The sequence below is a fragment of the Tenrec ecaudatus genome, chromosome 2 (assembly GCF_050624435.1).
Source record: "Tenrec ecaudatus isolate mTenEca1 chromosome 2, mTenEca1.hap1, whole genome shotgun sequence".
Classification (NCBI taxonomy): Eukaryota; Metazoa; Chordata; class Mammalia; order Afrosoricida; family Tenrecidae; genus Tenrec; species Tenrec ecaudatus.
Window position 1 is genome coordinate 67,798,498 of NC_134531.1, and position 243,793 is coordinate 68,042,290.

Consider the following 243,793-nt stretch of genomic DNA (forward strand, 5'->3'; position numbering starts at 1 on the left):
TTCTGCTGGGCAGGGTCACTGGTTCCCAATGGAAGCCATGCACCAGCAATGAGGCACCTGGGACCAAATGCCCCAGAGTCTTCTGGTGTCCTTCACAAGCTACAGTGGCAAGCTAGGATGGCAGTAGGAACTTGCACACATTGGTCTGCTAAATGGATCTTGCTAAAATACAGATTCTGGGTCAGTAGGTCTGGGGTCATTATTGTTGCAGTTAGCTGCCAGGGTATCTGCTCCTGCCCACGGCAACTCTAATTCAAGTGGACCCCACACACAACGGAACAAGCTGTGCTGTGCCGTTGCTGTGGTCAGTTGAGTATTGAACTGCTGTGACTCAAAAAAATTTTCATTTATTATCAGAAATAGATTGCCAGACTTTTCTTCCTGGCCTATATTAAGCTGGATGCTCTATTGAAATCTATCCAGCAACACAGCAAGCCACAAATGTTGGGAGCAACCAAGTCCCCATTAATGAGTGACTAAGACACAATCTTGTTTATGTATGTGTGGAAACATTATCCTAAATGAAAAAAAAATTACTTAGATCTGTGTGCATCAATATGATAAATCTAAAAAACAAAAATCAATGCTAGATTAAAAAAGCAAGTTTTAGACTATAGTATGATTCATATATGTATGAGTCATGTATACAAGGGTGGGTTGGGGCAGGGAACCAAATACAAGTGGACCGCCATTGCTCTGTCATGTGGAGCAAGGCTCCAGCTTCCTCAGTTACGCTAATGGCCAGGTGATAGTGATTGGTGGGTCTCACCAAAGGCACTGTGAATGGCAAAAGCAGAGATAGTGTTGATGGTGACTGCGGTCAGTCACTCCACCAGCGGGTTGGGGGTTTAGGGTCCAAGAATGGGTGTGGCCTCCTGGGAGCCCAGTACCTTGAAAGGTCATCCATCCTGGAATGTCGTGATGTTGCCAAAGAAGTCTACCATCTCCATACAGTCCCACGTGATTATGGCAAAAGGTAGAAGCTATAGAAAGACCGATTTCAGCTCAATGGAGAGACGAGAGCTTCCCATTCCCAGGTGCCCTGTGGCCAAACACAGCCTTGAAGACGCTGCGGGGGTGGGTGGGAGGAGGCAGAGCAGGAGGAAGCTGGAACCAGGTCGGAGTTTGTACAGTTCGCTTTAGCCCTGGGATTCTGTTTGAATTGGAGCCATGATGTACGGACAGGGCTCCTTTTCAGAAACGCTGATGACTCAGGGAGAAGTTTTTTGCTTTCTTACCCACCTCTCATTCAGCCACCATTTTTCAAAGTGTCTTGAGGGTGTGATACCCAGCTAGTCACTGAAGACTTGCTTATTCTGCCCTCTACTGCACTCCCCAACTGCAGCCTTCTCTTCTCTCAGCAGATCAGAGAGCGCAGCGTTCCTGTGAGAAGAAAAATATTGACAGGTTTGTACAAGAGACATAATTAACTCCATGCTCTGGTGATCTGCCAGCACACATCTTTCCTGCTCTTCCTTGCGCCTTAAAAAAAGAAAACAAGAAAGAAAGAAAGAAAGAAAGAAAGAAAAGAAAACCCTGCTTCCAGCTTCTATAAACAACAGAAATATAGCTTGGCTCTGAGAAAGCATCCTAATCTTATGCTGTTTAAATGTGACATCTTTTCAAAGATCACCCAAGGCTGAGGCCGTGGGCAGGAGCCACTGTGTGCTGACGTCGGCGCCAGCACCCCCTCCGCGCGCCTGACACTCTGGCTTCCTCACGTGTCGTCGGTGGCAGCAAAGGTCACATCTGGAAAAGTCAGAGAGCTCCGAAATACAAATGAACAACATCTACAGCCACAGCACCCGAGGCCATGGGGGGTGGGGCCGGGTGGGGAGTCTGCAGAAAAAAAGCAAAGGCAACGCCCAACGCTAAAAACCTTGGAGTCCAGGCCAGGCAGAAACAGGGGAGAAGGCTCGGAGGCAGGCCTGCCCCTTCGGGATGCTTCATGGAGTCTTAATAGACCGGTGACAGGGAGCTTGCTTCCATGGACAGCCCCCATCTCTGATCCTCTCCCTGGCAACCAAAATGGGGTGAGCCCATTTGCACAACAGAAGAAAGGGGACAGATTGCCATTACAGAAGGACCTGCGGGACACCTGTCAGAGAGATGAAAAAGCAGGATCATCTCACAGATTCTGAAATGCGCGCCGTGCTGTTCTTGAAAGGGCTGATGGGGAGAACTAAAACGGGGCCCGCTTCCCACGGAGCACACCCTCATCTTGGGAAAGGCTTTGGACATCCTGCGGGCTGACGCTCAGCCCTCTGCGCCGTCTGCCCTTTGCACCCAGCGTGGAACCTCTGCAGGCTGCGGGCTCCTCGTCTCCAGGAGGGACCGAGGGCCTGTGCTCTGGACCATCCTCTGTGGGTCCCTTCCCCAGCTGAGGCAGTTTCCCTCCCCTGACCCCGGCTCCTGACCCTCTTCCCCCTGCAGCTAGTGGCACCCCAGCCCCTCCTGATAAGACCAGGGAGATGCGCTCCTGTCGGGTCACGCACCGCCCTCGGACCACCTAAACACGCCCTGATTGTCCAGAAGCAGAACTAAAACCGTGCCGTTCAGCGGCCCCCTCCGACCCCCACTCCTTGCAGGCCTGCAGCAAGTTCTGCAGCCCGTCCCGGTGCCCTGTGCAGGACACGCTTTCTGGAAAGCTGCAAGTCCGCTAACAAGGCAGTGTGGGGACAGGTGGCCCCGTGGGTTCCTTGTGCTGCCCCATGAGACCGGACAATCGAAAGGAAACAGGGCAGCGGGGGCGGCGGCGCGACAGGGAATTGTTTCATGCAGCCAAGGGGAAACACACGCCTTAACACTTTGCTGCGTTTGATTGGCTGTGGTCCATGACCCAGCCGCCGAGCAGGACAATGGGTGTAAGTGTCCTGTGCCCACACTCAGAATAAAGACGGTTTGCTATCCCCCAAAGATGTCTGCGGCTATGGAGGCAAAGAACTGGAAAGAAATCGGCAGGAACAGCGGGGGAGGGTGAGAAGAGAAGGGTTTGGAGCTTGGAAGCCTAAGTAGATGTCACACCAGCTCTTTGCCATCCCTCTGCGGCAGCTCCAGACAGAGGGGGAGGAGATGCCTGAGACGGCTGAGCTTGCCAGGTGGGAGTCACCCAGAGCCGCCTGCCTGTGACTGGGTGGAATTTTCCTCCCAGGCAATGAAGTTAGGTGAGGATGTTTGTTGTTCCCGTCACGCGTATTGATCTTCTCTTGATCGATGCTATTCTTTCTTTCATAAGACACACCGGCTCTCACATTCTTAAGCTAAGCTTAACTTTACAGGGAAAAAAGACAAATAACCCCCAAAGCAGCTAAGTGCTTTTCCTAATTGTTTTCGGAGGGCTGACATCAGAATTTAAAAAGCACAGAGCCGCCACATCCCTGAGGGACTAGAAGATTTTTCGTGAGTCTTACAGTTTGGTCAGAAAGAAAAGAAAGACCACGTATGCACACGTACAATTTAGGACAAGTAGCCCGAGCCTGAAAGAAATCCAATCCGCCTCTCGTGTGAGAATTGCTCACCCTAACCCTCTGCGATTTCTCTCCAGCAGTTTTCCTAACGGTGGGACCTCTCGGGAGCTAGGGAAGCATGGGACTCTCCAGTGTTGGAACCATGGGTCGGAGACGTTTTGTTTAGTCACCTTGCAGCGGCTTCCTGCAGTAGGCAGTCCTCCGCGTCCTGAGACAGACATTGCCATTGCTCAGAGAGCGTGTATTCAACGTCTTTCTGAGTCACAAGCAACCTAGGAAAACGAATTCTGAGCCACAAAGCTCCAGGTGCACCCATTTTCAACACGGACACCCTGACGCTACCCAGGGTTGCTGGTTTAAACACTCACACAAAGCGCCTGGATCAATATAATGTGGTACTTCCAGTTGGAAGGGGTGGTGTTGGCCTTGAGGAATGCGTCCTTGGGGCTTGATGGTACACTGCTGAAGTTGATGGAGGGGATCAATCTCTGGCTGCTGCCTGGATGAGTTGCTTCTGAAAACCAAAACACCGAATTCACTGCCATGGATTCAATAATGACTCCTATCAACCCCTACAGGACGGGTAGAACTGCTCCAGTGAGTTTCCAAGACTGTCACTCTTGATGGGAATAGACAGCCCTGTCTTTCTTCCATGGGACAGACTGGTGGTGTGGAACTGTTGACCTTGCAGTTGGCAGCTCAACGTGTAACCACTATGTCACTAGGGCTCCAGCCAGTCACCTCTAGAGGAAGTCTAAAAGTCAGGTGCATAACTATTGTCTCTCACCTGGATAGCTGTCCTCCTACTTTCTGCTCTTGTCCTCATGCAGCCCCAGATGAATTCACTTAAGGTGTAAGTGAAGTCATGTATTTCTTCTCTTCAAACCCCTTAATCAGAGGAAGGTTGATATGAGATATGAGAATAATAATCTAGAATCTATCAAAGGTTTATGAGGGTGGGAAGGTAAGAAAAAATGAGGAGCTGATACCAAGGGCTCAAGTAGAAAGAAAATGTTTTGAAAAGCATGATGGCAACATATGTACACATGTGCTTGACACATGAATGTACGGATTGTTGTAAGAGGCCCCAATAAATGGATTTTTTAAAAATAACAAAGGCAACAAAAAACCCTTTAATAAATATCCATGTGATTCAGAGTGATAGCAAGAGTTCTTACCATGACCACTGGACCCAACATGGCCTCGCTCCCTCCATCAGTCACCTCTTCTCTACAGTCTTCCACTGGTTTCCTCTGGTCCAAGCAGAATCACTCACTGCCATCAAGTCGATGCCGACTCATCGTGATCCTATAGGGCAGCTGGAACTGTCCCCTATGAGTTTCCAAGACAGTAACTCTTTGGGAGAGTAGCAAACCTCTTCTTTCCCCTCATGGAGCTAGCTGATGGTTTCGCACTTCTAACCTTGCACTTAGCAGCCCCGCGAGTAAGACTGCTATCCTCCCTTGTTAGGGTTAAACTGTTCATTCTCTCTGCTTGGAGTACTCACCTCCAGATACATCTGCACTGTCAACTCTTCCATTTCCCTCCCATTCTTAGGCAAATAACACCTTCTCTTTGAGATTCACTGTATTGAATTCACTGCAAATTACCTATTGCACCTCTTCGCTGCACACACAGTGAAACCCCATAACCTGTTTTCCTATATAATTTGCTCAGTTGGTGTTCATTTCTTTTCTGCTTCCCCATTCTAACTTGTCAACTCCCTAAAGGCAGAAATCATTTTCTTCACTGTCCCCATGCAGCATGGTGGTCTAATGAGTTACAATTTGGGCTACTAACCACAAGGTCAGCAGTTTGATTACCACCAGCAGCTCTTCAGGAGAAAGATGAGGCTTTCTACTCCCATAAAGAGTTACAGTCTCAGAAACCCATAGGGGCAGTTCTACCCAACTTATAGGATTGCTATAAGTCAGAATTAACTTGATGGCAGTAAGTTTTGGTGGGGGTTTTTTGGGGGTGGGGGGAGGCTTGGTTTATTTTTGATTGTTTGATCTCTGTTCTGCAATACCTAAAACAGTTCCTGGCATGTAGTAGATGCTCAGTAAAATATTTGTTGAACACACAAAGGAATCAGTGGAATGGAGGAAGCCTGCCCTATAGCTCAGCTCCCCATCCATGAAGAAGACTCTCTGCTACCCTCCCCAGCCTTCTTCCTCGTCTTCTCCCCGCATGAGAAGTTTTGAGAAGTAAGAGCCAGAGTCATAGTTCATGCATCATCCTCACTGACAGTACGCTTCCCTTTCAGCAGTGGTTCCTAAAGCCTTTTGTTTCTGTTTTCAATTTTATTATCATGGGCTGCTTTGTAATACTGATAAAAGCTATGACAATTTGTCCCTAAATATATCCACAGAAATAATTCTACATGCGATTTCAGGACGTTAATAGGCCTTTGATGGCCGTCAGCATGTGTAGGGAATTCGAGTTAACATTTATTGCCCCAGAGATTCACTCAAGCACAGTTTTCCTATCTATCTTTGAAATCAAATCTTTCTGCTGCTTCAAAAATAGAAACCATATCCACAAGAAATTACCAAGCCTTCAGCCAGAGCAAACTACTTAAAAGTTGGGACAGCTCATCTTCCCACTTCCAGACAGCACTGAGCAGTCTCCCATTCCTAGGAAAACACCACTTAACGAAGAAGATAGTTCAACGTGTCTCATCCAGAAAGTGCTTTCTGACATCTCATCTAAGTGCCTCCTATTTTAAGCTGTAGCCCTCTGTTTACCTACATCAACTGGGGGTGGAGACCCCCAAAACTTAACACTTCATCTTAAAAAATAAAAACAAAACACTTGATGGTGCTCTTTTTCCTTCCTAGTATCCCTGCAGGGAAAATAAACAGACCCTTTAGACTATTAGTACCTGAGTGGTCTAAACAGTTAACATGCTACTAACAGAAAACGTGGAAGTTCAAGTCCCCCCCAGGGGCACCTCAGAAGAAACACCTGGCAATCCACTACCAAAAAATTGACCACTGGAAACCCAAAAGCCAAACTCACTGGCATGGAATCAATGCCAATTCGTAACACCCCTATAGAACAGGCTATCAATGGCCCCTGTGAATTTCCAAGAGTGTTCATGATAGTAGAAAGCCCCATCTTTCTCCAATGGAACTTGTGGTGGTTTTGAACTCCAAGCGTTGAGGATAGCAGCCCCATATGTAAGCACTATTCCACCAAGACTCCTTACAAGTCCACTCTGCCACAGTGGGTTGCGATGAGTCAGGGTTGACTTGGTGGCAATTGGATTAGCCTATTACCCTAATGGGTAGTTACTGAAAATGCCTTTGCTTAGAAGGGCTGAGACTCTGCCTGAGGCAGGCCAGGCGCATGATGGGGAAACCCCAAAGGAACAAAGGTTTAAAGAAAACAGGCAGCTCTGGACTCCCCTCAAGTTCTCACGGGAGAGGGACATGTTTTCCAGAAAACCCAGCTCCTTTGTCTAAAAATGTGGCACATGACAGCTGAGAAAGATACAAAGCAGGGTCCTTTCCACTCTCTTCCCCGGAAGTGCTGCTGCTGCTTTTTGTTTGGAGACAGTTAATGGGTTTTATCTCTCTTAATCAGATGGTAATCTTCAAACTCCCATTTGGTCAGTGGAATGAGATAAAAGTTTACATCACTCCGCATTTCAGCTCTCCACCAAAGATAGGCTGAAAGCTAGTAAAAAGCAGTGTGCAAAATAAATCCACAGAGCTCTTTTTGGGGGAAGCATGATTAAGTCAGAGAATAATAAAACTTTGGCCTGAATTGTAAGTGTCCCCGAATTCTCAAATCAAATAAAAGCATGACTGCCTGTGCCTTCCCAAAGCAGATTCCAATCATTAGGCAATAAAAACAAGCTAGAATAAGACAAGGAGTTTATATCAGAGCCTGATCAGGGGAGCTGGACAGTTACTGCTCCATCAATATTTTAGGCTGGGATTGTTTATTTATGTAGGAGTGGCCAAGCGCCTTTGATAGATGGTGAAACTGCCTAAACGGACTAGAATTGCACAATCAATGAAACAGAAGAAAATCACATGAAATTCCTCGCAGAACTTAGAGTTAGTTGAAAGTGAAGTCCATGGTTGATGGCCGGGCTAGCTCTCTTTTGCCATCTGAGGCTACCTACTGGCTATTGGAAGTATGGGGTCTTAAAACCCTTAGACACGAGTTAGCCCCACAATTCCCATCTGCCCTGCCCACTGAGGTATGAATATCTTCCATAACCACCGTAAGTGAAGGCTACTTGGGGTTCATTCATTCCCTCAGTTCACAACACAACTCACTCGCTCAACTGCCATGATAGCCGACTGGTAGCAACCCCTAAAAGACAGAGTAGAACTTCCCCCTAGGAATTTCTTAGATGTAAATATTTCTGGGGGCAGAGAGTCTCATCTTTCTCCCTACACATCTAGTGATGGACAATTTACTGTCTCCTGAAGGCCTAGTTCTACCAAAAGAGCAGCTCTCATTGGTATATATTGCTGTTGTTGAGTGCCATTAAGTTGGATTCCAGCCCATAGCGACCCTGTGCACACAGAACGAACACCACCCAGTACTGCCCCATCCTCACAACTGGTCCTGTGCTTGAGCCCAGTGTCGCAGCTGCTGGGTCAATACATCTCATTAAGGGTCATCCTTTTGATTCCCCTCTACTCTACCAAGTACGATGTCTTCCTCCCGGGGCTGGTCTCTCCTGACAGCATGTACAAAGTATGTAAAATGAAGTCTTTCCATGCTTGCCTCTAAGAAGCAGTCTGGTCTTACTTCTTCCAAGGCAGATTTGTTTGTCCTTGTGGCAGTCCATGGTACTTTAATACTCTTCACATAATTCAAAGCCATTGGTGGCGTAGTTGTTGAAACTTGAGCTTTGATCCACAAGGTTATCAGTTCAAAACCACTGGCCACTCCCTGCAAGAAAAACATGGGGCTTTCTACTCCCATAAAGTTATGGTCTTGAAATCCACTAGGACAATTCTACCCTGTCCTTTGGGACACTATGAGTTGGTATCAACTGGATGACAGTAAGTTGGTTTGTTATTATTTTTCCATTTTTAACCCATGATATTTTGAAGGCATCTTATAGCTTAGAGTAGCCTCTTTCAGAGGTCCACAAGTTGGACACATCTTTGCACAGGTCTAAGTCACCACTGCCCATTATTCAGACTGGAGAACAGCCTCCCAGATCTCAATGCTGTCACTGTTGTTAGGAACTTTCAAATCAATTCCAACTCACAGCCCCATGTGACAGAGTAGAACTGCCCTGTAGAGGTTGCTAGACTAGAGTTTTCTAGGCACCTCACCAGATCTTTCTCCCACAGACCTGCTGGGTGGGTTTGAACCGCCATGCTTTGCGGTATCAGCTGAGGGCTTAACCTTTGTAGCCCAGAGCTCCCTCACGTCACAACAACAGACAAAACCCAAACATACGGCCACCGAGTCCATTCTAACTCATAGTGCCTCCATAAAATAGCGTAAGACTAAATTGTCATCGGAGACGGCCACATCTCTCTCCTATCGAGTGGCTGGCTCGTGATTCTAAACAACTAACCCCGCATGTTGCAGCCCAGGAGGCCCCTGAGGAGCCCTGCCGGTGCCATGCTTCCGTGTTCAGCTGCAATGAAAGGTCGACAGTTGGAGCCCCTCAGCACCTTCGCTCCCATAAAGATGACAGCTCAGGAAAAACCCCAGGGCTATCGTGTGCCCTATCGTGCTTCTAGGAGTGAGACTCAGTCCCACGACACACAGCACAGCAAACTATAGGAAAGTATTCTAACCACAAATGAGGAGGAGCAGGAACTGATGGGAATATGGGGAACTGTACATGTCCAGGCACTAGGTGAAACTCAATCTTTTCTGTAGCTATTGGAGTCCAATTTCTTGAAGCCTGTGTCTTTATTAGAATGAACACAGATTTTGTTTTTCATTTGGAGAATCTAACAAATGTGAATGTTTGAGACCGTATTTTAAGACCAGAATAAAAAAGAATAACTTTTTATTTGCATCATTTTAAGATATACATCCACTTCCTTTTTTAAAGTATTTCAAGTTTAAATGATGATTTTTTTTCTTTCTAAAGTAAGACTGAGCTTCTTGTTCTTAAACACCGGTGCTGGGATAATCCAACTGCTTGGTGAGCTAAAATGCACACACACGTTAGAGAAATGTGTAATGTCTGTCCTAATGTCTAGCCCAATCTGTAAAGTGATTTTGGCACCTAAAAAATCTTTTAAGACCCAGGTGCTTATTTGTGTTAGTGTGTCTGGGAAGCAGGCCTTTATGCTAGGCTCCACAAGGCCAGGGAAGGGGAGGGTGGTTAAAGATCTTAGGATCGAATGAAATATCAGCTGACTAGATTTTGATTTTTCTATTGCAATGTGAAATTGGAGATTTCACATAGGAATAGTGGGGTATTCCATAAAACCTCATGGAGAATGAACAAGCGGGTTGTTGCTATTTGTTGTGGCAGTAGAATAGTCAAGAGCATATATTAATAAAGTCAAAGAGAAGAAAATAGCTTCAACCAACAGGACCTAGATGCAAGCAGACAGGTATTAATAACTTTTATTTTTCAATTCCTTGATAAGAAAGGATTAAACTCATTGGCATTGAGGCAGTGTAGCCTCACAGTGGCCCTATAGGACAGGGTAGAACTGCCCCTGTGGGTTTCCAAGACTGTCACTGTTTACAGGAGTAGAAAGTCCTGTCTTTCTCCTGCAGAGCGGTTGGTGGTTTTGAACTGCAGACCTTGAAGATCACAGCCCAACTTGTAACCACTACACCGCCAGGACTCCTAAGAAAAGAGAGGAGAAGAGAGGAGAGGAGAGGAGAGAAAAAGATAGAGGAGAGGAGGATTTCAAATAAAAATCAGAACTTAAAATCTATACTGAAAATAGATACTAAAAATTCAGTATCCAGTGTCTTATTTGCAATAGACAGAAAGTGGAAATAGCCCAGATGTCATCAACTCGTGGAATATATAGTAGATACACTAAAAAGGAGCATGACACTGACATGCTGCAAAGTGGATGAGCCTAAAAAGCATCATCCTCAAGGGAAGAAATCAGAGTAAAAGACTATGTGCTGTCTGAGTCTACTGATATGAAACTGTCGGCAGAAAAGGCGCATCCATAGAGACGGAGTGTAGCATTGAGCTTCCCAGGACGAGGAGTGGAAAAGAATTTGTTCAGAACAAACCAATCTGTTTGCTAAGCAGGACAGCCAGAATGCTCCTTAGAGGCAAGGGTGGCGAGGCTTGGTGCCATATACTTTGGGCATATGGTCTGGAGAGAGCGGTCCTTGGAGGGCATCATGCTTGGGAAAATAGACAGTCAATAGGGGGGCGGGGAGGAAGGAAGGCCTTCAAGGAGATGGATGGACACAGTGGCTGCACCAATGGACTCAAGCATGGGAACAATTGTGAGGATGGCGCAGGACCCGGCAGTGTTTGGCTCTGTTGTGTTTACGATGGCTATGGGTCAGAGCTGACCCCACAGCAGCTAACAACAACAGGAATGGAAATGAACACAAGGTTTCTTTTGGATGTGGTGGGGATATTCTAAAATCAGATCGTTAGGTAATTGTATAGTGTGTAATTACATCAGCCCCCCGCTTGTTCTGGTGTCCTGTGGTGGCTGGCATGCTACTATGCTGCTGAGAGCTTGCCACCAACAGGGTCCATGGTGCATAGGTTTCAGGGGAGCTTCCAGACATAGGCAGACTAGGAAGAAATGCCAGGCCATCTGCTTCAGAAACTCAGCGCGTGATAAGCCTATGGATACTGGGGAATGCTATTGGGCAGGGCGCGTAGATGACACCTCACAAAGTCTGCCACGGGGGGCTCGGTGATCGCGAAGATGCCGCACTGGGCAAGGTTTCCTTTCGTTATGTGTGAGGTCAGCAAGAGGTGGCATGGGCACCGTGACAACCAGCAACAGCAATTCTGTCTCACTGAAGCTGACATTAAAATCAAATTCGATTGTCTCCTTTGTTGTTATCATCCTGGTGTTGTCTTGGGCTACGCATTGTGTTGCCAACTGCTCCCTGGGAGAACAGTGAGCTGTCTGCTCCTGTAAAGATCTAAAGTCTCAGGAACCCAGGGAACCAGTTCTGCTCTGTGCTCAAAATCTAAGGTGACTATGAGTCAGAATCAACTCAGTGGCGGTGGGTTTGGTTTGGGGGTATTAAATGTTCAAGGATTCCATGTTTAAATTAAATACATTTTCCTAGTTTTCCTTAGGGGAGAGGTTGCAGTTTGTTTTTCTGGGTTGGGCAGTCAGGGCTGTGCTCAGATAAGGTTATCAGGAAAGATAACTGGGCTTCTGGGAATCTCAGAACACTTGGGCCAGAAGTCAGAAAGAGGAACTCCCTCCCCCACCTGAGTCTGAGTTCTGCCTCCCCTGCTCTGTGAACCCATTAAAAACCAAAAGCAAACTCATTGCCATTAAGTCGATACCAACTTAAAGCAACCTTATAGGACTGGGTTGAACTGCCCCTATGAGTTTCCAAGAGTGTAAAAGCCCCATCTTTTTCCAGAAGGGTGGCTGCTTACTTTGAACTGTGAATCTTTCGGATCACATTCCAAGTCACAACCACTACTCTACCAAGGCTCCAGTTCCTCAAAGCACAAGGTGGGGCAGGAGGGTGGTGGATATTGGGGACTTCTGGATACCAAGGACACAGCAGTGAAGCAGAGCAAAGCGTGGTTCCAGTATGAGAGAAAATGTGAGGAAGTATGGGGGGTGATTATCAATCATCACACAGGTCTGATATTAATGACAATGAGAAATAGTAACTCAGACTGACCCAAAACTGTCACACCCGTCAAATGACATTATTTCTTCAAGGCAGATGGTTTTGAATTGGTGTGAATACCCTCATATTTGCACAATGATTTTTCTTGTTTGTTTGTTTGTTTGTTTGCTTGCTTGCTGATTTGCTTTTTTTTCTATTGCCTCCAATCATTGCTACAGAATAATGTTGCTGTTTCTAGCAAACTCCTTCACCTAGGAAATGGTTCAAACATACTTACTATTTAGGGGTTTGACTTCCTTAAACCATAATAGAAAAGCTCATGACAGTGTTAAAATCTTTGAGAAAGGATGAGACAGGGCTGAGGATAAGATAGGAGCAAAGAGCTCCTCTGTCCCTTTTGTTGTCTCCTGGTGAGGAGAAGGTAAGCATTCTGTGTAGTTCAGTTTTGTAGCTCATCATATCTTGGTGAACTATTGATTTGACTTAACTAAATTAAGAGTATTATGGTCTGGATGTTCATGTATGCCAAGTACAATCTCAGTAGTCTCTTAAATTCAAGAAGGATTCCAAAGAACATTTCCAAGCCATAAATGTACCCACTGCCATTGAGTGAATGCAGACAAATATTGTAGGTGGTTATTAGGTGTCACTGAATCCGTGACAACTCACAGTAATCCTGTGTACAACATCCCTGTGCCATCCTCAAAATTGTTATTATGTTTGGGCCCATTGTTGCAGCCATTGTGTCCATCCACCTAGTGAGGATCTTCCTCTTTTTCGCTGACCTCCTTTACCAAGAATGATGTCCCTTTTCAGATTAGATATCTAAATTGCATTAGGTAAAGTCCAGCCATCCTGGGCTCTAAATAGCATTCTCGCTGTCCGTCTTCCAAGACAGATTGGTTTGTTCTTCTTGAAGCCAATGGTACTTTCCATATTCTTCCCCAGCACCGTGATTCAAATACGTCAATTCTTTTGCAGACTTTCTTACTCACTGTGCAGCTTTTACATGAATATAAGATGATTGAGAAATCCTCTTAGTGATCAGGTTAGACACTCATATGTACATAAGAAAGAGCTTTATATCAAAGAACAACTGTATATTAAGAAAACATCCCAGCCCAGTCCAGATCTAGTCCATCAGTCCAATATTAGCCCATATGTCTGATACCAATCTATATATTCATCTTCAGACTCACACAACACATGCAATGATACCGCCAAATGCAGGGAGATCACAGGCCAGTGGGTGGAAAGTCTTGTGGATCCAGTGGCAGTGGAAGCATCTCAGTGCTGGCAGGGGTCTCCAAATGGCTCCTCCAGCTCCAGGGCTCTAGCATAACTCCATGTGTCTTGCCAAGAGGAAGACAAAGCAGAGAGTCCATGTGTACCTGGTCTCTAGTGAGCTATGTATCTCGGTGTCACCTCCAAATGAGGTCATCAAGCTGCAACCTGATTGACAGGCTAGATTCCACCCCTTCACACATTGACACCAGATTATGTAACCTACACACACACACACACACACACACACACATTAGTCTTCAAAGTGACACCCTTGCTCTTCAACACTTCAAGGTGTTCTTGAGCAGCAAATTTTCACAATACAAAATGTTTTATTTCTTGACTGCTGTTTCTGTAAGCATTGATTGTGGATCCAAGTAAATTCTTGACAAGTTCAAGCTTTTTATTATGATGCTACATATAGGTTCAGTTGTGAGGATTTAGCTTTACATTACATTGAGTGGTAATCCTACTGAAGATCACAAGTCCTTGATGTTCACCAGTAAGTGCTTCAAGTCCTTCCCACTTTTAGCAAGTAAGGTTGTGCCAACTGCACATCACAAGTTGTTAATAAGCCTTCCTCCAAATGGGATGCCAAGATCTTCTTCATATAGTCCAGCTTCTCAGATGATTTTCTCAGCATACAGACTGAATAATTATGGTGAATGGAAATGATCCCAATGCACCTTTCCTGATTTGAACCATGCACTATGTTCTTGCTCTCTTTGAATAAATGCCTCTTGATGCATACACAGGTTCCTCATACACACAGTGGAGGCTCTGGAATTCCACTCTTCTCCAGGAGATCCATCACTTGGAACCATAGGCAAATGTCTTTGTAGTCAATAAAACAAAATTAAACATCTTCCTGGTATTCCGTACTTTCAGCGAAGACCCATCTGACATCAATAATTATATCTCTTGTGCTACATTCGTTTTTTATTTATTTTATTTTTATAATAATAAAGCATCAAAGTACCATATTTTTTACATAACTGTTTTTTGTAAATAGTTACATTGTGAGCAGATTGCATTTTCATCTCTTTTTCAATAGAATGGAAATTTCTTGGAGCCTTCCACATGTATCAGATGCCTTTTCATTATTCTTTTCCAGTTTTGCAATTCCAGATCCAAACTGCATGACCCATTTGGACAGTAGAGCCGAAGCTGTGAGACCGAGTTGCATATCTGCAAGCCGCAGAAGTAGCTTCTCACCAATACCAAGGGGTAAAGTCAGGTTTGCCTTTTCCCCAATTGGTAAGGAATTTAGAAAGGAGATGACGTTTTCATCCAGGAAAGGAAATCTGGTTACTTTTCCATCATCACCAATAACTCTGTCATCGCGACCAAGATTCCTAGAAGAAATCCGACCTAGTTCCATTTCTACTTCTTTGTTCAATCCTTCAAACCCGTGTTTCTGAAAGCAGGCTCGATGGCGAGGATAACCTGCACCAATCCCACTGAGAATGACCTTTGCCTTCACTTCCTCCACTGCCACTACCTAACCAACTCCTCTAGACGCAAGCCAGACTGCGCAGCCAATGCCACCACCCAGAACCATACCCAGGGCCTGAATTAATTGACATATCCGGGCTCTGCTTAATTTTTGCAATTCCTCCAAAGAAACATTGATTTCAACAAAATTCCAAATCTGGGAAGAGTTGACAGCGTGTAGTTCCTTTAGAACAGCTCTCCCTCTGACCCGGTCGGGCGCACTGAAGCATGCATCCAGCTTATCATCAGCCACGGCAGCAGGATTTGGGGAGCATTCTTCAAAAGCAAATTCACAATGATTTTTCTGCTTACTCTTTTTTGGGTTAAAACGGCTTGGCCTGGCCTTCTCGGTAGTCATGAAAGCCACATTAAGAAGATCAATTGGTTCATCTATAGGAATGTGATGGTCAGCGAGGGCTGCTGTAACCATGGAATCGATGCCCCAGAAGAGAATTGCGATGTTTGCTTTCCTACCGCGAGTTTCCAAAGCTTCATTTGGCGTCAAGCTTTCGTCCCTCAGTAAACGTAACAGCCGCCTCTTGACTGAGAGGCTCAGGACATCGATGAACTGTGGAACCACTTCCCTCATGTGTGTGTCCAGACAGACTTGAAGTGTCTCTCTTGTAGGTGGCCTCTGGAAATGTCGGTGTTAGGAGTCTCAAAGGGACCTTGTGGCAATATCATATTTAAAGGAACAATAGGTTTTTCAAGATAGAGTTTGACTTCACTTGCTTCCACCGATACAAACGTAGGCAAATTTGCTGAAACTTTGGTCAGGCTACCAACACATTCTTGGATAACCTTCTCCCCAGAATTATAATTCCAAGGATATAATTTTAAAATCCACCCTTGGAAGTGGCAGCAGACTGGAGATCAATTCTGAAAATCCCAGATACTGGAACGTCCTGCCACTGACTGGCCACTCCAGATGTCTAGGTGCCAACTGAAGAGAGGCAGACACTTTCACTCAAATTATTAAAATGCCAAAGCATGCTACGGCGCCCAAAAAAGTCCCTACCAAACCATAAAGAATGACTAGATGCTTGATAATATATAAAAGACCAAGGACCCTGGACTTTTGAGAAGAGTGACAAAGTGTCGGACTCATTTGTATAAGAGGAAAGACAGTTAAACATAATTCGAGTATCATTCCCGAGTTTCCACTTTTATTCCATTAAAGACCTCTCCATTCCATAGGAACACCTTGTCTCCTTCCTCTTCCAGAGGCCGGGCAGTTCCAGTGCCTCCCGAGTGAAGGGTGTGTCCAGAAAACAAGCACTGGTAGTTGGCATCATGCTTTAACAACTGTTTACGAATGTACAGCAAGTCCGCTCTCAAATCTGCTGACAAGTTCAACAGCAAAGCTGACAGAACAACAAATGCCACACGTTCTGATGGGAAATTAAGTCGATTATTTCTTAGTCTTATCTGAGTTTTCCATTTCTTGGTATTTTTTTTCAGTTCATCCAATATATTTTTGCTTTCAGAAAGCATTTCTGTTCAGTCTGCAGAAAGAATGTGTTACTGTTTTGCTGCTGCTTATATACTTTCCTGTTTTGCTTCAAGTTAGAAAGTTCATCCACAACAATCCTCTGTTCTTTAATCTTGTAGCTAAGATCCTCTTTTTTTTGATGGGGTCCACTTGTCAGAAGGGACCAGCCCAGAGCTGAAATCCGGGGGTGCCCTGGAGCCAGGCACCTCCACGGAACGTTGGATGGACATTGTGTGCCGCCTTGCACACGACTGAGCTGCCCCAGCCGCCAGCCCAGCTTGTGGCTCCTCCGGTCGCTACATTCATTTTTGAATCCAGCTTGAATTTCTGGTAGCTCCTTGTCAATGTGCCACTGCAACTGTTTTAAAATTATCTTCAGCCAAATTTTACTTGCGTGTGGCATTAATGACACTGTTTGATAATTTCTGCATTCCTGTGCTCGCTTCAGCGGCACATATACTAAAATGTATGCATTCGTTTTTTAAAACATTTTATTAGGGACTCACACAACTCTTATCACAATCCATACATATACATACATCAATTGTGTAAAGCACATCTGTACATTCTGTGCCCTCGTCATTTTCAAAGCATTTGCTCTCCACTTAAGCCCTTTGCATCAAGTCCTCTTTTTTTCCCCTCCCTCCCTGCTCCCCCCTCCCTCGTGAGCCCTTGATAATTTATAAATTATTATTTTGTCATATCTTGCACTGTCTGACGTCTCCCTTCACCCCATTTTCTGTTGTCCATCCCCCAGGGAGGAGGTCACTTGTAATAGGTTACCTCTTTCCAACCCACTCACCCTCTACCCTCCCAGTATCGCCATTCACACCCCTGGTCCTAAAGGGATCATCCACCCTGGATTCCCTGTGCCTCCAGCTCCCATCTGCACCAGTGTACATCCTCTGCTCTATCCAGACTGACAAGGTAGAATTCGGATCATGACAGTTGCGGGGGGCGGGGGTGGAATTTATGCTTTCTATTGGGTTTCCGTTTTCGGTAATGGGAATAAATATGATTCTCTTCCAGTTGCTTGGTCAGGTAACTGGCTGAGTTTCTAAGATTGTAAGAGCAGACAGCCTCTCTTTCTCCCAAGTGGAAAGCTTGTAGGTCTGAACCACTGACCTTGTGGTTAGCAGTCCAATGTCTAATCCACAGGGCCACTAGGGGTCACTGCCATTGCATTGATTCCAACTCATAATGACCCTCCAGGACTGAATAAAACTGCCCCGTTTGGTTTCCAAGACTGTAAACCTTTACAGGAATTCGAAAGCCTCATCTTTCTCTTGAGAAACAGCTGGTGGTCTCTAACTGCTGGCCACTGAAGGTCCTGTATAGATTGCCTGAAACAAATAACACACACCCCAAACTCCTTATTCCTTCTACTAATGCTACTTGTACCCTCTGAGGCCCATATAGAACAAACGAAAGCCTTCTATACCGTGACAACTCTGTAGCCTCATAGAGAAAGACAGCTGTCAAACGTATTCCCTGTAAAACAAAGAACCAACTTCCTTCATGTGGGATAAACATGCCCGCATCTCTGTCATTCTGCAGAGCAGTGATTTTTCCGTTTCCACTGGAAGAAGTTTGCTATTATCTCTCTTCAGGTATGTTAGTCACTTGAAGATGGTTATAGATGATAGGGCCTGGGGTCTTAAAGGCTTGAAGATAAATAAGTGGCCATCTAACTGAGAAGCAACAAATCCCACATAGAAGAAACACACTAGCCTATGTGATCATGAGGTGTCGTTGGTATCAGGTATCAGGCATCAAAGACCCAGAACAAAAAAATCATATCAATGTGAAGGAGGGGGAGGGGAGAGTGGAGACCCAAAGCCTATCTGTAGACAATTGGATGTCCCCTTAAATGTCCTCTTACAGAAGGGTCACAAGGAAGAGATGAGCCAGTCAGGGTGCAGTATAGCACCAATGAAACACACAACTTTCCTCTAGTTCTTTAATGCTTCCTCCCCACACTATCATGACCCCAATTCTACCTTACAAATTCATTAGACCAGAGCATGTACACAGGTACAGATAAGAGCTGGAAACACAGGGAATCAAGGACAGATAAATCCTTCAGAATCAATAAAGTGGGTGAAGGGAGAGATGTATGTATGGGTTGTGATGAGAGCTATATGAGGTCCCAATAAAATGATTTTTTAAAAGCTGTGAGAGCCCCCAATAAAAGTATTTTTTTTTAAATAGTCATAGATGAACATGTGTGACCATTACTTCCTCATTAAGGACAACACTCTGTTACCCTCCGGAAAACAGGCGATGTGGCAAAGGGCAGGGTGAGAAAGCTGTCATTTGTGGGTGTTTACCCTGAGCAGACACTGCGGGGTGCCTTGTAATTATTGGCTCATTTAAGCTGTGGGCAGGGAGTTGATGCTCACCAACTGGGGCTCATTCAGGGATGAGAACATTGACTAAAATCATAATTGGGTGCACCCACTTTAGCTATCACCCTGAAATGGCTCTTTAGCATGAAAACTTACAACAGCAAAAAACAAAACAAAAAGTTTCATTGAAAATAACTGACCCCATACTACGAAGTGCGAACAAAACGTAATTTGCTGAAGAGTTTACAAGGCATGATTATGTTTAGAAACACCTAACAAATAATTCAGATGTAATGTTCACTTCTAATCCCTTTTCACTGGGGAATCACGGGAAGCCTTCCCCGGAGAGCAGAGACTCAGTCTGCGCCCCACTTCTTTCATCATCCGCGGTCGGCCTCACGCACACACTTCCCTACTGGATCACGTGGTTCCAGGCCCCTCGCACCAGCAAGCGTTTCCAAGTGGCTTTAAGTACTCCCGCTTTGGAGGACACGCAGACGTTATCGTGGCAATGGCTTCAGGTTTACTCCTTACGAACAACCTTCAGGAAATGTGTTTCTGAGCCTATCTGAGTGTCCTTAATGAGCACTCTGCCACATGTCAGCGCCATGACTGTTCTCTTTGTGACCTGTGTCTTGCCCAGTCTCCACGTTGTAGCCATGGGGCTGGCTCTAAGAGCCACTGCCAGGTTAATGGAAAGAGAGGAGCTTGTGGGGTTAGCCTTTCCCACCGCAAGAGCTTTGCAATGTTAATGGAGGCCTTGGCTGGCACAAACAAGGAAGAACTAGGCCCCTAGCAGGAAGGTTGGCAGCTTGAAAATGCACAAAGGCACCTTGGAAGATAGGCTTGGTGACTTGCTCAGGAAAAGCCCCGCACCATTCCACACTGCACACATGGGGTCACACAAGGGGTCAGAATCACATTCATGGCAACTAACAATAGCAAGATATTAACAGGTGAACCTTGGAGGAAAAAACTCAATGCTGCTGTTTTTCTTCTAAACTGCATTTCATATTAGATGTTGTTGTTAGGGACCATTGAGTCCATTCCAAGTCATAGTGACTCTATGCACAACAGAATGCAACACTGCCCAGTCTGATATCAGCTTCACAATTGCTGCGTGTTTGAACCCATTGTTACTGCAAATGTGTCCATCTGTCTCGTTGAGGACTGTCCTTTTATTCACTGACCATCTCCTTTATCAAATGTGATACCCCTTTCCAGGTGCTGGCGCACTGTTCCTGATACTATGCCAAAGTAAATGAGATGAAGTCTTGCAGCCTCACTTCTAAGGATCATTCTTTTTTGTTTTGTTTTAATTTCACAAACAAAAATGTGTCTTGTGTTACTCTGGGTTGACTAGAGAAACAAATTCATAGACACTCATATGGGTAAAAAAGAGCTTTATATACAAGAGCAGTTGACTATTGAGAAAAAAAACGCAGCCAGGTCCAGATCAAGTTCATAAGTCTGGTATTAGCCCATATGTCCAATACCAATCTATAAATTCCTCTTCAGACTCATGAAACACATGCAATGATGCCGAATGTAGGAAGATCACAGGCCAGTGGGTGGAATGTCTTGTGGATCCAGGGGTGGTATGATCATCTCAGCACTGGTAGAGGTCTCCATGTGGCTCCTCCGGCTCCAGAGCTCCAGGGTACCTCCATGTGTCTTGTCAACAGAGATGTCTTGCAGGGAGTCAGCATGTGTCCCACCTCCATCAAGCTATTTATCTCCTTAGCACCTCCAAATGAGGTCATCTAGCTGCAACCTAATTGACAGGCTAAACTCCACCCCTTCACTCTTAAGTCTCAAATTGACAACATATTATGTAACTATCATATGTCTTCTCACAGTTTAGGTGACTAGAAGCCTGAATTCAGGGTGTTGATCCTAAGGAAAGATTTTCTGTATCTTCTCTGGAGGAAGATCTTTGTCTCTTTCAGCTTTTCTTCCTTGGCTCCTTGGGGATCTTCTTGTGGCTTGGCATTTATCTTTCCCCATTACTGCTTGATTTTCTATATCAAATCCACTGTTTTATATCTCTTCCCCCCCAAAAAAAATAATTTTATTTGTCTATGCATCACATATCATACAATTTAATTGTTCAATCATCTTAAGAGTTGTGCATCTTCTTGATAGGATTTAACTATTGAATTGGATGATATGTGGATGAATTGCCAATACAACTGCTTAAAAGAAGAAGGTTTGGGCAGTCATCACCACAATCAATTGCAAAATATTTTCTTCTCATGCTCGGTATTGTTAGCTCTCCATTTCCTCCCTCCTCCCCGTCATGCCCTAAGTAATGATCTGTCAGGTTACTGTCTCTATAGGTTTACTTATGCTGGATTTCATAAACAGAAGCCCATACAAAACAGAAATAGGAAGAAAACAGACACACAGACACAATGACTAGACAAAACGTGGAAAATTATCAATCCAACAGAGAGCAGAATTAATCTGAAACAACTTAAAAATGGGTCCAAAGGGAGATGAACTGTCATCTGCCATAATTGGCTTTCTCTCTGTCTGATAGCAGCATTATTCACATCCCTCAACTACACTCAGAGGGGTTCACTGGAGATGCTTGATGTGGGGACCCTGCAAATGGATTTCGAGTTTCCACTGTCGTCCACAGGCTTCTGAAAACCAAATGTTCCCAATTTAAGCTCTGACACCATCCCTTCCTCTGGAATGATTTACCTGGGTCTCAGCCAATGCTCATGGAAGTAACAGAGGAGATCAAAAGATGCGTTGCATTGGGTGAATCGGCTGCACAAGACCTCTTTAGAGTATTGAAGAGCAAGGATGTTCCTTTAACATCTAAGGCATATCTAAGGCAAACCAAGGGTTTTTTGTTGTTATTTTTCATTGCTTCACATACATGTGAAAATGGACATTGAATAAAGGGACCAAAGAAAAATTGATGCCTTTGTATTGTGGTGCTGGAGAAGACGAATAAAAGTACCAAGCGGAAGGGGAAGAGGGGAGGGGGGGAGGGGGGGAGGGGGGAGGGGAGGGGAGGGGGGAGGGGGGAGGGGAGGGGAGGGGGGAAGGGGAGGGGAGGGGAAGGAGGGAGGGAGGGGAGGTGAGGGAGGGGAGGGGAGGGAGGGAGGGAGGGGAAAAAAGAGGAGCTGATACCAAGGCCTGAAGTAGAAAAAAATGTTTTAAAATGATGATGGCAACATATGTACAAATGTGCTGGATATGATTGATGTATGTATTGTTATAAGAGCTGTGAGAGCCCCCAATAAAATGATTTTTTTTTAAGTACCATGGACTGCTAAAAGGACAGCCCAGACCAGACTTCAACCCAGTGCCTCAAGGTGTGAATGCAACACCCCAGCGTGGAGTAGGGAACCAGTGGGGAGGTTTGGGAGGCTGGCCCCAGCACCAAATATTAAGTGGATGCCTGCCCCTCCCCCTAGAAGAATTTGTTTCAAAGGATGACACTGAATCTGCAGCTCCGGGAGAGGGTCATATCTGATCGGCGCACACAGGAGCAGATGAAGGGGGAGTTGGAGAGAGTGGAGCACACACAGCCTGGCCCACCAAGCCCTGAGGATGATGACTCCAATTATAGCAGCCAGTCCACAGAGAGGACCACATGGCCAGCCCCACTATGAGATATGATGCCCCTCATTGACCCATGGCCCTGCAGGGGACAGCACCAGAGACACAATGTGGGAATTGTGCCCGACCTGATCCCACCACACCGAGGCAAAGCACTGGGGGAGTGCAGCGGAACAGCAAGGGAATGGAGTGGCAAGATCCCCAGGAAATGCTGAAAGTGGACTTTGGGGCCAAGGCATGGTGCCCCCAACAGACTGGACTGGAAAACACTCCTAAAGGCCAACAAACAATCCTTGAACTATAGATAGATAGATAGATAGATAGATAGATAGATAGATAGATAGATAGATAGATAGATAGATAGATAGATAAAAGGACAGCCCAATGTATCTTGGAAAAAGTATGGGCAAAGCGCTCCTTAGAGGCCAGGATAGCAAGGCATTGTCTTACATACTGTGGATATGTTGTCAGGAGAGACCAGTCCCCGGAGATGGACACCATGTTTGGTAAAGTAGAGAGGAAATAAAAAGAGGAAGGCCTTCAAGGAGATGGGTGGACACCATGGCTGCAACAATGGCCGGAAGCACAGGAACAATTGTGAGGATGGCACAGGACTGGGCGGTGTTTCCTTCTGTGGTGCATGCGGTCGCTATGGGTCGAAACCAACCCAATGGCACCTAGCAACAACCCCATTACCACCACCACTGTGTGAACCATTTCTTGACTTTGATCTCTTTCCATCTGCGCACAAAAGCCAGTGTCTCTGGCTTTGCCTAGCCCAGACTAACACACCTCAACAAGTTATTCTTTTGTTCCATTTCAAATAAAGATGCTAAAGTCTAGTTTTAAGAGTTTCTTATCACAAATAATTTGGGAGACCTGTTTTGTTGCTTTGTACCTTAATCCAGGTATAGTTATACCTTGTGACCTCTTCCTTTTGGTGTTTTGCCAAAAAAAAAAATTTAAAGTATCATTCAGAAATTATTCGGAGCTGTGTGTTTTGATAATAAAGCTCTAATTAGGCTGCAACCTGAAGGTCTGCGACAGTGGATTAGCCCTTGCCTCATGCAGTCACAGGGTTCCCTAAGTGGCCCTAGCATTCCCCCTGGACCTCTGTCTCCAGCTGCCGCAATCCCACTCTGGCGTTAACCCTTCATGCCCTGGGTGCTAAGCCCCAGATGCTGCCACTTTTGACCCTCATAGAAAAGTGATGATTCACACGGGGGTTCCTGGACCCAAACTCTTTAGTTCTCCTCTCAGAAAAGTTCTCCTTCCCTCCTTTTGATGGTGGGACAGTTCAAGTTGGGGACCCCAGTACAGAACAGGACTATGACAGCCCATATAATCTCATGCTTGTCTCGAAGGTTTTTATGAGAGATGGTCACATACCTTTTGAAATCCATGTAGGTCCAATGTGTCTAAGCTACCAATCAGATTAAAGTGTTGAGATTAGATTAGACTGTTTATGTTTTGCTATTATCTGTTCCCTTATTAATTAGCAAGAACTATTATGATGGACTCATGACCTTGGGCCAGAGTGGAACTGCCCCCATGGCTTTCCCAGACTGTATCTCCTTAAGGAAATGGAAAGCCTCTTTATCCCAAGGAGCAGCTGGTGGTTTCGAATGGCTGACCTACGGTTGGCAGCCCGACTCCTAAACCACCAACCAGGACTCCTGTGGGGTTGCTATGAACCAGAATCAATGCAATGGCAGAGAGTTTGAAGTATTTTGTTTTTATTATGCTGGAAACCATCCCTATTGTGGTTATGAGCACAGTGACAAAAAATATATTTTTGTTATTTTCATAACTTACATACTTGCTTATACCCGAAACCCATCTGACTCTGCGTGGTCGCTATTTGTTTTGCCCCCTCTACGTATGGCCATGTCTTTTCTATAAACTGTTCATGATCAGTGGGCACATCATCAGCCCCACACGAAGCCCATCTCCGATGGCCTTGAGAGCACGCTTAAAGGAGATCGAAACAGTTGTCGGTATCTCACCCCAGCCAACAGGGAGAGAGAGCAACAGCCTTTCCATAAGGTCACCTGAGCAGAGCCAAAGTCAAATACAAATAAAACTGCCCCGGGAGGGAGGAGGTCTGAGTGGGCCAGGGATGGAGTTCCTTCACGAATCATGGCTTGTGTTAGCACCGTCACTTCCAGGGTACCAGCATCTTCGATGCGGTCTAGGTGAAAAGAGAGAAAAGCTGTAGTCCTGTCCTAGCAAGAAGTGCTTTGAAAAGTGTTACCCAGCATGAGGCAAGGGGAGGGGGTCCTCCAGGAGCAATCCGGCCTGAATGTTGTTCTTGGCGTCCGTCTGTCCGCGGTGCTTCACATAATGTCCTCACCCCAGAGCACTCGGAGGCAGAACTGTCTTTAAATCAGTTACAGGCAAGGGTCTGCCACTCACGACAGCTGCCTTTTCTGATCCACTCCGAAGATCAGCAAAAGTAGTTGGAGACGAAAAGCAAACATGCTCTGCATGTCCACTGTGAATATGAAGGGGGCAAGTGGGGAAGGGTCTTCCTGTCTGAGGTATCAAATGTGATCCCACGTGGCTGTGCAAGACCCCAGGGGAAAACGCTTCCCAGAAACACCAAAGAGCCGAGGACAGAGCTTGCAGCTGTGAAAACGGAAGCTTGCAGCAGAACGGACTTCCTCCAAGTGATGTAGGGAAGCAGACACGGAAATACATTACTCGGGTTCACTGTGAAGGGCAGTGGACTTGACCGATGGCCCAAGCTGCTGCCCCCACCACATTTCTGTCCCGAGCTGCTCCCAGCCACCACGGTGGGAAGCAAAGGCAGGCTCATTTTGTGCGATGCAAGACTTCTCTCAAGATCACTTTGTCTCCCGGCTCTTCCTGGAAACTTCACTAGAGTCTAAGACCCGAACTTCCAAAACTGTCCTCCTTCTTGCTTCCTTCCATCTGGCCGCCCTCCGGCCACAAATGTCACCCCTGTAGTGATGGTTTGAATGCTCCCCTTGCCATTTCCTGCTCCCTCCCTGACCACATCTTTTGCTTCCCAAATTTAAACTTGCAGTCTTTCTTGGCAGGCTCACCCAGGATTGCACGGAAGGGGTGCCTGCAGTCCTCCGTCCTCCCCACCAGATCCAGAGGTGATTCCCTGGGGGCTGGCTCCATAGAACAAGTTTGCTGTTGCCCACACACACATTCCATACGGAATGCTGGAGTCCAAACAGGAGCAGACAGCACGACTCCCCCTTGGAAAAGCGCATCCATCCATCGGGAGTGAGAGACATAACACAGTTAGTGGGTCCCAGCCGTGAGGCAGTCCCACCAGGCAAGACTAGCAGACTCCCTCGCCTGGCAGTAGAATACATTCCTGATTACCCAATGGAGTAGCCCCTGGTTCAGCATTCTGGACATGCTCCCTTGTCCAGTTGCTTCCCTGGCCCAGCTGAAACAGCGCTGGACAGTATGCCCTTCTGAGGAGTGTCCAGTTTCAGAGCCCATCTTCTGCCAATGCAGGTTTGGGCCAAGGGTTATGGTCACCACTTTCCATTTCGTGGGCTCTGTTCTACTTTCTTCTGGTCAACTCTGTATGTAAACTACCGTTGCCTGACCTATAGTTTTTTTTTAAGATGGACTACTCTTGCCTTTTCAAACTCCTCTCTGTCATCTGCGAAGCCCTGGGTGGTGCGACAGGTTAACATGCTCAACCGCTACCTGAAAGATTGGAGAATCAAGTTCACTCCGAAAGTATAGCCATTGAAAATGGTATGGACACAATTCTACCCATTTACAGAAGAGAATCAACTCAGCATCAATCTCTCTCTCTCTCTCTCTCTCTCTCTCTCTCTCTCTCTCTCTCTCTCTCTCTCTCTCTCGTCTGTCTCTCTCCCTCCATAGTGAGTACCTTGAGGCTAAGTAATGATAAACTTGTTGGCAAAGATAACACTCCTAATCTAATCTCCGAGTTTTAATTTGGCTCTAGTCTAGCAGAGACTGCTTAACAGAAGGTGATTAAAAATGGCTTACAGCCCAAGGCTTATCTCTCTCTGAGCTATCACTTCAAGTTCGCAATTTCTAACTCCTTCCATTTGGGTGCAGAGGCTGCTGACATCACCAAACATGCAAGCCTCTAAATCACATCAGCTTAATTGCAGGCAAAAGCAGAGAGTGTCATCCCGAGCTTATCTCTCAGGCAGGCATGAATGTTCCGCAGAGGGGCTGATGGGGGAATTCAGTTCTACCCTCACCTCTTACAGCTCAATTCCTCTGACTTCTAAGGGTCCCCGGGGCCTGGAGGCAGCCCTCTTCCAGGTACAGCATGGAGGTGGCAGGAGTCCCGCATCCTCCCCACGCTGACCTGCTCCAGGGCCCACACTGCTTCAGTGTCATCACTCTCGCTGCTTAGCCACCTCACCTCAGGGCTCTTCCCCTCCCCCGCCCGGCGTATCAGGAAGTCCTCTCAGCTAAGGGTCAAGTGAGCCCAGCTTCATTCAGGTGAGCCCAACTGGGCAAAGGAGTCTCTGGAGTGCTCACTAGTCTCCCTTGACTTTGGTGAGCAGAATGAAGTTGCTCACTGTGAAAATAGAACTCCTACACATTCTACTCACTCCTACCTCCTCCCCCTCCTCCCCCCCTCCCACCCCTGTTACCTGTTCATAAATACCAGGTTCAGGGGATTTTTTGTGGTGGAGCCCATTCCTGAGCTCTGGGCAAAGTGTCTCTTCATCCTGTGACATACTGAGGGCTTGTTGCCATCGGATTGTCGTCCAGAAGCCAGGGTATGGATATGGACATGTAAAATAATTACATAGGACCCTTACCTTATATCTTCGGTAAAAAATAGCTCAAATGGATCAAAAAACCTAAATTTAATAACTGGACCTATAAAATTCTTAGTTAAAACCTAGGTGCAAATCTCCGTGTGCAGGGATTAGGCAACGGTTTCTTAGCTCTTACATCTAAAGCGGGAGCAACAAAACAAAAGGAGGGGACAAAGATACAGGTTGTCCTTGATTTACAATGCAGCTCTGTCCTGTGACTCCATTGTCAGTTCTAATGTAAAGCAAATGCCTCTTTTTTCCCAGTTTTTAATTATTAATGTCTCTTATTTTCAGCACCTTTGTAACATCTGCAAGTGTAAATTCTGTGCTGCAACATATTGCTAATGATATTATGTGCAAAAAGGGCGGGGGAGGGAGGGGACACACGGGAGCTGTTATCAAGGAGTTAAAGAAGAAAGAAAATGTTTTGAAATGGATGGTGACGGCAATTGTACAATTATGCTTGAACTAGTTGAATTATAGATAGTTACAATATCTATAAGAGCTCCCAATAAAATGATTTTTTTAAAAAGGTGGTTAGTCCTAATTCAGGTCATGGTAAGCATGGTATGTTATAATTTAGGGACTGCCTGTGGACAAGACGTCAGCAACATTTAAAACGTGTGTGTTTCAAAGGACATGATCAACAAATAGGAAATTGCTCATGTGTGAGTACGCTGATGATGAGGGAAGGACAATTCAAGGGTGCATGCACACACCCTTTGCATATAAAAGGGTGAAGTAAAAAAGTATTACTACTAGAGTTCTATGCAGGGGCTTATTCCAAACAAAATTTATTTGTGTGTGTGTGTGTGTGTGTGTGTGTGTGTAAAACAAAACCAAAAACGTCACTGCTACAGGGCCAATTTCAACTCATGGCAACTTTATAGGACAGGACAGAACTTCCCTTGTGGGTTTCCAAGACTGTAACTCTTTTTTTATATATACTCGAGTAGAAGCCGAGTTTTTCCAGCACATTTTAAATAATTATTTAATTTTTAATCATTTTATTAGGGGCTCATACAACTCTTATTATAATCCATACATACATCAACGTGTAAAGCACATTTGCATATTCATTGCCCTCATCATTCTCAAAACATTTGCTCTCTACCTAAGCCCCTGGCATCAGCTCCTCAATTTTCCCCTCCCTCCCTGCTCCCCGCTCCCTCATGAACCCTTGATAATTTATAGATAATTATTTTGTCATATCTTGCCCTGTCCAATGTTTCCTTTCACCCACTTTTCTGTTGTCCGTCCACCAGGGAGGAGGTCATATGTAGATCCTTGTAATCCGTTCCCCTTTTCCAACCCACCCTCCCTCTAGCCTCCCAGTATTGCCACTCACACCCCTGGTCCTGAAGGTATCATCCGCCCTGGATTCCCTGTGTTTCCGGTTCCTATCTGTACCATTGTATATCATCTGGTCTAGCTAGACTCGCAAGGTAGAATTGGGATCATAATAGTGGGGGGGGGGGAGGAAGCATTTAGGAACTAGAGGAAAGTTGTATTTTTCATCATTGCTACATCGCACCCTGACTAGCTTGTCTCCTCCCTGATACCCTTCTGTAAGGGGATGTCCAGTGGCCTACAAGTGGGCTTTGGGTCTTCACCCCACACTCCCCCCTCCTCATTCACTATGACAAGATTTTTTGTTCTGATGATGACTGATACCTGATCCCTTCAACACCTCGTGTGCTTCTTTCATGTGAGCTTTGTTGCTTCTGAGCTAGATGATCACTTGTTTACCTTCAAGCCTTTAAGACCCCAGATGCAATATCTTTTGATAGCCGGGAACCATCTGCTTTCTTTGCCACATTTTCTTATGCACCCATTTGTCTTCAACGATAGTATCATGGAGGTGAACATGCAATGATATGATTTTTTGTTCTTTGATGCCTGGTAACTGATCCCTTCGGTACCTCGTGATCACACAGGCTGGTGTGCTTCTTCCACGTGGGCTTTGTCGCTTCTGAGCTAGATGGCCCTTGTTTACTTTCAAGCCTTTAAGACCCCAGATGCTATATCTTTTGATAGCTGGACACCATCAGTTTTCTTCACCACATTTGCTTATTCATCTGCTTTGTCTTCAGCGGTTGTGTTGGGAAGGTGCGCATCATAGAAAGCCAATTTAATAGAAGAAAATATTCTTGCATTGAGAGAGTACTTGAGTGGAGGCCCAATGTCCTGCTGTTACATTAATACTAAACCTATAAAGATATGCACATAGATATATTTCCCCATCCTCTTAAATGAATATATTTCCATATGTTCATGTCTTTATCTAGAGTTTTATAAATGCCCTTTGCCTCCCAGCTCTTTCCTCTATTTCCTTTGACTTTCCTCCTGTCTCACCATTATGCTCAGTCCCCACCAGGGTTTCAGCAATTTCTCTTGATTGCATTACCCTTGATCATGCCCTACCAGGTCTCCCACACCCTCCTCACCACCAATTTGGATCACTTGTTGTTCCCTTGTCCCTGGGTTTATTAACACCACTACCTTTCCCCCCACCTTCCCCCACCCATGTCCCCCTAGAGCTGTCAGTCCTGTTGTTTTCTCCTCCAGATTGTTCATCCAGCGTATCTTATTTAGACAGACCTGTGGAGATAATAACATGCACAAAAACAAGACAGAGCAAAAGCAAGCAACAATATACAGCAAAACAACAACAACAAACCAATGACAAACAAAACAAGAAAGAAAAGCTTGCAGTTAGTTAAAGGATTGTTTGTTGGCCTTTAGGAGTGTTTTCCAGTTCAGTCTGTTGGGGCACCACACACTGGCCCCAAAGGCCACCTTCAAGCATCCCCTGGGGACCTCACTGCTCCATTCCCTGGCTGTTCTTTTACACCCCCTTAGTGTTTTGCCTCAGTGTGGCTGGATCAGATCGGGTGCAATTCCCACACTGTGTCTCCAGTGTTGTCCCCTGTAGGGCTATGGGTCAGTGAGGGGCATCATTTCTCAGACTGTAACTCTTTACAGGACTAGAAAACCTCATCTTTCTCCTCAGAGTGATTTGTGGTTTTGAACTGCTGATCTTGTGGTCAATAGTCAATGTGTAACCACTGCCCCACCAGGGATCCTCATCTGTGTGTAAAGGCAGGTAAAAAGGTATTGCACAAAAGCATGCTGTTATTGTTGTTTGATGTCATCAAGTTGGTCGTGACACGGTAACCCCATGCACCACAGAAGGAATCACTGGCAGACTGTGTGCCGTTCTCACAACGTCTGAGTCCACTGTTGCAGCCACAGCGCCCATCCATCTGGATGAAGGTCTTCCTCTTTTCCTCGGCCCTTCTTTTTCTCAGGTCAGATCTCTTCTAATAACATGTCCAAAGTATGTCATCCCTGATTTGAAAGAGTATTCTGATTGTAGTTCTTCCAAGACAGACCAGTTTGTTCTTCTAGCAGTCTGTGATACATCACTATTCTTCGCCAGGACCTAATTCAAATACATCAATTCTTCTTCAGTTCAACTTTCACATGCTTTACCCTGCCTTGGATCGGGCCCACCTTGATCCTCAAAGGAACACCCTTGCTCTTTGGCACTTTAAAGAGGTCTTGTGCAGCAACGTTGCCCAATGCTATATGTTGTTTGATTTCTTGACTACTGCTTTCCTGGACATTGACTGTGAATCTAAACAACATGCTGTTCTGTGCAGTTTCAATCTTTGTTCCAGTTGTGAGGATTTTGTTTTTCTTTACCTTGAGTTGCAATCCATTCTGAAAGCTGCAGCCCCTGACCTTCATCAGCAAGTATTTCAAGCCCTCCTCATTGTCAGCCAGTGAGGTCATGCATCTGTTATGATAGGAGATTAATAGTCATCCTGATGACACAGTCTTCATATGGCCCAGTTTCTCATATTATTTGCTCAGCATACAGATTAAATAAGTATGGTGAGAGGATATAACACTGAAGCACACACTTCTCTTCAGATTATTGCCTCTTGGTTCATTTACAGATTTTACATGAGCATGATGAGCCTTTCTGGAATTCCCAGGCATCTCAATTCTATCCATGGTTTGTTGTGATCCATAGTTAAAGATTTTTGCAATGCGAAGAAAGCACAAGTATCCTCTACTTTCAGTCTAGGTGCATCTGATGTGAGCAATAATGTCCTAAATTTCACATCCTCTTCTGAATCTGGCATAGTGATTACACATTGGGCTGTGATCCAATAGGTCAACAATTGGAAACCACCAGCCGTCCCACAGGAGAAAGACTTTCTACTCCTGTGAACTCATGGGGGCAGGTCCACCCTGCCCTATAGAATTGCTATCACTCAACATTGACTCAACGGCAGTGTGTTTGGTTTGGATTGGGTTTTCTTCTGAATCTGGGATGAATTTCTCCAAACATGTGTCTTTTTAAACTAAGAAAGACTTGAGGATATTAGAAGGGGAAAAAATAGAGTGTGAATAGAAGAGGATTTGGAAACTCAAGCAAGTGTTAGAGGAGGTGGTTAAGAATGACCTAAACACATGGCTTCAGTAATGTCATGTGACTCTCTGCAGAAAGATAAAATAAAGACTCATCCGTGCTTTGAGGTCACCTGTCACGAGCAGGTGAGGTCTCTGACACTTGATGTCCACTGAAGAGACCACTTTCACAAGACAGGCTCCAATCAGAGGGTGATTCCTGCACAGTGCAAACAATAGTGGTGGAAGAAACAAAGGTCAGACCATGGAGCTGCTCTTAGCAGGGGACACGAGTAGGAAGAATACTGTGGATATAAAACAGGTAGAACTTGGAAACCAACTAATGTAGGAGGAGACAGTGAAAGAAACATCTAAGGCAGTGGTTCTCAAGCTTCCTAAAGCCATGACCCTTTAATACAGTTCATGTTGCAGTGACTCCCCAATCACAAAATTTTTTTTTTGCATTTTCTTTCTTCTTTTTTTAAACCTTTTATTAGAGACTCATACAACTCTCATCACAATCCATACATATACATACATCAATTGTATAAAGCACATCTGTACATTCTTTGCCGTATTCATTTTCAAAGCATTTGCTCTCCACTTAAGTCCTTTGCATCAGGTTCTCTTTTTTTCCCTTCCTCCCCGCTCTCCCCTCCCTCATGAGCCCTTGATAATTTATAAATTGTTATTTTGTCATATCTTGCCCTGTCCGGCGTTTCCCTTCACCCCCTCTTCTGTTGTACATCCCCCAGGGAGGAGGTTACATGTAGATCCTTGTAATCGGTTCCCCCTTTCCAACCCACTCATCCTCTACCCTCCCAGTATTTCCCCTCACAGCCCTGGTCCTGAAGGTATCATCCGCCCTGGATTCCCTGTGCCTCCAGCTCCTATCTGCTCCAGTGTACATCCTCTGGTCTGTCCAGACTTGCAAGGTAGAATTCGGATCATGTTAGTTTGGGGTGGGGGAGGAGGAAGCATTTAGGAACTAGAGGAAAGCTGTGTTCTTCATCGGTGCTACATCGCACCCTGACTGATTCATCTCCTCCTCTAGACCCCTCTGTGAGGGGATCTCCAGTGGCTGACAAATGGGCTTTGGGTCTCCACTCTGCACTTCCCCCTTCATTCAGTATGGTAAGTTTTGGGGTTTTTTTGATGATGCCTTATACCTGATCCCTTCGACACCTTGTGATCGCACAGGCTGGTGTGTTCTTCCATGTGGACTTTGTTGCTTCTGAGCTAGATGGCTGCTTGTTCACCTTCAAGCCTTTAAGACCCCAGACACTATCTCTTTTGATAGCCGGGCACCATCAGCTTTCTTCACCACATTTGCTTATGCACTTGTTTGTCCTCAGCGATCGTATCATGGAGGTGTGCACCCAATGATATGATTTTTTTGTTCTTTGATCCCTGATAACTGATCCCTTCGGAACCACGTGATGACACAGGCTGGTGTGTTCTTCCATGTGGGCTTTGTTGCTTCTGAGCTAGATGGCCACTTGTTTATCTTCAAGCCTTTAAGACCCCAGACGCTATCTCTTTTGATAGCCGGCACCATCAGCTTTCTTTTCACCACATTTGCTTGTTCACCTGCTTTCGCTTCAGCGGTTGTGTCACGAGGGTGAGCATCACAGAATGCCAATTTAATGAAAGAAAGTATTCATGCATTGAAGGAGTGCTTGAATAGAGGACCAAGGTCCTTCCGCCACCTTAATACTAAACCTATAAATATAGGCACATAGATCTATTTCCCCATCCTCCTATATATATTTGCATGTACATATCTTTGTCCAGACCTCTATAAATGCCCTTTGCCTCCCAGCTCTTTCCTCTATTTCCCGTGACTTTCCTCCTGTCCCACTATCATGCTCCGTCCCCACCTGGGTTTCAGCTATACCTCTTCGTTACCTTACCCTTGATCATTCCCTACCAGGCCTGCCACTCCCACCTCACCACCAATTTGGATCACTTGCTGTTCCCTTGTCCCTGGGTTTGTTAACACCACTTCCTTACCCCCCACCTCCCCCTATCCCAAGTCCCCCTGGAACTGTCGGTCCTATTGTTTTTCCTCCAGATAGTTCATCCAGCCTATCTTATTTAGACAGACCTGTGGAGATAATAAGATGCACAAAAACAAGACAGAAGAAAACAAAGCAACAGTATACAACAAAACAACAACAAACCACTGACAAAGAATAAAACAAAGCACATCAAGAAAGAAAAGCTTGTAGTTAGTTCAAGGATTCTTTGTTGGCCTTTAGGAGTGTTTTCCAGTCCAGTCTGTTGGGGCACCACGCCCTGGACCCAAAGTCCACTTTCAGCATTCCCTGGGGACCTTGCCGCTCCATTCCCTTGCTGTTCCGCTGCACTCCCCCAGTGCTTTGCCTCTGTGTGGTGGGATCAAGTCTGGCGCAATTCCCACACTGTCTCTGGTGCTGTCCCCTGTAGCGCCATGGGTCAGTGAGGGGCATCATGTCTCAAAGTGGGGCCAACCATGTTGTCCTCTCTGTGGACTGGCTGCTCTAATCAGGAACATCATCCTCAGGGCCTGGTGGGCCAGGCTGTGCTCCACTATCTCCTCCTCCGGGAGCTGCAGAATCAATGTTGTTCTTTGAAACAAAATCTATTCTTCTAGGGGGACAAAATTATTTTCGTTGCTACTTCAAAGCTGTAATTTTGCTACTGTTATGAAAGGGGTCGTGACCCACAGGTTGAGAACCACTGATCTAAGGTAACTCATTACAAATCCCAGCCTCGTTGAGTGTCAGAGTTGTGATCCACAAAGAAAAGGAACACAATTGAAGGAGCAGGATTTAAATTTTTTTTAACTTCTGTTGAGTTTCTCATCGTTGTTAAATGGATGCTTTCTGGAGTCAGCCCTCTTGAGATCAAAGACCAGCTCTAAGATGTAGTCATTATTTGACTTGGGTGCGTTATTGAATATGAGGTCAAATACACAAAGCAGCAAACTGCACCTGATCATGTCCAATTGCACATATTCAAAAGAACAGAAGCTAGCCATTTATGTAGCAATTGCAAGGTTGGGGAGGTAGGCTACATAAATGGCTAGCTTCTGTTCTTTTGAATACGTGCAGTTAGAAGTGATCCTCAAGCATCCGCATGGAGTTCCTCTCACTCCGTTGTAAGGAGCAACAAAGAAGGTTAAAGCTAGAGCTGTACATCCATCGCCATGGTGATAGCAGAAGCTTGGATGCTCCCAAGCAGAGAAAGAAAGTCACCACCATCTAAGGAACAAAATTGAAAAACTTGTTTGCAAACTAATTCTGAGCATTAAAGAAACTCCAATTAGCTGTTCGTAGACTGACTTTGGAACCGAATGTGTAAGATTCCCTTATATGTTTCTGTTTTATGACAGATGGCTATCTCACTTCTATCTTCAAACACAGGAAGCTTGGTTTATCATGTGGGCTTGTAAAATCTCTACTGGAAGGTCTTTAGTTTTATTTATTTATTATTTATGTAGTTAAGCTGAAAGCTTCTTTCCAATAAAAATTATACTGCATTTATATCTAAACTGCAGTCACTTCTTAACCTTTCCACATTGAGTTCTCTGGTCTTAATCACCATTGTTTCTTCACCTGGATTTTTGTAGTAGTCTCTTAATTGGTCTTCATGATTTTGCTCATGTCCCTTGCAATCTATTCCATATGTGGCAGTTTCATAATCTGGTGTTAATTTGAGGATTAAGAGTGTAAGTGTGGAGTCTAGCCTGTTGATCAGAGATAGCCAATGAGACCACTATGTGGGGATGGCCTTCTCCTGATAATCCTGGGAATTCCTGTATTTCCTCCTTGGAGTCGGGAGAGATTCTCTCTGTTCACTTCCGGTGAGACATCCCTGAGGAGAAGCCACATGGATCTACCTTGATGCAGCCCTGGGAACTGGAGAAGCCACTCGGAGACCCGTGGCAGTGCTGAGATGCTTACAATGCCACTGGATCCAAAGACTTCTACTCACTAGCCTGTGATCGTCCTTCATTTGGTGTCATTACATGTGTTTCGTGAGCCTGAAGAGGACTTCATAGATTGGTATCAGACATATAGGCTAATATCAGACTTATGGGCTTGGAATGCACGGAGTTGGGATGCTTTCTAAAATTAGCCTTTATATAAAATTCTATCTTATACACATATGAATGTCTATGAATTTGTTTCTCTTGTCTACCCAGCCTAACACACCATGTGACCATTTAGAAATCTAAATCACATCATTTCACTTTACTCCTCTATATCCTCCATCCCCTAGTTTAGAGTAAAAGTAAAATTCTATAAACACCTAAATGCTCCTTAAATTTTTCCTCCCTATTATTAGTGAGATTTTCTCTGGCCATCTTATCTAAAGCCCCCATGTATTCCATGTTCCCATTTTGTTTTTCTTCATATCATGTATTGCTGTTTGATATTGTATGTATCTTCTTTATGTACTTGTTTTGCTTACTTATCCTCAATAAAAGGTATGGTCCATGAGTAGGAGAAAACTTTTTTTTTTCCTGTTTGGTACAGTGCTATCTTTTCAGGTCCTAAAATAAGTGCTTGATCTCAGTAAGTCTTTGGTAAATGTTTGAGCTGGTAAGTGAAAACATAAATAAATCTAACTCTTTCTGGCATGTGAGAAAGTTGACTACAAAAGTTATAATGGAAACCAAAATTCTCATTATCATTGTAATTGTTTTACTTGGGGATGTCAGTCACACCCACGTTTTGTGCGATCACAAAAGAATTAATGCTTGTTAGTGCAAATACTATGCTTTCTTATTAACAGGTTGGTTAATAATGTAATTTTTTCCTCAACTTTATTTCCTCTGAGTTAAGCTAGTTGGCTTTTCATTGATGTCAACTATGAGATGGTTAAATAAATAAATAAAAATAAATTTTAAAAAAGAGATGGTTAAATCTTTAATAACCAATATTAGTATTCTTCTCTTGCAATTAAATAAAAGCAAAGGAACAGTCAGGTGTTGTGGCCTACAGCAACGACAGCAGTTTCATTGGTCCAACTGTTCTCTCTAACAGAATTCCTCAGACATGTGGCTCTGTATGTCCTCTGGATGGAAGGTCCAGTGGATACCGTAGGGAGCACATTCGGGGGATGATAAATGCTGGTTGCTTGACTACTGGAATGGTACATCTCAACAAGTCAATAGGCCCGTCCTTAGATCATACATCTGTCCCCTATATAAATTGGTGCCTGTAAATAACAACGCCACAGTCACAGTAGTTACCTAAAAGGTTAAACTTGGGCTTAATGGTTTTACTGTCAATAGTCTGGAAAATGAAATACTCTATTGTTTTTCTGCTCCTATTCCAGTTCCTCTGCGATCCGTCACTTTGGTGGGAATCTGCCACCACCCGGGCTTTCTCCTCCTTCAAGACTTGGAACAAGAATTTCTTTCCCACACATTGACTACTAAGAATGAAATTTAACATTAGCACAGATGCAGAAAATCCTCAGTGTGTGGTGCTATTCTTCCACCTAGTCAGAAATCTCATCATCATCTGAATGCCTGGACTTATGTTCCTTAAGCTCCCCAGTAAAAACTTTCCTCACTCCACCCCTGGCAGGGCACACCAGAGACCACTTCATTGTTCAACTCATTTCCTCCAAGAGTGTATCCCAAAAGCCTCTGTTTGAGCCTGCTCAGCATGCTCAGTATGACCTCTTGAATACTCATCTCCACTTTTGTCAGCATGCCAGGATGCCATCAGCCCTTGCCTTCCCACTAGTCATGCACAAATGGTCTCTGCCTTCCATTTGTCAGCTTTTGGTAGTATCCGTCTAAGGTGTTCACAAAAGATTCATCAACTGTGCTGGTGGAGTCCTCTCCCAGCTCATTCTGTCTAAACGCAGCAGCTATATTCCACCCTCAACTCAATCAGTCGATTGGAGTCTACCCAAAGGTGCCTCAAAAGGAAGAGTTGGCAATCTGCTCCTGAAAAATGAGCCATTGGAGATCTGTGTTGCACAGTTGTATTCTGATATGCAGGAGGGTCTTGTAAGTTGAAATTGACTCAATGGCAATTTTTTTTATTTGCTTGACTTTGAATCAGTCCTCTAATTATTTTAGATAACCAATCATGCTCAATTTACTCCCCTCAGACTTTAATCTCAATCCACAGGTTTTGGTTGTTGTTTTTTATCCCCCAAGTTCATGACCTGATCTTCCTCTCCTCCAAAATATGGAAACATATGTCTCTTCATGTTCTTCATCTCTACCTTGGAATCAAGAGTATGATAGAAGCGCTCCTTGAGTGGCACAGGAGCTTATATCCAGTGGCCTCCAATACCCTTCTGTGACATAGGAACCTGACTACACAAGGAAATGTTTCTTATAATTTGATCATTGAATTAAGGTAAAGGGAGTAAAGAATTGGGTCTATCTAATAGTTTCTTTCCTCTAATAAGGATGTTAATGCTTTTTGCTTGAGTCCATCTCCTCCATGATTATGAATGCACTCTGACATTAGCAGATGATCTCAAAAGGTTTGGGGAAACAAATTAAAACTTACTGACAACAGGTCTATAGTGACCCTGTAGGACACAGCAGAACTTCCCAGAGGGTTTCTAAGGCTATAAATATTTCCTGAAGTATATTGTCAAAGCTTTCCTCCAATGAGAGGCTAGTGAATTCAAACACCTTTCTATTACTAGTGATCATGTGATCACTCTACCACCAGGGCTCTAAGGTAGGTAACCCACCTACTGACATCAGGTGGATGCCAACTCATAGCAACTCTAATGGGCAGAGTAGAGCTGCTTCCTTTAAATCTTTACAGGAGCAGGCAGTCTCATCGTTCTCCCCTAGAACAGCTGGTGGGTTTGAACTACTGGCCTCGTGGCTAGCAGGCCAACATGTAACTCAACGGGGCTTCTTTTTTTTTTTTTAAACATTTTATTTGGGACTCATACAACTCTTATCACAATCCATACATACATCAATTGTATAAAGCACATCTGTACATTCTTTGCCCTCATTTTCAAAGCATTTGCTCTCCACTTAAGCCCTTTGCATCAAGTCCTCTTTTCCCCCCTCCCTCCCTGCTTCCCCATCCCTCATGAGCCCTTGATAATTTATAAATTATTATTTTGTCATATCTTGCCCTGACTGGCGTCACCCTTCACCCCCTTTTCTGTTGTCCATCCCCCAGGGAGGAGGCCACATGTAGATTCTTGTAATCTGTTCCCTCTTTCCAACCCACTCACCCTCTACCCTTCCAGTATTGCCCCTCACACCCTGGTCCTGAGATGAGGAGCGGGTGATGATTTAGCTTGTGTGTCGCTCTCCGTGGTACTGAAATATTGACGCTGATTAAAGTGCAATGTTTTAACAAGGTGACTCATCTTCTGGAGGTGAGGGTCTGGGGCCTGCACAATAAGCTCGAAGTGGGGTAAGCTGGGGCTCAAAAACCCAACCAAACATCGTCATAAAATCAATACTGACCCATAGCAACCCTATGGGACAGGGTAGAACTGCCCCTGTGAGTTTGAGACAGTAACTCTTTATGGGAGTAGAAAGCCCAGTCTTTCTCCCATGGAGTGGCTGGTGGTTTTCAACTACTGACCTCACAGCAGCCTAAACACCAGGGCTCCTCTTGAAGTTGGGTGAGAGAGGTATAGAGAAAAAAAAAAAGGAAAAGTTCTCTAAGAATTTAGGATAATGTAGCTGGAAAGAATGTGAAGGAACATCTGTGCCCGCCCTCTAATTATGCAAGTGAGGAAACAGACTTAGAGAGCAGGGCCATTTATCCACAGTGGCAGAGATGCAGGCCCCACTGCAATATGCCATGATATAAAGTGATAGAAGGCTAGTAATCTTGGTACTTGTTCTTAACTTCTCTGCCAGAGTTTACAGAGCTGAGTCCTCTCTCATCATGCAACCCCATTCCCCACCCCATTGAAAAAGCAACCTCTGAAACACTCTGGTTTGATCATGACTTTCCCTGTGCAGTATGGGCACACAAGAAGAATGGGTGCATCTGACGTGTGGTGCTAGAGAAGAACACCGAAGATACCATGGACTGCTAAAAGGACAAACAAATCTGTCTTGGAGAAAGTACGATCAGAGTGCTCCCTTGCGGCAAGCATGGCAAGGCTTCATCTTACACACTTTGGACATGTTGTCAGAAGAGACCAGTCCCTGAGAAGGACATCATGTTTGGTAGAGGGACAGTGAACAAAAGAAGGTCCTCAGGGAGATGGATGGACACTGTGACTGTAACAACGGGCTGGAGCACGGGAGCAACTTGGAGGATGGTGCAGGACTGGCCAGGGTTTCATTCTGTTGTGCACAAGGTCGCCATGGGTTGGACCCGACTCAGTGGCACCTAACAATATGCGGTGCATTCACATCTGGCACCCCAGTCTGGACTTTATGTTCATGAGTATGATGGAGCCTCTAGCGGAGTCACCCAAATCTCCCAGGCTTCTGCAAACGGCTCTGCTTTTTATTGATGTTACCATGCATTTGACAGGCTCGTCTTGATTTCTGAAAAATTGGGATAAGCAGGAGCTGGGCCTGGATTCACATGTTATTCCAGTTCTTCTGTGACACAGTGAGATGTAGAGATTCTATTTAGTAGCATATAGCAAATAAGGGTGGGAAGGGACAGATGGGCTTAGCACCAGTTGTGCAGAGGTTCATCGAAGTAAGTTTGGACCATCATCTTGTGAATTGTTAGGAACGAAGAGAAAGGGCAAGAGTCTGCTGAGATGAGTAAGCTCACTGTCCCGGCTGGTGGGCATTTGTCTTGCCTGTAGTATCTAGAAAACACAGACATGCCTATGAGAGTCGGGGGAGACTTTAAACCTTCATTTTCAAACTTTATTAAATTCTAATTAACTGTGAGTGTGTTTCATTGTGCTAACAGGCATTAATAACTACTGAACTAGTGAATTACAAAGCGCCACGGACTCCCGATCTGTAAATAGAACAAAGCCATCTGTGCCGTACAGAGCATGCGTGTTCCTACCTCGCCCTCCCAGGGGCTCAGTCTAACCTGGGGTTGCAAATGGAGGTGGCTCAGCTGCCCTGAACAGCAGCCTAATCTGGCCTCGACGCCCCAGAGCCAAGAGCAGGTGTGGACCACGTGCCTAGTCTCGATGGAGGCTAGGAAAAGTTGCTTGGAGACGCATGGTAAACAAAAGCTTGGAAAAGAGATTTCCCTCTGTGCTTCAGCTGGCACCCAGGATGCAGTATTCAACAGGGGCAAAGAAAGCTGGTCTCCCCTAACACAAGCACCTTCAATTTGCTTGTGTTGAAGAGCACTTCAGACTGAGAAGGGGCCCGTCTGGGAGGCCCCTGGTTCTCATCAAATGCTATTGCTGCAGTCTGCTGCAATCGGAAGGGCATGTCTGGAGAACTGCACAGGCAGCTCACTCATCTCATCCCACGTGGTACCACCCCTGCCTCCAAAAGCCCAGTCCAAACTAGCCCCGCTCAACTGTGGTCGAGGGCCACTGCTCCTTCGCCTGTCTCCCACCCAGAAGACCTTTGATTTTTTTTTTCTTTACTCAGTGTCCTTTTTGTTAGACTGAAGGTGTTATATCTTTGCCAGTTTTAAGCACGTTCCCTTTTACAAATCTTTTTAGCAATGAAAACAAATATATTTTTTAATGTATCTGCAAGGACAAGAACCCCCGCATTTCATTGAAGCCTGTGTTGTGTGTATGGTTTGCCCGAATACAACTTAGAAAGGTCCCCTGCCCACCCCCGATGCCTCTGGGCAGGTTCTTTCAGATCACAGGAATTACATAAATGACACAGGCTGGAGGAGGTCCTGGAACAGCGGGGCCTGTTACTATATGGCCCTCAGGAGGTACCAGCCCTGATTCTACATGGCAGACTGAAGGAGTTTAATTGTTGGTCATTAAGCCAGGAGCTATCATTTCTGGCCATGCCTGGTGGGGGAAGGGGTGGGCTTCTGGCCTTGGCTTCAAGGCGGGAAAGGGCTCCCACTGAGCTTGCAGCTCCAACTCTCCCAGCAGCCCCTGCTGCTGGACAGCTTCCAGCCCTGGAGGTCTTTGCAAACCTGCTCTTTGACGACCGAGAAATGTCCCTTCCTAGGGATTTCCAGTAGAGTGAAAACAACCTTTCCTGAGAGTTGACTGTGTATACCACAGGCATTCAGCTAGCACATCCGAACATCTCAATGGGTGAATTACTAACCATGACCATGACGATGACGACAAAGGATTAGATCATTTGCTCAAGTACCAACGTGAGCACAGAGTGCCAACTCGGCCCACCGGAGCCCAGGGTTTATTGTGCTTTCAGCCACCACGCTGGGAGCCTAGGAGGCTGACTCTCTGCCCTTCAGGATGTCTGTCCCCACCCAGCTTCGGAACACAGAAATGTTACATAAAAATGCAGGATTTCTGACTTTCTTGGGGTGGGGGAGGGTAAGCTGTGCCAATGTGGACTCAGTATTTGCGTGGCAGCACTAACTGGGTCCGAGGACCATTTGCCCCCTTTACAGAGATCCTCTCAGCTGTTGGGTTGCCATCTTACTGCACCCTCTTGCCCATTGTAACCACTGGTGGGATTTGTCAGTCCCTCATTGGCATTTTCCGTTTTTGACACTGTTTCCCAGAAGGCAAAATAGGAGAAAAGACTCAAGCCCCGGAATAAAAGGATGACAAGGTGAGGACCGGTGCCTGAATAGCAAGCATGCTTGCGCTCTGGCAAGCTCATCGCCGAGGCTGATGCGTCCCTCCTCTCATTTTCCGACTCCAGAGCAGCGGGAAAGAGCTGGCTCGGGTGGGGGAGAAGGACACAGACATCTCAAGAAGCACTGGAGTCTGAGACCAGCGACTTTGCTCATCTGCTTTTAAGAGATTGCTTTTCATCTAGCTTTCCTGTAAGCCCTGCTTTATCATCCCTGCCGGAGCTTCCAGCTGGATGGAATCCGAAAGCTAAAAGCCTGCGACTTCCAGAGAAAGAGGGCATTTGGCTGCCACTGGGGCTGTGTGGCCACACCAGCCTGCTTGCTTCTGGGTAATCAGGTGGGAAATTTCATCTGAGTCTAGAGTTTCCTGCTGTATCAGTCTTCCATCGGCTCCCGCTGAACTCAGAATCACATACTCACACTGACAATCCTGTCTTTGGATGGAGGGGTGAGCTAGGTGCCTCTGGGGGAGGAGACCACCATCAAGTGATTTACTGATTTTTATCTAATCAGAAAATTCGACCATTCTGGTCAAGACAAGGCCCATCATGATTTCCTGTCTTACACCGACTGCTGTCTCCTTTTGCCCACTTTTCTGCTGTCCGTCCCCCTGGGAGGGGTGGGCCATACATCTATCATTGTGATCGGTTCCCCCTTATTAACCCTTCCCTACCCTTACCCTCCTAGTATTGCTGTTCCCCTTATTGATCCTGAGGGGTTTTTCTGTTCTGGATTCCCTGTGTTACGAGCTCTTATCTGTACCAGTATACATGTCTGGTCTAACCAGATTTGTAAGATAGAGTAGTGCATGGAGGCAGTGGGGGGGGGTGGAAAAACATTTAAGAACTAGAGGAAGGTCGTGTGTTTCATCGGTGCTATCCTGTGCCCTGACTGGCTCTTCTCTTCCTCGTGACCATTCTGACAGCGGGTGTCCACTTGACTGCTGATGGGCTTTGGGTCTTCACTCTGCCCCCCCCTCATTCCCATTTTTATGCTTTTTGTTTGTTTGTTTTGTTTTGAGTCTTTGATGCCTGATACCTGATCCCATCAACACCTCATGATCACACAGGCTGGTGTGCTTCTTCCGTGTGGGCTTTGCTGCTTCTCAACTAGAGGCCCATCATGATTTCATGCAGTGTGGAGGTCCGGCTTTGGAAATCATTGGATGAGCAGGGAATTCCATCAATAAGGCTCCAAAGAAGCACAGATCCCTGAGGCTCTAGGGGCAAGTATCAAGTCCGCTGAGACCACCAAACTATGGCAGCGAGACTCTGGAGGTCTTAGTCTTGGATATGTCTTCTATGTATAAGAGCAATAATTAAGTTCAGTTACTGACCATGAAGTTGACTAGGATTTCTCTGATGGTTTGTAGGGCAGTTGGCATTTCCTGCTGTGTACATGCCAGGAGACTGCACTCTCGTATGTGTGCATGCTCTGAGACGAGTTCTTCCAGCATTCTTTACTAAAGTATCTAAGGTTGTTATTTTCGAAAAGTAAACCTCCAAGGATCCCCAGAAGGTTGACTCTGGGCCTGAACAAAGGCATTATGGTGGAGAGCTGGGTATGAAATTTGACAGCCCTGAATTCGTACCTCACCTCTGCTAGGCAGCACTATCTGTCACCCAACCTCTGTGAGCTATGATCTCCTCATTCAAGACATGCATATTGACCCTACATTCTAGGGAGGCAATAAAAATCCTTTGGAATAATGAAACATAGATGTTTAAAGCATCTAACATACAGAAAATGTTTAATAGGAGGTCTTGCTTGTTCTATTTCCTGTCCACCTCTCCAATTTTGTCTGTTCTCCCTCCCCCCAGCTCACTCTTGGTGCTGTAACTCTTCCAATACGACCATTTCTCCACCAATCACCATGAGCTAACTTGCCTGCTTTTCTTGTCCTCCCCTCTCATGCAACCTGACTTTCTCCCCAAGATGAATTCTCTGAAACAACTTACTTTCTCTTTACATCACTTATTGCTGTGTGTGGACAATGTTACTGTCTGTCTCTCCCACCACACTGGGAGCTTCCTTTGGGCCCAGCTCAACAGTTTCAGTCACCATTGTATCCCAAGAGTCTACCAAGTACTTGGTACATAGTTGTTGTTACTGCTGTTGTTGTTGTTAGATGCTGTCTAGTCATCTCTGATTCATCCCATCTCTATGTACAGCAAAGAAATGCTGCCCAGTCTGCCACCATCCCCATGACAAGTCGCAGATAAAGCCATTATGATCAATCGTGTTTTCATTGACAGAGATATATATTTTTGGAATATAGATCTAATATTCCAGGCCATGATTCCTGGTCTGTCCTAGGCAAGAAGCAGAAACCTGCTCAGCATCATATTACCATGCAAACTTCCATCGAGAGAGGAGTGGTCTCTGTGCTTGAGGTGCATTGGCCAGGAATCAAACCCTGGTCTCCTGCAAGGAAGGCAAAAATTCTACCATTGACTCGCCACGTAATAGGCACATAATAGGTCATCAGTAACTATTTATTGAGTAATTAATAAGTGATGTAATTCAGCTTGAACTGTCTTTTGGTAATACAATGAATGAACACAATCCACAGGCATGTATTATAGATTGTTATAATCATATCTTCAAAGAGACAAAATGAATCGAAGATCTAAATTTAAAGAGTGAAACTATAAAATCCTAAAAGAAACCACGGGGCTAAATTTTTTAAATCTTGACATTGACAATGACCAAAAGCACAAGAAGGACATAAGATAAGTTGGACTGCATCCAAATGAAAGACTGCTGTTTCAAACACTGCTATCAAGAGAAAATATTAACCCAGAGAATAGAAGAATATGTTTGTAAGTTGTATAATTGATAGGAGACTTGGGGTGGTTACATGATTTCATGTCAACTTGAGGATATATAAAAGTGTAGAGGTGGTATTCCACCTGTCACTCAGGTCACAGCCTGCTGGTGCCTCTCTGTGGGCTTGGCCTTCTTATACAGAGGGCCCTGGAAACCTCAACACCCCCACCTCCCTGCATTCACCTTCCTGATGGCTGACCCTGGTTGCTGCCAGAGCCACCATTGGATCCACATGACTTTGCACCCACCAGCCTGTGATCTTCCTGTATTCTGCATCATTGCATGTGACTGCATGAGTCTGAAAAGGGACTTATAGACCAGTATCGGATTTATGAACTTGAGCTGGACTGGGATGTTTTCCTGATATATAACTACTTCTTGATATAAAGCTTTGTGGCAATTACATAATCTCCTGTCAACTTGAAAAGGGGCGGAGTCTAGCCTGTCAATCAGGTCATAGTCAATGAAGCCTCTGTGTGGGCATAGCCTTCTCCTGAGAATTCTGGGAACTCCTGTCTTCCTCCCTGTAGACCGGATACACTCTCTGCTTTGTCTTCCTGCTGACAAGCCAGGAAGCTATGCTGGCTGCAAGCCAGCAGCTATGCTGATGGAGTCAGAGTCCTGGAGCTGGAGGAACCACATGGAGATACATGCCAGCACTGAGATCCTTCCACCACCACTGGATCCACAAGACTTTCCACCCACTGGCCTGTGATCTACCAGCATTTGGCATCAGTGCATGTGTTGCATGAGTCTGAAGAAGAATTTATACATTGGTATTGGACATATGGGCTAATATCTGACTTGTGGACTTGATCTGGACTGAGCTTGGATGTTTTCTCAATATACAATGGCTCTTTTATATACAGCTCTTTCTTAATCACCTCATTGGAGATTCATACAACTCTTATCACAATCCATACATATAACCATTGTGTCAAGCACATTTGTACATTTGCTACCATCATCATTCTCAAAACATTTGATTTCTACTTGAGCCCTTAGTATCAGCTGCCCATTTTTCTTCTCCCTCCCCATAACCCCACCTCACAAACCCTTGATAATTTATAAATTATTATTATTTTGTCATGCCTTGCACTGTACGATGTCTCCCTTTACCCACAAAGCTCTTTCTTATACACATATGAATGTCTATGAATTTGTTGCTCTAGTCCATCCAGACTAACACACCTCTTTCTTGCACATATATGAGTGTCACTGGATTTGTTTCTCTAGACAACCTGACCTAATGTACTTATGCATAGCATATATAAAGAATGCTTACCATTTAACAATAAAACAACAACCCAATTAAAATCAGAGAATAGGCATTTCTCCAAAGAGACCATATACATGGCAATAAACACATGGAAAAAATTCAACATAACTAGTCATTAACTCATTGCCATTGAATCCGTTTGACTCAGTGACCCTTTAATGGGTTTCTGAGGCTGGAAAATTTTTAAGCTTTTTTTATAAAAACAATTTTATTGGCATATAACTCACATATCATTCAATTCAATAGTTGAATCACACTTAGAAGAGTTACAAAATCATCATCACAATCATTCCTAGAACATTTTCTTCAGTTTTGTACTCATCGTTATTAGCTCCCAATTTCCCCTGAAGCTCCCCAGCCAGTCCCCCCAAAGAACCCTTAACTCAAGTACTGTCTCTGTAGATTTACCTATCCTGGATTTCAAAGACAGAAGACAGTAAAACAGAACAATAACAAGGTAAAACATATAAAAAAAGACCTAAATCAAAGAGAAAGCAGAAACTATTAAAAACTAGAACAAATTTAAAATGGGTCATAAGAGAAATCAAGTCATAAAGGTGCTGATTTTTAGCCTAACTGCATCTGTCATGATCCCCTTTCCAGGCATTCTACAAGGCTGTTCACATCCCTAGTCCATGGTCAGAGGGGAGTCACCAGAGACTTAAACCATGTGTATTTCCCCCACATTTTTTTAACTGAAACAACTTTGAAAGGCCTAACTACATTTGCCATAATCAATTTTCCCAGGCTTTCTCTGATAACCAGGCTATTCACATCCCTCAACTCTGATCAGAGGGTATTCACCGGAGACTTGATCCATGGAGGCTATAAATCTTCATGGGAACATGTATCCTCATTATTTTCCCTAGAATGACTAGTGGGTTCCAACTGCTGCTCTTGCTGCTAGTAGTCCAACAGTTAACCCCCACACCAAGGGGAACCACAGTGAGACATTTGCTTTATACCCACCAGGATCTCTGCAATCAAAAAGCTAGACAATAACAACTATTGGTGAAGAGATGGAAAACTAGGAGTTTTTATAAACAGATGAGGGGATGTGAAATAGTGTGGCCATTTGGGAAAAGTCTGACAGTACCTTACAAAGTTAAACATAGAATTACTAGAAAAACTCAATGCCCTCAAGTTGATTCTGACTAATAATAATCCTACAGGACAGAGTAGAAGTGTCCTTGTGGGTTCCTGAGACTGTAGCTCTTTATGGAAGTAGGAAACCTTCTCTATCTCCCCAGGATTGCCTGGTGCTTTCAAATTGCTGAACATGTATGACCCAACATGTATGACCCAGAAATTCCATTCTTAGGCACATAATCCAAGAGAAAGGCAAACATACGCTCACACACAAAAACTGTAAATGAATGTTCATATAGCATTATACATAACAGCCAAAAAGGGGAAAATAACACAAATGTCTATTAGCTGATAATGTACGTTATATCAGTATAATGTAATATTATTCAACTATATGAATGAATGGAGTTCTGACCCCAACTACAAGATGAATGATAGTTAAAAAGCATTATGCTACATGAAAGAAAATCACAAAACAAATGTCCAGAACAGGAAAATCTAAGGAGAGAGAGGAGATAGATTCATGGTTTCACAAGGCAGTGGGGAGAGGGATGTGAGAACTGGGGGTGAAACTAAAAGAGATAATATTTCCTTTTGGAATCATGAAAATGTTCTATCATTCATTGTGGTGGTGGCTGTACAACCCTGAATATGCTTTAAAAATCAAACTATTAACATATGTACTATAAATGGGTGGATTATATGGCTTGTGAATTAAATCTCAAAGCTGTTAAAAAGAGATTGTTGCATGACAGTAAGTCCAAAAGCACTGCTCCCGAGGGTCTAGTTCATACACGTACAGGCTTATCCCACATGAAATGTGTTTCAATGGGTCTCTGAGGTCAGTGGATGGCTGGAGACATGTTCTTTCAGGAATATACTTGTCTTAGCTTCACGAGGGAACCTTGTGGAAAAGTTCTGATCTAAACAGTGGCTCCCAGCAGCATCTGTTAGGCCAGTTAAATTCAAGGTAGAGAGGTCAACTCAGATGGAGCGGTAACTTTTGGGGGAAGACTCCTAAAGCATAACCTTGATAAATTTTCTTGAGGAACTCAAGGTGATCCGGGGGGTTATTAGGCAAAATTAAGAAAATTGAAAACTGCCTAGGTGAGAAAAAAGGGCAAAAAGTGTGTGAAGGAATTTGTTTTCCCATCATCACAATGTGTGTTCTCATACTTCCAGGGCAGCAAGGGCTGTCCTGCGAGCATTTAATTGAGAAACCTGCCCCACCCACCATAGAGCCTTGATCTTGCCCTTCCAGGCTTCTTGATGAACCTCGAACAACAATTATTCCTCAGAGTCGCTTGAGGGTGCCCAAACTGCCGTTTTGACGTGCTCTCAGTCAGAGCGCAGGCTGACTTGGGGGCGGCGAGGGGGCATGAAAGCACCTACCACCGAAGTGGAGGTCTACACGGAGGCTCTGTCCAGACACGACAGCCTCACATGTTATTAGTTTTGTTTAATAAACGTTCCTATGATTTTATACCAATACTTTCTGACTCCTGGAATTATGGAGTGTTAAGAAAATCAAGTGACTGACCCAGTAGGAGGTGACAAGCCAGTTGAGGAGAAAAGCTATATGCCCAAATAAGCCATACTAAATGGGCTATTATTCAAGTCTGTGTAGGGAAATGAGAGATAAAGCCTAAGAAAGAACACAACCCAGAGAAGTGGGCAGGCTGACAAAGTAGATATTTTAAATTCCAAGTATACAAGTTCGGTCCTCGGCATGCTTTGTGGCGGCGCTCGTTATCGCCTGACCGTTTGCATGTGTTCATCGAGTCTCCCCAGCAGGGTGGACCCTGCATCTTCCTTTGGACCCCAACTACAAGCCCAGTGTCTTGTCACCCAGTTTAGGGTATTGGGGCTACTGCAAAAGGAGCCAGATTTGGAATTGAGAATTTCCTGTCTGAAATTATTTATGTCTTTTCATCATACCTGTGTCACCAAGGGCTGGCTTTATGCAAAGAAGATCTCCCATGTTTTGTCCCACGGCTCGGGAGCGCAGAAGAGCATGACAATAAGTAACAAGAAGGAACAGGAAGGTTGTGTTCCCTTCAAGGTCACCCAGGGGCAGATACCTGGCTGATCAGGGATTAGCATGGATGTCACTGTCCTGCTAAGCCCACAGCCAGGTTGTTTATCTGTTTCTAAGTTAGGTTTATAGTCTATTTAATGGAGAGGGAAAAATCAATCTGATCCAATATTCATTTAGAGGCTAAAATACGTATGGGGAAAGGAGAATAAATAAGCAAATGTTTTAAAAAACAAGGGATGATTATAATCTTCAATAATCCTGAACCCCTCTAATTCTAGAAGTCCTGAGAGGAGGAACAGGATCGCACGGCCTCAGTGTTCCTTTGGTGAGTCTGTTCTATTTAATATATCATCTAATGTCTTTGTTCATTTAGGCTATGACTCATTGCTTCCCTGAATTCTATTTTTAACTGTTGCTTCTCAGTTGGATTTTTCCACGTAGCTAAGGGGACAGCATCTACCTTGGGTCTAAAAAACATGACCATATGGGTTTATGATTTATAAATTGTAAATTGTGTGACAACAGCCCTAAAGCAAGTATAGGATGGAGTGCAGAGTACAGGATGGAGTGCAAAGTACAGGATGGTGTGTAATTACTTTAGGAAGTAATTCTGAATCTTCCCAGAGGAAAATCTCTTAGGCAAAAACGTGTTGCAAACCCTACCTCTTACACCTGTGGATCTAACCTCGTTTGGTAATAGAGATTTCCTCTACTATATGAATGAGGCCACATCAGTGTAAGGTGTATCACTTAAAAATCATGTTATCGAGGGCTCTTAGGTGTCTTACAGCATTCCATACATCAATTGTATCAAGCATATGTGTACATGTATTGCCATTGTTATTTTAAGGCCTATCACTTTTGAGAAATGGAAGAGCAGATTAATCACAGAACCAAAAAGCCGGTGGGAGCAGAAAGCTGCTGTGCTAAAATCAAAGATGACCAAGGGATTAAAATAGAAACTGAACAGACACCAGGACCGACTGCGAGGCTGACAGAAAAGGAAAATCTTCTCCTACAGCCAATGCCGCGAATTTGGATTTCTAGGCTCCTGGCGGCATAGTGTTTACACATTGGGCTTGACCCCAAATGTCGGCAGTTCAAAACCACCAGCCGCTCCTCATGAGAAAGACAGGGTTTCCTACTCCAGCAAACAGTTACAGCCTTGGAAACTCCAACGGGGCAGTTCTACCCTGTCCTGCAGGGTTTCTATGAGGCAGCATCGTCCGAATGGCAGTCAGTTTGGAGTTTTAGGTTTAATCTGAGGAAAAGTGTTTGTCAATGAAACACGTATTATTACAGTTAGGGTTTTCTGTAAACTTGGCTTGACCAGGATTCTCAGGGGTTTGCCTGGATGTAGTAATCCTGGCGAATGGCATCTAACAACAACAGCAAGAGCAGTACTGAGGAGATCTGATAGCATGCAATTGTCTCCATGAGGAGATCTGCCATGACAGCCAATCAATTGAGAGGAAAATTCCTCAGGGCATGGCCTATTTCCAATTTAAGTGGTCGTTGTGGAAAAACTTGCCCTGGCACAGCACCTAGCCTCCAGTTCTTTGTCAATAAGCCGGTGGCTTGCCATATTTCCAGATGATCCCAGGAGTCACCAGCAGCCTGCCATCTGACCTGCTCACCTGCCTTAATTTCCTCTTTCACCAGAAGGCTGCCGTCTGACCTGCCAAGCTGGGCTCATTAGCCTCTGAAGCGACTCTCATCAGGAGAACCCTCCAGTTGACATCTGACTCACAGACTTGGAATTTGCCTACCTCCCCAACCTTGTAAGTCATTTCCTTCATTTAAAAAAAAAAACAATCTCTCTATAGTTAAACACATATAAATTTCACTTGCTTCACTACCCTAGAGAACCCAGCATAAGATATCTGGGGTATTTCTGACATCAGCACAAATGAACTATGATTCCTGCCTCTATGTTATTGCTTAATGCTTGATTGAATGAGTGACTTCTGCTTTCCTTCTAATAGAAAATGATAAGAAAGAAGAGAGAGAGAAAAATCAATCCGATACACTGATGTAGCGCAAGCGTGAGATTGTGAAAATAAAAGAAAGAAAGAAAACTTAAGAGATAACCAATGTTTTGGAAGAAGGGTGATGGAGTTGGTGAATTACTTCAGAAAAGGACAGCCAGACCCTAAGAACACAAAAGAGTAAGACTGTGAGCTGAGAGGGAAAGAGTGTATGGAGATGGGGCCTAATCATGACAGCTGCCCGGGTGGCTGCCGAGGAAATCACTATTTGTTTTTCTTACTTTTCTTATGACTTTATTGCTAAATTTCATATGTATTGCTTGGTAAGTGCAAGGAAAAGTTCTGGTATAACACACACAAAATGGTAACTACTTCTAGAGAAGATAACCAAAGTTGGACTTGGTGGAACTAAGTGGCTTGACTTTTATACTAAATATCTGTATAGTTTGATTTTTTAAATAATGAAATGTGTTTATTTATTCCTTGTATAATAAAAAATAAAAGTAAGAGACAAAGATGGAGGGTATAAGACTTACATGTCCATTGTGTAAAAGAATAAAAATAGACTAGTGTAAATAGAAGAAACTAAAAGCCCACTAAATCCTGCTACCAAGAAACCACCATGCCGGGGGGGGGGGGTGGATCTGACCTAAGTCTAGAGAGATATCTTTTGATCCATGCAGAAGTATCCCTGGTAGATAACTGGACAACTCACCAAGAAGTCTGGGAAGAAGAAGCCAAAACTGGTCATTAAGCAAAGACCTATAGATGCCAAGGGAGCATGCAGCTGGTCGGGCAATAGGCATATAGCCAAAGACCAGAGGTTAGAGGGCGCAGACCAGGAAGAAGGGCCTGGGGACTCAGATCTTCCAGCCAGACCATTTATTCATAGTCCTCATTTTCTCCTGTGCCCATAAGTCAGGCATGTTTATTCTTCCAAGGGCCATTTGGATATTTATAACATCATTCTCAGGCTCTATTGGTCAAACATTTAGCTAACTCATTCCTAAAGTAATCAGTGACGCTATTCATTGGGCTGCCAATTGCCAGGTCAGCAGATGGAAACCACAAGCCAGATCCGAGGGAGAGAGATGAGTCTTTCTACTCAGATAAAGAGTTACAGTTGCCCTGCTAGCAGATAAAATAGCATCTGGGAGTCTTACAGGCTTGTTTCCAAATAAGCAGCCATCTGAGTGAGATGTAAACTAAGTCCACATGGAACAAGCACACCAACATCAGTGACCGAAGGATTATAAATCATATAATCCCAAACCAAAGGAAAGTTTAGCACCAGAGCCTAAGCTGTGAGACTCTGGTTTGCAGAAGGCTGTAGATGACAGTGGAAGTCCAAGATAGATTGGTGAGGTCTACCCAGGAAATAAGGCTCCTTTGATTCCCCCTCTCCCTCATACTTACCAAACAGTGCATTCAGAGACAACTGTAGGGGAGCCAAATGATAAATCTGACTGGAACAGTTAAACGCTTGTCAATTGATCCCCCGTCCGATGCACGTAGGATTTAATCTGATATTTAACATTTTCTCTGTGTTTTGTTTGAATTTTTTTCAAAATACCTTATGTGTAGCATTGGAACATTTTCACTGAAGGCTTCATAAATAAAAACAAGCATTATCTGAGCTAGTACCAGAGACTGGGCCCCTGTGGTGGGAAAGCACTTGAAATAGGACTGGGAGGGGCTGCGTCCCCAAAGTAGAGTTCATCACAGTGAGGTGAATGAAGTATGGTGCACAACTTACTGATGCAGCACAACTCAACATGAGAAGAAACAGCTACAAAAATCAGTGCATAATCAGAACTTATATGAAGTATGAATCTAGGAAAAGTGGAAGTCATCAAAGATGAAAGGGAGCGCATAAAGATCAATGGCATTAGTGAAGTGAAATGGATAGGTTTTGGCCATTCTGATAAAACGATAGGGTTACTGTGCTGGGAAGGATGCAATCAAAAGGTACAGCACTGCAGTCATGACCAAAAGGAAATGCCAAGGTCTATCCTGCAGAACAGTACTGTCTGTACTAGGAGTATATCTATCCATCTTTAAATGCACCAAACATGAAAGCCAGTAATGAAGAAATTGAAGGATTCTACCAACATCTTCCATCAGAAATGGCTCAAACTTCAAGATGCAATTGATAATTTCTTGGCTATTCAAATGCAAAAGTTGAAAACAACGAAAAAGGAACAGTAGTTGGAAAACGTGGTCTTGATGACAAAAACTAAGCTGGAAATCACATGATAGAATTTTGTAAGACCATCTACTTGTTCATAGCAAATGTGTTTTTAAAACAATGCACATGGATTTCTCCAGATGGAATGCACAGAACTCAAATTGACTTTATCTGTGGGAAGAGACCATGGAGAAGATCAGTATCAGCAGTTAAGTCAGGCCAGGAGCTGAATGTGGGATAGGCTATCAATTGCTTCAATGAAGTTCAGGTTGAAGCTGAAGAAAACATTTTTTAAGTCCACAGGAGTCAAAATACCATCTTTCCTCTAGTTATTTAATGCTTCCCCCACCCCCACCCTCCACTACCATGACCCTAATTCTATCTTACAAATCTGGATAGACCAGAGCATGTACACAGGTACAGATAAGATCTGGAAACACAGGGAATCCAGGACAGATAAACCCCCTCAGGACCAATATCGAGAGTAGCCATACCAGGAGGGTAAGGGGAAGGTGGGCGGGGGGGGGCGGGGAGGGGGAAGCGATCACAATGATCTACTATAATCCCCTCCCAGGGGGATAGAAAACAGAAAAGTGGGTGAAGGGAGACATTGGTCAGTGTAAGATATGGAAAAATAACAATAATTTATAAATTATCAAGTGTTCATGAGAGAGGAAGAGTGAAGGAGGAAGGGGGAAAATGAGAAGCTGATACCAAGAGCTCAAGTAGAAAGCAAATGTTTTGAAAATGATGATGGCAACAAATGTACAAATGTGCTTGATACAATAGATGGATGTATGGCTTGTGATAAGAGTTATACAAGCCCCTAATAAAATGATTTTAAAAAACACCATCTGGAATATATTCCACCTGAATTTCAAGAACATTTCAAAAACAGATTTGCTGCATTAAACTCTAGTGAATGACAGAAGACCTGATGAGCGGAGGGAGGACATCAAGAGCATCTTTCATAAGGAAAACAAAAGGTTTTTAGAGAGAAGAAAGATCAAAGCGAATGTCATAAGAGACTCTTAGATTTGCTCTTAATAGATTACCTAAGGCAAATAGTAGATTACCTAAGAGAAATTATGAAGTCAAAGAGCTGAACAGAAAATTTCAAAGGGCATCTCCAGAAGACAAAGTCAAATATTACCATGAATTGTGCAAAGACCTAGAGTTAGAAAACCAAAAAGAAGGAACATGTTCAATGCATTGTAAACTAAACGAACTTAAGAAAAAGCTCACGACTTGAATTGAAATATTGAAAGATTCTGGATTGAACGATGCAGGAAGAATCAAAAGAAGATGGGAAAATGCACAGAATCTCTGTACCAAAAAGAACTAATGGACACTTCACCATGTCAGAAGGTAGCATATGAACCCAAAGCAGTGGTAGGAAAAAAAAGAAATTGAAACTGCACTGAAAGCATAAGCCAAACCCAAGGCTCTAGAAATCGACAGTATGCCAATTTAAATGTTCCAAGAAGATGAGAAGCGCCGGAAACACTCGCTTATAGATGCCGGAAAACTTCAAAACTTGCTCCTTGGCCATATGACTGGAAGATATCTATATTTGTTATATTATTTTCTGGTTCAAAATTACCAATAGCCGTCCATGAATGCCTAGGATCTTTATGTGTTCTACTTCATTTTTGACAACTCCCAATTTTTCTAGATTCATACTTCGCACATTCCAAGTTTCGATCATTGGCAGATGTTTGCAGCTGTTTCTCATTGCCTGGAGAGGTGCCCCATCAGCAAATGAAGACCCAGAAGGCTACACTCCCACAGGCTCTACCAGACTTAGGTCACCGTGGTCAAAGCAGCTCCTCCTCGGTCACATTTTGAGTCAGTGCCTTCTAACGCGATGGGCCATCCTCCCGCACTCTCTTAGACTATGCTCTACTTCCATTCACGAGGCCTTCAGGATCTGACAATGTTTTGAAGCTCTGCCTACGGCTGTCAGCAGCTCCTTACAGAGACTTTTAATCTCGTTTGGAAGGGAGTCCCCATGTCCTGGTAAAGAGACGGAGGCAAGTCAACCAGGGTGTCTAAGGAGTGTTAGTTGTCCCCAGTTTTCAAGTCCCGTCAGCTCTGGAGGAGGCGGCCTTAGCTCATCAGCTCAGAGGTCAACGCAGAAGCAGCAAAGGCCACACGCTTTCACTGATAACACTGCGCGGGAGTGGCCGCACTGAGCCCTTCACAGGCAGCATCTCAGCTGATGTGGTACGACCATTTCACAGCTATGGAAACGGAGACACCACCCAAAGGTGGAGAACAAGTATCAAGCTCTCTAGAATGCCCACCTGCCATTCTCTGCTCAGTGTCTGGCTCTGGAAAAAAAGAAAAACAGGAGAACTTCCTAATTGGCCACTTCTACTACTGTGGGTCCCCAGGGTAGTGTCCCAGACTCATTTTTTGCCAACAATTTTGCCAGCAGCGATCTTTTTGCTGTGGTTGGCGATGGTCCTGTGAGCCTTCGAATGAGCAGCACTGGCGCCTTGGCCGGCTCCTTCTTTCCCTTGCTCAATCCGCATCTGCTCTCTGATCTCCGGGAGCAGCTGGCGTTAGTGAGCTGGAACCCATGCAGGTCAATAGCATGTGCGTGAGGGCATCGTTAGCAGAGTACTGATGTTCACCTCGGATATATCCAGGCTGTCAATCATGGTGTAGAGGTTAAGTAGACATGTCTAATGTCAGGAGTCATCTTACCGGAACATGGGACCTTTTGCTGCCTCGCTAACTCAATACAGTTTCGAAGAAGGTAAATTAATTGTTACCTTCAAGCATTTGGAATAAGACATTGCATGAGATATTTTCATAAATACTATATTTCAAGATAAATGCATTACATATACAGCATGTATGTATAAATGTCTTTCAGCAATATGTCTTTTTATCACATTATCGGAAAATGTTTTTAAATTATGTGCTGTTTTTATCATACTATGAGAACACAGAGCAAGGCACCCAGGTGCTACCTCCTTTGGGAAAGTGAAGAAAGCCAGGGTAAGGCAATGCCAATTAGCATATTTTGCAAGATCAAGTTTGCTTTGCTCTTTTGTCATTTTGTTTTGTGGTCCTCTCTTTTCTTCGAAGAAGGTATACCACTGTTGCAATTAATGACATCTGATGCCTTAAGGAATCCTGGTGGCACTAGCAGGTAAGCATTGGACTGCTAACCTCAAGGTCAGTGGTTCGATCCCACCAGCTGCTTCGAGGGAGAAAGATAAGGCAATCTACTCCCATGAAGATGGAGTTTCAGAAACCCAGGGGGAGGGTGCTGCCAAGTCAGAACTGACTGGGTGGCTGTGAGGTTGAGTAAAGTTGACTGGCCCTTCCCAATATTGCTGCAGGAGTCAGTGTCCATGCACCATCTTCTCTCCTTGGAATGCTGCCCACCCCAACATTTAAACTCAAGGTTAAATTCGTCTATGGTCCTTGAAGAACCATAAGAAAAGTAAGGAAACATACTAAGTAAGACGGAGGAAGGAAAACGAATATTATTTTCCTGGTAGAATATCTTTAGCAATACCTTCCTCAACATTACCGCTATTTCACCAAATGTGCCCAGCTGAGTCTGTCTTCCCTAAAGGATATATTTCCAAGACAGCTTTGGCACAAATGCAAATGTGAAGAGAGAGAGATTTTGTCAAATGTCTAGCCACACAGAGGAACTTGTCCTGCTTGTCATTTTTTCTCTCCTACCTTCCTATTGAAAAATAGAAATCATAAGTTCGAGTTGCTAAAGACAGCCGGAAGCCCTGGAACACAAGTGCCATTAGAAATAAAAATCCTTGAAAGTCAATAAATAATGATCAATTCCAACTACCTGGGGAGATGGAACCTGTGACCACCTCAGTATTAAACACCTTTTACCCAGTGGCCCCAGAGAGCTGGGAGGCCAGGGCCAGAGGCGTTGCTATAAAAGACCAGACCAACGACAACAACCAATCAATTGCAGCCCAGTCCTACTGCTGGAGACCCAACTCACAGTGACCCTACAGGACAGAGCACAGCTGCCCTTGAGGGTTTCCCTGGCTGTAAATCTTTATGGGAAGAAAAAAACCTCATCTCTCTCTCCAGAGCAGCTGGTGGTTTTGAACTGCTGATTTTGTGGTTAGCAGCCCCATACCCAGCCTAGTATACCTCTGAGTTGAAATAGCCAACTTCCTGTGAGCAATCCATCGTTCAACAGTTTGCACTGGCTGAGGCTTCCTTGCACAGGATACCTGTTGCCTTGAGTTGTTTCCAAGTCATAGTGAGCCTGTAAGAAGAGAGTCGGTGCGACTGAAGAACTAGGATGGTGGGACATGTAGATTAGCTCCTGAAGAAATGGCAGGGGGTGGATAACAGAGTAGAATCCCTCCGTGGGGTTCTTTCTGATAACAGGTTGCCACATCTTTTCCCCATGGATTGGCTGGCAGATTTGCCCTTTACGTGAGCAGCCAGGTGTTTAACCACTGGGCCACCAAGGCTTATTTCCTACAAGACCCTGGCTCTTTAGAGGAGCCCACTCCTGGCCGAGCTCTTTAATGGAAGGGCATGCACCTGCAATGCCGGTGGAGAAGACAGCCTAAAGTGGAACGTGAGATACTTCTCCACGCAGGGCTTGACCTGAGGTAGACTGAGCTATGGTTATCTTGTTAGAATGCTCTTCTGCTGTAGTCACTTAAAATAGCTCTATAAATAAACGGCAAGGCACTGGGGCTCCTTCAAGACTCTTTAGACACCTTTGAACTGTAGCGATGGAAGGACATCAATATCTAGAGCCAATAACAATACAGACTGATGTGCTTCTAAAGTCTTTCACAAAGTACGAGCAAAAGTGCTTGCTACGCGATGAAACGCTCGCTCTAATAAGCTAGTATTTGTCTCAACATCGTTGCTATTAAAACAAAGAGGACAAGTACACACAGGGCATTATTAGGCTCCACTTGTTAGACAAATCGGAGGTCAGATCAGTCCTAGAAAGCAGATCTCCATTTGGGTGGTCCCAACCTGGTCTGGATTGCTCTGGCATTGGAAAGCAGTGGGCTGGGAACTAGAAGGTTAGTGGTTCAAGCCCATCAGCTGCTCTAAGAGAGAAAGACGAGGCTATCTGCCCTCTTAATGATTTACAGTCCTTCTAGAATTGATTGTGGTCATTTGTACAACTCTTCATATGATTAAACTATTGAATTGTATGATATGTGGATTATGTGCCAATAATACTTTAAAAAAAGATGTACAGTCTTGCGAACCTCATAGAGGGTCACTCTTAGACAGAATCAAGTCAAGGATAAGAGGCTTGGTTTGGTTTGGTTTTAGGTGATTCAGATGATGTAGGCAATTTAATCTGTGTGAGCTGGTTTGCCTGTCTTTGAGCTCTCGGTATCCAGAACTGTGTACTATTGCCCTATACACTAGATATTTCTTTGTGTGCTAGGCTTGGTGTTTTCTGCAGGACCTCAATCCCAGGAGCTGTAGGAGAGGCGGAAGTAGCTGGGGAAGAGTTGGTGACATAAAACGAACTACCAGGTTGTCTTGTTGCTGCTAGTTGTCTGAATTGACTCTGACTCTTGGTGACCTTAGGAAAGTATATAAAAGAACATAATGTTGTCAGGTCTTGCCCTACCAGGCTCTCATCGAAGATCTTTAAAAAGTCCACACAGAGCCTGCTCCCTTTCTGGTCCAGTGCTTTGTGTGCACATGGGCAAGCACAGATAAAAAACCATCCTCTGCCCCATATTGCCCTCGGTCTCCACTGCCTGTCACCTTTCAGAGGATGCGATAAACTTCTCCCTGAGGAGAAATCTTGTAGCTCATAAAGCTGGTAGCAGCAATCTCCAACCTTAAAGTGCCTTTTAAGAAATGATTTGACTCAAGCACGTTTGTGTTCTCATTATAGCTCATGTGGGTCCTTATGTATTTCCAGAAAGAACTCTTCCTACTATTGTTGTGGGAGACGACAAAAGCGGGGACTGTGCAGACTAGAAAAGATTATCAGGCCTACGGGAGGGAAAAGGCAGCCATCAAGGAAGGGAAGCAAATCGTAAAATCCCATAAAAGCATGATGTGTGCCTTGAGTTTATGTGTTTTCCTATAGCAGTTTCTTTATCAAGATGATTTACTCATCTTCTTTTCATTGGATATAATGGATTCGTTAGCCCGTCTTTGCCTTCACGTGACCTTGGGTTTTATGAAGTGATAACTGTGCCGATTACAGTCACATTGGCTACAAATCAACTCTGGAATAAGCTGGATGACAGTGTGGCAGGGAGCTGCAGATAAACAAGGACGCCTCCTGTTATTAGTAGGAGGGGCCGGGGAGTTCACAGGATTCATGGCCTCCCGATGGTGACATCCTTCCCGAGGACCAGCAGGCCGGGAAACATAATTGTCCTCTTGCTGAATTGTCCATTTGCTTTCCAGTTCTGCACTTGGAAAAACAAAATGTGATCACATCCCATATATAACTTGGGCTTCTCCCAAGGTAGGGCTACTGGAAACTTTAACGGTTGCTTTTTCTCCACCCTCTCCACAAACTTAACAGAAATAATGCCATTGCTGTTAGATGCCCTTGACGATGACTCGTGGTGACTTTGTGCACAGCAGAATGAAATGCTGTCATCCTCGTACTGGTTGCTGTGTTGGAATCCATTGTCGCAGCCTCCGGGTCTAGCCATCCCTCGGAGGGTCTTTCCCTTTTCACTGAGCCTTCTTTTACTGCTTGCAATGGTCTTCTCCAAGGATGGTCTCTCCCGAGAACATGTGCAGAGTACTTGAGATGAGGTCTCACCATCCGTGCTGCTCAGGAGCACTTCGGACTACTGCCTCTAAAACGGATGTGCCCATTCTTCTGCCAAGCCTTGACGTATTTAACATATACCCACACCCTAATTCAAGGGCTTCAAAAGGTAGTCTCTCTCATTTTGTGAGCGTTTTCATGGAATGCCTGTGTGCTTTACAGGCACTGGTTACCTTATCTCATTTAATCTTCACAAGGATTACATGACCACAGTCACGATGTTCTCAATTCCTCTATATGCATGGAAAAGCTAGACAATGAATAAGGAAGACTGAAGAATCTGGGTCTTTGAATTACGGTGCTGGCAAAGAACATTGAACATGGCAGAGGGTGTCAGAAGAATGAGCACATCGCTGTTGGAAGAGGTCCAGGATCAGCATGAAAGAGGAAGACCCCCAACAAGATGAACCGATACGCTGCTGCAGCAATGAGTTCAGACCTAACAATGTTCGTGAGGATAGCTCCGAATGGACTGGACAGTGTTTTGCCATGCTGTACACCGGGACACTGGGGTCTGGAACCGACTGGAAGATACCTGCCACCAACCATTCCCAAATGAGAGATCTGAAGGATAAAGAGATTGGATGACTGCTTAAGTAAGCTGTTGGGAGTCAAATGGTGACGCAATGCCCCTGACGTAGATTACTGGATTATGTATATTCTTCCCCTCAAGGGCTTGCCTCGGTCGGTCGTCAGGACTCTTCAGCGTCAGTGTTTAGTGCTGGTATCTGAAGTCTTGCTAAAGAAAGGATAAGCAGGAAGCAGTTGCTGTGAGCTTCAGCTTCGAAGTCTGTGTCATCGTCTGAGCATCAGATGTCTCAGTCAACAGCTGATGCTGCCGTGCTGGGAGAGAGGGAAGGAGTTTTTGTTCAACAAGGGCATCATGTTTGAGCTCCTGCACGATGCTGAGATGCATTGAAATAACAGGATATCTAGGAGAGCCAGAGGCTTTACAAAACAACTGCTTCTGAAGAGCTTTCAGATGCCAGCCAAGAATCCATTTCCTCCCACCAACTTAGAACTCGGAGGGTACATTTTATGCTATGGCTTCTGAGTGCCTATTTTTATCACTGTCCAGTTATTGATGAACTGAAGTGTCTTTTATTTTCCATTGATGCGGTCATCTTTTACTATTTATTTCAGGGAGACATGGTGTCTTGAGACAATGTCATGGCTGCACCTATCCGAACAGAAAAAGGAGCAATAGCAAAGCCTTCTACTGTATCTATGAGAATATCGTCTTCTAAAAATATGCTGCGGTCCTGCCGCGGGTTTGGGGTGGGACTTTTCAATATCTAAGATCTCAGATTTTTTTTAAGAGCTTCTCCTGTGCATCTGCTGTGTGGAGCTGGACAGTTTAGAACCATTCTGCTCAGCAAGCCTCGGGGCTCAATGGCCTAGTGCAATTGTGCAGCCTCCTTTCCTTGGTCCTCCAGAGTGACATCCACTCAGAGGGACTGGCCCGTCACTACCAGGTGCTCAGGCACTGTTACTCATGAGCTCCTGCAAGGGGATGCCACTAGGCTGCTCCGCCTCCTGGAGTCCCCAGGCCCATCAACCCAAAAGCAGGGGGGGGGGGCGCATGGAATGGGCCCAGCATTGTCTTGAAACCAATTTCATTGGCTCCCAGCTCATGGTGACCTCGTGTGTCAGAGCGGAAATGTGCTCCGCAGAGTTTTCAATGGCTGGTTTTCCCAAAGTAGGTCAAGAGCAGCAGGCCTTTCTTCAGAGGCGCCTCTGGGATCCCCCACCTTTTGATGGGCAGCCAAGCATGTTATTAATGAGTAGAAACGGATGATAAGGTTGACCACATTATTAAAAGTGCAACTAATGTCATTAAACAAGCTGTACAGTTATTGTTATATAAGAACCTAGGCGAACTTTTACTGAAAATGCAATAAAATGTTCCAACAGCCAAGCACCCCAGATCTCCCTGTTATTTTTGTGGCGGTTAGCACCCTTTGCAGCAATTCAAAAGGTGACCTGTGATCTGTCTGGATTTCACTTCCTTTTCCTAGCAGTGTCCTGCGAAGCCGGGAGCCTCCACGCGTCCCAAGCTGGGAACCATAGATCAAGCTTCCTTGATCAAGGATCAAGACACTGTGCCTCCTTCATATTAATTTGCTACCAGAGAGAAGCTTTCAGAAACCATATTCACAAGGGGAAATTAAGAAGGAAGTTGCTCAAGGACACATTTCTCATGTAAAAGCAAGTCATTTTGAAGACCAGAAATAAGACTGTAATTATAGCATACTAATTTGAGGTTTCCCTTAGGTACTGGTGACTTGTTTTTATGTAACTTTTCAATAGGCAATACAGTCACATGGGACAAAAATTTAGGGACAAGTCTCCTACTCTCTCTTAGCCTTTAGGCACTCTGTTTCTTCCTTCTAATGTATCTTTCCAGAGTTACCTTCGACCTATATACCTATACCCACCCATACTTTTTTCCATAGGTGGTAGCAGATTGGGGTGAACACCTTGCTTTTTCTTCCCTTGAATAATATATTTTAGGGAATCTTTTGCGCTCAGTACTGAAATAGCTTTATCTTCTTCATTATGGCATATTTCCACTCTGAAAATGCACTTTTATCTTTTTATGAGATCTCCTAAGGTTGGGCAATCATCTCCAATGGTTTCACTGTGGAAGTGTGGACTATTCATTGTTCTCATGATAAGGGGGTTTGAATAAAGACACCCATAGGGTCCATTCCATCTTGAAAAGGATCATTCATTCCTCAGTGGAGGCATGATGAGAACCTAGACCCTAGAATCCAGACAGAAAACACTGTGTGGTTGCTAAGAAGGAGCCCTGCACTTTTACAACCTTTGAAAAAAGAATGTGAATCTTCAAAGAAGAAGCAGCGCGTGACTCTGATAGAAAGAGGGGGAACGTAGAATACTCACCTTCTTGAAATGTCCAGATCTTCAGAACTGAAAGAAACCAGAACATTGCTTAGACTGTTGTGCTGAAATTCCCCTTAAACTTTGTACTGTAAATACTCCAAGAGGTCTCTCTTCAGCTAACTAACAGTGGTACATGAAACCAACCGCATCATCCATGAATACTGTACGCCTTTACAAAACAACATAAAATCAAAGCATCTGTGTGAGGCAGAATGGCCAAGATTTACTCTATAACAAAGGTGAGAAGATAGAGAGGGGGCAGAAATCAAGGAAGTAGGTTCGTGGAAACGGAACGACCAAAGTAGAAATCATGATCATGTTGACCGTTGTAAAGAATGCAACTAAGGTCATTAAACACGCTGTACAGAGTGCACGTTCCCTGGAAAGACAATAAAATAGCACGAGGAAAAGGGAATGTAAAAACTTTAATAACTGGTATTTGGTAATGACTTAGAAATGTAGTCACACATGCTCAAATGAGGATTCTCCTGGCGTTTGCCTGGAAGTGCCACCGTGAACATAGAAAGCCTGCTGGACAGCTGCTCTGTCCTCTTCTGCACTTAACCTGTGGCAGGGCTCCCTTTGCCTGGTGGTGTGCGTTTACATACAATAGGAAAGGCTTCATCGCAGTCTAATTCAGAGCTTTGCAGAAGCAAACCGGAGGTAAGGAGATGAACTTTAACTACATTCAGACTTCATTTAATTAGTCTTCTGCTCCATCCTCCCCAGCTTTGCAGCTACATTAGTTATATCACTGACATAGTAACATCTATTTTGGATAGATCTCAAACCGCGCTCCCTCAGCCACACCTGCAGAGCAAAGGCCCCTGGAGCGTGTGCACGTGACCGAGCGAAGCAGCAGCAGGTGAAGCCGCTCATCCTTCTGAAACCCGACTTGCCAAGCGGACCAGAAACAAATTACTCAGGATACATTTCTATTGGTATGAGTTCAAAGAAGACTCTTGTGCGTGGTGCCTGGGAAATAACTGACTTGTGCACAGACCCTTTGGTGACACCAAGCAAGAGGCCCCTTGCCTGAGAACCACTATTCCCTGTGGATGAGCTCCGAGGCCAGATATTCAGCTTCCTCTCATCGTAGTCCTAGGATCAGGTATCCAGTAGTGCTTAACATGTGCTTATTAAATGTTTCCATGTGCCCCCCCTCCCCCACTACTGTGTACCGAGAGAGAGTAAAGAAGCTTATTGCATATCATCAAATGAGACCAGGCAGGGTATAAAGAAGATGATTTGCTGGGAAGCTGGGGGTGTTTAAACCTTGGAGCTCCTCCCACAAGACCTGCACCCTCATTTGCATTGATTACTCCAGGGAGGCATTTTTCTGGAATAAGACTCTAAAGTCTTACATTTTCAGGTCTGCAAAATCTATATCCTCTCTAGACTGAAAATAGCATATAAATGTAATTATATTATCAAAATTAGAAAAGTGAATATATGTGTAGGACATGCATGCACGCCAATATGCACACAGACACACAAGTTAAAGAGGGTGTGATAATCAGGCTTCATGTCAACTTGGCTGGGCCAGAGTTCTCAATCGTGTGACAGTAACCCTCCATGAGGCTACCTACACAGGGTAATCAATTACAGAATGGGATTTGTTATGAGTAGCCTATCAGCTTTTTTAAAAGATTAGAATGGGAAAAAAACACTCCAAACCAAACCCATTGCCATTGAGTCGATGCCAATTCAGAGGGACTCTGTTGGACATAGCAGTATGTCCCTCTGAGTTTCCAAGACTGTAACTCTTACAAGAGTAGAAAACCTCATCTTTCTCCCTCAGAGCTGACTGGTGCTTTTGACCTGCTGATCTTGCACTTAGCAGCCCAACGCATAACCACAATGTCACCAGAGCTCCTGCAATCCGTTAGTTCAGGCCACAGTCCTAATGAAGCTTCTTGGTCCTGTGGACTACTTCCTATATAAGTAGACGCTGAGGGGAAGCTTGTTTGCTCTCGCTTCTGAGTCTGAATCCTTCATCGATTTCATCATCCACCAGTTCTTGGACGTGAGCCAACAGATTGCCGTATGGCCTGTTTGTCCCAGAAGCCATCAGGTTGCCTGCCATCTATCTGCCGACCTTGGGTTCATTCAGCTCTCAGCCACAAGCTCATGGTCTTCCTGTTTCTCTCTTCCTGCTTCCTGGCTCATTAGCCCTTGTAGGTACAGGAGTCACGAGATCTTCCAGCTCAATATCTGACCCACACTTGAGCTGGACTAGCCTTACCTGTTTCTACAACTGTATGAACCATTTTCTTGATGTAAATTTGTCTCATTTCTCTTTCTCTGTCATGTCTATGCATACATGTGTGTATATGTATATATACAGCAGAAAATATATGTGTGTGTGTCACTAGTTTTTCTTCTCTAAAGAACTGAGTCTAACACAAAGGGGATGATGACTATTTATTTGCTAAATCTCAAGGTTTTATTATACTAGAACGATAAAGTAAGCATTTCAATATTAAGACTTAACATTTTCCCCCTAAATAAAGGAGTAACCTGTTGAATTCATTACTCTCTATCCAGCATTTGCTTTCAATCAGTCATTATAATACATGTTCCCATCTATTTGAGAATATAAGTGTCTTCAGATTCCTTGTAATCCTAACACTATTTTTAGAAACTACAATCAAGATTTAATGAGTAAAAGTGACTCCTACTGAGTTAAAATATTCAGATTCATCAGAAACCTGACAGAATTTTGTAGGACATTCATTAAGGAGGCAGGAGGGATTCTCTTTTCACATCTCTTTGTTTCTCCATGAAATCATCCTAGCCTCCTCAATCACACTGTCACAGTCTGTGTCTGCATCTTTAGGCATGTTGGCGCTTCTCCCTCATCATCGCCTGGTGAGGATGATAGAACCTAAAACTCTGGAGCTAACAAGATGGCAGTGAGCCATGCAATGCAGGGCAGGGCATGTCTGAAAGCAACCACAGCAGAGGCTGCATACCTTGAGTTTATGTTTTCTTATAATGCGCTACATGTAGAATCTTCATATTACCACTATCAGCAAAAATTGGTGAAAAGTCATGTTCAGCATTGGTCTTTCCTACTCGACCACGCCCCCTCATACTCCTAATCCACTCCTCTGACAAAGTCAAGGTTTTTTTTTTAATTTTATTTTTTGGATAAATTAAAAAAATAATTTTATTGGGGGCTTTTATTTTTTTATTTTTTTAAACGTTTTATTGGGGCTCATACAACTCTTATCACAGTCCATACATATACATACATCAATTGTATAAAGCACATCCATACATTCCCCGCCCCAATCATTCTCAAAGCATTTGCTCTCCACTTAAGCCCTTTGCATCAGGTCCTCTTTTTTTCCCCCTCCCTCCCCACTCCCCCCTCCCTCATGTGCCCTTTGTAATTTATACATCGTTATTTTGTCATATCTTGCTCTATCCGGAGTCTCCCTTCTCCCTCTTCTCTGCCGTCCCTCTCCCAGGGAGGAGGTCACATGTGGATCCCTGTAATCAGTTCCCCCTTTCCAACCCACTCACCCTAAACTCTCCCAGCATCGCCCCTCACACCCTTGGTCCTGAAGGTATCATCCACCCTGGATTCCCTGTGCCTCCAGCCCTCATATGTACCAGTGTACAGCCTCTGTCCTATCCAGCCCTGCAAGGTAGAATTCGGATCATGGTAGTTGGGGGGAGGAAGCATCAAGGATCTGGGGGAAAGCTGTGCTCTTCGTCGGTACTACCTTGCACCCTGACTGACCCATCTCCTCTCCTAAAGCCCTCTATGAGGGGATCTCCAGTGGCCGACACTTGGGCCTTGGGTCTCCACTCTGCACTTCCCCCTTCATTCAATGTGGTATATATATATATATATATATATATATATATATATATATATATATATATATATATATATATATATATATATATATATTCTTTTTTTTTTTTGTGCATGATGCCTTATACCTGGTCCCTTTGGCACCTCGTGATCGCACTGGCCGGTGTGCTTCTTCCATGTGGGCTTTTTTGCTTCTGAGCTAGATGGCCGCTTGTTTATCTTCAAGCCTTTAAGACCCCAGACACTATCCCTTTTGATAGCCAGGCACCATCAGCTTTCTTCGCCACATTTGCTTATGCACCCATTTGTCTTCAGCGATCCTATCATGGAGGTGTGCAGCCAATGATATGATGATTTTTTGTTCTTTGATTCCTGATAACTGATCCCTTTGGGATCACTCGCTCACTCAGGCTGGTGTGTTCTTCCATGTGGGCTTTGTTGGGGGCTTTTATAACTCTTATCACAATCCACACATACATCCATTGTGTCAAGCACATTTGTACATTTGTTGCCAGTATCAGGTCCTCATTTTTCCCCTCCCTCCCTGTCCCTCCTCCCTCACGAACACTTGATAATTTATAAATTATTATTATTTTGTCATGTCTTAGACTGTGTGATGTCTCCCTTCACCCCCTTTTCTGTTGTCCACCCACCAGGGAGGGGGGTTATATGTAGATCCTTGTGATTGGTTCCCCCTTTTTACCTCATCCTTACCCTCCTGGTATTGCTATTCTCATTATTGGTCCTGAGGAGTTTATCTGTCCTGGATTCCCTGTGTTTCCAGTTCCTATCTGTACCAGTGTATATCCTGTGGTCTAGCCAGATTTGCAAAATAGATTGAGATCATGATGGGGGGTGGGGCATTAAAGAACTAGAGGAAAGTTGTATGTTTCATCATTGCTACACTGCACCCTAACTGGCCCATCTCCTCCCCACAAGCAGCCAAGTTCTTATAGCATGTAGATTCCCAAACTGGCTTTCTCACTCCCTGATTTTCATAGGCACCCTCATGATGTAGTGGTTGTGAGTTCGGCTTCGATCCACAGGTCAGTTCAATACCACCAGCAGTTCCAAAGGAGAAAGACAGGACTTCCGAATCTTACAGTCTCAGAAACTCACAGGGGCAGTTCTTCCATGTCCTGTGGGGTCACTATGAGTCGGCATTAACTTGATGGTAGTGAGACTGACTCTCTTTTCAGGAAAAAAATTTTTCTCAGGTCCCACACACAATTAAAACCTTTGTGCTATACCCTATAATCCAGGATAATGTATAGATATCTGGTTTTGTGGCACCCCTGAATCATTCCAGCACCCCCAGGGGATGGTATGACCTACTTTGGGAAAAGCTACTGTTTTCCCCATCCCACTACACTTGATCCATGTAGGGCAGTAACCAGGCACAGTGAAGAGGCTGCAACATTCACATTAACCTGGAATCGCGGCAGTGCATTCCTGGACAGTGCAAGCCGTTAGCACTCCAACCGCTTACCCAAAGGTTGGCAGCTCAAACTCACCTACTTTAACCACGGGGGAAAGGCCTGGTGATCTACTTCCACCATAATCACAGCCTTTGGAAACTCCATAGCAATAGTACATCACACCTCTTGTCCAGCCGTAAGATCAAATAGGACAGCCTTCCGTATGGATTACACTTCAAAATAAAGAAAATTAAAACCTTCTTAACTGGATCAATAAGAAACACTATGAAAAGCAGAGAAAGATTGATGCTGTCAAGGGTCTCATGTTACTTGGACCCACAAACAACTCCCATGGAGTCAACAGTCAAGAAATTAAACATTGGCCAAATCTCCTGCAAGAAATACTCTTTAAAGTGTTCAAAAGCAGAGAGGTCATTTTTGAGGACTAAGCTATATTTAACTCAAGCCTTGGTATTTTCAGTTGCATCACATGCATGCAAAAGATGGGACATGAATAAGGAAGACAAAAGAAAGAATGTGGAATATATCATACAAGAATGAATGGAAGAAATACAGCCTCAAGGTTCATTTGACTTCACCTCAAGTGTCTTGGACATGTGATCAGAAGAGATCAGTCCTCAAAGAGGAACATCATGCTTGGTAAAATAGCGGGTGAACAGGAGCAAGGTGCTTCGTGAGATGGATTGACCCATGACTGCAACAATGGGCTCAAACATAGCAACAATTTTGAGGCTGACACAGGATCGGACCGTGCTTCATCCCACTGTCCTGGCCACTAGGAGTAAGGACTGACTAGCTGGCGCCTACTAACAAAGACAGTTGTACTATTTTTTTTAAATGAGAGTTCTTCTGGAAAAGAGCAAACACTTTGAACAGTGACAGTCACAGAGTCAGCACTCTGTAAGTACTAGCTACTTCCATCACCATTCTTTTCTTCTTCAAGGTCACTTTAGTTAAAAGGGCAGTCAGTGTATGAAAGATTTAAATGTAAGGGGGAAATGACATGTCCATGTAGCTTTAAGGACCTAACGGGTCCTGGAGGGTTGAGAGGGGAAAGACATGGGGGTGGTAGGTTATAAGCCTGGAGAGAAAGATAATGTGCAGATGATGGGAGCTTCTTCAGACATGCCAAGGAATTTGGACTTTGGCCTTGGGGAACCACTAACATGTTCTCATGGTCCTCTACCTCCTCCCAAGCTAGGGTCCCACTAACATTCCCTTTCATGGCGACTTAAATATTATTTTGGCCTTGCTGCTTCCACTTTGCCTGCTGTACCATACCCTGGCCACATATGTAATACCACCTCATCATTCTTAAACACCCAGCCCACCCCACCCCCATCGATTGTCAGTTGGTATTCTACAGGAGAAAGTATTATGATGTTGAAAACTAGACCACTGGTATTTTAAATACCATCCGGGACACCCATGGTAAGCAGTTTTTGAGGGAGCTTGCAGACTAGGAAGAAGGAACAGGCTGTCCACTTCTGAGAAATTAGCCACTGAAAATCATGAATACCAGAAAAACATCGTTTCATAACTGCCAGAAGATGAAATCTCAAGTTCAAAGACACTCAAAATACAAGTGGAAAAAATCTGTGTGATAGTTATATAATCTGGTGTCAATTTGGAGATTCAGAGCAAAGGGATGGAGTCTAGCCTTTCAATCAGGTCATAGCTAAATAGCTCACTGGAGACAGGACACAAGCTCACTCCTTGGGACACCTTGCAACTGACAAGCCACATGCAGACAGACTGATGGCAGTCAGAGCCTCGTTGCTGAAGGAACCACATGGAGACCCCTGCCAGCGCTGAGATGCTTTCACTGACAATGGAGCCACAAGACCTTGCACCCACTGGCCTGTGATCTTCCTGCATTCGGCATCATTGCATGTGTTTCATGAGTCTGAAGAGGAATTTTTACATTGGTATCGGATATACGGGTGAATATCAGATTTATGGACTTTATCTGGACTGGGCTGGGATGTGCTCTCAATATTCAATTGCTCTTGCATATAAAGCTCTTTCTTTTTTTTAATTTATTTATTTTTCATTTTAACAATAAAGCTCTTTCTTATACACATATGAGTGTCTAGGAATATGTTCCTCTAGTCTTCCCAGTCTAACACTATCTACCTTCTCAAAGTAACGTCAGCCTTATTGATATGGTGGAGCAAGGCTTTTGAGACTTTCCCCTGCTAATGTAGCACTACTCAAAATAAGAAGAGCTGCAAACATCCGTTACCCATTGGAATGTGGAACGTGTGAAGTATGGATCTCAAAAAATCGAAATTTATCAAAAATGAAATGGAATGCATAAAGATTGATATTCTTGGCATTAGTGAGCTGAAATTGACCCTTATTGACCATGTTTAATCTGATAATCCTATGGCTTACACTGCTGGGAATGACAAATTCAAGAGACATGGTATCACATTCCTTATCAAACAGAGCAGTTTAAGATCTATCTTGAAGTATAATGCAGTATGTCATAGGATACTATCTATATACCTACAAGGAAAAACAGTTAGTACATTTGTATTCAAATTTACACATCAACCACTAAAACCAGTGATGGATAAAAATGAAGAAATCTACCATCTTCTTCAGTCTGAAATTAATCAAACATGAAGTTGAGATGCATTGATAATTACTGGTGAATGGAATGAGAAAGTTGAAAACGAGAAGGCTCTGCACTTGGAAAATGGACCTTAATAGTGATAGAAACAAAATTAGGGATGGCATTCTAGAATTTTGCAAGACCAAAGACTTTCAAATACACCTTTTCAATAACACAAAGGATATTATACATGTTAACTTCTCCAGAAGGAATAAACAAAAATTAAATTTACTACATCTGTGGGAAGAGATGATGGGAAACAATATCATCAGCCAAAACAGTGCCAGGACTGACAGTGGAACCATCAACTGCTCATGTGTAAGTTCAAGTTGGAGCTGGACAAAATTAAAACAAGTCCATTGAAGCCAAAACACAACCTTGGGTGTGGCCCATCTGAACTTAGAGAACATCTCCAGAATGGATTTGACACAATGACCGGAGACCAGGTGTGTTGTACGTAGAACGATGCCAAAGCAGCATACACGAAGAACGCAAACAATGATGTATGTTTGTTTGCTTTTTAAATCATTTTACCGGGTGCTCTTCCAGTTCTTATAACATTGCATACATGGATCACATCAAACACATTTGTACGTATGTTGCCATCAAAAGTATTATTTTTTTAAAGAGAAAGAAAGAAAAGGCCAAAGTGTCAGAAGAGACTCAGAAACTTACTCTTGAACGTGGAGTCACTAAAGCGAATGGGAGAAACGAGGAAGTCAGGGAGCTGTCCCTGAGACTTCACAAGGGAGCTCAAGGGGAAAAAGCAAAGCACTATAATAAAATAAACAAAGACCTGGAGTTAGAAACCAAATGGAAAAAATGTTCTCAGTGCATCTCAAGCTGAAAACCAAAGAAATATGATGATAATACAGGCTTAGATATCAAAGACACAAAACAAACAAAAAGCATATCAGTGGGAATGAGGGGGAGGGCAGAGTGGAGACCCAAAGCCCATCAGTAGTCAATTGGACATCCCCTGTGAGAAGGACCACAGGGAAGAGAATAGCCAGTCAGGGTGCAGTAGAGCACCGATGAAACACACAGCCTTCCTCTAGCTCTTTAATGCTTCCTTCTCCCCCCACCCCGTCGCCTGCCCCACCAACTACCATGATCCCAATCCCATCCCCTGCCCCACCAACTACCATGACCCCAATTCTATCTTTCAAATCTGGCTAGACCAGAGCATGTACATAAGACCTCACAGCGCAGGAAATCCAGAACAGATAAACGCCCCAGGACCAATAAAGGAAACAGCAATAATAGGAGGGTAAGGGAAGGGTGGGGGAGGGGAAACTGATCACAATAATCGACGTATGGCCCCCATCCCAGGGGGGACGGACAGCAGAAAAGTAGGTGAAAGGAGATAGCAGTCGGTGTAAGACGGGGAAAAATGTATAAATTATCAAGGGGGCACGGGGGAGGGAGGGTGGGAGAGGGAGGAAAAAATGTAAAAGGAGGAGCTGATGCCAAAGGCTCAAGTAGAAAGAACATGTTTTGAAAAGATGATGACAACATATGTACAGATGTGTTTGACACAATGGATATGTATATGGATTGTGATACAAGCTGTAAGTGGCCCCAGTAAAATAAAATTAAGACAAAAAATGGAGGCCTCGAGCTGTCATTTTGATGGATTGTATGGACCAACTATTGAATGATTCAGAATCAGCAAAAGGAAGGACAGAACCAAAAAGAGAGCCTGCACTCAATCGCTTCAGTAGGCAGCATGTGATCCAGAGCCAGAGGTCCCACAGGAAGAAATCCAAGCCACGCCGCAGACCTTATCCACAAACATAGCTCCAGGAACAGACAGAGTAACAATCGAAATGTGTCAACCAACAGATACAGCCCTGGGATCACACGCTCGTCTACATAAAGCAGTCGGAAAGACAGGTACCTGGCTAAATAACTGGAAGACATCCAAATCTGAGACCACTTCAAAGAAAGGTAGGCAAACAGAATGTGGAAATTATCCAACACTAGCATGAATATCACACAGAAGTAAAATTTTGTTGAAGATAATTTTAAAACACGGCACAAGGGAGATCGCTGTTGATGTCAAGTGGCTAAGAGCAGAGGATACCAGGACGATATCTATTTGTGCCTTATTGACTATGCAAAAGTATTCGGCTGCGTGAATGGTAACAAGGGAAGGATACCATTGAGAAGAGTGGGAATGCTACAACATTTCATTGTGCTCAAGCAAACCCTGGATATAGGTCAAGAGGCAGCTGCTCAAACCGATTTAGGGCACGCGGAATGGGGTGAAATCAGGACAGGTGTGTGCTAGGCCGCTTCCTTTCACCACAGTTCCTCAATCTGTGTGCTGAGGAAATGGTGCCAGAAACCGCATTATAGGAGGAAAAACGTGACGTCAGAATCGGAGAAAGCTTCACTAACAACCCACAATCTGAAGGCAGCACAGTCTTGCTGAAAGCGAGGAGGACTGGAAGCACTTCTGATGAAAATCACAGAGTGCAGCCTTGAGGACGGATTGCAGCCCAATGTAAAGAAAACTAAAATCCTCACAAGGTGGACAACAGACAACAGCATAAGAAAGGGAGTGAAGATTGAAGTTGTTAAGGATTTCACTTTGCTTTCATTCAAAGTCCATGCTCTTGGATACAGCAGTCAAGAAAATCAAACCACATGTTACACTGAGCAATTCCTCTGGACAAGGCCACGCTGAAGTGTAACAGAGCAAAGGTATCACTTCGAGGACCAGAGTATGCCTGGCCACGGCATAGTCTGTTCACTCTCCTAATATGCATGCAGAAGCTGGCCAGTGAACAAAGAAAACTGGGGAGTGGCCGATGCATTTGAATCGTGCTGTTGGTGAAAACGATCGCTAATGTCATAGACTTCCAGAAAAGCAAGCACATCTGTCTTTCAGGAAGTACAACCAGAATGCTCCCCAGAAACGAGGATAGTGAGACTTTGTATCATACATTGTAGACATGTAATCCAAAAGACCAGTTCTGGGAACAGGACATCATGCTTAGTAAAGTAAAGGGTCAGCGAAGAAGACCCATCACAGGGATGGATTGATGCAGTGGCTGCAACAACAAGCTACAGCGTAACAGCAATTGTCGCGATGGCCCACGACCAGGCAGGACGTCGTTGTTTTGTGCACAGAGTCGCTATGGGTTGGAACTGGCTCAAAGGCACCTAACAACCACCAAAAAGCAAAACAAATTCCCTGCCATGGAGTCGATGCCAGCTCATACCGATCTTATAGGGCAGAGGAGAACTGCCTCTGGGGGATTCAAGACTGTAACTTAATAGGCATAAGAAAGATGGACATTGGGCCTCCTCATGCATAATCCCCCAATACAATAGCACCTTGCCCTGCTAAGCAGCCATTGCAGGATACCCATCTTCCCGACATGATCACTGAAGACAGCCGTGTGTGTAAGCAAATGTGGTGAAGAAAGCTGATGGTGACGGCTATCAAAAAAAGATATAGCGTCTGGGGTCTTAAAGATTTGAAGGCAAATAAGCGGCCATCTAGCTCAGAAGCAACAAAGCCCACAGAGAAGAAGCACACGGCCTAAGCGAATACAAGGTGTTGAATGGACCATGTAGCAGATACAAAGGAACAAAAACAATCATTGTGTGATCACCTTCCCCACATAATGGCTGAAGACGAAAGTGTGCATAAGCAAGTGTAGTGAAGAAGGCGGATGGTGCCCGGCTACTGAGAGATATAGCGTCTGGGGACTTAAAGGCTTGAAAGCAAACAAGCGGCCATCTAGCCCAGAAGCAACCGAGCCCACACGGAAGCAGCACACCAACATAGGTGACCATGAAGGACAGAGGAGACCAGGTCTCCAACATCAAAGGTGGGGTGGTGGTGAGAATCACATCACCGTGAAAGAGGGGGAGTGCATGATGGGGACCCAATGCCCACCTGTAGAGAGCTGAACACCCCTTCCAGAGGGGTAGTGAGGAGGAGATGGGCCACTCAGGGTTCAGTGTAGCAACAATGAAACTCAAAACCTTCCTCTAGTTCCTGAACGCGTCCTCCCCCCCCAATCATCATGACCCCAATCCTACCTTGCCTTGCGGACCTGGTTGTACCAGAGGATGTACAGCGGTGCAGTGGGGATCTGGAGGCACAGGGAATCTAGGACAGACGAACCCTTCAACACCAGCGGTGGAAGTGGCGACACCAGGAGGGAAGGGCATGTAGAAAGGGAGAACCGATCTCGGAGATCTATGTGTAACCTCCTCTCTGGGAGATTGGCAAGGGGGAGGCGGGTGAGGGGAGACGCCGGGGAGTGTAAGATAAGATATAATAATTATTTATAAACTATCAAGGGACCAGGGGTGGGATCGGGGAGGGAGGGGGATGGGGGGAAAAAAGGGAAACCGAGCTGATTCCAGGAACCCAAGTGGAAGGTGAATTATGAGAATGACGAGTGCAACGAATGTATAAGGGTGCTTTGCTCATTTGATGTATGTACAGATTGTGATAAGAGCCTTATGAGCCCCAATAAAAAGATTAAAAAACAAAAATAGGCATAAGAAGCCCTGTTCCCTTAACAACTACAGCCCTCCTGAAATAGGGTTCCCATCAACTTACACGATTAGGAGAAAACCCAATGCATAATCCACTACTGTACCAGCGCTTCCCTTCTGTGTATCGTGGTGCTGAAAGAATGAGCAGTTGAGCTAGTTCGAGATGCAATTAGGTGGCTAACAGTGCGCCTAGCGAACACTTCTTCACCGTGCAAGATGCAACTCTCAGCCCCCACCCAACCATACAACATAGGAGTTCCCCAAATTCTGTGGGTTGCTAACAGGTGGTATCCTAGGAATCGACGTGTTTAGAAAAAAAATGAGTACGATCTTCAAATGAGTTGCTCTTATAGTTTTATGTGCCTTCATAGCCTATGGGCCATTGTGAGTCTCCAAGAGGAAACAGAAGACACAGCATTCTCCCACTCCTACACCCTGATCATCAGTCAAGTCTCTCAGGGATGAAGCATTTAGCAAGCACAATACCTCAGATCCCAGCGTGTCCTCTCCCAGTAACCCAGGACGCTGGTCGGCTTTCTGTTGCTTTCTGTTGCCCAGACCCCAGAGAAGAAAACAGGGGTTCATTGCCAGGGCAGGCCAGAAGCTGCAGCCACAATCCCACCCACCAGACCCACCACTGAGCCCCAAAGAAATGGCCAGTCCAGGTTATTTTTCAATGAAATTTAAAGTCATCCAGTTTTCAGGGCTGAGAACTCCATGGCTGGAAACTTTCTTTCCCTCTCTCCTTCTTCCACACTTTCTTCTTGTTTCTCTGCTACTTGGTTGAAAGCACTTGGCTGCAGAGAAGGAGGGGAAGGGAGACTCCGGATAGGGCAAGATATGACAAAATAACGATGTATAAATTACCAAGGGCACATGAGGGAGGGGGGAGAGGGGAGGGAGGGGGAAAAAAAAGAGGACCTGATGCAAAGGGCTTAAGTGGAGAGCAAATGCTTTGAGAATGATTGGGGCAGGGAATGTATGGATGTGCTTTTTACAATTGATGTATGTATATGTATGGATTGTGATAAGAGTTGTATGAGTCCCTAATAAAATGTAAAAAAAGAAAAGAGGAGAAAAAATGATTAGGGCAAAGAATGTACAGATGTGCTTTATACAATTGATGTATGTATATGTATGAACTGTGATAAGAGTTGTATGAGCCCCTAATAAATTGTTAAAAAAAAAAAAAAGAAAGAAAGCACTTGGCCTAAGGCCTTCCAGCTCACCTAGATGTTCTGGTTTGTCATAGTTCCTTGTTTAATTGCTGTTATCAACTTTCAGGGTTTTTTGTAAACTCAACACACTGAATAATGAGGTTAATAAAACTGGTGAACTCTTTTGCCATGTACAACAGACTATTTCTGTAAAATGTCAAATATATTAGTATCCGCTCAGATTTAATCATTTTTTCTCTTGTATCTTATAAATGTTTCCTAAGGAAACTTTCCAGTGAGAGCTATACTTAGTGTTAGATTGTTCATTCCTCTGGACTTGATTAAGGTCTGTGTATTTATAGCCACGAGCATTTCTGCTCTGCATAATTTCACTGGTGCATATGCATCCAGAGTTCAACAAATCAGTCAAACCTGAAGCCCATGGCAGAAGCCTGGGCTGGCTCTGACCGCTATTTCGACATTAATTCAAAGGGGTCCTGGAGGTGGGACAATTAGGTGGCCGGCTAATAACAGAAAGGTTGGTGGTTCAAACTGCCCCAATGGCTTCACAGGAGAAGGATCTGGTCATCTGCTTCTGTAAAGATTATAGCTAAGAAAACCCTATGAGAAGTTCTACTCTGTCACACGGGGAACAATGCATGGAAATTGACTCCACAGCACCCCAAACTACATTCTTAATTCACAAGTATGTGGGGAGGGGGCTAAATAGCATAAAACATTCATGCATAGGATTTTTTTAAGTAAAAAGACTAGTTTTTCAATTGAATATAGTCATCTTGTGAACATTTGCTGAGAGTCTTCTGTGAGCCAGCAAACACAAGGCACCCATAATGCAAAATGAATCAGTCAGCTGTATGCTTGGATCCCCTACCTCCAGGAGTTTACATGTTACAAGGGCAGAGAGACATTTAAGCAATGGTGTATGCTGTCTTCATGAACATTGGTTAAGATTCGTCCATCAAGAGTAATGTGGAATAGTGGTCTTCTAGATTTGCCCTTAATTATCTTGAGAATTTTCCCTTCTATTCCTATTTTGTTGAATCTTTTTGTCAGGAATGGTGTTGGAGTTTGTCAAATATCTTTTCAGCCTTGTGTTATGCTGTGTTCTTTAGAAAACACACACACAGGGATTGAGATCAAGAAATGGGTCCCACAATTGTAGAAGCAGGTAAATCCAGTCCAGTGTAAGTCAAGGTGTCAGATGGTAAGCTGGAGACTTGCCCTGACTCATTGACCAGCAAGGGCTGGCAAACTAGGGAGCAGAAAGATGAAGCAGGAAGACAAAGCAGGAAGACTACAGGCTGATGGACACAGAGCCAAGTGAATCCAAGGTCAGCAGTCTACTGGCGGCTCTACTAATCAGCAGGCAATGTGAACCAGATGCAGGATCCAGATGCAGCAGAAGAACTCAGCTAGCTTCCCCACGCTGTTAATATGTACTAAGAGTAGGCCACTCCCCAAATGACACCTGCCCTCAATTGTATTAAGGTTGGGACCAGCCTAAGGAGCTTGTGCCCCACATTATTCTTTCCATGGCTGCTTGGCTGCTTCATGGAGGCCCCATCATGGAGTTTGCCACACAATGCTAAATCACAACATGGGAGAACTTCAGCCCAATCAAATTGCTGTAAAACTTCAATTGAGTGAACAAGCGGCCATCTAGCTCAGAAGCAAATAAGCCCACATGGAAGAAGCACACCGGCCAGTGCGATCACGAGGTGCCCAAGGGACCAGGTATAAGGCATCATGCAAAAAAAAAAAAAAGATATAAGTGTGTGTATGTATGTGTATATATGTGTATATGTATATGTGTATGTATATATATGTATATATATCATATTAAATGAAGGGGGAAGTGCAGAGTGGAGACCCAAGGCCCAAGTGTCGACCAATGGAGATCCCCTCATAGAGGGGTTTAGGAGAGGAGATGGGTTAATTAGGGTGTGAGGTAGTATCGATGAAGAACACAGCTTTCCCCCGGATCCTGGATGCTTCCTCCCCCCAACTACCATGATCCGAATTCTACCTTGCAGGCCTGGATAGGACAGAGGCTGTACACTGGTGCATATGAGGGTTGGAGGTACAGGGAATCCAGGGTGGATGATACCCTCAGGACCAAGGGTGTGAGGGACGATGCTGGGAGAGTGGAGGGTGAGTGGGTTGGAAAGGGGGAACTGATTACAAGGATCCACATGTGACCTCTTCCCTGGGAGAGGGACAGCAGAGAAGGGGGGAAGGGAGACTCCGGATAGGGCAAGATATGACAAAACAACGATGTATAAATTACCAAGGGCATATGAGGGAGGGGGGAAGGGGGAGGGAGGAGGGGAAAAAAAAGAGGACCTGATGCAAGGGGCTTAAGTGGAGAGCAAATGCCTTGAGAATGATTGGGGCAGGGAATGTATGGATGTGCTTTATACAATTGATGTATGTATATGTATGGATTGTGGTAAGAGTTGTATGAGTCCCTAATAAAATGTAAAAGAAGAAAAGAGAAAAAAATGATTAGGGCAAAGACTGTACAGATGTGCTTTATACAATTGATGTATGTATATGCATGAACTGTGATAAGAGTTGTATGAGCCCCAATAAATTGTTAAAATTAAAAAAAAAAAAACAGAGAAAAAAAAAACTTCAATTGATGTGATCACATGATTCTTTTCTTTCTTTCTTTACCAATATGGGTGACTTTAATTTCTCTTTCTTGTCATATTGTCTTGTTTTATTTATAGATGAATTATACTATTTTTTATTGTTGAACAATCCTTGCAAATTTAGTATGAATCCTATCTGATCATGATGTATTTATATGTATATTACTGGATTCTATTGGCTAGGATTTTATTCAGAATTTTTGAACCTATGTTCATGAGAGATACTGGTTTATCATTTTTTAGTTATTTACCCTTTCTTTTTTTAATAATCATTACCCTGGGAGCTCTTACAGATATAACATTCCATAGTTCAGTCACGCCAAGCAGGATTGTACACTTGTGACCACAATCAGTTTCACATCATTCACCTTCTTCTTGATCTCCTTGATATCTCCTCCCCTTTCTCCCCTGCCCTCCCCACCCCCCATTATTATTGAATATATATGTGTTTTTGCTATATCTTACACTATCTTTTTTTAATCATTTTATTAAGAACTCATACAATTCTTTTCACAATCCATACATACATCATTTGTGTCCAGCACATTCATACGTATGTTGCCATCATCATTCTCAAAACACCTGCTTTTTACTTGAACCCTTGTTATCAGCTCGTCATTTTTCTCTTACACTATCTAATGTATCCATTCATCTACAATTCTGTTGTTCGCTCCCCTGATTGGGGTTATACAGTCATCATTGCTTTCAACCCCCCAACTTCCCACACCCTCAGGAAAACATTACTCTCATTACTTTTTCTGAGGGGTTATCTAAGTTGGCTTTCATGCACCGAATGATCTTAATTTCATGAACCGCATTTCATAAAATGAATGGGAGTTTTCTATTCTTTTTGTCATTCTGGAGTAGTTTTAGTAGAATTGGTAGAATTCACCAGCGACTATGTCTGGACCTGAGCTTATTTTTGTTGGGAATTTTTGAAAGATCTGAAAAATGTTTTTCTTCTGTTCAAATTTTCTACTTCAGTCTAGGTGAGTTAGATAAGTCAGGTGCTTCTAGAAATGTGTTCATTTCTTTGAGGTTTTCACATTTGTAAAAATGTGACTATACCGCTTCATAGAATTCTATTATCCTTTTTAGTTCCATTGATTCTATTGTTACATTACACATTTCATTTCTTATTCATGTGATTTGTATCTTTTTCTTTTCCTTTGTTACATTTGCCATTTTGCTAACCAGCTTCTTTTCTTGTTTATTCTTCCTATTGTTTTGCTGTTTTTCTCTTTCATTTATTTCTTCTCTAATTGTTGCCATTTCTTCTGGTGACCATGGCCTCAATTTGGTACTCTTTTTCTACTGAGTGGAGACGTTGGGGCAAGGTGTTGATTTTGGTTCTATTTTGATGTACTTTTGCCTGATGAACACTGCTTTCCACCCACAAGTGCTGGTATGTTGTGATTTCATTCTAATTTAATTGAAGGAATTTTAAAATTCATTTCAGTTTTCATTTCTGCTATTTATCAGTAGTTTTTAAACAAGGTGTCATTAAATGTTCATGTATTTGGTTTTTTCCTTTGATCTTTCTATTGTTGATTTTCAATTTTGTAGTGTTGTGATCTGAGAAGATGCTTTGTAATATTTCATTGTCCTAAATTTTATTGAGGTTTGCATTGTGGCCTAATATACGAGGGGATTACCCCCCCCCAAAAAAAAACAGATTTTTTTGAAGCTATGTATTTAAAAATTTTTACAACACAACTTTACTCTCCATTAAGTAGTCTGGATTACACTTAATATATTTGTCAAATCTGCAATTCCATTTTTGGAAATATTTTCAAACTCATCTTTGGGATGGCTGACAGAACCTCTCTTTTTTTCTTCACCTCTTCTACGTTGTCAAATCACTGTCCTTTGATGTCCCTCTTTATTTGCACAAGCAAAAAGCAGTTGCATGGAGCAAGGTCGGGTGAGTGAGATGTGTGGGACAACAGAAGCATGCTGTTTTTTTGCCAAAAACTGGCATGAGCAGGAGCTTTATCGTGGGGGCAACAACAGTCCCGGGTCTGCCACAAAGCAGGCCTTTTTGTCGCACACTGTTACACAAGCTTTTCAGACCCTCTTAATAGAAAGCCTGATTAACACTCTGACCTGGTGGAACAAACTCCAAATGCACTATCCCCCTCACATTCAAACAAACAAAAAACAGAGCACCTTCTAGATCTTTGATTTCACTTGATAAGTCTTTTTGGAACGAGGTGACGACGGCTTCTTCCGCTGGCTTGATTGATGTTTGCTTTCAGGGTTGTAAGAATCGCATCATGTCTCATGATCAGCAATGACTGGGAAAAAAGCCGGAATCCCTTCGGAGCTGTTCTTTCAAGACACGACATGTTTCCACTGGAAGCCCTTTTTCCTGGTCAGTTAGAACCCAGGACACAAATTTCCCGGCAGCCCTGCTCATGCCCAAATCTTCTGTTAAAATTCCCCATCTCGTCAATGGTGCTTCGAAGGTCTTCCAGCACAAGTAGAGGAATTATGTCAACATTTGCATCCGTTTAGGGAAGTTGACGGACATCCAGAATGAGGCCTGTCATGAAGCGACAGGTCACTTTTTTGAAATAAGAAAAGCACTCAGACACTTCAGTTTTTCCCACAGTGCTGTCCTTGTCAGCTGTGTTCAACATCGCAGCCATTTGTGCAGCATTATTCCCGAGCAGGAGATAAACTTCACAGCTACACACGGTTCTCTGAACCTCCTGGCAGTCTGATCATGTCAGTCATTTTGAACCCAAAGCAGTACATTGTTTTGCATAAAATTTGTTGTTTTATATTGTAGGCCTGTAATTCTTTTTAAAAATTACTCATTTTAATCTCTCTAGTAGACATTCCAGGTATGATAGACTTCTTCTGACAGTTAACATTTACCCCAAGCCACACTCGGGATCACCGCCAAGGAGGTTAAATCAACCTTCACAAAAAATAGGGTTCAAGCAAAACTGTTTTATGGAAAAATTCACTGTGACCAGAGAGAACGTTCCCAGGGGACACCACTGAGTACACTAACTCAAAGCGAGTTGCTCAATGAAAAATTCATACTACAGACGTTCTGCCCCGTGGAGCTTTTTTCCATTGAAGGGGGGGGTGGGGCGGGTACCCCCTTGTATTGTCTACTCTGGAAAGTGTTACATGCATGCTGGCTAAGAATGTCATTTTTTTTGCTGGAGTGCTCTATATATTTCTGTTAAATTAAGTTGGTTGTGTTATGTAATTTTCTGTGTCTTTGTTGTGGTCTAGCTTTCACTTTAATACAAAGTGGTGTATTAAAATATCCTACTATTACTGTAGGTATGCATGTCTATTATAAGTATCTCTTGTCCAGTTGACCCTCTAATGATTATATAATATCATTCTTTATCTCTTATCCTGTATTTTTCCTTAAAGTCTATTTTATCAGAAGTCAATATTGCAATTTCTGATTTTTTTGCAGTTAGCTTGTTATATTTTTTCCCATCCTTTGATGTTTATTCTACTTCTGTCTTTGTGTCTAAGGTGTGTGTCTCTTTAGATGGTATATTAATAGGTACTTTTTGTCTCTTTGTGCATTTAACCTACTTATATTAAATATAATTTTTAAAAATCATTTTATTAGGGGCTCATACTACTCTTATCACAATCCATGCATGTATTCATTGTCTCAAGCACATTTGTACATATGTTGCCATCATCATTTTCTTTTTTTAAAATCATTTTATTAGGGACTCATACAACTCTTATCACAATCCATACATATATCAGTTGTGTAAAGCACATTTGTACATTCATTGCCCTCATCATTCTCAAAACATTTGCCCTCCACCTAAGCCCCTGTCATTAGCTCCTTGTTTTTCCTCTCCCTCCCTGCTCCCCGTCCCTCATGAACCCTTGATAATTTATAGATTATTATTTTGTCATATCTTGCCCTGTCTGATGTCTCCCTTCACCCACTTTTCTGTTGCCCGTCCCCCAGGGAGGAGGTCACATGTAGATCCTTGTAATACGTTCCCCCTTTTCAGCCCACCCTCCCTCTCCCCTCCCGGTATCGCCACCCACACCACCAGTCCCGAAGGGATCATCCGCCCTGGATAGCCTACGCTTCCAGCTCCTATCTGTACAAGTGTACATCATCTGGTTAAATATAATTTTAAACAGTTATAAGCTTATTGTTTTCCTTTTGCTGTGTGTGTGTGTGTGTGTGTGTGTGTGTGTGTGCGTGCGTGCTTTATTTAATCCACATTCTTTTCTGTGATGAGTTCACCTGACCCAAGCCATGGTATATTCCACTGTATCATATACATGTGAAAGTTAGACATTGAATGAAGAAGACCATAGAAGAATCTATGTATTTGAATTGTGGTTCTAGAAAAAAATATTGAAAGTACCAAGGACTGCCAAAAGGACAAACCAATCTGTATTGGAAGAAGTAAGACCAGAGTACTCCTTAGAATCAAGGATGACAAGACTTCATCCTGCATACTTTGGACATATTGTGAGGAGAGACCAATCCCTGGATGAGGTCATCATGTTGGTCAAGTGGAAGGATGGCAAACAACAGGAAGGCCTTCAACAAGATGGACTGACACAGTGGCTGAATCAATAGGCTGGCTCAAACATAGAAACAGTTGTGAGGATGGTGCAGGTCCGTGCATTGTTTCACTCTATGCAGTGTATAGGTTTGGTGAGGGTCAGAGCCGTCTTGATGTCCCCTAACAACAACAACAACAACAACACAACAACTTCCATGAACAATGTGGTTCCAAGTTGAACTAAATCCTGACAGCTTCGATATTTTCTCTGTTCGTCATCATGTTCCTCGTTGGTTGGTTCAGTTGTAAGAAAGTTTGTTTTCATTACGTCGAGGGATACGCTATACTGAAGCCTATACTCTCTGACCTTGGTTAGTAAGTGTTTGAGTCATCTTCTAATCGTCTTCATATTATAAGTTCCTAGTGAGCATTCCTCCTGTCTTGTTGGAGGAAGTTACGCCTCAGAGGATTTGCTCAGCATGCAGATTGGATGAATTAGTAAAAGGATACAACCCTGACATGATAATGTATGGATTCTGTTGGATTGCCTGTTGTTGCAATAGGTACAAATGGATCTTCTGCAATCAGTTATCTCACAAATTTCTTGCCGTTGGCCAGTGTGCACTTCCAGTGCTTCATGAATTTGTCAAAACATTTCATGATTTCCATTCCTGGAGCCTTGCTTTTCACCAAGACCTTCAATTCAGCGTGGAAGTTCTTCAATGCCATTGGTTCTTGATCATGTGCTACCTCTTGAAATGCCTTCAACCATGTCATTTTGGTCCAGTCACTCTGTGTATTGCTCCCAGCTCCTTTGGATGTTCCCCGCATCATTCAATATTTGCCCGCAACAAAAAACAAAAGACCCAAACGCATTGTCATTGAGTTGATTCCAATTCTGGCAACCCTGTAAGCTAGGGTAGAACTTGCCAAGCGTTTCTGAGACCGTAACCCTTTGCAAGAGTAGATAGGCTCATCTTTCTCCAGCAGAGCCACTGGCCATTGTGGATTGCTGAGCCTGTGGCTAGAAGCCCAATGTGTGACCCACTGCACCACTGGGGCTTCTCTTTGCCCAGAGAATCCCTCAGTATTGCAATGTGCAGCTTGATTTCTTCCCTTCAGGTCTGTCAGCTTGGGAAATACTGAATCTATTCTTCCCTTTCAGTTCTCCACCTTTGGTTCTTTTCAGAGCTCATTGTCATGTTTCACTTCGTCTCATTGAGCTGAGCTTTGAAATATATTTGTCAGCTCTTTTGCTTCATGGTTTCTTCCATTTGTTTTAGCTACTCTTTATTCAAAAGAAAGTTTCCGAATCCTTTCTGGCATCTGTTTTGTTTTTTCTTTTCTGACTTTTTAAAAGATCTTTCGCCTTCTTTATATATGATGTTTGATGTCATGCCATAACTTTTCTGCTTCTCAGTCTGTAGTATTCAATAGTATAAATCTATTCTTGACATGATCTCTAAATTTAGATAGGATATATTCAGAGCTGTATTTGGACTCTTATTGACTTGTTTTAATTTTCTTCAGTTTCAACCTGAACTTGTATATGAGTAGTTGATGACCTGTTTCACAATCTGCCCCTGGCTTTGCTCTGATATTGAGCTTCTCCATCATCATTCTTTAGTTGTAGTCAGTTTGATTCCCATGTATTCGACTCATCGAAGTCCCTGTGTGTCTTCACCACTCATGTTGAGAAAAAAAGGAGGAATTTGCCATTAAAAAGCCATTTTGCCAAATTGTACCATGTGATCTCCAGTATCATTTCTATTACCTACACCATATTTTCTCATTACTGATCCTGTTTCCAACTTCCTCATTCCAATCACTAGTAATTTTCAACTTGTTTTGATTATTTATTTGATCAATTACAGGATGCAAAAGTTGGTGCAAACATTTTCAGTTTCTTCATCATTGGCATTAGTGGTTACTGTGTAAATTTGAATAATAGACATATTAATTGATCTTCCTTGTAGGCATATGCATATTATCCCATTACTGAATTAGCATACTTCAGAATACATCTTGAAATGTTCTTTAAAAAAATTTTTGTGTGCGTTTTGTGTTCATTTAAGGTTTAGTGTGGTGCTGCTGGATTTTTGTACCACTTAATTTTTTCGGTGCCGAGTTCATTCTGTGTGTTGTCTTGTCATTTTCTTCGTTGCTGTTGTTTTTATGTTTCCTAAACCTTTATGACTTTCTACTTTGGTGAGAAAGTTTATTCAATTTCCTGGAGATTATCATGTAGTCTGTTGATTTCTTTCCAAGTTTGAAGCACTCTGTTCTACTTTGGAGTCTGCTGAAAATCCTCTCCATTTGGAAGTTCTGTAACTACAGGCTTGCCTCTTTTTATTTTGTAGCTGTCTTTTTTACAAATTGTATCTGTGATTCTCTATTTTGTATCTTGGAGGTTTGTTTTACTTTGGATACTTCTAAATCTGGGTTGACTTCTGGATGAAGGTTGTTTGTGGTCTACTGCTGTTCTCTGTCCAAAGAACTCCTTTCCATGATTCCTGTAAGGTGGGTTTAGTTTTCACAAATTTCCTGCATTTTGGTTTATCTGTAAATGTCCTAATCTTGTCATACTTGACAGACAATTTTGCTGAGCATATGATTCTTGATTACTTTTCTTGCTTTCTTTCAAAGTTTATATATGACATCCAATTTGAAATACCTGTGGCATATCCCCCAGGATCACAGCAACACCCAAGCCATCACATTACAAAAAACTGACAGATGAAGGTTGGGAGAACAAATAAGCCTAGTCAGAAGACCTTTAAAAATAAAAAGTTCTATTTAGAGTGCAAACAAACCTTTGAGGCCAAAGATACTTACTATTTTTCTTCAGGTTGCAAACTGTCCTTGAAAAAAATAGCAAATTCACCTCTTCCCTGGGAGAGGGACAGCAGAGAAGGGGGGAAGGGAGACTCCGGATAGGGCAAGACATGACAAAATAACGATGTATAAACTACCAAGGGCATATGAGGGAGGGGGGAATGGGAGGGAGGGGGGAAAAAAAAGAGGACCTGATGCAAGGGGCTTAAGTGGAGAGCAAATGCCTTGAGAATGATTGGGGCAGGGAATGTATGGATGTGCTTTATACAATTGATGTATGTATATGTATGGATTGTGGTAAGAGTTGTTTGAGTCCCTAATAAAATGTAAAAGAAGAAAAGAGAAAAAAATGATTAGGGCAAAGACTGTACAGATGTGCTTTATACAATTGATGTATGTATATGTATGAACTGTGAAAAGAATTGTATCAGCCCCAATAAATTGTTAAAATAAAAAAATTTAAAAAAAAGATTTGTAAGAGTCCCCAATAAAATTATTAATAATAAAAAAAGAGAAAAAATAGCAAATTCTTACATTCCTGTATAAAAGCATGCTAAGAAAGTTAAAAGCAGCACTCAGGATCAAAATCAGTCATGTAAAAAATTGGAGCTTGTAGAAGTCAGAGTAATTTCAGGGAGAAATCAGAAATGACCACCAGTTCTGGGTTTAATGAAAGCGCCAAATACAGAACCCAGGAGAAATCTAAGGTGCTGTAACATCATCAAATAGGTCAGGCTTTACCCAACTGTGACCAATACAGAGGATGGGAGCTGTACTGCAAATACATCCTTCGACAAGTCTTTGCTTACTTTTTCTGCAGCTGGCTGGAATCAGCAATCTAAAAATAACTTCCAAGTTTGGGCTAGATGAGAGTGACACTTGACAGCCATATCCACACCTCTGTGATGACCCCATCATCAAGACACCATGGGGACTTAGTTCTAATAGGCACTGAATCCAGTCCAGTGAAAATGCTGCTAAGAGAAATTAGCTCTACTGTCCAAGGCTTGCAAAGGTATTAAGTTGGCCCCAGGATAGATGCTCTCAGCACTCTCTACAGTGATAATGACCAACAATTCGATGCTGTTAGTTGATTCCAACTCATTAAGTTGGGGCCACAGGGGCAGGTAATATGTGTCAGAGTAGAACTGTATTCCATAGAATTTACAATGATTCATTTTCTAAAAGTAGATTCCTAGGCCTTCTGAGCCACCTCAAGGTAGACTAGTACCTCCAATCTTTTGATAAGCAGTTAACCAGTAGTATCATCCATTTGTATTTTCCAGGGGCTCCTAATGTCTATTGAGCACTTACTATGTTCCTGCCTGGAGAGTTACTTTAAAATATAAGTAAAAATAAAAACTCTGGAAAAACAATCCATGCCTAGAATATCCCAAATGGACATCAAGAATCTCAACAGACCCATAGCAATAGAAGAAATAGACAAGGTTATCAAGGGATAACCAACCAAAAAAATCCTCTGGGCCAGAAGGCTTCACAGGAGAATTCTAACAAGCATTCAGGGATGAACTGACACCAATCCTACACAAACTCTTCCAGCACATAGAAAAAGAGGGAAAACCCCCAAACTCTTGCTAGTATAACTCTGATACCTAAAGCGGGCAAGAATCCCACAAGAATTGAGAACTACAGACAAATATCCCTAATGAACATCCATGCAAAAATCCTTAACAAAATACTGGCCAATAGAATACAAAAAGCATATAAAACAAACCATTCACCATGACCAAGTGGGAATCAAACCAAGGGAGGCAGGGATGGTTCAACATATGAGAGATCGTTAGTATTATTCGCCACATAGACATGAAGAACTACATGATAATATTGATAGATGTGGAAAAGGCATTTGACAACATCCAACACTCATTCCTGTTTAAAACACTCAAGAAGCTAGGAATGAAGGGAAAATTCCTCAATATTATACAAGCTATGGGTATATATGAAAAATCTAAAGCCAACGTGGTAATCAATGGAGAAATGATATAAACAATTCCACTGAAAAAGGGGACCAGACAAGTATGCCCCTTTTCCCCACTCCTATTTAACATCATACTGGAGGTCCTAGCTAACGACATAAAGCAAAGAAAATACATCAAAGGTATTCGCCTGGGAAAGTAAGAGGTGAAACTATCGTTATTCACAGACAATATGATTTTATATATTGAAAATCCCCAACACTCCACAAGTGGAGTGTTGGAAGTGATAGAGGAATATGGCAGAGTGGTAGGATACAACAGCGTGGCAGATCAACAAACAGAAGTCTATAGGACTGCTGTACACATCAGACAAGATCACAGAATAAGTGATTTTTAAAAAGGCAGTACCCTTTACAATAGCCAAGTAAAAAAACCAAAAGATTTGTACGAGGAAAACTATAGAACACTATTACAAGAAACCAAGACTGACCTCAACAAATGGAAGCATATCCCATGCTTGTGGATTGAAAGACTCAATATAGTAAAGCTGCCCCAAAATATTGGGCAGTTCTGCCCAAGGCACTATATGTTGAATGCTATCCTGATACAAATACCATCATCCTTCTTCAAAGAATTAGAAAACCTGATTACCAACTTCATATGGAGACGGAAGAAGCCCGGAATAACAAAGGACTCCCCAAGAAGCAGGACAAAGTGAAAGGGCTTGCTCTACCTGACTTCAGCAACTATTATACAGCCAATGTTCAAAACAGTGTGGTACTGGTATAAGGACAGATATTCAGACCAATGGAAAAGAGCTGAAAGCCCAGAAATAAAACCATCAGCATACAGACAATTGATTTTTGATAAGGGTACAAAATTTATCAAATGGGAAGTGAATGCCCTCTTCAATAAATGGTGCTGGAAAAAAATGGATATCTACCTGCAGGAAAATGAAGCAAGACCCTTACCTCACTCCGAGCACAAGAATAAGCTCAAGGTGGATCACAGACCTTGAGGTAAGACACCAAACAATTAGGGCCATTAATGAGGGAATTGGGACAAACCTGAGAACCTTGGCACAGGGAATCCATAATCTATAAGAAATAGGGAAGGACACAAATACAGAGGTGTCACAAATAGACAAGTGGGAATTCACCAAGAGAGCAATAAGAGAGCCCACGGACTGGGAAAACATCTTTAGCAATGACACATCAGACAAATTTTAGTAATCAGTCCTTATTACTAAAATCTACAGTACTTTGCAAGCTTACAATAAGAAAAAAAAACTACCCACAAAGGAGGTGGACAAAGGACCTGAACAGAAGTTTCACAAGGGCAGAAATCCAAATGGCCAATAAACATATGAGAAAATGTTCCCAATCATTAGCCATAAGAGAAATTCAAATTAAAGCAACAATAAGATGCCACCTAGCACCCTAAAGATAGCCCAATTCAAAAAGTCAGAAAGCAGCAAGTGTTGGAGGGCCTGTGGTGAGATCGGAACTCTCGTCCACAGCTGGTGAACCTGTAGGCATGTACAGCCACTATGAAAATCAATTTGGCGATATCTGAAACAGATGGAAATCGAGCTACTGAGCATATATCCAGAAGAGGCAAGAAGCAAATGGCCAGACATCTGTGCTCTGGTGTTCATCATGGCACAGTTCACAATGGCAAGGAGTTGGAAACAGCCCAAAGTCCATCAACGGACGACTGGATCATACATACAATGTATGTACATACATACAATGGAGTACTATGCATCCCTAAAAAGCAGCAAAGAAAAAATGAAGCACATTGCAACATGGCAAAAACTGGAGGAAATCATACTAAGCAAAGTAAGCCAAGCACAAAGGACAAGTATAGCATAAGCCCACTGAGGTAAGCTTTAAAAATGGGGTATAGGGGGAAAGCTACTATATACATTCCTGGGGTGAGGTCCAGCTACAATGGCAGGGGCCATATGCAATCCAGCAAGACATATAGCAGCCAATTAAAGAGGAGAGGGAAAGAAACAGAAAGAGAAAAAAAAGACATGGGTGGCGGGAGCAGGGCACTAACCCACCCAAGGGGAGGGTATTGTTTATATCTCCACAGGAGAGGGAGAGAGAGACTAGGCTTCAGCCCAATGTGCCAACACACGTGAATACAACATACTGGCATGTACCAGGGAACCAATAGAGATGTCTGAGGGGCCGGCCCCAATCCCAACTATGTAGACACCGTTTCCCCCTCCCACCCCAAGAATGCACATCAGAGGACAGCACTGAAGCTACAGCTTAGGGAGAGGGGCACATCTGATTAGAGCACACAGGAGAAACAAAGAGGGATGGAGAGGGAGGCCTACCAAACCGTAAGGGGGGGTGGAGTGGAGACCCAAAGCCCATCTGTAGATAATTGGACACGCCCTTACAGAAGGGTCACAAGAAAGGGATGAGCAGTCAGGGTGCAGTATAACATCGATGAAACATACTACATTCCTCTAGTTCTTTCATGTTCCTCCCCCACTATCATGACCTCAATTCTACCTTACAAATTGCATTAGACCAGAACATGCACACTGCTACAGATAAGAGCCTGCAACACAGGGAATCCAAGGTAGATAAACCCCTCTGGACCAACAATGAGAATAGAGATACCAGGAGGATAAGGGAAAGGTGGGGGGAGAAAGGAGTAATTGATCACAAAGATCAACATATAACTCCCTCCCAGGGAGACGAACAACAGAAGAGTGGGTGAAAGGAGACAGCAGATGACATAAGACATGAAAATAATAATCTATAACTTATCAAGGGTTCCTGAGGGAGGGAGGGCAGGTCAGGGAGCAGGGGAAATGAGGAGCCGATATCAAGGGCTCAAGTAAAAGGAAATGCTTTGAAAACGACGATGGCAGCATATGTCTTGATACAATGGATGAATGTATAGATTGTGATAAGAGGTGTATGAGCCCCACTAAAAGTATTTAATAAAAAAATAAAAACTCATTCAATGTTGGCTTGATATAGTACTGTATCACCCTACTTTAAAGGTAATAATAATAAGACAGAGTGGTTTGTTCATTTGCGTTGGCCATATCAGTTGATGAGTCAAAAAACCTGGGTGAACTCAGAGCACCTGTTGCAACCTCTTGGCTTCAGAACATGGCTGGTTCCCTTTCAAGGACTACACTTTCCCCTGTGAGATGAACAATACTTCTTACGACAGTGACCACGTTGTTCACTCCACCAGCTTGGACTTTTCTGTGATTCGTGTGGCTTCTCGGTGTGTTTGTAAGATGATGGGGTAGAGAATGAATTCTCTGTTCCAAAGAGGTGCTAGCATTGGATGAAGGTCAAGCCAGGTAAGGAAGGGGGTTTTAACTAAAGCCAACTAAAACAGGGCACAGGGCAGAGAGGGAGGGTGGAAGAAAATGTGGGCTAAATCCATTGCCACTGCCAAGTCCATTTCAACTCATGGCAGCCCCCTGTGTTACAGAGCAGACCCCCTGGGGGGACTCTAAGGGCTGTAATCTTTATGGAAGCAGAACAGCAGCCCTGTCTTCTGCAGCACTGCTGGTGGGTGCAGACCAGTGGTAGGGTTCGGCTAGTCCGCATCGGGTCTGGAGAACAATGCCTAATGTTTTGTTCATCAGGGGTCTCTCTAAGGTGGGTGCCCAGGATGGAAATCATAAATTTGCATTCCGTATTTTTTAATAAATCATTTTATTGGAGGCTCTTACAGTTCTTATAACAATCCATATATCAATTGTGTCAAGCACATTTGTACATATGTTACCATCATCATTTCCAAACATTTTCTATTTGAGCCCTTGGTATGAGGCTATGACCATAGTAATGCTCATTCCATCCATGGGCATAAAAAGTTCGATGGAACTATCATTGTAATATTTACTTATTTATTTCATAGAACTCATTATCCTTCTGATGAAACACCACATTTTTATTCCCTTGCATTTGGTACTTCACTAAACAAACATATAAGGTAAAGAGAAAAAATACCGACAAGCTGTCATTTGTTTCAACTTTCTATTACGCCCCAAATTCCCATGAGCTATTATGAGTGACTTATGCTATTCCTGAGAGTGTTCAAAGAGCTAAAATATTGTCAGGACAATCGCTGTCAGCTCAGCAAAGCTGATAGGGGTTTTCAAACGTGAACATAATAAGAGGGAAAAAGTCATCTGTTTGTGACCCATCAAACACAATGACCACGGTCAACTCAGCCTGCCTCCAACGAAATGGGGTCCCGCCCTACAGTGGAGAGACGGGCAAGGATAAATCACACAGCTGATGATGAACAGATAAGAGCAAAGAACATTGCACGTGCGGATGCCAATCAAGAAAGCAATATGGAAATATCTTAAATGACGGTTGTTTTTTTGGTCAGGTATTAATATTTTAAAAATATTTTTAAACTCTCAGAACGCAATCTAATTTTGTGTACCACTTTTATTGTTCTTATTTTAAGTATTAACTGTATGTAATAATAAACTACCTTTAGTATATCACATTTTTATACTTAAAATTGTCAGTTGGGCAACAAACCAGTTCTTAAGTTATTTGAATCTCAGCACTGGTTCAAGCCACTAACATTTTAGGTTAGTGTCAAGCACAAACTGCACCACCTGGGACCAGGCAGAAGCAGAAACCCTCAGAGAAGGAATGCCAAGGGTCAGCAATCCATTTGAAATAGAGGCAGAGCCAAGTCTACCTCCTGAATAAATAACTAGGCCACCGAGGAAGACTCCCAGAGGAGAGGTACGGGGGTGGGGAGAATCTCAGGGGAATGCTGAGAAAAGAGGTCCCTCGAAATGCCTGCAGTGGACTCGACCTGGGAAGAAAACAGCTAAAGACTTCAGAGACTTCCCTGGACTCAAGAAGCTGCGGAAGGAGAATGGATGGCAAGACCAACTACCACAAGAGATGAGTCAGGTATCCCAGCCTTCCTGCCACCCAGCAGCCTCCCGAAGACCCTTTTGCTAAGTCCGTCTGCATTCAGGGAGGGTGGGTGGCCCAACAGGTAACTGTGGGTAGCCCTCTGTTAGTGTCAAGACTCAGGGTGACCTGCAGCAGCCAGACCACCTCCCAAAGCGCAAGCTTAGGGCTCACTAAGTGCCTCCCAGGGGATGGAGGCAAGGTAAAACAGAGGACGGAAACCATGGGAAATAAAACCACAAATTGTTTTTTTTTTTCATTCTTCCAGTGCCGATAAGTAGGTATTTTTCTTGGGAAGCTCAGAGACTGTAGCCACATGGATGGCATGAAGGGAGGCAGCAATGCATGACCAATATTAAAAAAGGTAGCTCCTTTCATCACTCTTAAGGACATCCCCTCTACTCTTTATGCGCCTTTACATTTGCAGGGCTGACAGGTGCCCTGGCTGCACCTGCTGTGAGTACCTCTTGTATGAGCTCCTTGATGCAGAGCCCCGAGCACCTGGCCTATGACCAGAGACACCCAGACAGGCAGCACTCTTCCAAGCTGAGGTTGCAGGTGCAGTGGGGTGGAAGGACCCTGGTCAAGGGGAGGGATTAGCTACCCAATCCTCCCTGAACCCTCCCCAGGTACATCTGTATGAAAATCCCTAACTTGGATGTATTTATGTTCTGGATTCCCTTTGGACAGCTGGACCGGCATGTAGTGTTCCCCTACATATCTTAGGCTGTAGCTATTACCAACTGTGTGCTGCCAGGAGAAGGCTGGGCATGTATTGACAGTTACAAGCATGAGCTCTAGAGCCAATAGAAGGCCAATGCTGTGTAACTTCATGTAAAAAATGGCTGCATTTGGCATAACTGGCTTCCTTGGGGAAGGAAGGAGAAACACCATGAGCCCAAGGCCAATTTCTGTGAGGCAGGGGCAGACATACCTCCACCCTCCAACTATCTTACCCATGCTGACACTGATAGATGGTTTTAGGTTAACTTGAACATGTATGAAAGTATAGGAGTGGCATTCAACCTGTCAATCTGATAATGGCCTGATGATCCCTGAGTGTGGCCACCTTATAACTGAGGGGTTGGGGGGAAACTGAGAACCTCCCTTTCTCTGACCCTTTGCCTTCCTGCTTGCTGGGACTCTGCCATTGAACCTGAGAGCTGCCGGAACCCTGCCATGTTTCAACAGGTCGTTGCCTCCAGTCCGTTCTGACTCCTGGGAGCCCCCGTGTCTCAGCACAGAACAGCTCCATAATGTGGCCAATGGCTGTCATCTTATTTTTGGAAACGTCCCTGGCTGGTGCCCACTGCCCTCAGCTCCTCACCAGAGATGGCACGTTGAACCCATCTGGCAGCACCACTGAAGAACGGCCTGGCAATCTGCTTCCCTAAAACTACAGCCAAGAAAACCCTGGGAACCAGTCCTACTCTGTACTACAGAGTCACCAGCTGCCAGCATCGACTTGGCAGCACTGGGCTTCCAGAGTAGGTGATCAGGCCAGTCTTTGCATTGGAAATAAGATGGCAAACAACATTTCACTTTTTAAATGCTGTCTTCCTGCACTCGCCGCTATTTGCAGAAGAATAGTATAGGTTTTATTAGGGCTAAATTCTGAGCACTAGGTTTGCAGTCGGCTGTGGTTTACAGGCAGAGCCCTAAACCAGTGTTTGTGTCTCCTCTTGGATTCGGCCTCCATTGAAGTCTTAGCTTTGCCCTCAGGCAGAGTGTGTTTTTAAGCGCATTGCTACACTTCCCCAGCCAGCCCTGGACTGGCAGCCCAGTTCTGGGAGACTTGTTCTAGATGGAATTTGGAGTAATGAGTTATACCCTGACTGCCTTGTTCAGAGGACCCTGCACCAATTTTGTGAGCTTCCTATCTGCAATTGTGTACCTATCCCAAACAAAGTCATCTCGCTTTCCCAATCCTGTCATTCCACTTGATGTCTTGCTGCCAGTCATAATTTTGTGACAGCTTCCTTTGAAGTAGCTGAGTTTCTTTGAATCCTCTGACACCATCATGGCCTCGAATGGATGGTCTCCTTCATCCTGATGATGTGTCTTTGTCAGATCTAAGATTTAATAGATGTGTCTCTATAAATTGGATTTGAATTTGGGAGCTCTTGATGTGGAATCTTTATCTCACCCCACCCCACTCCTGCCTGGTCCTTTGGGAGCCACACCCACCCGACCTGGGCCTCCACCCAGGTTCACTCAAGGCTCACACGGTTCACGACCCACTGCGCTCTTTCAGAGACCTCAAGGTGGAAGCTTACAGGTGGATGGGGATCCTTCCCAGAGGAAATGCCTCAGGTGTCTTTCAGAGAGGCAGAGTCATCAAAGGTTAGGGCCCAGGTAGAGAATCCTGAGGCAGGTCAATGGTTAATATGTTCTGCTGCTCCCTGAAAGGTTGGAGGTTCTGGTCCACTCAAGGGCACTGGTGGTCTACTTTTGAAAAAACAGCCATCCAAAACTCTGTAGAACACAGCTCTAATCTGACAGATGGTGTTTGCATAAGTCAGAGCTGACTGCAGACCACGGGTGGATCCACCTGCTTTTCATTCTTTGTTCCCCTCTAGCCTTAAGCACCGGATTTTTCTCCTTGTTCATATCTGAAATCTGGACAATTCTCGTTTTTGAATAATATCCTGGAGTTGCCCCAGCAAAGTGAAATATACCAGATACATTTCTTTCTGTATTTCTGGATTGCAAAAGGTAGATGGGGGGGAGTTATGTAATCACTGATCATGAAACTGCTGCTCAAAAGATTTATTAAATAGATTCATTTTATTTTAAAATATGTTTGCTGTCCTTGGTGCCCCATACATTTAGAAATCACATTAGGTATACCATGAGAACATTCTTGAGGGCGGGTACATTTCAAATAATAACAACATTCTCTTTGAAAAGATTTTTTAAACAAAATTAACATAAGGTATCGGTATCCATTCAAAAAATGGTATTTTACAATCAATCCAACACATTATTTATTACAGCTACTTTATTAATACAGAATAAGCTGAGCTCACAGGTTTGGAGTCCAATTTTTTAAAAATAAACCCGAGGAAGTTCAAGTTCTGTTTAAGCAAAATCTTCCCACATTCCCATTGTATCTCCCACTACCCCCTTTATATAATATAAACTAGTTTCAACTGTGGCTGTTTGAAAACTTCCAAATAAGATCCATTTTCATCTCTGTAATAACATTTGACTTCAATTACAAACTTTTGTGGTTTTATTTACTTACTTGCAATCACACATACAAAAAAGCAATGGTCATCTACCCCAAACTCAGCCATCCTAAGACACCAGGGAAGCAAGAGATGCCTTAGGACCAGAAGCAAAGTGACGAGAGATCCCCGATGAGCCAACTACATCTTGGGAAATCCCTGCACAAAGCTCATGCACTTGATAGAACAACTCGGAGCCTGGTTAGATCTACTCGTCTATGTCTGCATATGAAAAGCGACCCCAAAAGGCAGGTGCTAGCTGCTTCTTCAAAATCATCATGTCACCAGGAAGTGCTATTGGATGTCCTGGTAGCAGCAAGGGAGGCCGTGGTGCAGTGATTGCCTTAATAGGGCTCTTCTCACTGTAGGCTCCGTAACTGCACAAACAACTAACTGACACCATGCTCGCTGGGCTCATTTCCTCTTTTCCTGATGGCTCTGGTCAGAGAAGGTGGGGGGAATGTCGAAAGACTTCCATGGTTCAGTTGTGAGTGATTGTTAGCATGGTTAATTGTCATGGTAAAAACGAGGAACACTAATGAGGAGCTTGGTCAGTGTCGCCATCCCGTTGGGTTTTAAATGAGCCATCTCGGAAGCAGAAGGGTGGATCTCACCACCATCCAGAGAGGACAGGCGGAAGTGGAACACATCTTGGTAGCTGGAGCTCCTGCGCATTGCCCCTCGTGCTGTGGGCCTCCCACCCCAGGGAGCAGTAAAGCGGAGTGCTCTGGGGTAAGAGGCCTGCGTATAAAGAGAAGTGGCCCTGGGCACTTGGGGGAACTACGTTTGTTGCCCCAACCACTCAAGTCGTCAAGCGGAGACCCTTTGAGCCGAGTCTTATGATGGAACAGTATACCCTTTGGGCATCTACTGACAGCACTAAAAGGGCCTTGTAGTAACATTGCCGGAGCAAGACAAAGGTAGGTCATCAGACCACATGACTGAGAAGCCAAGAACCAGAAAGAAAGGCATGCCTTCAGGCATACATGAAAAGAGGTCATTGCGACCAAAGAACTGTATGCTGAGCATTTCTTATGCTAAATTGTAACCTATAAACTTCCCTAATAAACCTCAGAGCCATAAATGTGATCTAGGTTTCTGTGTGGCCATGACAGCGAATTATCATATCCTGCATAGCAGCGAGTGCCATGTGGTTACATTGGGCCCCCTGGGTAATCCAGAACGTACTTCCCATTTCAAGAGCCCCAAACTTAATCGCATCTAGAAGTCCTTTTTGCTTGAAAATGAACACATTCACAGATTCTGAGGATTTGGATCTGCACATCTTCAGGGGACCATTATTCTGTCCCCCATGCTGTTCCATCTGCTTTCTTCCTAATGATCTCAAAAGTGGCCCGAGGCCCTCCCCCAGGGCATTCCTCGGAAGCCCCCTGACACGTCCTCTGTCCTTTTGGGTTTCCCTGCCCACCAGCTGGAAGCCATTGCTTCTTCGCCCATACCCAGTTCCTGGCGAGTCCAATCTGACTATGCCAACCCCACATACGTCAAAGGATAGCTACGCCCTATAGTGTCTTCAGGGATTTTTTTGTTCTTCGCTTTTTTGGGAAGGGGGATTGGCAGACCTTTCTTCCAAGGTGCTTCTAAGTAAACTTGAACTGCCAGCCTTTCCGTTCACAGCAGAGCATTTTAACTGCACCGCTCAGGGACTCCCTCACCCCCATCCTCTGTTGCGTAACGTGGCCACTCTCAGGGCATTTTCCCTGTAAGCTTACTCTGTTTTTATGTGCATCTGCGGCTTTCCTGACTGGTGTAAGCCAGAGACAAACTTCCTGTGCCCTCCCGGGGCTGAGACTGGCATGTGACAGATGGTAAGCTCTCAGTTGCTGTGTGGGCTCAGCAGGTGACACACAAGCCATTTCTTTCTAGGCCCGCTGCCACCCAGCGTTTCCCCTAGAGTCCTGAGGCAGCATCTGCCCGAAGCCCAGAGCATCTCTGCTAGAGAGAGGAAAGTCCTTCCTAGTATGAGCTGGGGAAGGCCTCCACACTGCTGCCTGCTTCAAGATCCATTGTCCCCAGGGGCTGTGGTAGCCTGGAAAGGGAGCCTGCGTTTACGTCGGTAGCATCCCCACTTGCGCAAGCCTGCTTGTTATTGCTGGGCTGTTCGCTGTGGTGGCGGCTGCTGTCTGCAGTGCTGGCTGAACAGCCCATCTCCAAGCCGGCTTGGTTATTTCCAGTGTAATCCTCTGCCCCACAGGATGCCATCCTCTATGACTCATTTGGCACTTTCACTGGGTAAGAGCTTGCATTTAATGAGAAGGCACTGACCGGCCAGAGAACGCCCCAGTCTCATGTTCAACCACTCCCCCAGGAGACCTAGTGTTAGCTCAGAAGGTGCATATCTTACCTCCACAGCAGGCGAGAAACGCAGAAGTAAGAGCTGCTTAATTGCCAAGCACTAGACTAAGTTTAGGGCTGGGGCTGGAAGTAGATTAAAGGGCAGGTGCGCACAGGAGTGAAAATATAAAAATTTGTGCTCTGACAGATTTTAAAATCAGTGAGAGGGAAAGAGAAGTAACTGAGTCATTTCAAAATTCTGAAATTTTCTATTGGCAAACCGCTGTGGAACAAAGGGATCAGAAATAAGTGGAAGCATGCCCTATAGCTTATAAAAATGTAAAATACACAGGATAAAATCTCATAGGTACTGGCAGGAAATTTCTTAGATGATTTCAGACTGGGGGCAGTCGTCCTAGCTCTCACACAGAAGCCAGAAATCAAAATAGCCAAGCTGAACTACATGAAAACTCTTCTCCATGGGAAAACCGTGATACGTAAAGTCAAAACACAACTGCCAAACAGAAAATACACTAGCCACTTATTCAGAAAAAGGTTAATTTCTCTAGTATGTAAAAAAATACATAGATACACATAAATAAGAGAAACACTAATAATCTTACTAATTTTTTTAGTGGACAAAGGATGTAAGCAGAGAAGGAAATGCAGAGAGTCTTCCGACATGTGCAGAAACATTCAGGCCTACTCATGATCAAACACGCCACATCAGGATCGAAGGAAGGCTTATTGACAACCTTCCATATGCAGATGACACAGCCTTGCCTGCTGAAAGTGAGGATGATTTGAAGGACATACTGATGAACATTGAGGATTGCAGCCTTCAGTGTGGATTGCCATTTAAAGAAACCCCAGATCCTCGCAACGGGACCAACAGGTAACATCATGAGAAATGGAGAAAAGGGTCAAGTTGTTGAGGCTTTGATCTGAAATTAATGCTCAAGGAAATAGCAATCAAGAGACCAACGGAGGCACTGGGTTGTGTAAATGTGCTGCCCAAGACCTTTTTAGAGTGTTGGAAAGCAGGGGTGTTACTTTGAAGACTAAGATGTCCTGGACCCGAGCCCTGGTATGTCCAATCACCTCATATGCATGTGAAAGCTGGACATGGAATAAGGAAGACCAAGGAAGAATGGACACATTTGAATTATGGAGCTGGTGAAGCATATTAAAAGTACTGGGGACTGCCAAAAGGACAAATAAATCTGCTCTGGAAGAAATAAGGCCAGAGTGTTCCTTAGAGACAAGGATGGCCAGACTTCATCTTACTTCGTTTGGGCACGGTGTCAAGAGAGATCAGTCGCTGAAGAAGGCCATCAGGCCTGGCAAAGTGGAAGGCAGTGACAAAGAGAAAGGCCCTCAGGGAGATGCTTAGCACCGTGGCTGCCAGAATGGGCTCAAGCACAGGGATGGTTCTGAGAGTGGAGCAGGACCAGACAACGTTCCATTCGGCTGTGGGTAGGGGCACTCTGGTTTGGAACAAGCTTGAGGGCACCTAACCACAGCAGCAAAGTAAATGCAATTCAAATCACTCCAGGATATAGAGTTGTATCTGTTGAAATGGCAGAAAATCAAAAAGTTTGAAAACACATCTCAAAGATTCAGCAGCCCAGGCATGTTATATTACTGGTTGAGGTACATATAGGTACAACACCAAAAACAAATAAGCAGAAAACGTTGAGTCAGTTCCAACTCTTGGCAATGCTAAAGGACAAAGTAGAATGCCCCCAAGGTTTCCAAGAGTGTAACCCTTACAGAAGCAGACTGACCTCTCTTTCTCTCCTAGAGCAGCTGGGTGGTTCGAACTGCCAACTGATCGATCAGTTAGCAAACAATTCTTACCCATCGAATCTCCAGCATTCTCAACAACGCAGCCTTACAGCCCTTGAGTCAATTCTGATTCATAGCACCCCAACAGGAAGTGTGGAATGGTCCCTTTGGGTTTCCAAGACTAAAACATCTTTATTGGACCTGACAGCCTCATCTTTCTCCTTCGCAGGGATCAGTGAGTTTAAACGTGTTCAGAGAGCCTTTCATAACAAATTGGAGGTGATTTGCTAGCATCACAAGAATGTGTACCCTCTGAATCGGCAAATTTCTTGGAATTTATCCTACAGAGAGTCCCCATAAAAGGGAAACTGACTTGGATATTAAGTTTTAAATTGTTCACCCATGCACCCAGAATGTGTCAGAATTCTAACTCCTGTATTTATTGGTTAATCCTGTAGTGAATCCGTTTTTCTTTTTTATGCTACTTCTGTTTACCTGTGTAAGGTGGGTTAAAAATCTAATCACTTATGAGTTCAAAAAAGAGCAGAAACACTAAATACTAAATGAGGGAGATACACTGTATGAGAAACATCTACAAGCCAATAAAACAAAGAATCCACATGGCCAAGACCTTGACTTGAACTTTTAGTCTCAAGAACAGTGAGGGCATATAGTTCTGTCCTTTAAAGCCACCACCCTGTGATATTCCTGTGACAAAAGCCCCAGGAAAATGAGAACACATATATAAAAGATTAGACACAAACAGCACTAGAGGAATGAGTGAAAAAAATGGGAATAATGTTATTTACTGTGGTAGTTCCACACAATGGAGCTCAACACATTAGGAAAAAGGAGGACGGAAGCTCTTTATGAACGATTATGAAAATATTTCAAAGATGTCTTGTTAAGTGACAAGGTGCAGAATTGCTTCATTAGTTCAGTTTATACCTTCTGTGTATAAAAAATGGAAGAGTGAACAATTAATTGTTCTCAAAATAAGCTCAGTATATTTCTACTGGTTATTTTTGCTCGTGATATCCCCTTCATGTCCCTGGTTTATTCTCCATCTTCCTATCGAAAGCATAGTATTCTTCAGGACCACATCAAATGGCCTAACTCTGTGAGACATTTTTTATCAGAATTAAATATCCCCTCAATTGAACAGAATTATAAAATTATTAGAATAATTTGATGGTCTGAAGGGAGGGATCCCTTCAAGTAAGACCACGAACCAATAATTCATAAGTAAAGACTGGCTGACCCTTATACAAGTTAAGATTCACACAAATGGGGAAAACTGGATATCCATTTGCCCAAAACCAAGAGACGGGATCCATACCTGGCACCATACATAAAAACAAACCGAACCCAAGTCAAAGGGCTAAATGTTAAACCTACAACAGTAAGTCCTGAAACAGAGCACAGGGACAAAGCTAGGAGTCGTGATTTATGGCATGCGTACACTATCGCGCACAAGCACACAAACAGCAGGAGATAAACCAGGTAGCATGTTGTGAGGTGCAGTCGGTTCCCACCCACAGTGACTACACGCACAGCGGACTCAAACACCGCCCCGCCCGGAACCACCTGCACAATTGTTTCTGTGCTTGAATCCATTGTGCAGCCACTGAGTCAACCCATCTTGCTGAAGGCCTTCCTCTCTTTTGATACCTCTCTATCAGGTTTTTTCTCATTTTGAGAATATTAACTTGTATAAGGGTAAGCCATTTGCAATCCACAGCCTTCCGTAAATCAAGTGTTTGCAATTTAAGCTTTGATACCATTCTCTCTTTCATATTTGGGTTTTATTATTTACAATCCTTAGATCACATAGGCTGGTATGCTTCTTCCGTGTGAACTTAATTGATGCCTCACTTAGATGACTGTTTGTTTGAAGACCCCATATTCTGTCCCTTCTGAGAGCTGGGCACCATCTAGTTTCTTCACCACACTTTGTCACAGCACTCATATCTTCAGTTATCTCTTCATAAGGGTAAGTATGTAGGATGATCTCTAGCAAAATTTTACTTCCAGGTGATATCAATGATATTGTTCTATAATTTGAGCATTCTTTTGGGTCACCTCTCTTTGGAATGGGTACAAGATACATAGATCTCTTCCAGTTGGCCAAGTGTCTGTCTTCAACCTGGACATCTTTCAGTACCATTGGTTCTTGTTCATATGCTGCCTCTTAAAATGCTTCAATGTCGACTCGTTCTTTTTAGTAGTGTCTAGCCTTTCCATATTCTTTTGATGCTTCCTGCATTGTTCAATAGTTGGTTATAGAATATTTCAGTGCTGCAATTCAAAGCCTGAATTTCTTGTTTAGTTCTTTCAGCTTAAGATATGCTGAGTGCGTTCTTCCTTTTTGATTTTCTAACTCTAGATCTTTGCACATTTCATTCATTGCTTTGTCTTCTCTTGCTGCTCCTTGAAATGTTCCTCATGGGTCTTTCACTTCAGCAATTTTTCATTAGGAAGATGCGAATCAAAACTACAAGGAAATGCCATCTCACCCTTGCAACAATGGTACTGATCAAAATAACACCATAAAACAGTGATGGGGCTGTGGGGTGGTTAGAACTTTCATACCCTGCTGGCTGGCTGCAGAATGGTCTCACCTCTGTGAAAAATGGGATGTTGTTTCCCCCAAAGCTGAGAAATAGAAATACCAATGAAGCAGAAAGATCACTCTACATGAACAGCCTAGAAAAGTAAGAGAGGCAATATGAATATGCATACCCATGTTTATCACAGCGCTGCTCACAACAGCAAAACAATGGAAACAACCTGAGTGTTCAACAAAGAAATGGGTAAACAAAACATAGTACATGTGTACAACAGTATATTCTGCGACAGTAAAGAAAAATAATGAATCTGCCAATCACCTTGTAACATCTGGAGAGCATTATACTGAGTGAAATAAGTTAATCACAAAAGAACAAAGATTTGAAAATTCTGCTTTTTGAAAAAGCCAAAAATTATTTTATACACATAAAGTAACGTTCTTGATGGTTTTCAGGGATGGAAGGCTGACGGAGGGAGAATCACTCACTAGATAAACAGACAAACAAAAAACAATAACAACAGACTACTGTCATTGAGTCAATGTCAACTCGTAGCAACACTGTAGGACAGGGTTGAACTACCCCTGTGAGTTTCCGAAAGTGACGCTCTTTAAAGTAAAGCGCATCTTCCACCTGTGGAGATGCAGGTGGTTTCAGACTGCTGACCTTGTTGATCACGGCCCACTGTGTAACCACTACACCGTGAGTGCTCTTTATCTGCTACACAGTAGACACATATTCATTTTAGTGGAAGAAAAGCTAATACACAATACAGAGAAGTCTGCAGAGTATGACAAAGTTAAGTGAAGACATTGGCAAACATGCCAGAATAAATGATAGCTATGGGTTATTTGTTGTTAGGTGTCTTAGAGTCGGTCCTGACTCTCAGTGACCGTGTGCACAACAAAACAGCCGTACCATCATTCCTAGGCCTGGACCCATAGTTAAAGCCACTGTGACAATCCAGCTCATTGAGGGCCGTTCTCTTTTTCACTGCCCTTCCTCTCGACCAAACAAGATGTGCTTCTCTGGGATCTCCTAACAATATGGCCAAAACATGTAAGACAAAGTCTTACCACCTTTGCCTCTAAGGAGCACTCTGGACTTATTATGTCCTACAACACGTATCAGTTTGTCCTTCAATTAGTCCACGGCACTTTGAATATTCTTTTCCAGCACCACAATTCAAATGCATCGATTCTTCTTCCGTCTTCTTTAGTCAATGCCCAACTGTCACATGCATATGAGGCAAAGGCAAATACTGTGGCTTAGGGTCAGGCAGACCTTAGTCCTCAAAGTGACAGCCTGGCTCTTCACTCCTCTAAAAAGGTCTTCTGCAGCAGATTTACCTAACACAATAGTTTGTCTTTTGATCTCTTGACTGCTGCTTCCATAAGCATTGCTTGTGGATCCAAGTCATACAGAATTCTTGACAACTTCTACCTTTTCTCCATTTATCATGATGCTACTGGTCCAGTTGTGAGGAATCTGCCTTTCTTTACATTGAGGTGCATTCCATACTGACAGCTAAAATCCTTGATCTTCCCCACAAGCGCTTCAAGTCCTCCTCACTGTTAGCCAGCAAGGATGGCTCATCTGCATAGTGCCGGTTATTAATAACCCTTCCTCCAATCTTGATGCCACAGTCTTCTTCCTACAAGCCAGCTAATCTGGTAAATGCTATAATATATACAATTCTTCAACAGTAATAACCCGCAGTTTGTGAGTGGTTATATAGCTAGATGTGTATGCTATTTTCGTGTGGTGGGGTGTATGGGAGTACATGCATGTGCGTATATGGGTAGAGTTTGGACATCTGTATATAAATGATATGTACATGCTGCGTGTACTCATATATTCATATATATACCCTGTTTCCCCCGAAAGTAAGACACCCCCCAAAAAATAAGATCTACTTACAGTGTTGCCTCTCGCTGAAATATAAGGCACCCCCAAAATATGACCTCCCTGAAAATAAGGCCCCCCAAAGCTACTGTAACTCTGGACTCTGGGCCTTAGCGGTAGGTGCAGACACTCAGCTCACTGTTGGCCGCAGCGCAGCTGGAGCAAACAGGAAGTGCGAGGTCTCTTTTAATAAAACAATAAATGTGTACTGTATTCTTCTTCATGGAAAAATAAGACATCCCTGAAAATAAGACTTAGCGCATCTTTGGGAGCAAAAATTAATATAAGACACTGTCATATTTTCGGGGAACAGGGTAATAGAGCACTTAGGGCACATAGTTATGGAAACTCCTGAGACACGCCCAAGTACCTCCTAGAACTAAGTGACTGGACTTGAAGTTTAACACCTTAGTCTCAGGAGACATCTTGGACATTTGCATAACAGAATTCATAAAACTAATATTTTATGTCCAAGTTTGGCGAGTGGTGATTGGGTCTGAAAAGCTCGCAAGCTCTCACTTAGGAAAGAACCAATGGTCTCTTCCCAGTTGAGCACAAAAGAGTGAAGGAAACAAAGACAAAAAAGGCCAAACTCACTGCCATCGAGTTGAAGCCAACTCACAGTGACTCTTGGACTGAGTCAGACTGCTCCCATCTTTCTCCCTTGGTCCAAGGGCCTTGGAGTGGCTGGAAGTTTCAAACTGTGGACTTTGAGGATCGCAGCCCAACACATTACCCCTGTGCCATCAAGGATCCTGCGGGATATCAACAATTCAAGAAAGTCATTAGTCCAGCGGACGAATGGCCCACATAAATACAGCCTCCGCCAGCTTGAGATGAGAAAAGCTAAGCGGCACTCAATTACTGTTACTCATACCCAGGTCATAGCAAGAAGGTCCTGATTCGAATGGGAGAAAATGTGCAACGAAACTCAAATTCATAAAAAAGATCAGACTTCTTAGACTGCTGGAGACTAGAAGAGTCCACCAAACTGTTGTCTGAAAACACTCTTTTAACCTGGAACTAAAATCATGCCCAGATGCCATCTTTCAATTGAACAATAGATTGACCTATAAAATAAGCAATAACATTTGTGAGGAATGTGTTCCTTAGATTAATCGATTACAAGAGATCAAACAGTCAACATTTGTCCACAAAGATGAGAAGGGAAGGCACGCAGGGAACCGGGAGGGATGGAAATGAGGGAGGCAGACAGAGATGTGAAAATGGCACATCCCTTGGATGACAGCAACATCACAGAACAATTGGTGTATGCACTAGTGAACAAAAAATGAATTTACTATTTGAACTTTCATCTAAAACAATAAAATACTCAAAAATGTAATGTCCTATATGGCCACAGATATAAGTATATTTACACACAAAACCTAACACACTGAAAGGAAATAGTCATAACATACATGGATGGCAAATGTTTATGATCTAGATTATATAAAGAGCGCTTACAAATCCATAAAGATGAAACCAGCAGTCCAATAAAAAATGGGGACAACGGATAAGACTACATTTCATTAGTTTAAAAAAATCTTGTGAAAAGTATTAAATTCCACTCCCACCCCCCACCCCCCAACTCGATGAGCAAAAGCTGAAAAGATTTAAATGATGGTGTGGGGAACATGTATTGATGCATGGAAGTATAAACCTATAAATCTCGTTGGATAGTGATTTGCCAGGAGTCATCAAATTCCATCAATTCAGCCATTGAATTTCTAGACATCTGTGTTCAGAGGTACTCTCATATCTACAGAGAAAAGCAGGTACATGCATGATCATTGTAACATTATTTATAAAACAAAGACCTTTTAAAGGACCATCACATGGTGATAGTATGCATAAAGTATGATCAATTCATTCTATGAGCTACTTAGCAATGATGTAAATAACAAGTAGATTTAAAGAAAAATTTTCCTGACAAGGGATCCAAAAATAAAATGTTATTTGAATGTAAATTATTATTCCATTTAAGGGGAAAGCTCCATCTATGTCTGTCTATCAATCTATGAGTACTTATCTATCTGTAAATGCACATGTAATTTGCATATTCACATTTAGAAATTGAATAGTAATGGTTACCTCTAAAGAGGGGAGCGTGTTTAGAGATGGAGGAAGGAGCTGCTTTTAGGTTTTGCTCTGTTGGGATTTTGCTTTCTTTTTGGTGACAAAGGCTGGTGACGGGAGGGACGCAATCATAGAACTAGAGGAAGAGCTTCCATCTCAGTTGGTTGGCCTTCCTGTGTGATATTCTGCAAACGAAAAGAAGGGACACTTTGAGTCAAGGACTCGTAAGTAGAAACAAGGGAACTTTACCTCTATGGAAGACAATACTAAAGTTTTAGAAACGCCCTTCGAGTAAGGATACACACTATTGTAAGTTGTCGTTAGGTGCCACTGAGTTGGTTCCTACCTTATGCACAACCAAGCGAAGCCCTGCCTGGTCCTGAGCCATCCTCACCAATGTTCGAGCCCATTGTTGAAGTCACAATGCCAGTCCATCTTGAGGGCCTTCCTCGTTTTCACTGCCCCTCTGCTTTACGAAATCCGATGTCCTTCTCCAGGGACATCAGGCATTACTCATCGCTTGGAAACATGGTCGTTTTGAGAGTCAGATCCATTTATTGTATGGGCACAGAGAGTAGTCATACCCACCAACGACTGAGCATGAGGCTACACCCGCACTGACTGCATGTGGTGGCTGCACATGAGGCAAGAAACTGACCACTGATGCACCCTGTACTCCGTGCTCTTTTCATTCCCTTCCATTTCTGTGTCATGGAGGAGGAGTATTACATAGGGAAGATCAAGGACTCTGAAGCCTGGCCAGTCTTCATTCTTCCCATAGCTTGTGACAGGTGCTTCTATTATTTGGAGCATATTGTAAGAAATGTTCGTGAAAATTTCTCCTAACACCAATCTCCATGCTCAGTGTAAGCAGAACTCACTCAATTAAGAAATCAATCTGTACAAAGCAACAACTCAGGGATTGTAGCTTGAAGTTGGACTGTATTTGCATAAACTATCCATATCAATAGTGTCTTAAATTCTATGTCATGTGGATGTGCTTTATACAATTGATGTATGTATATGTATGGATTGTGATAAGAGTTGAATGAGTCCCTAATAAAATGTAAAAAAAGAAAAGAGGAGAAAAAAAATGATTAGGGCAAAGACTGTACAGATGTGCTTTATACAATTGATGTATGTATATGTATGAACTGTGATAAGAATTGTATGAGCCCCAATAAATTGTTTTAAAAATTCTATGTCATTGGAAACATTTTTTATGTTATCAGTGCAATCGCCTCAGAAGATAATTGACAATATTTTCCTTTTTTTGTTTCTTTGACTTTTGTTTGTTTTTGTTTTATTTGGTTGTTAAATTAAATTAAAACACATCTACAGGAGCCAAAATACAACCTTGAGTCTGTCCCACCTGAATTACAAGAACATTCAAAAAATCAGATTTGATGCATTGAACACAAGTGACAGAAGACCTGATGAGCTGTGGGAGGACATCAAGAACAGCATTCATGCAGAAAGCAACAGGTCATTAAAAAGGCAGGAAACAAAGAAAAGATCAAAGTGGATGCCAAGAGAGACTCTGAAACTTGTCCTTCATGGTAGAGTAGCTAAAGCAAATGGAAGAAACGATGAGGTCGAAGAGCTGAACAGAACATTTCAAAGGGCAGCTCCAGAAGACAAAGTCAAATATGCAAATTTGGAAAAATCAAAACGGAATAACTTATTCAGCTTATCTTAAACTCAAAGAACTCAAGAAAAAAAATTCAAGCCCTGAGTTGCAATATTGAAAAATTCTAAGGGCAAAATATTAAATAATCCAGGAAACATCAAAAGAAGATAGAAAGAACACACCGTACTAAAAAGAACGAGTCGACAGTCCACCATTTCAAGAGGTTGCATATGTGCAGGAAGCAATGGTACTGTAGGAAAAGGTTCAAGCTGCACTGAAAACATCAGCCAAAATCAAGGCTTCAGGAATTGATGGAACACCAATTGAAATATTTCCACAAGCTGATGAATCGCTGGAAGCACTTACTCTTTCTTCTAAGCCTGGGAATTTGGAAGACAGCTCCATGGCCAACTGACTGGAATAGGTCCATTTTTGTACTCATTCTAAAAAAAAGAAAAAGATGACCCAATAGAATGCTCAAATCCTAAAACATTATAATTAATATCACATGTAAGCAAAAAGTTGCTGAAGATCATCCAACAACTGCAGACATTCAGGCCTGATTCAGAAGAGGACATGGAATGGGGATATCATTACTGATGTCCGATGGATCTTGGGTGAAAGGAGAGAATGCCAGTAAAATATTCACTGTGCTTTATTGACACTACTAAGGCATTTAACTGTGTGAATCATAACGAACCATGAATAAATAACTTTGAGAAGAATGGGAATTACAGGACAATGCATTGTGCGCATGCAGAATTTGTACATGGATTAAGATGCAGTTGTGGGAACAGAACAAGAGTCAACTGCATGGCTTAGAATCAGAAATGGTGTACATCAGGGTTGTATCCTCTCACCATACTTATTTGACCTGTATGCTGAGCAAATAATTTGAGAAACTGGATGATATGAAGAAGAATGAGGCATTAGGAATGAGGAAGGCTTATTAACACAGTGTGATATACAATGGCACAACCGAGCTTGCTGAAAGTGAGGAGGACTTGAGGCACTTGCTGATGAAGAGCAAGGACTGCAACTTTCACTGTGGTTTGCATTTCGACGTAAAGCACAGCTGACTCCTCACAGCTAGACCAATGGGGCAACATCATGACCAGTGGAGAACAGGTTGAAGCTGTCGAGGATTTTGTCTTGCTTGGCTCTACAATCAATGTTCACGGAAGCATCCATCAAGAGATCAAAAGACATATTGCATAGGTCAATCTTCTGCACAAAACCATTCAGAGTATTTAAAAAGCAAGGAGGTTTCTTTGAGGACGAAGGTGTGCCTAATACAAGCCATTGCCTCACATGTGTGCAAAAGTTGGACATTGAATAAAGAAGACTGAAGAGGAATTGTTGCCTTTGAAGTGTGGTGCTGGAGAAGAATATTGAAAGCACAGTGAATTGCTAAAAAGAACAAACAAATCTCTTTTGGAAGTAGTTTGGCCAGAGTGCCCCTTAGAGGCCAGGATAGCAAGACTTCGTCTTATATACTTTGGACATGTTGTCAGGAGAGACTAGTCCCTGGTGAAGGACATCATGCTTGGTAACATAGAGGGGCGGTTAAAAAGAGGAAGGCCCTCACAGAGATGGACTGACCCGGTGACTGCAACCATGGGACCAAGCACGGGAACAATCTTAAGAAAGGCATCGGACCGGGCAGTGTTTCCTTCTGTTGTTGCATAGAGTAGCTCCCAGTTGGAACTCATTTGTACCTAACAACAACAATACGGAGAAAGAATTGGCTATTCATTGCTGAGGGATTACCCAATGAGAACCTTATGAATACCAGTCAGAACATCCTCAAATGTTCTGAGGGGAAATGAGATGCCTAGGTTGGAAAGCGTTCATAAAGAATACTGAGGAAAAGCTGCCTCATTAGGTAGAGTTGACCATACTGACCTGGATAAAGTAAAGTTCAGGACCTTTGTTTGCTGATAAGGCACAACTCAGAATAGGGCAAAATAACTGCAAATGCATGGAATGTTTGAATTAAGAATTTAGGAAAATGGGAAGTCATCAAAAATGATAACGGAATGCATAAATTTCTATATCTCAGACACTAGTGAGCTGAAGTGGATGGGTATGGGTCATTTTGAGTCTAACAATCTCATGGTTTACTATGCCAGGAATGACAAATTCAAGAAGACTGGTGTCATATCCATCATCAAAAAAGAATATTTCAAGATCTATCTTTTAAGTGCAATGTTCCTGAGATAGCATACTGTCTATTTGCCTACAGAGAAATCCAGTAACTGCAAATATTCAAATTTATGCACTAACCACTAAAACTAGTAGTGAGGAAATGGAAGAATTCTTCTAATTTCTTCCATCTGAAATTGATCAAGTGTGTAATCAAGAAGCATTGATAATTATTGGTGATCTGACACAAAGTGTGGAAACAAAGAGGAAGAAATATAGTGGGAAATATGAGCTTGCGGATACAAACAGAGCCGGAAGTCATATGACAGGATTTTGTGAGACCAATCACTTCTTCATTCCAATTACCTTTTCCCAAACAACATAAATGGTTGTACTCATGCAGCTCCACAGAGGGAATATATTGGAGTCAAATTAAATACACTTGTGGGAAGAGTTTCAAAATAAACAGGAAAAAACAGACCTGGGACTGATCGTGGCACGAGTCACTAATCTATAAATTCAGAGTGAAATTGAAGAAAATTCAAACAAGTCCATGAGAGCCAAATACCACCTAAAGTAGATGCTACCAGGATTTAAAGAAGATATCAAGGACAAATTTGACTCATGGAACACTAATGACAGAAGACCCAATGAGTCAATGATATTAAGAACATCATTCATGAAGAAATCAAGCGGTCATTAAAAAGATAAGAAAGAAAGAAAATACCAAAGCGGATGTCAGAAGAGACTCTGAACCTTGCTCTTGACTGCAGAGTAGCTAAAGCTAATGGAAGAACTGAGGAAGTACACGGGCTGAAAGGATACTTTCAAAAGGCAGCTAGGCCAGAATACAAAGTCAAGTATTATAATAAAATGTGCAAAGGCTTGAGGTTAGAAAGCCAAAGGGAAAGAACACATTCAGCATATCATAAGCTGAAAGAACTGAAGGGAAAAAAATCAAGCCTTGAGTTGCAATATTGAAGGTATGAAGGGTCCAAGCTGTACTGAAAACATGAGCCTCAAACAAGGCTCCAAGAATTGAGAGATTATCATCTGAAATGTTTCAACAAGCTGATGAAGCACTGGAAGCACTCACTCCTTCCTGTCTGCCAGGACATTCGGAAGACGGCTACTTGGCTAACTCACTGGAAGAGATCCATATTTGTACTCACACCAAAGAAAGATGACCCAACAGAATGCTCAAATTATAGAACAATATCACATGCAACTAAAATTTTGCTGAAGCTCGTCTGGCAACAATTGCAGCAGTACATTGGCAGGGAGCTGTCAGAGGCTCAGGTTGGATTCAGAAGAGGACGTGGAACAAAGGAGATCATTGCCGGTATCAGATGGCTCTTCTACCAGAAGGATGTTTGCTTGTGTTTTGTTGCCTAGGCAAAGGCATTTTACTGTGTCGACCAGAATAAACTGTGGGTAACTGTGAGAAGAATGGGCATATTATCAGGACAGACCAGTCTCTGGAAATAAGCATAATATTGGTAAAATGGAGGGTCAATGCACAAGATGAAAACCCTTAAGGAGATGGATTGACATCATGGCTGCAACAATGGGCTCAAACATCACAATGACTGTGAGGATGGTGCAGGACCAGGTAGTGTTTCCTTCTGTTGTACATCAGGTTACTGTGAGTCAGAACTGACTTGTCAGCACCTAACAACAACAACAGCATGAGCAAAATAGTGAATGATGCAGGAAGCATGAAAAGAAACGGAAGCTGCTGTACAGAGCAAAGTTACCGTGCCTGCAGTAAAGGGACTTATTTAATCTGGCTCCTCCAGTCGACGTCTTTGTAACACTAAGTAAGAGAAAGTAAGGGAAGATTTTAAAAGCATATGATTCAGTTGTGAGCGATTATTGGCTAGGCTAATTGTGATTGCTATACAGCTGGATATAAAATAAACTATCTCAGGAGCAAGATAGGGGGATCTCCTACCAGCAAGGGAGAAGTGTCAGGAGTGGAGCAGGTGCTTTGGACCCGAAGTACCTGCGCCTTGAACCTCCTTGATACAGGATACAGCTCGGGAACCAGCGGAGTGTGGTCGCAGCAGAAACAAAAGCCGGAGCAGAGGACTTGCCAGCCAAGAGAGCACATAAACCTGAGTCCCTTTGCCAGGAAGCTGGCTTGTGGAATGGGGGGCCTCCCTGCTCTTAATTACAGAAGTGCCTTTGGAATGAGGTTTATGGTGGAGTGGAATGTCATTTGGGTATTTTTTAGGAATGTTTGTAACATTGCTGGAGACGGGCAGAAGCCAAACCAAGAGACTGAGGGCCAAAGAGAGGCCTGTCCATGGGCATGGCAGAGAAGAGACTCTCCTAACCGAACCCTTGTATCCTAAGTATTTCTTACTTGAACTTTAACCTGTTAGCTCTCCTGATAAATTCCATAATAATGAGTATCTTCTGTGTGCTCTGTGTGGACTTTAAAATAAATTCTTGAGCCCAGCTGGGAAACAGAGCTTTGGGCAGGAGAGATGTTGTCAGAATTGGTAGGAAATTTGAAGGGTGGGGTATGTCTTACTTCAGCCTTATTGAAATTGGCCTTGGATGATGCTCATGTACAGTTTGCTTTTCCTTGCCCCTTTTGAAGCTGATAAGGTGGCACTGGAAAATAAAATAAAATAAGGTTCCAGGAATGGACAGAATATCAATAGACATGTGTCAGCAAACACAGTGCTGAAGGCGTACACGTGTGTAAGCCAAGACATTCGGAAGACAGTTACCTCGCCACCCAAGTAAAACCAATGCATCTGGGAGTCCTTCCAAAGAGAGTCAACCCAACAACGTGTGGAAGTTATCAAAAATAGCTCATTCCACACGCAAAGAAACTTTTCAAAAACTGCTGCAGTGCTTGTAAGTAATGCAATCTAAATCTACTGGAGGGCATGGGATCGGAGCTTACATTGTGCACGCCTGGTTTGCAGCAAAAGCCCCCAGTCCATTTGCAGGGTCCACACATGGATTGCGCCTCTGGGGAGTCCCCTCCGATCATAGTTGAGGGATGTGAATAACCGTGTTATCAGACAGAGAGCATTGCAAAGTCGATTGTGGCCGATATAGGTCAAAATGTAATCTTATCATTTGATCTCCCTTTTTATTCAAATATTTTATTGGGAGCTCTTATAGTTCTTTTAATAATCCATATATCAATGGGATCAAGTACAATTGATCTCCTTTTTGACCCATTTTAAAAGCTGTTTCAGTTCAAAAATTAATAAAAAGTGAAGGGGAAATTCATATGGATTAGGCCCCAGGTGAATCCCTTCTGACCATGGAGTACCCTTCCTATCGTTCAGAATGTATGGGAAAGTAGATTATTGCGGATGCAGTTAGGTTAAAATCTCCCTCAGGATCAATTTAAGTTTGATCTACTTTTTAATATTTTCTGCTTTCTTTTTGTTGAGGTTTTTAATGTGTGACTTTGTTATTGTTGCTAGTTGGTTTTTTTTTTTAATGTTTCCTGTATGTGAACTATAGTACAGGTGAATCTATAGAGGCAGTAATTGGACCAACGTTCCTTAGGGACCTGGCAGGGGAGGTTGGGCGGAAGTAGGGAGCTAATGATGATGAGAACAAGAATGAAGCAAATGCTTTAAAACTGACTGTCGTGACGACTGTGTGACTCTTCTGGATGTGAATGAACTACTGAGTTGTATCATATGTCAATTATATGCCAATACAACTGTTGCAAAATCAAACCAACAACATGCTGCAATAGTCCACGAACCAGAAGCAGCCAGAAAGCCAAGCCAGATTCAGAAGTAGTCACGGAGCAAGGCGAATCATTGCTGTCTTTAAGTGGATCTTGGTGGGAAGCAGAAAACACCAGAAGGACATTTACTTGTGGTTTATTGACTATGAAAAAGCCTTCAACCATGTGGAACATAAGAAACGATCGGCGTCATGGAGAAAAATGGGAATTTCAGAACACTTCCTTGAGCTCATGCAGAATCTGTATTTCGATCAAGAGGCAGTTGTTCAAACAGAACTAGAGGATATTGCACGGTTTAAAATCAGCAAAGTTGTGCACAGGGTTGTGTTTTTTTTCACCATGCTTATTTAATCTGAATGCCGAGCAAATAATTTTAGAAATGGAACCACAGGAAAAAGAACAAAGCTTCAGGTTGGGCAGAAACTTCCTTCATGACCAGTGATTTGCACATAAGACAACTTAGTTGAAAGCAAAGAGGACTTCAAGAATTTACTGACATCAGACTTCAGTGAGGGTTGCAACTCAATGTAAAGAAGGAGGAAAAATCCTTACAACTGAACCAGTAGACAACATCATGATAAAGGACAAAAAGACTTAAGTTGCCATGAATATCATTTTGCTTGGATCCACAAGCAATGCTCATGGAAGCCATCAAGATTTCAAATGATTTATTACATTGAACAAGTTTGTTTCAGGAAACAAAGTTAAAAAGCAAGGATGTCAATTTGGGGACTACGGTGCCCCTAAGTCATGACGCTTTCAAACACTTCTTCCGCATGTGAAAGCTGGACGATGAATCTGAAAGACCAGCAAGGAATGGATGCATGTGAAGTACACTGTTGGGAAATAGTAATGTAAAAAATACTGTGGACTGCCAAAAGAATAAAGACATTTGTCTTGGGGAAAGAGAGCCAGAAGGTTCCTTAGCAGCGAGGCTGGGGAGAATTTGTCCCATGTAAGTTGGAAATGTTATCAGGAGTGACCGCTCCAAGGAAACAGACTCATGCTGGGTCAGCCAAGAAGTGGAATAACCTCAGTGGCATGGAGTGATACACTGGCTGCAATGACTGGCTCAAAGCTAACAGCTGTGAGGTTGACTTGGAGGAGGGAGAGTTTCATTCTGGGGTACAAAGAGTTACTGTGACTCAGAATGGACTCATGGGCATCTAACAGCAACACTGGCAACAGCAAATAGATATTTACCTCATGACAATAATTTGCAAAAAACCTTCCCAAACCCCTAAACTATTTTCAATCTTAGTAGCATTTGTGCTGTCATGCTAAGACTTTTTTGTGTGCATATTGTGGAATAAAACAAAGAAGTGATCATTTTTAGAGCTCGACTACTGAATTATTAAGAATTATTGGTTTTCAAATGTGTAGCATCCTAAGAATTATAATTGCAAAAATATTGAAACTGCGTTTAAACACCATATTTTTGGCAGAGGTGTTACTGTTGTTAACTGACACTGCTGTTGGTATATTTGAATATATTGTGAGATACGGCTAATGAATAATTAGCTTCTCTTTTATTTCTATTCCATTGGTGGCTTTCAGAATTAGAATTCTCCATATGACACAAAGAAAATACAGATGTAAGCTATAAAGTCAAGCAAATCTCTGTAGACTTGCTGTTGAATTGACAGTATTATTATGAACTCATAAAGCATCTTGAAAACAATACATTTCCTATCTCTGTACACTGAAAGTATCGATGAACAATGGCTAACGATAAGCACATTAACATCCAGGTTGTGGCCCCTAAGTACCATTCCCCACATAAGAAATGGAGGTTCTTTAGAGAAACGGCTAAAGCAGCTTCTGAGGCCAGAAATGCCCCAGGGGAATGAGAAGGGAACATCTTGTCACACCCTGGCAACTAAAGAATAGCATGAAAATATGGCTTGTAGCAGCAAATTCTATTCTTACTGATATAAAAATATTATTAGTGACCCTGTGGATGATGGTACAGAATAAATTCATTATTTTGAAAGTAAATAAAGAGAAAGAATCATATATTTATTCTTCATTTCATGTTCAAACTGTATGCAGGCTAACCAATAAAAGAATAGCAATAGAGGATAATGAAGTGAGAATATCACCATTTTCCAGTCCATAGTAAAATACTGGATTTCAATCATATTTATCACTGGATACTAACATCATAGAATAACACAATATCACCTATGAAATATGCTTGAAAAGAAACAAATGAGCAATCAAAGCTTCACCTGATCAAGTGTTAAGATTTATCTATTAATTTACGACAAAGCCCTGGCGGTGGAGCTCAGCAGTTCAGACCCCCCAACACCGTCACAGGAGGAAGGCGAGACTGGTCTGCTTCGGTGAAGATGTACTGCCTCAGAAAGCGTAGAGAGCAGTTTGATTCCATCCCACACCACAAAATACAAATCCAAGCTCACTGCCATCTAGTCGATGCCAACTGCTAGTGGCCTTACAAGACATAGTAGGGCTAGAGTCCTTTAGGGGAGTGGAACACCTTGTGGAGCAGCAGGGGGTTTGAAGGACACCACTAGGACTCCTATTCCATCCTACAGAGGTGCTAAAAGTTGAATCAATTAGATGATAGTGGTTTGGTTTGGGTTTATATAGAAAGGTCAGGAGATTGAGGAGCATATTCAATAACACAACAAGGATGTGGTCTGCAATTTGGGCTTTGTAAAACTCAGCAGAACAAACGATCTAAGTTATTCAACAAAAATATTGCAAGGGGAAAAAAGAATAGGCACTCATGCATTAAAAGATAACTTACAGGTCTTCATTGCATGTAATATTTTAGCTGTATTTAAGATATTTTTATATGCTTCAAAGAGTCTTTATCTTTTAAAGACATATAGAAATAACTATCGATATAATGACGTGACGTGGTATTTCATATGCACCTGAAAGTTGTACAATTAATACAGAAGATCAAAGAAGAAGTGAGGCATTTGAATTGTTGTGCTGCTGAAGAATACTGAACTCCCTGGACTGCCAGAAAAACAAATGACTCTGTCTTGAAAGAAACCGGGCAAGAACGCTCCTTGGAAACGAGGATGGTGAGACTCTGGCTCATGTGCTTTGGGCATGTTATCAAGAGAGACCAGTGTTTGGAAATACACATCTTGTTTGATAAAGGGGAGTATTAGGAAGAAGAAGAAGAAGAAGAAGAAGAAGAAGAAGAAGAAGAAGAAGAAGAAGAAGAAGGAGGAGGAGGAGGAGGAGGAGGAGGAGGAGGAGGAGGAGGAGGAGGAGGAGGAGGAGGAAGAAGGCCCTTAATGAGGCAGACTGACTCAGTGGGTGCCATACGGGGCTCAAATATACTCTCAATTGTGAGGATGGTGTGGGATGAGGGGTGTGACATTCTGTGTACATAGGGCTATGAGTTGGAACCAACTCCTTGAACTTAACGTAATTATATAACAGGGACGTGGTTCAAAATCATCAAAGTAGAAATGGTGAGTAGATATTTCAGGTAAAAAAAGATGGACCATGAGTGCCTAATTATTGAAAGTGGATGACAGTATATGGAGGTTTCTTGCAATATTCTTTCTACTTTTATATATGTTTAAACTCTCCATAGTAAAATGTTCACTATTAAAATAAAAATGAATCCTTATTGACTACTTATATCTAAAGGCATTATTAGGAAGTCCTGGGTGTACTGTGGTTTAGAGGTTGGGCTGCAAACTGGAAGGTCAGCAGTTCAAATCTACCAGAAGCAAGACAAAGGTGAGATTACCTGCTCCTGTAGAGATTTTCAGTCTTGAAAACCCTGTAAGGGGTTGCTAAGAATGGGGATGGACCCAGTAATTTGGGAGTTTGAGGTTTAGAGGCATTATATATATATCTATCCCTGCCGAACAGCTAGGTACATATTTTACCATCTAAATGAGAAAACTAAAGGACAGAGTGGTTAAGCATACCACCCTAGGTTCCAAAGCTAATAAGGTGCTGGGATTGAAAGCCAGGCAGTCTGATTCGAGGATGCCCTTTTTCTAACCTGTAGATTACTATCTCTCAAGATGCTGGTAGCTTGGGCTACAGTGGTAAAAACAGACAAATGAATAGAATAAAGTGATATGGGCAATCCCCACATTACATTCATCCATACAACCCAGAGTTACAAACCATCATCCGTAAAGCATATTTTATTTTACAAAATTCAGGTACATACAACGGTTCCCTAAAAAAATAAATGGGTACTATTTTATGACACACATCAAAACACTACTATATTATGATGTGAAAGATATTTCCATGTATCTGTAAATGTTCCTTTAGTCCAGTGGTTCTCAACCTGTGGGTCGCGACCCCTTTGGGGGAATCGAACAACCCTTTCACAGGGGTCGTCTAAGACCATCGGAAAACACATATTTCTGATGGTCTTAGGAACCGAGATACCATGCCTCTATCTGTCTCCTGGTGGTCTGCCCACATGCAGATACGCCCACATAAGAGTACCTGGCGTGAAGACTGTTACCCATGCTACACCATGCTTCAAGACAAAGTTTCATTTATTTGTCATTAGAAAGAAATATTTCACAATATATAATTACATATTGTTTTGTGATGAATCACTATGCTTTAATTATGTCCAATTTGTAACCATGAAAATACATCCTGCATATCAGATATGTTCATGGCAATTCATAAAAGTAGCAAAATTACAGTTATGAAGTAGCAACGAAAATAATTTTATGGTTGGGGGTCGCCACAACATGAGGAACTGTATTCAAGGGTCTCAGCATTAGGAAGGTTGAGAACCACTAACACAGTCTCAGAAACTCACAGGGGGCAGTTCTACCCTGTCCTCTAGGGTTGCTATGAGTTGGCTTCGACTTGGCGGCAGTGATTTTTCTTTAATCCTATAGAGGGTGCTAGTGAAGATTATTGAAAGTACCATGGACTGCCCAAAGGACAAACAAATCTGTCTAGGTAGTACGGCCAGAAGGCTCCTAAGAAGCAAGAATTTCAAGAGTTTGTCTCACGTACTTTGGATATGTTATCAGGAGCGACCAGGCCCTGGAGAAGGACATCATGCTCCCTAAGGCGTCAACAAGATGGATCGACGCAGTGGCTGCAACAGTGGGCTCCAACATAACAGTTGTGAGGATGGCTCAGGACCATGCAGAGTTTCCTTCTGTTGCACATAGGGTCGCTATGAGTCAGAACTGAATAGATGGCAAAACATTGCTAGATCAGGCTGGGCTCCAGTGGCTGAACTTTGGAATACAGTGTCGCTCACCACACCCACCCTCATCCCATTCTGGCCTTGGGTGCTGGCCTCACCTCTTTAACAATTGCATGTCTCCTCTTGACCCAACCATTTCACCTGGAAACTCTGTCACTATTTACTGGTGAATTCACTTGTCCAGTGAGCCTGTCACAGCCCAGTGCTACAGTACCTCTATTCTTTGGCTCCGACTGGCATGTTGGTTGGGTACCACTGCCTTTGGAGGCTCACCATGGCTAGTATACCAGGATTTCAGAAGAGTGTTAAGAGCAAAGACCACATTATTAGTAAGTCACAGTGGTTCTTTGGCAATCTTAGAATTATCCAGATTAAAAAAAATACATTCATTAAATGTACATGCCTTGTATTAAAGGTATATTAAATGTTCCAATTATCACCCATTCCTCTTCTCTAGACAGTCCCTCCATCTTTTATGACGGTCCAGTGTGGGTGCATTTTATCCCTTTCTCCCCTCCTTCCTATGACAGAAGATGCATTCATTATGTTTTGGAGAAATGGTTGTAGAGGGGATTCCTTTAAAATTAAAAAGAATGTTTTATGATTTCTTCTAAACATAGGCAAAGTCAATAAAATCCCACAGTGCTGCATAGAGTTAAAAAAAATCATTGTCACATAAAATAATTCTGTGTGTGTGTATATGTTGTCCCAAGGAACCCCTTACAGTCATTTTAATCCTGCCGGGTAGAAACAGTAGCATCTCTTTATTCTTTGTTACATCTGATACTATCAGTGCAGCATATTATTAAGGAAAGGAATCCGTATCTAAGATCACGCATCTGTCTTCCTCTCATGTCCCAGGAGCACCACCAAGTCCGTAATTTTCATTTTAGGGCCTTGCCGAGTGGGATCCAAAGGCTGAACAATAGAAGGCTTAGGTTTTACACGTTTGATGTACCGAGTGAAGATGCTAAATATGTCTGCCTAAATCCACAAGGTCGAAGAAAAGATCGGCTCCATCTTCCCGGGCAGGGTACCCTGAGCATGCGGTGGCTATCAAGGTTCCTGAGGGCCTGGTTTCCCTGCACTCGGGCCCCAAGGCATGGGCCTGACTGTGCACCTCGCAGCAAGGAAACACCCAGTTATGAACATGGAAACCCATTTTAGCCTCCTTTGCACGCGGCGTACGAGTTGGGGACCAGCAGTGGGTGTGCGTGTGTGAACTGGGTGTGTCTCCCCGCTTGGCAGTTGCAACGGGGGCCGTTTGGGTCCCCCGTCCCTGATTCCCACCCTGCCCAGACCATTGTCCGCACATCTCGTCCCTCCAGCTTCCGGGCCGCGGGTGAGATGATTTGCTGCGGATGACATCAGCCGGGGCCAAGGGCTGGAAGAGCCAGGCCGGTGCCGGGTGGTCCTTTCCTCCCCCCCTTCCTTCTCCTCCCGGGCTCGCAGGCTACTCTCCATATAAAAAGCCGTGCCGCCTCCCCGCCCTCAGGCTCCTCTCCGCCTAGCTCTGGGCGCAGCTAGCAAAGGGCGGAGGGGGAGGCGGCGCGCAGCGCCGGGAGGAGGGGGGACGCAGGGGGCGGAGCGGAGGCAGCACCTTCGGAGATAAGCCTTTCTCCTGCGGCATAGGAGAGGAGCGGCCGGAGCGGGACACAGCGCAGAGGCTACAGGGGCCGGCAGGATGGCGACCGTGGTGGTGGAAGCCACCGAGTCGGAGCCGTCCGGCAGCATCGCTAACCCGGCGGCATCCACCTCACCCAGCCTGTCGCACCGCTTCCTGGACAGCAAGTTCTACCTGCTGGTGGTCGTCGGCGAGATAGTGACCGAGGAGCACCTGCGGCGCGCCATCGGCAACATCGAGCTCGGTAAGCGGCCCCCGAAGCCCCCAGGGATGAGCGAGCGCAGGGAGATGCGCCAGCCGGACCCCACCCAGGGCGCAGAGGCCACCCTTCTCGCTGGGCGCGCCCCGCACCCTCTCCCCTCCCCACCACCTCCCACACTCCATCCACCCAGACCCTCCTCTGGGCTACTTGCGGAGAACATTCCGGATTCTTAGATTTGAAGCCGGGAGAGACGGACCCTCCTCTAACCTTGAGGGTCTGTCTGGGAGCTAGCCACCGCCTCTCCTCGGACGTGAAATGCAGGTGTCAGAGGAGCAGAGGCCACAATAAAGCTGCCACCGCTAGGGGCAAAGGAGGGGGGGGGACCTGATGTTGCCACTCCCTGCCAGCCCCCGCGCTCCCTGCAGTAGGCTGGGGCCCTCCGGCCGGCCGACCCTAGGCTGAAGCACCGTGCGCAACGGCCCTCGTGGGAACCAGCCTCGCCCACAGCCACCTTGGACCCTAAGAAATGCCTTTTCTGGCTTAAAACCCGCCCGATCCGTTCTTTCCCGGGAATGACTAGGCTCATGTGAGGGCCACGCCCGCCCCGCCCCCTCCCCCACCCGGGACCCGGGGATGGAGAACCGCCCGCGCGGCGTTCCCAGACGAGCCTGGCCGCCCCACTCTAGCTCCCCCGCCGCCCCCACCCCACCCCTCTTCCAGGTCCTCGGCTGCAGCTTTCAAAAAGGACAATGGGATCCTAAAGTTGCGGGGTGGGGCTTCTTCTTTTTAAAAGTCCCAGCTTGAGAGGCCGGTGGGGGATAGGGTCGGCGACGTAGCCAGCACGACTCCCGTGGCGCACCAGGGGCGCGCTCTGCGGAGGCCGAATAGCGGTTCCCCGGACATTGCGGGCGGGGCGTGGGGGCCCGGGAGGCAAGGCCTGGGGCTTGCCGGCTGGCCGGTGCCCCGGCTTCACCTCGGTTGCCGCAGTGCCCTCTCCTGCCCGCCCGCTGCACCTGCCCCCCGCACTGCAGCCCCCTCGGGCGCGGCCCGCGGGCCGCGCGCTCCCCGCCCGGGCCCCGGGGGAGCTGTGCACCCGCACCGCCCTCCAGGCCGGCTTTGTTGCGCGCCGAGCCCCCGGGTGGGAGATCGAGTGTCTGCCTGTCTTTCATCCCCGGCGCGCCCACCGCCATCCCCGCCTTCCTTGTGCGGCGGGCCGAGGTCGCCGGGTGTCCCGCAGCCCCAGCCCGCGCCCGTTCTCCCGGGTGGTGCAGCAGCGGCTCTGCCGGCTGGTGGGCGTGGTGCAGTCCGCACTGCGGTCTCTACGGCAGCCCGGGGCGGACAAAGGGCGTTCACGCAGCCCCGCTCCCCACTCTCCCCACCGCCCCATCAAAAAAAAAAAAAAAAAGACCGAAGAAAATGCTTGTTTTCAATTAAAAAAAAACAAAACCCAAAGCATAAACTCTTGTCATCTGCCTCTGCATTTGGAATTGGACACTTGTCCCCAGAACAAAAGGCTGCAGGGTGGGGACTGGAGTTGCAAACCTGGTTCTTTTGTTTAACTTTAAGGCACTGATTTAATGTTTCAGCTTAAAAAAATTTTTTTTTGAGCAGAAAGCCATAGTGATACTTTATTCAAGGGGTGGGAAGGGAACAAGACTACTATTTTTTTATCGTGAAATGCTTCTGTGAGCATCTCAGCAGCCCTTTACAAACTCCAGGTTTTTCATCAGAGAGGTTCCAATTCTGTTTATTGCACATCCCCCCCCCCGCGCCCCCCAATTCGGTTTATTGCACATCCGGGTGGAAGATTTCACCCGGACTGACTTTGGGTGTGGTTGCTGTAGAATCAATGACTTCTGGATTTTGATGGAGAGTCATTTGTCAGCAGCGTTGCTGGGAAACGTCACCATTCGAAGGGGTTTTTCTACCTCTGAAATCTTCCGAGCCACTCGGGGTGGTGCCGGGAGCTGGACCATCCATCACCCTCGTTTTAGAAATGAGCAGCCAGGTAGCAGAGGAAGGATAGGGGACTGGTTCAAGGTCACACCGCTCACAATCGCCCCCAGGACCAGTACTGCAGTCACACTGGTTTTCGGGCCCAGTCCCGGATGCTCCTGCAGAGAGAGAGCAGACGAGCACGGGGAGAAATTTCAAATACAGCCATTTTCAGAGCTGCCTTTGTGCAGTCGTGCACTTGTGGCAGCGCCGCAGGCAGGGAGGTGGCTTAGCCATCACCTTCGGACCAGAATTATCCTCCTGCTTTGTTACAGGGGATCATCCCTTCCGAGTGGGAATTCCTCGGGGGTTTGTTCCAGCGGCTTACACATGGGAGGGTCTTTACTCTTTATTTGCGTTTTCACACTAGGATTTACTCAGACCTGCTTTTTAATCCTTTTAATTAATAAATTTACGTATTTTATATAGAAGAAAGGGCACATATCATGGGGAGGCGGGCTTCTAACATTTTGGTGGGGGGCGGGAGGGGGAGGATTCCGTTATTGTTCCAGTTCAGTTTTCCACGAACGTTTGTGGACGCCCCCCCCCACACCCCCATAGATGGTCGGCTCAGTGAATTGTCACAAAATGAACATGCCTGTCCTGTACAGCATCTGGCATGACCTGCTCTCTACAGGCCCATCTCCGGTTCTCTTTCCAGTCACCAGGCCGCACTTATTTTAGAAATGCCTACTTTGCTCAGGTTTTTGTGAGGAACTCTGAAATGGCTTTATTGATCCCATTAAGCCTCAACCACGTGAGTGAACGGGCCATTTCCTTACGCCCAGTGACAGATGCGGCCTTTCCTCTAGAGGCTGCTCTCCTGGGTCCTGGTCTCCCCTTCAGCTCCTGCTGCAGCGTCTTCCAAAGCTCAGTGGAAAAGACTGCTCCGGCAGCTTGTCAGAGGGTCTGAGGGGAGCTAGCAAGCAGGCAGGTTGACTGTGTCCCCCTGTGGGTGATATATGGCCTCAGCTTTCAGGTCCCAGCTGGGGCGCCTCCAGAGGTCACTCTGCCAGCTCTGTGGTGGTTGCTTGTTGTGACCATGCGTTGTGCTGGTGAAGCATGGTGGGTTTTTTCCAGGGAGTCTGGCTCTGCATGTGTATGGCAGGCTGGGAAGCAGTTCATCCTCTGTTACTCTCCCTTCCTCCTCCCCCTCCCATCTAAGCAAGGCGCTGTGGTTTAGGGACCTTGGAGACTGGGATTCTTGCCATCTGATTATCAAGGGCTCACTGGGAAGGCCGAGAGAATAACCTATAAGTCTGTAGGGAAATGCTGGTAATACCGTAAATCAACAGGCTTGAATCCTCCCAATGTGAATGCTTAGTAAGTGCTTCTTAAAGACCAAGGGGGAGAAATGATCATTCCAGTCATTTCAACTATATTCCAAAAGCCTAACTGTGGGATTTGGCTGGATCTTCTCCAGAGATGCAACTAGAGTCTTTCTTTGGTCTCATCTTATTTATTTCATATGTAACACCTTATGCCAAACCATTGTCTCTCCCAGCGGCTCCCATTCCATACTCCCCCTCTGCTGCCTCCCTGATTCTGCCCACAATAGACTTAACAGCCTTCCTTGTTGTTCAGCTGAGCCCCCATGTTTCTGGAGCCTTTTAACCCACAGACCACATCCATGCATGCTTGCATACAGAATTCTAGAGCCCTGTGAAAGGAGTTTTCATTTGACTTTCTCTAAGGAACTGAAACATAAAAGAAATACTAAGTATTAATTTGATGTTCTCAATGGCTATGAAAGAATGTAACATCTCCAGTGAACAGTGGGGATCAGCAAGCTCAGCCTGGGCTGGAAGGTATAAGTTGGGCTGATTACATTGTAACCCAGATGCTTATTTACTGATTGTTTTCTGTATTTGAAATAGTGGGCGACAAAGAAAATTCTGGAGAATGTTACATTTATCATAGGCCTCTTCATACTTTTCAGAGCTAACAAGCAGATGGATTTTGCTTGGACTGCTTAAGGGCTATTAGCCACTAAGGGTTCTGCTGCTATGCTGAAATATAAGTGGGCCCCCAAATTTAATGTCATTAAACTGGTGACTCTGTTAATCTTCTTCAAGGGTTGATTTTTTCAACAAGTTCCACCTTTTATGCCAATAAATAAATTATTTTTGAATCATTTCTTTTGTTTGCTTCTATTGTGAGATATCACCCAAATCCAAAATTATATTTTTTTACCAATGCTTTGGAATTATGGGCTCACATATACATTGTTAACTGCCTGACACCAAACATACATATTATGAACATTAAGTTGCTGGATTTAAAAACAAAACAGAAAAACACCCCACAAAGCAGAAATTGAATTGAGGACATGATTACCAGGTTAGGTCAAGGGAAAGAATGGAAAACCTTTTCTCTGAAAAACAAAACCTGCCTGCACTGTTAACATATGCTTTGATCTCTTTCTTTAGTTTATGAGTCTAATCTGATTTCAGGTAGTCTCTGAGCATATTTTTACCAATAGAATCTTACGATTGTAGTGCAGCGATTCAGACATTTGCAAGAATACTTAAAACCTACCTCTCAGGGACAGCGCCTGAAGGCCATAGAGGAATATCACTTTGTCTTAGGCCCCAAATAGCTGTCAAACCAAACCCTGTGCCTTTTTCAACCTTAAATGCAGGGCCGTTTCACTCCGCTTTCTGAAATCTCCTATCTCGTTCAGTAATGTATAGATTAGCCATGTAAATGGAAGGGGCTCCCACTGAACAATAATGCAGAATGCTTGCATGATTGGTACGCGTGGAAAGACTGTCTGGATGCCCTGTGATAACCCTCCCACCCACCCCCAGTTGTCCTCCCACACAACCTTTTCCCCCCCTCTCATCCATCTGTAAACTCCATAAGCACATTCAGCTCCATTCCGTGGGACGTACCTGGGCTCAGAGACCTGGGAAGGAAAGGTTCTTTGTTAGCTCCTGGCCAGTGAAGCCAGCCTCCAGAACAGGCTCACCTCCACGGTGGACTGGTTGCAACACAGCAAGTTGTGAGGGGCTCTGCCTGCCCAGTCACGGGGCTGGCTGACCATGTGCCCAGATGCCATCTAAGCCCAGAGCATTAAAAAATGGAGGTTCATCTCCTCCAACAGGGTACAATTGTTGGGCCCTCACCTGGGAAAGCCAGGAAGGGGAAGCGGTACAGTCTTCCCAGAGCACTGGAGAAGCCAAGATTAAGGAAGAGTTGACCTGAGGTGCGTTGGGGGTGCAGTCAGAAGAAAGTCAGTCTCTAGTCAGAAGAAGATTGGGCATTTATCCTGCTCATCACTCTCCATCAGAGACTACAATGAGTTCTTCTTTTGACCAACACTCCAGTATCCGCACTGAGAAAAAAGAGAGGGAATCTCTAGAAGGGGCGCAGAGATGCTTTGTCATCCTGTGAGCTAGGGAGGGACCATTACTAATGTCCTTCTTCACAAAAGGGGGGAATACACAAATCTCCCAGGTGCAATATGGGCTTTCATTGCAAAACACAACTCCTAGTGGAAAGAAACAAGTAAATGCAAGAGATTTTATTTCTGAAATGGGTGCAGACAATGAGCTTCTTCCAACACCCCTCTTTCCCACTAAAATAGTTACTGAGCTCATTATAATCATTATTTTATAACTGGTAAGTAGTGATTATGCATCGTTAAAAGATAATTTCACTGGGAATCGCTCACCTGAAAAGAGAACCCAAGCTAAATAAATTTTGCACATAAAAGAGAAATACTACTTATTATCAGCTATTTACTAGTGAAATGGAAGACTTACTCAATGGTTTCCTTATTGCTTAGTCTTCCCTCCCACCAACCCCTTTGCTAAATTATAAATCCTAAAGGCAGAGGTTTACAAAATAGAAGGCAAGTTTTAATTGTATGAGTCATGACAAGTTAATTAAAGCCCAGGAAAAAAATGACAAACCACAATGGAAGAACAGGTCTGCCTGTAACCCCAGATGAAGTCATTCAAATAAATGTCGCAATTTAAATGTTATTTAGAACAAAGGCAGAAAATTGTATGAACCTTAATTTGAATACATATGTTTCCTTATTAACTTATTGACCCAGCATGACAAGGCAAAGCTCAGACCCGGAGCACAGAGAATTCGCTCGACAATGCCAATTAAGCAGCTCAGACAGAAACGCGAGGGTTTTTCACACTAGGACAAGTATAGAGTGTATACATTGAGGTAAAATATTCTAATGAATTCAGACCCCTCAACCTGTCATGCTTTCCTGAAACAAAAAGGAGCCATTTATCATTTCTAGACTAAAAAGATCTGCAAATCTCAACATGCCTTTCTGGTTAAAATTTAAATACTCCATTAGTCAAATGCAAACTGAGGCCGTTAATGGTTCCAGGGAGACCCATAAAACCCTCTGTCATATTTAGCCTCTCTTTAGGCATGTTAACTCTTCCACACCTGGATTCACCCCATTGGTCACAGGAGGAGAGACCGCCTCTCTGTAGAGGACGTACCTCTATTTGACAATATTCCTCATGGTTGACAGCGCCTTTCACATGCCATCTGAAAATCTATTTTAGGTGTGCAGTGAACCGAGATTCCAGATTTTAGGGAAGAAGGTGGGTGGGGGGAGCCATATTTATATATATACGCGACCTTGATTTTTTGCACTATGGGAAGACTGCATAAGGTACAAATAAATGGGAGTAAAAGCAGATATGCACTAAGTCATGAAGGTGTGTTGAAATAAGACAGGGCCATTTTCTACTCCCCAGTCTGCTCACCTGACCAATTACCCGGAGAAACAACTACATGGCCTGTGTCTCTTTAGACACAGGGCACCTGCTGTGTTAAACCGAGCGAGAGGTTCAAGCCCTTGTTCTTGGTAGATAAGTCATAGCTGCTTGTTACTTTTAACTCCTGGCAATTGAGTGTGCCCTCTACAGGCTACGGTCGAGGATACTACATCATCGCTCCTCTTTGGAAAACGTGTGTGTGTGTGTGTTGCGCGCGTGTGTGCGTGCGCGCGCACATGTGCGCGTGCGCGCTAGAGCGCTGCAGTTCCTCAAGTTTTCCTTTCACTGTTAGATCGCCTTTCTCCAATGTCCTTTGGGTTTCCCTCGGAGCCCGACTATCTGGGAATCAGGAGAGAGCAGGACCGAGGCAGGAGGAAGGAAGCGACCTTCCTTTTCACCCCAGCATTCCTTTCGCCTCAAGTTCCGGGCTCATGAAAGGAACCCTGAACTTGTGTGGGACTAGATGGTTCATGACTTCCAGCTCCTTAAGTCTCAGAAAGTACCCCCCCCAAAAAAAAAAAAAGATTTTTTTAAATGTCACACTTCTTTGCCTCTGGATAAGAAAACTCCGCACAACTAACAATTGTAAATGCAAGAGCTGCCTGCCAAGTCAGTCAGGTAAAAATATATGCCTGAGAGGATGGGCAGGCCAAGTCTTGAAGATGCAGATCCAGCCTTCTAATCAAGCGCACATATTCTGGAGAGATACCCCCGGGATTTAGAAACCAAGGTATAAACCAGTCTGAGTAAAGAAAAGTATGGAATCAATACAAACACAATAAATGTCCACAGTATAGGGACATCTTTTGATTTTATTTATTTTTAAACTTTTTATCGTGGATGGGTTCTCTGCCCCTTTACCGAGCAGATGGGTTTTCCATTCAGCAATTCGTACACACTCTGTTTCATGCCACTGATTGTAAATTCCCACAATGCAACTTCCCTTATTCCACCTCTTCCCAGTGTCCCCCACGCCCTCTTTCCCAGCCCTCTGAACTCTCACTCAGTCAACATTTGATCTCTAATAATTCATTTTTCTAAGGTGTGCATACCTCCCTAGTGCTGGTATTTTATAATTCACCCACCAGACCTATTCATGGCTCGATGGAAAATTGAGCCATGGGGGTAAGTTCGGTTCCAGACCGGAAGGGTGACTAAAGGCGTTCCACCAATCTCTGACTGTCAGGGGAAGCCAGCCCCTAACACATCATTACAGGTCCGGTAGGCACAATTGTACAGCGATAATAAGTAAAGATCATAGTAAAGCTATAGAGAGCATGAGAGATAGAAGAGAAGTATTGAAATAAATGGAGTCAAATAACAATTCATGGCAGCATGCTCACCTCAGCCCCGCTTGGTGATCCACGTGAAGGAAGAGAGAGCTCTTTAATGCTAGCCCAGGCTTTTTATCTTCTCTGGGGACATGCAAGCCCCCTAATTACAGGTAAGGACATACGTCACAGGAAGGGGTTGTGCTATAGGTAATACAGTAATGAGAGGGGGTGGTCTAGGGACATACATGCAATAGGAAGAGGAGGGATTGGAGGTATACATGTGACAAGATGGGCAGATCCTAGATTCAAGATGGCAGCCTAGCCTTAGTCATCCGTGGGGTCTCCTACAAGGAAACAGACAACTACTATGCTTATCAGAAGGGAGTGGGCCCTATTTGTTGTGGGATGAACAGTGGTGACTGCTTGCTCTAAATGGTTGATAGCTCTCAGGGAAAATAACCCCTAACCTATTTCTGATGACCTCCAAGTGTATGGTCATTCGCAGGCAGCTGTTTGGCATATATTTGGGGGAGACACCTTGGGAGAAATCCTTCTGGATCCCACATCTGACTGTTCAATCAGCTGGCCTTTTTAATGACTTGAATTGTGCTGCACCCGATTCAGGACCTCCCAATGTGATCCTTTGTGTGAAGCAGCTGGTAATGGTCGCTGGGCACTACCTAGCTCTCCTGGTCTCAGGGTTGTGGGCACTGATGTTCACCTGGTCCATTAGTCCATTGGACTGTTACCATGGATCTTTGACCATCTTCACTGACCATCTTCACTGACCATCCTCAGCACAGAGAGAGACCAATCATTGTTGTACCTTAGATGGTGACTCTCAAGAACATCATTTAAAAAACAAAAGGCTTTAAAAACAAATGCCAGTCCCACCCCTCCCCCAATCCCTTCTCTACCCCCATTCGACATTTTCCCACGGAGTACCAGGGGGCCATGGGAAAGCTGGAGATACTCTCCGGTGGCTTCTCAAGCCGCTCAAGAACAGACCATCTTTGTGCCTTTTCTACTTCCTCCCTCAAGCGGAGCCTGTCATTTTCCTAATAACTGTTTTCTTTTGCTTTTCCAGAAAAGCTGCACTTAGATTTTACAAGGGGCAGGAGTTCAGTCCACACTGCTAGTTATCTGTCCTTTGAGGCCTGGTGGAGAGAGCCCTCCGGGCCGCCCTCCCATTTTGTGGGCTTCCCTGCTGGTCACTGAGCTCTTCTGAAGGAAGAGTTTCCACGTCCTCTCCTCAAGCCTGAGAATGGTTACAGCCATGTTTCCAAACCACTCTGGAAGCTTGTCAACTGTCTTGCTTTCCTTTCTTAGGAATCCGGTCCTGGGATACCAACCTGATTGAATGCAACTTGGACCAAGAACTGAAACTCTTTGTGTCTCGACACTCTGCACGATTCTCCCCTGAAGTTCCAGGTGAGACATTGTTCACTATTGGTCAAGGAAGAATAAGAAAGGACGAAGGAAACAGATTGAAGGAAACAGATCGCTGCTGAAGGCTTTGCCTGGGGCTGCAGAAATACTTGCTCTTATTGCTAAAGAATTTTGGTTTCGTTTGTTAATACCAACAGGGGTAGCCAGGAGCCACATTTGAAGAGAGTCAAGTCTTGTTTTCACTGTATGGGTTATCTCTTGCGTAGCTTTGAAGCAGTCTTTAAATTCTGGGGTGATTCTTCTCTCTCTCTCTCTCCCCTGTCTCACTGTACTCTGAGTTACAGGAATTGCTAGTTATTTCAATGTCGGTTTTATGTAAATGTGGTTTTGATTGTAAATTGCATGTCTTCAGAGGCCCGTGGCATCTGCTCCTTTCAAAGGAGAGTCTGCAACGTCTGTGCATTGAAAGCCCTCGCCCCTCCAGCCCCCACCTCACTGCAATCTCTCACCCTTTCCTGTGTGGGTAGTGTGTTGGATATGCCAAAGTGCTATTAAAATAGCCTTTCTTACAGAGGTGAGAAGGAAGCCTACAGAATCATGAAAGGTAAGGAGACACAAGCCTGTCATATGTTCGCATGTGAAGATGTTTCCGTTCACCAGCTCCCCCATGGGGATGATGTACTTGGGTCGTGACCGTAGGGCCCAGTAATGTATTGATGATGATTTGCACCGCCCCCCCCCCCCCCCCCGCCTTACTCTCGGAAGCACATTCCATGTTTCTCCCACTGGATCACACAGGGAGTTACGGGGCTGTCTCTAGCCCATAAAGGCTTCCAACCAGGATCTGCTTCTCATAGGTTCTGCCCTTGAGCTGCTAAGCACCACGTCACATTGTATCTCTTGAGGATCGTGTGAACGTTATGTCCAACGGGGTACAGAAAGCTCTCTTCTGCCTCTGCGTTTTTGCAGTGTGCTTGCTAAACTCATGGGCGTTGATGGAAATCCCGGATTAGCAGGTTCCATAATTCTTGACTGCGTAGTGGATGTTTCGTGAGCACCGTGCATACTGAGATTTGAGTCCACTTGTGTAGGTTGTGGTGAGTGCCAGCTGGCAGCAGCTCACTAGTACTGTGCCATCCAGACTGCTCAAGCTCCCCGCGTTGAACAGAGTTTGAAACAAATCCCCATATATATTGGCTGTCCAAAATGAGTTGTTGTTTCCCAGCATGGCCTTGAGCAAATACCTTAAGGAAAAGTTCGCAAGAACTGCTTCGTTAAGTTCAACTTGCTCCAGAGCCATGAGGAAAGCTGAGTCACTTTGCAGTGAGGGAAAAACGAAAAGGGGGCGAGTGTGAGCCAGAGCCTAACAGCATGCGACCTGCTGAAGTAAAGGTTGTGTCTTCTTTCTGCTCCTGTTGCTGTTGTGCTTTTGTGTCTTGCAAGTCCCTACAGCTTCCCCTCCGCCCCTCGGTCCTGAGCCCTCAGGCCCAGTGACTCCTTCCCTCAAAGTGTTTGCTGACAGCTAAGAAGTCTTCATCACGTTGCCCCTGCGTGCTCTGCCACACGAAGTGACCGCAAAAATGCTTCTGTGGGCTTTTAATTCTACTTTGCCTCAAGCTTTTTGAACCCCCCCTGGTATTGATGACGGAGCTTTCAAAATCATCTCACCAACAGTCAGAGAGAAACCCTTTTCCCCACTGCTGTGTTTATTTCAAAGTGACAGTATGGGCCGAGCTTCGGCCTTTAAAACTGTGGCTTGGCAAACTTGGCATTCCTCCCAAGAGTGCTGGTACGATCATGTGATCCCCATGGTGCGCATTCTCTCGCAAAGGAGAAAGCCTTTAAGAACGACTGAATGATTCACCAACAGCGGACTGATAGGATCACTGTTACTCTCCGGGACTCGAAGGGTCAATTTCCTCCAAATTGCTGCTTTAGCCTCCTGCACCCCACATTCTCTTCCCTCTTCCCCTGCTGTCACTTCCTGGAAGGATGGGTTGCCTCCCTGGTTCTAGCAGTGCTGTGTTCAGTGCTCTTTGTAGGATTGGCCTATGGACGACTAGCACCCTTACCATTCTTTCAGATACCAGAAAGCACTGATCCTCTGATGAGTCTCGGTACATTGTAGAGGACCAGGCCTCCCCTGGGAAAGAGCCATGCAGGGTTGCCCCTGTGTGAGGAGCAGACAGCCTGGCAGGACAGTGTCTAAAACTCATGTCAGATTCAGATTCACTTTCAAGTAAGTGTGCTTCAAGAGAAGAGACTTTATGTTGGAACACAGTCACTAAATTGGGGTGACTGAAGTCCCCGAAAGCTCACATAGGGCCCAGGGAAGCTCTTAGCTTTTCATAATCAAACCAGAAATGTTTTATGAGAAGACTTCTTTTTTTTTCTTCCTGAAGTCGATTTAGAGCAAATATTGGACTGCTAATTGCAAGGTCAGGGGTTCCAACCCACCAGTCCCTCTTAGGGAGAAAGATGAGGCTATCTATTCCTATGAAGATTAATAAAACCTCAACAAACTCAATGTAAAGTAGCTGTGGAATTGACTCAGTGGCCATGGGTTTTAGATTTTAAGTGGGTCCAAATCTAGGGGACTCTTCCCATCTTACAGACATTTCGCAATGCTTGCAAATATTATCTTAAAGAGAATTTGTCAAAACTGCATCTAGAGTTTGAAAAGGCTAAATTAATTTAGAGACAAGGAACAAAATGGATCCTCTTTAAAAAGTCATTTGTTCAGTTATTCTGTTAAAAAAAATGCAGTTAAAGAGAACCGACACGATGCCAGGCCCATTTGAAGAAGGGAGCCTTGGTGGGGTCCTGGATTATGCATCAAGCTACTAAACCACAAAGTTAGCGATTCAAAACCACCAGCCAGGAGAAAGATGAGGCTTTCTACTTCCTTAAGGATTTACAGTCTTGGCAGCCAACAGGGACCTGCCCTTTGTAACCTGCCCTTTAGGGTCACCCAGATTCAGAACTGACTGGATAGTAGTGGGTTTTGTTTGGAGAGGAGTGGGGCATAGTGATGAATCAAAGCAGCACAAACATTGACAGGAGGCTTGTTGTACTCTGGTGGGAGGAGGAGGCATTTCATAACCACATGTACCCCAGATACTTGGCTGTGCGTCCGTAAATGTAGCATCCTGAATTAAATCCAACCTTCCAACATGTTTGATTGCTTCAGAGCCATCATGAAATGGGCCTTGTCTTTCCTAATGCAAGTAGATTAGGATGAGGCTGCTCTTACACCTGTTTTACATTCATGTTGGTCATGATAGCATCTTATAGTTGTTTTTAAGAATCAGAGATGGTTTATCAAAGACTGGTGATAGCCTCAAGTTGTCACTAGCAGAGGTTGTCCAAGTGGCACGGCCAGATGTGTTCCCTGGTACGAACTTGCTCCCATTCATGAGCTTTTAAATGCGGTTTGGAGATTTCGTTTAGCTCTTTCTCCAAGCTTGCTGGCCCCATTCATGGTTATTCTAAAAGGCTTAGTCATTGTGCACAAATACTCTTTGAGCAAGCACATGTAAGATGAGTGTTTCATGTGTACAAGGTGGGGGTGGGGAGCAACATGAATGGTAAGACTGTGGGCCCGCCCTTTGGTTCCCGAGAATGTGAGCCCTGGAATCTCTAAGCCTTGTCTACCTCCAGCACACTCTAGTTCATTGGAAGTGAAGACATCTGGGGCCATCTTCCTTCCTGTCTTGAACCTGATGCCTACAGCTTGTCTTGCAAACAGATTCTTCACCACATGTCTCTGTTTGTAGCTGATTACCCTAGGCCAGTGGTTCTCAACCTGTGGGTTGCAACCCCCTTTGGGGTCAAACAACCCTTTCACAGGGGCCGCCTGATTCCTAACAGTAGCAGAATGACAGTTATGAAGCAGCAAGGGAAATAATTTTATGGTTGGGGAATCACTACAACATGAGGAATTGTATTAAAGGGTCGCGATATTAGGAAGGTTGAGAACCACTGCCCTCGGCAGGCGTCCTGTGGAAAGTCCTTTCTGGCTGAAGCAAGGTTCAAATGAACCCAGTTGTCCTGAGAGAAAAGGCTAACCTTTCCTTTGCTCCAACACTCCTCCCTCTTTCCTTATGTAAAAACGTATCTATGAAATACTTTCACATTAGAGCATTAGTTTAACAATTTAACAACCAAGAGAAACAGTCCAATCATAACATGGGCAAAGGACTTAAATGGACATTTCACCACACCAAGGAAGCCCACCAAGCATAGAAAAAGATGCTCAGTATCATTAGCCGAGCTCATCAGAACCACAACAATACACCCTTTCACTCCCACTAGAATGGATAAGATTTTAAACAACAACAACCACAGCAAACAAACCAAAAGTAAGAGATCTTGATGAGGGGAAATGGAAACCTTCGTCCATTGCTGATGAGAATGCAACCTGGTGCAGCCAAGGTGGAAGACAGTGGGGAGGGAGGGTCCCAGAAAACTCAAATGAGAGCTACTCTGCGAGCTGGCCACTCCCCTACCAGGTCACTGCCCCACAGACTTGAAAGCTGAGACTCGAGAAGTGTGCTCAACAGTTTCTTGTAGCACTATTCACATTAGCCAGAGATGAAGACAACTCAAATGCCCATCAACAGATGAAGAGGTAAATGACACGTGGTCCGTGGACACAATGGAACACTACGAACCAGTAGGAGAAATGATGGATCATGCCTGGATACATTATCAAAAAAGAAATATGCCAACCACAAAAAGACAAACATTGTATGACCTCACTTATATAAAAAGACCACACACACACACACAAAAGTTTATCAGTGGTTACCAGGACAGGAAGAAGAGGGACAACGGATGGTTAATGGTGATGAGAAAACTGCACTGATTAAAAGTAGGGTTGCACAGCTGGGTATTATAATTGATGTGAATGAGTTGTAAACCTGTACACAAAAAGTTTAAATGGCCAACATTGTGTGATATATTTACAACAACTGCTGCTGAGAGAGAGAGAGAGAGAGAGAGAGAGAGAGAGAGAGAGAGAGAGAGAGAGAGAGAAGAGAAGAGAAGAGAAGAGAAGAGAAGAGAAGAGAAGAGAAGAGAGAGATAAGCTGCTGAAGCTACTTATATACAAGCAGACACCTTGTGGGATTTGATTCCTTGGTTTGGAGGGTAGGATCATGGCTTCAAGGGATATCACAGTTAATTGGCTTCCGTTCTACCTCCTCATTCTTGGGTGGTGCCTGGGGTCTTGATAGCTTGCTACAAGCTGCCATCCACTCAGGAATAGGAGAAAGGCATGGAATGAGTGGCCAGTTGTCTCCATGAACAGCTTCCTCCTTCTCCATGAAACCAACAGACCCAGAGAGTGCCCAGCTACCATATGGACATGTGGATGAGAAAGCCCACAGCACCCGAGAAAAGGGGAGAAGCTATAGAACAGAATGCCAGTTCCCCTTGGCCTCCAGACTCTAGAACCAGGGAGGCTGAAGGAGGCCCTGAAACGATTGCTCTGAGATGATCTTTAAACCTGAAGCCAACAATACCCCCTTAAGTTATCTTTAAAATCACACAATTATGTTTAACTAATAAAAGAGGTCTCCCTTGAGCCTGGTGGCCATTTAAGAGGTATCTCTATGGAATCAAACTGGCAACAACAACGGGAAAGATGAGAGGGGAGCCTGTCCGCGGGCAGTGAGTTGGCGTTGATGAGGCAGAGACCCCGTGGAAAGGAAGCTGAGGACGATCACTCAGTTTGAAGTGTGCAACCAGCAAAGCGAGATTCTGTGCTGAGAAACCGTTCGCCTGATGTGTGTTTTGCTGTGGTCTGTCTGCACAGCAAAATAAATACAGTCTAGAACAAAGTAGACCAATACCTCATCTTTCACTTTCTTACATTTGTGAATTCAAGCACAATAATAGAATCTTTATTTTATGTGTGTAAGTTTGGTTTTTTAATCGTGTATCTTTTTTAACTTTAATCTTCAAGTTATTGTTTGCACCCTCATGAAGCGTATCTTAATCACTTTAATAATTCTCACTAAAGTGGGTTTGTTTAGAATTTTTCACTCACCAAAACTTTTTGTCTTCTTTCCCTAATTTAACTTGGATCCACCTACATATAAAAACAGAGAGCAGCTGTGGAAGTTAGGGTAGTACCCTGTGATTATTGATAGTTTACATCACTTAAAAACAAAATTTATGCCTCAGACATGGGGCATCAGACAGAAAATGGATCTGTTTTTTTCTCCCTCATCATTGTGTCATTTCTGTCTGCTTATTTAAATATATATACATACGTAGTTATTGATTGATAACAAACTCCTTACCACCAGCAGAGCATAATAGTCGAGAGCGTAGACTCTATCTAGAAACAAACTACCTCCCTTGTCATCCTAGTTCTGCCCTTTATTTGCTGTATGGTCATAGGCAAGTTACTCACCCGCTCTTTGCATCAACATCTCCTTTGTAAAGAAGGGGTGACCAGAATGGGGGGGCTGGTCCTCTACAGAGTACTCATAGGTTAGATAGGGAAGGTTACAGAAGTTCCATAGGGGTCAAATGAATCCATAGATGTGAAGAACGTAGGACATGAAACACAGTAGATGTAAGCTGGTACTCATGAATAGTCTCTTCCAGTGGAGGGTTCATTTGACAGTTATGCTTACCTGGGGCTGCAACGGTTCTCAACCTTCCTCATGCTGGAACCCTTTAATATAGTTCCTCATGTTATGCTGACCCCCAATCATACATTATTATAGTTTGCTACTTCATAACTGTCATTTTGTTACTGTTACGAATCAGGCGACCCCTGTGAGAGGGTCCTTCAATCCCCAAGGGGGTCGCGACCCACAGGTTGAGAACTGTTGGGTGAGAGGCTGGTTGGCTTACTTCTTGTATTCATTTTTAATTCATACTCAAAATGTGCCTCAGTGAAAACAGATGCCTGCAGCCAGGCCAGAGCTGCCGGGTTTTGTGCTGGGGCAGAAGCAGCCCCATGTCTCAGCTTAGGGAGGTACTTTGGGCCCCAGAGCAGAAGTGAGGCGAGGGGTCAGGTTTCGGACAGACCCTTTTCAAAGCAGCCTTGTCAGGTCCCAGGAGGACTCTAACCCTTAGTGAGGGTTTACCTGCCGGGTTTCTCGCCTTGATAATCCTTCCATGCGTACCGTCATCCAATCCATTACACCGCTCGTCCTTCATCTACTCTCTCCAAGGAGCAAGTGACTGTGGGCGTTGCCACTCCTAAGACACTGGGAATTCTTACAGCTTCTTTGTCAGCTGAATAAATAGCGAGACCTTAGCACACATGCTTTGCTCGCTTGATAACTCTTAGATCACATTAACCCAAACCTTCAGGCCTCGTGATGAGGTTTTTGTCCTGTGCACAGAGGTCGTCTTGCATACAAGCCCCTTCGTGTCCCCCACCTGCCACCCCAGACGACCCACAAGCCAGCGCGGAGCACGCTGAGAGAGTGCCCCCAGAGACTGGCTTTTGGTGGAGAATTTCAGCTCAGCTTTTTGAATGTGAGTCACGAGAGCCCCCTCCTCTCTTTGGCATCAGTGGAAGCAAGGTTTGACAAGTGATCTTCGCCCGGGGGACAGTCAGAAAATTTCGAGGTTTGTTTGTTTGCTGGTTGGTTGGTTTTTGAGGCTCCTAGTAAAATGCCTTACGAAGTATTTCTCCTCTAGACCTGTAACGTCTAGTCTGTCGTTGTGTGGGATTATAGCTTAATCGTATGAATGCACCAATTGCGCCTGGACAGGGAGCCGCTCCACCGCGCAGCCCACAAGCACGCAGGCCCGCGGCATTCAGGAGGCGGCCTGGGCCCGTGGGAACTGCGGTTCCGTGGGCGGCAGAGGCTCCCCGGGGCGGTTTCTCCCACGCGTGCACGCGCGCAGGCGCTGGCCCCTGGCCCGCGCGGCCCTTGGGGGACGCAATCCTGGCATCGCGGAAAATCGCTGCGTTTTTCTAGATCAAGTAGCCAGACCCCTGTGGGACATCCCTGGAAGTCCGTGCTGGCCGTCTGGGATGGAGACTCCCTATTCTAATGCAAATCCCTGGCCTTCTCCACTCCACCCCTGCCCCTGCCCCTCCCAGCCCCGCCCCCACGCCACCCCCATTCCGGGCTGTCCCCAGGCGCGCCCTGGCGGGATCCGCCCCTGCCTTGGAAACTGGGCCATCCTTGGCGGAGGAGGAAGACCAGCGTAGTCGGGGCACCACCCAGGGCAGGGTGCCTGCGAGGTTTGCACGTTGCTCAGCTGTAAATTGGAGGGGTTCTTTGTACCCCGATCCTGAAACCACCCTGTGATTGTGTGTGTGTGTGCGTGCGCGCGCGTGTCCAAGAACAAAGGAATGCAATGGTGTGTCATTGTCATGGTCGTGGCTCTCCTTCCTCAAAGGTCCCTCAGACCACCCAAGAGATACCTATTCATCTCACTTTTCTTTTCTAGAGTAAAAAGGTTCTTTTTCTCCGCTGACAGTAATGGCCCTCAAGCAGTCCCGAATGGGCACTGTGGACCCAGCGGGCACGGGGACGTCCAGGCAGGAAGGGAACAGGCTGCCGGAACCCACCAGGAGCCATTTTGGGGCACGTCCATCAGCCCTCCATTAAACCTGACTCTGCATTTCTGAGCGGCTGCAAGTAGCGGGGCCAGGCTGCGCCTTTGTCTCCACTGCCAAGGGCGAAAGAGGGCCCAGGGTAATGTTTTTGGTTTTTTGCTTTGGGAAAGAAAGCACACCGCACTGCAAACTGCCAAGTAACTACATTCCCTTTGCTTCTTACTGCCTGCGCCTGGCCAGGTCCGCCCTGGGGCAGTTTATTCTGCATCTCTGGAAGGATTCTGGAAATAAGAGGGATATGGAGCAGGAGAAGAAAGAATGCATCTACTAATGGTCTTATTAAATGTTTTGAGTAATATATTTTAACGCTTACTGATAGGCAAGGAAAGGTAAATGAATATATGGAAGATTAAGATATTCTCATTGTATATAATTTAGTGGGAGAAATAAGTCTTTGAAAGACTATACTATATACGAATAAATAAATAATGTTTTCCTGCTTTCCAATGTCGTGGTGTGTGTGCGTGTGTGTGTGTGTGTGTGTGTGTGTGTGTGTGTGTGTGGCAAGTGGGGCAGGGGGAGGAGACAGAGAGATGTTTACTCAAATTCCTGAAGAAGACTAGGGTGAGACTAGAGTTCATAAGGAACATTGCATTTTGGGTGTCCAACCGGTTGTTAGTCACAATGACAAAGGTTACCCAGGTGCCAGCACCCCCACTCGCAGCAGCAAACCAGGCCTAATTAAATGCTGCCCTGGCAACGATCTAGCATCCTAAAGCATCATGCTCCCCGCTTTTGTGTTCCCTGCAGTCGTCTAAGGGGGTGAAGTCAGCTTTCCTTGGTTCCAGACAAATGTGAGAAAGAAGGGCCCCTGGGAAGGAACATTTCACAATGGGCCGCAGGGGCTGGAGAAACGAACAGGAGTATAAGAGGCAAGAGAATGTTATTTTAAGAGACCATTCCAAACTCACGTTGAAGGCTTGGCTGGAGCTAGGACTGGGGAGCCGAATGCAAGCAGAAGAGAAAACCGGCATGATTTAAAAATAAAATCCTCTGATTAAACATGAACACAAGTCCTGGTTCATTCTCTCTCCCTCCCCAGAGTGGGGGCAGCATCTACGGAAAGGCGGAGGGAAAGTAGCTGTTTACTGGCTGCAGCTCCTGGGAGCAGTCAGCACAGCCTTGGTGGCCTGTGGCATTCCTGAGGGGTTTAGACAAACTGAGAAGACCCTGCGGGGGTCTTTGTGTTTAGAGAAGAGTCTCCTAGCCCTGCGCTCAACTCTTAGACTGACCCCTTTCTTTTTCCATGAAACATGTTTTCACTGGAGACTATGAATAAAGGACCCACTGTTGAGCATTTTGGACCAAATTCATGAATTCCTTGTTTGCACCTCACACGGATGGTCCAAGAGGGAGAGTGCATTCCAGAACACCTTGCCCCAAGGAATACTCATTATAGATGTTGCTTTTGGGTTCCTGAAATGCCAGTCAATGGAAAGGTCACATTTGCTCGCGTGATAATGAGAAAATAAGAGTCATAAAATCTGTAGCCCAGGCAATCCCCTGTCTCTCAGATCCTGGGCCATTTTGAGTGGTTGTCTTCTGTCCTTTCCAATGGTCCCATTTTTGAATGACCATTGGAAACAGGTAGGAAAGTGTCTTGATGAAATTCTTCCCTCTCTTTGATGGAAACGAGACGGTGTAGCCAAAACTATCTTTTATTTAGACTCGCAGGCAGTCTCACAGTTCAAATAACAAGATGGTTTTGGTCTGGCAATCCAACAGAAAGTGGGGCGGTGTTCCCAGTTCCCAGGGCCTTATACAATTCCAGTGCTCCCTAGGTACTTGACTTAGAGTCAGTGTAATTTGGGCAGCTTTGTGCGTGTGATGTGTGTGATGCGTGTGATGTGTGTGTGTGTGTGTGTGTGTGTGTGTGTGTGTGTGTTGCAGAGAGTAAGCTTCAGCAGGAAACAAAGGGAGGAATACCGGATCATAGTCTAATCTATTGGAAATGAGGTGATCCTTTCACAGTACAAGGTACATAGTTTTTGAAGGTAACCTCTTACCTGCCAGGCGGTCATTAAGCATGTATGCAGTAGTTCCTCTGGAGTAAGTCTGGCCTGAAAGTTGTTTACAACTGAGTTGTGGAAATAAGATAACGCACAGAACAAGTAATGGGTGCCAGGCATGGTTTTTTCCCCCAATTAATTTCATGTCTCTCCATAAATTCTAAAATAGCATTTTAAAACAGCAAATGCAGCTAAAGTATACATAATGGATGTAATATAGGAATATATTCATATTGTACGTAGACTTTGAGGCATAAGTATAGCATATCCGAATACACTGAGCTTACTTTGTGATCAAAGGATTCCAATTCAAGCTTAAAGGTGTTCACTGGTTTGGATTTACACTTCAAGCTCACCCTTCCATGCAATTATGAAAAGATAGTTTGAGAGCTTAGACCCTGCAGCGGCGCTCAACCTCTTTGGGGGTGGAATGACCCTTTCACAGATGTCACCCGATACATAACAGTAGCAACATTACAGTGATGAAGTAGCAATAAAAATAATTTTATGGTTGGGGGTCACCACAACACGAGGAACTGTATGAAAGGGTCGAGGCATTAGGCAGGTTGAGAACCCCTGGCTTAGGGATTCCCCTCTTGTGGAAGCACAGGAGAACCAAGCTGCAGAACTTTGTTATAGACCGGGGGTTGGCAAACATTTGAGCCACTCTGGTCCTTCACAACAAGTTATAAAGTATTTGAGAGTCATACATATATTTTTACAAATGAAACCACCATTATCTGAATAATAGCCTTCAAAATTTTCAGTTTTACTTGGCAGCCACATGTACACACCCAAAGAGCCGCAGCATATGGCCTCGGAGCCGCAGTTGGCCAACCCTTGTTCAAGACCATGCAGAGCCCATGTAGAGCCTCCATTTCAAGATCACTCTCCTCCGAGTGCTGGGAAGTTGGCCAATGGCAGACTCCAGAGACACGAGGGAGAGCTTGTAAGTGTATACAAAAAAGGTTTTATGGGAGTAAATCCAAAGTAATTGGTTCACTTCCTAGGGGCTAGATAGAAGCCCCATAAATCACCAAACTCATTTCCATTGAATCCATCCTGACTTATGGAAACCTGATAGGACAGAGGGGATCTGCTGTCAGGCTTTGAAGGATGGACACGAGGCTGCAGGCAGGCTCGTCTTTCTGCTGAAGAGCCCCTGGTGCACTTGAACTTCACCTTTTCGGTCTCCTCCGGATGCCCCAGCACCCCCAGGGCTCCTGAGATGCTCCGGGGAGCACCTTTCTCGGCTCTCCCCATAACAGGGCCGCTTGGAAGGCTGACTGCCAAGACTTTGGAGAGCCCTGGGAGCCGTGTCTAATGGTTCACGCAAAGCGCTTGTTGCTTGGGTGGCACTAGAGAGGTTGCTATGCGCCGAGGTTCTTCTTCTGTAAATTAAAGCGATTAAACCAAATAATGATTTTTCCCAGACCCAAAACGTAACCTACCCCACCAGACCAAATATCGCATCAAGCCCACAGTTAGGGCAGCAGCTGGTTTTCAGGCGCACAGTTCAAAGCCATGGCAGCTGGATGCTGAGATGCGCCGCCTCTGTAATGGCTCCATGCACCACACAGACTAGTTTCCGATCCGCTGACCCCATCAAGGTGAGCCGCCTCCTTGGATTTCTTTGGGCTAGTGAGAATAGGCACGAATGTGGCGCTTTCTTCAAAGGAAATGGCGGAAGCAAACTTTTTGAAGAGCAGGGATACCTGTATTCTGAGTTTTTCTGCAAACGATCCCTTCTGCGAAGCGTTCGTTGATGCGCCTCAGAAGAGAATTCCACGCTGATGAAAGTTTGGGAACGATGCCATGTGAGATCCTTGAGGAGCCATCCTGTATGTTCGTGAATACGAAGAGGAAAAAAGATGATTCAACTTAGTGCAGCCATATGCGGCAGTAACTTGTGCGGCCAACTGCCCCCCACCCCTCGGACCCATGAATCTGATTTCTGGAGAAAACAAGGCTGGGGTATGATTAACTCCATGACACCTTCCGTTTTCACATTCCATAATTCCATGACGTTTTACGAAATTGCCTTTCTACTGAAATCTAGGAAGGACGAGGCCTTCTTTTATAGGTTCAGCTTGTTAACCAAACCAAGCTCATTGCCATCCGGTCGATTGTGACTCACAGGGACCCTGCAGGACAGGGTAGGACTGCTCCTGTGGGTTGCCAAGGCTGTAAACAATCTGTGCAAGTACAAAGTCAAGTCTTTGTCCCTCAGCTTGTGAAAGCACATTTTAATTCAGGTTTTAAAGCATCAGGGGAAAATTCACTTCAGAAATCGTGCCTTCTCTCATCAGCCAGTGTGATGAACTTGAGGGGCAAATGTGCAACCTGGGACTGGCCCAGCTCCATGTCATTCCGACTGATTTCCCAGTCTGGGAATTCTTGGTTCTTGACTTCTTCCATGTCTTCTTCACCTTGCAGACAGACCAAACCCGACCGACCGTAATTGTGTTTGCACAATGCCAAACACCTGGATGGAGAGTGCTTAAAAAAATCAAACCCTTGGGTGTTTCCCTACACAGTGCCAAACAGGACCGAGAGACATCACTCTACCATTCAAATGAGAATTTCCACACGCATGTCGGGGGTGCCTTTGAGCCTTGGGTTCCCTGCTTATTCATGGATCATCTAAGAGGCTGAAGAGGAACCTCATGAGCTGTCGGTTGTGTGTTAAAAATGCCAGGCCCTTCATTTATTATGGATAGTTGAAAAGGGCCTGCATTTTAATAAGCATGATCAGCTCTGCGTATCTTGTCATGTGAAGCATCAATTAACCCAAGGTAATGTAACAAGTCAGCACATGCAGATTTGAATGCCCTTGGGTAGCAATGCTCAGATCAAGTTACTCCCGACAGCTCACCACCTGCATGCAGGTGGTCATTATCAGAAAGTCCTCATTAGCAGCTAAAGTGATTTTTATGGTAATGGGTTTTATGAGTGACTACTGGTATCTAATATCTTTTTAATTTTTTTTATATAAGCACATATATTGTATTATAATTTTTAAACAATTTATTGGGGCTCATACAATTCTTATCACAGTTCATACATATACATACATCAATTGTGTAAAGCACATCTGTACAGTCTTTGCCCCAATCATTTTTTTCTCCTCTTTTCTTTTTTTACATTTTATTAGCGACTCATACAACTCTTATCACAATCCATACATATACATACATCAATTGTATAAAGCACATCCATACATTCCCTGCCCCATTCTCAAAGCATTTGCTCTCCACTTAAGCCTCTTTTTTATTTTTTGAAACAATTTTTTAAACATTTTATTAGGGACTCATACAACTCTTATCACAATCCATACATATACATACATCAATTGTGTAAAGCACATCTGTACATTCTTTGCCCTCATCATTTTCAAAGTATTTGCTCTCCATTTAAGCCCTTTGCATCAAGTCCTCTTTTGTCCCCTCCCTCCCCCTTTCCCCCTCCATCATGAGCCCTTGATAATTTATAAATTATTATTTGGTATCTAATATCTTTAAGGTTAGCAATTCCAGTTTGTCCCCTCTCTAGTCTTGTCATATTTACAGAAATGTGTAATTTGCTCATTAAAATCCTAATGTAAAACTATGTTGACCTCACAAAAGTTTTACAACTCAAATGCATGAATTTATACTTGGGGGGGCTTCAAAAAATTTGGGGGTGGGTGAGGGAATCCATGCTCTTTTCCTTCTATTTTGCCAACAACGTTTTTGGGTCTCCTTTGTGCACAAGAACAATCGTGACACTAGAACCCTGTGAGTGGGAAGTGTGGTCGAATTAATCAGACACCCTCGCTAGCGGAACAGTCGGTAATTCCTCACGGGACGATCACTTTTCCAAGTTTTAGAATCTGCTAATACAGCCATTTCTTTTATATGAACACCTCAAATTTCCCAAGACTTAAATATACATTTCTAAACCAAATTTCTACATCAGCATAAACTATACTTGAGCTATCCATAGAAAACATACTTTTAAAATGTCATTTTCTCTCCTCCCAAATAGAGAGATGCTTTCAAAGGGAGGTAGTTGTTTTTGTTTGTTTGTTTTGTTTTTATAAAAGAGACCAGCGCAGTCCTTGGGCAGATATTGCCATTTGACTGCTGGACCCACGTTGGCCTCTAACTTCGAGCCCCGGAGTCAGCAATCTCGCGAGTCTTCCCCCCCCCCCCCCCCCCGGTGATTCCAAAGGACAGTTTTTTCCCTGTGCCTCAGGCTCCTCATTACGAACATTAGCGGCAATTACGCTGTAAACATGAGGGTGTGCTGATTAACAAGAGTCTACAAACAAGTCTTATTAATGAAACATTAGGGAGCAAGTCATTTATATTGAGGTTGCCAAATGGATGCTTCAGTATTAATATGATTGTGTCTCTATGTAGCCCATTACCGATGAGTCAATTCTGACGCAGAGATCTTACGGGGCAGACGGAGTGGCACTGCCCCCAGGGTTTCCCAGGCTCTACAGCTCACAGAAGCCCTTACAGAAGCAGGTGGTCACATCTCTTTCCTGTGACATGAATGGGGGTGAACCATCATCCTTCCATTAACAGCTGAATGCTCAACCATTGAGCCCCCAGGGGTCCCCATTTCTGGACACTCATGCCATCTAGTCGATGCCAACTCACAGTGACCCTCTGAGACAGGGTAGACCTGCCCCTGTGCATTTCTGAGACTGTAATGTCTTATGGCAGTCAAAGGCTCCGCCTTTCTCCTGTGGAGCGGCTGGTAGTTTCAAACTGCTGACCTTGCAAGTCAGCAGCCTAATGCTTAACCACTACTCTACCAAGACTCCCTCTATTTCATGTATAGAAAAGCATATCTTTTCATGTTCCATGCAGCTTCTGCAAAGAGTCATTCATCTAGATATGTAAGATAGCCCAGACGTTCTTTGGAGGATAAAGGGATGTGTGTTCAGTTTGAGCCCATTGTGGCTAGGTGCCATTGAGTTGGTTCTGCCCCATAGCGACTGTATACACAACTGTGTACACAACTGGATGAGGCACCACCGGGCCCTTTGCCGTCCTCACAATTGTCCTTATGTTGGAGTCCATTGTTGCAGCCACTGTGTCCATCCATTTCATTGAGGGCCTTCCTTTAGGACACTGCCCTCTACCAAGCATGGTGTCCTTCTCCAGGGACTGGTCTCTCCAAAGCACGTGAGAGGAAATCTCGCCATCCTTGCCTCTCCAGAGCACTCCGGCTCTACTTCTCCCTCGACATAGTTGTTTGTTCTTTTGGCAGTCCGTGGGACCTCTTCTTCATACAATGTCACCCATTCCCTCCTCCTCTCCTTCCCCCCCCCCCCCCGGCACTCTTCCCTCCCCCTATCACAGCCGTCTGTCTGTTCGACAAAGAGAGCTGCTTTGGGTTATTTTAAAACATCTAGCATGAGTTCAGTGTCTACTCTTTAAAGAAACATTATGCTCTATATTAGTTATACATATTATTGTACCGTCTTATTTTTCTTTTATTAGATTATACATAGAACAGAGACCATTTGGAGCCTTTGGAATAACAGTCTTGCATATAAATATAAATGAAACCACTTGGCAAATCGACTCACTCCAGGGGTAGGCTAGAAATACGATTCCATCATCGCATAGACATTTCTATTACTGGAATCTTTTAGGCAGCAAATGGATTTTCTTTTTTAAAAAAAGAAAAGCAGACTCATCCAAATTTTGAAGCTAGTTACTAAAAAAATCTTTAACTTTTCCAATGAAAAGAAGAAACAGCCAATTAAACAAACTCCTACCTTGCATGAGAAATGTGGGGGTAGATTTCTCTTTTTAAAAAATCATTCGGAATTCTAAGTTTCAGAAATGGCTTCCTCCCAATTGCAACTGAATGATAAGCAGTAAAGGAATGCAGTTAGCTCTTCACCACAGAGATAAGGAAGACGCCCATGAGTGCTCCCGGATGAAGAGCTTGTCGGCCGGTGCCGGGCACACAGTGCTGCTCAGAACGGCACGACAATGACTGATGAGGCATCACAGGTTTGAGAAACTATAATTGGCTCCTGGACTTAACTAAGCTAAGACATCTGAATGTCTGCAGTGAGCATTTACACGACCAGTCATCTCTTTACTGCAGATGCCTGTTCAGCTTTGAGGTGGGGCAAAGGATTTACATGGAGACTCTCAGCGCCTTTCAAAAAGCTGGTCATCCTTCCTCTGGCTTAGAGCTAGTCTCTTGGGAAGCAATAGAGAGAGCCCTGATCAATGGTGTGTGTGTGTGTGTGTGTGTGTGTGTGTGTGTGTGTGTGTGTGTGTGTGTGTGTGTTGGGGTGGGGGTGTTGAACATCTGCTCTTTTTTTTTTAACTGTTAAATGCTCAACTCTACTCCCTGTCATCAAGTAGACTGACTCATAGCGACCCTAGAGGACAAGACGGGACTGCCCTGTAGATTTCCGATTGTAACTCTGTATGGGAATAGAAAGCCTTATCTTTCTCCTGTGGAGAGGCTGGTGGTTTTGAACTTCTGGCCTTATGGTTAGCAGTCCAGTGTGTAACCACTGTACCACAAGGGCTCCTAAATAGATTTATGTTGTTTATGCTATTACGTAGCATCTATGAACTTCAGTTTTCATATTTCTAAGGTTTCTTTTATGTCCAGTACTTCGTAATATATCAACCAACAAATACAGATGTTACCGAAAAGAGTCAAGTTTCTTTAAAAAAAAAAACCAGTTTACATGCAAAGTGGGTAAACATAGCTAATGTGTAAAGCCAAGATAAATTGTTGGTGTAACGTTCTTTGGAATTCATAGGGCACAATCACTCACTTGTGTGAATAGTGAATAAAAGCATTCCATGAAAAATATAATGTTTGTCTCATGGGATCTGGTACTGTGTCTAATACTGAGGTTGACAATGACAAGCCAAAAAAGGGGGGGGATCCCCATTATTGAACTCTTTGGTCAAGGTGAAGAGACAGATATTAATCAGCTAGTCACAGAAATATATATGTATTAACAAACTGTGCTAAGTACCACAAGGGGAAAGTACATAAAAGAGAAAAACAGCTGAGAGAACTTTTGACCTGAGATCTGTGAAGATCCTCGGCACTGAATGTTAAGCCTCCCTTGTAATGCAGTGGGGCCCTGGGGGTACAGTGGGTTCTAAGATGGGCTGCTAATCACAAGGTCAGTAGTTCACAACCACCAGCCTGTCCATGGGAGAAAGATGAGGCTTCTAGAGAATTACAGGCGCAGAAACCCACAGGGCCAGTTCCACCTATAGAGTCAGTGTGACCTATAGAGTCAGTGTGAGTCAGGATAGCCCCATGAGCGTTTTGTGTGGCTTTGTTCTGTTTGTTTGCTGTGGAGAGTGGGTTTTACTTGAAAGGATCACCAGTCATCTGCAGCACAACTCTCAGTAGCATCTCCAATCTTGGCTCATTTCCCGAATCTGTCTGAGATGGAAAGATGTTACAAAGAAATGGTGTGTATTTCTCATTATGTTTCCCCCCCTGAAATGCTTGGCATCTTTTTAGCCTGCAGGTGCTAGGCTTTTGTCAGCCAAGAAAAAAAACAAGTTGTATCCTTTTTCATTTTTTCCCCATGATCGTTATTCGGATTTTCGCCATAAGAAAATATATATACTTTTAGAGTAGCACTTGGTGTTCTCTCACATCCGCTGTCTTGCCATTTGCTCTTGGCTCTTTCTTGATGTGTCTGGGGAGAGCATCTCCCATTTGTCTTGTTTATCCCGGAATCAGCATTCTGCGGCAGCATCTCTGCTGTTCACTGTCTCTGGGGGGAGTGACAGTCTCCTATTGTGCTCTGTAGTCCCTGGCATTACTCTGTGGACCCAACTGGCTTCTTGTTGGATCTCTGCCTGCAATTCAGCCCACCCTGTCTTTATTGCTCTCTGTTGGTACATTGGAGACCGTGTCTGACATCTTTTCTGAAGACACCAAATCCCATCTTCTAACATTTATTGTGTTCCTTACAGAAAGTCAATTTTCGAGAGGTCCCCACCATCAGCTTCAAGATAATGATATCTTTTCCTCACCACAGAATCTTTTCAAAGGTCACACTGTGAGTTCTGTTTTATTCCTTCTTGGACAGAGAAAGATCTGTCCAGACTGGGCATTTGCCCACACACAGGGTCATAGAAGACACTCCTTCGTGGTTCTCACTATCCACTCGGAGACGGACAGTTTGACGCTCTCATAACTACAACCTGGAAGGCAGATTCAGGGGCATATCCCCGCCCCCCACCTCACTCCCACCCCACCTCCCGCTGTGCCATGACCCCCCCCCAGGCATGCATCTAGTATGGAGTGGTGGCCCGGGAAGGTTTGCCTTCACTCTCAGGCTCTCTGCTTCCGATGGAAACTTCGATGGGCCCTACAGTCCGTGCTGGAGGAGGGGATGGGGAGTGGGGGAGAAAGATCAGCTGCCCTGTAGTACAGGGTTGAAGCCTCTTTGGCTGGGAGTGGGATGTCGGATAGTTGCATAGTCAAATATCTCTTTTGGGCCCAGTGGGTAAGGGTGGGCTTTGGATCATGAGTGCCTGCGTTGAAATACAAGCTCGGCTTCCTCATCAATGGCTGCATGGCACTCATCTGACACACTTTGGACGTCTTGTCAGGAGAGCCCGTCTCTGCGAAGGACATCACACGAAGTAAAGGAAAGCCGGAAAGAGAGGCAGGCCCTCATCAAGATGGATGGACACGGTAGCTGCAACAGTGGGCTCCAGTGTAGGGACCGTGGTGCGGACGGTGCAGGGCTGTGCAGTGTTTCTTTCTGTTGTGCGTGGGGGTCACTATGGGTCAGAACCGACTTGATGCTCAAACAAAATCCCAAACTCACAGCAGTCGGTTCCCAAGGTGTGACTTTCTACTCCCACAAAGAGCTAGAGTCTAGGAAATAGTGACTAGAACTTGTTCACTGCTCCACGAAGGTTAGCTAGTGTTATTGTAGGCACGGCTTTCTCCGGGGGTGGAATGTGCATGGCCCGAGGATGTCTTGGGGACACTTGTGCAGTGTGCAGTTCGCAAGTCCCTTGGGGGGTTGTTCTTCGTCTTCGCTCCACTCCCTTCCACCTTTCAGCATATCGGCATCGCTTTCCTTAAAATTACACAGGTTCGCACTAACTTCCGAGATAAGGACAGTTCTGCTGCAGAATCTTTTCAGAGGTCCCATTTTAATTCCTGTTGCGTAACTTTAAATCATCACAAATATGGATCTATCAGCTTTCCTGCTCAGTAAAGCATGCTAACCCTGGTACCAGCCTTCCTAATTCCAACTCAGAGCAATAATTAACGATAGAATCCTCAGTGGTACTGTTGTGATCTCAAACGTGGTGCTGTTTTGACAACTTTGATATACCTGGAAGGCAGATACTTAAGAGAAAATTGCATGTGTCATTCACTGAGGACTGTTTTCCCCAGTAGGGCTGATGCCAACAGCGGGGTTGATCGGCTCCATGGTACGCAACATACCGTTCTTATTCTAAGTAATATCGGGTTGTTTTGTATTATATGTGAATAGTTTGCCACATACGTTTTTCTCCCTTAGCTCTTCAGATAAAAGTGCTTTATAAAAAGAAAGAAGAAAATCTTGGTTAATGATTAATGCTTTTAACCATCCATTCACGGAAATGAATAAGACATGGTAGGCGAGCAGGAAGAGCTGATTCATCGTGGCCCAGTGTTCAAAGGAACTCTGATATTTGCCACTCTATAAAATCCACAGACTCACTCGACAATAATTTGTTGGGGCTCAGGATTCCTTTATAGTGTTATCAGTTTTTTGTGTACTGCAAGTTTCCTAGAGTCAAATAGTTCCATTTCAATTTAGCTACCCAGGATTTTACAGATTTCAAGATGTTATATAAACACTGCCCTCCTTTCCAGGATTATAGAAATAGCACTTTCCCTTCCGAAACCCACTAGCCCCTGCCTACAGATGGGCCCCATTCATTCTTGTCACTCCGTGAACCACTTGGGAGCTACAGCGCTCTTGTTTAGTTAGCTTCAGCTTCTCCATTGTGAGCGGGTGTGTGTGTGTGTGTGTGTGTGTGTGTGTGTGTGTTAGGGGAGTAGTAGCATGGCTCTGTGTGAGTGTGTGTGTGTGTTAGGGGAGTAGTAGCATGGCTCTGTGTGTGTGTGTGAGCATGTGTGTGTGCGCGCGCATGTGTGTGTGTGTGTGTGCGTGTGTGTTTGTTTTCGACACTTCTGAGTGAAGGGGGGAAAAAGTACCCTTATTGAAATGGCCACAGGGGGCTATGTCCTTTGCATGAGAAAATCAAGCTCCACACAATGGCCAAAGGTGGTCCTTTGATTTCTGCTTCATTTCATATCGCCCCAGCAGGACTCCCCCACAGCTTCTGTGGGGCCCTTTGTGTTTCCCAGGGGGCCCTGTGGGAAGGGCGGGCCTGCACCTCACAGCCACCTCCTCCTCCTGCCCTGTAAGGCAGGCGGGCAATTACAGCAGACCTCACGCTCCTCCCCCAGCCTGTGGGATGATGGCACTGCATGTCAAACAGGGGATCAGCATGAAGCGAGAAGCCCCTGGCATTTTCATTTCTGTGAGCAAGCATTACTTGGTTTTGCTTCATTTTGCTCGCAGGAATGGTTGTCTACGTAGGAAAATTTAGCCAAACCAAACAAAAACACACACACAAACAAAAACCCCAAACAAGGCCAACTTGCGCACACCGGCAGGCCCGGTGCTGCCTGCGGTGAATGGCAGGGTGCTCGGTGGCCACTCTATCAATTAGTGAAAGAGCCGGGACACAAAGCAGGCCTGGGAAATCTGCGCCTTCGCTCACAGAAGCGAGTCTCCTTCACACAGCCCACAATGGCGGGGGGCCCTGCTGCAGGACGCCTCCCTGAGAAAGGGAGGGCAAGGACGGTGGCCATGGCCGGGTGCCCCATCCCTTCTCGAGGCAGTGTTTCAGATTTGTATAATAGCATGGATTGACTAGCAAAGTCTCCTTCCTCACTTTGCAGCACCCTTCCCGCGTGAACAAGTCAACCAGGGAGGGAGGTGGCAGCCTGGTACCCCAACTCTGAGCTCCTTGGCTGAATTGTCATCCAACATCGCCAACTCCTCCCACAAAAAGAAGCGTGGGAAGAAAATCACGGTTGGGGTTGGGGGTGGGGGTTCGGGAGACACTTCCCTCCTTGGAGCAATCGAAAGGGGACCCTGGGGCAGAAAAAAACCAATGCCTTCAAGCCACTGAGCACTTCCAGCAACCCTGTCCAATCCAGACCCTGCCAGGAGGTCAATTCTGACTGGCAGTGACCCTGCCGGGCACTTCTACTGGGTCACAGAAGCAGAGCTGCCCCTGTTGGGTTTCTAAAAGTATAAATCTCTATGGGAGCAGAAAAACTTCATCTTTTCCCATGAAGTCCCTGGTGGATCGAACTGCTGACCATGTGGTTGGCAGCCGAATGTGTAACCAGTCCATTACACGGTCAGGGCTTCAGTCACTGACAAAACAAAGCTCGAACTCGCTGCCATCGAGTCGATTCCAACTCAGAGTGAACCTGTAGGTCAGACTCTGAGAGCCTGTGAGTCTCTGAGGCTGTGACTCTTTACGGGAGTAGAAAGCCTCATCTTTCATCCGTGGAGGGGCCGGGGGTTTTGATCTTCAGGTGGTTAACTCTGTGGTTACACATTCGCTTGCGAGCAACAGAGGCTGATGTTTCAAGGTGACCTTACTTAACTACCTCCATTCTGTAAAGTTGGCAGCCTCCTCCCTTCCTCCCATTCTTTCACTCTGTCAGCGTTTGGCAGACACTTGTTAGGGACCTAACTTTGCCCTGTGTAGATTCCCTCCCCATGGGGTGGACCTAGGAACTTTGAGATTGATGGTCTCGGTTAGATGACTTTTAGACTTTTGGTCTTCTGAAATGTTGCCAAAGGGTCAGAAGGAGGCACAAATACCTCCACAGATTTCTCTTGAATCACAAATCTTTTGTTGTTGTTGTTACTTTCAATAAATAATTTTATTGGGGGCTTACAGCTCTTATAACAATCCATACCTCAATTGTGTCAAGCACATTTATACATATGTTGCCATTATCATTTCCAAAACATTTTCTTTCTACTTGAGCCCTTAGTATCAGCTCCTTTTTCTCTCCTATAATCTCCACCCTCCCACCCTCATGAACCCTTGATAATTTACAAATTACTTTTATTTTCATATTTTACACCATCTGCTGGCTCCCTACACCCACATTTCTGTTGTTCATCCTCCTGTGGATGTGTGTGTGTGGGGGGGCGTCGATCATTGTGATCGGTTCCCCCTTTGTCCCCCATCTTCTCCCTACCCTCATGGTATCTCACTACTCTCATTGCTCCTGAGGGGTTTATCTGTCCTGGATTTTGTGTGTCAAGAGCTTTCACAAATCATTAGCGTGTTTCCCCATTCTCTGTCTTTGGGCATTCTACTTGGGTACGTGTAAGGCTGCTAACCTCAAGGTCAGTGGTTCAAAGCCCCTCCTCAGGAGAAAAGCGAGGCTTTCTGCTTTGGTAGAGAGTCGGGAACATTCAGGGGCAGCTCTATCCTGTCCTCCACAGGCACGACGAGTTAGAATGGACTTGCAAAGAGTTCAGTTTGGCTTCTTTTGGGACAGAGTTGTACTGTGAAGGATGACTCTGATCCAAATCAGCCTCTCTTACCTGGTGATCATTTTCCTACCGGATGGCTCGGGGGCCTTCCCATGGTGGGTCTTGTTTTGCCTTGAATAGCGGCAGCTGGTCAGCTACTTCATTTTCCCCACCTGTCTTCCTAGTTTGATACTTTAGAGAGACGGTCCTGACTCGGATGGGGTTTAAGGTGGAATGCATTGCTTTTGGCCTGAAGTCCTCTGATGGGGTTCCTGAGGGTCGGGGCATGCGCTCGGCTGTCTGGTTGGCAGGAAACTGGATGAGCTAAACCTTGTCTGTCTGTGTGGGAAGACGAGACAGTCGAGTCACTTGTTACTTGTGTGTGTGGGGCGGGGGGGTGAGGAGAAGGGAAGGGGCACTGAGGTGTGTTTGAGCCCCTACCTGCTGTGCAGAGTGGCAGCAAGTGGGTTTTAAACCGTGACTTTCATGTACTGCTGCCTTCGCCTCCTCCACGCCCACCTCCAATCTCCTTGTTTTATCCAAACTACGAAAGAACCCTCTCGCTACAAGCCACCCAAATGTAAGTATAACTCCTGGAAAATTCCTTGTGAACAGTAACCAGCCATTGCACGTAGACATGGAACTGGCTGGCCGTGGTTGTCCAGGTGGATGAGGGGGTGGCGGTGGGGTCATCTTCCCGGGGCTCCAGTGTGCTTCCTCGCGCTCTCAGCATGGAAGTGTCACCCCGGCTTGGCTGTCTGTGGGTTTCGTTCTCAGAGCTTAGATGGAAGGGGAAAGGAGACCGTCACCATGGCTTCCATTGGGTGACATCATCGTTGTAGTCCCACACCTTGTCAGGTCCCGCCCCACATCAGAACACGCCAATTGTTGGCCAGTTCCCCTCTTCTCCTTAGGAGGGGATGTTTTATATTCTCTTCTAGTTACAAACGACAAGCGTCTACATGTTTGCCCGATAAGCCCAGGTCAGCCTGCAGAGAAAATCTTGCCCAGAGGTTGAGAACATGAATCCTCAAATAATATTTGGGTATTTTGTGTGGGGGTGGACAATAAGACCATGATCTATCTTGTTGAGAAGGTCGACTGCTTTACCTCTGGTCACTAAACTTTGGAAAGAGATTTTGACTTCTGTAACTTCTTCCACCCAAGGGCCCGTTGTCTTTAGACTGTTACCGAAAGCTGCGTTGGCGGCTCCTGAAAATGAGCTGGGTTATTGGGGTGATGGCCATTTTGGTTTACATCAGAGCTTTCAGGGACTGAGGAATCATTTGCAATACCATTCATTCATTCATTCACTGGAGTGGCTGCTTATGAAGCAGTTCATCCATTTATCTTCCTGGTGATGGCAGGCCATTTGTGATAGATCCTGGTGTTTGGCTGTTGACGTCCATGCATATGAGGGAAATCAATGACCCATTGGCCCCTGCTGCTATAGTCAGTTGATCATCTTGGCAGCCAAAGTTTCTGTAGAACCTTTGAGTGTATTGTGTTTCCTAGGTCAGGCTATTAGGCAGACAGGCTATGTGCATGTTTCCTAGCTATTGTTTCACGTAAGCCAGGCATTAAATCATATTTTCCAGTTGCACTGCATGAAAGGCTCATGGCCTTTTACCATCTTGATGCAGACTCACATGGCAGCAGCTGCCCCTCATTTACCTGGCCTGCTCGCATAATTATAAATGATGCACACGCAAAGTCTGTCAGTGTGAGGAGAGCTGTGATTTAGAGATGTCCCCGTTTAACAATGCCTTTGATAAAAGTAAATAATGAGGCCTACGACCTCTCCCCATGTACCTGATTATCACATTTGGATCTTCAGTGGTTCTGGTTCCCTAAGGCAAAGCACCTGTGTTCAAAGCTGACTCCAGACTACGCTGGCCATCTTTGAGATAAAGCAGCAGCGCTAAGTTCCTTGGCTGCTTCTTAATGTCTGATAAGAGACAAGCTTTTTGTTCATTTAAAAGAGGTAACTATTAAAAACAATTCATTGTAAACTAGGAATCTTAGTCATAGTATATGTGTATAAAACATCTCAAATAGCATAATCAACCTTTCGTTTCCAATACTTGAAAATGATTGGACTAGAAAAAAAGCATTCTGTTCTTATAACCTTAATAATATAAGGAGACATGGTAGCATGGTGGACTGCAAATTGGACAGCCAACTGAGAGGTTAACAGTTCAAAACCACTGGGCTGCTCTGCTTAATAAAGATGAGGCTGTCTAATCTTTTAACAAGTTACTGTCTTGAAAACCCCTAGAGGCAGTTCTATGTCTACCCTGTCTTTTAGGGTCACCAGGAATTAGAATCGACTCCATGGCGGTGAGTGTGCTTTTTATTTTATTTTTCTCCGATCTTGGAAACATGAGTAAATATTGTGGCTTCTGTATTTTGCCAGTAGGTGGCATGAGTTGTTGCCCTGTTAGAATGTAAACCCCAAGGCATTTTATCACTTGAAATTGTAATAGAAGTAAAAATGATTCTCAAGGTACGTACGCTAAGTACGAGTCACATGTTTAACATCCTTATTATATAAAGAGCTCTTAAAAATAAATAAGGAAAATATTAACATCACGTAGAAGAAAAGATGAACAAAGAATATGAACATTCGACTTATTCACACACACGCACACAGCCAGAGAGGAGAGAATAAAAAATACAAAATGGCCAATAATGACAAAATGTTCAATTCTTGGAGAGCAAATGTTTTGAGAATGATGAGGGCGATGAATGTACACAAATGTGCTTTACACAGTTGATGTATGTATGGATTGTGATAAGAATTGTATGAGCTCCTAGTAAAACGATATTAAAAATGTTCGATTCTTCTGTAATCAAGGACTACAAATTAACACGAGATAGAAATGTTTGCTTAGTTGGATTGGAAGATTTTAAGAAAATTGTACTAATGTCACTCATCATTGGCAAAGACGGCCAGATAGGCCCCTTTGGATTCGGCTACTTGAATCTAAATAGACATACCCTCTTTAGCATGGGCATTTCTCATAACTATCAGTGCTCAAACTGCCTCAATAGTTCTCCGCCGGAAATGTATACTAGGAAAGCGACCAAAGATGCATGCAAACATGTTTACGAAAAGGTGCTTGCTGGTCGTCATTTTATATGGGGAAAATTAGAAGCACAAAAGTTCTTAACAATAGCAACTAGTAGAATTAGTGATTCGTCAAGAAATAAAACAAAAAACCTTGCTGCCATCGAGTTGATGCTGACTCATAGCAACCCAGGGTAGATCTGCCCCTGTGAGCTCCTGAGACTGTAACTCTGCAGAAGAGTAGAAACGTTTCTTCTTTCTTCCCCCTGGAGAGGCTGGTGGTTTCGAACTGCTGACCTTAGGGTTAGCAGCCCATTGCATAACCACTACTCCACCAGGGCTCCTGATAGGACCATATATTTAAAGATTGTATGCTGATTTGTAGGGAGCGCTGGTTGCTCTGTGTGTCAGGTAAGGCTGCCAGTTTTCAGGCCCGCCAGCTGCTCCACAGGAAAAAGATGCAAATGCTCCTATAGAGACTGACAGTCATGGAAATGCCTACAAAAGACCACTGTGAGCCAGAATGGACTTGGTGGCAGTGAGGTTGTGACTTCAGACTGCTTTTTTAACATTAGGTGAAGAAGGCAGGTGTTGGGAGGTCTCTTCCAGCTGGACTATTGGTGTTTAGGGTCACTGACATGGAGTCAGTGCTGACTCATAGCGATGCTATAGGACAGGGTAGAACTGCCCTGTGGGTTTCCAAGACTACAACTCTTTACAGGAATACAATACCCAGCCTTTGTAAATCGGCGAACACTGGTGGCTTCGAACTTCAGACCTTGTGGTTAGCAGCCTAATGCATAACCATTACATACCACCAGGGCTCCTTGACTTTTTGTATAGGGGACTTCAAAAAGTTCAAGGAAAATTCCATTATCTTTTCATTTCTTAAGGCACCAAATTTTGAGGCCACTGATCACTGAGTCAGCAGGATTTTACTTTTTTCTTCTTTACGTCTTCCCCCCCCCCCCCCCGGGTTTTGCTTTGTTTGTTCAAAAAAAAAAATTCAGTGGGGCGATATCAATCTATAATTCCAAATCGGCGTGATGGCAGTGGGTTTTACGGGTCCATATTATTTTGCAGCCATGAGAGAAATGTAAGTCATGTTTTAAAGTGAAGCGTGCGGGCCTCGCTACCATCTGAGACATGAATCACTACAGCTTTTGTGTTTCTTATGGAAATGAGATTCAATCGTAAGTTATGTGTTGGTGGGGGGTGGGGAGGGCGCAGTAAGCAGGGAGACAGAGCTCATTTGAGTCAGAGGTTGGGAAACTTCTGAATGCTAACCTCAGAAACCTCAGACGAGTGTGTAGCAGAACAATGACACGGCGCGAAAAGCCATGCATGTCAGTTTGCGTTAAGGGAGTCTGAGCAGATACATACAGTAGTCATGAGAGAGGAAAGTGGCTAAACCTTGACCTCCCACACTGGTAGCCTCCAGGGTCAGTCTGTCACTCCCTGCTCCCTAGAGTCCAAGGGCCTGGGGTGGCGATGGGGCGGGCCTTGGAAGCCTGGTTTCTCCTGACTGCTCTGCTAGGACATTTTGTAGTGAACCTTGGGGCAAGTCACGGAACTTCCAGAACTCAATGCGGATTCTCCTTTGAGCTGGCATTTGGTGGCAGCTTCTAGCGGTGTCCGGGGAGCCTGGTGGCGTGGTAGTTACACGTTGGGCTGCTTCGGAAAGGGCCGTTAGAAACACCTGCTGCTCCTTGGGAGAGAGCAGGCCTTCTACTGCCATGAAGAGTTAGAGTTCCGGAAACTCACAGGGGCTGTGCTGTAGGGTTGTTTGTTGTGAGTCAGTCCTGACTCGCCCCATGATGGGGAGTTTGTTTGTTTGTTTTTCTTTTTGGTTCTTGCCCTGTCCACCTGTGAGGCTCCGTGCCATCTGTCCCTGTCAGCTGTGTCTGAAGTCATCCAGGTCCTAGGCCAATGTTGACTGACCAGTGACTGTGACACAAGCACCGTAGAAAGGATAGCAACCGGGCGTCACAAAGGCAGGTGAAGCCTCTCGTGGAGAGCATGGAGTTAAAGCAGGGACACGTCACCGAATGAGCACAGCTGGGTCCTCGGGCCCGGGCAAGGCGCAGATCTGCCAAACGTTTCCCACGCACACGAGAGACAAAAAGGAGCGAGACTGCTGCCTGGAACGGTGGACATTGTGTGAGACAAGGCCAGCCTGGGGGTTCTGGCTGGCACAAGGGGCACTGTGCACATGTAAACAGTAGGATGTGGGTTTGTTTGTTCTCTTGCAGAAAAATCCAGATTTGAAACTGTTATCAGGCAAGTTTTCGTCCCAGTCCCTGGGAGGGAGGCGAGGGGGTTTCAGAATCGAGACTTGAGGCGGATCTTCATCCAGTATAACTGATGCATAAGAAAGGCCCAATTTAAGGGGTCTTTAAAAAAAATCTTAAGACAAAATTATATTCAGATATATGGTGTCAGGGATGTTTTATAAGCCACTTTTACTTTAAACATGGTATAAAACTGATATGGGGACACCCCCCCCCCACACACCCCGTAGAGCTAAAAATTGAGCCAAAAGTTTCAGAAAGCCTTACTTATCTGTACTATCTGCAATGTATTATGGCATTTTCCATTCCATGAAAAAAAAAGACTAGTTATGACCCACTAATTCGATTTCATGGCACACTGAAGTGTAATTCAAAACCACTCACTGCCATTGGGCGAGTCCAATTCACGGTGACCCTGTGGGACCACTGGAGGAGTGGGACTGCCCATGTGGGTTTCTGAGAACCACAAGTCTTCCTGAGAGCATAAAGCCTCATCTTTCTCCCAGGAAGCAACTGGTGGTCACAAACTGCTGGCTCTGCAGTTAGCAGCCCACTTTGTGACCTACTCCACTGTCTGGGCGTCTACAGTGCAGTACGGCAGCGCTCATTTGCAAGAATAAAGGGCCTTGAAGACCGATTCGAGATGGAAAAGAAAAGATTTCCCTGTGCAAAATAGGATTTTAAAAATGTCACAGGGTTTGCTGTGCGCTTTTTTCTTTTGGATGACAAGTAATGTTGTGGGGGAAGAAAGAAGCTGGTGCTGACAGGATGAGCACGGGTGTCTTTATGAATAAAGCATATGGATGCTGAAATATTTTCATCCAAGAGTTTATTTTAGATTCATATTCTGAGGTTTTTATAGTGGAATTTTTAAAATCAAAATTAGCCTTCAAACCCAGAGAAGGGCTCTTAGGCCTTGGGCATACCATCTACCAGGACCCTGAGTAGGCAATCTGGAAGTAGTGGAGCTCCAATTGTTGAACAACAGAAGGTAAACCTATCAGGGTACAGGCAGCCTTTCGGCCTGCGACCCACCTCTCTGCAGAGAAGCGCAGGAGAACCCAATGAACCGGGTTCATGGATCTTCTTAGGTAGTTTTATAATGACCTCTGAGCTCTAAAGGCCAAAATTTCACCCTCTTGCAAGTGTCTGATTCCATAAAAGACCGGTTGCCTTGAGTCAGAATCAACTGGCTGGCAGTGAGTTTGGTGTTTTGTTCTTTAAATAGGCAGGTCTGCTCTAACCTGAGCAGATATCAATGTAAGCCAAGGTACAGATTTTAACCGAGCCTCCAAATGTGCAATCTGGACAAACCACCTGCCTCGCTGGCTGCTTATGCCCCGGCTGGTGCCAACTGTGAGTGGTGCATACGGTGGGGGCATGTTTCACTGCCGATATCACTTGGACATTTCTTTGCAGAGAGAACTGAAAGGGAAATAGACCCGTCCTGTATGAAGCTCAGAAATAGGACACACATATTAGAGAAGGAACGTGTTGATAAAAGATGATGTACACCTACCCAGACATGTTGAAAATAACCTGCATTTGGAAAGAGTTCAGATTGCAGGCACGGAAGCCATCCCGTGACCTTTATGCGGAGGAATTAAAATCCCCACCAGCTGTAGACAACATGCAAAAACAGAGGGGCCCAGATCTAATGGGCCTGGTTTTGTTCCGTGTCCACCTTGATTTTTCCACCCTTCGCAAGCCCCACCTCAGTCTGTGAGGACCACCTGTAAGAGGACCCTCTGCAGGCAGCCACGGCGGAGGCTCTGTGTGACATCAGCATGGCTCCGGGCCACTCCTTCCTGGAGAGGCGTGCTGGCCTCTCACATGCAGCACACCCCCCTGTGCTTGATCGGGGCATCAGGTCTTGGGGTCCCCACAAGAAAACCTCCTCTGCTGTGAGCACCCCGACAAGAAGACCCTACAAGGGGTCACGTCTACACTGCCTCCGCATGTCCACACGGCCTGACCACCATGGTCGGTGTTCCTGCTCCTGTCTGGCCTGGATTCTGAAGCACCACCCACGCCAGCCCAGGCGTAGTCCAGACGTAGCCTCCCATCCATCCCGTCACTCCTGCTCTGCCTACGTCCTTCCTCCACCGTGTTCTGCCCTCAGCCTCACCTGTTTGCCTTTGATGCGCTTGGCATGTGGGTGACCAGACCTCTGAGCCTGACTGATGGGCCAATCAGGGGACACCAGGAGGCTCTTGAGCAGGATTTGGAAGCGATAGTGCCTTTCATTTCTTCAGCTGGTTTCCAATGGCACCCAATTCCCATGGAGCAATCTCTGCAGTCAGCGCCTCGGGGCAGGCATTCTCCCGCAGGCCAGCACTGGCCATCCTGGGCCCAGTGGGTCTCTTGAAATCATTAACTCTCATCATACCGGTAGCCAGAGCGTGACCTGTGACCTCTCCCCGCCCCTCCCGCTCCTGGTTGGCCCCGGGGCTCTTGCCTGTGTGACTCCTCTCTCTGGCCCAGTAGCCCGTGATTCAGAAAGCTGCAAAAGTGACCTAGAGTGGTTTTCTCCATTGAGTCCAACAAATGTGTCGTGCAGAATCTGGCTTGGTCTGGGAGCTCCTTATAAGGAGAGGTTCTGAGACTCGATGTTGTGTTTGCTTTGTAAGAGGATCAAGGTTTTTTAAAAAAGAAAGCAAGCAAGCCCGAGGCAATGATATCCTATTACTAAGAGGCTGGGTCAAAAAAGGAAATAAGGATATGACTTCAAATCATTTCCACCCCAATGCCGGATTCCTGGGGGGGGGGGGCAGCGAGGCCATCCTCTCCCAGGTTCTGGCCGGCCTTCCCTGTCTAGAAAGCGTTGGAACCGCCGAAGTGCGCTCGGATGAGTCTCCTTCCCGCAGCTGCTCTGCGAGGGGCCGCAGGGCAGCACAGCTCTCCCACGGGTTTCTGCCGATGGGGGTTTCTTATTATTTCTGGAACGCAGCCCCCGACCCTAAATCCTAAAATGCTGACAGGGCAAAAAAGCAAAGGAGCCGAGTGGAGTGGCGGCCAGGGACAGCTTGATGGCTTTCCCCAGCTTGGCTTCATGCCCAGCTCATTGCCTGGAGGCGGTGTGAATGTGTATGTGTGTGTGTGTGGGGGGGGTGTTGGGCGTATGGAGACTGACTCGTGTGAAGAACCACCTTTCCTCTACCCACCTTGTGGCCCCAGCCCTCCCACCCCACACCCCCGACACCTCTACACACCTGGCTTTGGGTGGAGGGCAGATTGAAGCGCTTTCAAAGCCAGAAGGAGAGAGGGAGTTCTCTCCTCTCTTTATAGGAACTCTGCTTTTGAATTGGATTACTCGCTGGGCGATTAATGAGTAACCAGTTATCAGGTCAGTAGTTTGAACCCACCAGCTGCTCCTCAGGAGAAAAATGAGGTTCTCTGCTTTTGTGCAGATTTACAGCCTTAGAAGCGCTGGGGAGTCGTTCTACTCTGTCCTAGAGGCTTGACGTGAGTCAGAATTGACTTGGTAGCAGTGGGTTTGGTGTTGGGGCATTGGGATGGGGAAGCTGACACTTGATTTGGGCCGGGTTTTCACAACTACATTTTGAAGAGGCTAGGCGGAGCAGAGGGGGAGGGATGGGTGTGGCAGGTTGTCTTCAAAAATGCCATGCAATTCTCCTGACCACCAGGTGGGATTTTCCTAAGCCAGGATCTTGGAACAGAGACATCTTTTCTATAGAAACAAGCATTAAAATCAAACCTTCATGTGTGTTAACAAACCCAGGGACAAGGGAACAAGTGATCCAAAATCAATGGCGAGGAGGGTGTAGGAGGCCTTGTAGGCCTTGTTCAAGGGCAATGTAACCTAGAGGAATTACTGAAACCCAAATGAAGGCCGAACATGATAGTGGGCCAAGAGGAAAGTAAACGGAATTAGAGGAAAGAACTAGGAGGCAAAGGGCATTTATAGAGGTCTAAATATAGACATGTACCTATGTAAATATATTTATACATGATGATGGGGAAATAGATCTATGTGCCAATATGTACAGGTTTAGTATTAAGGTAGCAGATTGACATTGGGCCTCTACTCAAGTACTCCCTCAATGCAAGAACACTTTGTTCTATTAAACTGGCATTCTGTGATGATCACCTTCCTGATATCCCTGAAGACAAAGTGGGTACATAAGCAAATGTGAAGAAAGCTGATGGTGCCCAGCTATTAAAGATATAGCATCTGGGCAAAGACTTGAAGATAAACAAGGAGCTATCTAGCCGAGAAGCAACAAAGCCCACATGAAAAAGCACACCAGCCTGTGTGAACATGAGGTGTTGACAGGATCAGGTATCAGGTATCAAAGAACAAAAAATCATATCATTGTGAGTGAGGGAGAGTATGAAGTGGAGACTCAAAGCCCATCTTTAGGCAACCAGACATCCCCTTACAGAAGGATCACTAGGAGGAGACGAGCCAGTCAGGGTTCAGTGTAGCACCGATGAAACACATAACTTTCCTTTAGTTCTTTAATGCTTCTCGCCCCGCCCACTATCATGATCCCAATTCTACCTTACAAATCCAGCTAGACCAGAGGATGTACACTGGTACAGATAAGAGCTGGAACCCCAACATATTGTTGGGGTGTTGATGTGATCAATTTCTGATAGTGTGCTTGTGTTCTTAAGGTGTGTGTGTGTGTGTGTGTGTGTGTGTGTGTGTGTGATATACAGTTGCTATAACCCCAAAACCCCGAACCCACTGCCATCGAGTCGAGTCTGACCATAGCAAACCTTCAGAGTACAATTGCTCCTGTGGGTTTCCAAAACTGCAAATCTTTATGGGAGTAGAAAACCTCGTCTTCATCCTTTGGTGGTTTCGAACTGCTGACCTTGTGGTTAGCAACCCAACCAGGGCTCCTCACAGTTGGAATAGAAAGGCTCAAATACTAACTTGGCTTAGAGAAATCTTTGTAGATGTCATGATAAGCTGTATAGTTGGACCAGGAGAACCAGAAAAGAACATGTGGAAGATTAGCCCGTGAGGATTTAGTAACAGAATACACAGCCACAGTAAGGTGCCAAATATACAAGAGAATGTTTAGTGCAATCCAAGTGGCAAACAAACACATTTCCTTTTTAGGGCCGTGGCTGAGGCGGCCCTGCCAGACCTTGTTGGAGCACCCTAAACAGAATCCAGCCTTTTAAAACCAATTCAAGGTCACCATGAGGAGCACGCACAAGTGGATTATGTCATTGCATCCTCCGTGTCCTATTGGAGAGGACCTGTTGGTTTTGCCAACACAAGAAACAGTGCCCGCTCTGGTGTTTAATCCCTATGTTGTTCAGAAAACACACTCATCTGGGTCTGCTCACTTAGCCAGTGTTGGCCGTCGGTTCCTTCCTGGTGGGCCCCCGTGCATTTGTTTCTAAGTCTCCACCCTTGTGTTTTCAGCTCATGTGAATGTTGTGGCTGTTGTTAGTGGACGCCTAATCAGCTCAGGCTCCTGGTGACTGTGTGATAGATTGAAATGTGGCCTGGGCCTGCCCCGTCTTCCTGACCTTTGGTGCCAACCCATTGTTGGGGCTCCTGTGGAGCACCTTCCCGGTTAGGGGCTCACCTTCCAGCACTATCTCATCTTCGGACAGTAATGCCCTCGTGATTTTGGCAGAGTTTCTCCTTGATTAATTTTCAGAAGCAGATCGCCTGGCCTTTCTTCCTAGTGTGTCGTAGTCTGGTAACCCTGCTGGGGTTTGAAATACAGATGACATGGCTTCCAGTAACGTGCAAACACCACAGTGTGACAGGCTGAGAGACAGCGGGGGGGGGGGGGGTGAGCGGATCCTGTATAAATGGCTAGACCCAGTAACTAAGGTTGATCTTTAAGAGGAGGAGATGGGGAGACTGGGTTCTGTGGGCAACACCCAGAGAGGTCTCCCTGGAGCAAAGTTCTTGAGCGTTAGTCCTACCGTAGTGGCACAAAGGGTTATGCATTGGGCTGCGAGCCTCAAGGTCGGCAGTTCGTAAACCACCAGCTGCTCCAGGGGAGACAGATGAGGCTTTCTACTCCAGGAAAGAGTTAGCTTGTGAAACCCACAGAGGCCGTTCTACTCTGTCCCTCCAGGGTCACTGTGACTCGATGGCAGTGAGTCTTCTTTTGCCCACTTGGACACTCCCCGACCCCTCACTTCCATGCCTGGTTTCTGGTTTTGTTTTCACTGTATCTTAAGCTGGATTTCTTAAGAGTTGTGGTTTCTGGGTGAGGACCTTTTGAGACCTGGCGTGTTATTCTTGGATCTTTCAGAAAATTGTCCAGGTGACCAGCCTCAGAGAGGTGGTGGAGGCGACACCTGGAAGTGTGTGAGAGAGGCGGCAGCGTGGCGAGCCGCACTAGAATAAAGTCCTCCTCCACGAGGACAGCGTGAGCCCCTCCTTTTCTGCTGGCCATCCGAGTCCGGAGAGTGTGACTGCGCCTTGTGCTTCTAGGGGACCTCCCTGCCTGCCCCCCGCCTGCCTCCCCTCAGCCAGTGAACCCCACTCTGTTCGGACAAAGGTCACACTCAGCTCCATTTAGTTCCCGTTTCTTTTTAAGAGCTCGCCTTGTCCGGACTTACCCACAGGGCCGACCGGGAGTTGTTCCGTAACGAAGTCCCCGTGGAAAGCGTTTGCCACCACAGTATGGAATGATAGGAGACCCTCCTGGGTTCGGTGGCGTCTGGTCTCAACATTTCCTTTTCTCTGCAGGAAGCAAGTACCAGCTCGCAGAGGGACACAGACACAGGGCATGATATGAAACACAGACTGATTTTCATCTTTGGCAGCAACGTACATACTTAAATGAGAGAGAAAAAAATGGCTGCTCCTGAAACCATGCACGCTCATTCCTGTCAATGGGTCCTGGTCCTCTCCTGATGGATGGGGGTCTTACAAACTTGCTGTGTCTCCCCAGCAAAGTGGGACCAGGAGGGTCGGCGGGGTGAGTGCTCTGTCTTGCTGGCCGAGTACCACGTGGGAGGCAGTGACGGGATGCCGTGTGTGCAACATCGGCCAGGTTTTGGGGGGAGGGGCCCATCTCCAAAAAGGCCTGATTTCACCTGACAACCAACCATTCCGACGCCAGGCTTCTCCTCCAAGAAGCCGGGAGGGTGTTGGTGTAGATTTCCTCCAGGCGCAAGGCAAGGGGTGGGTGGTGGACTGAATTGTCCTAAATCTTCAGCTAATTATGGTAATGCCCAGCGGCCTCATAGAGGGGCTTGCCTGAGAGCTCCGAGATGTGCATCCCCGACGTTTTAGAAAATGCATATATTTATTATGCATGAAGCAGGATATATTGCTCCGCATGGACTCGGTAATGAACTCACAGCCAAATCCATTACATTTTCATTCCGGAGATTTAAAGGGGATGGGGGGGGGGCAACACCCCTCCCCCTGCCACCCATCCACACACAAATCCAAACCAGCAGGGACAGAGTTCGTTGTGATTCATACTGACCCATGTGTGTCTTGGGAGAGCGGCTCTCTGTAGGACTCCCGCGGCTGGTTTGGGGGGAAGTAGATCAGCAGGCCTTTCACCTTTCGGGTGGATTCCCACAGCAAGGCAAGCCTCTGCATGAGAGCAGAGCGCTCCACTGTTTGCACGACCTGGGGGCTCCCAGGAGGAAAGTAAGACCCAGAAACCTGGGCAGTTTGAGGGCAAACGGCGCCAAAAGCACGAGGTAGAATAAAGAGGCCCAGCTCGGAGTCCGGTGACATTGCCAGAAAAGCTGCTTCGATTAAGTGTACCTCTGGGATTCGGAGGGAGGGGATCGCTTTCCCGAGAGCTTGTTCAGGGGAGCTGTGCAAGGACACGGGCAAAGGCAGGGGGTTTGTCGGTGTGCATGAGGCCGGGTTTTCCACTGACACCCATCTCTGCCAGTCCATCGTGACTTCTCCGACCGAAAACCTGCACAGTGCATGGAGCCATCCAGCGCCTCTCCTCTGGACTAGAGTGCTTTTTTCATTCCATCTAAAAATAACTCCAGGTGGGCCAGCTTTCTAGGGAGTTCTGTGAGTGAAAGCCTCGCTTTCTCAGACAAAGCTAGCTGCTTTGCTCACCTGCCATGAGCTTTACACAGTTCTTCTTTTGCTTAACGTCTCACCATTGGCTTAGGGGAAGGCTGACAGGCAGCGCGGTTTCCATCCACCTTTCGTTTCCTGTCATTGATTTCTGAGTCCCACAATGGAGCATGGCTGGTCCCACTTCTTCCCCATATTTCCTGTGTCCAGTCCTCCTCCTTTCTTAGCTCTTCTAGTATCTGTCCTCGGGGCAATATGGCTCTTTGGGCTCGCAGTTGATGATTCCAAGGTGTGCACGTACCTGCTGGTGTTGGTGTTCTCCTGGTCGACTTATCGATTGGTTGTCTGAAAAACATGCGGGTGAGTTCATTTCCAGACCTGACAGGTGAATGAGGGCTACCTGGGGGTCCCATAAATCTCTATCTTACTAATAAGCCTGGTCTTTTTAGGATGTTGAGTTTTAGCCCATGTTTTTTTCCTCACTGTTCCAGGGCTTTCGAGCATTTGGTAACAATCGCTGGGCACCATCTACTTCTACCGGTCTCAGGGTTGTGGAGACTGATGTTCACGTGGTCCATTAGTCCTCTGGAGTGATTGTTTCCATGGTCTTGATTTCCATCACTCTTCTTTTGTTCGGACAGCAAGAGAACAGTAGCTGCACCTTAGATGGCCGCTCATGAACTTTTAAGGCTCCAGTCACTGAGCTTCACTCTTAATGGGAGCTGATAGTACTAGCCGCTCACACTTACTGAATGTGCACCACGTGCTCAGCACAGTTCTAAGAAATGTACATGTTTCCAGGAACGTAATCCTCACCACAGCCCACCCAACAGCAAGGCAGGTTTCTTCTGCTCAAGATCATACAGCAACTAAGTGGTGGAAGCAGGCAGTCTGGCTCCAGTGCCCACTTCTGAATTCTGAGGACCCTTGGGCACCAGAGGGAAGTGTTTCTTTGTGGGCGGTCTTCTGAAGACCTTATGGCTCTGGGACAGGTGGATTCCAAGTACAGGAAGTAACTGTTGCTGGTGTACAGTACCGGCCTCTGACTTTTTTCAGCTCAGACTTTTTTCCAAGCCCCTGGTCCTGCAAATAGTTAACACATATGCTTGCTAACCAAAAGGTCAGAAGTTCAAGTCTACCCAGAGGCGCATCAGAAGAAAGGCATGGTGATATATATTCCTCCAAAATCAGCCATTGAAAACCTCATGGGGCCCAGTTCTGCTCTGACACTCAAGCATCGAGTCAGAGTTGACTTTAGAGCCACTGTTGACTTACTCTCTGTCCATGATTCGGTGCTTCCTCAGAGCGTCCCCACTGGACAGAGCAGAACTGCCCCTGTGGGTTTGCCAGACTGTAATTCCTTACGGGAGTAGAAAGGCCTGCCTTTCTCTCAAACAGTTTACTGGTAAAGCCTTTTCCAAAAGCGCCTAGAAGCAACAAGGCTACTGGTGAAGCTGCATCTGAGAGCCTTTCTTGGTTCCTGGGCCAGCATCTTGACAGCCTCTGTCCCGTCGCTCGCTCTCGTTTCTATTTCAGGTGTTATGCATTACTGGATGAATCCTTTTCACTGATTGAAAAAAGAACTGGGGTTGGGAGGGCTTACTGGGAAAGAAAGGTAGACCCCTGTCAAGGCTGCTCAGTCCAGGATGCCCAGAGCAAGGCTCACAGAGGACTCTCCTGGCTGCCCACGGCCCCTGGGTGATCAACTAGCTAGTCTTCCCGGGACTGCCTGCCAGCATCTCCTCCCCTGTAGACAGAAATGCAGTGGTGCTGAGCTGTTGGCCAGCTGGAAGGGGAGGACTTGTGGGTGACATCAAGGGAGAAAGTAGGTGACTATTTGATGGACTGGAGTCAGTGGCTGTTGCCTGGGAAACTGTGCTGGCTGCAGAATGAACCCGAGGGAGGATCCAGCAGTCTGTCTCCACTGACAAATTCATAGACTGGAATAAGAAACCTTCTGACCCAACCCTTGTGAAAGGTTAACCCGAGGAGTCAGAGGTGAAGCAGCCTCAGGACAGTGGTTTCCAAAATTTTCTTGTTACAGAGGGCAGTGAGCACCATCTAAAATGGAGAAATGGTCAGTGTTTCATTTCAGAGCAACTGGTTTTAAAGATATTCCCTAGTTTCAGGCCAGAAATCCAGAGTAATGAAAGATATGAAGACATGACAGTGGGAATTCTTTCAAGGATGCACCTTACCTAGCTAAGCCACCTCTGGATGGCTTATGCCGTGGAATTCTAAACTTCACCTTCACATGGCACAAAGCAACCAGCAACCAATTGCAATGGGATGTGGGTAGGACTGTATTCTGTATGATTTTCAATGACTGTGATCACCTAGTCTTCCGAGGTGCCGCTGGGGGGTGGATTTGAATAACCAACCTTTCAGTTAGTGATTGCATGTTTAATCATCTGTGCCACTCAGGGATGCTGCTTCACACACACACACACACACACACACACACACACACACACAAACTCACTACCATCAATCCAGTGCATGCCCTCTCACAGTGACCGTACAGGACAGGCTGGAGCAGCTCTTGTGGGTTTCTCAGCCTGTCGCTCTTTATGGGAGCAGAAAGCCTCATCTCTCTCCCACAGGGTGGCTGGTGATTTCAAGCTGCCAGTTAGCAGCCCCTCTCCTGCCCACATCCATCTCTGATGACCCAGAGGTCTGCCCCTGTTCCCTGTAGCGATGACCACAGGAGGACACCGCTCAGGGTGTCCTTTGCTAAGGCCATCTAGGGAATCATATAGGGACTCTAGACACAACGTTTCCCTTCCCATGTGCTTCTCAAATTCCTTCAAGAAAGGCCAGGGTGGTGAAGACTTCAGGGAAGTCTCTTGGGGGGAGGGCAGGGGGGAGGCTTGTCTGCAGAAGCTACAGATTCCTGAGCTCCATCCGGGATTGAATCCAAGTCACCAAGGAGAGGGTCTGGGGATCTGCGTTTTGGCAAACTTCCACAGATGTTGTTTTTTTTCTTTCTTTTTCCAATTGAGGTGAAACCAACTGTGTGAACATGTGTGATGCAGTGGCATTAGATGTATCCGCACCTTTGTTGTCGGCGCCACCTCTGTGGCGTCCCTGGAGGGAGCTTCCATGGAGGTTCCATGTAGCCTGAGTGACAGTGGCCGCTGTGCGCTGTACCTGCATGCAGTTAGTGTGCACAGCTCAACCTTGCTTTTACCATCTAGAAAACCATTTATGATAGAACATCAGGTGGAGGCAGCAGGACTCTAAAAATTGTATTTTCGGTATGTGCAAAACACAAACAAACGTGTCTAAAAAGTGTAGGAAAGAGTGATGGGCAAAGGTGCCTAGGCGTGTGGACTGCTCTGGGGGAGTGGTCCTAGGCGTGGGCTGGCAGTCAGGTGGGCCACCGTGGATATGCATTTTTCAGAATCTTGGTTTAAAGGTTTAGCCGAGCGAGTCTGTGAGACAGAAAGAGGATGCTCTTGCTTGCTCATGGAGGTCAACCTCAAACAGGCCGGGCGGGGCTGCAGCAGGTCCTGCCTTTGCTCCCTGTGGCTGTCACCATCCTCCCCCCCCCCACCCACCCCGCCTCTTTAGATAGAAAACCCCACTGTGTCCTGACTTATCATGCTTTCAGTCACTTGCGACATCTCAGGGGGGTCCCTCTTATGGAAATAGATTTTTTGTTTTTCAAATTATTTCAGGTTTACAAAGCTGATGCACAGCTAGTCCAGAGAGTTCCCAGCGTGCCCTCCACCCAACCGCCCCTCATGCCAACCCTGCACAGCTCCCTCCAAAGGATGGGACAGTACACTCATCATTTTTAGCAGGACAGATACAGTAACATGGCACAATGCTATTAGCCGCTTCAGTGACACCCAAACAAAGAGTTTAGTAGCATTCAACCACAGAGAAAGAAAGCACGCAGAAAACCCCAAGCTATTTTGATGATGTTGCTTATAAATCGACCCGAGTTTTAAAAATACAGTCCGTGTAATACTGTTTAAGACGAGGAGTCCGTGGTAAGAGATAAGCTTTTGAAACTAGCGTGGAGGCAGAGCCCACGGGGGGGGGGGGGGGGGGGGTGGCTCCCGCCATTGCTGTAATCTGAAGCCGTCACATGGTTCTACCAAAGGGACCACAGGGAACCCCACGGCTGTCTGAAGTCTGAGGAAAGAGCCGATGTCAGGTCTCAGGGGTGAATGTCAGGAACCAATGTAGTCAGGAAATACTCTGGAAGCGTTTGGCGTCTGGCCCTCTGAATTCTGACCAGACTCTAGATACGTATTTGCTAAGCTCTTTCGTGCTTGCTACAGATCAGCGTTTGCACCGATTTGTCTTTTCTCTCCATGTTTGGACATGAGGTGACGTGCTGGCCTGCCCTGGCACACGGCAACAGGCTAAGCTGCTCAGGGTCACTTGTGCTCCTGTCCCAAGGGGGCCTGAATTGGGTGCGGTGGGTACACACCGCTCAGCATCGCAGCTGGACGCTTGAAGAGGAAGCATTCATTGAAATGTAATCACGGAGAAGCACGAGGTCTTTTCTTTGGCATTCGAAGCAGCGGTGGTTTGGTATTTCCGAGGGGATCCATCTTCTGTTAGAAGCAGAAGTGGGGCTGGAGCCAGGGTGAGGGATGCCGCCCGCTGACTGGGATTGAGTCCTGGAAGGACCCGCAAACAGCTGGGTGACCACGCAGGTTGGAGTGTTCGTGCTGGTTGGGGACACATGCAGGAGGCACGGAGGGAGGTCAGTCCTTGAGCAGTCCTGATTCCGAGCCCTTTCCTTCCTGTTGTTTGGGTGGGGGGTGGGGGGGGCTCTTTTCTGATGTTGTCTTCAAACAAAGGAGACCTCAGAGGAAGAGGCAAAGACAGAGCGAGACAGAGAAGGAGGAGAGAGAGCCACCTTCCCTTTGTTCCAGGAACCAATGAGCGAGCATGGGAAGGGCCTCTGCAGCTCCCAGATTGGGGGGTGGGGGTGGGGGGGGTGGGGGGTGTTGTGGTCAGGATGGCGCAAGGCTGGAAAAAGGTGGGGCTTTCTTCTTTGGGCAATTCTACTCTGACCTAAAGAGTCACAATCGACTCGATGGCGGTGAGAGGGAGACCGCTTGTACTCTTATCAGATTTTCTACTGATAGGGTCTGTTAAAAAAGTGGCATTGTCAACAAATGAAGGGACTTCGGAAATGTTTGCAAACCACCCTGCCCCACAGTAGACCCCAGCACTCACCCTGTTCTTGCATGCAGCCCCCCTCCCTGCACCCCTCCCACCCCGCTGCTGGTGGGGCCACCTGGAGAGAGAGCCCCAGAGGTGGCGGGTGTGCTGGAGCTTGGTGAGGGCTGCTGCCCTTGTAGAGACTTAAACACCTGTCCTATGTACAGAGATGTTGCTCCTTCACATGTTTTTGTGGTTAGCATTACTTACCAGAAGCTTCCAAGATGGGAACGCCCACACACAAAACACACAGCCTCACGTTTGGGGCTAATACACTCCAATGAAATCCTATTCTCAGTCAAAGCTCATCAACCCGGCTCTGAGGCCCCCCACTGCTCTCTGCATCAAAGAGATTCACCTTCCACCTGGTACCTAAGTAAGCCCTTTCACACGCGGACTCTTTGCTGTCCTCTCAGGGGAGTGAGATGTCTAAAACATGGGATCATCATTCTTTGGGGACATAAGAACCTGCTGTAGCACCATATCTTCATGTTGTGAAGAAGAAAACAACACACCCTAATAGATCATTGAGTGTTAAGCTAATGGAAGGACACAAACATCCATGGGCATGGAAAGAACCCCCTGTAATTCACCAGCATGCCCAGCAGGGGACCTCCTCAGAAAGATACCCAGTCCAGTGCCCAACCTGGAGTCTCGCATGTCTAGGCTATGGGGCACCTTGGCGGATTTGTCGGGTAGAGTGCACCAGATCAGTGGCTCTGAAGATGTGCGGAGCTGATCAGAAACTTTTAGGGTGCCTGCTCACAGCACAAGGAGGCACACCAAAGGGGGAGGAGATGGGAAAGCTCAGTACTGACTGGAATTCTAGAACCAGTGGACCTGGGGAATCAGAGAGCCTAGTGTACAAAAAGCTGCTTCTTATTCCCCAAGCCTCGCCACCAGTGTTGCATAATGGCTAGACCCGAAGGCCTTGCTCCTCAGGCACCTTGCCATCTGGTAGGGGTCTGGTATGCTGAGTCAGGGAAGCCTGGTTGGCAAGGCTCTTGGCGTTCAGCTGCAGCGGGCACTGGCGAAGGCTGGAATACTCATCCTTGCTGCTGCCACACTGCCTTCTGATTCCTGCCGGCTCTCAGCCATCTGCATTGGCCAAGTCATTGAAACGTTGTCAGACCTGCCCTCCGGGTTATGTGCTTGTTTACAAACAAGAAAACACTGTGAACAGCACACTGGAACGGAACCAAATAAATTCAGTTGGTCCAAACACATGTCATCGTAGCACATACTTGGAGGAAACCCCCCTCTGGCTGCGTGGCATTAAACATGTGCACTAAACATGGTCCTAACTCCTATTCCCTCTGCTCCTGAGGACACTTCGCCACTGTCTGTTCCCCAGACCGTCTGCTTTCCTCTCCCCAAACAGAAGCCCTGTGTCCGTTCGGCAGTAACCCCCACCCCCCTGCCCCAGTCCCTGGTAACTCCCCTTCTGTCTCTGCACTTGCTGCTTCTGGCTATGCCTTGTAAGTGGAATCCCACGAAAGGTGCTTTCTTGTTAGTGGCGTCTCTCCCTCAGCGTGACGTTTTCCAGGTTCATCAGAATTTCATTTCTCCGTAGGGCTGCGTAACTTCCCATCCATGGAAAGACCTCCCTTTGCTTCTTTCCCTCGATCATGGGTGGGTCCTCGGCTTGGTCCCTCTTCTTGGCCATCATGAACAGTGCTAGGACGCACCAGGGTCTGGTTGAGCCCTGTTTTCAAGTCTTTTAAGTAATATGGTAATGAGGCACCTCACTTCCTCTGCTTTGGAAACACCGGGGCTTTGTGGGTTGGCAGCTGGCTGGTTTGAATGGCATTTGCCTTCACACTTTGCTCCTCCAGCCTATGTGAGCACGCAGGGAGGCCCCAGCTGAGCGGGTGCGGGGCTGTGTCGGAGACACTGACCCCGCCCTACTCCCCAGTCTCACTTTTGTACATAGGGAATTGCTTAAGCTCTTCCCGGCCCCCCCCCCCCCACCTACCTTTTGGAATATAATTAAGACCGTAAGCTAGTAGCACCTGGTGAAATTTAGGAGCAAACATAAAGCTGCCTAAATAAATGATGCATATGACGGCGGATCTAGAAACACTGGATGAAGAAAGAGAGAAATTCAATCTCATTGTCAAGGAAGGAAGGAAGGAAGGAAGGAAGGAAGGAAGGAAGGAAGGAAGGAAGGAAGGAAGGAAGGAAGGAAGGAAGAAAAAGCAGCCTGGTGGTGAAATCGTATGTCGGCATGCCAAAGCCATCTCGTCATTCACCCACCAGGTCCCCCGGAATCCTCTCATGTATTATTTCTTTGAATTCGCTGAGACACTTTGTAGATAGAGGTGGTCAGGCTTCCCATTTTGCATACAAAGGAGCCAGGAGGCACTAAGAGGTGGGGACTCCTACTCCTGGTTCCCGCTTCTCTAGATCTGCACATCTGTACATTGTGAGAAGCAGCGTTTTCTCTGGCGTCCTCAGGGACACAGAGCTGGAGCAAAGTACCCCGAAGGTACCATCAAATATGACAGGGGAATGGGACTGGCAGTGGGCAGCCAGTCCAACCACGTCACCTCCCCATCTCACAGATGAAGACACAGACACCCAGGGGGACCCTGGACGTCTGGCGCCAGAGCTCATCATCTGCACCTCCTGGGCCAGAGCTGAGGTTTCTTTTTCCAGGACCACGACGGTCTGTTAGCTTCCCACACCCACCTCTGCTGGCTGATGGCTGAGGACACAGCGCCTGGGACTTAGTCAGCACTTGGTAAGTGTGTGTTCAACAGATGGCTGGATGGTGGTCTGACTTTAACTGGAACAGTATACAAATCAGTTGCTTTTTATACATCAGTCTTGACCTACTGTAGTTTTCCTACACAAAGATGTTATTTTTCACCCAGTTAGGAGCATGTGCGAGCCCGGAGACCATCAGCTGAGGGCCCTGTGTGTGTCTATTTCCCCATTAGTGGTTTTATTGAGTTGCATTTCTCTGGTACTGTGAGGTCTTCATAGGCCTTTGTCGTTCCTGTTTTATATACAAATCTCCAATTTATTATTTAGCTCGTTGCTTTCATTAACTTGTTTGAAATGCAAATAGCAGCAAAACACAGGTCAGCAGCTGCAGCTGTGGGCGTCAGACATTGAGAGCCGGCAGCAGGCGAGCTGGAGCTGGTTTCCTGGGAAGAGCCAGCTGTGGGCTTCAGGACTTCCCTTTGCTCACAGGGAAGAGGGGCGGGGCCCGGGGCAAGTGGGCAGCAGAACCGAAAAGGAAGTATTGATCTCAGCCTCTGAAAGGGAAAGAAGTCCACCCATACCTGCTTGCTAAGATTCCCAGCCGTATCCATCCAATGTCCTGGCAATTGCTTCCAGACAGTGTGAAATCGCACTGGCAGGGGACAGGGAAGGCCGGAATGCCGACTAGAAGGCATGTCATAGATGCTGGCTGTTACTGTTGTGTTTCTACTTCTTTTTCTTATGATCCTTGTCATCAGCAATATTGTTATACTAGTGTAGTAAACAAGACATTCCAAAATGATGCAAACTTTAAATGAACCGACATCTTGTACCTATCACAGGTAAGGAGGAGAAAGAGAGGTATTTGGAAACTGTGACTTGATTCCTCAAACATTGCAGCAATGCAGACACTGTCACCTGGCCGAGTGGGGAGCGTTTTCACTGGTGTTCTAGTTCTGCGACCTCGTGATGACCAATCAGGGGTCACTTTATTGCTAATCGACACTTTGGCGTCTGGGTGATTCACTAGTCAACAGTCAGGGGAGAGGTTAAGTCCGATGCAGGTGTTCAAAAGCACGTGCAGCACTTTTGGCCCAGGGCTCCTGTGTAGAAGCAGTTCAGAAGGAAGCGCCAATGGACGAACGCCTGGAGGGAGCTTCCGTGGGGACATGGAGGACCTCTCTGAGCAGAGGAGGGGTGATCTAGAGCTTGGGAAGTTTTACCTAAATGTGTGTGATTTGAGTTTGAAAGCGTTCATTTATGCTGGAAGTTAAGGATTTAGGCAATATGCACAATTCGAATGACTACAGTAATCATACCTGTTGCTACGGAGTTGCTGTCATCTGCTAAGACACACACCTATGTGCATCAGAAATGCTCCAGTGGGTTTTCAATGGCTGATTTATTTTTGCCAGCCCTTTCTTCTGAGGCACCCCTGGGTGTGGACACATTGACCTTCAGGTTAGCAGCAAGATGTGCGAACCGTTTGCCCCACTCCGGGATTCCACAGTCATCACAGCTTCAGCCATTCATTGAGCATCGATGTGTCGTGCTCCCTATGAATGAAACCTCACTGGTTCTCACAACTGGGGACCAGACCCTGCCGAAGGGCATCTTATTTGGTAAAGTGGAGGCGGCAGTAAAAACGAGGAAGAGCCTCAAGGAGATGGATTCACACAGTGGCTGCAACAATGGGCCCCTACCCTGGGCAGTGCTGCTTTCTGTAGTGCACAGGGTCGCTGTGGGTCGCAGTCAACTCGATGGCTCTTAACATCAGCAATAGCAACCATTCTCACTTCAGTCGTGGAGTGGGGGTGGAGTGTACTATGATCCCATTTATAAAAGATGAACCTGTGGGTCAGAGAGCTTAAGTGATCTGCCAAAGGGTAAAGAAACAGTAGCAGATCGCAGCAGGAGTTTAAACTCGGGTATAACTGTCTCCAAAGTCTCATTTACTGCTTGTAAGAGAGACGGCTCATTTACTGCCTGTAAGAGAGATGGCGTGGGGGCCCTGGTGGTCCAGTGGTTGCTCATTGGGCTGCGATCCACATGGTTGGCCCTCTGGGCTTTCTACTCCTGCAAACAGTTATGGTCTCAGAAACCCACAGAGGGATTGCTGTGACTCAGCATTGACTTGAAGGCGGAGTGGATATGAGTTGGGCTGTGATGCCCAGGTTGGCAGTTTGAAAACGCCAGCTGCTGCTTGGGAGAAAGATGGGGCTTTCTAGTCCCGTAAATAGTTACAGTCTCAGGAACGCAAAGGGGCAGTTCTACCCTGTCTAAGGGTTGCCGTGAGTCAGAATTGACATGATGGCAGTGAGTTTGGTCTTTGTTTGCTTGCTTGTTGTACAGCTAGGATTTGGCGTAGGACCTGCAGGAATGGTCATAAAATGAGGTGTTGATGGATTTAGGTCACTGGGTGGCATACAGGGTTTGCTCTCAGCTACTAGCTTATAGGTTGACAGATGGAATCCACCCACACAGTCAGATACATTGCTGCCCATGTGTCTCCCTAAAATCACAGCCACTGAAAAGCCCATGGAGCAGAATTCTACTCTAAAGCGCATGGGGTTGCCTTGAGTCGGAGTCAGTACAATGACAATGGACTTTGATTGGAACTTGATGGATTTACAGGAAGCCCTGATGGAAACAAAGCAAGAAGGGCTAGGGATGATTTAGCAGGAATTTCAGGGACCCTCCAAAAAGCTCACTATCACAGAGTCAAAGCTGACTCCTAGCGACCCTTTAGGACAGCGTAGAACTGCCCCCATAGGTTTCCAAGACTGTAACTCTTTACTGGCGTAGAAAGCCTCTTCTTTCGCTCATAGAGCGGCTGGTGGTTTCGAACTATTGATCTTTCATTTAGGAGTCCAACGTGTAACCACTATGCCACCCGGGCCCCAGGGAACCTCCAAGAACTAAATAACTTTCTATCGAATCCAATTTTAATAGAGGGGGCAGGATAGAATATTTATGACTGTATAGGATAAGACCTAGACGTTAGCCTCAGTTGTTTTAATTTGAGAGGTGGGCCCACGGGAGGTAATGCCTTTCACTTGATGGAAGGTAGGCTTAGATCTGAGAAGTTGACCCAAGTGGCCTTGCCTATCTGATCTCCTTATCCATCTCTACAGGGTCACCTGCGTTTCAAAGGCAGGGGCTGCTTTGGTGCCTGTGGACGAGGTACAAATAAGGCTTTGAACAGAGTGAAGGAAGACAGTTCACCCATTCCTTTCCCTTCTCCCCTCCTTAATTTCCATTTCCACTTGAAGCATTCATGGGACTTGGGAAGCCAACTGGAAGATGGTGGTCATGGAGTAGGCACGGAGAGAACAAGGGCCGTTTTCCAGCGTATGGTGCTAATGAAAGATAAGAGAAAACAAAGAAGCGCCTCAACCCCTTGCCCACTGTTGTTGAACAGACTCCCCCAAAATGAGTAAGGTCTTCAAGTCTTTAATTAAGAGCGAAAGTATTAAGTCTTTGACTGTGAGGTATACTTTTCTGTTAGCCTGTATTTATTTTGCCAGACTTAAAATAGCTAAAGTTATTTAAACAACTGTGACTATTGTCTAGGAATTAAATGTAGTCTGGGAGCAGCCTGGCTGATTACAGTGTTTAGAAATGAGCTTTTGAAACAAAGCAAAACAAAGCAAAAACCTGTTCAGGTAAGAAGGTTCACAGATGTTTGTGTTCTGGGGGGCCTTCTGGTGGAATCATTTCATTCCATACTGCAGTAGAGATTCGTGAGGAGCCCTGGGGGCACTCCCTGTTGGGTAATCACAGGGCTGATAACCATGAGGTTGGTGGTTCAGACACACCATGCTCCCTGGGAGAAAGATGAGACTCTCTCTTCTCACAAGGGTTTCATTTTGGAAACTCTATCCAGGGTCGCCATGAGTTGAAATTGGCTCAATGGCAGTGACCTGCTCTTGGGACGTGTATATAGGCAACTTCAAGAAAGACACAAGAAACATCTCAACCCTCAGAAAATTAGGACTAGGGTAAAAGTAGGATTCCTGTCCTCGCCATCTTGGGGGCCCTGGAGGAGACTGTATGGTATGGCCCTTAGGTTTGGGGGAATACACCTTCGTGAAGCCCAGGGGACAGAAGAGCGCAACTTTGAGTCTGCCCATGTGTGGGACTCGTGGTCCTGAGGGGCCAGGAGAGAGGCGAGCTCCATGCCAGGGCACCAAGATTTGAAGCCTAGCTCTGCCACTCACCAGCCACTGGCTCTTCTCTCTGAGAGACCTTTTTTCTACTAACGAAGACCTCTTGCTCCACTACTCGAGTCCAGCCAGGAGACAGACGAGTGAATGGACAGGGAAAGCAGTACCCAGTCAGGAATGAGCATGGCCATGTCCCTCACCTCTAGGAAGCGCAGAGTGGCCTTGCACTTATTCCACTCTTCTACTTTGAAGATAAGCTCTCTATCTTCCAAATAAGAAGACCGAGCAAAAAAGGGAAGGTTCACGGGGAATTTTAGGAACCTGCTAGGTCTTGGAGGTTTTCTGCTCTAACATATATGTAGGGTTTCCCAGTGACTCTGGTCACATGATGAGAGCCACAGATAGGGTAAGGGATTGTGGGCAAGTTCATCAACTTCTCCCACCTTTCACTCCTAGAGATCTCTAAACCTTTCTGCACTTGGATCTGTTGATGGAGTAGTAAAAAATAAGTATTGAGAAAAATCCGGCCTGCCAGCCGGTTCAGAGTTCTTGTGATAACTAGTACGAAGTTATTATCAGAATGTTTAGGTGATGTCAACAGGGAATACACTCAATTTTTAACTAAAAGGTTGGAGGTTCGAGTCCACTCAGAGACACTGGGAAGAAAGACCTGGAAATCTGCTTCTAGAAATGTCAGCCTCTGACGACTCTGGAGGACAATTCAGCTCTGACACACATGACGTTGCCGTGAGTCGGCATCCACAGGATAGCGACAAGTTCCTGGTCTAAGATATTGTCACCTGAGAAGAAGAGGGGCCTTCAAGTCTGGGCGAGCACTGTATATCTCATCATATCATACAAAGTTCCAAGGCAGGAGACTGGACTCTGACTTTTAAGCCCTAAAACCCTGGGATCCAAGATATAGCTAAGTTCTATTTAGCCACACTGGCACAAATGACAAGCTGACTTTCTGAGCTGGGGTTTAGAAAGGGAAGAAACAAAATAAGGTAGAATAGGAGTATTTTTATTTTTCTGTGAAAGTCATTATCACCAGCATACTTTACATTGAAGTCTGCTGAGAGAGTTTCAAAGTGACTTAACTTGAAAAATCTTTGATATAACGTGATGACATGGCTGGGGAACATCTTTCATCTTCTTTTTTAATTTTAATCATTTTATTAGGGGCTCATACAACTCTTATCACAATCCATACATACATCACTTGTGTAAAGCACATTTGTACATTCATTTCCCTCTTCATTCTCAAAGCATTTGCTCTCCACTTAAGCCCTGGCATCAGGTCCTCATTTTTCCCCTCCCCCCCTGCTCCCTTCTCCCTCATGAACCCTTGGTAATTTATACATTATTATTTTGTCATATCTTTCCCTGTCCAACATCTCCTTTCACCTACTTTTCTGTTGTCTGTTCCCCAGGGAGGAGATCATATGTAGATCCTTGTAATTGGTTCCCCCTTTTCAACCTACTCTCCCAGTATCACCACCCACACCACTAGTCCTGAAGGGATCATCAGCCCTGGATTCCCTGTGTTTCCAGTTCCTATCTGTATCAGTGTACATCCTCTGGTCTAGCTAGACTTGCAAGGTAGAATTCGGATCAGGATAGTTGGGGTGGGGGGAAAGCACACACCCTGACTGGCTCTTCTCCTCCCCGAGACCCTTCTATAAGGGGATGTCCAGTGGCCTCCAAATGGGCTTAGGATCTCTACTCTACACTACCCCCCTCATTCACTATGATATGATTTTTTTGTTCTGATGATGCCTGATAACTTCAAGCCTTTAAGACCTCAGACGCTATATCTTTTGATAACAGGGTACCATCAGCTTTCTTCACCACATTTGCTTATGCACCCATTTGTCCTCAGCGATCGTATCATGGAGGTGAACACACAATGATATGATTTTTTGTTCTTTGATGCCTGATAGCTGATCAGCTTCCTGCACCACATTTGCTTATTCACCCGCTTTGTCTTCAGCGGTTGTCGGGAGGGTGAGCATTATAGAATGCCAATTTAATAGAAGAAAGTATTCATGCATTGAGGGAGTGCTTGAGTGGATGCCCAATGTCGTTCTGCTACCTTAATACTAAACCTATAAATATATGCACATAGATCTATTTCCCCATCCTCATACATAAATATATTTGCATATGTACATGTCTTTATTTATAGGTCTAACTCTATAAATGCTCTTTGCCTCCTAGCTCTTTCCTCTATTTCCTTTGACTTTCCTCTTGTCCCACTATCATGCTCAGTCTTCATTTGGGTTTCAGTAATTCATCTTGGTTATATTATCCTTGATCATACCCTACTAGGCCCCCCCACACCCTCCTCACCACCAATTTGGATCACTTGTTGTTCCCTTGTCCCTGGGTTTGTTAACACCACTATCTTCCCCCCCCCTCCCCCTTTCCCATGTCCCCTTGGAACTGTCAGTCCCATTGTTTTCTCCTCCAGACTGTTCATCCAGCCTGTCTCATTTAGACTGAACTGCGAAGATAATAACATGCACAAAAACAAGACAGAGCAAAACCAAGTAACAATATACAACAAACCAATAACCCAAACCAAAACACAACAAGAAAGAGAAGCTTGTAGTTCGTTCAAGGACTGTTTGTTGCCTTTAGGAATGTTTTCCAGTCCAGTCTGTTGGACACCACGCCCTGGCCCCAAAGTCCACTTTCAGCAAGCATTCCCTGGGGACCTCGTCGCTCCATTCCCTTGCTGTTCTGTTGCACCCCCTTAGTGTTTTGCCTCGTTTGTGGCAGGATCAGATCGGGTGCAATTCCCACCTGCGTCTCCAATGTTGTCCCCTATAGGGCTGTGTGTCAGTGAGGGACATCATGTCTCATAGTGGGGCCAGCCATGTTGTCCTCTCTGTGGACTGGCTGCTCTAATTGGGAACATCGACCTCCTGGCCTGGTGGGTCAGGATGTGCTCCACTCTCTCTTCTTCCCCCTTCATCGGCTCCCGTGTACTCTGATCAGATATGTCCCTCTCCTAGATCTGCAGATCCAATGCCATCCTTTGAAATAAATTCTTCTGAGGGGAGGGACAGGTATCCACGTAGTAGTTGGGATTGGGGCTGGTCCCTCGGGTCTCTCTAATGGTTTCCTACTCCACGCCGGTATGTTGCATTCATCTTGGAGCAATCTTTCATCTTCTTATCCCTTTCCCTTCAGCTCCTTGAAAAAGAGAAACCGATCCTAGAGGAACTAGCTCTTTATGAACTGCTTGCTACCTCACTCCCGGAGTTGCATGCAGCACTTTTATGGTTGCACTCCCATAGCATTTCTAAAGATGTAGAAGTGTGTTCACAGGAGCTTTGCTTCCCTCCTGATAATATGTCACCTCAAAGGGGTCTGGGGGCAGTGCTATTGACATGCATTCTAAGCGATCCAACCCAGTGGGCACTTGGTAAATATTAAAATCACCATCATTAAGCAAGTACTTCCAATTCCATATTGAGTCCTTGACATTTTATGAATGCGTACAGGTAGAATAATAATTAATGCACAGTGAGCATTGCTTAGGGGGCGATTATGCACCTGGCTTGAATGCTTCTAGAATGGGGTGAGGATTTTCATTTTATCCAACATTCAGTGTGTGCCCCAAGGGTTTTGTCTAAAGATCATGGAAACAGGATATACAGGTGGTGTGGTGTATGACCCAATGGCTGCTAACCACAAGGTTGGTGGTTGGAATCTACCAGTCACTCTGTGAGAGAAAGATGAGGCTTTCTGCTCCCGTAAGGTTTACAGCCCTGGCAACTCACTGGAGCAGGTGTACTCTGTCCTCTGGAGTCACTGTGAGTCAGAAGGGACTCGATGGCAGTGATTTTTTGAGAAGGAGAGGAATGGAGCTTGGCTATTAACCAAAAGCTCGACGGTTCTAACCCACCAGCTACTTGTGAGGGAACGATGAGGCCATTGGCGTCTGTGAAGAAAGCTCAGCCGAGGGAATCCTGAGGCAGTTCCATGCTGCCCTACAGAGCGGCTGTGAGTGGGAATGAACTCGCCAGCCAACGGTGTTTTGTCTGTTTGTTAGCTTGCTTGCTTTAAGGAGAGGAGCGGGCAGTGGTGGCTCAGTGGTGGACCCCCAGCCTTCTGTATCGGAGACCTGAGCTGATTTCCGGCCAGCATGCCTGACGTGGGCAGCCACCACCTGTCTGCCAGTGGAGCCTCGGGTGGGGTGACGATGCCACCCTGCAGGAACTCAGCAGGGCTTCCAGTCCACGATAGACAGAGATGGAGGGCCTACCTGGTGACCTGCTTCTGAAAATCCGCCAGGGAGCAGACTCTGGGTCCCGTTGTGCCTGGGGTCACTAAAGAGCAGTCAGGCAGACTAGAGGGGAGCTAGTAACAACAAGGAGAAACCTGGACTGGCCAAAGACAGGGCTGTCTACTCCTGGAAAGAGTGACAGTCTTGGAAACCCCCTGGGGCTGTGTCTATCCTGTCTTGTAGGGTGGCTGTGAGTCAGAATCAACTCCATGACAGCAATCTTCTCCTTTTGACCCCCACTGTGTATATGAGGCAATCATGTGTTCCAGTCTATTCCTGCTCTAAAAGTCAGGAGGCTGGCATAGACAGCGTGGAGCTGCTCCCCAGGGTTTTCAAAGCTGTGGCTCATTACGGAGACAGACTCCCTCATCTTCCCTTGTGATGAGCAGTCCTAAGCTTGACCCACGATGCCAACAGGGCTCCTTCCCACAGTTACCTCTTATGACAAATCCCAGCGATCATTACTCTGAGAGGTGTGACATTCATGTAATTCGAAACATATTGTGAGGAGCCCTTGGTGGCCGTAGCAGGTTATGCATTGGGCTGCTAACCACACGGCCAGCAGTTCAAAGCCACCATCCGTTCCCCAGGAGAAAGATGAGGTCTTCCATTCCTGTAAGGAATTCCAGGCTTGGAAACCCACAGGGGCAGTTCTACCCTGTCCTATCTGGTCGATGTGATTTGGAATCCACTTGAATGCCGTGAAAGAAGTACATTGTAGAACTTGATCAAAAGAGCACTTTTTCAGAGGAGCTATATCTTAGTTTCCAATGTTATAAATCACTGAAACTGAGACTGGAAAGACCTTTGGAGGCCATCTGGGGAAGTTCTCCTTCCATGCAGTGCTAGAACAATCTCTAAGCAGAGCTTCACGGTCACCCCACTCCCCTCCCCCAGATTTTAAATCTCAGGCTTCCAGACTGCCTCTAGAGGTTTTGATTCCATCCATCTGGACCGAGGGCCAAGCATCTGTGATTTTTAACAAGCCCTCCAGGTGATCCACACCCCTGATGATCAGCCAGGACAGACCCCTTCACTGACTGCTGGCTGGGGGACAAGAAGAGCCTGCTTTTTGGTCTGTTCTACAGCAGAGTGGAGAAGTGGGGGGGGGGCACTACCATGTGAGATGGCCGTCTCCACAATGCAGTCCTGGGAAATGCGCCCTGACTCTAGAAGAGTTAAACCGTCCGGTGTTTAGCATTGAAGCCCACATTCTAGGTGAAATATAGTCATTTACCTCATGACTAGATTAAAGCAGGTAGCTGTGTTGAACAAGTTGTTGTTGCGTATTTGTGAGTAGGTTCAATCAGAGTGCACGTGGGGTACATTTGTGCAGCTTAAAATATGTATTTTGAGTTCTAGCTTTTAGTCAGAATCGATCTTCCTTTCCTTTTGACTCATTTGCAAAGCCTCTTTCAACTCGTCCACATCCATTTATTAAATCGATAGGACCTTTTATAGAAACCTCTTAACTACACTTGTGATTTGGCGGACTTTTTGGCATAGCCATCTTCGCTCGTAAGTACTGAATAGACGACAGGTTTCTGTCTATTGGAGAGCAACACACTCCACCGAGAAACCTGATTTCTGACATCAGAGTGGGTCTCCGGGCTGACAGGGAGACGCATAGTGTGGTGTGTGCCGCCTGGGGGGTGTAGGGGGAGCTGTGGGGCACGGGGCATGCAGGGAAGACTTCCCCAAGGTGATGATGGCTCACCAAGAAAGCAGCCGGCTCATAAGGAAAAGCTTACTCTGGAGAGGAAAAGGCGTGGGAAGGCCCAGGAAAGACCACAGAGCATAGGACAGCTTCAGGAAGCGGTGTCCCTTGGCTAGCCTGTCTAGCAGGGGGCACGGCAGGTGAGATGAAGTCTGAGGTGGGAAGGAAGTTTGGGCCGGGTTGGGAGTGGTCTTCTGAGCAATGCTGAGGGTTTGGCTTTGGCCTCAGGCACTGGAGAGAGCTGAGGTGTGTCAAAGGAGAAAAGCAGCCTGATTTTGATCATGATAAAGCACAGTGCTTGCATTCAATACTTACGTAGTAGGAGCACTTACCTGCCACTGTCTGCTTACCTCATTGGCTTTCAACCCATCAATCCTATTCCTGAAACAAAATAAAACCACTGCCATCGAGGTGATTCTGACTCACAGTGACCCAGTTGGACAGAGTAGAACTGCCCCTGTGGGCAGTTCTGAGACTATAATTGTATGGGAATAGAAAGCCTCTTCTTTCTACTGAGAAGCAGCTGGTGGTTTTGAACTGCTGACCTTGTCGTTAGCAGCCCAAGGCTTTAACCCACTCCACCCTCAGGGCTCTAGCAACCCTATAAGCTAGGTACTCTTATCGTTCCCCATTGTATTGCTGGAATCAGAGATGGAATGGTGGAGAAGATTAAAAATGTGCTGCAATTACCTAGCCTGTAAGGGATAAAGCTGGGGTTTGAGTCCATGAAGTCTGAACTCCAAAACCTGAGCTCTGAACTACGAAGAAATTTGTACAACAAACAAACAGAGATGGTCCCTCTGGCTGTTGGACAGGGCTACACTTGGAGGCAAGAAACGCAGGTAGGGGCGTTTCGGAGTCTCAGTGACAAGGATGGAATTGATCTGTGATCTGAACTTCATGTTAAACATCGGTTATGGGCTGCAATCTTGGGGCATTTGGAGCTGAGAGCAATTGTTTAGAGTCACTAAGTTTGACTCTCCACTGGGTCTCTTCTCATGGTTGAAAAGGACCTGATGTTGAGCTGGATGGAAACATTTACCAGCTGATGGTACCATCTCTCTTTCTCCCTCATTCTCTTTCTCTCTCGCGCTCACCCTCGCTCTCACTCCCGCTCTTGTCCTCTCGCTCTCTGTGCCGGGTACCAGCTTTCTTGATAGGCTGCAGAGCTCATGCTAGACAGACAGCAGTGAAGAATCATGGGAATTGCCTGCGGGGCTCAAGCACAGGAACAATTGCTTGTGCGGGTGGCGCGGGCACGGCAGTGCTTCCTTCTGCTGGGGTAGGGTCGGGGTGTCAGAATGGCCTCGTTGGCCCTTCACAACAACGTGCACGGCAGCCAGCAAGTCAGGCTACCACCGTCAGCACAACCGCACAATCCTCCCATTCTGAGGAGAATTGGGACCTCACTTCAAGCTCACTCCTCACTCCTGTATGCTTCCTCTGGGATCCTCCCCATCCAGACCCCTAGTCTGTGGGGTCTGCATTACTTGCCTGGAGTGTTTTTCCAGCAAGGATGTTTCAGTGGGGTTAGTTTCTGTATTTGTTTGCCAGAGCTTTGACTTGTAGGTAGTCCCGACGCATTAACTGGTTTCCCTGGGAAGAACCTTCCCGTGTCCTTGCTTCCTTTTCATTTTACATTCCCTTTCCAATGACGTCAACTCTGCGTAATCGGATACATGTATCCTGAAGCATACTCTGCCCTCCTGTTGGTTTTAGAGCCTCATGAGAACCTTAAGGGGCTGTAACCAAAGCACAGAAACCACCAGAGCCTGCTTTTTTGAACTTACACTGACTTTTGTCAGCTCCTTCTTAAGGGATTTTTTTTGTTGTTGTTAAGGGATTTTTTGGTGCTAATCTTCCTACCCAGTCACCAATCTGTTTGCTCTCCCATGCCCTGACTTTAATTCTGTGCTAATCACTACGTGTGTTTTCTTATTTATTAATTAATTAATCTATTCATTTATTTATTTTCTGATCCCCCCCCCCCCCGCCCGCCCCAGAAGCCAAGTCCAGCTGACTGCTTACCCAGGACATGTGTGATGGAGATTTATTGAGTAAATGAATGACTGAGTGGATGCTGAAGCCATACAATCCAAGTCAAGTCCACAGGTCTGAGGGTCTAAAATCAGTCAGGATTAAAGAAGTCACGCATCAGATGGCTAAAATGCCAATGCAACAGAGATACTGCTTACAGGGAAAGAACCATAAATGACAGCATGTCCACTCACTCTTGCTGCCCGAGTTGATTCCAGCTCAGGGATGCTGGAGAGCAGAGATGAACGCCCCTGTGGGTTTCCTAGACTGACGTTTTACGAGAGCAAAAGGGCTCCTAGTTCTCCTGTGAGTAGCTGGTGGTTTCAGATTGCCGACCTTGTAGTTAGCGGCCCACCTCATAGCCCATGACCTCACCTGGTCTCAGTTTTCTTCCCCCATCCCCACCCCCACCCCCAAGGTAATTGGATGTTAAGGATCATTTGCTTGTTTGTTTACTCAATTTTAGAACATTTTCTTTTACCCCATACTCATTGTTATTTGTGTAATTTTCCCTCCAAATTGAACAAAAATATGCATAACAAAGCATCTTCCAATTCAATAGCTTCTACATGTATAATTCAGCGTCATTGATTACATTCCATGTTGTACAACCATTACTGATATCCCTCTCCAAATTGTTCTACCGCCATTTAAATGAACTCAGTGACCCCGAAGCAAGCTCTTCCTCCTTGACACATGGTAACCACAGGTCAAGTGTGGGTGTGTGTAGTTTTCTTGATACAATATTCGCATATCATATGCTTCCATAGTTAAGTCACTTCTAAAAAGAGTTGTGGATATAGCATCACCATTAGCGGTGATGCTCCCTCACCCCTCATTCACGAATTTAACCGTTCGTTGAAGAGTGACTGTCACAACACTGGATGGAGAACCCGTGCCAAGTAACCATAACAGTGTACATGTGTGTACCCACTGCCAAGGGGCCGTCCTGACTCAGAGAAGCCTTTAGGATGGAATAGAACGGCTCATTATGATTTCCCAGATTGTAAATCTTTAATGTTAGACAGTCTCTTCTCTCCCCAATGGAGTGGCTGGTGGGTTTGAACTACTGACCCTGTTTTTAGCAGCACTGTGCTTAACCCACTGCATCACCAGGGTTTCTGCATTATATGTCCGTCCCCAACTCAAACCCACTTCCATTGAGTGGATTCTGGCTCCAAATTCTTCTGTATATTGGGTTTCTCAGACTGTAAATCTTCACGGAAGAGCAGATTGCCTCCTCTTTCCCCACAGAGTGTCTGGTGGGTTTGAATTGCTGACCTTATATTACATGAAAACATGTACATTAATGTACTATTAAAATTAACTGAAAGTTTTTTTAAGTCCATTTGCGTATCATCCTAATTAGCATGCTGCCAGCAGACCCCACACTGCCTGCTGGGAGGTCCTGTGTTGAAGCATGCTGAGGGCTATGGTGAAGGAAGATGCAGAGTGGACGCTGGAGGACCAGAGAGACCAGGGGGCTGGAAACATCATAGTAGCCAACATGTATCCCATTCTCATACCCATCAGGTTTCTCCTTCCCAACCATTCTCAAACTCAGGTACCCTATATTCCCCACTTAGAAGCTAGGGCTTGTACCAAATCACTCAGCTGACACGGGATCTTCTGGCTCCTACTCGCGGGCCGTGAAATTCTAGATCCCAACATCCTAGCTAGGGTCTTGTTACATGATGGGTTCGGGTAATTTGGGTCTGAAGAATGTTCCATGTGGTCTGGTTCTCCTCCTCCCAGCTGGGGTGCAGCCCAGTGGTATCAGAGCAGATTGTTAGTTCCCTGGAATGGGCCGAGCTGTGCTTCAAAGCTCACAGAAGCATATCCTCCTACTCCCCGCTGGCTCTTGGAGGGGACAGCATTTAGCTGAGTTCTGTCTGCAGACAGCAAAGCCGGAGATAACACGAGGCCCTGGAATTCTCCCTTGGAAATGCGAGAGTGACCGGCTTGTCTTTCGGGCTGTTTTCTGACGAGGTATAAAGGGAAATGCTAGCCCGAGGCGGCAGGAGCTGACAGAGATCCAGAGCCCAAACGGAATTAAAACCTCATTTAGCACTCTAATCCGGTAAAACTGGCTGGGCTGTGCAGTGGCTGGGAATGGGTAGAGAGAAGGAAGGAAGGGGGCGCTGGCAAAGAGCAAGCTGGGAGCCTGGCATGGCAGTCCAGCACACAAGGCAAAGCAACAAAGCGGGGTCACCTCGGCCGCTGATGAGCCAGGGTGGAGGTTTGCTGCCGCCACATGATATATGCTAATTGCTAGATTTTTCTCTTCTCTCTTTGTTGTTGTTGTTTTTTATGGGAAATGTTTGGTGGGAAGGCTCTGAAACCAGAAACCATGCAGAAATGCCAAAACACAGACATGACCCCCCGCCCCCCAAAAAAACAGAAACAAAGGGAAACAGGGGTCCAATTTTGCAAAATATTTACCATTCTGCTAACTCGGCAGTTCTCCCTTTCCCTGCGGGGCTCTGAGAACCTCAAGCATGAGCAGAAGGCAGTGGTGGCCTCTGTCTGGTCCTGTCTGTCTGGTCCTGTTATTTGTCCATGGGCTAGAGGGTGTTACTAGCGTGCTTTTGTTTTTTTAAACCTGGAAGTAAAAGTTCCACCCACCAAAGACTAGAAAGTCCACAGGTTAAGATAGAATTCAGATGAGTTCTTCTAGCTTCCAACAAAAGTTAATCAGGAAAGTGCGGGCGGTTCTCTCTCTCCTACTCTTTTGGATAAGACATTTCACAGTTGACCACAAGACCCAGAGCAAACTGGGAGGACACACAAGTAAGCCCCACTTACAGTAATGGTCCATCACAGGCAATGCACGCTGTGCCAGTGTTGTGTGTGGCTGACTCTGGTTCCAGTAGATACCCAGGGGACATCGGCCATTCCTTAATCAAACATAAATAGTCCAGCATGTTAACAGAATCATTTTCTAATGCAGCTAATCCGAGCACACAAATATTTTCCATGGCAGAAAGTAGACAGGTAAGAGAAATAGACTTTCTCTTTGGCATTAAAATCCCAAGGCTTGACATAGTGACAAGTAGACTATTGTATCTTTCCTCCACGAACCATCGGTTTTGCATTCATTCATGTCCTTGTCTCTGAGTTTCAGTTGAGTCAGTAGCACTCCCTGCAGCTTTTTTGTGCCCCGTCTCACCTTTCCAGCTTCTCCAATGGCAGCCTCTCTCCGCCATGAATGGAGAGGGGTTTGCTGTGTCTTTCTGGGGAAGGATCCGATGCTGTTGCTTTCAGTTCTGCATACTCCAAGTCTGGGGCGCGTGTGTGTTATAGAGTCTGATTGGCGGCATTCTTCCTCAAGCTTGTTGGCATTTCGGTAGGGACCAAACCTTTTACACTGTGTTACTTGTGACGATGCAGAAAGTAATGCATGATGTGAGACCTGCCCTTACACACACACACACACACACACACACACACACACACACACAATGGCCTGTACTCCAAGAGCTTAAATGCATTAAAAATACCCGGCAGATGATAACGCAGGATAGGGGCCTAGACATTTCCCATTGTGTATGCTAACTGTATCGTGCAAAGCAGTTAATCACAGAACATTAAATCTAGGGACTGCTCAAGAGCAAGTTTCCTCAAACTCTCCAGTTTATCTTCCTTCCTTCAGAGGAACTCGTTTCTAAACTGGCACTTCAGTCCTTTTGAAAAGAAGGGACAGGAGAGTGGCACGAACTAGAATGCTTTGTAAGAGTCTCTCCTCCAGTCTTGCTTTGCTTCTCGTTCTCAGAAGGCATTTACCAGTGTCTTGAAATTGCCCCTCGCCACATTTGATCGGCCGGTGTCAGAAACAAAAACTCTGCTAGCTAAGTAAACATTGATCGAGTACCTGGCCCCCAGTATCTCCCTTTACTTACTGTTTCCTATGCCAAGTCTTCTTAAGTCTGAAGATGCAGGTAACCTCCCAGAGAAAGCCAATAGCATTCAACTTAAATTGTTGAAGCAACAAAGAAATCTTCAGCAAAAAGTGTGGTTTGGGGACATACTGAGAGTCACCATTGGAAGTGACTTAAAATCCAAATGAAATCCTCCTGAGGATTTTGCCCTAGTAGTTCCTTAAACCCTCAGACCATCACCAAACGCACTGCCATCAAGGCAACACCGACTCATAACCAGCCTACAGTGAGGAATAGAAATAAGCCTGTAACCCTCTCTGGGAGTAGAACGCCTCCTCTTTCTCCCTCGGCACCACTGGTGATTTTGAACTGCCGACCTTCCTGATTAGCAGCCCAACTCGTAACCTCTGGTAACCAGTGTGCCACCAGACTTGAATGACCAGAGGAAAAACGCAATACATGTGTGGGAAAAAGCTCCCAAGTGAATGTCATCACCTCTTGGCATTTTCATGGTTTGGGGAGTGCTAATCACGTAACGAGGAGCCCTGGTGGTATAGTGGTTACGTGTTAGGCTGTGATCCACATGGTCGGCAGTTCGAGACCACCAGCAGCTCTGAGGGAGAAAGACTGGGCTTTCTTTCTACTCCCTTAAACAGTTACTGTCAGGGAAACCCACGGGGGTCGTTATGAGTCAGAATTGACTCTATGGCAATGAGAATCACATAAAAACAAGCCCTGGTGGCACTTCGGGTTAAATATTGGCTGCCGCCCACAAGGTCAGCTGTTCAAGCCTAGCAGCCCCTCTGGGGAAGGTAGATGAGGCTCTCTGCTCCTGTCGTGATTACTGTGCCGTCTCAGAAACCCCGAGGAGCAGTTGTGCTCTGCCCTGTCTGGCGCCTGTCAGTTGGAATTGACCGGGGGCAGTGGGCTGTTAACCACATGAAGGATCAGAAGCTTGGCAGTGTTCCTTTTTCGTCATGTATGTAGGTTTCCCCCTCATGATGATAGAAGAGGGTATTTTTCAAAGCTGGATGGTAGATCGCCTGATCTCCTATAGACTGAATTCTACTGACTGAATCCCAATCTGTAGGACGATCCAGAAAGTGCTTTGGCATGGTCACTTACATCCCAACAGCGCCCTGTTTAAAACAACCTACAAGCACGTTTCGCCGCTGTCGAGGGAGGGCTGTGGGGTGGGGATGAATGCCGCCATGGCCAGCTGGCGCTGACTAGCCGGTTTGCTGACCCTTTAGTCTGGGTGGTGTACATTACTCCATCAGCGCTGCAGATTGCCATTTCACCTCATGGCATCTTTGCATAGTATGACTCATTGAGTTGAAGGCAGTAGATGAAATGGAAATGTTTAAAAGCCCAAGACCTGCACCCACACCTCTTGGTCTCAGTCCTGGTGCTGCTTTAACAGGGAGATGGTTCGATATAGGTGGGAGAGTCTGCTCTGCGTAGGGTGATCAAAAGAGAGTGTCACATAGAACAGCTGCTTTGGGGTTGATCCTGACTGACGGCCCCCGTGTGTGTTAGAGCTAGTTTTTTGTTTTTGTTTTTTCAAAAGCAGACTTCCAGGCCTTTCTTCCGAGGCACTTTGGGGGTAGATGGGAGCCTCTTACCTTTCAGTTAAGGGGAGTCATAACCATGCGTACCAACCACTTTGTATAAAGCTCCTTTGTGAGAAACATCTTGCTGCTGAAATACAGAGTTTGGAGTCTGTTGGGGGAGGGCGGGGAGGTGCAGAGTTTAACTGTAAAATGGTCTCTGATACATTTGTCCTGCCTGCTGTGCTTACAGCATCTCTAAAAATGCTCTCTCCTGCTACCGCCTGTGAGAGCACGTACAGGGAGTAGAGACGTGATGTTGGGCCCACGGACCACTCCGAACAGGAAAGTAAGGAGGAGTCAGGGCCCTGCCCGTTGTGCCTTTAGCCCTGGGCGAGGTCAGGAGGGACGGGGTGTACTTCTCTGGGCAGCCAAGCCTCCACCCATGATTTAACAGCACAGGCGCCACATGCAGTGGAAATATACTGGTGTTCTCTCACCTGCGTGTAAAAATCAGCCCTCTCCATCTCACTTTTAGTGAAAGGAGGCTGTCTATACATTTTTTAAAAATGAAAAAACCCAATCACCAGCCATTAGACCTTACATCGAGTGCTTTAAAAGAGATGACAACTTTACTCATGCTGCATTGGAGCCCAGGATTTGATTACCTACCCGCCTTGGCATTGCTTGTTACCCAGGGTGGCAGCTGAGAAGAGCCCAGGTGGCATAGTGACTAACACGCTGGGCAGCAACTGCGAGGCGGCGGTTCGAGACCAGCGACTGTGGGAGAAACCTGAGGCTCTTTACTCCCATGCAGAGTTACAGTTCTATCCCGTCCTGTTGGGTCGACGTGCATCAGAATCAACTCCAGGGCAGTGAGTCTGTTATGGTGGCAACGGAGGTACCACTCTGAGGTGTCTTCCACCTCTTCTTCTCAAGAGTCAGCTCCTTCCTGCTGGGTTCCAGGCTATCAGCTGCACTCCAGCTTGATGCCACCACATGGTGCCCTCGCTCATTCTACTCAAGGATTTGTTTTTTGTTTGCAGCCATGGAGTCGATGCCCCGTATGAGTGACAGAGTGTGATGTTATCCAGCCCTGTGCCATCTTAGAAATTGTTACAGTGTGTGAGCCCATTGTTGCCGCCTGTGCCCGTCCAGCTCACTGAGAGCCCAGCCCCATTTGATTTTGCCAGTCCCCCACTTGGCCAAATGGACTCTAAGGCCCTTTGTGAGCAGTTGGTCTTCCCTGATGACCTCTCCAAAGTCAGCAAGCTGAAGCCTACCACGCTTGCTCGTAAAAGAACATTGCGGTGGTTTTTCATCAGAAATTGATGTAGTGTAGTCATTATGCACTGGGCTGCTAACCACAAGGTCAGCAGTTTGAAACCACCAGCTTCTCAGGAGAAAGACCAGGTTCTGTAAGGAGTTACAGTCTCAGAAACTCACAGGTCTACGTCTTTCCTGCCCTATAGGGTCACCGTGAGTCGGGATCAACCCAATGGCAGTAAGTTTGGTTTGGGTTTTAGTTGAGAGTCCATCGGACAGTCAGTATTCTCTGCAAGCATCACAATTCAAAAGTAGGTCCTATCGACTGAGGGAACATAAGCACCTGCCATCATCTTCTGGCCCAACGCTCAGCGCTTCCTACGGGCTCAATGGTCAGTAGCTGCAATATGTCAAGTCAGCTGCTCGAAAACTCCTTGCTTTCCATCGCGTTTTCGGTAGCCAGGTTCCCCGAGACCTCATTTGATATTGGCTCTGGTTCTGAGGCTGAACAGTGATGACTTGGTTCTGGGCCCGGAGCAGGTGAAGGTGAAAGGTCAGCAGGCTTCCTGGATTTGATCAATGGCTGGAGTTTGACGGCAAATTAAATGTCAGATAAACTTGTCCAGTGATTGTGAAAATCAATAGATAGCGAGAAAAGTTGTCGGAGCCTTTAATTAGCTCATTGACTCCCAGGGGAAATAATTCCAGCCGTAGGCTCAGCCATTAGGAGAGCGAGGCATAAACAAGACACAACAAAAGCGAGGGCGCTGTTCAATATGGCTATCGCGTGTATGATGTTGTTCCCGCTCAGTCGAGGATCCGCGCCCTGCGCTGCCTCATACCCCAGGGAATAAGGGACCACAGTTCTGTGGGACTCATGTGGGAGGCTGCAAAAATGCAAGCCCCACCCCAACACCTCCTGAGTCCGAATTTCTGAGCACGACCTTGAGCGCCTGCATTTTCTTGAGCTGCTCAGGCCACTTGGGGAATGTTCGCTGTTGAGTACTGCTGATCTTTTCCCTCTGCCGGGCCCTCATTTCTCAGGCACCTAACAGAAAGCGCAGGGCTGCCTCGAGACTGCATACTGCATCACGGGGGCGGTGGCGGGGGCGAGGGGCAGCACTGAATTGGAAAACCAAGCAGGGATTACCATTGGTTTGTTTTTCGTGTCTCCTCCATCGTCCTCGAGGCAGAGGTGGTTCTGGGTTTGCATCAGGATGGGGGCTACAGTTCCAGGGAACCTCAGGGGTGAGGGGAAGTTCACAGAGAAGGTGGGGCACCTTCGCATCCCTGGGCTTTGGTTCCATCCCCTGCACTGGCTTTCCCCTGCATTTTCCCACCAGTTTTTCTAGTCACTGATGAGTCGATCTCGACTCTTGGCATGGGTGATATTCATGTGTCAGAGTATTACTGTGCTCCACAGATCTGTGGGGAGTAGATTACCAGGACTTTCTTCTGCGGCACCTCTGGGTGGACTTGAACCACTAACTATGTACCGCTCCCCTGGATGCTACTTGCCCTTTCATGGTGACATTCCCCAGTACTATGGTGGGTAAGCATTGGATTGCCAACCCCAAGGCTGGTTCAAACTCACCAGCGGATCCTTGGGAGAAAGATGAGACCAAATGGCCCTGTAAAGATTTAGAGTATTGAAAATCTCACGTAGCATTTCTCTGTACCCAAAGAGGCTCATTAGCAGTGGGCTTGGGGAGGAGTTAGTCCTGGCAAGAGGTACTGTGTTCAAAAAAGCATCAACTTAAATATGCTCATGCCTCCTGGGTCTCTGTCTCTGGCCTAACCACCTTCGCATCAGGTTCACACTCCTCCCTGCCTCTCTTTTTATTTATTTATTTCTTTGTTTATTTACCATATATACTCGTGTGTAAGCCAAGTTTTTCAGCACATTTTTAATGCCGTTTTTGTGGTAAAGTTAGAGGACTCGGCTGATACTCGGGTTGGCTTATACTCAAGTATATACAGTATTTATTATTTTTTTTTAAAATTCCTGCCTCCCTCTTAAAGCAAACCCCAGAGCCCTCAATGCACCCAAAGCAAACTCACTCTCACCTGTCTTCATTCCTGCCTTTTGAGATGATTTGTCTCCTAAGAGCCTGAGTGCTGAGCCACCTGGATGTCCATTAATGTGTGGCCCCTCTCTTCCCCCCCACTGCTGCTTGACGGCTCCGTGCCTGGCTTTCCTCACCTACAAAACAGGAACAGCGCCTGCCTCACGGGGTGCTGCCAAGGTTAATGAGATAATGCAGGCAGAGAATTAAGGCCAGTGCTTGGCCCGGGCATGCTGTGCAATCTATCTCAGCCACTTTTGTTATTCATTCCTTTATGAAATATTGATTGAGCTCTTCTGTGTGTCCGTTACTACTCTTAATTTGCCTTTCCCAAGCTGCCAGAACAACCAATTTCCCCAACAAACTCTCCGTCCCGCATCGGGTTAGCTTTGCCAGTCCCACGGTACTCTCGGTGTGCCATGTAAGGAAGCAGCCCTGGTTTGCCTGAACTACAGTCTAGTAGTCTGTTCAAGTCCTCCAGGCCCTACGTGGAGCACTGAGTGCTGCAGACGCTGAATGCGCTAGACTGCTAACTGAGAGGTGGGTGGTTTGAGTCCAACCAGGGGCTCTTCTGGAGATGTGTTTCTGGAAAACCCTGAGCACAGTTTGACTCTGTCAAGAATGGGAATCGCCTCGTTGGCAATCATCTGTCATAAGGGTCTCCAGTTCTTCTCTTAAGCTCCGGGTAGAATGTTCCTTCCTTTCCGCTGGGCTCATCACATTTAAAGGTAAAAGCAATTTCTTTCGTGTGGGTGGGGGACAGAAATAGCTTTCTTTGTCCACAACAAATTCTCTATAGAAAAGAGGGCACTTGGAAGTTTACCATGTCTTGGCTGTAGGAAGTCAGTTCGCAGACTCTTCGAACACTGTCAGGTGGGTGTGCAAGAGGGACTGCAGAGAAGAGTCTTTGTAAATAATGAACTGGACAGCTGCTGATCTCTGTGTTTAAGGAGGCCTGACAGGCACGGCATTGCCCTTCGCAGCTATTATTGCTAGGAACTGTTGTGTCGGCCTTGGCGTATAGTGACTCCATGCACCGCAGACTGAAACCCTTGCTGGTCCTGCACCATGTTGCAATCATTGTTACACTTGAGCCTGCTTGGTGCGGCCACCGGCCACCATGTCAATCCATTCCCTCAAGGCTCTGCCTCTCTTCCTTCGACTCTCGACCTAGCACGATGTTCTTCTCCGGGGACTCCTGCAAACAACCATGTCTAAGGTCTGTGACCTGAGGTCTTGCTGTCCTCGATTCTGAGGAGCATTCTACTGTATTTCTTACCAGACAGATTTGTTCCGCTTTTAGCAGTCTGTTCTATCTTCAATAGTCTTCGCCAACATCATAATTCAAATGCATTAATTCTTCAGTCTTCCTGATTCATTTCCAACCTTAACATCCATAGGCGATCATTGAAGGTATCATGGCTTGGATCAAGCGAGCCTTAACACTCGAATCGACCTTTTTGCACACTTCCCACAGGTGTTCTGCCCAATGCAGCGCATCGTTTGATTTCCCGAGTGCTGCTTCCAAGGGGATCGAATGTGGATTCAAGTGAGAGGAAACCCTGGACAGCCTCAAGCTTTTCTCCGTCTGCAGGGGTGTTGCGACGACTGTACTTTTCTCTGGGCTGCGGCGAAGGCTACAGTCTTTGACCTTCATCAGTCAGTGCTTTTTAAGTCCTCTTGGCTTTAAGCAAGCAAGGTGATGTCATCTGCTTATCCGATTGTGAATGTGTCTCCCTCCATCTCGATGCCACATTTTCTTCATATGGTCCAGTTTTGTTTTTTTGTGAAGTATTTGCCCAGTAGACAGATCAAATAAGTATGAATAAGCTCGACTTATTTAAATTTTTAAAATATATATTTCCGGTATCTCCTATTTACAGCGGACATTTTTTCTTCTCCTCTTAAAACAATAAAGTGAACATAATTATTTCAAGAGTGAGGTGGCCTGCAGGAGTGCACATCAGATATGAAGCAAAAGCAGAACCGACAATGTCTTTCCAACAGAACAGAGAGGGCGTTTCCAGGAATATAGAAGGGAGGGTGGGAGAGAACCGGCCCTGATTGCTGAGCAGAGACACAAAGAGGGAATTGGCCTTTGGGATGCGTGTGGGAGGCCGTGTGCCAGGCTGGGAGGGTGAGGGTCAGGGCAAGAGCAGGCGTTGGCTGACCGGTGCGCCCCCTCCCGCCCCCACTAGCCAGTGTGTTTACTTCTGACAGAGGGGAGTCTTGGCATCGTGGCTCGAATTCTTTATTTGTGATCTGCGTGGTCTGGTGGAATTCGCTACACCATGTTATTCTGTACCACCATGTTGTGTGTGAGGTCTTGGGTCGGGCATTTGACCTGAGATCTCTGGTCTGTGAACTGAAGAGAATCATAGTTACCCTACCATTTGCTAGGGGTGTCATGAGGGTTACATAAGGAAGAACTTGAAGCATAAAATGCTTATGCTTTGAAAACTCCAAAGCCCTGTACATATAAAAGGTTCCATGGCTGTAGTCCTATGATGGACTCTGTAAAGGTCAAAGAATCAGGGGCTACCAAATAGCCTCTTCCAAAAATTAGTCTTGTGTTAAGTTACTTTTGTTCCAGGACCTGGCTCCTTGTAGATGGTTCTCTAGCAGATATTAGGTGCTGCCAAGTGGGTTCTGATTGATGACTCCACCCACACCAGCACAAGACACTTTCGCATCCTCACAGTCGTGATTTTGAACCTGTAGTTGCAGCCACGGTGTTAGTCCGTGTCCTGGAGGCTCGTCCTCTCCTTTGCCCATCCTCTGCCGTACAATTGAAGCACGGGCTTCAAACTTGCGTGCCTGATTGGACTGCACTCTCGCCATGCTCCAAACCGTGTTTTCTGTTGCCCATGACACCCCAGCCTAGAAAGGGTTCTTTTCCAAGGCTCAAGCTGACTGTCTGCAAACTGGATGTTGTGAAAAGATGAATAAGGCAATGTTGGTATGTGTGGGCCTCTGGGAAATCCAGGGGGGCTCCACGCCTTCCCACCACGCTTCAGAGTCGTCATCCCCTGGGAGGGAAGGGGTGTCATTTCCTGGTAACCGTTGGCTTTCCTTTTTCTGGGTTGACGCCACTGGTCTTTGGGGAACCTGGTGATCAGGAGATACCGTCTCCCAGCACCTTTGTTTTGTGAGTCTCCACGGTGGAGCTGGGGCGATGGTGCCCTGCCTCATGATCACCTTTTCCCTCGGGTCTGAGGTGATCTCTTGTTCCAAGAAACAGCAGCCCTCAGCCCTTCTCCTGGATGCCCTCTGAGCCGTAACATTGGGGCATCTGGGAAGAGAGATGCCAATGGTGCTTCTCAGAAGCACTGCTACCAGGTAACCTACGTCCACCCCAGTCCTCCCTCCTGCCCCTTCTGTTTTTCCTGTGTAGAAATGTTGCAGTGGGGATAGAAGGAGGTTGATGGGATAGAAGGAGGCTGATGGGATAGAAGGAGGCTGATGGGATAGAAGGAGGCGGTAGAACCAGAAAAGACTCCAGAGAACAAGCCTTTGTGTGGCGTCCTTCCTTCCTGGTAACTTCTCCCCCTCTGGGGAGAGGGATCTAAGGAGGAGACATCTTCCATCAGGCGAGGCCTGGAGCCTGCTCTGTGCGCACCCAACATGAGCTACCCGGCCACAGAGGGCCCCTGTGAGAGCCCCGGAGCTGCTGGTGGCTCCCTTTCTGCTCTCCAGAAGGAAGAAGATTCATTCGAAGCATGGCTGACTCCAGCATCTTTGCACGCCTCCTGCCCCCAGCTCGCTCTTTCCAAATAGAGCACATTTTTGCTTTGTACGTACATTGACTCCTACGGAAAGGGGACCCAGAGGCTATTTCAAAATGAAAAGCTGCTATTAAAGGTGGTTGAAGAGCCCTAGTGTCAGGGTGGTGAAGCACTCAGCAGCTAACCACGTCTGTCTGCGGTTTCACCCCACCCGCCGCTCGTCATGAGAAAGAGGGGCCCTCTGCTTCCATGACACGGATGGCCTCGGAGACCCCTGGGGCTTCTCTACGGTCCTCTGGGGTCACTAGGGGTTCCAATGGCCACCATAACAATGGGTTGGGTTTGGGAGGAGGCCTGTTAGTAATTAATTTTTGTATTGAGCATTATTACCTTCATCCATCCAGCTGAACTTTGCCCTGGTGTGTGTGTATGTGATTTAAAAAAAAACATTTTATTAGGGACTCATTCAACTCTTATCAATTCATACATATATCAATTTTGTAAAGCACATCTGTACATTCTTTGCCCTCATCATTTTCAAAGCATTTGCTCTCCACTTAAGCCCTTTGCATCAAGTTCTCATTTTTCCCCTTCCCGCTGCACCCCCTCCCTCATGGGCCCTTGATAATTTATAAATTATTATTTTGTCATATATTGCCCTGTCCGGCATCTCTCTTCATCCCATTTTCTGTTGTCCGTCCCCCAGGGAGGAGGTCACATGTAGATCCTTGTAATTGGTTCCCTCTTTCCAACTCATTCACCCTCTGCCCTCCTAGTATCACCCCTCACAGCCCTGTTCCTGAAGGGGTCATCTGCCCTAGATAGGGATTTTGGTTTTTGAACACAGGGTTAGGGGTCATAGGTTTCTTCTCCAAAAAGCCACTTCATTGAAGAGCTAGAGTTAAGCACTCCTGGCTGGCATCCTGCCGCTCTTCTCCTCTTCTTGTTCCTCCCCGCCTGCCTGCTCCCCCCTGCCAGCCTTGCTTACTGAAAACGGGCTTCATCACAAGTCGCGTGGTCGCATGGCATTCTTCATCTCCCACACCGCCTTATTCTTGTAGTTAGGTGCCAGCATGTCCACTCCGACTTAGACCGACCCAGTGTCCAGCGGAAGGAAGCTCGGCCTGGTCCTGCGCCATGCTCGCTCTCAGGCAAATCGCCCCAGCAGGACTTCATCCCACATAGTCCCTTTCCAACTCCGGAGTCATCTCTTACCCACCCAACGATTTCTGCTTTCTCACATTGCAAGTGTTTCTAGTGCTGGGTCATCATAGCAAATGCCTTTTCAACAAAGAACTCGCTATGGTGTTCGCCTGGCCAGAGTGCTGGCAAAGCACTTGGTGCATGAAGGCAGGGGACCATCAGGTGTGGTGCTTCCCAAGACAGGGACACACTGAAGGGAGGAGGGTTTGACCCCGCCCAACTTGTAGTCTTGGTTACTGGTCCCTCTGTATCAATGCGTCAGGGCCTTCCTTGCCTCTGCCTTTTCGTGTTGAATAGAAATTGAAGACTTTCTTTACTGCGCACTGACCTATCCCAAATTTTGCTCAAAGTATTCACTTTCCCAGATAAAGTAGTTGATAAAAAGTTCTCAATTATGATCACTGGAAATGGAAATGAAATCTTCAAGTCACTTTGCATTATTGTCTCCTTAAAGATATTTACATCATGCAAAAAAAAGATATAAGTGTGTGTATGTATGTGTATATATGTGTATATGTATATATGTATGTATATATGTATATATATCATATTAAATGAAGGGGGAAGTGCAGAGTGGAGACCCAAGGCCCAAGTGTCGACCAATGGAGATCCCCTCATAGAGGGGTTTAGGAGAGGAGATGGGTTAATTAGGGTGTGAGGTAGTATCGATGAAGAACACAGCTTTCCCCCGGATCCTGGATGCTTCCTCCCCCCAACTACCATGATCTGAATTCTACCTTGCAGGGCTGGATAGGACAGAGGCTGTACACTGGTGCATACGAGGGTTGGAGGTACAGGGAATCCAGGGTGGATGATACCTTCAGGACCAAGGGTGTGAGGGACGATGCTGGGAGAGTGGAGGGTGAGTGGGTTGGAAAGGGGGAACTGATTACAAGGATCCACATGTGACCTCTTCCCTGGGAGAGGGACAGCAGAGAAGGGGGGAAGGGAGACTCCGGATAGGGCAAGATATGACAAAACAACGATGTATAAATTACCAAGGGCATATGAGGGAGGGGGGAATGGGGAGGGAGGAGGGGAAAAAAAAGAGGACCTGATGCAAGGGGCTTAAGTGGAGAGCAAATGCCTTGAGAATGATTGGGGCAGGGAATGTATGGATGTGCTTTATACAATTGATGTATGTATATGTATGGATTGTGGTAAGAGTTGTATGAGTCCCTAATAAAATGTAAAAGAAGAAAAGAGAAAAAAATGATTAGGGCAAAGACTGTACAGATGTGCTTTATACAATTGATGTATGTATATATATGAACTGTGAAAAGAATTGTATGAGCCCCAATAAATTGTTAAAATTAAAAAAAAAAGAAAATAAAGGGAACCGATGAAAATTAAAAAAAAAAGATATTTGTAATATTTTAGCAAGGCTAGCAGTAGTGCGGTAGTTATGCGTCAGGCTGCGATCTGCATGGTCAGCAGTTCAAAACCACCAGCAGCTTCCGAGGGAAAAAGGTGAGGCTTTCTACTCCCATAAACAGTTAGAGTCCTGGAAACCCACAGGGGGTCACGAGAAGTCAGCATGGACTAAGAGCTCCACCCCATCTCCTCATGGTTGCTGAGTGGGGTATGGACGTGGTCCTTGGTGCTAGCTGTTTCACTGAGACAGGGGTCTCTCTGGTCCCAGCGAGATGCTGCTGAAGTCTCTCCATTGAGGTGCCCAGGAGCCGATGTGTGGGGTGCATGTGAAAGCAGAGAAGGCTCTGAGCTGTGGGTGTGCTTCAGTGTGTCTGTGTCTGAGGGTGAGTGTGTGTATGTGTGACCGTCTGTGGGAAGTCTTATCTAACTACTCATCTTTGGGCAGAACCTGGCTTGTGGTGACCCACGTGCGCTGTCCGGGAAAGAACAGTGCTGCACTGGGTTTTCAGGCTGATTTGTTGCCAGTCGATCGCCAGCCTCCCAACTTCTCCATTGGAAGCGGAGTGCACTGTCCCGTGTACCACACCCAGGGACTCCGGACGCCAGAATAGAGGCCCCACCTGCATCTTAGACATCACAGGCATGGAAGTAACATGTTACAATTAAAAGAATAGTTTCATTAGCATATACCTCACGTGTCAGCCAATTTAATCCTTCAATCATATTAAGACGGATTGAGCCACCATCACCACAATCCATTTCAGAAGGTTTTCTTCCTGTTCTCATTGTTGTTTGCTCCCCATTTCCACCCCTCCCCCCTGCCTCTGCCCTGCCCCTGCGCAATTATCAGTCCAGTTCCTAGCTCTGCACATCTACCCATCCCGGATTTTATCTATAGAAAAGCAGACACAACACAGACAGGAAGCAAGCAAGCAAACAAAAACCCAACAATGACCAGACAAAACATTTAAAAAAAAAACACCTTAATTTAAAAAGGAGCAGAAAATATTAAAAATAGAAACAGCTTTAAAATGGGTCAAAAGGGAGATCCAATGACACGGTATGGTATTGTGACCTAACTACATCTGCCACGATGGACTTTGCAATGCCCTGTCTGATAGCAAGGCTGCACACATCCCCGGGGTATGGTCAGAGGAGATTCACTGCAGGCGTAAGCAAGGCGTGGACCCTGAGAGTGGACATGCGGGCATTCTCTGTCACCCGTAGGCTTCTGCAAACTGTTCACAATTTAAGCTCTGTTACCATTCCCTCCTCTGGATTTGGATTTTATTGTTTACAGTCCTGGGATCACACAGGCTGGTGTGCTTCTTCCATGTGGACTTAGTTGCCACCTCATTTAGATGGCTGCTTGTTTGAAGACAAGCCTTTAAGACCTCAGAAGCTGTTCCTTCTGGTAGCAGGGCACCACCTGGTTTCTTTACACGATGGTAGCATTTATTCTCAGGGGATTTCAAAACTATCTGGGTATAGTGAAACGAACCACAAAAATAATCCAGCCAGAAAAGACACATGGATTCCATTATTTTGCCAGCTATTAAGAAGAGACGAACACTCCAGCAATAACTGAAAAAAAAATCATGCTTTTCTTTGAATTTTAAGCATAGCACCTGGATCTCAAGAGTCAGAAGCAACTTGATGGAAGTGGGTGTGGGGAGAGTACAGAAAGGGCCATAGGCTGAGGACCTCATTGCTAGCTGGTGTTCTCAGAGCATCCTCTTTGGTTCTGTGGTGGCACTGACTCCTGTTTCTCTCATGCACACACACAAACCAGTTGCCCTGGAATGGATTTTGATCCCCTGTAAACCTTCCCCCACCTAGTTAAATTGTGCTCCAGACAGTTAATGTCTGTGATCTTTTGTAAATCAACCAGGGGGTCTTTCTGCTAAGGCACCCCTGAGTGGATTTGAACTGCCAACCTTTAGTTAACATCTGAGCGTTCAACCATTTGCGACACCAAGTTGTGTGAGGGGAACCATGGTATCTTCCCTCGTCTCACGTGAGTGCGATGAGCAAGGAAGACCTGAGAAGAACTGGTGTATTCGAAAGACCATGTTGTTGAGCAATGTAGACTATATCACAGGACGCTCACCGAAAGAACAAACAAATCTGCCTTGGAAGACGCACGGCCAGAATATGCCTTCTTAGAAGCTCGGATGATGAATGAGACTTCATCTCATATCCTTGGAACTGGTTGCCAGGAGGGACCAGGAACTGCAGGACATCATGCTTAGTAAATAAAGTGGGGGGGGGGGGGCGGAGAAGCCCCGCAGGGAATGGATTGGCTCAGTGGCTCCCAACAACAGGTTGGAAACAGCCAGGGCGGTTGAGGGCGCTCAGGATGGGCTGGGTTTCCTTGGCTTGTAGATGGGATCACTGTTGAGGTGGAACCAACTCAGCCGCTCTAACATCAACAACATATGAGGGAAGACCCCCCGGCCCCCCAAAGGCTTTTTCTTAACAGATGGATCCGGGCCATAGACATTTCATCACAAGCCCCCACCTCAGCTTCCCTCAGGCCAATGTGAGGGAAGTTCACTATTCACTGAGGCTGCTGAATGGTTCCCTTTTGAGGTGCAGAATGGAACCCCGAAAAATGGAAAGAGCAAATTGGTAAAGCTACGATGTGGGCAGAGAGGCTGGAAACATGTCGCCTCTCTTTCCTGGGAACGTCTCTTCGGAAGCAGTTGAATGAGACCTTCACAGCCCAGGGTGGTGGCCTCTCCTTCAGATGCCTGGCTCGCTGCCCGGTGTGAAACATTCCTCAAATATGCAACTCAGTGAGCGTCCCAACTGTCTGAGCCGAGCCGCCTGCTGCCTGCTGGGGGTGGGGGCACAGTGCTCAGGCCCTGGGGCGGCCAGATGCCTGGAAGCCCAGCCCAGCCTTGGTTATGTCATCCTGTGGAAGAATCTGGCCAGCAGACCGGCTGTGACAAGCGCCAAAGTGTGACTCTGTCTCTTTCGATCCCCTCCTTCAATTGAAATCAACTCCTAAAGAGCTTTGGTGCAGGAGCACCTCGGTCCTCAGGACCATGGCCCTCCAGGTTTTACCGAGGATGGATGAAAAGAAATGCATTAGCTGGTCCCTGGGCCGACAGCCAGGAGGCAGACAGCAGTCCTCCTAGGGCGTTTGTTTTGTTGGTGTCAGGGATGAAACTCACGGGGAAAGGAACCTCTCCGGGATGGTAAGAAGGCCGCAGGCGTCTTTGCTGGGGGGGCCTGGGAATGGGCATGTCGGGGATGGGGGTGGGACTCAAGTGTAGGGTGGCCAGCACTGCTGTGGCTTGGACACCCTGCAGGGAGACTCACGCAGGACGCCTCCTTTATGAGGAAGAGGCTCCATGGCTTTATCATCGGTTGGGGCGGGAGCCCGGCTTAAGACCCATGCTCTCAAGTCTGCTTCAGTGAATCTCTCCAAAATGTGGTCCCGCCCTGAGGTCATGCCTTGCCATTACGCTGCTGATATTTTGGGTGCTGGAAGAAGTCACATCAAAACTGGGTCCAAGGAAATAATTTGTCATTTTTCCTTGGTCACCAGCTTTGGCTTCATTTCGGCTCTGCTTTGCCTCCAGGATGTCCCTCAAGCCTTGGAGGCACGGTGGCCCCCGATGGTGGGGCCTGGACCGAGGGTGGCTTTCTGTGCTTTGCAGATTTTCTTTGATCATTTACCTCTCCTATTCAATTGTGTTGTGCTTTAACTTTCCAAGCACACCGTAGCCAAAAAGTATAACCAGCCAATCCCCAAAGAAGGGTGCACCAGATGACGGGCGTCGGCATTCATCACGAAAGAACTTTCTTTTCTGTGCCTTAGTTTCATTCCCACCCCACAAGCTCAGGGCTTCTTAGCTTGTTCCAAGTGTGGGGTTTGGGGCGTTTCTTCACATGTAGATATTTGCCGTGAAATAATTCTGCCCTCTCTTTTGTGGGGAGGTGGGCTAGTTCGTTGTGCATCGGGCTGCTCACCGCAAGGTCAGCCTGCAAAGCCATCAGCTGCTCAGAGGGAGAAAGGTGAGGCTTTCTGCTCCCAGAAAGCGGTCCAGGCCTGAAAACCCACAGGGACCCGACTCTCGTGGTCAGCATGGAGTTGTTCGCTTGCTTTTCCATAGATGGGTGCGTGTTCTGTAGCCCTTGTCTTTCTTCTGGTTTTTCTCTCCCGTGTTCTTCTTCGAATGCTTGCTGGTTCCCTCCTCCTTCAAGCACTTCTCTGGTGTAGTCCTGTGGACTTGGCCCCAGGCCCCACTTGGCATTCTATGCCCATAAATTCTCCCATTTTCTAAATCTTGTTCCCGGTGAGGAGCCGTCCCTCTGACACTGTGGGGAAGCCCTAAAGCAGGCAGCCTTCAGAGCCATGTGACTTGGTCCAAATCCTGATGGCTTATGAGTTGTGCGACCCTCTCCTCTACAATAGACTTCAGATCCTCAACAGTAAAAAAAAAAAAAAAAAACTCCAAAATTTAAACTCGCTGCCATTAAGTCAATTCTGACATGTGGTGAACCTATAACCTAGGGTAGAATTGCCCCTGTGGGTTTCTGAAACGGTAGCTCTTTATGAGAGTAGAAAGCCTCATCTTTCCCCTGTGGAGCAGCTGGTGGTTTTGAACTGCTAACCTCATGGCTGGCAATCCAATGCAGAATACACTGCAGCACCAGGGCTCCTTGGGCAGTCAAAGGGGAGACTAGTACCTCGGTCTTAGTGTATGTGACATTATGGGAACAATGCTTGACACACGGTGGTTTACTGTCACGATGAAGAGCTTGGGCTTGTCTCAGGTGGGTCTGTCTGGTACATAAGGACTGGCCGTTAGCTAAGGAGGCCCGGACAGTGGGTGAGACTCACGTGCTCATAGGGATGAAGGCAAGGACTCGAGCCGGTCGCAGTTTTTGTGGGACTTCTGGTCCTCCGTGATAGCCAGGATTAAATCCCTTAACCCAGCGGTGGGCCCTGGCGGGCGCATTCTCTCCTCTGGTACATTTCTTTTGGCCTTTGCCTGCCTTGGCGTCTGTTTCCTTTCCTCATGTTACCCCTCTCTCTGTCCTTCCAAGCAGCAGCCACCTCCTCTGCCACCCTTCTTACCCTGTGTTTGGGGGAGACAGCTCTCACCTCCACGCCCACAGGCAAGCAGAGCACCGGTCCACACCGGTCTGTCACCTCATTGTTAGGTTGCAGAGGGGGGGAGGGGTGTGTGTGTGTGTGTGTGTGTGGTGTAGTAATAGTAGTAGTAGTAGTAGTAGTAGTAGTAGCTCATTCAGACAGCTGAGCACCCCCCACCCCCAAGCTGGAGGTGTGGAACCACTACCCCCTTTAGACAGGCCCCCTCAGCCTGCACAGCACCTCGCGTTGCTGTGTGCTGTACACCTTGCTTGTCCATAGGGTAGGGGGAGGGGAACCTGGCTGCCCTGCCCAGTGGGAGAGCTGCTCCCCACTGCTCATTGCTTGCAGTCGCTCCACTCCGGGACATGCCAGTGAACTCATTAATGACTGGCCCCGCAGCCTGTAAGCCCGCCTCAGACAGCCGGTCTGGCCTTTGGGCTCCTTGTGAGCTGGGATTCCTCGGTGCCATTCATTTCACTACGAGGCGCTCCTAATTAATCTCAGCACAGTCCTCAGCCAAAGAAAGGCTGAGCTGGAGAAACATTCCCGATTACCATGAGAAAGGACGCGCCCAGCGCCCCTTCCAGCTTCCCTGCCCTCCGCCCCGCCCCCCGGGAAACCCGCCTTTCCCGCCTGGGCGTCCCTGCCATCCAGTCTGCACCCTGGGGCTCTGGGCCATTGCTGGAGGAAGCTGCGCGGTTGGGGATGCCGGTTGTGTTTCCCGGGATGATGCGGGCCAGCCCCCTCCGAGGCAGAGGCGCGGGGCGGCGCTGAGCCGGCCGAGCTAACCTCTCCTCCTGTGTGTGCTCTTGTGCCCGCAGGACAGAAGATCCTTCACCACCGCAGTGACGTCCTCGAGACCGTGGTCCTGATCAACCCCTCAGATGAAGCGGTCAGCACTGAGGTAGGCGGACCAGTTCTTTCTGTCCCGCACAGTCGCTGCGCCGCCGAGGCGGAGACAGACAGGCCGGGGTGGGGCACCGAGGGTGGGGAGGGTGGGGGACAGACAAGGGAAGTTCCCGTCCAGGAATGCGTCCCCCATCAGCACCACCCCACACTGGCCGCCCCAACCCACCGTGAACTTGACCAGCTCTCCTCCTTTGTCCTGGGGCACAGTGTACCACGCTGGCAGGAACTGCGATGTTTTGCCGAGGCAGGGGTTCCAGAATCCCGAGTATGAGGGGGCTGCAAAAAGTTCATGGGCGATAAAAAGTGCACATTTTTTTCCAAGAACTGTTTAAAGCGCCCTTTATATATGCGGGTGGGGGTGGTATTGGGGAGGGGCGCAGTAGGGGAAATTGACCGCAAGTTCTAAGGAAACACTGGGACCAGATTTAGAAATGAATGTCTTCTTTGATTGAGGGAGAAGGACAGGGCTTTCTGCTCCCCAGGGCTACAGAAACTCACTGGGCAGACCTACCCTGCCTGACAGGGTCACTAGGGGTCAGCATGGACTTGAGGGCAGAGAGTTAGTTGTGGTTTGCTTTGTTTGGTTTTGGCATCTTTGATGGAAGGTTTTTCTTGTCACCCGCTGGCAGGCAGGGTGGTAATGGGGTCAGGCAGTCAGGCACTTGGACCCTGGTGCCTGAGGCCTGGCTTCTTAATCCTAGGGGCCTCAAGCCCTGTCACTTACTGTCTCTTTGTCTCTGCTTCTATCTCTGTGACACAGAGACTCTAGCACTGCCCAGTTAGGGTCCCAGTGAATATTGTGATAAGCTACAAGTCCTTCCAAGGGAATGTAGCATGGAATAATTGAGGAATAAATACTTGTTGTTAGTTCACGTTGCTATGACCACCAGGTTACATTGTTGCCAGAGAGTAATTGGGTACTTCAAAATCACTTCAAGATAAGAGTTTAGCTAAAGATAGGAAACTCTGGTTACCTAGGCCTGGAATTAATACACGAATCTGTTGGTTTGCCAATCTCAAGGTCAGCAGTTCAAAACCACCAGCTTGCTCCGTGGGAGAAGGATGAAGCTTTTTACTCCCATAAAAAGTTTTTAAATTTTTATTTTAAAGAGTTTCACTCTCAGAAACCCAGAGGAGCATTCCTACCTTGTTCTTTAGGGTCCCTGTGTGTCAGAATGGACTTAGTGGCAGTGAACTTGAGGTTTTATTTGTTGTTTTTAGTTCATGACAGTTTTAGCATCTTTGACGTTGAGTTGCTTCTTGGACATTAAAACACCCAAAGACCCTGAGAGTTGGGGAGGGGGGTGTGCTTTCCTTACTTTGTGGCTCTTCTGCCCATGATTTGAGCATCTTTTTGGCGCTCACCTGTTTTGTTTTCTTTAAATAGAGATATAATTCACATCTCATAAAATCCGCACTTTTAAAGTGTGAAATTCGGTTGTATTTAGTATCTGCACAAAGCTGTGTAGCCATCATCGTTTTGTAATTGCAGGACATTTTTACAAATCTTTTACAAAAGACCGTTCCCCGTGGCTCACCCAGATCCTGGCAACCAGGACTATTTCTTGTGGCTCTAGTGCTGCTTGTCTCCTGCCTGCCTTCTCTCCCTGGGCATGGCGTTCTGAAGGTCCACCCGTGTTGCTGCCTGGCCCAGTACCTCATTCGTTTACATGCGAGCCCACTGCATGGCTGTGGGCATTCAGCTTGCGTCCAGTGTATCTTGTTTGGATCCCACTTCAGCCCACTTCCGGTCTGCAGGACGTCTTCGAGAAAGCCCTAGGGAGGACAGTCGGGCAGCAATGCTCTCTGTGACTAATGCAATCAGGAAGTAACGATAATCGAAACAGGCTGGAAGATTCGATGTATGTCTAGGCAGAGTGCCTGGAACAGCTGTGAAACTGGAAAGGGAAAGAGAAGGAATCTCTGCAAAGAATTCCATCTAGCTTGTAGAGCAGATGGGGCTGGTGGAGCAAGAAGGACTTAAGGCACCTGTGTTGCCGCGATGAGGCCGCAGGTTGCTGGGAGGAAGAGTCATGACCTGGTGATTTCTCTCCCCAGCTAAGTGTCTGTCACCACGCCTGGTATAGAGTGGTCGGTGCTGAACGGATTGGGGCAATGAAGGGCTAGCTTAGTGGTCCTGCATCTGCGGAAGGACAGGCTGGCTTCCTGCCACTCAAAGTTCACGGAAAGTTCTTTGGTGCAAACCACTGACAATATTCTCTATTGAAAAGCCTCCCATTCAGGGGTCGCCTTTGGTTTGCGTTACTTTCAGCTCCTTGTCCATCTCACCGAGGATCATGTCTGGGCCTGTGCTGTGTGCTCAGGCCATGACGTGGAAGGCCCAGGACCCTGGATGGGGGGAGAGCTAACTAGGGGACCCGTCTTGGAAACCTATCCTTCTGAAGCAGTTGGGGGCCTGGGCAGTGTGCTGTGACTCCTCCCGTCCCCACCCCACCCCACCCCCTGCTGCTGGTGGATACTTCTCAGGCGTGTGCAAGCTGAGGAGCCTGCTTCGACAGAGAGGAGGGGACTTCGGGGAGAGAGTCCGTGACGGCTGTTGCTGTGACTGTAGCAATCGTGGGGGAGGCCCGCAGTGCCGGTCATGGGCTCTGTCCAATGCCTTCTCCTCCAAGAGGAGTAAGAAGGCCTTGGAGGAGTGTATTTTCATGGGGAAGAGGTGTCACGTGCTGTCAGGTTTGTCCTGGCGGTGGCGTGGCCGTGGCTCACCCCCGCTCCCTGTACTTTGTTCCAGGTGCGCTTGATGATCACAGATGCTGCACGCCACAAGCTGCTCGTGCTGACAGGACAGTGCTTTGAAAACACCGGGGAGCTCATCCTCCAGTCTGGCTCCTTCTCCTTCCAGAACTTCATCGAGATTTTCACCGACCAAGAGGTGGGTTCCGCTCTAGGCACGCCTGGAGCCGTCCCCGTGCTTGGCTAGGGTTGCAGCTGAAGGGTGCTCTAGGCCAGCACTGGAGGGAGGCAGAGAAGAAGGGGGGAGAATGCCAACCTGCTGTGGGGGGAGCACAGATGTGTGATGGGAGGTTGTGTGGTTCAGGGACCCTATCACCAATTCCAACTCATTGCGCTTGTCTCTGATCAGCTGGGATGGTTCTCAGTGGATCCAAGACATAGATGGGCGGGTGGGGGGTGGCGCAGTCCACATTTTACAGATGGCAGAAATGTTGTCAGAGAAACTGGACGTGACAGACAGAAAGAAAACCCAAGTTTGTTTGTGTGTGTGTGTGTTAGACTTTTTGAGTAGGTAATACCTCAGTTCTTTGCTTTGCACAATGAAAGAATTAATGCCGAAATCTGTTTTGCAATCTAAGTGGGTTTTTATTAAGGATGGGACAAGTTTCAGGTGTTACAGTCTCAAGGGCTTCACAACTAGACATGAGCAACCTTGTGGAAAAGAGCACCCACCTATGCAGAACAGGGGCAGGTAGGGGTGGGGTGTTTCCAGTAACCGAGGGAGCAAAGGGCAAGAGGCTGCACAGGCCAGAGGGAACCACAGCTTGGGGGCAAAGGTATTGGTTGACCCCAATGGCTAGGTTGAGCCCACCTGGATGATGTCATGAGCCTGGGCCGAGTTTGGACCGCTCAGCTGAATCTCCTACCTGGCACAGGGGCTTGAGTGTGAGGATGCTGTTTGGGGTCTTGAAAGGTATCTAAGGGTGGTTTGATTTCCTTCCAACCTCCTCCTCTATTGGGGACCTTGGCAGGCATGGGAGGAACAAGCTCCTGTCCCAAAATCTAGCTGCTGAACAAACACTCCCCAGATGTCTCAGACTTTTGGTGGAATTCAATTGTTCTCATCTCTTACATGAAAGTTTCTTGGTCTCGTTGTACCTGATTTCTCCTTGGACCCCTGATGGTGCTGTGGGTTGAGCATTGGACTTCAAACCACTTTAGAATCACCTGGGATGCCTTAAAAAAACAAAAAAAAGCAGTGCTCAGGCCCAGTTCCAGTCCCAGCCCAATTGTAAATTGTACTCTTAGAGCCTCAAGGTTCTCTGGACCTACTGCCTTGAAGTCGGTGCTTGAATCTTTTTCAAGATGGTGTCCCAGGGCTCATGTTGTGCCCCAGCGCAGTGGGGCATTTGTCTGGTAGCTTGTGAGGTCACTGGCACTTCCAGCCCCTTGCCTGGAGGGAGGGCTGCAGAAGCTTAACTGGTCTGCTGGTAGGTTCAGCTCAGCCCTGAGCCCTGGGCTCATTGGTCAGCGCACTCACCTCCCTGCATTCCTGGGCCATTCTGCAATTAATGCCCAGTGCACCACTGACTTGTATTGCTCACAGCAAAGCCAAGCCAAGGACGGCAAACAGGAGGGTTTGTCATTGCCAGCATTTTGAATCAGGACATCTCACAGTTCATCCACCATATTGCAAATAATTATCCTATAATAAATTGGAACCATTAAGGCAAAGGGTAGTGAATATGACTGTTTGTGTCTTGTTAGCCAGTCCATGGAAGGCAAGTTTGAGCCCAGGAGTCTATATGTGTATCAATACTGTACCACTGACTACAGAAGAAAATGGAAAGGCTATAATTGGCCAAAGGATGTGAATTTCATGGGAAGGTTTGTAATCATTGAGGCAGGTTCTAAAGGACACACATCTTCACTATATTCAGGCAGGTTTCATTCAGACCAGAGATCATGTGCTATTCCCCACTCTGCTTCCCCAGCCACCCCCATGCCCATGCTTTGGAGCATGTAATGCTTGACATAGGTGGGAAAGGGAGCCGACTCTTTAGTGGCTTTCCCCCAACAGACAAGCTTAGGGATGTCAGTGATGGGGAAGAAGGAAGAGGGAACTTTGGGCAGAGTGGCTGTCTTCCTCCTGCCCCCACCAGAGAAACATCAGCCTTGGTCTGTTTTCTACATTGAGAGCTTGGAAGGAAGGGTGACTTGAAAATCCCTGGACTAGACCTGGCTCCCCACCCCTCCTGGAACCAGGAGTGCTTGTCAACTGCCTTGGAGGAAGTGCCAAGTACAGAATGTCTCAGCAACAAAGGAGTCCTAAAAGCTGCATCGTGTCCAGTTCTGTCCTTCCTTCAGTCTTTGTGGCAGACAGGTCACTTCTGAGCAACCAGAAGCACGCAACTTGGGGGGAGGGAGGGGGACAGCAGTGCATTTCTTTTAAAGAATAGCTAAAAATTTAAGGGACTGAAAATTAGACTGACCAGTGTATTTTGTGTGGGGTGTGTGTGTGTGTGCGTGCGTGCGTTGGGAATCAACACAGACACCAGAATTTACAGACACAGGCATCTGGCTTATAAATCCCCTTCCCACATCATCTTTCAATCTCTCGATTAGAAAAGGTTTCCGTTTGTCTCATTGTGTCTTCAAGGAAGGAATGTGAACTCTTTTCTACCCCACAATGCCCTCTGCCAACACGGCTAACACTGACTATTATTTCCCTGCTAGTTGAACCCATTTCAGCCACGATTCTTCATGAAGCAAATACGAGACTTTCCTTACATACCCTGGCCACGGCCCTCCAACCTGCTCCTTTGGCAGGTCCCGATCACGCATTTAGTGCCTTGGTGTTATCAGAGAGCTCGGCTGGGGTCATGCTGGGTTCTAGGCACCTTGGCATTATCATAGAGTTGAAACTATGCCTCCAGAGCTCGGGAGCTCAGAATTGGGCTGGAGGCATCAATTTGGAAGCCATTAGCATAGTAGAGGGATTGAAATCCTGAAAGTAGATGATATGAACTAGAGCTGGTAATGAACTAAAAAAATTAATAAAGGGCCTATATCTAACAGAGGTTCAGGCCAAGGAAATGAAGTCAGCAAGGGAGCTTTATTCTAGATCTTTACATTTAATTTTGGCCCAATTTCTCTGACGTCACACAGACTGTACACTATCTTCAGATGACTGGGCAGGTAATGATTTTGATAGATGGTAATTGCTATCAGTTCCAATATATCTCTGCTATTAAATATGTCTATAAGTACGTTAGACTTAGAGTACGTCTATAATCCCCATTCGCCATTACATGTCAGTTGGGAGAGGATATTGGCTTTGAGGGGCTCTGAAGTGTACACAATTTCGAGATTCCCTTTAAGAAGAAGAAAATCATTAGTGCGCAGTTAAGGAAAGGGGTTGGTGCTCGTGCTTCAGCTTTGTTAGCTTGGTGATCGTTCCAGCTGACCATCCATCAAACTTGCCAAGTCCTTCCACGAGCACATCCTTGCTTTGTCTCCCAGTCCTGCACTCACCTACGGGTGTTTTGGACCTATCATTTATCTCTTCAGGATGTCGTCAGTTACAGTTGAGTTAGCTATCATTTATCCCAAAATTGGGGTGGGTAGGTGGGTTTCTGCTGCCCCCTACTTTACCATGCATCCTATATCCATGCTATCCAGAGCTCTCATAAGTCTTTCATTCCCATTTTTATCGAAGTCAGTACTCAATCAACTGAAAAAGAAAGATCGTAGACCTCCTTCCAGCTTCCCATGTGGTATGGGGAGCAGAGAAACCCTAGGGATGTACAGGGTAGGGGGTTACACATTCTCTTGCTCACCACAAACTCAGCAGTTTGGAACCACCAACTGGTCTTCAGGAGAAAGAGGAGGTTTTCTACTTTTATAAAGATTTAGTCTTGGAAACACACAGGGACATTTCTACCCCGTCCTATAAGGTCGATAGGAATCAGAATCGACTCGATAGCAGTGAGTTTGGAAAGGCCTGTGCTCTCCAATTCATGCTCAAGTCCGTTCTGTCCCACAGTAATCCCATAGGACAGAGCAGGACTGCCCTTGTGGGTCTCCGCGACGGGAGCTGCCTGTGGAAGTACAGCCGCTCATCTCGCCCCCGAGGTGCTGCTGGTGGGTTCAAACCGCTGCCCTTTGGGTTTGCAGCCAAACTCCTAACTCACTGCACTACCAGGGGCCCCCGAGGTGCTGCTGGTGGGTTCAAACCGCTGCCCTTTAGGTTTTGCAGCCGAACTCCTAACTCACTGCACTACCAGGGCCTGGCGCTCTACGTGTGAGCGAACACCAGCTGTTGACAACCCTGTGGAGTCTAGGTGCTACTGTGACCTGGGAGTTGGCACGACTCAAAAGTGACTTGAGAGCAACTTTTAAAAAGTATATGATGGGCTACAAATCAACCTGATCCTGTTAGCAGAAGCCCTTTTAATCGCCTTGCTAAAACCCAGAGATACTTTGTCTACTGTACTTCCTCATCGGCCAAGCGTAACCTAATCAAGAGAGGCAATTGAGTTAAGTAGCCCAAGGTTTAGGCATTCAAATCTTGTTTCCTTGATCGCATCTGGGGTAAAGCGATTTGTTTCCTAGCTCTTCCTTCCTCTTTCAGTGTGCCTGCAGTTAGGGTTGTTGTGTTTTTTTAAGTAATTAACAAAAAAGGATTATCTTTGTCCCAGAGCGGTATTTCTTCCTGGTTGTAGCTTCCATCCCTCTTGGGAAGAGCCAGGGCCGGGTATATGTTCTCGCAGGCTGTCTCTCCACCCCCCCACCCCCTGCTGACTCCTTCCAGCAAGACAGCATGTGTTGGAACGGCCAAGTTGCGTGAAGCTCAGCGAGCATGAATTGAGTCTTATTAATGTGAACCCAATCATAAGTGTGACGCAGAGACACAGAGCATGCGTGTCCTGTCATCGGGGACGTTTCGTTTCCTGCCCTGGTCATTCGCTACCCTCTCGCTGGCAGTCTTCTGCACCATCTTCGTGGTGTCCGTGTGCACTCCTTTCATGATGAACCAGCCACTGGGGGAGATGCATGTGCGCCCATTGTTGTCAATGCTGTGTAGTGCAACAGCGCTCAACCTGTGGGTCGCGACCCCTTTGGGGGCCACCCAATCTTAACAGTAGCACAATGACAGTGATTTTACAGTTGGGCGGTCACCACAACATGAGGAACTGGATGAAAGGGTCGCGGCATTAGGAAGGTTGAGAACCCCTGGTGAAGTGCCTTCCAAGCTGGGGGCTGCATTTCTAGCGCTGTACCAAGTCCTGTTCTAGTGATTTGGAAGGTTTACATAGGCAGTTTTCAGAACTAGATCCTCAGGCAGGTCTTCCCTGTCGATCAGATCTGGAAGCCCCACTGAAACGTGTCTACTAGGAGTGACCCCAATGGTGTTTAACCCTTTCATGATGCATGGGACATACTTCACCCACCAATATATTCAGCCTCTCAGGTTTCTTGGGAAGCCACTATCCCAGCTGTAGTATATTCTACCACCTGGAGAAGGCTTGTCTAACTCAGTGAACCTGGAGAAATGGGCCTCACACCCACCAATGTTATCACTAGAGTTCACTGGAGACATATGTGTCCCACAGAACTTGATCAAAATCCTTATCATCTGAAAAAAGATGTGTCCCCTGATCTCAACATGCCTTCCGTTACTGAAAACATGTAGTATCCACAAAAAATAAATGTCTCTGAAGAGAAAATGGCACCAGAGCTGACGTTCTGCCCCACTTCTCTTTGAGGGCCCTGGATTTCCAGCTGCCAGCTGTCCTTTGAGGGTTTCCATTTCCCCAGAGCACCTCAGAATCCTGTGCCACCTTTTCTTTTGGGCTGAGGGAGGCAAGGGGGGCTGGCTCATTTTCTTAGTTCAGAGCACCTCAAGGCAGAGGGGATGCAATGGAAAGGTGAGAGGTTTTCTTTGAGTGTTGCTATCCTCTCAGGAAGTTGGTGAACACTCATCTCACATAAAAAGAGATAATGATCGACTTCCCTCCTTCCCCGCCCCATCCTCAGCTGCCAGATTTAAAACGAACAAAGCTACATTGTAAGCATTTTGTTTTTAAGGATTCCTCCATTGCAGTGATCTCAGACCCTCTAAAGGCACCTGAATAGTTTCCGTAGTTATAGGAGTGTTTGCAGGAGTGAATTAGGATTGGGATGATCCTAATTGTATTGTGATTAGAATGACCAGCGGTTCAGCTAATTGTTGAGCCAACACAGTACTGGGTGCCCATGCTTCTTTTGGCCCACAGACCATTTGAACAAGGACTTCCCTCCAGGATGGTAACCACGACTTAACACGCTCAGTTTTCTTAGCTCCCCAAACCCTTCTTATAGGACGTTGTGACGTTAACCAGAGGACAAGAGCAAAGTCAGTCTTGTTCTTCTGTCTCCCAGCACACAAAATCTCATGCTTAGCACCTATACGCCAAGCAAACAAAAATGGCTCTGCTGACTTATGAGCTGCAACTAAAGGAAGGCCGGGGAGGACGGCATGTCTCTTCCTGCGAGGCTAGGACCGTGAAACCTATGGCCACAATAGTGGGAAAGAACTTCGCCTTTTTTATTAAGCTGCAATCTTGGTTTCATTCTCATTTGCACGTTCGCATTCTCATCCTATAGGAAATGCTAAACGGCGTGTTGACGCTGTTTGAACTCAGTTTGATGTTCATGCACTCACACCCAGCACGCCCCCAGAGGAACAGTGATGAGGGCTGTGGTGCCTCTCTCTGGATGTAAAAAAGAGGGGAAGCTCACCACTGGCTTGCGTGACAACCTAGCCTAACTCGCCAGTGCCGGTAGAAGCCTTTGTATTTGCAAAACCACCCTTTGAGTTTTAGTCTGAGAATCTGTGAACAGATACCAGAAACCAGTCATTATGCCGTAATAGCCAGTCCATAACTTCCTTTCTCCTAGAAAAAATAAAACTTGTCTCCCCAACCCCCAGCCCTTTTTGTACCTACCAAAACCTCAAAGGAGACACCAACAAATGTCCTGTTTGCTAAATGTGTCAATCGGTCATTTTTGCCCAGTCCGGAGGAATCAAAGAAGACATTTCCGTTTCAGTGATGGATGGTTCACACAGCCTTCCCTCTGGTAGCTGAGAATTTCCTGATAGGGCCTCTTTGCATAGCAAATGCTGCCCATGATATTCTCAATAGGTCATCATTGCTGTGGCCCAGGCCCTGCTGATCCAGACGGCACTGACCCCGGGCCCAGAACAGGGCCGGGAGTTCCCCTGCCGGGCACGAAGGGCCTCCAGACTGCTGGATCAAGGGCAGGGCTGGGGTGGCAGGAGGGGGTCGTAGGGATCTTAGGATGGGGGCTGTTTACCTGCCAGTTGGGAAGCATTTCCGATTTCAACCAACTAGTATCACTAGAGGAAAGCGCCGTCCCCGAATCACCCAGTGATCCTATAATACCCAGTAATAGATGCAGATGGTGGACCCCTGACTCCAATCTTTCTTCCCCTCTCTTTCAATCCCAGATCGGGGAGTTACTGAGCACCACCCACCCTGCCAACAAGGCCAGTTTAACCCTGTTCTGCCCTGAAGAAGGGGACTGGAAGAACTCCAACCTCGACAGACACAACCTCCAAGATTTCATCAATATTAAACTCAACTCAGCCTCTATCTTGCCAGAAATGGAGGGCCTCTCCGAGTTCACCGAGTATCTCTCAGAATCGGTGGAGGTCCCCTCGCCCTTTGACATCCTGGAACCTCCCACGTCTGGCGGCTTTCTGAAGCTGTCCAAGCCCTGCTGTTACATCTTCCCCGGAGGACGAGGCGACTCTGCGCTGTTCGCAGTGAATGGCTTCAACATGCTCATCAACGGAGGCTCGGAGAGGAAGTCTTGCTTCTGGAAGCTCATCCGCCACTTAGACCGGGTGGACTCCATCCTGCTCACCCACATCGGGGACGACAACCTGCCGGGAATCAACAGCATGCTGCAGCGGAAGATCGCTGAGCTGGAGGAGGAGCAGTCCCAGGGCTCCACCACCAATAGTGACTGGATGAAAAACCTCATCTCCCCTGACTTAGGGGTGGTCTTTCTTAACGTGCCGGAAAACCTGAAGAACCCCGAGCCCAACATCAAGATGAAGAGAAGCCTGGAAGAGGCCTGTTTCACCCTTCAGTACCTGAACAGACTGTCCATGAAACCGGAACCTCTATTTAGAAGTGTGGGCAATGCCATCGAGCCCGTCATTCTTTTCCAGAAGATGGGAGTTGGTAAGCTAGAGATGTATGTGCTCAACCCGGTCAAGAGCAGCAAAGAAATGCAGTATTTTATGCAGCAGTGGACTGGCACTCACAAAGACAAGGCTGAACTCCTTCTGCCTAATGGGCAAGAAATCGATATCCCCGTTTCCTATGTGACTTCCGTCTCCTCACTGATCGTGTGGCACCCAGCAAACCCAGCCGAGAAGATCGTCCGAGTCCTTTTTCCGGGAAACAGCGCCCAGTACAATATCCTGGAAGGGCTGGAGAAACTCAAGCATTTAGACTTCCTGAAACAGCCGCTGGCCACCCAGAAAGATCTTTCTGGCCAGGTAGCCAGCCCCGCGGTGAAGCAAGTGAAACTGAAGCAGAGGGCCGATAGCCGAGAGAGTCTGAAGCCAGCTCCCAAACCGCTCCCGAGCGGCGGCAAATCGGTGCGGAAAGAGTCCAAAGAAGAAGCCCCCGAGGTCCCCAAAGCTAACCAGGTGGAAAAGCCCCCCAAGGTGGAAAGCAAAGACAAAGTCACAGTGAAAAAGGACAAGCCGACCAAAACAGAGACCAAACCTGCCGCGAGCGAGAAGCAGGCGCCCAGCAAAGAAGACCAGCCTTCGGTGAAGGCCGAGGTGGCGGACAAGCAAGCCACGGACGTCAAACCCAAAGTCACCAAGGAGAAGCTGGTGAAAAAGGAGACAAAGCTAAAATCTGAAGAAAAGCAAGAGGAGAAGGAAAAGCCAAAGAAGGAAGTGGCGAAGAAGGACGAGAAGGCGCCCGTCAAGAAGGACGAGAAGGCGCCCGTCAAGAAGGACGAGAAGACGCCCGTCAAGAAGGACGAGAAGGCGCCCGTCAAGAAGGACGAGAAGGCCAAAAAGGAAGAGGCCAAGAAGGAAGTCAAAAAAGAAGTCAAGAAAGACGAGAAAAAGGAATCCAAGAAAGAGGTGAAGAAAGAGACGCCGCTGAAGGATGCCAAGAAGGAGGCGAAGAAGGACGAGAAGAAGGAAGCTAAAAAGGATGAGAAGGAGCCCAAAAGAGAAATCAAGAAGGTTTCCAAAGACGTGAAGAAATCATCCACGCCACTCCCCGACGCCAAGAAGCCCACGGCGCTAAAACCCAAAGCACCCAAGAAGGAAGAGCCTGTCAAGAAAGATGCCGCCGCCGCCGCCAAGTCCAAGGAGAAGGGGAAGACGAAAGTCACGAAGAAGGAGACGGCAGAGGCTGCGGCCGCCGCCATCGGCACCGTGGCTGCCGCCGCCGCCCTGTCCGTGGCCGCTGGCCCCGCCGCCGCCGGCCCCGCCAAAGACCTGGAGGCCGAGAGGTCGCTCATGTCCTCCCCGGAGGACTTGACCAAGGACTTTGAAGAGCTAAAGGCCGAAGAGGTCGACGTGGCCCAGGACAGGCAGCCTCCGTTGGCGCCCGCGGAAGACGAAGAGCAGCGGAGGGAGCCCGAGCCCGGGGACGCCTACGTCATCCAGCGCGAGACCGAGGTGCCCCCGGGCCCCGCCGAGTCGCCCGACGAGGGCATCACCACGACCGAGGGCGAGGGCGAGTGCGAGCAGACGCCCGAGGAGCCGGAGCCCGTCGTTGAGAAGCAGGGCGGGGAGGACATGGAGAAGTTTGAGGATGAAGGAGCCGCCTTCGAAGAATCGTCCGAGGCCGGCGACTACGAAGAGAAGGCGGAGACCGAGGAGGCCGAGGAGGACGGCGACGGGGACGACGACGCGGAGGTGAGCAGCGCCAAGCGCAGCCCCGAGCAGCAGCCGCAGGAGGACCTCCGCGCGCCCGCGGACGCCGACGGGCCCCTCCGGGAGAAGAGGCCGTCGGTGGCCAGTGGGGACGATCGCGCCGAAGAAGACATGGATGAGGCCCTGGAGAAGGGGGAGGCGGCGCCATCCGAGGAGGAGGGCGACGAAGAGGACAGGGCGGAGGACGCCAGGGAGGACGAGTACGAGGCGGGGAGAGCGGAGGTGGAGGACTACGTGATGGCCGTGGTGGACAAGGCTGCGGAGGCCGGGGGCGCCGAGGATCAGTACGGGTTTCTGGGCGCCTCGGGCAAGCCGCCGGGAGCCCCGTCCCCCGGCCGAGAAGCCGCCGCCACGATTCACGACGAGACTTTACCCGGAGGCTCGGAGAGCGAGGCCACCGCTTCGGACGAGGACAACCGAGAAGACCAGCCCGAGGAATTCACCGCCACCTCTGGCTACACGCAGTCGACCATTGAGATCTCCAGCGAGCCCACCCCCATGGACGAGATGTCCACGCCCCGCGACGTGATGAGTGACGAGACCAACAACGAGGACACGGAGTCCCCGTCCCAGGAGTTCGTCAACGTCACCAAGTACGAGTCCTCCGTCTATGCTCAGGAGTACCCCAAGCCCGGGGTCTCACTCAACGGACTGTCGGAAGGGTCCAAAACGGACGCCACCGACGGCAAGGACTACAACGCCTCGGCCTCTACCATCTCCCCGCCCTCGTCCATGGAAGAGGACAAGTTCAGCAAATCCGCTCTGCGCGACGCTTACTGTGCCGAAGAGAGAGGCGTGAGAGGCAGCGCCGCGCTGGAGCTCACAGACGTGCCCGCCGTTCCAGATGACAAGCGTAGCCCGTCCAAGAGCCCGCTGTCTCTGAGTCCATCGCCACCGTCACCCATTGAAAAGACCCCCCTGGGGGAACGTAGTGTGAACTTCTCCCTGACACCCAATGAGATCAATGTCTCCGCAGAGGCCACCGTGCCGGTGTCTCCTGAGGTGACCCCAGAAGTCGTGGAAGAACACTGCGCTAGCCCCGAGGATAAGACGCTGGAAGTGGTGTCTCCATCGCAGTCTGTGACCGGCAGTGCTGGCCACACCCCTTACTACCAGTCTCCCACTGACGAGAAGGCTAGTCACCTCCCCGCCGAAGTCAGGGAGAAGCCACCAGCCGCTCCGGTGAGTTTTGAATTCGACGACACCAACGATGATGAGAGGCCTTCCGTAAGCCCCATGGACGAGCCCGTGCCTGACTCGGCGTCTCCTATCGAAAAAGTCTTGTCTCCTTTACGCAGTCCTCCTCTGATTGGCTCAGAGTCTGCCTACGAGAGCTTTCTAAGTGTGGATGACAAGACTCCTAGCAGATGTCGAAGTCCCTTTGAAGGAACAAATGGAAAGCAAAGTGTTCTAGACCAAACCAGCCCAGTTTCTGAAATCACTTCCACCGGTCTCTTCCAAGAGAGACTGGAGAAGGCCAGCGCAGACTTCATACCAATAAAGGAAGACTTGGAGAGAGAAAAGACCACCGATGACGCTGACGCCCCAGGTTCTCAACCAGGACTGGCTTTGGATGAAAGAAAGTTCGGAGGAGAGGTTTCTCCGACGCAAATCGACGTCAGCCAGTTTGGCTCTTTGAAGGAAGACACCAAGATGTCCATCTCCGAAGGCACCGTCTCAGACAAGTCAGCTACGCCCGTGGATGAGGGTGTCGCAGAAGACACCTACTCTCACATCGAGGGGGTGGCGTCAGTCTCCACCGCTTCTGTGGCTACAAACTCCTTTCCAGAGCCAACGACGGATGATGTGTCCCCTTCTCTGCATGCTGAGGTGGGCTCCCCGCATTCCACCGAGGTCGATGACTCCCTGTCGGTGTCCGTTGTTCAAACGCCAACGACTTTCCAGGAAACAGAAATGTCTCCATCTAAAGAGGAATGCCCAAGACCAATGTCGATCTCTCCGCCAGACTTCTCCCCTAAGACAACCAAGTCCGGGACACCGGTTCAAGACCACAGATCCGAACAGTCTTCAATGTCGATTGAATTTGGCCAAGAATCCCCTGAACACTCTCTTGCTATGGACTTTAGCCGACAGTCTCCAGACCACCCTGCTGTGGGGGCAGGTGTACTTCACATCACTGAGAACGGGCCAACTGAAGTGGACTATAGTCCCGACTTGCAGGACTCCAGTTTATCGCATAAGATACCACCAGCGGAGGAGCCATCCTATACCCAAGATAATGATCTTTCTGAGCTCATCTCCGTATCTCAGGTCGAGGCCTCCCCATCCACCTCTTCTGCACACACCCCTTCTCAGATAGCGTCTCCTCTCCAGGAAGATACTCTGTCTGATGTGGTTCCTCCCAGAGAGATGTCCTTATATGCTTCACTCACCTCAGAGAAGGTGCAACGTCCGGATGGAGAGAAGCTTTCGCCAAAATCTGATATCTCCCCACTGACCCCAAGAGAGGCCTCTCCTTTATACTCCCCTAGCTTTTCAGATTCGGCCTCTGCAGCCAGAGAGAACGCAGCAGCTTGCTACACGTCCTCTTCTCCGCCAGTGGATGCAGCATCCGCAGCGTCCTACAGCTTCCGTGCCTCAATGTTATTTGACACCATGCAACACCACCTAGCCTTGAATAGAGAGTTGACTGCGTCTGGCTTGGAGACTGACGATGGAGGGAAGACCCCTGGTGATTTTAGCTATGCCTATCAAAAGTCAGAGGAAACAAGCAAATCCCCAGGTGAAGAAGATTGTACCTATGAGTCTTATGACAAAACCGACCGGACCCAAGAGGCCGGTGGCTATTACTATGAGAAGACCGAGAGGACCACCAAATCCCCAAGTGACATCGGCTACTCCTATGAGACCATTGAGAAAACCACCAAGACCCCCGAAGATGGTGGCTATGCTTTCGAAATTACAGAAAAGACCACGCGGACCCCCGAGGAGGGTGGCTACTCCTATGAGATAAGCGAGAAGACCACAAGGACCCCGGACGTGAGTGGGTACAGCTATGAAAAGACCGAGAGGTCTAGAAGGCTCCTGGATGACATCAGCAATGGCTATGACGACACGGAAGATGGTGGCCACACCCTGGAGGATACCAGCTACTCCTATGAGACCACTGAGAAAATTACCAGTCTTCCTGAGTCCGAATGTTACGCCTATGAGACGACTACAAAAACCACACGAACCCCCGATTCGTCCACCTACTGCTATGAGACCACGGAGAAGATCACCAGGACCCCCCAGTCATCTACATATTCCTATGAGACGTCAGACCGATGCTACGCTGCAGATAAGTCACCCTCAGAGGCCCGCCAGGACGTGGATTTATGCCTTGTGACCTCTTGTGAATACAAGCATCCCAAGACGGAGCTCTCTCCCTCCTTCATTAATCCTAACCCCTTAGAGTGGTTTGCCAGCGATGAGCCAACTGATGAGTCTGAGAAGCCCCTCACTCAATCTGGGGGCGCCCCGCCACCTCCAGGAGGCAAGCAACAGGGGCGGCAGTGTGATGAAACACCTCCCACCTCCGTCAGCGAGTCTGCCCCATCCCAGACAGACTCCGATGTCCCCCCGGAGACCGAGGAGTGCCCCTCCATCACAGCGGATGCCAACATCGACTCTGAAGATGAATCCGAAACCATCCCCACGGACAAAACCGTGACATACAAACACATGGACCCACCTCCGGCCCCGATGCAAGACCGGAGCCCATCTCCTCGCCACCCCGATGTGTCCATGGTGGACCCAGAGGCCTTGGCCATTGAGCAGAACCTGGGCAAAGCGCTCAAGAAAGACCTGAAAGAGAAGACCAAAACCAAAAAGCCAGGCACGAAGACCAAGTCATCTTCGCCTGTCAAAAAGGCCGATGGGAAGTCTAAGACATCTGCGTCTTCCCCCAAACCAGTGGGGTTGAAAGAGTCCTCAGACAAGGTGTCCAGAGTGGCTTCTCCTAAGAAGAAAGAATCGGTGGAAAAGGCATCGAAAACCACCACCGCTCCGGAGGTCAAAGCTGCTCGCGGGGAAGAGAAAGACAAGGAGACCAAGAACGCCACCAATGTCTCCACATCCAAATCGGTCAAGACAGCGACTGCAGGTAAGTCAAGGACCATCCGGGCACCCTGCCATAGGCCCCAAGGGTTGTGCTTTTGTTGGGAGAAACCACTGGGAATCTTCCCTTCTCTGTATTTGTGCTAGCGGGATAGGAGGGCACAGGGTGGTACTGGACCTTCCTTTGCCTATCCTCTCGGCCAGAAGGTAGGAAGCCCAGCCCAGCGAGGCCCTGATGAGCATGGGACCCAGACAAGCTCTGGTTCATTGGATGGGCTTCCCGGTCCAGCACTATTCTGGGCTGCTAACCACAGCAGCCGAAGCTCTGTTACCAGTCTTCCGAACCAAGAGTGTGTTTGCAAACCTCCTCTGGAGGACTGTGGTGCGCTGGTTTCAGAACAGAGCTGGGGTGACAGACCCAGAGCTCCCACAGGACGCGGGAAAAGCAAAATGTGCAGCATCAGGCTGGAATGGGTGGATTAACCCCAGGATTTAGATTCCATTAAAAAAAAAAAAAGCAGGCTGGAGATATCTCCCCATGAAACACAATGGAGATACCACCTTGTTTTGTTGTTCTGACAGCCAGTAAACACCACAGCTGCAGTTAGCTGGTGAGTCCCAGGACACACCGAGAGAGATCACTGAAAGCTCTCCCCTGTGACCCGCCTCTGGCTCCTCAGTTTCCCGGGCGGAGCCTCAGAATGCTGTTCAGACTAAGATCGCACTTGGTAATAACCAGGAGCCCTGTGGTGTGTGTGGTTACACATTGGGCTGCTGACTGCAGAGTCAAAGCCCAAACTTGCTTTGATCAAAACCAATAGCCGCGTTGTGGGAGGAAGATGGGGCTTTCTAGGGCCGGTTCTATCCATCCTGTCTGTAGGGTCATCATGAGTCAGAATTGACTCGATGGCAGTCAGTTTGGTTCAAGTTTGGCAATGATCTTCACTCTGATCATTCTAGATTTCTCATGTCCTCAGAAATGACCTGGGTTTTTCTATGAACAGGCCACCCAGCTTCCTTGTGCTTCAAACCCAACTGATTTGTACTAATGCATTTAATTTGTTTCATTTAGTCATTGTGGGGGGTTTGGCCATAGTTCACAAAGTAATAAAAATTGACCCCCAAATATAAAGCAAATTATATAAGTGACATTGTTTATTAGAGAATATCTGAATGGAGAACTTCCAAAACCAAAACTCACTTTGCCATCAAATCAATGCTGACACATAGCGATCCTATAGGACATGGTGAAACTGCCCTGATGAGTTTCTGACACTTTAGCTTCCTACAAGAGTAGAGAGCCCCTCCCTTCTCCCTCACAGCGGCTGGTGGTTTTAAACTGCTGACTTTGCAGGTAGCGGCCCAACGTGTAAACACTATGCCACCAAGACCTGGAAGCTTTGGAGATCTCAAATACAGTACATTTTTAGGAAATATCTGTTGTAGCTACAAAGTTTTATTTTAAACAATATGGATAATCAGTTTCAGGATGGGTTCTGGTCAGATTTGGTCTATATCATGCATGACAATACAACAAGCTGCAGCTGTTTGTGCTTAAAATCATTCAGGGGGATTGGAGGAACCTGACAGTTCACCCCTTGATCTGAAAGATTTGTCAACTAACCTGAACTTAGGAAAAAAACATGTACTTCACTTAAACAGGTAGAAACAAATTTGCTATCAAACATACCAAACTGCAGACCCAAGCTCCCACAACTGATTAAAAAAAACCAAACTTTTTAGTCATGTAAAGAGATCATTTAAAGGTAAGATAAAATAATAAAGTGGAGTTCATTTGAATTTTCTCTAAAATGCTTTTCAGATAGACCTCTAAAAGGCACAATTACACTATTAGTTGATTTCTAAAACAAACCTCAGCCGACCTCTGGCCGTTACCCCCTCAGTTCCTGCTTCCATGAGCCAAATGCATCTGGAATTGCCAGCAGGGATGGAGTGAAGTTTCCAATGGAAATGGAACCCATACTTCTACGCTAAGGAGGCCTCAAAATGGATATTTTGAGGACTTTTAGCTCAGATTCATTACAATGATCAGTTTGTCTGGTGAAAAGAAAAAAAAAGTGAATTTATTCAAATATCACTTTGGCTGATAATTATCCGCCAATCTGCTGCAAGACTAAACACTGAAATCGGACCATTCAATTCACTGTTGGTTTAGGCTGTGTGACTAGTCTTCCAAAGCCCCGTAGTGAACAAAGAGGACCAAGCATCAAAATCCAGCTCGTGTTGATAGAGCAGCGACTTCCACACCAGCTGCACATTAGAATCACCTGGGATGCTCGTTTAAAAGAGGGGGGCCAGGCCACAGCCTCAGCCCCACTGTAAATCGTACTGTGGAGGGCAGGGCCTGGGCATCAGTCATTTGGCAAGCTCCTCAGGTGATTCTCCCTGAGCATCCAGAGTGACTGCCGTGATAGCTCCCTGGTAGCATAACGGTTACACATTGGGCAGCTTATGTAAGGTCAACACTTCGAAACCACCAGCCATTCATTCCACGGGAGAAAGACAGGGCTTCTTAGTCCTATAAAGGGTCTTGGAGACTCACAAGGATACTTCTACCCTGTCCTATAGGGTAGCTAGTGAGTTTTTGAGAATACATTTGACCTTCTAAGAGTCAGATTTTCGGTGTGAACAGTGTGTCGGGGGGGGGGGGGGTTGGGGTGCAGTGGGGGAGGAGCGGCAAGAGCAGTGTCTCCTCATTTGAACCATAATGTGCAATGGGGATTTTAAATGATCTGAGCTCCTTTTAGAAACCCATTTTCAGCCCTACTCCCCGTCATCTCATCCTGTCAGTCATACTGGATTTGAAAAGATTTCGTTTGAATGTTTAATGGCTTGTGTTCTCCACATGCACCCCTGCCCAGACTTCAGACTTGGCCTAAGTGGGGAGGGGGAGGAGAAGGAAGCACTATTCTCCAGCAGAAAAGCTGGCAAAAGGCCTACTGAGGGGCTCACCAGTTAGAAGAGCCCGCAGGGACTCTGCTGCAGTGGGTGTCTGTCTCCTTCACCTAACAGAAAGACAACGTGTTGTGAAGGGCAGGCTGGGTGAGGCCCACAGGCTTCAGAATGGTAGGGGGTGGTTCCTGCTTTCCTGGCACAATCGAGACGCCAGGGTTTTTTGTTTTTAGATCAATCTGAATGCTTACGCTTCCCAGGCTATTCTGATTTAGTCTGGGAATTTTGGCTGTAAAGTTGTCCCTCTCCCTACTCTGGTATATCCTCCTTGGCTAGGGAAAGCCTAGTCTTTCTGAACCTTCCTCTTGCCAACCCTCGGTATCCAGCCTCATTCCTGGGAGGGTCATGTCTGGCTTTTCAGAATCCTGGCCGGAGGAGAGAACAGGACCCTGGTGATGTAATGGGTTACGTGTTGGGCTACTAACCACCAAGTCAGCAGTTCAACCCACCAACGCTCCATGGGAGAAAGGAGAAACCTTCTGCTCTCACAAAGAGTTACAGCCTCAGAACCCCACTGGGGCAGTTCTGCTCTGTTCTATTTGGTTGCTAAAACCTCCATTTGCAAGATCCAGTGTGAGGGTGAGATAATCCATCTGCTTGTAAAATGGCTACCAGATGAGATCTTAAGAGTGGATTACTGAGATCCCTTGACTACAGTTTACTAAATGCCGGTGCCTCCCTTAGACTTAAAAAAAAAATGCCCCTTAGCCACAGAGCTCTGTTCTCTCCTCAAGACAGGATCTTGAAAAGCTCCCCACTATGTGTTGCGGAGGGGCTCTCTGTGGATGGGGAGGGAAGGTGGGCTGGATGTGCAGGTCCCTTCTCATTGCTGTGACCTTTGCCTTTTCTTTGCCTTGTTTATTTACCAAAGGCCCCGGAACTGCCAAGGCGGCCAAGTCCTCAGCCGTGCCGCCAGGACCCCCCGTATATTTGGACCTGTGCTACATCCCTAACCACAGCAATAGTAAGAATGTCGATGTTGAGTTTTTCAAGAGAGTGAGGTCATCCTACTACGTGGTGAGTGGAAATGATGCCGCCGCCGAGGAGCCCAGCCGGGCGGTCCTGGATGCCTTGTTGGAAGGGAAGGCTCAGTGGGGCAGCAACATGCAGGTAAGAGCTCAAGGACAGTGCACCGAGCCCCGGGCCTCTGTCACCCTCGACATCTAGAGGGGAAATTAGATTTAACACACAGAACACGATCTCCTATATTAGTGTTGGCACCAGCACCGTGGTCTTGGAGGGCGACCACCCTGCCTTCGTGAGTACATAATCAATCTGCAAAATGGGCCCCAGTCACTCGCCCCAGAGAGACCAAAGGGACTGTGTATAAACCGAAGGTGTCAGGTTCAAATGCGAGCGCTACTGAAGAACTGTCTTGACTCCTTAGGGTTTCATAAGTGGACCAGGTGAGAAAGGTGCTCCTTAGGAAAGCCTTGCCTGAAACACTCTCCAGCACTCCTGTTTCCCACAGCCAAGCGTCATGTCTGGCCACGGGTCACTCACTGCTCCTATTTCAGCAGTGGCCCTTCCTGATCTCTGTGTTGTCGGTGGTTCTTCAGAGGGTCATGCAGTAAACTGGGTTTGCAGGACACGACATCGACTCACTTGTCCCTTACTCATTGAGATGTAACGGGAAGCACCCAGCGATTGCTTCAAGAACATAACATTCAGATTTCACTATTCAAGCCATTGCCCTCGGACTCTGCTCCTCCACCCCCAACCACACACCCAACGTAAACATAAACGTCTTTGTTCTTGGGATAAAAGGTTCACGACACACAATTCGTGGACTCCCGAGGACTTCGAGTGTCTCAGAAACTCACACAGCAGTTCTATCTTGTCCTGTAGGGTCACTGTGGGTCAGTGGCACTCGGTGGCAGTGAGTTTGGTGTTTGGAAGGGATTTAAGGGGCCTTGGTCGTGTAGTGGGTCTGCATCAGGCTGCTAACCACAAGGTCAGTAGTTCAAAATCATTAGCTGCTCTGGAGGAGGATCTTTCTGCTGCCACAGAAAGAACGACGGCCTGGGGAAGGCGCAGAGGGTGGGGCTACTCTACCACATACAGGGTTGCTAGGGGATGTGCAGGGAGTGTGCAGAAGGGCGCTCAGCTGCCACGATAGTACAATTGCTTGGATTCAACAGTATCTCTCCTGTAAAGCTCCCCAGTTGTGTTCAAGGACATACAAGATATTGGGTCATCTCTGAAGAGCTTCGCTAACCCTGAAGGATTGAGAAACTAGCACAAACATGGAAGAGCTTGCCGACTAGTCGGTACTTGCTTGTGGTGCCAGGTCCCCCCTGCAGAACATGTCATTCCTTCGGGGATTCATTCAGCTTCCTGAAAAACGTCAGTCAAAAAGCCCTCTGCATTTCTGAGACAAACAGAAAATAGACACACACCCCCCCCCCCCACCCTCCCCGTCGTCTTCTAATGGTCGAAGGAGAGCCTTCGGGTTGTGCCCCAAGGGTGGGGTTTTGTTTTCCTTTCCTTTTTCCCCTTCTCTTAAGTTTCTGGCTCCGCCCTTACATAGTTCATTCCTCTCTCTCCCTGTAGGTGACCCTGATCCCAACTCATGACTCAGAAGTGATGAGAGAATGGTACCAGGAGACGCACGAGAAACAGCAAGACCTCAACATCATGGTTTTAGCAAGCAGCAGCACCGTGGTGATGCAAGACGAATCCTTCCCCGCATGCAAGATCGAACTGTAGAACCAGCGCCAGCCACCCGCAGGATCGAAACTCTGTGTCCAGAAATTCCTCAGTTTGAAACCACCTTTTCTAAGAAAACAAAAAACAAAAAATCAATTCGTCTAATGAAGTCGCTGAACTGATTACCTGCCAACAGCTATACTGTGTCCTGGCGATGCAAGTCACTAATATTTCTCGGTTCCGCTGATTGCTAAGGAAGTAACAGTGATCCCACCGTAGGATTCCAATTACTGCAAACGTACCTACCCCGCTCACCTCTGCTGAACGTTGGACACCATGCACTCGCAAACCCAACGGACTTCTGCTAGGTCGAGGCATTTGTCTTAGAAAGAGAGCGAGAGAGAGAGATAGAGAGGGAGAGAGAGAGAGAGCGAGCGCGCGCGCTCAGAGAGAGAAACCGAGTGAGGAAGCAAAGGAAGGCAAGAGAAGGGGGTGTCGAAGGAAAGCTTGCTGGTGAGGGCTCCAGCGAGAAACAGCGTGGGGTGGGGGAAGGATGAGACAATAACTAAGCGTGAGGTCTGCATTTTCTCAGGCAATCGAATTCTGTAGTCTACCTAGGGAACGGTTTCCCCTGTGACTGTCTGCGTCGCCCAGGTCTCACTTTTCTAAGACAAATTGGCTGGTTAGGAAGGCATGTGAGATTTCCACGCCTTAATTCCGCTCCTTCAATTTCTGGTCTACACACCTACAAAGTAGCGAGTGTAGACCGCTGGGAAAGTGCTCTGACTCTCCGACTTTGTAAACAAAGGAGTAGGCTGATCTAAGGCATGCTCCCAACCTATGTCCACGCACTTAGGCCACTCTGAATCAATTCACCCGCATGCGTCAACACCCAAGTCCACCCTGACTCACTGAAGCAAATACCAAAGCAGGTGGGAGTACACACAGTAGACAATTTGCCTTAGAAAGTGACTTGAATGTACAAAGATACTTGATGCACTTATTTTTTAATGTGAGACAGCAAGTTTATAAAACATCCGTGTAGGAGTAAGGAGCACGTGTGCGTGTGTGGGGAGGGTCCTAGGAGCTGGTCTGATGGGTGCAGCGGTTTGTGCTGAGTCATGCGTGTTGACCACCTCAGGGCACCAGTGGCCTCTCAGCCAAGCCAGTTGAGCCTTTCCCAGCTTCTTTCCTACTGCAAGTTCAAGACGGAAATGGCTTCTGGGATCAGAACTGGGAAAACGGAGGGTGTGACCGTGGAAGAGATTTTCAGCAAGTGTACAGTATTTACCTTCCTTGTCTTACATCAGCTTTTTTTTAATTATTATTTTCCATTAATTTCAGTGTAATGGGAACAAATGTACAGATTTTTTTTAAGATATGAGAACTTTTCATAGATGAACTTCTTAAAAATTTTTCATTTATAGGAAAATGCAAAGAAAAATTTTCAAGTGACAGTCTTTTTTTTTTTTAAGTGTTTCGTAAGACAAAAAGAATCATTGTTTCCTGCAGTTCTGGTGAGATTGAAGTCTGATTTTGCAGTAAGAATATTAATTAAAAACCCATAAGTACCAGGAATAATGATACCTCCCAGCCCTGGATTCATTCCATAGAAATCCAAGGATGTGCTGTCGGAGAAGGGGGCAGGGAGGCGGCCTGGAAAGGCTCCTTCTCCAGGCCTTTGCCAGGCCATCCATCACCTTACATCCTTCTCTCAAGATGTTCGACCGTGAGGCGAAAGAACCGAGCCTGAGTGCAGAAGAACCCTAGCGCAAATCTGCTTTGAGGTTTTTCTTTTCTGGAAAAAGCAAAAGAAAGACAGAATTCATCCAAAGCAAATGAATTCCCAACTCCTACGGTTCAACCTGTAGTATCCAGAGATCATTTCCATCACTGTCATCATCCAGCTGTGAAACCTGGGAAGCCGGACCGTGGTTTGGAACTGCTGTTGGGATTCAAGTGGCAGCTCCCCGGCGTTCAGAGGGAGCCCTTCTCCCCCACACCTTCTGTACTGTGTTCTGTCCTGTTGCACCTACTGCAGACGCTCAGATCTACGAAGTAGTGGACGAGGACCTCATTTTATTGTCTGTGAGTTATTTATTTCAAGATTCACATTGCTGGTTGCTTTCGGACTGCTAAGTGTACATTTCTGCACTGCTAACTACTATGAGGGTTTGAGCATGCTTCGTCAGGCTCCCTTCCCAGGAGACGATGCCGTCTACTTAATGCTGTGAACCACATTTTCCAAATGTTCAGTTTTTTGGTTGTTTTTTAAAATTAAGATTCTATTTTTGTTAGGCTTCTCTCTAGAAGCACTTTTATTTATTACCCTGTCTCTTTCAAGTCTTTAAAAAATATAACGGATTGGCCAAAGGTACAAAAAAAACCAACAAAACCACACACACAATGGGAAAAGCCATTGTTCTGAAAATGATTTCATTGAGTCAAAACTCATCTACTTCAGACTGATTCCATGCATCCTAAGACACTCAAGGATGATCTGCCTTCTTGCCAAATCCAGACCGCTGGTTGATTTTTCGTGGCTAGACGATACAATTATTTACCACTTGCCCCAACTCAGTTCGTTCAACATGGAAAATTGTTTTCTGCTGTAAGAAGTACAACTGTTTTAGGAGAATTAGAACCAATCTCCAACCCTTAACCACTCTACCCTACTCCTTTCTCTCTCTCTCTCTCTCTCTCTCTCTTTTTTTGCTAAGGAATTTCATGAAGAAAAAAAAAAGACAACAATTGCCGCTGGTCAGCTGACTCTTTTTCCTACGAAATATTTCAGCACCTTTTCCCACCCGTTGTTCCCAGTGATGACCACCAGGAAAACCAATATTTGCATGACAGGTTGCTCCTGTCCTTCCAGACACACCTTTCCCACCCGTGTGACTAACCTCATCTTGCTCGATCCAGAAACACAATTCGTTTTCTAACCGCTATCACAATCTACCGTGGACACTCTTGGTGAGAGATAGGGACTGACGCAGACTTCCAGGAGCCTGGTTTGCTCCTGTTTACCACTCCAACCATGTAGACGAAATGTGGAGTGGAAGGAATTTACACTCTGCTGAAACGATGGGATTCCATCAAGAAGCACTCATGATCATGACCTTTTTGGTAGTGTTCTTAAAATTCTACGGAGACGAAATGTTAAAGATGATCCTTCATTCTCGATTCCAACCACTTCTACCCTTTTCTCAACCCCATCCCGTGCATGCTTCCCCAGTCTGGTGGTGAGACTGGATACAATGACTGATTCCCCTCTTTTAAACACCATTTCCCATGGAGTTAAAAAAAAGTTTTTTTTTTTAACCTTACATATCATAGTGAATGGTTTCCCGAGTGTATATGAATGTTTTAAGTGTCTCCAATAGCTTACGCAATTTTAGGAGCTTTCCGATCCTCCTGTCATAAGAGTTCATCATCCAATTCTGGAATTGTACCATCTTCCACTTTCCCTCTGTTCCCAAACTTCGGCTCTCTCGAGCTGTCCTACGATTCCCAAGTTGCTTTAATTGCCTCTCTTTAGTCACCTGTCAAAAGAGGTTCTTGCTCAGTAATGATATTGTGAGTTAGGATAATAACTTTTTTCTTTTTCCTTTTGCGCTTCTGATTTAGAAGAAAAAGATCCTGTTTCCATATGCAAGGAACTGTAGGCATTTCATCTTTTAGCCAACTGAACAACACACCAGAAGCAGCCGGGGATGGGCCTTTCTTCAGAGCAATTAGGTTACTGACCTGGTAATAGAAGTATTTGCGGTTTAAAAATAAAATCCTGTGACTTTACTAATGTTCATTTAAAAGGCAGCATCAAAAGCTGAAAAGAAGGGAAAATAAATAAGTAGCTTCTCTGCCCTCATTTGGAGCTCCCCAGAACAGGAGCCACTAGGAAGAGGCGTCCAGGCCCGGCTGCCCGTGGGCACAGCACCAAGACAGGCAGCTGAGTTCCGCTTGGTGCTGCGCTGCCTGCAGCCGCCTCCCTCCTGGGGAGGCGCGGTCCTGAGCCTGACAGAGAAGCCCCTCACACTCCTCTCTCTTGTTCTGAATGGTGTTTGTGTCGGTCTGCAGCTGTGTATGGTGTTATATCTTATAATCCTGCATCACTTCTATCCTATCCAGTCATATCTAATGTAGAAAATTAGTTTCCAGTGAAAGTAATATGTAGTGCTTTTATGATATTTGTGTGCAATATCCCCTCTTCCATTGAGGATATTTGATGTAAAAGGAAAAAAAAAACCTCAGTTCCACAATAAAATACAAAAGTGGCAAAAGTTCATGTGTGTGCTGTCTTTGTGTGGACTGCTTTTGGCTCCTTGGCAGTTGGTGTTTGCCACCCACACAGAACGTGGGCAGCTCCCGGTTCATGCTCCCACCATGACTGGCCAAGCTCCAGAGTACTTTGGAGGTTCAAAACCAGGAGGTGAGCGGGAGGGGCAGTAAAAATGATTGCTGAGGGAGGAGGGAGAAGGGAAGGCTGTGCTGGTGCACAGGATCCCCACCAGCTGATTCGAGGGAGAACGTTGACACTGTCAGCTGTTAGCGCCCGCCTTGGAACCCTGAACAGGGCCGTGGGTGGGAGCCAACCCCATGTCAGTGGTTTGGGTTTGCGGGGACTCGGCTACCATGTTTGCTTTCCGAGTGGACAGTTACTGCTCAAAAGACGTCAGTAGAGCTTCTAAACTCAGATGAACTACGAAGAACAATCTGAAAACCTTCTGAAAGCTCCAATGTGGACTGGGTCACCGTGAGTTGGGCCAACAATAAAACCCAGCAGAGCAGACCAGCTACACCTTGAACCCATTCACCTTGAGAAGTGGAGAGGAGCTAGGCGAGTGCGGGAGGTGGATATCTGGTAGGTTTTCTGTGTGAGCCTCCGCCCGCCCGCCCGGCCGGTATTAATAGCTCGGCCACCTCTAGCTGCAGACCAAAGCCGCTGCCCCACCTGTTGGGCTGTCCTTTGCTTTTTTCCTCTGCTGTAAATGGAAAAGATGGCCCAATAGGATGGTCCATAGCCGATACACTGGGTTCTACAAAGCTGTGGGCTAAGAGACCCTTGTGAACGACCCATGCCACCTTATGTACAGATCAAAATCGCACTCCTGAGGGACACAGAAAGGCAGCGAGTCCCTAACACGATCGTTAAAATCTAACTTCTCAGCGTATTTACTATTTCGGCTGTGAATTCACCTGTGTAGACAGGTTTCCTTCCAGCTAACTTACGTCTGATGAGCGAAAGCACTGTGAAAGGAATTTCAAGGTGAAGGTTTCTTCCTCTTTGTACGTTTATCATGTTTGAGCTGCTGCAAATGACAGCAAGCTGGCCAAGCGTGGGGCAGGAAGCATGGAAGCTGTTTAGCTGGTTCAGGCAACTCCATTAGCGTTAGCCTAGGCACATTATCCTGGGGCGGGTCTGCCAACTCAAAAGCATCTGCGATGGGAAGTGGCACATCTGTGTCTTTGAAAGTGGCTGTGTTCCAGGGGTGCCAGGGTCTGCTTTCCACTGTGGCTACAATTAGAGTCCTTGGAACTTGGGGCTGCCCCTGATGCCCAATCCCTCATAGATGTTCACAGGAACAGTCGGAAGTTGACATCCTAGGAGGCACATATCATAGGCCATTCATAAATGGTTATATTGGGACTCAGGCTACCATGGGCAGGGGAGTTGATGAAGACACAGGATTTCAGCCTGTAGAATCACAATGTATTGGGGAGATACATACTCTGGAAAGAGGAGGTTTTCAAAAAAGGAAATAAGAGGAAAGAACCAGGAGGCAAAGGACATTTATAGAGATCCAAATACAGGCATGTACATATGTAAATATATGTATAAAGAGGGGAACAAAACTATGTACTTATATCTATGTTAAGAATTAAGGTTGCAGATGGACATCGGGCCTCTATTCGAGTACTCCCTCAGCACAAGAACACTTTGTTCTAACAATCCAGCATTCTGTGATGCTCACCTTCCCAACACGATCACTGAAGACAAAATGGGTGCATAAGCAAATGTGGTGAAGAAAGCTGATAGTGACCAGCTATCAAAAGCTATAGCGTCTGGGGTCTTAATGGCTTGATAAAACAAGTGGCCATCTAGTTGAGAAGCAACAAAGCCAACATGGGAGAAGCACACCAGCCTATGCGATCACAAGGTGTTGAAGGGATAAGATATCAGGCATCTAAGACCCAGAACAAAATCATACCCAATGTGATTCTGTAGACAATTGGACATTCCCTCACAGAGGGGTCACAGGGAAGAGATGAATCAGTCAGCGTGCAGTACAGCACCAATGAAACACAACTTTCCTTTAGTTCTTTGGTGCTTCCTTTCCCCCACTGTCATGACCTCAATTCTACCTTACAAATCAGATTAGACCAGAACTTGCACATTGCTACAGATAAGAACCCACAATACAGGGACTCCAGGGTAGATAAGCCCCTTAGGGCCAACAATGAGAGTAGAGATATCAGGAGGATTAGGGGAGGGTGGGGGGAGAAAGGGGAGGGATTGATCACAAGGATCAACCTATAACCTCCTGCCAGGGGGATGAACAACATAAGTGGGTGAGGGGTGATGAAGGATGATACAAGATATGAAAATAATAATCTATAACTTACTTATCAAGGGTTTGGGAGGGGGGAGAAATAGGGAGCTGATATCAGGGGCTCAAGTGGAAGAGAATGCTTCAAAAATGATGGCGGCATGTGTGCAAATGTGTTTGATGCACTGGATGAATGTAAGGATTGTGGTAAGAGATGGAAGAGCCCCCATTAAAAGTATTAAAAGGGGAGGGGGCTCAGAGACTGTTCAGGTACCCCTGGGTGATGCAAACGGGCCAGCACTCAACTACTAGACAACAGGTTGGCTGCCGTTTGAACACCCCCCCCCCCCCCAGAGGTGCCCCTGGTGATCTGCTGCTGAAAGGTCACAGCCTCGCAGACCCCGTGGAGCAATTCGATTCAGCACACCAGGGGTCGCCAGGGGTCAGAGTCAACTCAGTGACCACCCACCCACAGGATTCAGAAACGGTGCTCTTCAACATCAGTGGCAAGCATGCTAGCATACGGATGGATGCAGCAAGGTTGAAAGTAAACCTTACAATAAAGGCCAAGAGGAGACTGGAAAACATGACTGTAGGCCACATTTTTGATTTAAAGTGACTTTGATTTGCATTTGGAAATACTGTAGTCTCTCATTTGGTGGAAGCCCCAATTAGTGTCTTACTCATTATTACAGACTAAGCTCTATAGTTTAAAAGGCAAACCCCAAAGCCATTGCCGTCAGGTTAATTCCCACTCATGGGAACCAGGTGCAGCAATCTTTGTGGAAGCAGATTGACAAGTCTGTTACATGGCACTACTGGGTGGGTTAGCTGACTCAACTTTTTGTACATTGGATGAAAGTTTGCAGTCCAAATTGGCTTTCTGTTCACCAAGTCCTACATATTCTGTTTTGTGCCACTGATTGCACCCCCACAATGAAAGAGCATGCGTCTCCTTTCCTTCTGTTGTTTACTGTTTCCACTTGCTTGTCTTTCCTGCCTCTAAGTCTTACGGCGGGCCGACGCTGTACTTTTGCTCTCTTAAGGTTGCTTGGTCTAGGTTGAGCCTGTATGTCTTGTGTTATTATGTACCTTTTAGGCCTGTTTGTTGGTTGGCTGGAAGTTGAGCCATGGGAGTGAGTTCAGGTCCAGAGTTGCAGGGCAATTTAGAATCATGAAGGGGAATTCAGGGCCACAATCTTGGGGGTTTAACCTGTCTCTATCTGGCCAGTAAGCCTGATATATATTTTTTAATAATGTGTTTTGTTTCATATTTTGTCCCAATCCAGGATCTCCTATTGGGATCCTTTTGAGAATAATCAGCCATGGAAGCTGGGCACCATCTAGCTCTTCTGGTCTCATATTTACAGAGACTGAGATTTACCAGTTCCATGAGTCCTTTGGACTAATCCTTTCCATATCTCTGTGATTTTCTTCATTCTTTGTTTGAGGCAGTGAGAGACCAACATCTACACCTTAGAAGGCCACCCACAAGCTTTTAGCACTCCAGTTGCTACTCACCAAAGTAAGATATAGAACTTTGTCTTTGAGACCTGTTGTATCAATTGACCTTACTTTCCAGAGACTATCTATGGTCCTGAGCTCTCAGGCCTAGTGCCGTATTCCCTCGAGGTGCTTGGTTATAGTCAATAAGATTTTCTAACTTTTCCCCCCGCCCCCCAGTATGCTTTAGGGTTGTTATGGGTCAGAACCAACCTGACGGGACAAAGCAAAATGTTCCACTGTATTTACAGATATATTTGAGCTCTGACAATCATTTAATTAGTAGTTGAATACAAACCATTTGCATTACCTAGAGGCCCAAGTTCTATGTATCTAGCATTAATTTGCCGTGGATCTGACTTATGCCTAGGAACTAAAGCCTGTATAGGAAAAGTGACTGTATATCATAGTAAGTACAGTATCGCCACTCATCTAAGGTGCAGGTGTGGAGCCCTCTCCCTCTGGGGGAAAGAAGAGTGAGGCAACAGAAAGACACATGGAAATAATCCAGTGGACTAATGATTCATATAAACCTCAGTCCCCACAACCCCGAGACCAGAACTAGATGGTGCGCAGCTATCACTACCAACTGCTCCAAAGGCATCATATGAGAAGGTACAGGACAGAGTGGGAGAAAAATGTGAAGCAACCCAAAACTAATAACATAAAAAAAGGCCAGGCTTACTGGTCAGACAGGACCAAGAGAACTCTACAGACTATGGCCCTTATGTCTAGAACTGAATGCATGTTTGTGGCTCAATGTTCAGCTCAAGAGCAGATAGGTCTGTAAGTGAAATTATAACAGTAGTGAGTTATACAGACCTTAGAATAAGCCTCCATTTAATCATTGTGTGCCCACCTCCATGATACAATCACTAAAGACAAGTGGGTGCATAAGCAAACATGACAAAGAAAGCTGATGGTGCCTGGCTATCAAAAGATATAGTGTTTGGGGTCTTAAATGCTTGCAAGTAAACAAGCGGCCACCTAGCTCAGAAGCAACATAGCCCACATGCAATCACGAGGCATCGAAAGGATCAGGTCTCAGGTATCATCAGAACAAAAATTCTTACCATAGTGAATGGGGGGGGGGAGTGCGGAGTGGAGACCCAAAGTCCATTAGTAGGCCACTGGAGATCCCCTTGTAGAGGGGTCTCGGGGAGATGAGTCAGCCAGGGTGCAATGTAGCAACAAAGAAAAATACAACTTTCCTCTAGTTCCTAAATGGTCCCCCCCCCCCCACTATTATGATCCCAATTCTACATTACAAATCTGGCTAAACCAGAGGATGTACAATGGAATTGGGAACACAAGGAATCCAGGACAGATGATCCCTTCAGGACCAGTGGTGTGAGTGGCGATACTGGGAGCATAGAGGGAGGGTGGGTTAGAAAGGGGGAACCGATTACAAGGATCTACATGTGACCTCCTCCCTGGGGGACAGACAACAGAAAAGTGGGTGCAGGGAGACGTCGGACAGGGCAAGATATGACAAAATAAAAATTTATAAATTATCAAAGGTTCGTGAGGGAGGGGGAAGCGGGGAAGGAGGGGAAAAATAAGAACCTGATGCCAGGGGCTTAATTGGAGAGCAAATGTTTTGAGAATGATGAGGGCAATGAATGTACAAATGTGCCTTACACAATTGATGTATGTATGGATTGTGATAAGAGTTGTATGAGCCCCTAATAAAACGATGAAAAAAAAAAAGAATAAGCCTCGATTTCAGAATAACAGGGAAGCATTTGCCTGTGGACACAGTTTAGAAGGGTTAGGAAAGGAGAAATGGGAAGGAAGTGGGATATGTAATGTTACATTTAGTGGATCGCAATGAATGAGAAGAAACAAAACATCCATGAATCATCCAATGTAAAACTGATGATCTGATCTGTAAACCTTCATCCAATTCCCAATAAAGAGGTTTTTATTTTTTTAAAAGATCATTTTATTTGGGGGCTCTTACAGGTCTTATAACAATCCATACATCAATTGTATCAAGCATATTTATACATATGTTGCCATCATTATTTTCTAAACATTCACTTTCTATTTGAGCCCTTGGTATCAGCTCCTCTTTTTGACCTCCAGGTGGGGGTAGGGAGGGAATAAAGAGGTTTTTTAAAAATGTGTAGCTACTAAGGTTCTTGTTTATGTGCTTACAGCTTATTACAAAGCAAATGTGTTTAGACATGTCTCTGCATCATTGGGTGGCTACAGACTTGTCTTAGTCTTGGTAGTGTGCTATTTAAAAAAAAGGTGGGGGCGAACTTCCGGGAAGATGCTGAAGGAGTGAAACATACCAGAGGGACTCCGCAGAATTCAGGCCAGGAGAGTTGCTTAGAGGGAAATTCAATGCTGCTGGAACGCAGGAGGAGCATCATAAAGATAAGTAGGCACAGACCCAGGGGTTTTGAGGGGCTGAGGGCTTTTGGCTTACCTCAGTGGAGGTCGGCTTGGGCTTGACCTCGGCCCCGCCACTATCTGCCAGAGCTGGGATCATTTGGAACCCATAGGGGGGATTGGTCTCAACACAGCCAGTTTGCCTCTGCCTGTCTTGGCACAGGGACAGGACCCTTGCAACTCTATGGGCAGGGATGGAGGTTCAGCTACATTGTTACTTTTGTTTCCATCTTTCTCTATATCCTCCCAGTCTTGGAGGGCTGCACAGGGGCTTTTTCTCAACACAGCCACCGTTTGCGGCTGCCTCAGAGCAGGGACTAAAAACCCTTGCAGCTCCATGGGTAGGGAGTGGGACTCAGCTACATTGTTGCTTGTTTCCCTCTCTTCTCTATATCCTTGCACAGTCCAGCGAACTTACTTTTTAACCATTTTTTTCTCCTCTGTCTCTCTTTTGTTCTTTCACACTCCACCGCTGACCTCCAGACCACTCCCCTTAGCCTAGGGCATTTACACCTGTGCCACACCCAGCTAGGTGAGCTTCATCCTGTGTAGCTTAGTCTGAGACTGGGAAAACCCTGCCGACCTCCACCAGGGGATACTCTGCCCAACTTACCAGGGAATTCTTGCCTGTGTGCCTGGGGGCCTAAAGCAGCTCAGCCAACACTCCACAGAAACCTCTGGCCAACCTCCACAACACCAAAGCAGGCAACCCACTGGCCTTCTGGGGTACTCCCATGAGAGGGAAGACACAGGAGGATAGGGATTACCAACAAAAATATCCCCTGGACTAGATGGCTTCACTGGAGAATTCTACAAAGCATTTAGGGGCGAAGTAACACCAATTCTACACAAACTCTTCCAGGACATAGAAAAAGACAGCAAACTCCCAAATTTCTTCTATGAAGCTAGTATAACTCTGATACCCAAACTGGGTAAGGATCCCACAAGAATTGAGAACTACAGAACAATATACCTAGTGAACATCGATGCAAAAATCCTTAACAAAATACTAGCCAACAGAATACAAAAGTATATAAAACAAATAATTCACCATGACCAAGTGGGATTCATACCAGGAATGTAGGGATGGTTCAACATACGAAAGACCATTAGTATTATTCATCACATTGACATGAAAAACTATAAGAACCACATGATAATCTCAATAGATGCAGAAAAAGCATTTGACAACATCCAACACCAATTCCTGTTTAAGACACTGGAGAAGATAGGAATGGAAGGAAAGTTCCTCAAGACAATACAAGCCACACATGAAAAACCAACAGCCAACGTGGTATACAAGCTATATATGAAAAGCCAACAGTCAACGTAGTCAATGGATTAAACACAAACAGGGGTCCCCTGAAAAAGGGGACCAAACAAGGATGCCCCTTGTCCCCATTCTTATCTAATATTGTGCTGGAGGTTTTAGCAAACAGCATAAGGCAAAGAAAAGACATCAAAGGTATTCGTCTGGGGAAGGATGAGGTGAAACTATCGTAATTTG

At 46.1% G+C, this 243,793-nt stretch overlaps 1 protein-coding gene and 1 pseudogene across 2 annotated transcripts; one reads left to right on the plus strand and one right to left on the minus strand.

Annotated features, from left to right (window-relative positions):
• Positions 1-14,437: 14,437 nt before the first annotated feature.
• LOC142440008 (asparagine synthetase domain-containing protein 1 pseudogene) lies at positions 14,438-23,827 on the minus strand (annotated as a pseudogene).
• Positions 23,828-122,077: 98,250 nt separating this feature from the next.
• On the plus strand, positions 122,078-234,612 carry MAP1B (microtubule associated protein 1B). Of its 2 annotated transcripts, XM_075541153.1 has the most exons (7): positions 122,078-122,342; positions 131,656-131,757; positions 209,391-209,473; positions 212,231-212,371; positions 219,686-226,259; positions 230,058-230,296; positions 231,740-234,612. In XM_075541153.1, the coding sequence occupies exons 1-7, from the start codon at positions 122,159-122,161 to the stop codon at positions 231,893-231,895; spliced, it is 7,479 nt and encodes a 2,492-aa protein (XP_075397268.1). In that variant the 5' UTR covers positions 122,078-122,158; the 3' UTR covers positions 231,896-234,612. The 2 variants fall into 2 exon arrangements, with proteins under 2 accessions (XP_075397268.1, XP_075397269.1); XM_075541154.1 differs by lacking the exons at positions 122,078-122,342; positions 131,656-131,757 and adding an exon at positions 206,405-206,662.
• Positions 234,613-243,793: the final 9,181 nt, after the last annotated feature.

Coding starts and splice junctions, on each gene's coding strand:
- MAP1B (XM_075541153.1), top strand. CDS start 122,159: ATGGCGACCGTGGTGGTGGAAGCCACCGAGTCGGAGCCGTCCGGCAGC. Junction 131,758..209,390: donor ATTCTCCCCTGAAGTTCCAG/GTGAGACATTGT, acceptor TTGTGCCCGCAG/GACAGAAGATCCTTCACCAC. Junction 230,297..231,739: donor AGTGGGGCAGCAACATGCAG/GTAAGAGCTCAA, acceptor CTCTCCCTGTAG/GTGACCCTGATCCCAACTCA.